Source organism: Leopardus geoffroyi, chromosome B1 (assembly GCF_018350155.1).
Source record: "Leopardus geoffroyi isolate Oge1 chromosome B1, O.geoffroyi_Oge1_pat1.0, whole genome shotgun sequence".
NCBI classification, from domain to species: domain Eukaryota; kingdom Metazoa; phylum Chordata; class Mammalia; order Carnivora; family Felidae; genus Leopardus; species Leopardus geoffroyi.
The window spans coordinates 48,334,035-48,556,472 of record NC_059327.1 but is presented as its reverse complement, the minus strand read 5'-3'; the positions used below and the strand labels follow the sequence as shown (position 1 = coordinate 48,556,472).

Sequence of the window (222,438 nt, the reverse complement as noted above, 5' to 3'; positions counted from 1 at the left end):
GGAGACACAGAATCTGAAACAGGCTCCAGGCTCTGAGCTGTCAGCACAGAGCCCGACCCGGGGCTCGAACTCACGGACCGCGAGATCATGACCTGAGCTGAAGTTGGACGTTTAACCGAATGAGCCACCCAGGCGCCCCTCCCGGCTTTGTTTTAAATCACAGACGCCACACTCCTGGTTGGCTCCTTTGTTTCTGGACTTTGCTTAGGAGTGTCTGAACTGTCCTCGCTGAAGAGGGGTCCTTGGACCCCTCCTGCGTCTGTAGTGCAGCTCTGTGAATTAAAACATGCTTTTGGCCTATGGGGCCCCTGAGTGCCTCAGTCAGTTAAGCATCTGACTCTTTCTTTTTTTTTTTTTTTTTTTTTTTTTTTTTTTCGTTTCAGAGTTTAGTTTATTTATTTTTTTATTATGAAATTTATTGTCAGACTCGTTTCCATACAACACCCAGTGCTCATCCCAACAGGTGCCCTCCTCGATGCCCATCACCCACCCACCCCTCCCTCCCACCCCCCATCAACCCTCAGTTTATTCTCAGTTTTTAAGAGTCTCTTATGCTTTGGCTCCCTCCCTCTCTTAACTTTTTTTTCCCCTTCCCCTCCCCCATGGGTTTCTGTTAAGTTTCTCAGGATCCACATAAGAGTGAGCATGTGTCTTTCTCTGTATGACTTATTTCACTTAGCATAACACTTTCCAGTTCTATCCACGTTGCTACAAAGGGCCATATTTCATTTTTTCTCATTGCCAAGTAGTATCCCATTGTATATATAAGCCACAACTTCTTTATCCATTCATCAGTTGATGGACATTTAGGCTCTTTCCATAATTTGGCTATTGTTGAAAGTGCTGCTATAAACATTGGGGTACAAGTTTCTGAAAGCATCTGACTCTTGATTTAGGTTCAGGTCCTGAGAGATTCTCTCCTTCTCTCTCTGCCCCTCCCTCCCTCCCTCTCTCTCTAAATAAATAAATAGACATTTAAGAAAACAAAAACAGGGGTGCCTGGGTGGCTCAGTCGGTTAAGCCTCCAACTTCAGCTCAGGTCATGATCTTGTGGTTTGTGGGTTGAAACCCCACATCGGGCTCTGTGCTGACAGCTCAGAGCCTGGAGCCTGCTTCCGATCCTGTGTCTCCTTCTTTCTCTGCCCCTCCCCTGTTCACGCTCTGTCTCTTAATAATAAATAAATGTTAAAAAAAAAATTTTTTTTTTTTAAAAACACAAAAACAAAAACCATGCTTTTGGCCTAGTTGTTCCAACTTGCCTGCAGCTTGCCTCAAGACACGGACACTAGAGACCTCCCTGTTGAATGTGCCTTTTGTGAATTTATCCAAGATATTCTCCCTCATTTGGCTAGAACAATGTTGTGAAAGATCATCAGACTCCTTACTGAAATCAAGAGGTATTGACCAATACCATACTTCGCATCTACAAATCATCAATCTGGTGAAGAAGAACAACAAAATTGTTTCGGGTGTTTTGTTCTGGTGAACTATGACCATGCTTACTTTTCTTGTCTTACAACCTCTTCCAGGATCTGCTGTCATGCCCCCGATTTCGAATCCGAGAGACCACCAAGGAGCCGATACCGATGCAAATGCATGAGGGTTTATTTGCAAGCTCGAGCTTGGGCCCAAGTATACCCGACACAGCGGAGCAGGGACTTGGACCCTAGGTTAAAAGGCACAGCAGTTTTATAGGGGCCAGTGGCCAATGAGATTGTAACACACACAGAAAGTTGCATAGTCATGTTAAGTCCACATGCAGGTGGCCAGTTGAATTATAATTTACCCTATAGTAACTGTTTGAACTAGCCTATCACTCTGGTCAGAATTGGCGCGCAAGTTTGGTGGGCAAAAGGCGGGGTTTACATTCTTTGGCGGTTAGGGGTTCTGCATTCCTATTTGAGCCGGTTTCCAGTAAGGGTATGCTCAACGGCTTGACTAGGGTGGGGGAGTGTCTTAAGCAATAAGTAGGTCATGTGGGGGTTATACATGAGATGGTGGGTGTAGCACAAAATGGAGTTAGTCTTGCTCTGCTTGTCCAGGGGTAGGGGATTTTTGTTAAATTCCTTGGGTCCCACACTGCCTGAGACTGATAGTAGTGCTTTCTTCCTTTTTTTTTTTTAAGTTTTATTTATTTATTTATTTATTTATTTATTTATTTATTTATTTATTTATTTTGACAGAGAGACAGAGAGACAGAGAGAGAGAGAGAGAGAGAGAGAGAGCAGGGGGCAGGGCAGAGAGAGAAGACAAGGGGACTGAGGATCCTAAGCAGGCTCTGTGATGACAGGCAGGGGCTCAAACTCAGCCTTGAGATAGTGACCTGAGCCAAAGTTGGATGTTCAACCGTTCAACCGACTGAGCCATCCAGGCGCCCCAACAATATGAACCCACTTAAATTAAATCTCCAACTTAGACTTTACTTTGGTCTCTAAACTCACACATCCAACCTCTTACTGAACATCTCCCCTTGAATATCCAACAGGTATCTTGAATTTATCATGACCAAAACAGAACTCTTGGTACATTCTTACCTCTTAAGCCTGTTAATCCCAATACATTCTCAGTCTACTAAATGGCACCCCCATTCACTCAATCACTCAGCCCAAAGAACTCGGAGCTGCTTCTGGATTTCTGGCACCCCACTAAGCTGTGTATTCTTGAACTCAGTCCCAGTGGTGTCCAGTTGAGTAGGGCAGAGGTAATAGCTTCTGGTTCGGTGGTGTTTTTTGGGAGTCTTTCTTAAAGGCTCACCCTGGAGCTCACTTCCCCACTGCTTGCAAAGATTTTGTAGGTTCCTAGTAGCCTGAATTACATCTCTTTCTATTTAAATTAACTAGAGTAGTTTCTGCCATCTGGTGCAGTACCATTTAGGAATACATATACATACATGTTTGTAAATGTAGCAAAGCAAAGAGGAAGGACACCCTGACAGAACTGGATTTTGTAAATCCCCCTTCTGAGAAGGAACATAAGAAACACAGAATCTGAGACTTCCTTTTAAGATGGGAATAATTGCTTGTTAATAGGAAATTATGAAGCTATCACGGGCACCCTTGTTTATTCAGGGGCAGTAAAGTAGTAAATTGACGTGGTGTGGAATATTCTATAATACCTTGTGAGTTACAGAACGCCCTGGCTGAATTGCTTAGGCAAGGTGTAGAGGTCTCAATGGCATTTTATTGTGCTCTGCTCTTTCTCTTGGGTAATACTTCCCCCATGTTTTCTGCTACCCACGGTGTACGAAGGGAAGAGCTCACTCAGCTGGGCTATGGAAATCTTTACTGAAATGTAAATCCTACCCCTTATGTCTGCTAATTTTAATATTTATAAGGGGCGCCTGGGTAGCTCAGTCGGTTAAGCATCCCACTTCTACTTTGGCTCAGGCCATGATCTTGTGGTCTGTGAGTTCGAGCTCTGCATTGGGCTCTGTGCTGACAGCTCAGAGCCTGGAGCCTGCTTGGGATTCTGTGTCTCCCTCTCTCTCTCTCTGCCCCTCCCCCTCTCGTGCTCTGCCTCTCTTGCTCTCAAAAATAAATAAAGCATAAAACCATGAGATCATGACCTGAGCCGAAACCCAGAGTCAGACGCTTAGCCAACTGAGCCACCCAGGCACCACAAGTTCTCTAAACCCACATTCCACCTGAAGCTTTGTCTTTCTTTAGTGCAGCAAATGAATTTCTTTAATTCATCAACAAATAATATATTAAGCACTTTCTGGCACTTGGGTTTCATTGGTAAATAAAACAGACAAAAATAGGGACTAAGAAGCTTCTATTGTAGTGGGATGATGAATTCAAGGAATTTCTAATTGCTTCTGGGGCCATGAATGAGGACACTAGAAATATTTATGGTGGCTACTTGTCATTTTTCTTAGTTATTATTATTATTATTTTTACTTCCCAACATCTATAACCTCTTCCTACTTTTGAAGAATTCTACCCTGCAGTGGACATCTGTCATTTAGAGATGCACAGTGTCCTTTGAACATCATCTCTCTACTGTGATAGCTCTCACGTTTTGAGTTCTTCCTTCTCAAGATAGACTCCACGAACACCCTGTTTCCTAGGCTTCCGTAATGCTGTTCATGTGACATGGGCTCTGCCCTTCAACCTTCTTGCCTGTGATTTGGGTATGAGAACAAGAAACTTGAAGCAACAGATATGTGAGCTGGAACTTTCTTCCAGCAATAGCAGTGGCAGAAGCATCTAGTGTTTCTGGGGAGGATAGTATGGAACTTCCCCAGTCTAATCCTATATACTTGGTGTGGACGAAGAGACACAAGGGTGGCTTCCTAAAAATTGTACCATGGTGTGGTTTGCTGTCACTACATTGTTCTTAGTTGTGCAGTTTCCTAGCCTGCTTCTCTTTTCCTCCCTCAGATTCTGTGAGCACGCCTTGAACTAGGGTGAAGGTCTGTGAGTCAGGCTCAGCAGATTATATGCACCCAGCCCAGGCTTTATAGCAGGAGGGAAGAGGGACAGAGGGGAGGGTTTTGGTTGGCAATTTTGGGGCAGCAGCAATATCCAAGGTCCTCAGCCGACAGGGACGATGCAGGCCATGTGACCCTCAGCATTCAGCAACAGAAGCAGCACTGTGTTTCCAAGTCTGGTCTGGGGTGATTTTGATGGTTGGCCTTCTCTACTACTAGTTTTCCAGGTTTGGTTCTCTAAGCTTCCAAGGGGCCTCACCAATAGCCTGTCATTAAATATATTCTCTGCCTAGATCAGCCAGTGTAGGCACCTCTTACTCCTCACCAATTCTCAAAACCCTTCTACTGTGCCTTCTGGAACCTTCTGGAACTCACCATGCCCTCTGGAACTTCAGGGTCATCATCAGCAAGATTCATTCCTTCCCCTAATCTCTCTTCTATTGTCTTGCTCTTCTTGCTCTCAAGATGTGCAAGTCTCAAATGTGGCTCTCCTCTGAGGCACCTGCTTCCACTGTTCTCCCCCCTCCCCTTGTGTCACTGGGAAGGGGGAGGGGGAGACGACCTTTCAGTCCTCATCGCTGCACCCCGATCACCTCTGAAGACCCACAGTATTAATCTCAACTCAGCCAACTGTTCTACACTACACCCAACTACTCCACTACTCTTCCCTTGTCTGGTCTCTCACGTGATCTCCCGGGAGACTGAGTGACACATTCCTTTCTCCCCTCAGTCTCCAATGCTTTCCCCCATCCTCGCTCTCAGCCAGTGTCTTTGCTTCCCACTGCACTGAGAAAATTGGAGCAATCAGAAAACTTCCACAGACTCCCACCTGTCTGTTGACTCACCCTGGACCTGTGGCTGCTTCAACTCCATCTCCTCTCCAGCCACACTGAGCAGCTGCCTCTGCTCCTGGCTAAGGCTGACTCTTCCTGTGAGACACTGAATTTGGTACTCTTGTAGGCACAAGGACAACTCCTCGCCCCATCACCAGTTATCTCCTCTCCTGGGTCATCCCATTCGCATGCCGACCGTTATGGACAGAATGAATGTATGTGTCCCCTCCCCCCCCCAATCTGTATGTTGAAGCCCGAGTGTGATGGTATTTGGAGGCAGGGCCTTTGGGAGGAAATTAGGGTTAGTTGAGGTCATGTGGGTAGGTCCCATGATGGGATTAGCGTCCTTATTTATTTTGTTTTTAATTTTTTTAATGTTTTATTTATTTTTGAGAGAAAGAGAGAAAGACAGAGTACAAGTGGGGGAGGGGCAGAGAGAGAGAGGGAGACAGAATCCACGAAACAGGCTCCAGGCTCTGAGCTGTCAGTACAGAGCCTGATGTGGGGCTCGAACCCGTGAACCGTGAGATCATGACCTGAGCCGAAGTCAGATGCTTAACCGACTGAGCCACGCAGGTGTCCCTAGTGTCCTTCTTTAAAAAGGCACCGGGGCGCCTGGGTGGCGCAGTTGGTTAAGCGTCCGACTTCAGCCAGGTCACGATCTCACCGTCCGTGAGTTCGAGCCCCGCGTCAGGCTCTGGGCTGATGGCTCAGAGCCTGGAGCCTGTTTCCGATTCTGTGTCTCCCTCTCTCTCTGCCCCTCCCCCATTCATGCTCTGTCTCTCTCTGTCCCAAAAATAAATAAATGTTGAAAAAATAAATTAATTAATTAATTAAAAAATAAAAAGGCACCAGAGGGGCGCCTGGGTGGCTCAGTTGGTTAAGCGTCCAACTTTGGCTCAGGTCACGATCTCGCGGCTTGTGAGTTCGAGCCCCACGTGGGGCTCTGTGCTGACAGCTCAGAGCCTGGAGCCTGTTTCAGATTCTGTGTCTCCCTTTCTCTCTGACCCTCCCCCATTCATGCTCTGACTCTCTCTGTCTCAAAAATAAATAAATGTTAAAAAAAAATTAAAAAATAAAAAATAAAAAGGCACCAGAGAGCTTGCTCTCTTGCTCTGTATGGACACAAAGGAGAGGTCATGTGAGCACAAAGTGAGATGGTGGCTGCCTACATGCCAAGAGACCTCAGAATGAAACCCTCCCTGCCGGCACCTTGACCTTGGACTTCCAGCCTGCAGAACTGAGAGCGGGAAATTTCTGTACCTTAAATCACCCAATCTGTGGTGTTTTGTTATGGCATCTCAAGCAGACTAAGACACCAATAGTCTATAACTTCATTTATTAAATAAATGAATAGGGGCACCTGGGTGACTTAGTTGGTTAAGTGTTCGACTCTTGGTTTCAGCTTGGGTCATGATCTCAGGGTGGTGAGTTGAAGCCTCACATTGGGCTCTGCGCTGACAGCATGGAGCCTGCTTGGCATTCTCTCTCTCTCTTTCTCTCTCTCTGTCTCTCTGTCTCTCTCTCTCTCCTTTCTCTGCCCTTCCCCCTCCCCCACTCACATGTGTGTGCTCTCTGTCTCCCTCAAAATAAATAAATAAACCTTAAAAAAATGAATAAGTCTATGGACAGCCCACATTTCTCTCCCACTACTATTCGTTTTCTTCTTTTATAGCAAAAGTCTGTAAGAGTTGTTGAGGCTCATCGGCTCTACACCTACTTGGCCCATTCTCCTTTGAACTCATCTGATTCATGCTTTTGTCTTTATCCTCTCGGTGAAAATCCTCTTCCCGACATCACAGAAAACCTCTGTGTTGCTAAATCCATAGATCATTCTACACCCTCACCATGCCCGACTTAGCAGCAACTGGCCCGATGGCCCTTCCTGATGACACTCTCTGTCCTCGGCCTCTTGTACCCTCTCTTGCCTGGATGGTCTCACCTGCTATGCATATGGCTCCTGCTTGGTTTCTTCTGCAGGCTCCTCCTCATTTTCCTCATCTCTAAAGTCAGTCCCTAGGCCTCTGCTATTCTTCATGTAAAACCACTCTCTTGCTTATCTCAACTGGTCTTCTCTTCCCTAAATTATTTCTCCTGCAATCTTCCTCACACGTGACCCTCTGGCCACAGTCAGCCATATACAGCCCTTAGAGGGGCTCACCGAGGGAATCTGGGCAGGTGGCTGTGTGCAGGCTACCTGGGGCTCTGGTTTCCATGTCGATGGAATGGTTACAGAGAGGCTATTGCCAGGCTGAGGCTGAAAGGTGCCCCCACCTGTGCTAGAAATTACAGGAAACCTCTCTCTCATCTTCCTAAAATGTCCCTCCAGGGCTCTTCACTGAGAAAGCTTAATATTGGGTATACTTTTTTTTTTTTTTTCCAATATATGAAGTTTATTGTCAAATTGGTTTCCATACAACACCCAGTGCTCATCCCAAAAGGTGCCCTCCTCAATACCCATCACCCACCCTCCCCTCCCTCCCACCCCCCATCAACCCTCAGTTTGTTCTCAGTTTTTAAAAGTCTCTTATGCTTTGGCTCCCTTCCACTCTAATCTCTTTTTTTTTTTTCCTTCCCCTCCCCCATGGGTTTCTGTTAAGTTTCTCAGGATCCACATATGAGTGAAAACATATGGTATCTGTCTTTCTCTGTATGGCTTATTTCACTTAGCATAACATTCTCCAGTTCCATCCGTGTTGCTACAAAGGGCCATATTTCATTCTTTCTCATTGCCACGTAGTACTCCATTGTGTGTATAAACCACAATTTCTTTATCCATTCATCAGTTGATGGACATTTAGGCTCTTTCCATAATTTGGCTATTGTTGAGAGTGCTGCTATAAACATTGGGGTACAAGTGCCCCTATGCATCAGTACTCCTGTATCCCTTGGGTAAATTCCTAGCAGTGCTATTGCTGGGTCATAGGGTAGGTCTATTTTTAATTTTTTGAGGAACCTCCACACTGTTTTCCAGAGTGGCTGCACCAATTTGCATTCCCGCCAACAGTGCAAGAGGGTTCAGTATTGGGTATACTTTAAAGAAGAAATCTTCAAAGAAACATAAATTGAAAGTACATTCAGAGATGACAGGCAATAAATGGATAAGTGACCAGATGGTGAAATTCCAAACTCAAATTCTGATCCTGTGATGTGCTTAATTATTGTATCAGTTCAATTCACAGCACTAATGGGGAAGAAGTAAGACTCTAAGAACTGGGAATAGTCCCAAGATAGGAACGCTTCCTTGTCAGGGAAAGACGTTTCTCTTCCTGTAAGCTGATGAACTTGTTGTTACCTTAGCGGAAAGCCCCACAACAACCTCACCTGAAAGATTTATCATGAGCCAGGTAAGCCAACTTCCTTCATGCCCCATCCTAAGTCCCCTCACTGCCTCTGGACTTGAACAAGGGCTAGGTCCCCACCATGCCCCAGCAGGCAGGTTCCAGGGACAAACCTGGGAGGAGACACAAACACACACCAAACCTGCAAGATTCTGCTCGTTGATGTCCACAATCTGGTGATCATGCATAGAAATGGATTATCAGAGTACCAGACCAAGGACAGAAAGTTAAAATAAGATTTGGTGGACTGATAGGGGGATACTGCCTAGAGATTTTGGTTTAGTCTGCAAATTTGAACAGCTGGGGTGTGTATGAGTCAGGGTTCTCCCAAGACACAGAAAAAATACTACATACACACACACATATATATATATGTTATTCATATATATATATATATATATACATACATACATAAAATGAGACTTATTATAGGTATTGGTTCATATGGTTATGGAGGCTGAGAAGTCCCAGTCTGCTGTCTGCAAGCTGGAAAACCAGAAAGCAGGTGGTGTTACACACTGACAGTCTGGAGTCCAAAGGTCTGAGAATGAGAGGTAGGAACCAATGGTTTAAGTCCTGGTCTGTGTCTGAAGGCTGAAGAATCAGGTGTACTGGTGACCAAAAGCAGGAGAAAATAGAGGTCATAGCTCAAACAGAGAAAGTGAATCATGCTTCCATCACCTTTTTGTTCTACCCAGGCCCTCTACAGATTAGATGGTGCCCACCTGCATTGGGGAGAGTGATCCTCTTGCCTTCGTCTACTGATTTAAATGCATATCTCCTCCAGAGACATCCTACAGACACACTCAGAAAGAATGTTTTAGCAGCTATCTGGGCCTCCCTTAGCCCAGTCGTGTTGACACATAAGATTAACCATCACAGGGTGGTATTCACAGTTCATTCAATGGCAGTCCATGCAAAGTTACTGTGAGATATCACAAATTAGTATAGTGGAAGGAAAGACTTGGAAAAATAGAAATGTTGGAATGGATTTTTTTATGCACAACCTTCCACCTTCTTCCTCGTATGAGAAAGCTCATGAGACACTCCCTTCTCCAAGGCCTTGAGAAGTAGATTGGTGTGAGAGGGCTACCATCTTGATTACAGGAGCTGTGGGAAGTGGTTTGCAGCTTGGGTGGTGAAGACTTGAGTTAAGGGAACTTCTCAGTATGTGACACATCATCATCAGTCTTGACAGGAGGAGCCAAGGAGAAACCTCTATAACAAAGTAATAAATAAAATCTATAGCATGTCTCGGTGTGGTGGGGGGCGGTCATGGCATTAGAACCACCATCAAAGACCAGAATGATGCAGGGAAGGTAATTTTGATGACCACCAAACTCTATCTAAGACGGATGGGTCTTGCAGAGTGTCAATGCATCGTTGTAAACTTAATTAGGTGATTCTAATTACAGATGTTATTCCTGATGGGATCCCTACTGCTGTCATTGCCAAATGCCCAGCTCTCCAGCAGCAATGACGAACCCCGAGCTCTAGATAGGGTGCCTGAGCCCAGAGGCTCAAATCATTCACCTGGTGGCAAGCTGATTACATTGAACTCCTTCCATAATGGAGGGGGTAGCAATTTGTCTTTCATGGAATAGATGCTTCTTCTGGAGGATGGGTGAAGGGGAAAGCTATAAATACCAACTCTAACCTAACAATCTTTTATAGCAATAAGGAATGTACCAGCCTATATTTTCTTCCTTACTTGGTTAATTTATTTTATTTTCTGCGAACCCCATTACTTTATATGCAGTGTGCTTTTGATGAACTTTATGATTTACTCCATGGGAAACAGAATTTCGAGATGATGTTGTGTCAGGATAAGAGCAAGGATGGGCATTGCCCAGAGAGGCTAGATATGGAGCTGGACAGAGTGATGACTCCTAGGGATACGGGAGCAGAATGAGCACTTTTATTTCTGTGTGGAATGACTGCCTCACATTAGTGTTCGAAATGTGTTTTCTTAGATTCTCTGTTTGTCCACTTGGCCACCATTACTCACAGGGCCTAACTAATGGGCAAAGTTGTTCACATCATCCTTGTGATCCAGTTTTCATAGAAGTACAAAAATCATATTACAAACCCTCCAGTCAGTCCCGAGTCGACATCCCCAGCCACTTTCCTTTTTCTCTCGCATACAAAGCCAACACTCCCCCTGCACAAAGCACCCCACAACCGGGTACAAGACAACTAGAGGCTGTCCCTATGCCCACAGCCTGCCCAAATTACTCAGACTATCCGATCCTAAACTGCTTATCCTGGCCTGCCTTGTCTCTTCTGCAGAAATTCCGGTAAATACCCTGAGCCCTGCTTTCTCCTTTGCCTTTTCTGTCCCCTGGCTGGCACTGGTGCTTCCCCATGTGGCCCTGCATGGCAACTGTGGTTTTTATTTCTAGGGATCTGTGAGTATAAACTTCTTCCTTCATGACAATCATTCTCATGTCTGCATGTCTTGCCATACCCAATTAAAACACATTCTGGGTACAACTTTTAGAACAGTTAGATGTAAGCATTTTTTTTCCCCCAAAGTGTAATTATGGAAAGCTGGGTGTGCATCAATGTTAGGAGCCAGAAAGCTAGATTTTGGGGAGCTTCCCAGCATTTAAACTCCTTTCAAATATTTTGGGAATGTTCCCATCTTGAAGGTGGTGGAGCCCACTTTCCACAAGGAGCCCGAAATGCCAGATTCCTGCATCCTCAACCTTCCTTGCCCCTAGTTCATGGGCACATGCTTAGTCACATGCATCTGTGCTGACCTTTGTGCTGGGAGCCAGTGCCACAAAGGAGCAGGGATAGAGAAGAACTAATTCCGGCAGCAGCAGGAGTGCCTGGCTTCCAGGGACAGCAGCGACAGCGGTACCAGTGACAGACGTTGTAAGGTTTTGCATCTGGTTCTACAGCAGCAGGCCCACCATGCAGGTAATGGCTTGTGATTCGGGCTCTGGTCTGGCTGATGTCTCCCTTGTTCTCACCTGTGCCCTAAGCGGGTTCTCCGGCTTCCCAAGTGCTTCTGTGAACTCCCCATTGTCCTTTAGTAAAACCGTTTTCTGCTTAAATCATTCATAGGTTTTTACTGCTTGTCACCAAGAACCCTAGTTGGTATAAGCTATGATTACACACACACACACCTCAATATGAAAGTACATATGGTGAAATATTAAGATTTGTCAATTATAGTGAGAATAATGAGTTTAATGAATTTATGAACTTGTATTTTGATAACGAATTATCAATAATGAATTAATGGCTTTGTATTTTATGCCTTAATTTTCCTCAAAAGATAACACCAGCAATCATATGCATAGGTGTAAACATATATATTTGTATACATACATATCACCTATATATCATATATTATTTCACAACTCTAAGTCCTTTATTTCTATTAACTCGTTTACTCCTCACAATAGGCCTGTGAGGTAGGTACCAATATTCACATCCTTGTTTTACATACAAAGAAATTGAGGCACAGAAAGCTCTAGAGACCTATCTAAAACTACACAGCTTTTTTAAAAGTGTAGTTGAGGGGCGCCTGGGTGGCGCAGTCGGTTAAGCGTCCGACTTCAGCCAGGTCACGATCTCGCGGTCCGTGAGTTCGAGCCCCGCGTCGGGCTCTGGGCTGATGGCTCAGAGCCTGGAGTCTGTTTCCGATTCTATGTCTCCCTCTCTCTCTGCCCCTCCCCCGTTCATGCTCTGTCTCTCTCTGTCCCAAAAATAAATAAACGTTGAAAAAAAAAATTAAAAAAATAATAAAAAAATAAAAAATAAAAAAAAATAAAAGTGTAGTTGACATAGAATATTATATTTGACTCTGGGTTTACAGCGTAATGATTTGACAATCACATATATTACAAAATCCTCACCACGATAGGTGTAATTACCATCTGTCACCGTACAAAGTTGTTATGAAATTATTGACTATATGGCCCCGTGCTGTACTTTTCATCCCTCTGACTTACTTATTTTATGACTAGAAGTTTGTACCTCTTAATCCCCCTCATCTATTTTGCCTATCTCCCACCCTCACCCCTCTGTCAACCACCAATTTGTTCTCTGTATGTATGAGTCTGTTTCTCTTTGTTTTCTGTTTGTTCATCTGTCTTGTGTTTTAGATTCCACATATAAGTGAAATCATACGGTGCCTGGCTTTCTCTGTCTGGCTTGTTTCACTTAGCATAATACCCTCTAGGTCTATCCCTGTTGTCACAGATGGCAAGATTTCATTCTTTTTTATGGCTGCATGATATTCCATTGTATGTGTATATCACATCTTCTTTATCCAATTATCCATTGATGGACACTTGGGTTATTTCCATAATTTGGTTATTGTAAATAATGCTCCTATAAACTTAAGAGTGCATGTATCTTCTTAAATTATGTTTTTATTTTCTTCCAGTAAATACAAAGAAGTAGAATTGCTGGGTTGTCAGGTATTTTTAGGTTTAATTTTTTGAGGAAACTCTATACTGTTTCCCACAGTGGCTGCACCAATTTACATTTCAACCAACAGCGCAAGAGAGTTCCTTTTTTTTTCACATTCTCATCAACACTTGCTATTTCTTATCTTTTTTATTTTGGCCACACTGACTGATATCACATTGTTGTTTTGATTTGTGTTTCCCTGATGGTTAGTGATGCTGAGCATCTTTTCGTGTGTCTATTAGCCATCTGTATGTCTTCTTTGAAAATGTTTCTATTCAGTTCCTCTGCATGTTTTTTTTTTTTAATGTTTATTTATTTTTGAGACAGAGAGAGACAGAGCATGAATGGAGGAGGGTCAGAGAGAGAGGGAGACACAGAATCTGAAGCAGGCTCCAGGCTCTGAGCTGTCAGCACAGAGCCGGACGTGGGGCTCGAACTCACGGACCGTGAGATCATGACCTGAGCCAAAGTCAGACGCTCAACCGACTGAGCCACCCAGGTGCCCTGCATGTTTTTTAATCAGGTTTTTTTGTTGTTGTTGTTGTTGTTTATTTATTTTTTGAGAGAGAGAGAGGGCAGGGGAGGGGCAGAGAGAGAGGGAGAGAGCAAATCCCAAGCAGGCTCCACACTGTCAGCACAGAGCCCAATGTGGGGCTCAATCTCATGAACCGTGAGATCATGACCTGAGTCGTACGCTTAACTGACTGGGCCATCCAGGCGCCCCAGGTTTTTTATTTTATTTTATTTTGCCATTAAGTTGTATGAGTTCCATGTATATCTTGGATCCTCTTATCAGATATATCATTTGCAAATATCTTCCTCATTCAGCAGGTTGCCTTTTCATTTTGTTGATGGCTTCCTTCACCGTTCAAAAAAACCACACAGCTTTTAGAGAGCAAAGCCAGAAATCAAACCCTGGCGGTCATGCTCGGGGCCCTTTGCTTTTAACAAAATAAAGGACACAAGGTAACAAGCAGCTTGAGGGGGAGGCAGACCTCCGAGAGTGATGTTGGGGTCCAGGATGAGCTTACTTATGGGCTAAGGGGAAGGATCAGGCCAGAGGAGAGGTGAAAGTATGAGGAAGCCTGGGGGTATTTAATAGACAAGGATGCTATCAAGACCACCGTGCAGGGAAGAGGGACAACACTCATGGTGCGAGAAGGAGGCAAGAGGTCTACAGTTTGGAGGATGACCTTGCTTCTCTGGGAAACTGAAGGCAAGGTCACTAGCAAGGAGGCTGAGAAGGTGACAGGCAAGCTGCAGCCAGACCAGGTGGCAGCATGGGTGACCTGTGGTCCTGCAGACAGCTGCCTGAGGGGAGAGGGGTTTTCCTCCAGGGAAGAAGGGGAAGGAGAGACCCATAGGCCGGCCAACTGAGGGCTCTGTCTTCAGTCCTATTCTACTTGAAATTCTACGGCTCTCTTGACACACAGACCCAGGACCCTGGAGATTCCCCACCTGTGGGTGACGTCAGGGGGTCCAGGCAGTGATCCTGGCACACGGGGTCCTTCAGAGCAAAGAAAGAAGCATCTTAATAACTGGACAGACAGAAAGCAAATCTGTTGTCTGTCCCCACTGGACACAGACTGAATAGTCACAGGCTCCTCCTCCCCTGGAGAGAGGGTGTGTGTGTGAGAGAGAGAGAGAGAGAGAGAGAGAGAGAAAGAGAGGAGAATGAGAGCACGAGTCTGTTTGCTTGCCAAGCCAGCCGTCCCTCCTGTGGACTGGCTTGGCTTTTACCTGCAGAAGCCCTTGTGCCGGGCTCTCCGTGTCGCCCTCTCCTATAGCACCTGCGAAGCCTCTCGGGCTGCCTGAGCTGGGAGCCCCAGGCAACGACCTGCCTGCAGAACTTGTCCAGCCCTCCCTAGAAAGCCCCCTTGACTCTCAGAATCAGGTCGCTCTCCGCCAAGGGATGTCCAGCCCCAGCATCTGTTTGCCCACGAGATGAAACCACCCAGCTCTGCTCTGCGCCCGCCTTTCCGTTTTGGGGGGACTTTTGACCAGGACGACTTCCAAGCCAGGCTGGTTCTGCATTCCTTCAAAGGACTTTCTTCCTCTGTGGCCACGGGTAAGGAGGGTGCCCCCCAAAGCACCTCTGGGGGTGGTAGGTGTGGGGACATTGTCGGGGTGGGGTCGAGGGGATTCTAGCAGATTCACTGCTTCTGGGTACTTTAGGAGGAGAGTATGTCCGACCACTAGAAGCCGCCTGCCCCTAGAAAAACGTTGGTCTTCTGGCTGTCTCTGCTAGAGCTGCTCAGAGCCCAGTGATGGTCAACCCCTTCCTCGGAGGGTAGCTGAGTCTCGGGAGTTAGTGGCTGTACTATATAATATCTGCTTCTGTGTCTTGATGACTACTGCTCCTTCGTTTGTCACTTATTTATTCGTGAAGTAAATATTCTATATCTTTTAGTGAAGGCTAATAGACATCGATGGTATTCACTGACTTGGAAGGTAGCAAGTTCTTCATTGCTGAGGTTTTACGGAGGCTGGAATTTGTGAGAGAAGCTTCCCACATCAGCTGATGTGCTAATCCAGATGACCTTTAAGATTCCACCTGACCTTGAGATGCGAAGCTTCTGTGGTTGATCAATTTATTGAGCAGAGCAGATATACAAGCTAGAAATATGCTCTCTCTCCCCTAAGTGCCTGGAATGAAATTACTTGGAAGAAGAAACAGTATCATTTCCTCTAAGCGAGGGGCTTTCTTTGGGGGTAGTGACAGTTGGGAGAGAGCTGGGATTCTTGTGGTGGGGGAGGTGAGGGGATGCTGGATGGCAGAGAGGGGCTGTCGGGATCTAAGCAGTCTTTCTGGAGAAGGTGATACTTGTGAAAAGAATAGAATACGGCCTGGCGGGTGGGAAGCTGAAAATCAGCTGCAGTAGGAAGATGGACAAAGAGGCAAACCCAAATCACCTTGACTTCATGGGACCAGGACTCAGGAGGTGGGCATGGGCATAGGGGGTGGTCTGGACACCCTCATGTGTCAGCAACAGTAGTGCGGATGTTGGTGTCTGAGCCCTTTCCATACACAATTTCTTATGTGTAGATTTCCCCGTGCACCTTTTACCCAGACCCACCTTATAAACAGGGACATCACCCCAAGCCACCCCCTCCTTCCCCAAACCTGCCAATCCAGCCAGTTAAAGGATCAAAGAATCCAGGGCTCTTTCCCTTTTAATATCTTTCTTAGGTGGAAGGTAACTCTAATTACTGTCAATTACCTGGGATAATTTCCCCTTTGGTTTCCAGTGACAAATTAATGAGATTATTTTTGTGGGCCAATTACAAAGGACGCAAATGTGAGGCATCTTGTAGGAATATATCCTCTAGAATCGATTGACTTCTATTTGCACATCTTCATAGGGTCCGGCACATCTCTGGTTGGTTCCTTATATGATGCAATTTCAGCATGCCTGGATTTCCATTTCTTTTGCTCCTATTGTCAGAAAAATCTTTTATTTAGTGCACTGGATTGAAAGGTGAAACGGGTCATAGCTTTGGGATTTTTGGCCATGATATGGGTTGGAAGGGGGAATGAGTGAGTCTGCATATAGAGGAAACTCCTAGAACCCTGGATACAGGTGAACCAGAATTTGAGGTGGGACCTCTTTCCTTCTCACCACCCATCTGCCACTGACCTTTACCACATTATGGTTTAGAAGTTGGAGACTCAAGGGGCTCCAGGGTGGCTCACTGGGTTAAACGCCTGACTCTTAGTCTTGGCTCAGGTCACTATCTTACAGATGAACCATGAGAATTCATTGGGGATTTGAGCCCCATATTGGGCTCCATGCTGATGGTGTGGAGCCTGCTTGGGACTCTCTCTCTTCCTCACCCTCTCTCTTCCCCTCCCTTGCTCACTCTCTCTCTCTTTCAAAATAAATCAATAAATAAACTTAAAAAAAAAATAGAAGCTGAAGACCCGAGTTTGAGTCCCGACCATATTGATTTTGAACTATACATCCTTGAGAAAATCTTTTCTGAATATCAATATTCTTTTGGTTTCATAAAAAAAGATAATAAAATCTCTTCCCCTTACCCTCCGAGGCCCAAATGAAGGAAAAGTGTGAAAGTGCCTCGTAAACCTTAAAACTACACAAGCTTTGTAGATTGTTCTTAGAAAGATCTAGGCATTAACATCAAAGGGGACCCTGACATCCTCTTTCCCTGTTGCCTTTCCCCTTTGCCCTGCCCTGTTTTCTCATAGCTAACTGAAAACAAAGCAGTGAATCTTCATGGCTATGTCCTGGTGGAGAAAAACAATTTAATTTTATAGCTCCTCTGCATTTTAAAACAAGCAAATAAAACTTCTAGATGGTGGAGATGGTGTCAGGTAATAATTTGTCGCTGACATTCCAGGTCCATTAGGGAGGCACGGGATACGTAAGAATATGAAGACATCCGGGGTGGAAGAGGAAAGAGAGAAAAGAAACCAGAAAAGGAGTGCTGTGATTGTCAGGTTTTGAATGAGCGTAGATAGACCGAAAAACTCACCTGTTCTGCAGTTCCCCCAGATGTTCATGACATCTGTCTTAGTTGGGCAATGCCAAGCTCTCTAAAATCAACTCAAGTCAACTCAAGCATCTCTAGTCTCTCAGATGCTTACCTGACATCAGACTCAGGGAAGAACTTCCCAGTGTGAGGAGTTGTAAAAAGCTCAGAAGGAACACTCTGGGGACTTGGGACCTCTCTGCATGGCTTTGAAGCCAATGGGACTAAATGAACAAAGTCATGCCTCACAGCAGAGGTGGATGAGCAGAGGAGAGTCTACAACTTTTCTTCCATCCTTTCTTCTCTAATATGTCCTCCTCAGGGCTATACGTTCTCAATTCTTTACTCCTACTGCCTGGCACACTGTTGGCCCCATAATGGAAGAGGAAGTGGAAAGGTGAATGGGTAAAGAAAAGACTAAAGAATCAGATTATGGGAACAAGTGTCCTATGTCATCTTGCTCCCTAAACTAAGTCATAAGCCTGGGTCTCCCTCACAGATTCTTCCCGAGCTCTCTTCCACTCCTAGGCACGACTCATGGTGACCCTATATACCTGGAACCCACAGGCAAACCCCTGTTACAAGGGCTGTGCTTGGGGCTGAGATAACAAGCAAATGAGACACAGTCCCCATCCACAAGGAGCTCACGGTAGTGACTTCTGCTTCTATTCCAAAGCCCCTGACAACTTTTTTTTTTTAATGTTTATTTTATTTTTGAGAGAGAGAGAGAGAGGGAGAGAGAGAATGAGCGGGGCAGGGGCAGGGAGAGAAGGAAACACAGAATGTGAAGCAGGCTCCAGGCTCTGAGCTGTCAGCACAGAGCCCGATGTGGGGCTCCAACTCACAAACCGTGAGATCATGACATGAGCCGAAGTCGGACGATTAACCGACTGAGCCACCCAGGCGCCCTGCCACTGTCTACTTTGTCTCAACTTTGGAGCCCATGCGAAGAGTTCAGTGCTATGATTTATTTCCTGTTCTCTCTTTTATCTCAGCCCTAAGGTGATTCCCATGAACACGGCTGATTTTGGGGGGATGAGTTTTGAGTATTTATTACCAGTTTTTTCCCAAGTATTTCTTTTTTAATTGTTGCAAAATATACATAATTTACTGTTTTAACCATTTTTAAGTGTATAGATCAGTGGCATCAAGTACATTCACAATGCTGTGCAGCCATCACCACGGTCCATCTCCAGAACTTTGCGTCTTCCCCAACTGAAAGTCTGTCCCCATTAAACACTAACTCTCCCCTCCCCCCTCTTCCCAGCCCCTGGTGGCAGTCCCCATTCTGACTCTATGAATTTGATTACTCTAGGTAGTCAGATCATTGCATCATACAATATTTATCCTAAGGCTGTTTGGCTTATGTCACTTAGCACACTGTCTTCAAGGTTCTTCTCTGTCCATAGACGTGTCAAATTTTTTCTTTTCCTTTTTAAGGTTAAGTAATATGGCACTGTATGTGCACACCACACTTGTTTATCTATTTGTCCACATTCGGATTGCTTCCAGCTTTTTTCACAGTTGACTTTGACAACTTGCACTCCATTCAGATGGAAGAATGGAGTCTTTAATCGACACCTACTTGAGGGATGAGAGAAGCTCCCCCCACACCCGGCCATGAGTTGTGGGGGAGGGCATGTAAAACACCCAGCAGATGTCACTACCCAATTAAAAATACTTTATAATATTTAGTAGCTAATACATCCTTATGGTAGGAAATTTGGAAAATATAGCAACGTGTCAAAAAGAAGTAAAAATTGCCTCTAATTTCTGCACCCAGAGATAACACAGATAATGTGTATGTACAGAGAAAAAAAAGACTAGAAAAGAGCAATTCGGTTGTCTGAGCCCCTGGAGCTTCTATAACAAAAATCCCACAGACTGGATGGCATAAATAAACAAGGGACATTTATCTCTCGGAGTTCTGGAGGCTGGAAAGTCCAAGATCAAGGTGCTGGCAGATTTGGTGGCTGATAGGAGCCTGCTTCCTGGTTCAGAGATGATGCCTTCTCACTGAGTCCTCTCATGGCCAAGGGGAGAGGGAGCACTCTGCGATCTCTTTGCTAAGAACACTGATTCTATTCATGAGGGCTCCACCCTCGTGACCTAATCACCTCTCAAAGATCCCCCCCTGCCCCACCTCCTAACACCATCACCCTGGGGGCCAGGGCTTCAAGCTATGAATATAGTGGGGGAAGAGGACACAAACATTCAGTCTACAGTATTGGTAACAATAACTTTCTCCGGAAATTAATTAGCTGTGCTTTCTTCTGCCTGGGTCTGCTGTAGGGAAGCCTCCAGGAGGCTGGCCTCTGTACCTGCAAGGGCCTGAGCCCCCAGACCCAGCCGCTGCAGTTCATCTGTGCCTCAGGAGCTATATATAGACGCACAGGCTGGGGCAGGCATCACGCAAACATTATGCATGATGTGTAGTGAGATGTTAGTTCATGTATATATAAAGCTGTGCTCCCATTACAGAACTCCTAATAATTAGGCTCCAGAAATTGCGGTTTGGACAGAAGCGGCTCCAGAAGGAGTCTGTGTTGGGGGAGCTATCTACGGAAGAAGCTTCCCATTTTCCCATTGACAGGATCCCTTGCTTCACCCCACTTGGATCGTGGAGCCCCCCCACCCCTCCCCCTGTCCCACCAGAAGAGCTGTGCGCTGTTCTCTTGATACTCATTAGATGTTTCAGAGAAGCCACCTTCTGGGGGCTTCCAGCCTTTTCCGCCTGCCCTCTGGGGTTTTCGGGGAGGGGGCAGGAAGGATCCAAGAACTGAGCAGGGTAGGACTGCTAAGTGAAGAAACCTGGGGCAAGGGTGAATTGCAGTGTGTGGCATGAGGGTAAGGGTGGCTGGTGGTCAGGGGCCATATTCTCCTGAGGGAACAGGAGATAAATGTAATTGTCAATTTCTAATAAGTCTTTGAATTGAAACCCAAGAAAATCAATACAGGAGCACCTTCTCTGCCCAAACACATTCTGGAAAAGCCGATTATAATACATATATTTCAGAACTGCCAGCACACTGAAATTCACATGAAACCCCTCCCACACGCTCTCTCCCTGCAAGCTGACACAAGCCATCAATGCGGGAGGCTGTGGGCTCTTCGTGTCCCCATGACCCCATGCCTCCACTTCTCCTACCCAGCCCCCTGCACTTCTCAGGCGTTGCGGTGGTCATGATCCCTCGTGCTCCCTCCCTGCACCTGTTCTGAGGGGTAGGCAGGCAGCGACTGTGTTATCCTTGCACCAGATAATCCCAGAGGGCTTGAGTGCCCTACCCAAGTCCTGAGTCAGGAGAGTGGTGGCCAGGATTCAGAGCCACATTCGCGAACTCCAGGAGGGCAGGCAGGGTGGGGGGACAGGCTTGAGGAGAGGTGGGACATCAATGATGGAATCGCTGCTCCAAGAGTAGGGGCAGAGTCGCCTGGCAGATGAGAATGGAACACACAGGAGAGGATGGACCCGGGGCTGCATTTTAAAATCTCTTTCACTCATGTTCTTTTTTCTTTTTAAATTGCAGTAAAATATACATGACGTAAAATTTACCATTAGTGCCATTCAAAATGCTGTGTAGACATCACCGGTATCGAGTTCTAGAACATTCTCATCATCCCAAAGGGAAACCCCATGCCCGTTATCTGCACTGTGTCCCAAGGACACAGCTGGTGCTGGACAGAGTTGGCATTTGACACGTGCAGACTGTGGCTGAACAGTAGACATCCTTATTTTGCCAATAAGAAGCATGGTTAAAAGAAGAAGAAGAAGAAGAAGAAGAAGAAGAAGAAGAAGAAGAAGAAAATGATGATGATGAAAGTGTTAATTTGAATACGTAAACTTTTTAGGGTAATATTGAATTTTTCCAGTAACAAACGTTTTAAATCACATACTATATATATTAACACATTAACTTAAAAATACAGCTTTTCCCCAACTCCCTCTGTTGTGAAATATTTAACACTTCACTCACATCTTTGACATCAGTGTCCTTGTCACCACTGGAATCATTTTTTTTTTTTAATTTTTTTTTCAACGTTTATTCATTTTTGGGACAGAGAGAGACAGAGCATGAACGGGGGAGGGGCAGAGAGAGAGGGAGACACAGAATCGGAAACAGGCTCCAGGCTCTGAGCCATCAGCCCAGAGCCCGACGCGGGGCTCGAACTCACGGACCGCGAGATCGTGACCTGGCTGAAGTCGGACGCTTAACCGACTGCGCCACCCAGGCGCCCCTGGAATCATTTTTTTTAACACTTATTTATTTATTTTGAGAGAGAGACAATTCCAAACAGGCTCCACACTGTCAGCTCAGAGACTGACTCAGGGCTCGATCTCACAAACCTTGAGATCATGACCTGAGCCGAAATCAAGAGTCAGATGCTTAACCAACTGAGCCACTCAGGTGCCCCTGAACCATGTTGTGAATCAGAGATCCACATTCTAGCCTATATTATTGTCCTTACAGTCTAAAGAGACTTGGCTATTTTTTATTAATACAGGAAATGTTTATTTCTTTAATAACAGTTTTTTGAGATATAATTAACATATCATAAAATTCATCCTTTTAAAATGTACAGTTTGGGGGTGCCTGGGTGGCTCAGTGGGTTAAGCATCCCATCTTGATATTGGCTCAGGTCATAATGTCACCATTGGCTCAGGTCATGATCTCACGGTTGGTAAATTGAGCCCCATGTCGGACTCTGGGCTGACAGCCTGGAGCCTGCTTGGGATTCTCTCTCTACTGTCTTTCTGCCCCTCCCCTGCTCACACATGCACGCTTGCACACGTGCTCTCTCAAAAATAAATAAATATTTAAAATATGCATTTTGGTGAATTGTAGTACATTCGCAGAACGGAACAACAGACACTGCTAAGTACTTGTAGAACATTTTGACCATCCCCCAAAGAAACCCTGTACCCTTAGCGGTCACTGCCTCTTCTCCTTTCCCCTCCAGCCCGCCACCAAAGCAGCTAATCTGCTCTCTGTCTCCACAGATGTACCCATCCTGGATATTTCATATACGTAGGGTCACATCACGCGTAGTTTTGTGTGTCTGGCGTCTTTCACTTCGCACGTTTCCAAGGTCCATCCATGCTGTAGAAGGTCAGCGCACCCTTCCATGGTACCAACATTCCACCCCTCGTGTATTTCTTTATCAGCTCGTTGGCATTTGGGTACTTCCATTTTGGCTATGGTGAACAGCACCCGAGTTCTTCCACTGACCACCTCTTGCGGCGTGATTATCTTCATTTTACAGGTGCAGCACTGAGGCCAGAGCAGTGGGGACTCCAATCCCAATCCCATCTTGTACCCACCCCCCCCCACCCCCACCCCCCCGGTCCAGCAAGTCAGGGTTTCTCTCAGGCCCGAGTCGCTGGTTGATGCCAGAGAGAGAAGAAGGTGTTAGATCCTCACTTAAGCCAGGGAGAGCCCAAGAGCCCTCTACTCGTGGGAGGCCTGCGTGCTCACCTTTTACAGCTCTGTGAAGTGTGAGGAACCCAGGCACACACACCCGTGTCAGGGATGCACAGCCCTAAGCTCCCTTCTGTGGCCTGCTCAGGTTCTATAGCGAGAAGGGCCGTGTGGCGTCCAGCAGAAGCTCTGCCGTGCCAGCAACTGGACCCTCTGATGGGGAAGCAGGTCTGAGCCTCAGCCCACAGCAAAGCCCTGGCCTGCCCTCCTTCTGATGTCCAGGGGAAACCAGACCCCATCCTCTGAAGCCATGGGCCCTTCCCGCTCTGCAGTCCTGTCCGCGATGAGGCTCAGTCTGTGGTGGCTCCTTCTGAGCCCAGCAGGTGAGTGGGTGTAATCACTAGGACATCATGTCGCACCTGTAGGCTCCCATGTCGCATGGAGGAGACTCCTGCAGGTGGGCTCCCAGCAGCTGCCAGCGCTGCAGGGGACTTGAGTAGCTCGTCCCACAGCGGGAAGGTGGCAGGGCACTCGCGGCTTTCATGCTGGGAGCTGTGGCACCTCGAGCCTCCCGAAGGTCAGCGTTCCTCATCTGCAAAATGCCCCTCGTTCTGTGAACTGCCCCAGGCTGTCGTGAGGACCACGTGAGACGCAAGTCTGGGACGAGCCCCTGGGATACAGTGGGCACTCAGTACACGGCAACTGCTGTTACTGATGTGCTTTTCTGGATTTTAGCGCAGCATTCTTGGCTTGCTCGGGCGGGGGAACCTTGAAGAGTGAGGCTGTGTGCAGAGCGCGGTGAAAACAAACACGATCGATTCCATCCACAATTTTGGGACACTTTGCCTGGCTGATAAGAAGGAGCAAATGCCAGTGGCTGGAGCAAAAATGGGGGAGATGCCTGAAGTAGCAGAGGATTTTGTGGTTAGCATTAGCGGTTCGTTGACTGGTGCGTGGGAATGAAAGGCTCGCTGTGATGGGTGAAGCCCTTCTCCCTGCAGCTCATGCCATGCTAACCAGGTGTCTCCCCCATATCGCTGTCCCTGGGGGCTCCTCAGTTCTAGGCTGCATGTTGTCTGTAGGTCTGACTTCTCCATTCCTCCGTCTCTGCCTCCCTGTCCAGCACTTATTTCCATGCCTTCTTATCTAATAGTCACAGCGTAACTGACATTTCTTTAAGTTTATTTATTTACTTGAGGAGGCAGGGCAGAGAAGGAGAGAGAGAGACAGACAGACAGATAGAGAGAATCCCAAGCAGGCTCTGTGCTCTCAGTGTAAAGCCCAACGTGGGGCTCACTCCCGCAAAGTGGGAGATCATGACCTGAGCTGAAACCAAGAGTCAGAGGTTTAACCATCTGAGCCACCTGGGCGCCCCTTTGGGCTCCCAGCCATGTGCTGGTTGCTTTGTTAAGTTCTACTTTATTATGTTGAATCCTCAAAACAATGTTTTGAGCCCAGCTCTGGATAGAGTCCCCATTTTGCAGATGAGGAAACTGAGGTTCAGTGGTTCTGATTTGATGGGGGAGGGACCCAAGCACCCACCACCATGGACTCCTGGAGACCCCACTCTTCCTTCCTGTCCACAGGGTCAGCACAGCGAGCCTCTCATACCCAAGCCGAGGACCGACTCTTCAAACACCTCTTTAGGGGCTACAACCGCTGGGCACGGCCAGTGCCCAACACCTCAGACGTGGTGATCGTGCGCTTTGGGCTGTCCATTGCCCAGCTCATCGATGTGGTGCGCCTGTCCCCCATACTTCTCCCTCTTGGGATCAGCCCCCAGACCACAGGTCCCTTTCCCGGGGTCCTTCCTCCCTATCCCCCACTCTCCCAGCCCCACACCCCCTCCTGAGAGGGCAGTGATTGGCAGCAGTGGGTTTTCTAGGTGCCCTGCTTGTTCCACTGGACACAAAGTCAGAGGACCCAAGTGGCCCATGTGATCTTGAAGAATCTGAGTAAGGGTGGCAGTATCGGGAGGGAATGGTAAATTGGGCTGGGCTTGGGGTGTCGCATAAGAGGTTCCTCTGGTGAGTAGGGGGCCTGCATCGTCCCACCCCACTCTACCCTGTTTTGGGGGACTGGTTCCATCACTGCCTGTTCTTATTCTCTCTACCGGTCAGGATGAGAAGAACCAAATGATGACCACTAACGTCTGGTTAAAGCAGGTGAGATTCTCTCCACTGGTTGGGGCGAGAATAAGGGAGGGAGCCCACGGACCCCAGACCCACCCAGGACTCTCTCACTCTCAGTGGGATTCTGAATTCATGTTTCACCCAAGAGTTACCACTTGGGACATTCCCAAAGCCAGCCGATTGCAGAATGCTCCTCGTAGGGGCTGTGTTCTGAGACTCCAAGTCCAGTACCTGAGAATGTCACCTACAAGAACCCAGTCACCCCCTTTCTGGGAATGGGCATTTCCTACGTCCCGGCTACTGTTTGGAGATCAGTTTATTGAGTTGTCACTGAAAACCCAAAGGAGGTTTCATTCTGCCCCTTTTACAGCTGAGGAAAGCCTGAAGCTGAGTGCAACTCAGCTAGGAAAGGGGGGCCCAGGTGTGCTCAACTCGGAACCGCAGGCTCCTTCTGCGGGAGAATGCTGGGATTCCACGTCTATGCTGCCTAACAAATTACCCTGAAACTTAATGGCTCAAAGTAACAGTTGTCATATCTCATAGCTTTATGGCCAGGAGTTTGGGTGATGTCTTCCGCTTTGTGTGGCAACTACTGGTGATACTTGGTGCTGTTTAACCTGTGGTCTGCTCTGGAGGGTCTAAGAGCGCTTGACTCATGTCAATTCCTTAGGAGGGGTGTCTGGAAGGCTCGGGAAGGTTCTGGAAGCTGGGTCCACAGGGCCCTTCTTTCTCTTCAGGCATAGTCAGGGTGACTCCATGAGTTCTCTCCCGCAGGGGAGTTGGACGCCTCACCTGGTGGTTCAGACACCCCAGAGCCAGGGTCCCCAGAGTCAGGAGATGAAGCTGCTGGCTTCTTATGGTCTCAAAACTGGCCTGCATCCATCCTGGAAAAGAATGTGTGACCCTTTTTGATGTACCGTCCTTGGGGGCAGAACTTGGGGGGCACAGGCTTTATTAGAGCCTGAATATATTCCTTTCCTCTTCACCCCCTCGCACTCTGCCTGGCCCCTCCCCAGGCCCCGAAGTGGAGATGGTGAGAGCACACGAGAAAGAGGACCTAGCCTTCTGTCTACTTTCCCCCCATACTCCGTCTTTCTGCCCCATTGGTAACTTAACCATCTCCTATCTCAGAGGCTCGTACCCAGAAAACCACAACAATCAGAATTTTGATTGGTATTTCCATTTTGAGTCTTTTGAATGGCTGCCTTACTTTCTATTAGTGGCTAGTGGTGTCCTTCCTGCCTCCATAGGTCCTGGGGCAGTATGCTGGCCACTTAATTTATAGTTGAATGCTTAGGTTGGAGGTGTGGAGCAGGCCCCTCTGACAATGTTCACCTTGCGGCTGTCAGGGGCCACACAGCTCATCTTTACAGATGTGCACACTGAGGCCCAGAATAGTAAGAGACTTGGGAAGCCACATAGTCCTGAAGTTCAGGGGGAGACCTAGAACCTGGGCTGCCGTAATTGTCCCCATGAGCCTGTCACCTTGGCTTCGGGGGCTGGGGTGGGAAGCAGAGGAAGGAGCACTGGAGCAGAAGTCAGGCCAACCAGCACCACCTCTGACCAGCCTCAGAACCTCACTTTCCTCATCTGTGAAATGGGGATAGTATAAACCATTGCCCGCATCGGCAACCAATTGCCAATTAATATAACCCATTGGTGTAGGTGCCCTCCACGTGTTGGTTGAACCCAAAACCTAGATGGATGATGGTCTAGGGGCAAGGGGATAGGTTTCTGAAGATCAGTCCCTTTCAAAATTGTTCAACGCCCTGAGAAATCCTGACAATTTTACGAACGTTTCAACCTTTCTTATTTTGCAAGTCTGGCTCCTCTGAGCACCTCAGCCTTCCCCTACAAGTGAGCGGTCAATACCACAGCTAGGTCAGTGTCTTCCCAAGCGTGGTTTGGGTACCAATGGCAGTGTTTTGTGAGATGATTTTACTTGCCTCGCTAATCTTCTGGTAATAGTCGTGTATTTATATTCTAGTGGATGTTTTCAAATGCTCTTGGTTTTCTAGTTACGTCAGTGACATAAAATTTCAATATTTATGTAAGTTTAAAAACGGCAAACCAATTTAAAGGAAAATACTAAGCACATGATGAGACAGGTGGTGCACATATATTGGAAAAAATTATGAAAATGGGGCTTGGAAGTTTGAGTTTGGGGAACCACTGAGCTAGACCAGTGCTTTTCCGCTCATGCTCCTGCTTCCTGGAAATGCTTGTCTTTCCCTTCTCTCCTTCCTGGATCTCTACCCAGGTGGATGCTTTGTGTAAACATCACACGACTATCCTTAGAGGGGAAAAGGCATCATTCATGAGACCCTTTCCAAGGGTGCATCACAGCGCTATTTTAGTGCAGATGTACAGAAGCAAAATGGCCCCTGGAATGAGGTCAGGCTTGGAGGCCAGGGGAGGCCAGCATTCAAGCACCCTCCCTACTTCACTTTCCTCACCCTAACCCACAGGATTACTTGTGAAGATTAGAAAGAACCATCTAGAGGGCCTGTGACAAAAGTGGGTTTCTAAATGGTAGTAGTCATTATTTTAATTATGATAAGCCCTTGGAGGCAAAGGACAGCCTTGTGTGTCGACCCCAGTCATCATCTGTTGGGGGTGGTTGTTTCCTTCAGGTCCAGAAGAGATCTGGGAAGCCCTCCCAGAGATAGGACCAGACAGCTTTAGAGGGAGGAGGCATTGTTTTCATTGCTCAGAGACACGTTTACTGAGCATTCACCAGGGGTGTGGTGCTAGGGAGCCAGAGTGAGAAACAGATGTCCCTGGCTTCATAGAACTCACAGAGGCATTCAATAAATCCGTACGCAAATCCACATTGCTCACCACTATGATCATGCCGAAGAAGGAAATTTCAGAGAGCGGGTAATGCTAACCTGGTTTGGGGGGGAAAGATTCACTTGGACCAGCTGCTGGGAGCAAGGCTGCCCCCCCCCCCGCCCCCGCATCCCCTTGCTGCTGGGACTCCCAGGGGGTGCTCTGAAGCACAGTCAGGAAGTCACTGCATAACCCTGGCAGGATGTGTTCACCTCTCTGGTCCTCGGTTTCCTTACCTGTTAAAATGGGGAAATACTGCCACGTGCTCAGCAATCCCTGCCCGGATCTCCCGCTAAGGCTCTTCCCAGACAGAGGGTGTAAAAATACGTAAACTGTGGGGTGCTAATAAATGTTCCTACAAGTGAGTGAGGTGGCTCTCCAGGGTCTTCCTGCTAAGGAGGCAAAATGAGGACTAGAAGCGGGACTAGGGTGACCTATGGTCTTGGTGTGCTCGTACTAGAGTTGGGGCAAAGCTGGGGGATGCTGATCTTAGGCTGGACTTCTGATCCCCAGCTCAGAGCCCTGGCCCAGCCTCCCAGACCTTTCCCTTCTGTGGGGCTAGGAGAGGCACTTGGGACGTTCCCGCCAGCTGCTGGGGCGTCCCCAGGCTGCCCTAGGTGTGCCCAGGTGGCTCCCTGGGCGGTGCCGGTGATGTGACCCCCTCCCCCCCTCCCATGCACAGGAGTGGAATGATTACAAGCTGCACTGGAACCCGGCCGATTTCGGCAACATCACATCCCTCCGGGTCCCTTCCGAGATGATCTGGATCCCTGACATTGTCCTCTACAACAAGTAGGAAGCCAGGGATCCTGGAGGCCCCTGGGAGGCCCCTGGGGTGGGGAGCGGGTAAAGTGAGGCTTGGCTGGGTTGGACGTGGGCGGTACCTTCTTGTGTCCCTGCTTCCTTGCTTTCCTCTCAACTCCTGCTTTGCTCATCCTTACCCCCTTCCCCTTCCTCTTGGTTCCATTATTTCTTTCCTTGTGTTCTCGCACTCAGACACCCAAACTTACTGAGTGAGCATCCACTCTAAATCAGTGCACGGTGCTGTGCTGGGTGGTGGTGGGGGACACAGATTTGCCAACATTGAGTAGTATTTGCAACATGTGGCTGGTGCAGGCTCTGAAAACAGTGGCTAGGAGTTGGCAGTTTGCAGGCTGACAGTACTGTTGGAACAGGTAAGTAACATCCCCCGGGGGGGGGGGGAACACCTTCCAGGGAGCAAACTCACTTGGTATGGGTACTTTTTAAAACTCGTATTATTGACAGTTGTCTTGTATTCAAGACCAAAAAGGAGCCGTCTTTGAGCATAATGACGAGAAGCTAATAAAAGCCAAGGAGAGTCTAAAGACGGCACCAAGAACACCAACACAATTTTTTTTTTTTTAGTGTTTTTAATTTTTATTTATTTCAAGAGATACAGAGAGAGGGAACAGGGGAGGGGCAGAGAGAGAGAGAGGGAGAGAGAGAATCCCAAGCATGTTCTGCGCTGTCAGCGCAGAGCCCAATGCGGGGCTTGAACTCACCAAGGGTGAGATCATGACCCGAGCCGAAGTCAGATGCTCAGCTGACTGAGCCACCCAGGCGTCTCCACAATTTTTTTTAAAAGAAGGTATAGAGATCTATACTTCCATTTGTGTGTTTGCTGTCAGGTAATTCTTGATTTAGAAATCAAAACTTAAGGGGCACCAAGGTGGCTCAGTTGGTTGAGCGTCCGACTTGGGCTCAGGTCATGATTTCACGGTTCGTGGGTTCGAGACCCCCGTCAGGCTCTGTGCTGACAGCTCAGAGCCTGCAGCCTGCTTTGGATTCTGTGTCTCCCTCTCTCTCTGCCCCTCCCCCCACTTGTGCTCTGTCTCTCTCTCTCTTTCAGAAATGAATACACGTTAAAAAAAATTAAACAAAAACTGTTCTATAGAAATCAAAACGTAAAAGCTGTTTGGCACTATGCTTCTCTAACAGTGTTTTCTAAAGTGGGGCTCTAAAGGGTGCTAGTTCTCAGAGATATAAATAGGTATGAAAAGTAGTCCTGTGGTCAAATAATTTTGGATAACATTGTATATCGTTAACTCTCCTGTCCTGGCCCCAGTCTTTTGGAAAATGTTAGGACAAGACAGCATTTTACATGTTAGAAGTTGCACAGCCAAGAAACCCATGTAGCCTAGGATTTCCCTGTTCATTTGGCCCGAATTTGGAAAAGCTATTTTTAAACAATAAAACAAAGGGAGACAGATCTACTTTTGGAGTCTTGGTGTCTTCAGATAGGTCAAAGGGGAATGACAATGATTCCTTTACACCCCTTGTCACGGACCCCTTTGTGCCCCAGAGACCCCCCCACCCCCCACCCCCCCCCGCCGAGCCAGCACCCAGGATCCTTCGTGTCGCTGTTTCTGGCAGAAGTCAGGAGCAAAATCCTACACCTGATGTTTGGGATTGCCAATAAAGCTTTGGCCAGTGTTACTTGATTATAACAGGAAAGTCTTTTGATAGGATGAAAGTTCAAACCAAATTCTTGCAGACATTCAAAGAAAGGTCTCCTCCATGGAGGCATTCCACTCCAGGCGAAACTGAAGGATCAAGGAAATTGCACTTTTCCTTCCTCAGAATGGGGCACATGTTGCCATCTAGTGGTAATTCTGCATGGTGACCAAAAAATGCCTTAAAAAATTAAAGTTTGCCCTGATATTTGTTACTATCAAAGTTCCCGTTTCCAATCCCGTTTTTCCAATCTGTGGTCTGGAATTTCTCCATGGGAAAGAAGGTTGTCTTCCCGTGTGTTCTTCTGGTTCCCTTGCCTTATAGGGAATTGGAGGGAGAAGGAAGGCTCCTTAAACGCTGGGGTGTGGAGCCCACCACACCGCCTGCCCCCTCTACCCCCCAGGGAATCAGGGACTCAGGCTATCAGGAAGCCCCCAGCGAATGGTCACTGTTCTTCCAGTGTTCCCCGAGCCTTTGTGGGTCCTTGGATGCTTAGCCCCATGACACCACAAACATCATCTCCCACCACCCCTTCTTTAAAAAAATATTTTTTTAATGTTTATTTATTTTTGGGAGAAAGAGAGAGAGAGAGAGAGCGCACCAGCAGGGGAGGGGCAGAGAGAGAGGGAGACACAGAATCCGAAGCAGGCTCCAGGCTCTGAGCTGCCAGCACAGAGCCCGACGTGGGGGGGGGGGGGGGCTCGAACCCATGGACCGTGAGATCATGAAAATCAGAAATGCAACCGACTGCGCCACCCAGGCGCCCCTTCTACCACCCCTTCTTATGCCCTGCCCCCCAAACCTGAGCACACACTGAGTTCTGTCTTTCCCCTCTTCTTCCTCTGTTCCCCGCCCAGGCTTTGCTGGTAGGCTCTTCACCCCATCTCTCTGCCAATCCCACTACTTTCAGGGTGACCCTGCTCACTTGGGGAGGTCCTCCCACCCCCACCCCTGCCCCCAATGTGTCTTGGGGAGCACTTGGACTGCCCTTGGAGTGCTGCTGCCAAACTGCCTCCCTTGTGGTGTAGGTGTGCAGGGCTGCCTCTCCTTTCCTCGAGGTTCCTGAAGGGCAGGCCCGTGTCCCACGTCCCATCCCCCCACAGCTCCCGTGCAGCCCCTAGTGGATGAGGCCCAGGCAGAAACGCACAGTAAATGGATGAAGTCAAGGAGGTATCTTTCTACACCAGCAGAGGTGCTGGGTCTCTTCTGAGCAAGGAGCTAAGGATCCCAGGTGGAGAAGGCAAGACCCCAGATAAGGGCTTTGCTGACCATCTGCTGGGGGGAGGAAGTATACATAATCACTCTAACATATTAAATGAATACCAGCAGGCAATGAGACTATATGCCCCATGGGTTTATAAACACGTAAAAAATTATATACACGATCTGTATGTCAATCAAACATACATGATGTACATAACATCAGAATGTTAATGTGGTTATTTTAAAAATTCTCTTTTTAGATGTTTACTTATCTCGAGAAAGAGAGTGCACGCATGTGTGTGTGTGCTCTTGCACACTTGCAGGGGAGAGGCAGAGAGAGGGAAAGAGAGGGAGAGAGAGAATCCCACGAAGGCTCCATGCTGTCAGCTCAGAGCCCAACACGGGGCTCGATCTCAGGAACCGTGAGATCGTGACCTGAGCCAAGATTGAGAGTGGGATGCTAAAATTCTTGGTATTTTCCTATATTCCTCAAAATTCCTACTTTTGTAATTAAAAAGAGTTTGAAAGACACTCCTTCAGGTCGCTCTGAATATGCGCGGGAAGAGTCTCACAGGCTTGCGTAAATCCCTGCAACTTGGCCAGGTCCGGCTTCGTTCTCGGGGTCCCCTGCTGTTGGCTGTCTGGAGCAGCCTGGCTTGGGCAGGCAGGCTGTGCCGGGTCCTCCAGCTCCTCTCCTGTCTCCAGTGCAGATGGGGAGTTTGCGGTGACCCACATGACCAAGGCTCACCTCTTCTCCACGGGCACTGTGCACTGGGTGCCCCCGGCCATCTACAAGAGCTCCTGCAGCATCGACGTCACCTTCTTCCCCTTCGACCAGCAGAACTGCAAGATGAAGTTTGGCTCCTGGACGTACGACAAGGCCAAGATCGACCTGGAGCAGACAGAGCAGACGGTGGACCTGAAGGACTACTGGGAGAGCGGCGAGTGGGCCATCATCAATGCCACGGGCACCTACAACACCAAGAAGTACGACTGCTGCGCCGAGATCTACCCCGACGTCACCTACTACTTCGTCATCCGCCGCCTGCCGCTCTTCTACACCATCAACCTCATCATCCCCTGCCTGCTCATCTCCTGCCTCACGGTGCTTGTCTTCTACCTGCCCTCCGACTGTGGCGAGAAGATCACGCTCTGCATCTCCGTGCTGCTCTCGCTCACCGTCTTCCTCCTGCTCATCACGGACATCATCCCCTCCACCTCCCTGGTCATCCCGCTCATCGGCGAGTACCTGCTCTTCACCATGATCTTCGTCACGCTCTCCATCGTCATCACGGTCTTTGTACTGAATGTCCACCACCGCTCCCCCCGCACCCACACTATGCCCCACTGGGTGCGGGTGGCCTTTCTGGGCTGTGTGCCCCGGTGGCTTCTGATGAACCGGCCTGTGCCCCCCCTGGAGCCCCGTGACCCCCCAGATCTGAAGCCCAGCTCCTCTCATTACTGGCTGGAGACCAACGTGGATGCGGAGGAGAGAGAGGAGGAAAAGGAGGAGGAAGACAGATGGGGGTGGGCAGCTCACTTATCCCCCTCCATGGGTGTCCTCCGTGGCCACGGTGGTCTACATCAGGGGGCCTCAGGGCCCAGGGTGGAGGTCCAGTTGCAGGAGGGCGGGCTTCTGCTGTCACCTCGCATACAGAAGGCACTTGAAGGTGTGCACTATATTGCTGATCACCTGCGATCGGAGGATGCTGACTCTTCGGTGAGCGGGGGCCGGGAGAGGGGCTCTTCCCCTCGGTGATTCCACCAGCCTGGTAGGGAACCACCTCACCCCAAGGTGTTAGTTTGGGCCACCTGGTCTCCTTCATGAGGACCCACTTCCCTCAGTGTGGCCCTTGGGAGTCTGGACTAAACTGATAAAGAACTTCTAGCTAGCAGCTCTTAAGACACTAATCGGCAAGTGGCAGAACAGCAGCCAAGGATGCTCTGGTTAAGGCTCACTGGGGGACAGCAGGCCAGGGAAGGAGGGTCCTCAGATGCTGAAATTCCCCGTGCCATCCTCACGCCAGCCTTTATCACCATTACCCTATAGGTGGTGAAGCAAGGGGGCAGAGGGAGGTGGAGGGACTATCATCAGGAGATGATAAATCAGATAAATCAGGCTGCTGCTTTGTCAGCCTTCTTCCTCTGTCCTGATGGGTTTCCTCCCAGTTCTCTTTGTTTGTGGGCTCTGGGCATTTTGTGGAATTCACTATTCACCCACAAACCCTGAGGAACCTGGGTTGTACCAGGCGGGTTCCCCGTCTCGGTCCCTGCTGTGCCCAGTATTATTAGGTCAGCAGGCCACTGCTCAGAATCACAGATTTCTTATCAACCTAGGGAAGGATGAAAGGCCGGGAGGTTATTAGTGGGTGGCCTTGTTGAGTAGATAAGGAAAATTAATCATTAATCGAGGAGCAGGTAGGAATCCAGAACTGTTTGCTTGGTCTTTGAGCACAAATTCCACATAGCCCCGCCCCCCCCATGGCCCCACCCCTTTCCCTGGGCCACACTACCTTTGCTTACCTCCTCCTCTCCAACTCCTGCAGTGGATGGGGGAACTGGGTGGGAGGTGGTGTCGGGGCAGCAAAGTCTTCACCATTTTGTAACTGCTGAGTGTTGACTTTAAATTACTGTAGGCCCCTGAGAAGACCCATGCCCCTTGGTGGTTGTAGAACCTCTAGCCTCCCTTAGCTGGAACTTGAGAGTCTATGGGAAGGCTCTGGGGTGAGGTCACAGGGGTGGGATAGGACAGGGATCACTAGGAGACAACATTAGCTCCCAAGTTCTCGGTGGGACCCCTGTTGCCCCCAGTGTCATCGCTATAGGGCTGTGAATGGGTGGGACACTTCCCCTCTCCCAAGGCCTGACCTCTGTCACAGTGAGTCCTTTCCTACCTGCAGGTGAAGGAAGACTGGAAGTATGTGGCCATGGTCATTGATAGGATATTCCTCTGGTTGTTTATCATCGTCTGCTTCCTGGGGACCATTGGACTCTTTCTCCCTCCGTTCCTGGCTGGAATGATCTGATTTCCTGTTCCTTGTTTTGGCCCAAAGGCGGCACTGCTTGACCATCTTTAACCGCTGTCCCCTCTAGAGAACACCTTTGGGGTCAACACCATCTGCCTGCAGGTGCCTCTCTGTGGAGTCCCTACACTGGCCTAATCATCAAAGACTCCTTGGGTCAATTCACTTGACGTTACTGTATTATGTGCTGACAATCTGCTGGGCACAGAGCCCTGCTTTGGATGCTGACGAGCTAGGAAATAAGGAACTTGCTTTGAAGAAGATTACAATATGGTGGTGACGGTGTGAAGCCACATAAGATTCTCTGGCAGGGGCCAGGAAGACACTAACAGGAGGTCCAAGCGGAGTGATCCAGCGGGGAGAGGCACAGACCTCAAAGGATGGGTGCATGGGGAAGAGGGGAGAGGGTGCTTCTGGGGGTGGAAAGGCTGTGAACAGCACTTTGGATTCAGGAATGAGCACGAAGTGTCTAGGAGAACAGGCAGGCTGAGATGGGGCTCCGGGGTGGGAGCAGTGGGAGGAGGTTGGAAAGGCAGGTTAGGGTGTCTTTGAACCATGTAGAAAAACAAGTTCACAGTCTGATCCTGCAGGTCTAACAATAGGATGGTAAAGACTCTTCTGGAAGGAGAGAAAGGGGGAAGCAGGGCCACAGGTGGCGGTATAGGTTAGGGCCTCTAGGTGGTGGAGGGATGTGTGGTTGGATGCAGGTAGCTGGGCCATCCCACCTTCCTGGAAGCTCATTGGAACCCCTGGCTTCTCCTCACCTTTAGCCACACCCCCTGCTACAAACTGGCTCAGCACCAGCGGCCCCAAGACGTTTGGCAGCACTGAGAATCCCTGTCTTCGGGGGTGCCATCTGGCCTTGAATGCATATTAACAAACCAGGAAGCTATCCTGAGCCATTCTTGACTAACTCAAGTTCGCAGCTTGCTCCCCCCAACCCTCTACAGGACACGTGGTGCTCGACGCTCGGGACCTTTGCTCCCAGTGACTGACGGGAACGAGCTGGATCGCTCTGCACCTCGAGACTGCTGTGTAAAGGCAGAAGCTGCAGGCCTGCTTCCCTTTCCCAGCCTGGCCTCCTGGTCCTTCCCGAAGCCCCGCAGTGGCTTCTGAGCTGCTCTGTGCAGCCATGGAACCCTCACACCTTGGGATCCGGCAATCTGCACCCCTCGGCCACGTGCTGGAACCTGGAAGAGCTCCTGCCCCAGGATCAGGCCTCACCCCTGCCTGTCCAGCCCCTGGAGGGCAGAACCTCAGCCGCTGACGGATGCAGATGGACACTGGGCTCTCCAGACAGCCTGGGGACCCCGGAGAGGAGGCCGAGCAGGGCGAACTTCCAGCTTCCCTTTGGGCTCTGGGGTACCCTCCTTGCAAACCCCCCCACTCACCTCTCCCTGACAGACACAGAGGAAATCTGCAATGCCTCGGCCCAGCCCCCCACTCCTCAGTTCTTCCCAAGACTTGGTGACGCATCTGGTTTCTGGCTCCTCTTAGCTCCCTTGGGGGCAGCCTCCCAGCCTCCCTTCTCCTCCCTCCTGGCTCTCCCAGACCCGATCTCCTGTGCCGTGATGCTCCCTCATGCTAGCCCATCTCCCATCCACCTTGCATGTGAGTAAAGAGATGAAATATGAGGCTGAGGCCGCTGCTCTTTCAGCTGTGGGACCCCCCTCCTCAGCATCCGCAGGACCACCCATGCCCCGCTGGAGCCCCAGGTGGGAGACTGTCATCGGTGGTCCTCGTGTGGCCCTGGAGGGGGCTGCCCTGGGTCCCCACTGGAAAGTCACCCTTCGGTCAGGTGCAGCGGTGAAGGGGCTGGAGCACGCACCTGACCCCATGCCCTGGCGTCACCATGCACCCCTCCGTGCTGCAGCCCAGTATTGGCTCTGGAGCTGCACCCAACAGAGCACAGTCGATTTCTTCCAGGGTTGTGGCCCGAAGCCAGTGTCCCCCTCCCCACAAAGAGCAGGTCAAGCAAACAAAACAATCAAACCACAAAGCAAATGGTACAATTTTAATTCATCCACAAGTCAACTAGAAAGAAGGTAAAAGAGTATTCTGCACCAACACAAGGGAGGGGTGGGGCAGCTGGGAAGGCGGTGGGGGAGGGGAAGAAAAGGAGAAGTAAGAAAAGAGGGAGAGAAGGAAGGGGCAGAGTCAGGGAAGGGAGAGAAAGGGCACAGGGAAGAGAGGCACAATCTTGTGGTCCAAGTCCTGTTTTGGCCTCATCTCTCCCCCTCTCCTTGACGCTTGGCGTGTCGTCAACACAGCGTCTTGTGCCCGGACTCCCAATAGCTTGTTCCTGGACTGTGTCCCAGGTCCCCCCTCAGGGGGGCACACGGCTGTCAGTCCAGACCACACTCACATTAAATAAATTCCAATATACACTGTACAAGGAAGCCAGGCCCGTCCCTCATCTCGCCAGCCGCCCACCCCCAAAGGAAAGCCCCTCCCCAGTCCCTCTGCATCAGGGGACCTCCGTGAGCGGAAGAAGAAGGAATAGCTTGGTTCCACTGGTCCTGCCGTGTCCATGCATAAAGCCATCGTGGCCACTAGGGGCACCAGTGTGACCCCTCTCCCCCCCAAAGTGGGGCCGGCGGGTGTGAGGAGGGAGTGGCCGGTGGCAGCAGGGCTCCCTCTGAGCCCTCTTTGTCACCCCCTGGCATCTGTAGCCCTGAGTCCCCTCTTTCCAGCTGCAGCCTGAGCAGCACAGTCTGGGGGTTGGGGTGGGGAGAGGGGGTCGTGCAAAGTGGCAAGGGGAGGACTCCCCTCAGCCGTCCCCCTGAGAAGACCCATGTGACCGAAGGCAAGGCAGGGGCCGGGGGTGGGGGCGGGGGAGGTACACTACAGGCAGGGGCAGAAGATGCAGGCAGGTGGTGCCGACCCTCCATCACTCTGCAGGCGGGTGGGCCAGATTGGCCAGAACCTTGGCCTGGTCTACGGCATCGAGCAGGTTCTTGGCGTCCACGGCCAGGGTGTGGGAGGCTGTGAGCATCTGCCGCTTGCACTCCTCACTCAGGGAGGTCACGGCGTTTTGCTGGGCCAGGCGCATCTTATTGATGAGCTCCGCCAGGTCCTTGTTGAGCAGCTTCTGGGTCCCCTCAATCTGTAAGAAAAGCGCACAGAGAGGCTGGGAGCCTGAGGGGCCGCAAAGGTTAAGCCATGCACGCATCCCCTTTGGTGTTGGCTGAAGCAGTCCGAAGTTCGCTGGGGGGCAGGTCTGACCCAGGCGTGGGCTGAGTCCAAAGTTGGCATGGATGGACATTACAGATGCCCCAGCCCCCAGCCCACCTGGTGCTGGGTCTGTATGATGCAGCCCTGCAGACCCCCCCTTTGCTGCAGCGTCCCCCATGCTGGCCCAAGGTTAGAGTGAATGGTCAGGGGACAAGGGCACTTGGTCATTTGTTAGCTGTCTACCGTCAAACCAAGAGACCGGGGATCGTGATTTGAACTGTAGGGTTTTGTTTTCACCGCCGTATCCCCAGAGCCTAGCACACTGCTGAGCACTACTCCACACTCAAGAGATATTTACCAAGTGAAATGAATGACCTGAGCCATCAGAGGGAAGGTAAGGAGCTCTCACATCAGAAGGGACAGCTCCAGCGGGGCTCCTCTATGGGCTGCTGCCGCCACCCAGAGGGAGGCCGGGAAATGACCAAACTCTCCTGTGTTGTCTTGTCTTGAACAGTCACAGGTAGTGGAGGCTGTGTTGCTGACCAATGCGAGATGGGGAATCAAACTACAGCCTGGCAGGGGGCCCGGGGTTCTCCTGAGCTTCGTGACTGGTTTCCAGACAGACAACCAACACATGTTGAGAGGCGGTATTGTTCGGCGTTCAACTACGTTCAGAGTTTCCTATGGCTGTGGTCCTAACCCAAGACAAACGGGGTGGCTTAAAACAGCACAGATTCGTTTCTTACACTTCTGGAGGTCAGAAGGCCCTACGAGGCCAAAGTCAAGGGGACAGCTGGGCTATGCCCCTTCTATGGGCTCTAGGGGAGAATCTGTTCCCTGCCTTTTCCAGCTTCTAAAGGCTGTTTCCTGCCTTGGCTTATGGATCTTTCCAGCAATGGCAATTTTCCAATCTCTGCTTCTGTCATCCCATCTCCTTCTCTGACTCTTATAGGATGTCTGCATCTGCCAACCCTGTTACAAGGACTTACACTGCACCCACTTGGGTAATGCAGCATAATCTCCTAATCTCCCCATGTCAAGACCCTTAAATTTTTAAAAAAATGTTTTTATTTATTTATTTTTGAGAGAAAGAGAGCGGGGGAGGGGCAGAGAGAGAGAGAAGGAGACACAGAATCCCAAGCAGGCTCTGTGCACATTGGCACAGAGCCCAATGCAAGGGCTCGAACACATGAACTGTGAGATCATGACCTGAGCTGAAATCAAGAGTCGGACGCTTAACCAACTGAGCCGCCCAGGCGCCCCTCAGGATCCTTAACTTACACCTACAGAATCCCTCTTGCCAGGTAAGGTAACATAGTCACAGTTCTGACGATTAGGCTGGGGACACCTTTTAGGGGAACATTATTCTGGCCACCCCAGGCACAGTCTCAGAATAGAACACCAAGCTTTTCATTTTGGTTTTCAGTAATTGTTTGTCACTTACAAAAAAAAAAAAAGGAAATTATTTAAATGATCAACTGAAGAAACCTTAACTATTTTGCTATTTTGATGATACATTCACTTCAGCCTTAGTGTGGTGGGTGATTAGATAAAGGATCACCGGAGGGGAAAAGGGAAAGGGAAGGTCTGTCCACCTGTGCACGCCCTCATGCAAAATTACCGCAACTCTGTAAGACTTAAACTAGGAGACTCCCCCTGGGAGCCTGGTCATGTGCCTGGGTGCAAACACAGCCCCCTAGTGGTCCTGCTCAGATTTGCTGTGTGGAGCCACATGTCCTGTGCGGAAGGCCCTGCAGATGGAAAAGAGGCTGCCCACGTGGTCCTTCTGAGTCTCCTGCGTGAAGCACAGCAGAGGACACAGTCTGGGATGAGGACACCCACCTCGGTCCGGGAGGATGACGGCAAGGAGGGCAGGAGATCATCCACACTCCCAATAAGCTTCCGCAGGGTCAAGCCCACGTTCTGCGAGAGAGAGGGAGGAGGGGGACTATCACTTCTTGCTTTTTGAGAAAGCTGTATTTCCCTGGGGAAGAGTCCTCCCGGGCTGGTATGTGCCCTCCGTGTCTACGGGGCACTAAATTCCCTCTGACTGCCCTGCGCTAAAGGGAGTCTTTCTGAGAAAGTCGCCTACTGGGCAGACGAGGGAGCTCGACGCCACCGCCCTTCCACCCAGGGCCAGAATGAGCAGCCTCCGCCTGCCCCGTCCACGGCTCTCACCTTCACCACCACCACGTAGCCCTCGGGAGGCAGCTGACAGAGCTCGTTCTTGAGATCCAGCACAGCCCGCACGAGCTCCATGACATTGAGGTATACCAGGTCGTCGGTCCGGTCCAGGTTGGCTGTGGGCTGGATGGACTGGGGGCGGGGAGGGGGGGGAAGTAAGCGGCCAGAGGGGAGGGTCATGAGTCTGGAGGCCACTGATCTTCTTTCTTGCGCAGACGCTATTGATGCCAACGTGGCCGCCAGCCCAGTTTGAAAAGATTCTTCTCTGACATAACAGTGCCCTGTCCTGGGGATGCGTCCCCTCCCTTCTGCTTTTAGGGGTTCTCAGATTAGAGTCTGCTAGGGAGTCTTAAAGCAAAAAAATACTGCTGGCTGGCCTCACACCGGACCAATGAAACCATCACCCGGGTTTGGGGGCCAGGTGGTTCTCAGAGCTCCTTGGATGATTCTAATGGGCAGCCAAGGCTCACACCCACTGTTCTAGAATGAGGAACACCAGCTACAGTAAGAACCGTGTGGGTGTGGGAAGCCAAGGGGGCAGCTTGCGAGAGGAAGGGGGTCCACACGTCCTGCTCCTAGGGCTGGGCCAGTGAGCTTTCCCGCACATCAGGGAGTGAGCACGGGAGGCAAGGAGACTCGGTTTCCCCTTGCTTTTTCATGAGTTAGCTGTGTGGCCTTAGACAAGACACTTCTTTGGTCTGGGCCTCAGCTATGTGAGGATACAGGACTGGGTTATTTGTGAAGTCCTCATAGCCTTGCGTCTCGTGGAACCCTGATTCAAACTCATCACCAGCTTCGGCAAAGCCAACACGTACCTGAGCACCCAGCCGCGGTGGCTTCTGTGGGGGGCCCGTGAACTCCGCTGCAAGGAGGAGGGAGAGTGAGTGGGGGGGGGCGGGGAGGGTCTCGGCACCCTGGCCCTTCCCTTCATACCTGCTGCCAACCAAGCCAACCTCCTCTCTTCTGCTACCGGGAGCCCCAGGGAAACTAAGCCCGAAGGTGTTTCCAGGAAGGTGCCTGGGTAAATGGGCTCTGGTCCCCCCGGTCCTCCCATAGTCAAACACCACTGTCCATTTTATAGAAAGCAAAAGCCAAAGTTGCAGCGGAGGTGGAGTCCTCGCACAGACGTCCCAGCGCCTGCTGGACACACACTGGCCCCTGAGGAACAGCACACACGCTGGCCTTGGTGGTCACGGGGAAGAAACTTCACTCTGTGAAGTAACAGGTGGCTGTGGAGCCCCTGACCTAGTGCCAGAGCAGCTCTTGGGGTAGATTTGTGAGGATTCCCTAATGGTCTGCTTTGAGTGTTTGGGGTTCAAGGAAGTGAAACGGCAGAAGACCCACACTATTCGAAGTTACTTGACCTTCCTATGCCTCGGTTTCCTGTCCTTTGTAAAATGGGCGTAATGACCTTTTTTTTTTTTTTTTAATGTTTATTTATGTTTCTTGAGAGTGAGAGAGAGTGTGAGCAGGGGAGGGGCAGAGAGAGAGGGAGAGAATCCCAAGCAGGCCCTGTGCTGCCTGAGCAGAGCCGGATGTGGGGCTGGATCTCACAAACTGTGAGATCACGATCTGGGATGAAATGGAGAGTCGGACGCTTGGGGCGCCTGGGTGGCTCAGCTGGTTAAGCGTCTGACTCTTGGTTTCAACCCTGGTCGGGGTCTCACAGTTTATGAGTTTGATCCCTGTGTCGGGGTCTGTGCTGACAGTGCAGAGTCTGCTTGGGATTCTCTCTCCCTGTCCCTGTCCCTCCCCTGCTTTCTCTCTCTCTCTCTCTCACTCAAGATAAATAAATAAATATTAAAAAGTCAGCCACTTAACCGACTGAGCCAGCCTGGCGCCCCGCGTAATGATGAATCACGCCTATCTGATAGAGTTGCTGTGGGGTCAGAGCTAACATTTGCAAGCAACTTGGGCCTGCGCTTGGCTAGTGGTGAGTTTCCTGTGACTGTTGTCATTGTCACTGGTTGCTCATCACCATCACCATGATCATCAGCCTCACCCTCCCTAGGATGACAAAGATGAGCCTGGCTCACCGCTGACTCTTCCTGACCCCCCTTCAGCAGCAGCTTCTGGAAAGGTCCTGTGGGCTTAGCTGCCCCTGTCCCCTCTCTTCCATCCCTGGGGCCCTCTCTCTCTTTCATCCTACGGGCCTAGGGAAGAGAGGCATCCGCTGGGAGAGGCGGGCGGAGCAACTTTACTATCCCTGCAGGCAGCCTCCAACACAGTGAGGGGGAGATAGGAAGAACCACTAACATCTCCAAATAAATGCAGAAGGAGATACACTGAAATGAGGGCTGAGGACCCCGGCAACAGAGGGAGACAAGAAGAGGCCTGGGCAGGGAGACAGTGGGGGCGGTAGATGGAGCTGAGACTAAATACCAAATCCCAGACAGGCCCTCTCTGCACACTCTGAACTGAAACAGGCAGAGTGTCTTAAAATGGCAAGCAGATTCTTCTGCTGTCTGCAGTGGGCAGCGAGCGCGGATGGGGCCTCCACGCAAGACGTCAAGCAGAAGTTCCTGCCAAAAGGAAGGGCGCAGACACTTACTATAGCCGGCCTCCTTCTCTGGGGTCTGAAAGGGAGGAGAGAGAACGTGTCACCAATGAGGTTCGCGGGACACCTCACCCCCCACCTTGACCTGTTCCCCACGCCCTCAACTGTGTTCTTGGAGGTCATAGCTGCAGGGGGACACCGGCGAGCTCTTGTCCCAGGGGCCGGGAGAGCCCTATGGCAGAGGAAGGATGCACTGTGGGTGTCGATCAAGCAGGAGCTCAGGAATGGAGGTTCGTGGAGATCCAAGTAATGGGAGAAGTCAGGCTCCCGAGGTGAGAGGCAAAAAGGGAACGGATGGGCAGGCAGGGGCCCTGGGGCTGGGGGTCCCGCTGTCTCCCATGCCTTCCCAGGCCTTCGCTTTAAGGCAGAACCTTCTCCCGGTGACTTACCAGCGGGGACTTATCGTTCATGTACACCATGGGGTCCTGCAGAGGAGGAAACCAAAGCAAACGACTTAGGATTCTAGAACTGAAAACCCCAAGGATGCATGGAGGGCATTCACTCTCATCATCCGGGGAGGCAAGAGGACACAGATGGACACGGTGGTGTGGACATGGCTCCCGTTCAAGTACCTTTATCAAATTATGCTCAGCAGCGCTGCGGGCGGGGGTGGGAGGGGGGAAGTTGGGGGGCCGAGGGGGCTGGAGGGCGGGGGGGGGGGGAGAGGGGGCGGGGAGAAGGTGGGGGGCCGAGGGGGCTGGAGGGCAGGGGGGGGGAGAGGGGGCGGGGAGAAGGTGGGGGGCCGAGGGGGCGGGGAGGGGGGATGAGGGGGCGGGGGGTCCCTCCCCCCCACGACTCAGTGGCTTCTCACCAAGGATTTCTCCTCCTGCCTCAGCCACTGGTAATCTTCCACCATCTGCTTCTGCTGTTTGTCCAGGATCTGCCTCATCTTGAGCCTCTCGGCCTCCCATAGCTGCTGGGCCTCTTCTCGGCTGCTGGGTCGGATGAAGTCCTCCTCCTGAGAGGTCAGCGGGGAGAGAGGAGAGGACCCGATGAGTCCCGTGCTCAGGCCCAGGAAGGGCAATCCTCAGAAGAGCCTGTGGGAGCCACGAGCCTTGGCCTCGCCAGCTGCTTTCTCATTGGAAAGTTCTTAATTCCGCAGCCGTATATGCACACAGTTATTGGATCCGTCAGCCCCGAGCACGTGCCCCTGCTGCAGTGTAACCTCGAGCCCGAGAGCACAGCACTGAACATGCGTTGTATTTAAACAATGGCTCGATCTGCTAATACAATTTCATTTTCAAATTACCGCCCTAATGTTATTTTCTCAGTTGGCACTTGTCGTGGCTGCTGTCACTTAATAAATTAAAAAATGCAAAGCCAGTCTTCTGGAAAGCCTTGGGTGCTTATCGTCACCCGAACACCGTGGCAGTGGGTCTGGAAGCCCTGAGGAGCTGTGGTGTGGCTGCAAAGCTGTCCATACAGGGTACAGGCTGAGGGAAGGGGCAACGGCCAGCGCCTGTGTGACCGCATCTTTTTAGGAAAACATACTCTTTACTATGTTTTAAACATTTATGTATTTACTTACTCATTTACTTATTTATTTGAATTGAGAGAGAAGGAGAGACAGAGTGGGGGAGGAGCAGAGAGAGAGAATCCCAAGCAGGCTCCATGCTATCAGTGCAGAGCCCTACTCAGAGCTTGATCTCATGAACCGTGAGATCATGACCCGAGGCCAAAATCAAGAGTTGGACACTCAACTGGCTGAGCCACCCAGGCGCCCCCAAAATGTACTCTTTTTTTAAGCTAGTAGCTTGGGTTATTTAGCCAAAGGCTAAAAGAAATGTATGAACTAAAAAAAAGTGGAGAACAAAATTTAAAGAAATATGGATCTATAGATATGCAATAAATGCTTCCTTTCCCTGGCTTCATTAATCTAATCTCCGTCTTAACTTGTTTAAAGGGCTTCGGAGCAATAGTTTTACCTGCTATTTCTTAAACAGAAGGTCTTACAAGGGCACCTGGGGGGCTCAGCTGGTTAAGCTACTGACTCTTGGTTTTGGTTTGGGTCATGATCTCAAGGGTTGTGAGTTCTCTCTCTCTCTTTCTCTCTCTCTCACTTGAGATTCTCTCTCCCCCTCTCTCTGCCCCTCCTCTGCTCATGCTGTCTCAGTCTCTCTCAAAACAAATAAGTAAACTTAAAAAAAAAAAAACCCATTTTAAACAGGAGGTGTTACATGTTTTCTTAGTACTTCTTTTCCCTTAATCTTCCCCAGGGTTCATTTACATCTTTTGCTTTTTTCTGCTGTACATGATTACCTTAGCCTCCTAGACTCATGAGTGCTATATGTCATTTTTTCGAATGCATAAAGCCCAGGGTGTGCTTTGTCCGGGGCAGGACCTTTCTATGGCATTCAGACCAGCGGCCTCCTCAGATCCTTGCTTTTAAAGTGGCCATTTTACATACAAGTCACTTGCATAAATTGCTAAAAATTATTCTCTATCTACTTTAGCAAGCCATAATCTCTGCCAAGCCTCTAAAAAAGATTTTCCCAACCAAACCCTCTAAAATGCACTTGAATATAACAACACAGTTTCAAATTAGTTATATTTCTTAGCGCTCACTGAGTTTCAATCACGGCTCTCAATTTCTAACAATACTTCTCCCCCACCCCCACACCCACTCCGCTGCAAGTTACATTTCTTGCTGAAATATTCTTTGTTTGTTAATCCATTCAACAACTACTTATTAAGCAACTACTATGTGGCAGGCATAGGGCTGGGTGCTGGGAGGGCAGTGATAGTAGAATATGCAATGTCCCTGTTCTCATAGGGAGAACTAAGGAATAGTTAGCCAGGACTTTCTCAACCTCAGTACCATTAACATTTGGGACCAGATAATTTTTTTTTCTTGTAGGGGGGTGTAGAGAGGCAGACAGAGAGACAGAGGTGAGAGAGAGAGAGAGAGAGAGAGACAGAGAAAGAGAGAGAAAGAGAGATGCGGGGGGTGGGGAGGGAGAGGGGCAGAGGGAGAGAGAGAGAGAATCTTAAGAAGGCTTCACAATCAGCATGGAGCCTGATGTGAAGCTCGATCCCATGACCTTTGGGATCATGACCTGAGCCAAAATCAAGAGTCGGATGCTCAACTGACTGAGCCATCTAGGCGCCCCAAGATAATTCTTTATTGAGGAAGATTTCCTGTAAATTGTAGGCTGCTTACCAGCAATTCCACCCACTAGATACCTTTGGCATCTCCCCAGTTGTAACAAAAATGCCTCCAGACATCTCCAAATGTCCCCTCTGAGGTAAGATCACCTCAGCTGGAGGCTATTGAGTTAGACTTTATTTTAAGACAAGTTTCAGGACATAAGAGTATTTTATAATCATAGAATTGATAAAATAAGTAAGATTGATTTCAGAGGCTGATGCTCCAGAATGAGGGTATTTGAAGGTTATAAATACCCATGGTTAAATGTCAACACCTGCAAACACAATGGTATGGCTGCCCCAGGCTATTGGCAAATAGTAACACAGGAGCTAAGTGTAAAATATTGTGACTATCAAGCTAGGAATCTCAAGGTAAGACGAGGCTAGACTGAGAGAGACTAAATGCTGGTAGAAGAAGTTAGTAGTCAAGAAAGCACTGTGTAGTTTTGTAAGCATTAAAAGAAAATTCCCAATACTCAAATACCTAGGGTGCCCCAAGTCTGATCACCATCTCATCAAATATTTTAACATGTATTGGAAATTTTTTTCCTAGGACTTAAAATTGCATAATAAAACTCAAGGTGAACATTAGATTTTTAACAATTAATTACTTTAGGGCTTACTTGCCTACACGGTACCTCAGGTATTCCTATCAGGTAATGGATACTTACATTGCTGGTCACTTTTAAAAGGAATCGGGTTCCGGTGATACCTTAAAGTGACTCTCGCAAAGCTGTGAGTCCTTCCATATTTTGGCTACCTGCCTCCCACCTTGCCAGTCTTATTTCCATATCCAAATGCATCCTCCTATGTTCTAGCCAAACAGCCCCTGCACTTGCCCTGTGGCTTCACCTCACTCAGTCTTGGCTCCTACTGATTGATGACTCTTTCATCCCCCATATCCCAGTTTCTTCCTGTCCAAATCGTCCCCATCCTTCGAGGCCCAGCTGAAAAAAAGAAGCTGGAAGCTGTTCTTCTCTTTGACCTCCCACTGCACCTTTGCGCTACCTCTGTGCGCCACTCCCAGCTTTATGGCTTGCATCACAGGTAAGTGTGCATGCACCTGCCCTATTCCTTCTGGCCACCTGGAAGCTCACTGAGGGCTGAAGTCTCTCCTTCTCCCTTCAGCACCTAGGACAGTGCCTGGCTAACTGGTCCTGCACAAAGTAGTAGTTTATTGAATTTTATTATTAATTTAAACCTCAATTGTGGTTTAATCCTTCAAGAGAAGGATTGCTGCCATCCTGACCCTGGTGTGGAATTCTAGATTCCCAGATGAGTAAGGCAATAGAGTCAGTCAGGACAAAAAATAGTTTTTGTGGGAAAACCGTCTCTGATTTTAGTTAAATGCTTTCAAATGCTTTACGGGAAGCCTGTTATATCTTTCCAGCATTTTACCTGAAAGAGGTTTTCTTAGTCTTTTAGATGTATACCATAAAATGGATTTTGCATTTTTTACTTTTTTTGTTGTTGTTTACTGAAAGAAATGTTCATTATATTCTTCTAGGCAGACATTCCTTATGGCAAATACTTCCAAATCCCTGACACAAAGGCCTTTTTTTTTTTTTTTTCCCTGCTGCACAATCTGTCTTTATGGAACTGAACAAAGTTCTTATGGTGAAGCAGGGATTAGATAAAGGCAGTGCCACCCTGGAAATGTGCAAAGTAGTTTTTTCTAAAAGGACACACTTTAGAGCAAAATTCGCTAAAACTCAACTACAAATAGAATCAAGGACAGGAAGGTGGAGGAACTGAACATTCTAAATTATAGTGCATGCTTAAAACTTCAGTTTTATTATTGTTAAGTATATGTTAAGATATAAATTGGTTAAATTAACATAAAAGGGGAAAGTGAGCGAGGTCAGGGGAAATTTTAGTCCACGATAGATCTTGCTGCCTAGAATTCTAAGTTATCTTATGCATTTAAAAATTTTCCTAATTTGAGAATAATAGTACAGAAAATAGAGTCAACATACTTTCCTCTATTTTTCAAATCTCTTGTAATAAACGTGTAGTTTTCCCAAAAAACTTTCAGAGTCAAGTGTACTGAGCCTGAAGTATCACTCTTGCATACAGAGATAGAACTAAAATAATGCATTTGGTTTGTTTTGTCACAAATCAAGACCCAGTTTAGTAAAGTATATCAAATATTCATGCCAGCTGACCATGGCTCCATTGAAGAAGATGGGTGCTGAAAAGGGGCAGGTGGGCGTCACTTTTATATGCAAAGCTGCCTTTTTTTTTTTTTTTTTTTTTTTTTGCGAGACTTGACAATCAGAAGCCAGTCCACAAGACCTCACTGGCAGTTATAACAAAGACATGACTGGGAAGGGTGGCTTAGCCCCACACTAACCCCCAAGCTCCTTCCCACACAACAGCAACTTTTACAAAAGCAGCAGAAGTAGAGCCACAAGGAAGCCTTTCCATTGACTGAGGAGAGATTTAGCAACCTAAGCAATCACGCAGGAAGGGCAGAACTGGGTAGAGCCTCCTGGATCTCCGGCACCATCAGGTTTGGTTGCCATCTGCCCACAAACCTCCACACCACCCCAGGGCTCAGGAAAGGGGAGATTTGACACCGATTGCCACAGCACCAGAGTATGGACAGGGGCAGGTCCAGGCCAGCTGGGTGTCCTTGAGAGCAGAGCCGGGTTTGGCCCCCAGCTTCCAGTGTGTTTGCAAAAGAGAGGGCATCACAGAGCCCCTTGGTGGGCTGGCTGGTGCATTAAAGCATGGAGGGCACCTCCTGACCCTGAGGATGTAGGGTTTCTGGTGGCCCAGACGCCTCCCTCTAGCAGCCTCCTCAGTTCGGGTTAGGACCCAGCATGCAGAGCCCTCTTACCCGCATGCTGTGGCGCTTGAAGACATTGTGCCGATGGAGAGGTGGGGTGTGCAGCGAGTTTACAGGAGATGGATACTCCATAGGGCTGGTGAGCGTAGGTGAGCTGGCACACAGACCCTCAGGGACCTATTCAGGAGAAGCAAAGAAGCACCAGGCACAGGGACAAGGCAAGAAGGTGGACGATTAGCTGCTACAAACATGAGCACAGAGAAACATTAATGGACACCATTGGAGAAACAGGACTTACTCTTCAGGAGCTAATAAAGAATGTGGTGTAGGCATTTCGTTGGTCTTGTGATAGGGCAACACACGTGGCTCTTGCCTAGCGTCTGCACCACTGCTGTGGCTTCTTTTTCATCTAGCATCCAACCACCATGATGCTCTGCATACCATGGGGTCCACCTATGTTACTCACCTACTGAGTCCATGTCTCTGCCTTTAGGACTCTTCAGAAAAGAGCTCTGTTTCATAGTCATGTTGCAAACTGAGAGATATGATTAGCCCACAGAAATGTGTGTGTGTGTGTGTTTAATCATTATTTTAAACATCACACAAAAAGGTATGATGCTTTTTAGGAATATTGCTTCTGTCTTCTGCATCAAGATTTTTTTTCTTTACAGGACAAAAATGTATCTGTCAGTTCTTGGTTAGCCTTGTTTTGGTACTGGAGCATTTCCTTGAGAAATATAGGACCATGGGACAGCACATTTCTGTAAGGAGTACCAGGTAAATAGATATTGTTTCTATTGGTTGAGATGCTCCATTGTTGAGCAGTGACTCTGAGCTGAGGGATGTAAGAGAAGAAAAGAGATGGGCCTTGGCTCCCTATGACTGAGATGCAGGACTGAGACACAAGACAGACATTCTCAGACAGGGACCAACAGCTTGGGAAGATCCCATGTTTGGTGATGATGGAGGTGTGAGGAAAGCTCAGATGGAGACTGGTTCTGCCCACCTGGGTTTTGCTCAGGGCCTCTGAGGGGAGCCCCAGGGAACAACTCCATTCCCTGGGGAATACCAACTGTCCCCAACTGCCTGAAATTCCTTCTCAGAAAGGTTTCTTCAGGGTAGGGGGCCGAAGAGGCCTTCAGCATAGAGAGGTAGCTGTAGGCAGGCACACAGAGCAACAAACACTATGGACAGAGGTAAGTCTTAGCTGAGGACAGCCTGGTAGAATTGCATTTTGATATCTGGCACTCTGAGTTCAAATTCTCTTGTGGGTACCAAAGAAGAGTCAGTGCAGGACATCTCCTAATAACCCAAGCAGGTAACGGCTACTCCTCAAAGGCACAAGAATGGAATTTCAGGAGGGCCTGAGATAAGAAATGGCCCCAAACTTTCCCGGCCCTCTGGTTACATGTTTACCTGGAACTGCAGCTTGGGAGCCAGAAGGTTGGTTTGTGGAGGGGGTCTATACTTGGGCCGGCTGGGCTGGAGAGAAATCACAAAGATGAGTCAGTCCATGGCTCTCTCCCTGAGTGACGATGCTCATCAAAGGGAATACTAGATTGGACACAGGTCAGGCTTATTCAGAATGAAGGAGACATGAGGGGCAAAATTATCATTAAAACCATTTGCATTCACTTATTGAGCACATACTATATGCTGAGTGATAAGAAGGTACAAAGAAACCAGTCTTCCTGTCCTCCTGGGGGTCATCACTAATTGAAGGGTTTACCAATCTCTGTTGTGTAGCTTCTTTAGATATGGGAATACCTGTCAAATCAGCTATCAAAAGCCACATACTTTCAGAGGTAACAAGTCAGCGAGGCCTCAGGCACTTGCGGGGGCTTCATGGAGGAAATGAAAACTGAGCTGGGCCCTGACTGAGGGAAGGGGCAGGGCATGCCAGGCAAGGGGGACAGTGAGAAAAGGTCCTGGACCAGATAGGGCTTTGTTATGGACTGAATGCTTGTGTCCCCCACCCCCAGATTCATATGTTGAAGCCCCAACTCTTAGTGTGATGGCATTTGGAGGTAGGACCTTTGCAACATAATTAGGGTTAGATGAGGTCATAAGAGTTGGGGCTCTTGCTCCCTCTGCTGTGTGAAGGCACAGTGAGAAGGTGGCCATCTGTAAGTCAAGAAGAGAGTGCTCACCACACAATGAATCTGCCATCACCTTGATCTTGGACTTCCCAGCCTCCATACTCAGTCTACTGTATTTTGTTATGGAAGCTTGAGCTGACTAATATAGGCATGGTCCCTCAAAACCCACCCACCTAATGGCACGGCAAGCAGGGCACTGGATTCTGAGCCTAGAGATACCATGTAGGGCATGTACATGGAAACTGAACATAAGGGATTAAGGGACACTCCCCATTCATGTGCCCTCAGGGACATCTAATTTGTCCCTGAAAAACACCAGAAAGAAAAGTGCTCCCGCCCTGCAAGGGCAGAGTTTACAGGGTGGTTCCCTGCCCTAGCTTCTCTCTGAGAGGTCTGCTGTCTTGGGTCTCAGATCAAACCAGCCAGGGGACCCATGTGATGGGTGCTGAGTTCAGTGCTGATGGACAGTTGGGTTGAGGGCCAAGAGGACTATTGGAGTACATCCTGCTTATGCTGGAGGAAAAGGGAGGAGGGTACATAGGCCAAGATGGGCTAGATGGGGACCCAGTTCTGCTTGATTCACAGGATCCATGAGACCAGGGCTTTGTTTACCTTGGGTGGGGGTTCCTGGTAGGCTGTGGGCTCCAAGATTTTGGGAGGTCGGTAACGAGCATTCCTTTCCTGCTCTATAGCGATGTCCTTCTCCATCTGATAAATGTCACTGCCAAGGAGTCAGGTCAGATAAAGAAAGAGGAATAAAGTTAAAGATGCTCCTGGGACCTCTTCTCTGCATTCCTTCCTCAGAAGCCCGGAGAGGCCCAAAGAAGGACCACTGGATCCCATTTCTGTTTCCTCTGCAGAGTGGCCAGGGAAGACCCCTCTGAGAAGGCTGGAAGATGGATCCTGAGGCTGCTCCCCCAACAGTGAAGTTGGGAAAATCACGTGAATGGATCTATGATGGGGAAAAAGTCCTTGGAGAGCCAGTCCAACAGGGTAGTGCAAGCATGTCTCCTACCCACCTCCCCCTGCATCTTGCCTTCCTGTGCTTACTATTGGCACCAACCCCCTATGTGGATTTCTGATATCCCAGCCAACTTCATAACCAAGGCCTGTGTTCTACATCTCCTATATCTCCTATTTTTCATTAAATCACCCATCAACACATTCCTGGTACATATTAATGAGAAATGGCTATGGATTCATTCCTGGGTTAGCTATGTGCATGCTTCTTGCCTTTCTTACCCAATCCGGTGGTTCCCAACTTGAGAGTCACAGACCCTAGAGGACTCTGGAGTGATTACAGGGAGTCCATTAATCCACATGTTCATATGTGTACCAAGTATTATGTGCTACTGAATATACACTATTTGGTTTTGTATTTTCAAGTGTACAAGCAGTATGTTATATATTATATTAAAAATTCATTATATAGCTTAATACATTTTGCCAATCAATAAATTCTGAAAATATAACTATTGTTACAGGAAGGAATTTTCAAAGTTTGACATTAAATGGGCTCTTCTTTCCGCCCCCCCCCCCCCCAATTAGGAAACACTCATCAAATCCTTTCTTAACTCTAATGGAGGACTGCCAGGCTATAGCTTGAGCAGGGGTGGCGGGGGGGGGGGACATCCTGGGGTCCTTGGGGTCTTCAGATATCCTTCCAATTATACCTGAAAGCTTGCTTCTAACTCCATCCATGGAGGAGGCTGGCCTTGTTCCTCTCATAGGGCATGCCTCTCAGCCCATGGAGAAGCACCTGTCGTAGCTCCCCGTGGTTCTCAAGCCCCCAGGGTGAATTAAGACACCCCCCCCCCCACCCTCATCACCCCAGAGCTTTGGCCCTTTCAAATTACATCTTTCAAATACTTTTCCTGGAACACTTTGGCTTCTCTAATTTGACCAAAGAGATCAATCTAAAATTAATCAGGAGTGTCAACGAAGGGAAAGACAGGTACAGAGAGGTCTTTTAAGCTGAAGGCCTTGCAGACTGTGTTGGAATGCCCTGCAGACAAATTCAATGTCATTCCCACTGCCTTAGCTTGGGCAGTTCCAGCATGCCCCTTGGGGTAACTCCCCAAAAAGTAGTTGCCAGGAACTATTTTCTTTCTCTAAAAAATGCCAATGTGTTGACTGCAGTGTTTAAAGCCATGGTGTTTTGAATGTTAATGAAACACTAGATTCCCTAATGCAGGGGCCAGGAAGCTATTGCCCACAGGCCAAATCCAGCCCCCTCACCTATTTTTGAATGGCCCCAAACTAAGAATGGTTTTTATATTTTTAAACGATTGAAAAAAATAAAAAGAAGAAATTTCATGACATGTGAAAATTATATAAAAATTCAAGTTTCAGTTCCCCCAAATAGTCTTACTGAAATCCAGCTACACTCGTTTATTTATGTATTGTCTATGGCTGCTTTTGAGCTATAATGGCAGAGTTGAGTAGTTGTAACAGAGACCATATGGCTTGCAAAGCCCACAATATTTACTATCTGGCTGTTTACAGAAAAAGTTTGCTGACCCCTGCCCTAAAGGATGCCAAAAAAAAAAGTCAGACCACCCAGGGAGGAGTTGTCGGCAGGGAGGCCACCAAGAAAACAGGGAGACCCTCTAAAATGTATTCTGACAGCACCCTTCACCAGGGACCTCCCAGTACCCAGAGAATAATGGCTCTTGGGTGAGAGATCAGACCTCCAGGCTGCCAATGCTCCATTTAGAAGGGAGAGGCGACCCACGGGTCACTGTCTTAACAGTCAAAAATCAATCACTGCCTTCTCTACTCTCTGGGAGGAACAATCAAATGCAGAGGAGAGGCACAGGGTGCTGCTGGGGGTGCGGGTCCCATGCCCGAGCTGGGCCTCCTGTAGGACACACCCCATGTCTTTGTAAAGAGCACAGGTATGTCAGTGAAAGTCTGGTTCAGACTTTGGGTTCTAACCTAAAAAATATTTTTGGAGCACTTACTAGGAGCTTGAGGTTGAGACATATCGAGATGGTGAGGCTTACCCAGGCTCACTGTGTCTGATGGTGAACTCAGTTTCCCTCCCCTGGCCTCTGGCAAGCTGCTGAGTCTCTGTAACATGTACTGCACCATGCTTCTGCTGGGAGCACCAGTCATTTCCACTTGGATGTGTGACTCCGTGTTGGTCAGAGGGGAGGTCCTGGTGGCAAGTCCCAGCCCCACCCGCCACTGCCACTGAACCTGAATTCTCTCATCCGTAAGGTGGCCAACTGCATGTTGTTTAAGGAAATACATTGTAAGAAGGGCTCTAGAGGAGACTGGCTCTCTGGGGGCCCTGTGCCTGCAGCCCCCCACCCCTGCTCCATGGTCACCTGAGGTTGCACACGAGCTCAGTGAAGCGGGGCCGCTCACTGGGGTCGTAGTCCCAGCAGCGAGTCATGAGGGTGTAGAGAACAGGTGGGCAGAGGTCGGGCTTGGGTAGCCGGTCCCCCTTCTCGAGCACCCCGATGACGTCCTTGTTCTCCAGCCAGAAGAAGGGCTGCTTGCCAAAGCTCAGGATCTCCCACATGCATACAGCTGAGGGCAGGAGGAGAGGGCTCAGGACCTGCTCTGGGGAGGACTCATGCGTAGAGAGGCCAGTGCACCCTCCTCAGGGAAAACTGTGGCAATCAGACCTCCCGTGTTCCCTAGCTTCCCCCTCTAGCATCCCTGGGGGCTCACCGTGGTGGTCCATGGAGGGACCAATCACCAGCATCTGCAAGTGAACTAGGGCTCGCCTCCCTACACCCCGTTCCCATGAAGCTATTAGGTTTTGTGGGGCCAGGAGGAGGGGGCAGTCAAAGGCATGTCATTGGGACTCCACCAGTCCTTCTCATAGGAGGGAGTGAAGCCTCTATGCGAAAGCTGGTGTTTGAAGCCTAGCACCAACACTTGCTGCCTACACGATCATGGGCAAGCCCCTGGCCTGCTGAGCCTCAGTTTCCTTATCTGGAAAATGGGAATAATAATAATAATGAGATTTATTGGGCTGGCTGTGGAGAACCGAGAGGGAAAATCTATGTGGCTGTGTGCTCTGTAAGGGTCTGTCCATCTATCACCTGGTCTTGTTCTTACCTCTCCCTTTTCCTCCTTCTGAGAACAAACCTCAGAGTTTGGCTTTGAGGATGCCCTCCAGAGCGTCCCCACATCAGTCCCCGGGGCTGGTTGGTGGAGTGCATGCTCCCCTCGAGCCTTTTTCGGGAAGATGAACCAATACTGCCCAGGCAGGCCCTTAGCCCATGTTGCCTCCAACCCACCACTAGTAGTGGGACTTCTGAGACTTCTCAGGGGCCACAGCAACAGAGAACCCTTGCAACCCAGGGGTGGGGGTCCCGACCCCTGCCCCCGGCACCCCCTCATAGCCTGGTCATGGAGGGGAGAATCAGAACCCTTTCCCACACTCTGCTGAAACTCCACTCACCGAACATCCAGACGTCACTGGCTGTCGTAAAGCGGCGGAAATTGATGGACTCAGGGGACATCCACTTGATCGGGAGACGAGTCACAGAGGCTTTGGGTGGGCAAAGAGGTTTAACAGGGATTATTTAGGGAAGAAAGAGCCAGAATTATCCGGAAATACAGCCTATTCTCCAGAGACCCTTGGCCTGCCTGGGCTTGACCAACTGTAGTCTCTTTCTTTCTTTCTCTTTTTTTTTCTTTTTTCTTTTTCTTCTCTTCCCTTTCTTTTCCTTTTTTTCCCTTTCCTTTCCTTTTTTACCCTTTTCTTTCTTTCTTTCTTTCTTTCTTTCTTTCTTTCTTTCTTGTCTTTTTCTTTTCTTTTCTTTTCTTTTCTTTTCTTTTCTTTTCTTTTCTTTTTTATTTTCTCTTCCTTTATTTTGGCTGCAGAGACCTCTCCAGGGACAAAGCAGAGGCCAAACTCCCCTCACCTTTATAATATTCCTCATCCTCAATGTACCGGGAAAGGCCAAAGTCCCCCAGCTTCACACACTCAGGGGAGGCCACCAGAATGTTTCGCACGGCGATGTCCCTGGGAGAGAAGTGTGAAGGTTCAGAATGTTTCAGAGAGACAGAGACAGACAGATGGACAGACAGAGAGATAAAGGGGAAGAGTGCTGGCCACAGTCCCAGCCTCCGGACCAGAACAGGGCCACTTCTATGGGTCAGCCCTTCCCTGACCCACTGAGTTGACTTGCTGAAGCCCTGCTCAGGCGGGAGGCTAGACTGGCCCTCAGGTCCCGCCACACACAAAGCCCTCCACCATCTCCCTGTTGAGCTTTCTCTCCCATCACCCCTTCTCACGTGGTTCCAGTGTGAAGCTTATTTCAGGTCCCAGGACTTGCTCCACACGCTTGCCCTATTGGCTATATCCTGCCCCCTGCCAGGGAGGGAGTCACCCTGCTGGTTCTTCAAGCAACTTTCCCGATCACAATTATTCTCCCATTTCTGCAACTCCATAGGACTGTTGGCTTTTGTCATGGCAGAAAGCAACAGCTTGCAAATACCCTTCACGGAGCATGAGGACAGCCAAGACCACCCAAATGCTTTACACATTTACACAACACTCTGGGTTGTGACATGAAGACCCGCAGGCCTCCCTGGCACAGAGGGGGAGACAGGGGCACAGAGAGTGGAAGGAGCTGGCCCAGTAGGTTCCCTGTGCGAAAAGGGGTCAGCCCAGGCAGCCTAACCCCAGAGCTGAGCTCTCACTCCTCCCCAGGGAGAATTCAATGACTCAGTTTACCTCATGTTCCTGGCATCATTTCTAACCCCAAACCGGCTTGTCTGCTTGCTCCTCACAGGCAGGTTCTGTTCCCTACCATTTGTCTTTATTACTGTAAAGCTGATTCCAAAGCATGATGACTTCACCCAAACAAACACAGGAAACAAATCATTACCCCACCACCTGCACCCCATGACTATTTACATCTCGAATTTTCCCCTCATGCTATGAGGTAAGCTCCACAAGGAAAGGGGTTTTTGTCGGTTTTAATTACGACTTCATCCCAGAGCCGAGGACGGCGCCTGCAAGCACAGGGTAGAAGTTCCATATGTGTTGAATGAGTGAATGGAATGAATGAACGAGCGTTTATATCCCCACACATTGCTTTGCACAGTAACACCCACAGGGCCACGTATCCCACGTTCATGGTGTGGGATTGAAGAATTCACCTGCTCGCCCCAATGCTTTGAGAGCACCCCCCTTTGTCTCCTCCAGGGGATCATATCCCTCCTGGCTGGGACCTTCTTTTCAGGGAATAGGAACAAAGCTGGGTGGAGAAGGGGCCACTCCACAGCCAGAGGGAGACTAGGACTTGGCAGCTCAGGGGTTCTGGGGACCGGTGCGGGGCCAGCTGCTTGGGCTGGGGAGGGCCCAGACCTCAGGATCTTCCAGACACTGCCCAAGTCCTGTCCCCTACCCGGGCCATGTGTCACCAAGCAGGTGAGCCTGAGGAAAGCAAGCTCCATGCAAGTGGGGAAGCGATTTCTTAAAACCCACAGGGAAGCGGGCTAGATGCCCTGAGTTACAATCAGATGCCCAGCACTTTAGACTATTCTTAATAGCAACGCTGTGAGACACGTATCGCCATTTCACTTTGCAGATGAGGCAATGGGTTCCCAGAAGATGCTCAAGTTGTCCCATTGAGCAGGACCAAAGCTGGGCTTTCAATCTCTGTCTCTGTGACTCTGAAGTCCTGCATTACCCCAGCCTCCCTGGGTCATACAAAAGAGACCAGCTTCCTCCCCAAGCCCACCTGTGGACACAGTTGATGCTCTCCAGATAGGCCATGGCCTTGCAAATCTGCAGGGAGTACAAGACGAGAGTGAGCACCTTCAGGGAGTTCTTGTTTCGCTCTAGGTAGTGGCCCAGCTGTAGGAAGAGGAAAAGTGCTGTCAAGACCACGGCAGGTAGCCTCCAAGCTCTTCCGAGGCAAACCTAGGTTGCTAAGATGTTCCAGAAACTTCCTCTACAAACGATCTCTGGGTTGCATCAGCTGAATACAGAGGGCAGAAGCTGGGAGCTTAGGGCCTGTGTTCTAAATGCATCCCACCCACAGGCCCTGCTCAACTGTGGCCCAGCTGTCACCACAGGTTTCCACTTCCCCCACCTGCAGCTCACCTCACCATAGGGATACAATTCCATGATGATCCAGGTGGGTTCCTCTTCAATGATGCCGATCAGCTTCACAATATGAGGGTGGTCAAGATTCTTCATGATCACTGAAATCGGGGGCGAGAGGGAGGGGCCAGAGGGGTGCTAAGGTCCAATATGAGAAACACACTGTGCTGTCCCAACTGGGAGACCCCTCCTCCCAATGGAGGTCCCTGCACTGTTCGTACCCTCCCCATCCCAGCTTCCAGGCCCCTCTCCCATCCTGCAGGTCTGTGTGGTCCCAGGGGTCTTTTCTCATGCACAGGGCTGTGTCACTCTCCAGGGCACACCTACCTGCCTCACTCAAGAACTTCTCCTTGTTGTCCAGAGTGCAGTCTTTCTTGCAGGTTTTTACAGCTACGTTGATTTTCTCCCCTTTCTGCAATGAAATTCTGTTCAGAGTTGCCCCTGCCCCCCACTTCTGGGCCAGCCCAGTGCTCAGAAGAAAGTGTCCCCTTCCTGGCATTGCCATGGTCGTCCCTCAAGCTTGATTGACAGCCGAGGGAAGACAGACAGCATCTGGGCCTCTGGGGCTCTGCAAGGCACAGTCCTCCCCTTCCTCCTTCTTCCCCCCCCCCCCCACTCTTCTCTCCACTCCTCTTTCCACTCCTGACTTCCTCGCTTCTTGACCAGAGTATGTCAGGACCAGAGAGAACCTTTGAGACCCGAGCCTCTGGCTGTCTAGATGAGGACACTGAGGCTAAGGGCCTGTGTTCCGCCCCATGTCAGTAGTGGTCGCGTGTAGATCACATGCAAAGCCTCTTTGTTGTTGGTTTTTACATTTCTGCTTCCTCTTTTCCTTGGCCCCACTCTCTTCAGGGCCCCAACCCACTGGCAGCCTCAAGACTAGCTCCTCCCTCAGCTCCTGCTCTTCCTCTTCTCAGAGCTGAGTTTTCTCACGCCTCCCCATGTTCTTGCTTGCCAAGGTTCGGCCAACCCTTCACCAGGTCCTGCCTCCATTTTGCTCCCTGGGATTGCTATCCTTCTGGGAAATGACTCTGCTTCCAGCACTCCTTGGGGATTTCAGAAATACTGCAAATGCCAAGGGAATGCAGAGCCACACATCATGGTGGCCGCTCCACCCTCACAATACGTGACCTCCCCTTTGTCCTATGGAAAAGTGGGAAGGGAATGGCAGTGAAGAGTCTGGAACTTACATGATTTGTGTAGACACCTTCGTAGACCTCCCCAAAAAAGCCTTCACCAAGAATCCGATTCAGGACTACATCATCCCGTGTGACGCCATACTGTGGGCCTGGGCAGATGGAAAGAACAGATGGTCTCAGGGCACAGAAACCGCTGGTGCTCCTGGGAATCTGAATATTTGCAGGCCTCAAGGCCAGGCTCTGCTCCGTTTCCACCCAGGCATTGCCAGACCCCTCAACAACATCTCAGCTAAGATCCAGGGGTTGGCCTGGGTAAGGAGTTTTAGAAGGCTCCATCAATCTCTGACCTGGGGAAAAGCCATCATCACCCTGTTCTCTCTGCAGGCCAGGTCCCATGTCCACACTCTTAGGATCCCCACACGCATCACAGGCACGCAAAAGGTCAATAGTGTGGGAATAAAACAATAATCTCAGCTTTCAAATCCAAGGTGTTTCATTCAGGTTTGTCTCTGTCTGAAGCACACATGGGAGAAGATGCAGGAAGGAAAGAAAGTCCCCTGTGGTGTCCCCACAATGTCACTTCATAGGACCCTGGGTGTGGCCATTGTGGTAGGGTCAGAGATCTACCTCCGGGCCTTCGCAGGGTCTCATCGGGAATCTCTGCATAGATGTCTGATTCTGGAATGACAGAAAGAGAACCCGTAAGATTACGGATAAGATACCCTCAGCAGGCACCGCCAGGAATCAGGCATGTGGCTCCCACATGCAGGCCAGCAAAACCAAGGCTGACATCCCTGGGAGGGGAGGGGAGCCAGGCAAGAACTGGGGCTTCTGTCCCAGGTTTTGGCATGGCCACAGAACCTAGGGCACCTTGACTTGAATCCCTGCTCACTGCTGCCAGATTGCATCATTTAAAGCAAGTTAGTTAGTCTCCCTTAATCTGTTTTTCTTTCTGTGAAATGAATGTTTCTGGGGAATGCCATAAAGATCAATAAAATAATACCTATTATATATTTAACAAGGTTAGGGACTGGATGTTTGTATCCCCCCCCCCCACCACCCATTCCTATGTTGAAGTCCTGACCGCCAGTGTGAAGGTATTTGGAGGTGGGGCTTTTGGGGGTGACTAGGTTGAGATGAGGTCAGGAGTATGGCACCCCCATGGTGAGATTACTTCTCCGATAAGAAGACGAGAGACTAGAGCTCTCCATTTATCCACCATATGGGGACACGGAGAAGGTGGCCGTCCGCATGCTGGGAAGACAGTTCTCACCAGGACCTAGCCCTGCTACCACCTTGATCTTAGACTTCCGGTCTCCAGAACTGTGAGAAACACATGTCTGCTGGGAAGGCCCCCAGGCTGTGGTGTTTAGTATGACAGCCCAAGCCAAGACAAACACGGTGCCACGTACTAACCGAATACATGTTAGCTATTGGGATTCATGACATTTGAAGCCATCATTGAGAAGTCATAGGGGAAGTCTGCTTTCCTGGAGCTTGGAGGGAATCTTTGACAATGTCACAAGAGCAGGTGGAAGGGAGGCTCCGGCACAGGAGGACAATGGCAGACGGGCGGCTTACCTATGCTGCAGCTCTCTGAGAGATGGGGCCGCTGAGCCTCCAGGTTTCTGTAGGAGGAGATGAGAGGGCAGGAGCCTGGTGAACTCAGAGCCTGGCAACGAGCCCCTGGGAAGCCCACCCTCTCCCGCCCACCCCTCATAGAGGCCAGCCCCACTGTGCCCCCTGCCTGCCTGCAGGAGCAGGCTGTCCTGATGACACCAGGCTGGGAGCACGGCCCAGGCTGCCGGGGGACAGCAGCAATTCTCCCTAAGATGATGCCGGTAGCATTAGGACACCGGACTACCCCAGCAAGAACTTACAGGGTGAAGTTTACTGGCGAGAAATCGCCACTTGTGATGTGCTGGGGTTCCAGTGTTCTCCCCTGGGTCCTGGAAACCAGAAACCATGGGTAGGGGCTCCCTATTTGTTCTGCCTTCTCCCAGGAAGACACAGGCTGAGTGCAAGGCTTGTTTGCTGCCTTTCTGTTATACTCACAGTACGGGGATCTGGGGCAGGCTGTTCCGCTTCTCACCATCTGGGGAGAGGGCAGAAAGAGGGGGCGCTGGAGCCAGGGACACAGGGTCCTAGATGGATGGCTGACCTCACTGCTCCTATGAGCCAACACAAGGGAGACCCCTTCCCGCCATTCTGTATCTTCTGAGAGTCAGAGCGGAAGCTAAGTAGGCCTTTGGCCTGAATTAGAACGCTCTTAGTAGAAGAAATTCTCAGCCTTCCTTCTGCCACCACCCACGTGTTCCAGCTCGGACCCCTGCTTCCGATCCCAAAATAGACACATCTTCACAGGAGGGACAAGTCATGTTCCAGCACTAGCTTTGATCTTCCTGGGGCCACAAACATCTCTGCTCCTGATGCCAGCTCCCCAAGCTGCTTTTGGCCAGGGCCTGCAGCTAAGGACCCAGGACGGTCCACAGGGGGCATCCAGGAGGGTTGGGTGAGCACCTCCTCACACTTCCAAAGCTTCTTTGTTCATATACTGGTCAATGGCTTAGCTTCTCTTGCTCTGCCACTGGGGGCTTGTGCCACATCTGCCCATTGGGCCAGTTTGCCTTTACATGGAAACTCACCTTTCTTGGGATGAATGATGAGAGAGCCTTTGTGCTCCCCTTGAAGCCGGCAGTAACCATCCACCAGGTCAGCCATGTTCTCGGCCTCTGCCAGAGAGGAGGTTTTGATGGACAAAGACTGCAGAGAAGAGACCAGCCAAGTATGAGACCTGAGACCCTTGGCTAGAGTCTGCCCAACAGGAATGGAGAAGAAACCGCACACTCAGAAGGAGCAGACAAGGCCACCCTTCGTTCCCCTGCAGGGAGTCCCTCAGCACCTCTGCCAGGGATTGCATTCCCCACAGCCACCAGGGGGCGCTCCTGCCACCCCTCCCCACTGGCAACATTAAACCCTGGGAAGGCCAGTTTTGCTAGGACTTATTTTGGTCTCTAAGTGCGTAGCATAATGTCTTGTACCCAGTAGGTGCTCAATAGGTAAGAGCAGAAACTAGGAGAAGAGGGAGTGGGATAGGGGACAGTCAGATGAAAGGAGAGATAGACAATCAGTTTGCAGTTTGAGTTCTCTCTGATTATTCCACCCACAAAAAGCCCAGGTTCCCAGAGGTACTGTTACTGAGTCATCATTCACTTGTTCAGAGTTAGATCTCTGATTTGCGACTTGATTTCTGGTCACTTCATCTACCCTAAAAACTCCTCCAACTTATTTCTTGACATTTTTAAACAGCTTTGCTTCCTGATACATCTCCCTTATAATTTTATTGTCAGCCTGGTATAACGTCTGAGCAATGGGTGCAGTTTTCTTAGTGAGATCCCAGAAACCAGGCTGGCCTGGGCAAGAAATCCCAACCTGTAGCTGCATCCCCTTGTTTTAGAGCTTCCAGGTGTCCAGAGACGCTCACCTGGGGGGCACCTTCAATGCCCAACTGTAGTACCGCCTGGCCTTCCTCCAGTGGGAGGCATCTGATGGACTTGATCTGCTTGAATTCAGCTAGGCAGGTGGGCTGTAAGAAAGCAGGGGGCCCTTCAGACCATCCCACTCCTGGGATCAAGCCTTGAAGATTGGTCAGTATGGGTGGGGGGGGAGCTGCAAGGAGGTCTCTCCATGGTGTGAAGAGAGAATCAAAGACTATTAAGGCAGAAGGGATCATCTGGTCTAAGCTCCTCACTTTGCAGAAGAGAAGAGGAGTCTAGGGAGCCAGGAGTTGCTCACAGTCATATGCCAAATTGGTGATAGAGCCGGGACTGGACTCAGGTCTTCTGCCTCCCAGAGAATGATTGTCCCATCTTGCCATTGCAAGATCAACTTTTTTTATCTGAGCCAGAAGAGCAGTGATAGTGCCCTTCCCTCCTCTCTTCCCCACCACACCACCCTGCCACCCAGGGTGCAGGAGATAGTCATGGGGAAGTAAAGAACTGTCTGCTCCATGTCCCGAACACTCTCTCTACAGCTACTCAAACCAAGGGCCTCTCTGCTTTCAGCAAGGGGCAGGAACGACTGGTAATCAGGACAAGGTAGGAGGCAGCAGAGAGGGGGAGACTGCTCAGCCTAGGGGTGGGTGCAATCTGCCCCCAGTCTCTCTCTACCTTTGCATCTTGACTTGTCAGCTGGCGGATGCCCTTCGGGCCGATGACCAGGTCCACAGTAATGTTCCATCCTTGCTGGAATAAAAGAGGAGAGAGGACTGTTGCTTCAGGTTTGTCTCCCTCATATTTCAGAAAGTTGAAAAACAAAAAGTTCAGTAATTTAGACACAGGCCACTCTATCTCCTGTGCCCTCCAGCTCCTTCGATCTCATAACCCTACAGTACAGACTCCCCTCCTCCCTATACCCTGCCTACTCTGCCCACTTCCCAGATTTGTAGCCAAGATTTCAGTTCCCTTCCTCAGGCAAGCAGTTTAACATTAGTTGCATTTTAGGGCATGTCAGCGAGGCCCAGCTGCTCGAGGACCTTTGCTTGTGTGTGTTACTTCGAGCCAACACGCCTCTTCTTGCCCCCAAGTCGGCCTTATGGGCCCCTTTCCCGAGAGGCCTGGAATTTGGGTCAGGGAGAGAATAAAGAGGATGTGTCATTACAATGAGTTCACAGCGATAGGTCTCCTGGTCGATGTTGGCAAAGCCCGCGAGGGTGTTGAAGAACTTCATGACGCACTCCTCCTCCCTGAGCGAGGCGTACTGCTGGAAGGTCTGCTGGATCATCTTCCGGAACTGCTTGGGCTGGGGGTGGAGATGGTCAGTGGTGAGCCGGCCCTGCTCCTCCAAGCCCTGATTCCTTCCCTGATCTCACCAAAAGCCTGTCTGCTACTGTAGGGTGGTCCTCAGGCCTTTGCCACGAGAGCAGCAGCCATCTGTTCACTAAACCACACACCTACTATCTATCTCCAGCAAGGCTCACCAGAGCCCTGGGATGGAGGCATGGGAGGTAGCATCCCCAGGCCACAAAGATAATTGGCCTCTGGTGTGGAACTGGAGCCAGGTTTCCTAATTCCCAGCCACAGAAAGGGCCCACTGGATATTTTTAGTGGTTCTATGTCCAGATGGCCCAAGACACTAGAGATACCCTGGCTTTCCTGAGTATCCCCCCCCCGCCAATGCCATTGGGCTCTAGTCATAGAGACCAGCACAAAGGGGTTCTCTCTGGGCCCCTTGCCCAGTGGTTTCCTCACCTTTAAGTTCTCCTGCATCTGCTTTGGGAAAAACAGGTCCAGTCCTACTTCTTTCCTGAAAGAAGAGGAGAAAAAGTGGCATTTGACTCCCCCTCACCCCCAACCCAGGACTTCAGACCAATCAGGAAGAGATATGATGGACTGAGGACCAGGAAGATGGGTCCTGCCTGGCTTTGGTATGGAGATGAACAAGGTAGGGAGCAAGTAGGAGAAGCAGGGCAGTGAGGAAGGAAGGGAGGAGAGGCAATGACCAGTTTCAGGACTTACTCCAGGAACTCGAAGTTGGACTTTTTGTCAAGTGCATTGTGGGGCATGTCCTTGAAGAACCGCCTGGAGAGAGAGAAGTCATGGAGAGGTTGATGGTTGGAGAACAAGGCCATCAGAGTTGGGTCACCCAAAGCCACACATTGGTCTAGAAGCTCCCTTTCCCCTGCCAAATGTAGTAACCAATCGAAGGGAGAATATTAGAGTGAAAAAATTTGATATTTACAAAACCACGAAGAAAAAGAAAACCTCCAAATTTCATTCCTAGGAAGGACTCCAGCCCTGTTCTTTGGGAGGCCCAGCTCTGGGACCTCCCAGTTGTTGGGCAGAAGAGAAAAATGGTGGTTCTATCTTTGGCCTGTAAAAACAACTGACCCAATGCAGCCAACGTGGATTGTTGGAGGGCTTAGCATTTAGTGGCCGAGTATATATATATGACCCGCTAATGAATTAATTCAGTAGTTCTCAACCAGGGGCAATTTTACACCTCCCTCTCCAGCCTGGAAACATTTGGCAATGTCTGGAAATCTTTGGTTGTCACATCTGGTTGGGAGGAAGGTGGTCCCACCAGCGTCTAGTATGTAGAGGCCAGGAACGCTGTTAAGTATCTTGCCATTCACATGATGGCCCTCCAAACAAATTATCTAGCACCAAATGTCCCTATTGCTGAGATGGAGAAACCTGGGAGGTTGATACAAGGAGAGAACTCAGGAATCTAGGACAAATGTTCTTTATAGAGTATAGAGTATCTGACAGAGTGGGATAGCAGATCCTGGAGGAGTATGCCAGCTGATTAAGGCAGACCTGTACTTTGGAAACCAAACAACAGGTAAACAGCAATGATATTCAGTTGTAGGACGTGAAGAGCCTATCCAGGATTCTTCCCTGGACGCAAGGTCATTTTCCTCCTACTTCTACCTGAAGGTGCTGGTGATTAAGATCCGAAATTTCCACACAGCCAATCATGGCAGCTTTAGAAAGTTTTCTGAGTCAAGGGTGAGTGGATGGCTCAGCTGGTGCCGACTTTGCTCAGGTCATGATCTCAAGGTTTGGTTTGTGAGTTCAAGCCCTGCATCTGACTTGCTGCTGTCAGCGCAGAGCCTGCTTCAGATCCTCTTTTCCCCTCACTCTCTGCCCCTCCCCCATCTGTGTTCGCTCTCTCTCAAAAATAAATTAAAAATAAATAAATAAAATAAATAGAAGGTTTTCTGAGCCAGTGCTACGGGCTTGACCCCCACATTCACAGAAAACCTCAGAGCAAGCCTGTGAAGTGAGGATTAGAGGCAACACGGCCTCCAGCAATTCCCATTGGCTTGAGGGAGTTGCAAAATGTACTCCTAGATAACTGAACAAACTGGCTTGCTGTGCGCACCTATTTAATTGGCAAATGCCCATCAGAGAAGAGGATTTTAGATCTTTCAGCGTTGTCCATTCATTCAAATATGTACTGTGCTCTCATTTGGTGCCAGGCGAAGGCAGCACCAATGCTGATTTCAAGGATTTGACAGGATTTCACAATCTAGTGCATGTGAGCCATTCATTCCTAAGTACAGAGGATCCATACAGGGTAAGGTAGATGGGGTGGGCGTGAGGAAGAGGGACCTTCAGGATGGAAAGGCCCTTGAGTTGGCTCAGTGGAAGAACCTATGGCCACCATCCTGCTTGTTACGGACCTTTCACAGGCAAGTCCTGAGGTTTTCTGTGAATGTAGAAGGTGAACAGGCAACACTGGCCCACTAAATTTTCTAAAGCTGCCAGAATAAAAAAGAGTTTACCAGGTTGAAAAGAGAATGAGAAGAGTATGCCAGACAGCAGGCTCTGTGTCCCAGCTCCTACTGGAGCTGAAGACACAACAGTGAAGAACACAGTGGAAACCCAACATTCGAATATCTCCCAGGACTTTGCCTAGTGCTCAAAGAAACATTTACTGAATCACTTGAATGGCAGATAGGTGGAAGAAAAAGGCAGCCTGGAGGGAAGAGCAGCCAAAGGAGGCAGGGGACACTGACCAGAAATGGGGCTGGCTCTTTTTTCTAAGGACCAGACAGTGAGCGCCTTACCCTCTGTCAGCCACCACTTGTCCCCATGGCTCTCATGTACCCACTCTTGCTTCCCACCCTGGAGGCAAGTCCAAGCTGGCTAAGAGCTCCAGTCCCTGGAGGGTCCTTGAGGCCACATACCTGAGCTCCAGGCAGCCCAGCTGCAGGGCCATGCCCTCGCTGACCTTGCTGGCATAGCGTTGCATGTAGTCATTCCGTAGCTGGTGGGGAGAAAGACCAAGGTTGAGAGTCATGCCCTCCTTCCCTGTTTCCCTGACCTTAGGCTCCAAGAGATGGTGGGTGCTTTGAACACAATCCTGCTGCCCTGAGCTATCTCTCTCACACAGCCCACCATGCACGAATGTGTAGTGGATGAAGAGCAGAGGGGGAGACTCTCCCTTTGCTCTGCCTCTTCCTCTAGAATTCTCTAGAATCATGCCTCCACAGGCCAAGGCCTTCAGGTTTTTTGAAGCACTTTCAGACACATTTTCTTATGGCTTTATGAGGCTGGGGTTCAGATTCCTCTTTCCACTCTTCATTTTAGAGGTAAAGAAATAGAATTTGGGGATGAGTCAATCATTTATTCAAAGTCTTTTTGGTACTTAGTGACAGATGTCATTCACTCCACAATAAAAGTCTGGCTTTGTCTTCAGAAAACCAAGAGGGAGACACAGGTGAGAGCTGAGACCAGACAGAAAATAATGATGGCCTCTCACACATCCTTAGCACTCTGTGCCAAGTCCTGTGCTAAGCACTTTACATTTATTACAGCCAGTGGTGTGTTGGAGCAGCTCCAAACAGCTCATGAAAGCCAGTTATTAAATTTTCTGAAGTTTTGCAAGCTGTATGATATCATATTGGTAGCTTGAAAAATGCCATGATAGGGGAATATTTACACCATGGAAATTGGCAAGTGCAATAAATCAGAGATTTTTTTCTTCAGAAAGCTGGTTTACCAGCACCCTGCTAGTGATACCATTTGGTCCTTACAACAACCCTATAAAGTAAGTATTATTATTATCATCTCCATCTTCTAGAAAAGGAAATAGCTTCAGGCAGTTACATTAAGTCCCAGGAGGATACTAGGTTAGTAGCTGGCAGCACTGGCCAGAAGCCAGGCATGTCAGAGTCTGTGTGCTAAGACCACCAATTCTCTTTGTACCTGCTCTGCCTGCCCATCACCAGGTCTCCTGAGAAGTAAATAGCCACCAGCAAAGTCCAAAAGTAGCTATACATATGGGGCAGGGTGAGCCAGCACTTAATTAGCCATAAGAGAACCAAGATGGAACAGCTGCCTAGGGACAAAGGCATGTCCCCAAGAGAAGTTTCCTAGATTGGGACCTCCAAAATCTGGGCTTTGTCTCTCTATCTCCCCAGGAAAGGATGAGTAATAGGGCCCTGGGGACAGGAAGAAAAAAATACTTCTACCTGTTGGTAAAAATAAAGTAGCGTTGTCCTGTCTTCTTTTAGGCTTTCCATGAAGTCCTCTGGTAAGTAGCGGATTTGGAGGTCATACCTGCAACAGGAAATTCAGACTCTCTGGTTGACTTAGGGAAACTTGTCATTTAAGAGTCTGCCCATAGGTCTCATGGCCACCCATTCAGGAGTTGTTTCTTCTTTCCCTCCTCTGTGGTCAGGTGGAGGACTGTGGGGAGACCATGGAGGACAGAGGGGTGGCAAGCAAGTGGTGGTCTATACTAGTCCTGACTCTCTACCTTGTCCCCCTCATGGCAATTGTTTTCTTTAGGTTTGCAGATCAGCCCTTGACCTGGTTTTCTATTTTCCCTGCCCTACTGTTCCTCCTTCTCCGTAGTACCAAGAGCATCCTGTCTGGGGATGTTCCTGATATCTGCCCTGGGAGAGGGGGTGTACTGTGAGCTCATGTTAAGTCTTGGCCAATAGATGCATTGGATGCTGCAAGAGAACTAAGCCTAAAATGCCACTCAGATTTTCTAGAATATTCTCAGAGGTTGGGAAGTGCTCCCAGGAATTACTTCCCTGGGCCTCCCCACTCCACACTCCTCTCCCCTCATTTGAGAGCCCAGGGCTCTTCTCCTACCTCCATTCAGCCTCCATGTGCAGACACTCGTACTTTTCCTGAACCTCACCCACTGTCATCTGCGGGTGTAGCCAGTGGATCTCATCCGACTTCATGTGCTTCAGCCTCAGGCCATAGCACTCACCCAGCTGGATGTTGGGCCCTATCCGTCCGCTCAGCAGAATGGAGGCAATGACCTCCTGGGGAGGAGAATAGAGAGACACAATTCAGGTATACCCCTTCTAGGCTCCCACAGTCCTCATGCATCCCCCAGAAGTGTGATTCTCTAGGGTGGGGTTCCATCTCAATGTTTCACTTATCTCTGATTCTCTAGCACTTAGTGCAAGTTTTGGTGCACAGTGGGCTCTATCTGGTGAATGAATAATTTGGTAAAATGAGACAGAGATAGAGAAACTGAGAGGAGAGAGGAGAGGCAAAGGAGAAAATGCAATGAGGCAAAGAACACAGATTCTGTGCTTCTGCAGCACATTTCAACCAAATGGATTAATAATTACTGAGCATCCACCATGTAAAAGCACTCTCTGAATGGCTCCCAATTTAGCCAGCATTACTGAGCATCTATAGTAGGCACTCAAGGCACCTTGCATACATTATGTCATTGAATCCATACAACACAGGGAAGTAGGTGTTACATCTCCATTTGGCTGATGTAGGTTACACAGTTCATGGATTTAAGCTGGGGTTTTAAACCCTAGGCTAGTGGACTCTGTGGATTTCTACTGGGCCAAGCTGCTTCATGGGGTGCTGGGGCTGGACAAGGCAGAAGGATAGGATTCACATTAATGGATTAATTGGCACACTTTCCACATAAGAATAATGGTCATAGAGTATTGACAAGAGATTAGGAACTCTCCTTATTCCTGCTTTCTTGTTGATCAGAAGTCAGCCTGCCCATAGCCTGATGCCATAGCTTCCTGGCCTCAAGCTAGAGCTGGATCAAGAAGAGGCCCACTGAGGGGCACCTGAGTGTCTCAGTTGGTTAAGCATCCAACTCTTGATTTTGGCTCAGGTCATGATCTCACAGTTGGTGAGATGGAGCCCTGCATCAGGCTCCATGCTGACAGCATGGAGCCTGCTTGGAATTCTCTCTCTCCCTGTCTTTCTGCCCCCACCCCCCACCCCTGCATGCATTCCCCTCTTCTCTCTCAAAATTAAAAAAAAAAAAAAAAAAAAAGAGGCCCACTGGGCAGCTTCCTGGAAGCCCATCTATAAGGTCCTGCTTAGCTCTGACTCACATTATTTTCAGTTGAATTCATGTTTCTCATATGGTTACACACATAACGGGTAAATTGAGCCAACTCCCAGTGGAGCAGAAAGTACCATCAAAGGCAAATTTTAAAAACTCTTCTTATTTTCACTAATAAAATATTAAACCCATATTTAAATAGTACTGTTTTAAAGAAATACCAAATTATTGGTCTGCCTGGACACCCACATGTGTTGTCCAGCTCTGCCTCCTGCCAGCTGTCTTCAAGTCCATGGAGTGGTGAAGCTAAAAAACCTTAAGCCTGAAAAATCCTTTCCCCATTAGGGAAGCAGATCTCCATCAGAGCAGTCAACTCTTGCTCTGTGAGACAAATAGCGAAACTGAGGCATATAAAGTACCCATTAACAGTTGTCACAAATCAGTTCAGGAATCAGAATTACCATCCAGGGATGGGAAAGAAAGCTGTGATCAATGGTACTTATAGTGAAAGGGACTCAGACAAGAGGGAGAGCTCAAGGCTGTGAAGTTGACCATTTTGTCATTATTTCCACCCATTTCTCCTGCTACTGACCCTTGTACTGCTCTTTCCACTCATACAATGATATTATCCAGAGACCCCATGTCATTACTGAGCCCATCTGGAGTCCCAGCTATCAGGTATTTCTTTTTTTTTTTTTTAATATATGAAATTTATTGTCAAATTGGTTTCCATACAACACCCAGTGCTCATCCCAAAAGGTGCCCTCCTCAATACCCATCACCCACCCTCCCCTCCCTCCCACCCCCCATCAACCCTCAGTTTGTTCTCAGTTTTTAAGAGTCTCTTATGCTTTGGCTCTCTCCCCGTATTTTTAAATATAGAGTCTTCACTGCCCCAAATGAAACTTATTTGGCCTATGTCTGATTTCTCCAGGGCTGGGACCCTTGTAATTATTGGAAATTTCAAACATACATGAAGTACACTGAAGTCAAAAAAACAGTATAATAAACACTGATACACACATCACCCAGCTTCGACAATTACCAAAACTCTGCCATTTTTGCTTCATCTATTATGCCATTGACCACCCAACCACCACTTTTGACAGTTTTTTTTTTTTTTTTAGTTTATTTATCTTTTGAGAGAGAGAAAGAGAGAGTGAACAGAGGAGGGAGAAAGAGAGAGAGAGGGATAGAGAGAATCCCAAGCAGACTTTGCACTCTCACTGCAGAGCCTGATGTGGGGCTCAAACTCACAAACTGTGAGACCAAGACCTGAGCCGTAATCAAGAGTTCAACACTTAACTGACTGAGCCCCCCCCCCGTGTGCCCCTACAGTTCTTTAAAGGTAAGATTTACAGACATTAAAATGCATACATTTTATGCATACAGTTTGTATGTAATCCACATGCCAAAAATTAAGATACAGGACATTTGAAGACACCCAGAAAGTGCCCTCATGTCCATTCTCAGTCAACCACCAAGCCCATGCTCACCCCAACTCCAGGTAACCAGTTTTTCCTCCCATTTTTACTTAGTTTCACCTGTTCTAGAACTTCATATAAATTGAAACATTGAGTATATATAAATCATTCTCCTGTTTCTAGATACCTGAGCTGTTTCTTATTTTTTTGCTATTGTGAATAAAAGTACTATGAACATTAATATACAGGTCTTTTTATGTAAATATGTTGTCATTTCCTGTGGACAAATACTTAGGAGTGAAAATTACTTTGTCAAAGGTAGATATATGTTTAACTTTATAAGAAGCTGCTAAGATTATTCTGTTTTATATTTCCACTGTGATGTATGAGATATTCATTACACTACATCCTCACCAACATTTGGTGTTATAAGTCTTTTTTTTTACATTTTATTTATTTTTTGAGACAGAGAGAGACAGAGCATGAGCGGGGAAGGGGCAGACAGGGAGGGAGACATAGAATCCTTAGCAGGCTCCAGGCTCTGAGCTGTCAGCACAGAGCCCGATGTGGGGCTCAAACCCACAAACTGTGAGATCATGACCTGAACCAAAGTCGAATGCTTAACCGATGGAGCCACCCAGGCGTCCCCTAAGTCTTTTTAATATTAGTCAGTTTAATGGTTATATATAGTATCTCATTGTGTTTTTAATTTGCATCTCCTTGATGACTAATGATATTGAGCATATTTTTATCTGGCCATTCATGTAATTTCCTTTGTGAAATATTTGTTCCAATTTTTCCCATTTTTCTGTGTTGTCTTTTTATTATTGAGTTGTAGGCAATCCTTATACACTCTAGATAAAAGTACTATGTATATGTTTTATAAATACTTTCTCCAGGTCTGTACTATGTCTATTATTAATTGTCTTGTCAGTTTCTTTTGATAAAGTCTTCTTATTCAAAATTTTCTTTTATGGTTAGTGCTTTCTGCATTCTGTCTGAGAAATCTTTGCCTGCCACCAAATCATGAAGATACAATCCTGTTTTCTTTTATAAGCTTTATAGTTTTAACTTTTCCTTTTAGGGTCTGTAATCCATCTTGAATTAATTTTTGTGTATGGTGTGAGGTAGGGGTTAAAATGTACTTTTTTTTCTCATAAAGATCTATGGTTATTCAGCATTGGTTTTTGACTTTCATTTTCCAATTGAATTGTTTTGCTGCCTTTGTCTAAATCAACTGGCGGTATAAGTTTAGATTTATTTCTGGACTCTCACTTTCTGATTTATTGATCTTTGTCTACACTCTGCTAGTACCACACTGTCTGCATTACTGTAGCTTTAGAGGAGATTTTGAAGTCAAATAGCATAAGCCTTTTACCATCTCCTTCCAAGATTGCTGTGTTATTCTAGGTCCTGCATTTCCATATACATTTTTTGAATTAGCTTGTCACTTTTCTATTTAAAATGCCTATTGACTCATGATTGAGACTGCGTTAAATCTATAGCTTAGTTGGGGGAGAATTGACGACATCTTAACAACATTGAATCTTCCAGTCTGCAAACATGGTATATCTCTCCACTTAATTTTATTTTTCTTTAATTTTTCTCAGCAATGTTTTGTACTTTCAGTGTCTAGTTTTGCAGGTCTTTTGTTAAATTTATTCCTAAGTAGTTTACGTATGTTGATGCTTCTGAAAATTAAAAACAATTAAAATTAATTTTCTATTTTGGGGTTCACTCCCTTGGGTGGCTCCCTCTTCCCCAGGATTTTTCTTAATCTTCTGGCTGCTCAAGTCAGCCCTAAATTCTATCCTCTGATGCCTCAAGCCAGTAAGGCTGCAGCTTTCTGCCCCTCCCAGCCCTCCCAGATTGGAAAGTGCCCTCAGGCAAAAAACCAGAAATTTGCAAATCTCATTCCTTACAGTTCAACTCTCAAGAGCAGGTTTCCCTCTAGTTTCTGCTGGTTATGGTCACTCTCCAGGGCTTTCAAGACCATTTCCTTTTTATCTTGTCCAGATTTTGCCATTGTTATCAGCAGGAAGATCAGTCCAGGCCAGGGATTCCACCATTTTTGAAACCTCTGTACTATTTTAATGAATAAATCTGTACTTTGTGCAAATGGAAGAAGGTTGGGAGTCAGAGAGCTCCCTTTAGAGCTCCATCAGAGATTCTGGTGCTTTTGCAAACACAAAGAAAGCCCTGAAAAACAAAATCAAATCCTGGTGTCCTCTTCTTCTACCTTTTTATCTCCCGCCCCCCCCCCCCAGCCCCCTTGCAGCTCATGGTATGGCCAAGGTCAAAATCCTGAGGCTGAGGGGTTGGCAGTGGCTGCAAAGCCAGGAACAGAGTAAAGGAGGAGGTGGGGCCAGGGACAGAGATGCTGTAGTGGTGAAGACAACATTTACCTACAGGGGGATCCAGCAAAGGAGTAAATGTATTAAAGATAATGGGAAATGGGTTTCTTAATGTTGGAGAAAGTACTCAAAATAAGGAAAGAAGGCTAGAGTGGACCCTTAGGTGAGGCACTGGAATTTGAAGTATTGGTGAGAACTCAGTTTTAGGGGGCTGGAGAGAGGGAGACAGAGAGACAGAGAGAGAGAGAGAGAGAGAGAGCACTCCTGCAAGCCATGTACCCATGAGGAGTGAGCATGTGCAACTGAGAGCACATTGAAAGAGCCTGAGGTCAATGACACCAAGATAGTTATTTGCATACCAAACACTGAGTCTTAGTTTCCAAATACCCTCCTGCACTAAAAGGGTTCAGGGATCCTTGGAGAAATGCCTGATTACAGGTCTGGGGCAAAGAAAGTACAAAATAAGCCTAGAATATCTTTTTGTCCTAGAAAAAAAGGGAAGTATTTAGAGAATGTTGGGGATATATAACAAGGAAACAGTATTAGCTTAAAGGGGCTGGCATAGGACAGACACTTAAGTATAAAAATATATAATGACAGGAATGGGTTACATCCCACTGAATAAAACATAATCTGAGGCAGATAGATAAATAAATAAACTGGGGAGAAGGGAATATTCTTCCTTACAATAGAATGCCAACTAGCAAATATGGTAGAAGAAAGGATGGAAACAGGAAATCACCATTTGACAACAAACCCAGTGTTGGTTGGTTCAGGCATGATTCATCAATGGATGATAAGGCTGGAGGGTGGAGATCTGATGATGAATAGGATATTGACATAGTTTCAGTGTATCTTCCCTCAGACTCTAGTCACACACACACACACACACACACACACACACACTAACCTGGCAGACACAAATGATCAGTTTATCAAGGTTAACATCATCAGTAGGAGAACAGGTAAACAAAGCATACCTCCCACCTTGATGTACTGAGAAGAGCACAGCATATTTTCTGAGATATTCCTGCCAAGTGTTCGTGGTCAAGTCTAGTTATTATAATCCAGTGAGGGGTCTCCTCACAGACCTATAGAATAAAAGGTCTGTATTCTTTTTTTTTTTTTAAACCGTTACCATTTTCTTAAATGTTTATTTATTTTTGAGAGAGACATCATATGTGCCAGTGGGGGAGAGGCAGAGAGAGAGAAGGAGAGAAAGAATCCCAAGCAGGCTCCATGTTGTCAGTGCAGAGCTGGATGCAAGGCTCAAGCCCACAAACCAGGAGATCATGACTTGAGCCAAGATCAAAAGTTGGGTGCTTAACCAACTGAGCCACCCAGGAGCCCCTGTTACCACTTTTTTAAATTGAGGTATAAATAACACATAACATTATATTGTTCTGGCATACAACATGATTCAGTATTTGTACACACTGAGAAATGATCACCACAACAGGCTCATTACCATCCATCACCACACATCATTACAAATTTTTTTTTCTTGTAATTAGAACTTTTAAGAGAGGGAGAGCAAGCAGGGAAGGGGCAGAGAGAGAGAGAGAGAGAGAGAATCCCAAACAGGCTCTGTGCTGTCAGGGCTTGAACTCACAAACCATGAGATCATGACCTGAGCTGAAATCAAGAGTCCGAAGCTTGACCAACTGAGCCACCCAGGTTCCCCTCTTGTGATGAGAATTTTTAAGATTTCATTTCTTAACAACTTTCAAATATACAGCACAGTAGTATTGACTACAGTCACCATGCTATACCTACATCCCATAACTTATTTATTTTGTAACTAGAAGTTTGTACCTTTTGACCCCCTTCGTCCATTTTGCCCATCTCCTCCTGTCATACCTCCCCTCTGGCAACCATCATTCTGTTCTCTATAAGCTTGGCTTTTTGTTTTGTTTTGATTTGTCTGTTTATTTGTTTATTCGTTAGATTCTACCTATGAGTGAAACCATATAGTATTTGTCTCTCTCTGACTTATTTCACTTAGCATAATACTCTCAAGTCCTCTTCATGTTGTCATGAATGGCAAGATTCCATTTTTTTTATGGTTGAGTAATATTCCACTGTGTATCTATACCACCCTTCTTTATCCATTTATCCATCTATCGACACTTGGGCTGCTTCCATATCTTGGGTCTTGTAAATAATGCTGCCATGAACATGGGGATGAATATATCTTTTTGTATTAGTGTTTTCATTTCCTTCTGATAAATATCCAGAGGTGGAAATTCTGGATCGTAGGGTAGTTCTATATTTAACTTTTTGAGGAACCTCCACACTGTTTTCCACAGTGACTGCACCAGTTTGCATTCCTGCCCACAGTGCACAGGATTCCCCTTTCTCCACCTCCTCGAAAAGGCCTTCGGTCTTGCAGACCAAGAACCTCTTCTATACTGGAGGACACCACAGAGACATGACAACTAAATGTAAATGTGTGTTCCTGGCCCAGATAGAATAAAATAGACACTGGAAGGACAGTTGGTGAAATTCAAATGGTTCAGAGGTAGTGTTACAGCAGTTTGGGCTTTCTCCTTTGGGTGGTTGCAGGCTAGCTCTGTAGGAGAGTGCCCTTGCAGGGGGAATAAACACTGGAGGATTTTGGGTGAGTGGTATTGCTGCAACTTGCTTTCAAAAGAAAGCAAGAAAAAGAATAATGACAGTGGATGTGTGTGTGTTTATGAAGAGTGAGCTACTAAATATGGCACATGATAGATCTGAACTGAAAGAGGATTTAGCTACCTCCATTTTGATCTCAAACTTTCTTTTTTTTCCCCCCCTAAGTTGATTTATTTTGAAAGAGAGCACAAGAGAGAGCAGGGGAGGAAGAGAGAAAGGGAGAGAGAGAATCCTAAGCAGGATCCGAGCTTCCAGAGCAGAGCCCAACTTGGGGCTCAAACTCTTGAACCATGAGATCATGACCTGAGCCGAGATCAACAGTTGGCACTTAACCCACTGAGCCACCCAGGTGCCCCATTGACCTCAAACTTTCTTATTAAGTCCTTCTTCCCAGCTTATCTTTTTCCTCCCAGCTTATCTCTTAACTCAGGCAAAAGACCCTGTGGGCAAAGCATCCCAGGATGGGAGTGGGAAACTACCCCTCAAGCAATAAGACCTTCCCTGAGCTAGCCAGACCCCATGTGACTGACCCTGAGGCAATGATCCACCTGACCTTCACTGCCACCAGTGAGGACCCACCGACACTTGTCCCACATTCTCCTTATATAAATCTGGAAGTGTTTTCAGCACTGTGGAGAGTCTTTGAGATGCTAGTCCCCTGCCTTCCCATGTTGGTCTGACTGAAATCAATTCCTTTCTTGTTTTGCCACCACCCATCTCTCTGCCTTTGGATTTTGTCAGCAGTGAGTGGCTGAGCCTGCTCTGTTTGGGGCTCCCTGGAGCCAGATGCTCTTGCATCGCAGCTACAGGGCTACAGAACTATTGGGGAATCTGAGTATCTGAGTGAAAGTACTATGGGGGTTCTTTGTACCATTCTTTCAACATTTTTATATGTTTAAAGTAATTTCAAAATCAAAAGAGAGGTTCTGGTGAGGGAGATTTCCAGGCACATGAGAAGTAAAGGTACCATATTGAATGAATAGGATTTCTTTCAGGCAAGACAAAGCCTCGCACCTTCTCTTCCACTCAGTCTCTGAGAAGAGCCATACTGAATCCCCCTCTTTGCTCTGTGGTTGATGAAACTCTCCAGGGCACAGCTTGTGGAAACATTTCCCTAGGTTTCTTTCTTTTCTTTTTTTTTTTAAATTTTTTTTTTAACGTTTATTTATTTTTGAGACAGAGAGAGACACAGCATGAATGGGGGAGGGGCAGAGAGAGAGGGAGACACAGATTCGGAAGCAGGCTCCAGGCTCTGAGCCATCAGCCCAGAGCCCAATGCGGGGCTCGAACTCACGGACCACGAGATTGTGACCTGAGCTGAAGTCGGACGCTTAACCGACTGAGCCACCCAGGCGCCCCTCCCTAGGTTTCTTTCTAAAAAGCAACCAATTTCTGTTGTATTGGTGGTAGAGTAAGACTCATTCCAGATCCTTGGAGTAGAAATTCACTGAGACTCTATCCAACAGATTTTCACAGGAATATAGATTTCATCTCCAGATAAGGAAGAAGTTTGGTGCTTTCTAAGTATAAAATGCATTACTTGGGAGGCTGCCTGGTGCTGGGAAGATTCTTACCTGGGGAACATTCTTCCCAGAGGGGCAAACCTGAGAGAGAGGTTCCTGGAGACAGACATCTCCACCTACTACCACCATCACCTCACTGGTTACTGATGAAAGCATGTTGTATAATAAAGAATTTGGCTGGTCTTTGTCCTTGTTTCTGGGGTGGGAGCCTCTGAACCCTTGGGGTTTCTTAAGTGGTAGTGTCTTTGTTGTTGATGGTGTGCCTCTTGGACCACACTTGAATTTATGCTCATGAGGTGAGTCATGGTGGGCCCCTAGATAGTGTCAGGATGAGACCAACCATGTGATTAGAAGTTCCGCAACTTTGAGACATGTGATATCAGCCTGGCCTCCAGGGAGAGGAGGAGAGCTGGAGAGTTACACAGCCAACGAGTCAACCAATCAATCAATCAGCTGATCAATGATGCCTACATAATAAAACCCCAATAAAAACTCTAGTTCAGGTGAGTTTCCTGGTTTGTGATGCACATTGATGTGCCTGGAGGGTGATGTGTCCTAAGGACATGGAAACTTGGGTTTGGGGACCTCTTCTACTTCATCCCATGCATCTCTTCATTTGGCCGGTCCTGATTTGCATCTTTTATAATAAAACTGTTATCATCCTCAGTTCTCTGAGTCATTCTAGCAAATTAACAAACCTGGGGGATGGGTAGCAGGAACTCCCAAATTTACAGCCAGTGGGTCAGAAGTGTGGGTGGTCTGGGAACCCTGGAGCCTGTGACTGGGTTTTGAGGAGAGGTGTCTTTCTGGGGACCATGCCCTCAACCTGCGAAGTGTATGTGAGCTCCAGAAATGTGTTGTGTCAGAACTGCACTGCAAAGTGAATGAATCCCTCAGGCTCCTTGTGGGGGAAACAAGGCTGCCCACCAGGGGTGACACAGAGCACTAACTTTGGGGTCACACTAACCCAGTTCTGACATATACTTTAGTAGGCTGACAAGCTCCTAGAGCCAGTCTCCTTCCTGCTGTTCACTACCCTTGTCATATGAAGCCGCAGAAGTTCCTTCTCTCAAACCAGCTGCAACTTCCTCTGACGTACTCATGTTGCAAAGCACTGTTGGGAGCTCCAATGCACACACAGAGCCTCCACTCAAGGAGCGTCTGTTCAGTGGGTGGGAGGAAACCAGAGGCTTATCGTGAGGGGGCCCACAGTGGGAAGGGGAATCAGTTTACAAGAAGAGGAATGTGGAGGTTCTCTCCGTGAAGAGTCAAGTTTGATCTCACCAAGGGGGCTTTGGTATCAGCCCTGCCCCCCTCACTTTACTGCCTCTTCTCTGATGTTCTCACAGCTTCTCAAGCAAATGGTGGGAGCAGCAAAACCAGCCCTCTGCCCACGATTCATAAATTGCCACTAGTGAGTCAATGTTTCTTTCTCTATTAATAAATCACTTTTTAAAAACAACAGTTTAAGACGTTTACTCACTAAATTGCCATAAGTAACATGACTGAAAAAAACTGTCTTAATTTTATCACTTGTTATTTAGATAAGCCCAAGATGGTTTTTGTTGTTATCCTTCCTTCCTTCCTTCCTTCCTTCCTTCCCTCCTCCCTCCCTCTTTTTCTTTCTCTTTTTCTCTCTCTTTTCTTTTCTTTTCTTTTCTTTTCTTTTTTTCTTTTCTTTTCTTCCTAGTAGGCTTCCCATCCAGCATGGAGCCCAATTCAGGGCTTGAACTCAGGACCCTGAGATCAAGAGCTGAGCTGAGATCAAGAGTCAGACACTTAGCTGACCGAGCCACCCAGGGACCCCCCCAGGATATGTTTTTTATTTTATTTCTTTTGCTAGAGGAAAACCTTTACTTCTGCCCTTGGGAGGGTTACTGAAAAGCAAACTCTCTGCCCCTTGCTCACACCTTCATGTATACAGGGGAATTTCTATGGCTTTTCTTCCTGTTTGGCTAACATTGATTTATTTGCTTTATCAAGTAGTGTAAAGACCTCAAACCACCTTTGCCTCTCTATTCTTGGGCATTTCCTCTTGTAAGCCAGAAACAAAGAAGAGATAGGACTGAAAGCTTGTCCACATCCAGGATAATTTATTTCCCGAAAGAAAATGTCACCCAAGCAATTAAGGACTCAGGCCACCTTCTCACTCCTTTATTGGTATTCGGGCACATTTTCTTTTTCTATATGAAATAGATTTTTGTATCTATTGTGAGGTATGGCCTAAAGTAAAGTTGTTTTCACAAGGGTGAAATCAATCACAGTAAGTGATTATGTGTATTGGGCTGTTTTCTTCTCTCTTTTTCTGTTCCTTTGATCTAAAGGTCTATGTTTGTACCTCAGTCACATTTTATCACTTCTTTAGTAATCTCTGTAAGCTCACGATTTTCTCAGGTTCACCTTTTTTTTTTTTTTTTAAACGAAACACCTAATCTTGTCGTCATTGTTTGAGCTTATTAAACACGTTCATGTTAGTGGCTGAGTTTTTAGAAACAACTGAGATGACTTCATGGCCCTCCTTTGAAATTGCCCACGCCTTGCCTAAGGTCACAGCCTTTCCTGGGGGCAATCTGCATCAGGGCCCAGTCACTTCAGGCTTAAAGGCCTTGTCCTTTTGGGGTAATTGCATGGCTCAGTTGGTTAAGTGTCCGACCCTTGATTTTGGCTGAGTTCATGATCTCACAGTTTGTGAGTTTGAGCCCTGCCTTGGGCTTATGCTGATAGTGCAGATCCTATCTGGGTTTCTCTCCCCCCCTCTCTCTCTCTGCCCCTCACCACAGTCTCTCTTTCTCTAAAATAAATAAATAAACTTAAAAAAAAATAAAGGCCCTGTCTTTTCATCCCAACACAAGAGCGGTCTGTGGAGCTCTCTGTGGTAGGTCTGTAACACACCCAACCTTCTCCCTCTGCCTGATCCAGCTTTGGTCACTGCCTCCAGGAGAGTTTCATGACAGGACCCACTGACGCAGCTCTTGGGTTCAAACCTGCAGGTCAGAGTCTGCCTCACAGGACTCCCACCTGTGGTACATTCACATTGTTTTCCTGGCTTGATCTCTCTCCTTACTCCTTGTTCTAGGAAGGCAAAATGCTCCTCTTTAAAAAAAAAAAATTTTGTTTGAAAATTTATTTATTTTTGAGAGAGAGACAGATGGAGTATGAGCAGGGAAGGGGCAGAAAAGAGAGGGAGACACAGAATCCCAAGCAGGTTCCAGGGTCTGAGCTGTCAGCACAGAGCCTGACGTGGGGCTTAAACCCAAAAACCGCAACATCATGACCTGAGCCCAAGTCAGATGCTTAACTGAATGAGCCACCCAGGTGTCCTCAAATGCTCCTCTTTTTAAAGATGACTGAATTTACACTTTTAATAAATTAAAGCTTTGGTTTGAAAATATCCTGTTTAAATTCTATTTATAAAGGCTCCACTTTGAGATCGAGGGCAAATTTAAACAGATGACTTTTGTTGAAACCCGCATTGGTTCTCATTTGCTATGTGCTAGGATAGGATGCAAAGTCTTTAGCCTGAAGCATAAAAGTCTCATCTCCTTCTCTCACCTCAATGTGCTGTCAGCTCCAGGCTCCCTGGCCAAGCAGACCATGCTCTCCCAGCCAGGAGGACCCCTGGCTCCTGTCTCTCTCCTCTCCTCCTGGTGAGCTGCTGGGCCCAGTCAGCACAGTGAGGTCTTCCGTGACCTACACTGATAGGAACTGTTTCCTGCCCTGGGTCCCCAAAGAACTTTCCATACACATCTGGTAAGATACTGTTATGGGTGGAACTGTGTTCCCCCACAAAAGATATGCTGAAATCCTAACCGTCAGTACCTTAGAACATGACTTTGTTTGGAAATAGGGTCTTTACAGACTAATCAAGTTAAATGAGGTCATTCGTGTGGGCCCTAATCAATATGACTGGTGTCCTTATAAGAAGGGGAAGTTTCTATGTAGAGGGAGGCATGCACCCAGGGAGAAGCTGTCACGTACGAAGGTGAAGGCTGTGGGTGACACGTCTATAAGCCAAGGAATGCCAAAAGATGGCAGGCATACCACTAGAAACCAAAGAAAGGCAAGGAGGAATCTTTCTCCTTCAGGTTTCAGAGGGAACATGGTCCTGCCAACACCTTGATCTTGGACCCCTGGCCCCCAAAACTGTGAGACAATGCCTTTTTGTTGTTTAAAATTACCACACTTGTGGTACTTTGTTACGGCACTCTTAAGAAACCAATACAGACATTTACTAATTAGAACTAAGGCATTTGTCCACGTTGACCTTTCTAGCTTTTCAACTCTAAGGTCAGAAGCCAAATCTGACATATGATATCATCCCTTACCCCAAGCCCAGTTCTTGGCACAGATATTTGAAGAATGGATGAATGAATGAGTGAATATGAGCCAGCTCTCTGGCTAACAAGTAGGAGTTACAAAGGACAGAGACTCATGGTCAAAAATGTTCAAGAGATCAGGAGTGTGGTGATTAGTACCATAGGCTTTAGTGTCTACTGGATCTGGCCATGGCTGTGTGGTCTTGGCCCAGTCACCTAACTTTATTTCCTCATCTGTAAAATGGGAAAATATCTCTTCCACTATGGGATCTTTGGTGGGACTAAATAAGGTAGTATAGGATGTAAATAAATAGAGCATATATTAAGATATAAACATGTTAACTGTCTTCTCCTTCATCTTCTAAGGGGGTTTATGTGCATCAACCAATTCTTGGACTTCTGTAGCATAAACTTGGTGATGGGAAGGGTAAAGTGGAGAGGTCTAAATCCAATTGGGTTTGACTTACACTGAAAGAAGCAATGACTGAAGGGAGAAAAATAACAGATCTTGAAATAAACAATAGAGGGGAGAAAGAAAAGAGGCTGCCTGGGCCAGAATTCAGGAATCCAAAAGTACAAGTAAAGACATTTCTGGATAGCAAGCCAACCTAAATGGATATTAAGAAATGATTATGAGAATTTTAAGAAATTTTGCTATCTTGAAAGTGAAACCCCAATGCTGTTTTTCTCCTGAAGAGGATAAAATTTTAAATTGATTTTCAATTCTTTTTAGATGATATACTAATAACATTTGTGACACTGTGACAATATGACACTGTACTGAGAATAGCTTCAAGGGAAAAGGAGGCTGGCCAGCTTCATGCTGGTTACAGATACATAAGGAGCTTAGCACAGTGGTTGGCACAGAGTGGGTTTCAATAAATGGTGACCATTATCATAATGGGCAGGCAGAGGAGAAGGGATAGGTATGGGATCAGAAGGGTCAAGCCAACTTGGGGAGCTGGATTAATTAACTCAAGAAATCTATAACTGAGATATAGATTTTGAGATCCTGTAGGTCACGATCTTGTGGTTTGTGAGTTTGAGCCCCACAGGTGCTGTCAGCACAGAGCCTGATTTGAATCCTCGGTCTCCCTCTCTCTCTGCCCCTCTCCCACTCGTGCGTGCGTTCTTTCTCTCTCTCTCTCTCTCTTTGACTCTCTCTCTCTTGCTGTCTGCTCCTCCCTTGCTTTTGTGTGCGCTCTCTCAATAAATAAATAAACTTTAAAAAAAAAAGAATTAAAAAAAATTTTTTTCAGAGCCTAAAATGGAGTCCAAGCATGCCTAGGCCAGAGGGTCTTGAGATTCTCCGTGCCTGAGAGGGAACTGGCACCTTTGGATACCCACCCCATGGTAGTGGCTAAGGGAAGAAGAGGGAGCCATGGTTGCCGGTATTCCAACAGCCATTTAGCTGTGTACAAGGAGCACAGGTGATTGAAGAAAATAGTTTCTGGCAAAGGGATCTGATGGTGTTTCCAAACCGAAGCCAGTACTAGCAGCAGCAGGTGGCTAAAGTGTATAAATGAGCCTTGTAGGATGTCAGGTCATGGCCATGAAGAAGTTGGCTGGGAAGAAATAATGCAGAGAAAAGTGACTTCCTTCTGCTTGGAGCAAGCAGGCCATGAAGGGTTTTGTTCTCAGGGCAAAAGCTCACTATAGCAGGCTCCTTCCTTCTTCTTCCTGTCTGCCACACATAGAGCCAGGAAGTAAAACCCCGAGAAAGTACAAAAAATCAGGTCAAAAAGGCAACAAGAGACCTTTTCTTTAAACTGATAAGAACAGATACTACACTTGATCTTAGCCAAAAGGCTGAGAAGTGATGAGAAAGGATTTCTCTTTAAATGACTCGAACAGAACATAAAAGGTGTCTCTGAGAAATAAAAATATTCTGTTAAAATAAGACCATTCTGTCAAATGTTTGGATTTACTAATAAACCACAAGGAAGGGCTCTTGATGTCCAATTGAAATTTGGGAGGAGTGAAGACCACTACAGATCAGTCAGGAAAGTATCAGGTGGATTTCACATACTTCTTTGAAAAATCACCCTACTAAAATAAGTCTTCAAGGAATGATTTTTTTTTTTTTAAGTAGTCTTCATGCTCAGCACAGAGCCCTACCCGGGGCTTGAACTCACAACCCTAAGATCAAGACCTGAACTGAGATCAAGGGTTAGATGCTTAGCCAACTGAGCCACCCAGGGTGCTCTAAGGGATGATTTTTGTGATTCATTTGTAAAGATGTAGTGTGTGCCTCAACAGGAGGGGCTGGTCACACGGGTCACTTCAACACATTGGTGAAATTTTATTTCTCGCACAGGGTGATGGGTCCGGGGTGATCATTTCACCATAATGTTCCATAACTCACATCTGTGAGTCTCAATGGGTGCAGCTGGCATTTGGGGCCAGACGATTCTCGGTTGTGTGGTACCATTCAACACCCATGGCTGCAGCTTGAAAAATACTTTGCCTCATGCCCCAGTGTCACAATATGACAATCAAAAAAGGAGGCCCTTACATTGAAACACCTTCCAGGAAGCGTGGAACAACCCCCAGGGGGAACTGCTGACTCATCTCTTCAGTACCTGTTTTCTTCTGCACAGAGCAGTCATTACATAAGAGAGCCTCTCAATGATTCCTTTCCCTGCATTCAACAATTATGCATTGAGCCTGTGACACATATCGGCCCCATTCCAAGTGCTATGGATATATGTCGATGTAGCAGTGACAAGACAAAGTCCTTGCCCAGAGGATCTCTCATCCCAGTTTGATACCAAAGAGATATACATGCTATATCAAGAATTGGAAACATGTTCATATCTTTGACTGAGTTCTATGCCTGGAAGCATGCTCTGGATTGAATGTCTGTGTCACCTCCAAATCCATATGTTGAAGCCCTAATCTTCAATGTGATGGTATCTGGAGGTGGAACCTTTGGGAGGTAATTAGGTCATGAAGGAGAAGCCCTCATGAATGAGTTTAGTGCCCTTGTAAGAGCAACAAGAGAGAGATGAGATCTCTCTCCGCCATGTAAAGACACAGCAAGAAAGTGGCCAGGTCTGGAAGGAGGCCTTCGCAAGAACGCAACTGCCATCTTGGATGTCCAGTCTCCAAAACTGTGATAAATAAATTTCCGTTGTTTAAGCCTCCCCAGTCTGTGGTATTTTGTTGTAACAGCCAGAGCAGACTAGGACAAAGCATAAACTGCGGAAATGACTCAAAATACAGAGGGGCGCCAGGGTGGCTTGAGCATCCAACTCAGGTCATGATCTTGCGGTTCATGAGTTCTAATCCCCTGTTGGGCTTGCTGCTTTCAGCACAGAGCCCACTTACGATCTTCTGTCCCCCTTTCCCTCTGCCCCTCCCCTTCTCACACACACACACACACACACACACACACTCCCTCTCAAAAATAAATAAACTTAAAAAAAAATGACTCAAAATACAGAAACACCCTGTGTAAGAAGAAACTCACTGTAGAAATTTTTTAAATAGCAAAGTCCTCACAGCAAGCAGCCAATCTAAATAGTTTGAAAAGGGCCATGAAAATAATGGGAGGGCAGCACAAGGTTTATATGCTAGTTTTAAACATTATCTAAAGAGATTGGAAAACTTTTGGAAAATGGTTCTATTGTAGTAAATGGGAGGTATAGGATATGAAATCATATACAAAGAATGATAGTGCTAGGAGCTGAAACAAACAAATCCAGAATGAAATATATCAAAATGTGAACAGTGCTGTTTCGGGGTGGTGCATAGCCACACATATGTTTTTATTCTTCCAGGTTTCCTGTGTTTGAACTTTTGTATACAATGTGGTAGTTCAGAGGATGACCTCAGGAGTAAGAAACTGTTTTATTTCTGATTTGCTTTATGAATTTGGACAAATTAACTTCTCTGCTCTGGATGCTTCATTTGTAAACTGTCAACATTTTCCTATATCATGGAGTTCTCTCGAGGAGTAAATGAGATGATATAGGTAGAGAGAGAGCTTAGTGTAGCGCCTGTGCACAGTAGTGCTAAATAAAATGCTATTAGTAGTATTGGATGAACATACATTCATTTTATAAACTGTTGGATACCATTTGCTAACATCGTGCTGAAGATTTTTGCATCTATGTTCATGAGAGATATTGGTCTGTAGTTTCCCTTTCATGTATATCATTCATAAATTCATTTTATAATTGTAAAAAAAACTCTTCAAAAATTATTGTTTTAGTTCAGCTGTTAAAATAGGCTTGGTTGTGCAGATTAGGCATTAAACAAATCATATTCAAATGGTAGGAGCAGACATCATCTTTCAGCTTGAGACAAATGCCATAGTATATGCCTGTGTGTTTGGCTCATATGCTACCAAGTGTAGAACTCATACCCTATGTATAAGATCAACTTTTAAGAGACAAATAAACTCCTTGTAAAATATAAAACTCTAAAATTAAAATGCTGGCTAGCCAGTAAATTTCACAGAGCCAGAGAGAAGAAGGATGGCCAAAATTCACTCAAGACATGATGAAAATGAAGTTGAACAGATATTTTGCTTTCTAGATCCTAGAAAGCAGAGCTCACTGATGTAGCCACAAAAATATAATCTCTGATTCTACAGACACTCAAATATTCAAATGTTTATTAAGCTTGTAAATCTTAGGCTGGAATTTTGGAACCTTAAGTAAATTTAGAGATTCCTTAATGTGACTCTGTTTTTAAGTGAAGAAAGTGAGGCCCAGGGAGGTCAAGTGACTTGTCCAAGAATATCCAGGGAATTCTATTTTGGGCCAGCTGAAATTCTATTACCCCTCCTACATGTTATTACTTATGAATGGCAATCTCCCTTCCAGTCAACTTCCTATTTGGTCTTTATATCAAGTGATCTGGAAGATTACTGATCTCATCTGAGTACTCTCTAGGCATCAGTCCATTCATTCATTCATTCATTCACAACATCTATTAATTGCCCACTCTGTGTTAGGCTCCATGTAGGCACTGGGGATATAATGGTGAGTAAGACACAGGCCTCCTATCTCCCAGAGGCCACCTCTGTTTCGAGATGGACAAGAGGAAGTTACTGTCAAATTTAGATAGGGACAATGGGAGATGGCCATCTCCACCCACCTGATGCCCACCCACACACTTCCTCTTCTCCTCTGCCTCATCCAGCCTTCTCCTGTCACCCCTTCATAGATCTTTTAAAAGTATTTTGTGAATTCCTAGACCCTATAACATGACCTCATACCCCAGGGCTTCCCACCATCTAAGTGATTCTGATCATCCTTCTCCAGGGAATGTTGAGCCAGATGGGTATTCTGCAGGCAGAGGTTGAGTCCTTTGAGGCAGTGACCAGTCTCAGCCCCTGAGATTCTAATTCAATGAATTTGGGATGGGACTTGGAAACTGGTATTTAAAAACTCTCTGGTGACTCATATCATCTGCCTCATCTAGGAAGACCATTGTAGCGGATATATAAACCAATCTGCCAGCCCTATTTACAGCACTTCTTGGACATTTACTGCCACAGACCCAAGACATTACCCCCTGTACACATCAGATCAATCGGAAGCTCTCTCTTCCACACTAGAATTTGGAACTGAGACATGGAATTCTAGCCAGTAAATCTCTATTGGCTTTATAAATGGAATGTATCCATCTATCCATCATTAAACAACTACTCATTAATTCATTCAGCAAATTGGGAAAACAAAAACAAGTCCCTCTCTCATGGAACTTATTTTGTACTGGGGGTGGTGTTAATACATATACTAATATCTCAGGTTCTGATAAGTACTAAGACAAACAAAGCAGATACAGTCATCAGAATGGGGATGGCCCACAAGTCCTCTCCGATAAGGGGGAATTTGAATGATCCCCAAAGGAAGTAAGGGAGGGAGGAGTGGCTTTCTTTGTGGGGCTAGAACCTTCCAGGCAAAGAAACTGTATCATACAGAATCCCAAAGTGTGCAGCCCCAGTGTGCTTGGTGTGTTTTTGCAACTGTGAAGAGGCCTGTGGGTTGAGGTAGAGAGGACTGAGTGAAGTGACAGGAGGAAAGGCAGAGAGGGCTAGGCCAGGGCTTGGCAACCTTTTCTGTAAAGGTCCCGGTTATTAATATTTTAGGCTTGAGGGCTATGTGGTCTCTATTGCAACTACTCAACTCTGCTATTGCAGCTCAAAGGCAGCTATAGACAATATGTAAACAAGTGAGTGTGACTGTGTCCCAATAAAACTTTATTTACAAAAATGGGTGGTGGGCCATATTTGGCCTGCAGGCCATGGCTTGCCAACATTGGTTGTCAGCCAAGGTAAGACCTTTGGATTTTATTTTCAGTGAGAAAAGTAGCCATTGGACAGTTTAAAGGAGAGTAGTGAAAATAAATAAATATAAACAAACAAAAAATAAATAACAGAGAGAAGTGAAATGTTCTAACCTATATCTGAAATACAACTCTACAGCTGACTGATATTTTAAAGATTCACCACAGTCGCTTCTTGAAGAATGGACCATAGTGGGCTATGGGCAGAAACAGTTAGCAGGCAAGCACATCATTCCAGGTGACAGGTCGTGAGAAGGAAGTGGTCAGAACCCGGGTGTTCTGATGGTAGGGTTGACAGGATTTCCGGAAAGACTAAATACAGTGTGTGAGAGAAAGAAAGAATTCACAAATGCCTCTGAGGTCTACAGCCTGAGACACGATCAACGGAGAGAGCAGAGCTGCAGTTACTGGAGCTAGGAAAGACCGGAAGAGAAGCAGAGTTTGAGGAGGGGATTTTGGGTATGATCCTTCACGCCGAAGTCAGATGTCCAGTGGAGACAGCAAGGTGGACACCTGAGCTGGAGGCATGGGAGGAGATCATGGAGTCAGTGCTATAAATTTGGTCACCAATTTCAAGCTATATGGCTGGGTGAGATTCAGTCAAGTAACCAACCTATGGCATCCCATAGTGTGACAGTGTCATAAGAAACATCCTTCCAGGGCACAGGGTGGCCACAGGACATCCTCGACAGTGGTGGGGAAAGGTGGCATCAGTCCATGCTCTGTTGTCATTTCCCAACACCTAGGTTTCACTTCAGTGTGGGTGTGTAGATGTGTGCAAAGTGCTCACACTCACCTGTGTACTATATACATGAATCTGTGTATGCTGGAATGGGGGTACCACCAACAGACACTGTGATCCTAACTGATGGCTGCAATAGGTTGAATGATGACCCCAAAGATGTCCAGTCCAGAAGCTGTGAATATAACCTCATTTGGAAAAAGGGTCTTTGCAGATGTACTTAAGTTAAGGATCTCAAGCTGGGATCATTCTAGACTCCCTGGGTGGCACCTAAATTCAGTGACAAGTGTCCTTCCGAAAGACATACAGACAAGAGGTGCACAGAGGGGAGAAGAGGAGGGGATGTGAAGACAGAGGCAGAGATTGGAGTCCTGTAGTCCTAAGCCAAGGAAGCCTGGAGCCACAGAAGCTGGAAGAAGCCAGGGAAGAGTCTGCCTTTGAGTCCTGCCAGCCCTTTGATATGGGACTTCCAGCCTCCAGAATGGTGAGAGAGTACACATTTCTGTTTAATAAGCCCCTGGTTCTGTGGTAATTTGTTACCACAGCCCTAGGAAACAAATACAACAGCTATACAAGTTCTGAGTTCTCAACACACCTAAGGGATAGTTTTTAAAAAGTGATCGAAGAACAAAATAATAAAAGTTAGCATAACTTATCACTCTGAGAGCTTTCATTCTGATGTGACAAAAGCCTCTGTCTAACAGGGACGCTCAGCAATGCAACTGCCAGATTAAAAATAGAAACGTAAGCATAGGCACCTGACTGCTAATTTGTCGATATAATGAATGTAGGCATCCAGATAAATACAGAGAGGCTCAGAACTCTGCGTGCTTGCCTGGCGTTCGCCTCTGCAGGCGTCTGTGGGTGGGTGGGCTGGCCCGGTAAGCAAGTGCAGGAAATGGGGAGGGGATGCAGAAAGGAGGAGGTCCTTGTTCATGTGCCTTTTTTAATATCACTGTGAGAGTCTCTGTGGTAATGTTTTGTGGTCTCCTGGCTGAACCCTTTCCTCTCAGGTTTTCAGGGACTGTCCTTAAGTACGGTGCACTAGCCTTGCGTGGCTTTGTGTATTCTCCTTAGGGCAACCTTTCTTTTAGAAACAGCAACTTTCTGGGACAAGGATTTCCTCTTGCACTTCAACCTTGTGGTCTCACCCCCAGGGACATCTGAAGGAGGGCAGTGGGGCTTACTCTGGGAACAAAGACCTGAGACCATGAACTTTGGGGCTGGAGACACCTCCTCTGACCACATGGGGTTGCTGACCCTGTGCTGTAGTCCATTCAGGTTGATGTAACCGAGTACCACAGACTGCAAATATTTATATCTCATGGTTCGAGATGCTGGTAGTCCAAGATCAAGGTGCCAGCAGATTCAGTTTTTGGTGAGAGCTCCCTCTCTGGTTCACAGATGGCTGGTTTCTCTTTGGGTCCTCACATGGCAGACAGAGCTCTGATGTCTCTCCCTCTTCTTGAAAGGACACTAATCTCATCATGGGGGTCCCACCCTCATGATTTCATCTAGTCCTAATCATCTCCCCAAGGCCTCACCTCCTAATATCATCACATTGGGGGTTAGGGCTTCAACACATGAATTTGTGGGGTTGAAGGGGACACAAACGTTCAGTCCATAGTACCCAGTGTCTGGTTAAGTGACAGGTTTAAACTTGAAACTAACATGTGTAGGGCAGGGACACTGGGTCTCAATATCTGAAATGTATCCTTCTGGGAATATTCTTGAATGTATTGTATATACAATGACCACTGGATTTATAGGGGAGGTCAGTGAGTACAGAGCAGGTTACATTGGGGCCAGATTCTGCCTTGCTCACACACCAGGCAAGACGTGCTGCAGGCCAACCCTGCAGCCTAGAAGTCTTGCTGTGAGGGATGGGATGCAGCTAGACCAGGCAGAAGGGCAAATGCTGGCTTAGTCTCTGTTCTCCCCAGGGATGTAAATGTGGATTATTAGTAGACTGATGTTTCAGGACAAAACAAGGATAAATCTTGAACATGGTTTTTCAGCATGACAGAGGCTGGCCAAGGGAGAGGATTTTAGAGGTGTGGGCCCCCCCAGCACTCTTGTGACCACACCATATTGCAGATAAGTACTTAATTTTCTGCTTGATGCCCTCCTGTATGAGACACAGAAGTCCCATGATGAGCAGAAAAGCCTACGCAGAGAGTGGGTCAGCCGACATCAGGCAGAGAGAGAAAACACCATGAGCCAGCAAGTCAGTATGCCCGGCAAAGACAAGAGTGAATATGGCGCTTACAAGTAGTGACCATATAATTTATCCTCCAAATCATGATGTTCTTGAGATTGGCAGGGGTACTGTTAATGATCATCTTTAGATAGTATGTGTAAACCAGGACTATCTGACATAAATCAGGATGTAAGGTCAATCTACGCAGAAGAAGATGGGATGGGGGGAGGAGAAAGGGGAAGGGAGGGAGAGAACAAGAGATGGAGAGAGAGAGAGAGGAGAGGAGAGGAAGGGAGAATGGGAATAAAAGAGAAGCTAGTAAGAGTCAAAGAGAGATGCCCTGTGTGGGCACGCCTGGGTGGCACTCTGCTAGTTGTTTACAAAGTGTTATCTTAACCTCTTTCCCAGACAAGCAAATTAGCATGTTAGAGAAATATATAATGATATAAGCCTCCACTTGCAACAGAGAGTCAGAGCTTCCAAACAAACAGAATTTTTCATGAATACCAAACAGAAGGGAAACCAAAACTCAAGAAGAGCAAAATACATTTCTTATTTGGCACTCACTCCCTTCCCTTCAACACCTGTCTGCTTTCTGCTGGATCCTAGGCTCAAGGGCCAGCACTTATTTGCATAGCTTTTAACAGCCCAGAGAAAACATCAGGAGGCTATTGCATTCGCATAGAAAGATGTTGAGAACAAGAAGGAAAACATGAAATCAGCAAGTGCACATGGCGGTAACTGTTTTGGAAATGTGCTACCACATGGACCATGCCAGGGTGATGCTCTGTTGTTTCTACTGGATCAGACACAGCTATGTGGGGGTGTCAGTGTTTCAGATGTGTTCTTATGGAAGGACAAGTGCTTGGCTAACTGAGCATGGGGAGGATGGTGAAAGAAGACAGGAGCTGGAAGTAGAAAAACCCATCCAAGCACAAAGCCCCACTAGGGAAGGAGAGTGCAGGAAGAAGTCGGGAGCAGAGGGTGGGGGGGCACTCCCCAAGAGTCTCAGGCAGGAAAGCTGGGTCTGGATCTGTATGCAACTGTACACAGTGTCCACAAACGGGTTCTGAAGAGCAGAGCTGTTCCTTGATGTTTAGACCAAACTCTTTTGTATTTTAAAACGCTCTCACAGACCCTCTTTCTTCCTATCAGAGCACTTGCCTCCATTTGTCAAGGTTCATTGACTAGTGTGAGTCGATGTCAGCTCACCCTTGGCCTAGAAGCCCCATGAAAGCAGGGGGTGCATCTGTTTTGCAGTATGATGATACTCCCAGGCCGTAACTGCATGGTGCCAGGTGCATGGGGTATTCCACAAATATTAGTGGAATGAACCAAGACATTATTTAAGACTCTTTCATTAATGATCTCGCCCATAGCCATGTCTCCAACCACCACCCAGAGGCTGACAACACTCAACTGTTCATCTTCAGCCCCATTCTCTCCTCCAGAATTGTGAATCAAAAAGTCTGCTCCACATTTTCATGTGAAAATGTTAGAGCATCTCAACTGCACTTGATAGGTCCCAAACTGAACTTGTGAGCTGCTTCCTCTCCAACCAGTTTTTCCTCAAATGTTTTTTATCTTAGGGAGTGGGACCTTCTTCACCTGAACCAGGGCTGCCACCTTCATCTTCTTCATTCCTGCATCTCCTGTCCATCCTCAAAACCTTTCATTCATATCTCCTAAATTCTCTAGATAGTAATAATTTATCTCCATAGATCATGATGGTTAACAGTGCAGGCTGAGGAGATGTGGTGATGGGTTTGAAAACAGGCTCCGCTACTCGCTAGCAATTTGCTTAACTACTCGGCACCTTGTTTCCTTATATACAAAATGGAGATAATAATAGTATGTGCTTCATAGAGTTCCTTTGAGATAAGTTCCTTTGAGTAAGATAATACATATGATGTCCTTTCAAAAGTGTTAGCTGCTATCATCACCACCACAATTATAATCATCACCACCATCATCACCATCATCATCAACACTATCATCATCACCACCATCACCTCAATGTCATCACCGCAACCATCACCACCACCATCACCACCATTACCATCAACATATCATCACCATGACTGTCATCATTGTTACCTTAATGGCTATACTCCTAATCTAAGTTATCATCATCTCTCCTATGGGTCACTTCAATAGCCACCTAACATCTCCCCACAACCATTCTTGCCTTCTTCCAACATATTTTCCACTATGTAACTCAAGTGATCTTTTAAAAATGCAATCTCATGCCATTCATATGTTTAAACTACTAAATCAGTGGCTTCACACAAAAGATGAGATGAAACCAAAAAATTTTAGCATAGTTTAAATAGCCAACCTTGGACATCTCTTAGCCTCAAACCTGCCATATGCCTTCCCACTTCAGGACCTTCCAGGTCCTGTCTACCTGAATCAGAGATGGCGTTCTTGACACCTCCCTCTTCTTCATTCTTGAGTCTCCTATCCTCTGCTGATATATCTGTGCTGGAAATACGCTGTTCCCTCTGCCGATAACACTATTCCTCTTGCCTTCTCCTCTTTCCTTCCCTCCACGGTCAAAATCCCTCTGAAATATTGGCTATACTCACTGTCTCCACTCTCCCATTAACTTCACAATGGCTTCTGCCTCCATCTTTCCACTGAAATTGCCCAGCAAAAGAACATGGCCACTGTTACTGAAGCCAACGAACTTATTTTTAGCCTTATCTGACTTGACCTTTCTGAGTGTCTGAGATTGCTAACCACTCTTTCCTCAAAGTTTCCTCCACCTTTGTATCCCCTGCCTAATCTCTTGGTTCTCTTCATCTTTCTCTGGATAATTCTTCTTTTTCCTTCATCTAACCTTTTTTCTCTATCAGCCTCTTAGAAGTTGCTTTCCCAGGGTTTCCTGATTATAACTCTTCCTCATTTGCTCTACTCACTCTCTGTGGGTGATCCCATCCATTCACATCATACCCATTGCATTATGACTCCAAAATCCTTCTCTCTGGGTCCGTCCTCCCTCCCCAGCTCCAGGCCCATGTTCCTCCATGGGGGCGTTTCATAAACACATCAAACACAACACATATAAAGCTGAAATCTCAGAACATAACCTTCCTGTCTCTGTTGGTATCTCAATGAAGGGCTCTGATACCTATTCAGTTAACCAAGCAAACGCATGAGTCATTCTTGTCTCCTTCCTTTCTCTCCCTCCCTACATCCAGTTAATCATCAAATTCTCTTAACTCTGCCTCCTTAGATGTACTCAGATGTGTTGACTTGTCTTTGCTCCAATGCCACTCCCTTAGTTCAGGCCCTCATCATTTCCCACTTGCACTATGGCCACAGCTCCCTAATCCATGTCCCCAGCCTTTCCTCTCTCCTGCCCTTTTTGTGCTGCTATCAGAGTTGAGGGAAAACATATCCCCAAATTATTTTCCAGAGAACTAGTGGCCCACCTTTTAAAGGAAGGGTTTCTTAGGCATAATAAGAAATGACTTAGTTAAGAAAACATCTCCTCTGTGGCCCCTTTTTAGTGATTTACCACACATATCAGCATATTTAAGGGTTCTGGGAAGTCCTGTCACAAAGAATCTATTTGGAATTGTTTAACCAAGCATTTCCCAGACTTCTTTGACCATAAAACGCCTTCTCCTGGACATACTCTTAACATCTTGCAGGATATTATATACTGTTCAAAAACACCAATCTGGCCATCTTACTTCTCTCTTTGAAAATAGGACAGGGAAGTGGATAAACATTAAAAGAAGACAACTTGAACTTTATTCTATGAGCAATTAAAAATCCTTGGACTTCTGAGTGGGGGAAATGACCTAATATTCACTTAATCAGTAGCTTCCAATGATCGAGCTCCTACTGTCTGATAGGTTTTTCTCATCTACCACTTCAGTTCTTACAAGACTAAGGTGGGCATAATCCCCAAGTGAGGAGACTGAAGTCAGGTTGGTTAAGTATTGGGCCTAAGGTCATATAACCTATAAAGGTGGAGTCGTCTCTGGCTCAGGGTCTAGTTGGCTTAAAAAAACATTTTTTTAATGTTTTATTTATTTTTGAGACAGAGAGAGACAGAGCATGAGCAGGCGAGGGACAGAGAGAGACGGAGACACAGAATCCAAAGCAAGCTCCAGGCTCTGAGGCATCAGCACAGAGCTCAACGTGGGGCTCGAACTCACAAACCACGAGATCATGACCTGAGCCAAAGTTGGACGCTCAGACGACTGAGCCACCCAGGCGCCCCAAATTGGCTTTAAAGCCATGGCTGTTTGCAATAAGCAGGTGCCATTTTGCCTGCAGGGCAGATTGGAAATAGGCAAATCTAAGGCTTGGACATAAACTCCTAGAAGGCCATCACTTCTTTCTTTGTTCTTCTTTACCTTTGCTCTCACACCCAGATAATGCTTTGAGTACTAGCCATTCTTCTTAAGCTTGGGTCCCATTTTCTTTTCTATAGTCCCACTATATATATATATATATATTTTTTTTTTTTTTTTTCCCTTATGCACTCAGCACATCATCAGCTCCAGGATAGCTCCTCTCTTGCTTAAAAACTTTGTGTTTCTCCCTAGTGCCTGTCCAAGTCCAAATTTCTCAGCCTGACATTCTAAGCCCTCCCTTAACTGCCATCAACTTTCCTTTCTGATCTTAACTTTGACACTTTTCAAAATATTACACATATTACCCCAACTGAACTACTCACTATTTAGCAGCCTTCCTGCTTTTGTTCTTGCTCTTCCCTACTGTTGGAAAGTACCTATCTTTTGGTGTCCCTTTTCACTATAACTCCGTAGAACAAGTCCTAATCTAGACCAATCAGATGCTCTTAGGTTTTCAGCGTAAAGGGCAAGGAGGTGCCCCACCCCCTCCAAACTCAGAGGGCAGGTTAACTTCTGAAAATTAAACTAGTAAAACCCACAGTGGATGACATCAGCCAACTGCAAAGATAATATACCCAAAGGAAGTCTCAAGAAGCAGGTAGTTAAGGAGATATGAAAACATCTCCCTGGAAGAAGGTACCCAGCGCTTATTCTGAGGACACAACACTACCTAGATTGCTGGAACCATAAGATGAGCAAACAAGGCACTTTCAAATCAGTTACAGGGAGCACAGGGAATAACTGAACCGTGATCAACTGTGCTAACTGGCCAAGGCAGTGACTCAATCAATTACATTCTGCTCTGGCGTATTGAAACATAGCTTGTGCTGTAATAGACAGAAGGCAGGTAAGGAGAAAAATGTGGAGTGGCTGCTTCCAGCACCAACTAGAAGAGACACTGAGTTTGGGGGATACTGACTTTTGGGACAGGGGAAGGATCGGGGATGAAGGGATTGGAAAGAGTTCATCCAGCTTTCTCAAAGCTGGTTAGTTTTCCCCAAAGTCCTGTGTTTCGTTTGTTCAAATGACAAACCCACCAAGGCACCTTTTGAAAACCAATCTGGCTTTCTTTTGCATCATCAGAAAGGGATACACTGGGCAGTGAAAAGGGATATCCTCAGTGTATCTATCTCATGGGGTTCTTGGGAGGATTCAATGAGATAATGTGTGTTGAGGGATGGATATAGGCTGTACAAAGTAATTGTTCTATAAATGCATGTGTTTAAAATTAGTGTACTGTAGGTCTGCCTTTGACGACAAGTTCTTATACATCTGCTTAAGGTAAACTGGCTTCCTGGCATCTAGGTGCCTGGATGATGGTGGACACCCACACCTGCAAAACAGGCTCCATGACCCTGGATGAGAATGAGCCAATTGAAGCCTTGTCTTGGAAAGGGCCTGACAACCATCCACCTGGTCTAGGGCATCTGTAGTTCATTATCATCCTCCAACCTCCTTTCTCTAAGCGCTAAGCATATGTCTTACACCATTTTTGTTCAATTTTCAATGTCATCACTTGCATGTATCTCTAACCCCAATTCTGTCAGAGTGTATACTCCTTGAGGATGGAGGCTCTTATGTCCCTTGCAGGGCTTCAAATGTGATAAATCTTCAATAAGTTGAAATGAGATGAATTAAAGATAAGGCAAATGATCTTGGGTTCAAATGAAGACTATAAAATCTGTCCCCCCAGTGAACTTGGTTGCAGACCCCCAGGGAGGGGAGCTGGTGCTACAGGCTGAGAGTGTCTCTCCTGGTGTCCCCATCCCAGAGAGTGGACACAGGAGAGCCTGCTAGGCTGAAGGAGGGCTGTTCAGCTGCCCCAGAAGGGGACAGACAGACCAGAGGCAGACGATTGGATAGAGCCCGCCACACTTACCTGGATCTCTGTCTGCACAGTGCATTTAACCAACTTGAAGTTCTTCCCAGTGTTGAAGCTGTTACTATAGAAGCACACCTTGAGGATCCGCACGTCTTCCTTTTCCACATCTACTGGAACCACCACCATGGGCTCTGGGGGGCCTTCAGGCCGACGTAACGTGCCCACCTTCACTCGGCTCAGGGGCTCGGACACCCCAGACATTCTCTCAGGCGGCAGCTAGGACCGGCACATCTCAGTCCTGTGGAGACAGCAGAGGGACAGCCCCGAAATGAGTCCGAGTAGGCCCCCATGCCTCATGCCCCAGGGACGGCACCCACCAAGCTCCAGGACCCAGCAAACCACACTTGCTCCCATTCTCAAAAACTCCCCTTAAAGGCATCCAGCTTTATTGACTGGGGGAAGCTGAAACACAAAGGAGCAGTTTGCATCAACATCCGGGTATAAAACCCCGGGACCTTGAGTTCCTGGGCTGAGAGCATTCTCTTCTAGAAGCCCCTCTCTCCATCACATTTCTCCTCCCACACTGACTCCAGGCAAGAGGCCCACATTTTGCAAGCGCAGCTGCGGGAGGAGGCGGCCACAGCATGGTTCCAAGGCACAGCTGAGCAGAAAAAGCAAAGAGCGAGACAGTAGAAAATAGCAGGAGAGAAACAGGGACAAGAGAAGAAGCAGAATCGGAGAATGGGTGGCCCGGAGGGAGCCTCAATGGAGAAGGCAGGAAAGGGCCCAGGTGGGGGGCCTGTCCATGAGCTGATGGCATTGTCTGCCCCCACCCGCAGCTGCCAACCCGAACTTCCTGGGCAGGAGGCCTCAGTCCCACAGGAACTCATCATACAGCACATGGTTCATTGCACACAGGAGAATTCAAGAGGAATAGCACTCCCACAGTTCAATGTGGGAGGTCCTCTGCCAGGTGGGAGAGGACTGGGCTGGGACCCTAGAAGATCCAGCCCAGTTTGGATGACAGTTTGGTCAACACTTCCATAGACTGTGAGAATCCTAGGAATCTTGAGCTCTCTCTGAGTCCCTGCAAAATAGCTCCTGTCCTCTTGATCCAACACAACCCTATAGGGTTTACTTCTCATTGCTCTAAAGCAGGAACACCCCAAGGAAACAATGCAAGTTTTATCTGCAGGCTGGTGGTGTCAACCTTGGCTCCGCATTAGGATCCCTTGGGAAGCTTTTAAGAAAGCCTAAATCCGGCTCTGTGCCCAGAGATGGCCACTGAGTTGGCCTGTGGGGAGACCTGGCATTTTTAAGTTTCCAAGGATTTTTCTAACACTTAGCCTGGGCCGGGAGCCACCTTTCTCGACTAACCTTAGCTCTCATTCTGAACTAATTCTTACAGAAAAATTATCTTCCCTCTAACAAGACACTGTAATTCCAGGGGGACGTTTTTAGACCAGCAGTTGGGGGCAAAAGAATGGAACTGGCAATGTGAAAACACAACTGTGGAGGCAAGATTTTAGAAGCGGAACCAAAGTCATGGTAATCTACTCACACAGTGCTGGACACTAGCAGGGAAAATGTTGACAGTCATTGGCTTCAAGGACTTGTCCCTTTTTTAAGTAGCCAGTGTGTATCATGAGGGCACGAAGGAGATGCTGTGAGGACGAGGGAAAAGCAGGGCATGTCCCTTCCATCAGGGGTGGCCAGACAATGGGCAGAACACCAGTCTCAGTCCTCAAGGGCAGCCAGAATTTGAGACAAGACAGAAGGAGAAAAGAATATCCAGTCTCCTTTATTTTAGAGGCTAGTATGTATATTCTAGAAGTATCCATGCCATTTTCCTTTTTTTTTAATGTTTATTTATTTATAATTTTGAGAGAGAGGGAGAGAGAATGAGAGTGGAGGGGGAGCAGAGAGCCAGGGGATGGAGGATATGAAGCTGTGGGATAGAGCGTGGGGATCAAACTCATGAACCATGAGATCATGACCTGAACTGAAGTCAGATGCTTTACTGACTGAGCCACCCAGGTGTCCCTGTGCTATTTTTCAATAAATATCCACTGAACATGTCCTGTGTGCCAATACTCTGGTATGTGCTGTGCATGAACCTCCATTTCCCCCATACTCTCAACAAGGTGTCCATAGGAAATAGCTTGAGAGGCAACCCTGGGAAGCCCTTTGAGGGAGTGGGAAATGCATGGTAGGGAAGGGAAGACAGCCAAAGGAGGGTTGTCAATGGAGTTGTCACTAAGGCAGCTGCAGTGCTGTCCTGCTGGGGACTCTGGGAGCTGGGACTTGCTGCAGACGTGCTGTGGACCTGCTCCACAAACGGAGGGGCAGGGAGGAGGATTGGGGGTATTTATACACCTTTTCTTTCTTTTTTTTTTTAATATATGAAATTTATTGTCAAATTGGTTTCCATACAACACCCAGTGCTCATCCCAAAAGATGCCCTCTTCAATATTCATCATCCACCCTCCCCTCCCTCCCATCCCCCATCAACCCTCAGTTTGTTCTCAGTTTTTAAGAGTCTCTTATGGTTTGGTTCTCTCCCACTCTAACCTCTTTTTTTTTTTTTTTTTTTTTATACACCTTTTCTTACAGACGTCATTCCTAGCATTGCCAGCCAGTTCTACACAAGGGCAGAGCGGACTCAGGAGCCAGAGAAAGTCGCAGGCAAAAAGATGCAAATGTTGGTAGGCAGAAGTAAGCAGGAGAATACTGGAATGTCAAGGCCCAAGGGGCTATTAGATGGGACAATGACAGATCTGCTACAGGATATGAAGAGGAGGGAAGGTGTGCCCCTAAAGACCATACACTCTAGTCATGGAGACACACACACACACAGCACTAGGCATACACATAACAGGTCCCAGATTCAGGAAATGCTGTGTCTATTTAGCCAGGGGCCCCATGACCACTGGGTATCTATTCGTATAGACTAGTGTTCAGGTAGGGGCTTCATGATGCAGTTTTGTAAAATAGGTGTTGGGGTAAGAAGGAAATGGAGTGGCACATGGCGTCCATCCCCACGGACTGGATGGAAGTCAAAGGGCCTGTATTCCAGAAGCCATTTGGAAACCAGGGGCACAATCAGTGCTGTCATGTTGCCTAGTGGGGACATGGATTCCGAGCTGGGGAGAAGGGCTACGCCCACATCTGTAGGTCACAATGCATGGCTTCCAGGCGTCCACGATGAAGGGGGTGGGCTGCCTTTCAGGAGATGCCCCCTGGCCCAGACAGCACTCTCATCCAAAGGGTGCTGGTGCCAGTGAGCACACAGGGGATGCCCCAGGGACTCCCTGCAACATGGGGGAAGAATTGGAGAGAGAATAGCCAAGTAGAAATAGCATGTCAGTAAAATGCAAAAGATCTGGTGCAACCCGGGCACCCCCATTTTCACATATTCTGTGAGCCATTGGCTGAAGTTAAGAGTGAAGCAGAGGAGCCCTTTCTGACAGGCAGAAGAAGGGGCAGAGATAGAGCAGGTGAGTTAGAAATCTTTGCATGGGACAGAGGCCAGGGCAAGTCTGGCAGTGGGCGGTGGTGGGGAGGTGCTTGGTGAGGAAGGGATTAGACCGCCATGGCTCAGGTCATGGTCTCCTTGGTTGTGAGCTCGAGCCCTGCCTCGGGCGCTGTGTGACAGCTCAGAGTCTGGAGCCTGCTCCGCATTCTGTGTTTCCGGCTCCCTCTGCCCCTCCCCCACTTGTGCTCTCTCTTTCTCAAAACTAATAAATAAACATAAAAAAAAAATCAAACGTATGAAGCTGCCATCAGTCAATGAAATGTGGTGCTTTTAAATTGGAGCAGCCAAGAGGCTGGAAGCATGTGATCAGGACATGGAGCAAAAGGAACTCTCGTTCATTGTTGGTGCAAACTTTGGAAGACAGTTGGACGGTTTCTTACAAAACTAAACATATTCTTACCATACGATCCAGCAATAGTGCTCCTTAGTATTTACCCAAAGGAGTTGAAAACTTATGTCCACACAAAAACCTACACATGGATGTTTATAGCAGCTTTATTCATAACACCAAAACTCAGAAGCAACCAAGATGGCCTTCAGTAGGTGAATGGGTAAATAATCTGTGGTACATCCAGACGATGGGATATTATTCAGTGCTAAAAAGATAGGCTCTATCAAGCCACAAGGAGACGGGGAGGAAACTTAAATGCATCTAACTGAAAGAAGCCCATCTGAAAAGGGTACACATTGTTTGATTTCCACTATATTCCATTCTGCAAAAGGCAAAACTAGAGAGACAGTAGAAAGATCAGTGGCCGCCAGGGGCTGGGGGAAAGAAGAGATGTACAGGCGGAATACAGAGGATTTTTAAGGCACTGCAGATACTCTGTGTGATATTATAATGATGGCTATCTACCATTACACATTTGTCCAAACTCATGGAGTGTATAACGTCAAGAGTGAACCCTAACGTAAATTATGGATGCCGGGGGTGGCAGTGATGTGAAGCCTGTCGTAGTAAATGTACCACTCTGGTGGGGGGACAGCCATAGTGGGGGAGGCTGTGCATGAGTGTGGGTGAGGGTATATGGGAAATCTCTGCCCCTTCCTCTCAGTTTTGCTGTGAACATAAAACTGTGCCAAAAAAAAAAAATAATAACAAAGTCTATTCAGAAAAAAATGGAATGATGAGAAACCACAGCTGGATAGTTGACCCCCATTACCCAGACTGACTGGGCAGCGACCAGCCCGTTCAGGAGCCAGCCTCCACCTCTGCCCTGAGCAAAGAGAAACATTCATAGTCTATATCTGACTGAACACAGCCCACCCAGACTGATGCATTGGCCACCACCAACATGCCTCGAGGACCCTGGTTTCTTATCTTCATCAGTTTTTCCAGGCCTTTGGTTTAGGAGCCATCATTTCTAGTGGTCAACATGGCTCTTGTTGAAATGCTTCTGCAAAACCATTTCAGTCACTCAGGATCTACTTCTCCCTTCAGCTGGAGCTAAGTCCTGCAGGTCTGCCTTTAATCCTTTGCAGCAGTATCCTCCAGATATTTATTCCAAGAATGTAAGCGCTTTATACTTAAGCATCTCCTTGGAGATGGGCATGGATGAGTATGCCCATTTTACAGATGAGAAAACATAAGAAATTTTTAAGCCATCTGGTCAAGGATTGCTGCTTGTTGAGTAGCAAACTTGGATCCCAGAGCAGATCTGAATTCAAGTACAAAGTTTTTCGCACTTTCCCATCTGCCTTTGAAAAAGGTAGTATCTCTTGATATTACTGACGTTGGCACAAACTCCATGTGAGGAGGAATGTGTCAACTTGGCATTGAATATCCTCAGTCTATGAAGAATCCTGAGGTCCTCCAGCTTAGGGAGCATCACCTCCCCAAGCTTGGTCTCAGTTGTGAGAGTCTCCGGAGGGGACTCACGTGTTTGGTCAAAAGACGCAGACCCAGAAAGGTGGTACCACATCTCCACTGACACGTGGAAACTTCCTCAAGGGCACCCCAAACTCCCATCTGTCAGTGCTGATCTGCAATGGACTGCCAAGGGATCCCCCCAAAACTCCCTGAAGCAGAGTAACTGAAAGGTGTGATGTAAGGAATCGTCAGCCACCTGCCTTCAGGGTCTTGGAGAACATACCTCTTAACATCACGTGCGAGTTTCTCTTCTTGTCAGTTCCAGCTCATTTTCTGGCCAGTTCTAAAACCCTGGGCAAGCTCCTTAACCTCTCTTGGCCTCCTTTTCCTCACCTGTAAAATTGGGGTAATGCTCCCTGCTCTGTTTGCCTTATACAAAGTTTGTGAGGACAAAGTGCAAACATGTAAATGAAAATTCATCATAAGCAATAAAGCTGAGTGCAAATGAAAGGCTTTATCATCATGGTTATCACTCGCCTATTTCCTAAAACCTTGTCTGACTATCTGTAGTCCCCATATCTTGTTCCCCCTTCCAAAGGCTCTTGGGGAGAGGTGTGTGTGTGTGTGTGTGTGTGTGTGTGTGTGTGTGTGTAAATTCAGATTTGCAGCATTGGCCAATTTCCATGGTGTAAATATTCCCACTATGGCTGATTTCAAGCCACCAACATGTGTCACTGAACACAGAGTTGGGAGATATGAGAGTAACCCACTGACTGTAGCTCCCCTGTTTCTGACAACCGAACTTGTCTATTTCTCCAGCTCTTGCCTGATTACTTGAATTTCTCATCACTAGCTTGTCTCTGTATTTTGATGATCCTTAAATCCTTTGTCTCTCAACCTGTGAGCCAAAAGTGCCGTCCCTGCTTCCAGTCAAGACCTGGCCCCCTCCCCCCAGCCTGGTAATCCCTCCCTGCCTCTCATCCCTGCCCCAGCCCCTGTGAGCAGTGTGAGAGGAGAGAAGTTCCTCCGGCACCCGCGGAAACTCTGGACCTGAGCCATCACGGGCTCCAGCGTGCCTCCCAACCCAGATCTGCCCAAATCCAAGTCAAAGAATAACAAACACAAGGAAATGCGCTCAAATTAAAACAGGAAAGGTTTTGATTGGCTAAAAGAATGCCTTGGCCCAAACCTGTAAAGGGTAGTACGGGAACCTGCATAATCTCTGAGTCCCTGAAGTCGTCAGGAAGAAAATTAATGATACTCTTCCTGAATGGCAAGACATTCACCTGCTGAAAGGATGGGGTCCTGAAGCAGGGTTTAAATCCCTTCAGAGCCTCTGGGTTACCACTGTGCCCAGGGCTGTGTTCCTGGAAGGGGAAGCTGACAGGGTCACAGGCATCAGTATCACAGAAAAATACAATGTTGCCCTTGAAGACGTTGGAGTGGAACCGTACGTCTTTATTGGACACATACTGTGTGCCAGAAATTTATGTAAGTGATCTCTGATTCTCCAGAAAATTCTGCAGGATGGGTAATGATAGCTTCATACCCCCCAAAAGGGAAACTGAGGCCTAGCGAGATGACCTTGTCCAGATCACACAGCTGGTAAGTGGCAAACACTTAAGGCCACCATGTTGCCTCACTCTGAAGTCCATTGTGAGTAATGCCCCAGACTTGCATGGCATGGCAGCTCCAAGCACATGAGGTTTTTTTTTTTTTTTTAATGTTTATTTAATTTTGAGACAGAGAGAGACAGAGCATGAGTGGCGGAGGGGCAGAGAGAGAGGGAGACACAGAATCAGAAGCAGGGTCCAGACTCTGAGCTGTCAGCACAGAGCCCGACACGGGGCTCAAACTCACAAACTGTGAGATCATGGGCAGGACTTCTAATCCTCGAGACTATGCATTTCACCCTCAGGACTCTCAGCATCCACTCTCACGTCTGGTTCTCTGAGAGGCCAAGCTTCAATGTCACCTGCCAAAGACTAGAGGGCTGGCGTCACGTCCTGCCACCACCATGCTTAGGGGGTAGTAGCCAGCTCTGCCACCAACTGGCTCTGAGGCCTGAAGACATCAGTCCAGAGGGGTTGGAGTTCCCAAGCAGGAGCAGGTAGGTGGATGATGGCCTTTGATGCCAGTGCCCATGGCAAAATGGGAAAAATTAGGACCCTCTAGAGAATCCATCATAAAGCCCAATGGATTATTTTTGAAGGGCTGTCTTATTCTAACATGATGCCTTTCTACCTTTGTTGGTTTTCCAATGCTTGTTTGTTCATTAAGTGACAAGGATAGTCTTTGGCGAATGACATTGAGCTTGGCTTCTCAGAGAACCAGATGTCAGAGCGAATGGTGGGAGTCCTGAGGGTAAAATCCTTCTCTGGAGGATTGAAAGTTCTGCCCGTGATCTGAGGGAGGATGGAGAGAGACCATTGCATGATATCAGGGAGAAGGCACACTCACCTGACTCATCAGATCTAGGCTTAAAACTCATGTCCTTGAGGCTGTCATGCCATTTAAGTCTGGGGCATTACTCACAATGCACTTCAGAGTCGGGCAACATGGTGGCCTTAAGTCTCTGCCATTTACCAGCTGCGTGATCTGGACAAGGTCACCATGCTAAGCTTCAGTTTCCTCTCTTGTTTTATGAGGCTGACACTACCTATCCTGCAGAATTTTCTGGAGAATCAGAGGTTACCTCTGTAAACTCCCTGGCACATGTATTTTTTAAGTGCCTGTGACTTGGCAGAAGACAGGATCAGAAACCCAATACCAGTCTCTCCTTGTAAAACATTAGCCTGGCCTAGTGAGTCCAGGATCAGCCCCTTCTGTCTCCACTGCTCTGAGGGTGCCTTTTCGCCAACACCCACCTTCCTCCAGCCACGTGCCCACCTGAAGGGATCACCCCTACCTCCCACTCTTTGCACGCATGTAGGGCCATCGACTGTCCTGACAACACCACAGAAGCATGGAAGGAAGCCTCATGGGAGACAGTCACAACATAAGCCCCTTGGATCTAGCAGAAGCCAGAATGTCATGAGACACACGCTTTATTTCCACTCTGTCTCTGAGTCACTTCCTCTTGCTGTTTCCACATCAACGGAATGGGGAACACATGCCTTTCCTCTGCAAAGGCCTGTGGAGAGCAGCCACTTAACTAATTGGCAGTGACCTTGCAGTCTCAGGGAGCCAGGCCTGCATTTCTGGGCAAGTCGGGCCCTGCTGGTGCCCGCTCCTCCCCCACTCCGAGCCTAGGCCCTTTCAGCCCTGGTTCCCGAGGGGCCAGCGCCGTGCCCACTCTGGGACCGCCCAATCAGTTACTTGGTTAATCCCTTCCACTCAGCTCCGAGCATCCCTCCCCGTCACCTCTCTAAGGAAGGAACCAGAAAGGTTGTGATTATCCCCAGCTATAATTCAATGTAATTCAAAAAGCATTTCTTGAGGCTCTACACATTTGCAGCTCGCCGTCCCCCCACACATCACCCACTCAGGATCATTCTGTTGCCAGCACCTGCCAGCCCAGAGGCCCGCTGATGTGGGGCTGGCTGTCAGCCGGGGGGGACAACAGAGGGGTGGGTCGTCCCCACCCAAGGGACAACAGAGACTCATGACCCTGTCTTCCTTACTGTTCTTTTCACTAGTTCAAGGACTTTGATCCCTAGAGCTAGGCAGATTCTGCTTACCTCCTGTGTGGCCTCTGGGCTCCACTGCTTTCCCCAACCTTGCTCCTTGTAGGCCAGTTCATGAGTGGCTGTGGCTACTTTTGTCTCTCCTTCCTCCCTTCCCCTTCCCTCCTCCCCATCCTCTCTTCCCCCTCCCCCACCTTTCCTTCCTTCCTCCCTCCCGTCTCCTGGTCTTCCCTTCTGCTCCTCCCCCCATTTCTGCCTTCCTATGTTTTTGGGGCCATGCCAGGCTCCAGAAGAAGGAAGAGGGTCCCTGTCCAGCAGAGATTCATAATCTGGTCAAGAGGAAAGAGAGAAACACAAACTAGGCACAGCGTGATATGGGATCTGACAGGGGTCCATGCTTGTCCGCTTGAGGAGCCCAGAAGACCACTTGCCTATGGGGGCCCCAGGATCTCAGGACGATCGGGAAACCGCATTACATAACACAGGGCTGGTGAGGAGGGCGGCGAGGGGTGTTGGGAAATGAGAGGAGATGGTGGCAACGTGCTAAGGAATTTGAACTTTGCCCTGTGGAGAAGCAGATTTTTATTTAAAATATATAATTCTGGGGGCGCCCGGGTGGCTCAGTCGGTTAGGCGTCTGACATCGGCTCAGGTCACGATCTCATGGTTTGTGGGTTTGAGCCTTGCTTGCTGGCTGTGCAGAGCCCGCTTCGGGATCCTCTGCCCTTCTCTCTCTCTCCCTCCCCCCCCCCAAATAAATACACGTTAAAATATGTATATTTATATGATGCTGGTCATAGGACGAAGCACAGGTGTGAGCTGGGAGGCAGCAGGGCAGTCTGGATGAGGCCCTGGTAAGTATTTCAGAACTGGTAATGCAGCGAAAAGGTGACCTGATTGGTAGCATTTGCCAATTTCCCCGGTGTAAATGCTTCCATGGCTGATTGCCAGTTGCCCATGTGGCTTTGCTGAAAGTGGATTAGGGGAGGAATGGGTGCTGTCAGCTTGTGAGAGCTGGTTCCGGCACACCACTGCCTGGACAGTAGTTCAGACAGATGCGGCGGGGGTGAGGGGTGTGCAGATTTCAGAGTCACATTTCACAGGACTTGCCTCCAGCTGCTTCTGACCCTCGACCCTCGGGGTCTGGCCCTGCAGCCTCACCACCGGCACCCAGAGATAGCAATATACAAGGTACGCAGAAGCACAGGGTTTTCAGATGTGTGTTTCCCTCCAAGGGGCTTCTGTTACTGTCCAACCTCTTAAAGGGTGTAGCTTTCAAAACCACATTCTTTGTCATCTCTAACCTGAAACTAAATTCTTCTCCAGCTTCTCCACTTTGAGGCATGATCTCAACTTTTTCCTTTTCTCCCAGCCTTCCACTCCAGCGAATCTCCTTTCCCTGTCTGTGTGCGTTACAGAGTTGGCTGTTGAGCAGGGAAATTTGGCACTGTGACCAATCAATGCTTCAGTTGGGTATTTGACTGGGTTTCCCCCATTTTCTTAAGAGGTTAATGAGGGGGCGCCTGGGTGGCTCGGTCGGTTAAACGTCCGACTTCGGCTCAGGTCATGATCTCGCGGTTCGTGAGTTCGAGCCCCACGTCGTGCTCTGTGCTGATGGCTCAGAGCCTGGAGCCTGTTTCAGATTCTGTGTCTCCCTCTCTCTGACCCTCCCCCGTTCATGCTCTGTCTCTCTCTGTCTCAAAAATAAATAAACTTAAAAAAAAAAGAGGTTAATGAGGAGGGCAGATGACAAGCAGGTGAATTCATAACCTGTCAAATGGTTTCTCCACCGACCGAGGATCCAGTGTCTGTATTCACTTGGGGACCGACTGCTATTTTAATTGGCCCTTGTTCACACCTTTTAATTTGGCATTAAGGAGTTTGTGGTTATCAAACAAGAAGCTCCAAGTTAAGCACAGGAGTGGGAGAGATTTGGACTTTAATTTCAGGCCACAAAGGACCCCTGAAATCTGCATAGGTTGGTAAGACATGCCAAGTGTAATGAAACACAACTGGTGAAACGGGATAAATGTGAAGTTCTTCACGAAGATGAAAAAATAATCTTCCCCAAGCTGGGATGAGGAAGATGTGGTTTAGCAACAGCACGGGTTAAAAAAATGGGGTTTAAGTTATCTGTGAGCTCACTGTTAGTCACTGTGATATGGCTGCCAAAAAGATCAATGCACTTTGGGGCTACTAGAAAATCCCTAAAATAAGAGTGGTGACTTTCCCCGGGGCTCTGCGTAGACGTGACCACATCAACGGCACTGCTGGCCCAGGCAGCCGGGGGGTTTGAGGGGCTGCATTCTAGGGGGAGGATATGCAGAGCCCTGGGACCCTGGGGGCTCTGTCATATGATGCAGGAGGGAAGGGAGAGTGGAGTCCTGGGAAGTGAGGACAACGTTGCTGGTTTCAAATGGTTATAGGGCCGGCCATGCAACAGGCAGACCCTACTCGCTCATCCAAGTCAAGGATTGAAAAAACTGCAATGGAGAGACAGGAGGGAAGAGGGTCTTTACATTTGCAGGACCACACACTTTCCAGAGTATCTGCACTCTTGCTCTCTTGTTATTTCCCAAAGCAGGTGTCCTTCCCATTTGGAGGAGGAGAAAAAGTGACTGAGCAGCTTGCCTTTGTTAAGTGGCACAGGCAGGACCAGAACTCAGATTTCCCTTCTTTTGTAAAGTTTATTTATTTACTTAGAGAGAGAAAGAGGGGCAGGGCCAGAGAGAATGAGAGAATCCCAAGCAGGCTCAGTGCTGTCAGCACAGGAACCAGGAGATCATGACCTGAGCTGAAACCAAGAGTCGGACACTTAACCAACTGAGCCACCCAGGCGCCCCTCAGATTTCCCACTTTAACCCAACAAATTCAAGTTTGTGCTTACACCTCAAATCCATTCAGCAAGCCCCCCCCCAATCCCCCCACCGCCCCACTTTGGGCTTTGTCTCCACACATGCAGAGAGGATAGCTCAGATGAACACTGCTTTTCTGTGTGGCCCCAGTATTCTGCTCAAACAAAAACTTCCACGTAAGCTCATTAGTTTCTAGCCAGGAACTAGAACACCAGCCAAGGAACACCAGCCTTGGATATATTAACATGCATAATGATGATGGCTTTGTAAACTTTTATTTCTTTGTCATCTCTTATGGCACATTTGATAAACAGGAAAAAAATCAATAATACAAAGAAAACGCCCCCACTTTTCTTCCCATAAGAAAGTACAAAGCCAGTTCCAACAGTTGTCCCCTCGTCTATGACCACCTTGAAAACAGCTAAAACATCTTCGCGAACAAGCCTCTCCACCTGCCAATCCCCAATCTGCTCCTGTTCACAAATCCAGTATACAAATTTGCTTTATATAAACACAAATCAAAACCATTAAACATGACCATGGCCCCCATCTGTACCCTGTAGCAATCAGCTTTCATTTTCCTGCGAATTGGATAGAACAGCTATTTAGATGCCCCGTCAGGCAAGCAGGATGCCACCTGTGTGTGAAAATACTTGAGGAAATTAAAAATAGTTGGAGAAATCCTGGGCAGGTAAAAATGCTAATAAAAACAGCTTTGAGGTAGCACTACAAATCTATTAACTAAGTCAAGAAACCTGGAGAAAAATAATAAAGTCGTATGTTTATGGTCTTGAAATGAAACAGTCACAACTGGCAGAGTTGATTGAGAACTGGCTTTCTGAAGCCGAGCTGGTCAAATATAAAGCAACTCAATGTACCGACCTGGTCACCCAACTTGGGGAAACGCATCCCATATATCTAAAAGGGGAGATCACAGAGCATTTACACAAAGATGTTCATACCTGTGTGATTTATAACAGTGAGAGAGTAAAATCAGAACGAAATCCTCAGAGCAATGCTTAGGGGGGTTCTAGGCAATATCGATGATGATAAACTCTATGATTAAAGTATGAGCAGTGGTGATGCATGAAAATCTTAGTATAAAAATGTTAAGTGACAGGGAATGAAGCTTACATGCTGATTATAATGATGTAAAAATATATCTATATTTAGAATGACATATAGATAAAAGATATTAAGTTCTTTTACTGTTAAACTGGTTAAATATGTATAAAAAAAATCAGTGGCTTCCCTACAGATAGAAGGCAGCCCTCTTTCCATTGTCCATCTCTACCTCCCCCCACAACACGGTCCTCCTTTCTGTGCTCTGTGCATAGCCCAGAGAGTGGCCAATCTCCCAGCCCCAAAGCTAGACTAGAGGGCAGACAGTCCCCGGAAATCCAGATTTCTGGATCCTCTCCACAGTCAGGATTAGGGATGAATAGGGTAGAGAGATATATCAATATACCTGCCGAGAGAACCCCGGGACTACAGAATGTTACCTTCAACCGTAGACAGTCCTCTTAAGAGAGCAGAGCATTGGCAGCCCCTGTGTACCTGAGACCCTGATTCCCTCTCCAGCCCTGAGACCCTGAGCATGTGTCTCCTTCCTCCCTCCCCTGTGCACGCCCACCAAGGGCTCACTTCCGGGAACTAATAGCAGTTAACGCAGAGCACTTCCCTGGACCTTCCTGGGCCAGCACCTCATGTGCACACTGAGTCTGTTCAATCGACCCTAATAACACACCTAAAAGGTAGTAGGTACTGTTCTCATTCATCCTACAGATGAAGGAGGTGAGGCTGAGCAGAGTGACTTCCTGAAGGTCATACAGCAAGTAGAGAGCAGAGCTGTGGCTCAGACAGAGCCCAGATGGGCGCCAGGTGAAGTCTCTTTACCCCTACACCCTGCAGTGATGTGGGGGCCAGGGCTGGCCGTGAAGGAGGCCTTGCTTGGCCCCCAGACACTCCCAGGGTACTGTGCTTTGAGATTCTGGATTCTAATTATTAAAAAAGTAGACTGTTGGATCTGAAACATGGTCTCAAGTAGCACCTGGTCCCATGGCTTCCTCACCCTGGCTGTGTGCACATATGTCAGTATATATATTGACAGAGATTCTCTCCTTGATCAGATTTCAGCTGGGTTCCTTTGGGTCCACTGCTCGACAAGACCTGAGCTTCAGCTTCTACCTCTATCCTCAAGGAGTCCATCTTTAAGCTAGGTAGGCTTAGCCAGTATTCCCCGCCTTCTATAGCTGATTACTCTTGATATCTGATCAAATCTCCTGCCCCCACCCCATCCCCATCCACTAGGTAATATTTGATGGCTCTGGCCAGCCTTCAACAGGAATCCTGTTAGGTCCATTTACATAAAGAATCACCCTACCCTTGGGGCGCCTGGGTGGCTCAGTTGGTTAAGCGTCTGACTCTTGGTTTTGGCTCAGGTCATGATCTCACAGGTCATGAGTTTGAGACCTGCTTGGGGCTCCACACTGACAGCACAGAGCCTACTTGAAATTCTCTCTCTCTGCCTCTCCTCTGCTCTCTCTCTCTCTCTCTCTCTCAAAATAAATAAATAAACTTAAAAAAAAATTACTCTGCCCTCTTCACAATTTTCCATCCACTGAGCCCTACGCTGCTCCTTAGCTATAAATGCCTATTTTTTCTTGCTTTGTTTCAATTTCTTTCCCCTACTGCAAAACCCCATTGTTGTAGTCCTCCTGAATAAAGTCTGCCTTACCATCTGTAACAAGTGTCTGAATAATTTTTCTGTAACAATCTAGATCTAAGTATATGCATACAATGCAAAGCTCAGTCCCACCCTAGTGAGTGGAGACCTCTAGGGCTGGGTCCAGCCTTCTATATGTTTAACTGACATCCCTGGTGATTCTGATACAAGCCCAAGGGCAGTGGGGGGGGGGGGGGGGGGGACGGCCAGTTTGGCCCCTGTCTCTCTGGTGAGAACTGAGCTTCAGAGAAACAACAGTGTGTGGGGATTCTTGGCTGGAACCCAGATCTCTCGATTCCCTGGCTGTAGGCCTCTCCCTACCAGGACGGGTTTGACAAATATTCAGTACAGCGATGGGTCTCACAGCATTGCAGTCAATTCTCACACGCAGGCCCTTTCTGGGTGTCTCTCAGTATCTTATTTCAGAGCACAGTAGTGGTTTCTGTTTCAGTATTTTGTTACCCAAGCCCATTATTGGGAAATGGACAGAAAGAGAAGAAACAGGTGGTTTCATTTATTCAGAGCTCAGAAAATTGGGGGGAACTCTTTTTAAAAACGCCAGCCACGGTGGTCTGAGGTCAGGCTCCTGAGTGCAGAGGTGAGAAACCCCCCAGCTTAGAGCCCTGTTTCCACAATCTTTCCAGCCCCTGCTCGAACTGGTGCAGGATCTTTTTCTTCCCTGGTTAGAACAACAAAACAAAACACAAAGGGAAAATCCAACCCCAAATTGTCTGAGCCTGAAGGGAGCAAAGTTACTGTTCGACACTTTAAAAGAGCTATGGAAGGGAAAGTTCTCATGGATCCAAAGTGGGGCATAGAAACTAAGCCAGGTGGCCAGACGAGGCCAGGAAAGAATGAACACGTAGGGTCTACTGTGGGGCAATATTTGAGTAGGAGGCCCTGTGAATCGGAGTTTATGGGCTCAGCAATGAGTGATTCAAAAAAAAAGGAAAAGAAATGTAGGGTGTTTTCCCATAGCTCTGTCCTCCTCACTGAGCTACAGAGCTGCACTCATACATTGGTTCCTGTCTGCCTGGAAAGGTCATTGCTAAGGAGACTACTTGGCATATATAATCAAATTTAACGTAAAAACTCCGAAGATCATATGCCTCCTCGCTACACAAATACACTGCCGTGGTTGTAACTAGGTTGTATGCAGAAAAGGAGACACAGAGGAATTAAAACAGTCATAGTAGAGAGGTAATGAAGTTTTCCTTTCTGATGGGTTTGGCTTCAAGGATGAATAGTTCTCAAAAATCGCTTTGGTTACCTGTATAGATATATTTGACCCAAGCCTGAAAATAACGAGGTCCCCACTACTACTTCAGCCCCAAGCGTGTTCTCTAGCAGCCCAGTAGGGAGTGGAGAAGTCACAATCCTGGGCTCTCGTTCGTAAAAGTCATGAATCCAGCTCCCCCCATGGCGGGTATAAGTCTATGTTTGGCATAACGGTCCTCAACCCTTTCTGCGTTTCGTTCTTCTTTCATTGGTTTCTGAAGCACACAGGAAGTCAGAAAAAAAGAACAGCAACCCCCTTCTCCACAGCTTCACCACAGACTTGAGGCAGAAGGGAGAGAGTACAGCAGAACCCAGAAAGTGCTCTGTGGCCCAGAACAGGCTAGGTGAGGGGAGTGAGCCCTGGGGCCCTTCCCCTCCCACAGGGCTCAGGCAGGAGGGCAGTGTGGGCCTTATGTCCACCGCCAGGGCCTCGAGAGCCTCCAGAAGCACCCAGTTCTACTCTTTCCTTCTGGCGACCCAGAATTTTCTCACTCCTTACATACACATACAGAAACTATAGCATGTAATTCTTTTGAATCACATTTAACTCAAAGGCCACAATGATCCTTCGATAACTTGGCCGAGTCACCTCACCTGTGGGGACCTCAGTTTTCTCATCCAAAAAAGTGAAGAGATTAGGGGATAGGAATGTGTTTCCAACAAAGTCTTGAGCATGAATATTTCAAACTGTTAAAAGTGATAGCCTGGTTTCAGGAGGAGGTTTATTTCTGCCTTGTTTGGCAGAAAATGCTTCGATGTTTACAGAACTCCCAAAACACTGTTCAGGGGCCCTGAATTCCAGGGTAAAGCTGCAGGACCAGATTAGATGCTTCCTGAAGTGCCCTCTTGGATCTAAAATTTTGGAAGGTAAAATCATTAGCCACAGGGAAGCCCCTGGGTTGTTGAGGGAGAACTGAGAGGCCGAGAAACAAAATGTGAGGGGCAGGAAAATAGTTGGAGGGTGGGGGGAATGTCTTGAGATATTGGTATCACGGAAAACAGAGCAACTAAAATTATAAACTCATTGGTGGTGAGAATCACACTGAAGGGGCCTTACAAATGAACTGTTTGGTTTTTTACCTCCTTTGTTTTATAGATGAGGCCAGAGGTGTTAAGCAACCTTCCCAAACACACAGAGCTGAACTCTTGGTTGTGGGGAACAGAGCAGGGATCTTTTGAAGGGTGTAACCACAGGACTGAAGGCTTTGTCAGGAGGCCCTTGTTACCCATGGTAAACCATCTTGTGGGTACAAGAGTCCAAGTGATCCCATAAAGACTGACCATGTAGGTAACACCAATCAGGTACAGAGTTAAACACAGGAGGAGGCCCCTGTCCTCTAGAACCTTCCACACCTGCATACAATCCCTCTCTGATCTTAACTTCACCCTGCCCACCATGGACTGTCCTCTTGGGAGAGGCTTCTTCCAACCTGAGCCTATCTTCTTATGTGCCCAGAATGTAGACAGGGCATCTACATTTTAATGGTGGCCTTAAGAAGAAATACTCATCCCTCACACATGAAGTAGCAAGTGACAGTTCACAAAGCACTTGCCCTGTCTCCTCCCTCTTCCTTCTTCCTTTCCAGGGGAGGGGACGCTAGCTCAGAAAAGGTAAAGGCCCACACTCAACAGGCTGCAGAAAAAGGATCAGAACTGAGGCCTCCCAACTAGCAGCCAAAGGAGGCTCCTAGGAGAGAAGAGTTGGTATCATAGTGGGTTTGGAAGAAGCACGTCTTCCAGGTCGATCCCGCCCACTCAACCCATCTAGGACAAATCCTGTTACTGACCTGAACCTCAGTGAGCTCACTCACAAAAGTTGAATGTGCTCATACCATTCCCTAGAATGGTTATGAAGATGAACAAAAATGATGTATATAATAACACTTGGTAAACTTTGAATTCTTAATGTTAAGTGTTGGTCATGATCACAAATCGTCTGTGTTCCTCTGGCTCCATCAAGCATCTACACAAACATTTCAATGACAGGGACTCATTCTTGTCAAAGACAACCCATTCATTCCATGTTTTGGACCATTTTTAGTACTGGAGAGTCCCTCCCTATGATGTGTTAAAGGAGGTTTTCTACAACTGCTACTGGTGGGTACGGGCTCTGCCTTGGGAGTTGCCAGGCATGAACCACGCTCCCCTGCTTTGCCCAGCAAGTCCTGGTTCCAAACACAGGACTTCAGAGACACAAGACTATTTGGGGTAGGGTGTTCCTAGATCATTCCATACCAAGACAACCTGTAGTCCAGACACATTTTATTTTTATTTTTTTATTTTGAAAGAGAGAGAGAGAGAGAGTGTGCATGAGCAGGGGAGAGGCAGAGAGGGAGAGAGAGAATCCCAAGCAGGCTCTGCACAGTCAGCAACCATGAGATCACAACCTGAGCTGAAATCAAGAGTTGAGTGCTTAACCACATTTTAATGCCCACCTCAAGAAACCCATAGAAATCAGTCTGGATGAGATTTGCTGACATCAGTGATGGCAACTGGATACTCCAGAGCCCACTCAGTCTTTCAGCAGGGGCCTTGGGTGGGGGCAGAGGGGGGGGACAGTCAAGCCTCCCCAGGCCTGCCTAGACCTGACTAGCCTGAGTCCACCTGAAGCTGTCTGGGTCTAGTCTTAAGCTCTTAGGATTTTAGAGCTACATGTAGGCTTGGAAGGTACATGTCCCAAAATATTCTCCCATAGCTTTGCAATCACAGATGTGGCTTCTGCTGGACTCTCAGTCCACTCTGAACTCTGGTCTCTGCTCATCCCTGCACCCAGTTGGCAACCACATCCCCCTTCGTCCCCACAGCACTGGCTGAGCAGACTAACCTCCCACTCTTGGAATCTATTCTTGGCTGTCAGCATCGCCATCATTTGTCAAGTGTCTAATTGCCATGGCTGGGTGCCAGGTGAGGGGAAGAAAGAACCTAGAACAGAGGCTACCCTGCATGCTGCCACGGCCCATGACCCTGCTGGGAACAAACAGGTCATATGGGCAGACCACTGAGCCAGATGTGGATGGACATGGTAAACTTGGTAGACACAGGGCTCACCAAAGGTGAGAAGCAGTGCTGAGTGCATAACTTGGAGTGGGGAGAAGAGGCTCACCATGGGTGAGGCCTGTGGAACAAAGGAAAGAACACAGCCCCACGAGACAGGCGTAAGGGCTTCCCATGTTCAAGTTCTAATCCTCAGGACATCAGAATTGACCATATTTGAACATAGGACCTTTAAAGAGGTGATTAAGGTAAAATGAGGCCATTAGGGTGGGCCCTAATCCAATCTGGTGTCCTTAAAAAGAGGAAATTTAGACCCACAAAGAAACACCAGCTGCGTACAGAGAAAAGACCGTGTAAGGACACAGCAAGAAGACTGTCATCTACAAGCCAAGGAGAGAGGCCCCAGAAGAAACCAAGCCTGCTGACACATTGATCTTGAATTTCCAGTTTCCAGAACAGTGAGAACGAAATATCTGCTGTTTAAGTCACTGAGTCCATGGTATCCTGTTAAGGCAGCTTGAGCAGGACTAACACAGGAAGGGGATCTGGGTTCTGTCTCCCACCCCTTCTATACCTAGTGGCTGGAAACTTGAGAAGTCATTTCCACTCTCGTCCTCCATGGCCTCCATGTTTGGTGCTCAGAATTTACCCGCAGGGACCAGCCCAGATGATCAGAATGGTGTAGGATTTAACATTGGAGGGGGGTCCAGGAGATCACCCAGTCTAGTGGCTTCCAAACTCTGAATGCTTCTCAGGTGTATGCAAATACAGGAGGCCTACTCTAGATCTACCCTTCAGAATAGATGGGTGGGGCGACAGTAGGAATTTTTATTTTAACAGGAATTAAGAATGAGAATGAACAGATCAAGTGGCTGAGGCTGATTCCAGGGAGGGAAATGAGCTGCCCACGTCTGATGCTCGGAGCAGGGCAAAGCCGGGACCTGTGTGAGGTCTCCTCATCCTGGGCTGCATCTGGCTCTAGGCCTTCTTTGTGTATCCAGAGCAGAGTAGGGGGAATCAGGACATCTGTCCTGGCAGGGACTGAGCTACCGACCCCTTCCCACTGCCCTCGGGGCCCCTGGATGCTGCAGGCTAGAGGCATTTATTCGTCCATGTCATCCTGTCCTGGACTCTCAGAATGGCCGTTCCTTCCAGCCCCTTCCACCCTCATGGGTACAACTAACCCTGGGACTGTGACCAAGTCAGTTCACCTCTTTGGGCCTAGGGTCCCCTCTGTACAGAGAGAGAGAAAGGCTGGACTCTCAGGTTGCTTCTGGCTTGGATGTGCTGTCTGATTATAGCACCTTGGGGCTGGAAGGCCGTGAAGACATCTTCCTGGTGCATCTGGAGAAACGATCCCCTTGGATCATGTGGACAGGGCCTTGTCATAACCATGTTTTCTAGTTTCTGCATTTGGTGCTTTGGCCTCTAGGGCCTTGCTGACCCTGGAGGGACTAGCATTAGCCAATTTTTGAGAGTATGACTTTATACACAAACCAACCAATCTGGAGCCCCCCTACCACCCCTATTCCCCTTGTTTATTGGGCTCTCACCCTTCGAGCATGAGCCTCCTACTCTAATTACTCCAGGGCCATGTGCCACACAGCTGGGGACAGCCCCTATGCCCCAGAAGCTGCTGGAATTATTCCAATTAGCTAATTCTAGACCTGCTTTCCCTGCTTCATCCATCCTTCCCAAGGAAGCCACATTACAGGCTCTTGCCCACATTTTCCCCCTCTGTCTGTGCCTCCTGACCTGCTCTGTGCTGCTCTGTGTGGTCCCCCTGCACGGCACGCTCTGCCTCCTGTTTCTTGGGACTTGCGAGTGTAAACTTCCTTCGTGAATCATCTCTGTGTCTGTGTATCTTGGCAAACCGGCCTAAAACAAATCCTGAGTCTCCTCAGATCAGGCATGCCATGGCCTGACCCTCTGGGCCTGTGTGCAACCCCTTTTGGGGTTCACATATCCTCCAGTCTATCTCCTGTGTGATGTACATTTTCATTGTCTCTGTGTACCACCCATGAAAAAGGTTTGCAAGCTCTGACTCAGTCAACTTCCAGTCCAGCAATGGAATGTCCCTCTTAGCCCCCATGGCCCCCTCAGCCATGGGGCCTTACTGCCTTATGCACCAGACTTTTCTACTTCTAAGGAGCTGGAAAAGTCTGCATGATGCTCGCCACAAACTTGCCTCCTCCCAACTGTTGGTCCCTGGTTGGACTCCTGACCTCTGGGGACATTCAGGATTAGCTGAATTTCACTTCAATAGGACAACCCTTCTGCTATTTCAAAGAAGTTCTTGGTTCCCTTGAGACATTTTTTCTCCTGTCTAAACATCCCCAAGTTCCTTCATTGTGCCCCAGAAGTTGAGAATCAGGCTTTTCATGATTCCATGGCTCTAGAAGATTGCATCCTAAGGCCCACCTCTGAGGGTTAAGCTTGAAGAAGACAGAACCCTGACCTGCAAAGATGCCTGACCTCCATGTGACCAGCTCTAATTTTTCATGAGATTTCAAATGTGAAATCCCTAGTTTTTAAATGTTGGTACAAACTTAAGAAATATGGTAGCTGCATGGAGCTGTGGGTCCTCTTCCAGCTCTTTGCCCAAGGCCAATTCCTCTGGATGGCTCGGCTACTCCCCAGTTGGAGGGGATGGAGTTTTCCCAACACTGCTTGCAGTGCCTCCACTGATGGTTGTCATGTGAGAGTGGATGCCTAATCTCCACATGCCCACTGCTATATTTTCATGGGAAGCTGGACATTCAGATTTTTAACATGAACTCTTTAATCTTTAAATGTGGGCATAAATTGACAAAATATAGTGTAAACCAACAAAAACACATCTTTGGATTGCACGGAGACCCAGGACAACTAGTTTGCATCCTGTCCCAAGTCCCAGCCAGGGTTACCTTCCACTTCAGGACAGAGTGGTCACTCAGCTCTTCCCCAAGAGCTTTCTCAGCTATAGTATTCTCTGACCATAGCTCCCTGTGCTGGTTAATTTTATGTGTCAGCTAGACTTGGCTATGGGGTGCCCAGCTATTTGGTCAAAGATTATTCTGGGTGTTTCTGTAAAGTTTTTGGATTAGATTAACATTTGACTCAGTAGACTGAGTAAAGCAGATTGCTCTCTCTAATGTGGGTGGGCCTTGTCCAAGCAGATGAAGGCCTACTAGAGCAAAAAGGCTCACCTTCTCCTGAACCTGAGAGAGTTCTTCTGGCCTGACATCCTTTCAAGTGTAGCATTGGCAGTTTCCTGACTTTTGGACTCAAATTAAGACTTCAGCTCTTCCTTAGTGTTGGGCCTGCCAAGATTAGGGAACTATCCCATGTGCTCCCCTGGGTCTCCAGCTTGCTGTTGCTGATCTATATATACTAGATCCTGTTTCTTTGGGGGACTAACACACTCTCCTTAACCAAAAGAGAGATATAAATATGAAGAAGAAATTAAACACTGTACCAAATGGGGATACCTTTTCTTATTCTCTGCCTGATCATTTATACCATATTTCCAGTATTTAATATAATAGAATAACAATAACAGCTACCATTTGTCAAGCACGTTTTGTGTGTTAAGTTTTACATATATATATATATATATATATATATATGGTGTTACATATGTGTTTTACATATATATAAGCATGGTGGTAAGTTTTACATATACATAAGAATTTATGTACATATATAATTATAAATTTACATATTTTATATAAATTTATATGTATTTATAAGAATATGTATACATTCTTATTTGAGTCAATCAAATATATATATTCTTATTTGATCAACATAAAACCCTGTCCCCTTACCAGAACACATGAGTGTCACGAGGACAGGGGCCTTCTCACTACTGTATGCTTGTGCCAGGACCAGTGTTTATAAGGAGGAGGTACTCAAAAAATTATGCCTTGAATTAAGGAATGAATTATTTTTTTAAATAGATACTATTACTATCCCCGTATCACACATGAGGAAATGGAATCTCAAAGGCACTAAATACCAGCCCAAGGTCACAGGACTAAGAAATGGTGGAGCTGAGACACAACCCCAAGTTCATTTCAGTTCAATACCCACACTCCTGATCCTGTGCTTGCTCCCACTGCACATGGAAGAGCCAGGCCCCTCCCCACTGCCTGACCTTGGCATTTACACCTACAGCTTTCTCAGCCAACAAGGATGCCCTGAGTGTAGCTCCTTCATGGCCCAGTGCCCCTCACTCATTCCCACACTGATAGGTCTGTGACCAAGCCATGCACTGAGGTTTCTAAAGACTAATTTCAGAGTCTAACCACAGTTTCATCTTTAAAAATAAAGACAAAAGCAAGAGAGGAAACCCACTGCAGGGTCTTGGTTCACCCCATTTTTCTCAGAGCTGTTTCAGGTAATAGGAGACACTGGCTGAGTCTCAGCTGAGAGGCCAGAGTCACAGAGGCTGACCTCTCTTGGCCCTTGCTAAGAACTTTCTGAGGAAACGTGCACGATTTGCAAAAATTACCACCTCCTCACATTCTGTCTCTGTAACCCCATGTGGGTCAAACCACACAGCAGGCCAGCAACTGAAAACAGGTGGTGAGTGGAATTAGGTATGGCTCACAAAAGGGACAACACAGCAAGTATACGGAAGACGTGGGAGAGAGAAAAGGGTGAAGGCGATGAAGGAAGGGCTCCAGACAGACCAAAACAAGGTGAGAACTTGCATGGTCATGGGGGCACAGTCAGACCCATGTAGTGTGGAAGGCACAACAAGGGATGATTGGTAACTTGATCTTGAATGGAGCCACCAACACAAGTTTCTTCCTTTGCTCCTTAATAACCAGACCCTCCCACAACCAAGTATCTGGAAAACTTCCCTGATTGCTTTGCTCCCTCACAGAAGCCATTTCAGTCCAAAAACACATAGGGTCCCCACATCTGCTTTGCCCCAAACTACCAACAGTCTGATTGCTCTTTCTACCCCCAAAGCATCAATATCCTATTTCAATGGTTTCAGGACAACACAACCATTCTGATAATGACATAGTAAGGTATGAGGAAAGCTTTGCAGTCAGGGTGTTACAGCTCCTTCCTTAACCCCTAGGAGCTCTGAGACCACAAGTACAACACATCCTCAGTGGGAATCTCAGTTACTCCATTGAAGCACTGGGGGCTGGATCGGCTCTTACATTCTTTGGCTGAATTCCTTCATATATGAACTCTGTGCTGCTTGACATTGAGTTCTTTGCAGGCCTTGGAGTCCCTGAGCCTAGCACAGGGACTTGCCAGAGTGGGGGCCCCTAAATGCTTCAGAGGGGATCACATGATTACAGGATGGTATAAGGGGAGCTATAGGGCAGGTGGTGAGGGGGAAGGGGTCTTAGGTTAAGACCTTTAAGAAGAGGGAAGTGGAGGCTGGAAAACATTGGGAAGAGCGAGGGCATAAAGAGGAGATGATATTCCTTTCTTCTTTTATCCCAATATCACAGCTCTGTTTATTCTGAGAAGCAACCAGCTGCAGCTCCAAAATAGATATGCCGAGAACCGCCTCTAATGACAGAGAGTACTTCTGTGGGAGCCAAGGTTAGAACAGCCCTTTTCAAGGCATGGGAGCAGAGAAGAGCCTAGAAGGGAGACACTCCTGGGGGCCTTTCTACTCCCGCCTTGCTGACTCCCCTCCTCCTCCCTCCTAGCCTGAGACAGCAGTGGCTCTTTGCAGAGTCCCCAAGACATAACAACTAGCTGACCAGCTGCAGAGCAGAGCATGGCCCCTCAGTCACTGGCATCTCCAGTGACAGTGTTTAGCTCTTCCCTGACAGATGGTCCCATGGCTGGGTATGACAAATGGCTTTCCTCTCCCCAGACCTGAATATCCTTTCCCCGCAGCCTTTCTGAGCACAAGAGAGATAATAAGACAGCCCAACAGAACCAGACTTTGTTAGGCATGATGTGTTAAGAGTTCGTGTACAGGCACAAATTAATAATGCACCAAATGGAGTTAAGCCAACAAGGAAGAATTTATTCAGTACTATTGCAATAGGGGAGAGAGATTAAACTCATCTCCAGCTATAGCAGAACCAGCAGGGGTTTATAGCCAATGGGCAAGGTGAGGGAATGGTTGGAAAATCACTAAGAGGAACTTGGTTAGCTGTCAAGGATGGGGGACTCTTGCTGAACTGAGCACGGAAGGCCGAGGATAAAAGGCTAAGGGTGAAGCCCAGATGAGAAGAGGGTTCAGTGGAGAGGAAGCAGAGAGATCAGTAATTTGGGGAAAAAGCTGTTCCCCTCCCTTACCTCCCTTGGAAACAAGCCAACATGGGTATCAGCCCTCATAAGAACCAACAGAGTGGGGGCATCTGGGTGGCTCAGTCGGTTGAGCATCCAACTTTGGCTCAGGTCGTGATCTCATGGTTCATGAGTTCGAGCCCTGCATCGGGCTCTCAGCTGTCAACACAGAGCCTTCTTTGGATCCTCTGTCCTCTCTCTCCTCTCAAAAATAAATATAACATTAAAAAAATTTTAAAAATAAAAGAACCACCTGAGTGAAATGATGGTCCCCAGCTACCTGGAACTAGTAACAAGAACAGCATGGGTTTGGGCCCACAGAAGGGCCAATCCTACCCACAAAGTAGGCCCAGTCTGGTCCTGACTCTACCACATCCCATTTGGTAGGACCCTCTTCGTCCCCCAGCACCAGATGAGTTGTCAACAGGACCCTGACAAGAGATTCCCCATCAACGCCTACCGCACTTTCAGGGGCAAGTATCTCCGTCTAGCTGGATATTTGGCCGAGAAGGGACAGCTGGAGAAGCCCAGACACTCACACGGTCAGTTTGTTCAGCAATTCACCATCTCCATCTTCCAGGACATATGCTCTGGACTTGTTGTTTAACTGCCCAGAATTACAGGACCTCTGTCTGCCTCCCTATGCTCCCTGCAGGGTCTCTCAGAGATGCCTGGACTTCTCTCAAAGCCAAGAGGGCCTCTGGACTCAGGCCTCACAGGACAAAGGGCCCCTGATATTATTTCTAAATGAGTCATTCATGAAGTCACTCTGTGTGTGTGTGTGTGTGTGTGTGTGTGTGTGTTTAAAATTATTAATTAGTGAAAGTAAACATTTAAAATACATCATGATATTTGTTGCCTTATATTGATATTTCTTCTTGGTTAACCCAGAGAGCCTCGAAAAATGGAAAAGACTTTCCTAGAATTTTAGACTTTTCTAGAATTTTAGAGACCCCATTTTCAGAGAACCTCTACCTCTTCGAACTGAGGACTCAAATGCCAGTAAGCCCAAGTCCAGCCTCCCCTTCCTTCTCCTGTGCACCTAGTGTTATTTCTTAGGTTGCCGCCCACTGGCCCCTCTGCACAGTCCCTGACCTCACTTTCTGACCAGCAGCACCCTCTCCTCTCCATACACACAGACCCACAAACCCAAACACCTCCTGACAAACTGGAACTGGAGCCTCTGAGCTGGCAGGATCCTCTCCCGGCCTGTGTTCTACAAGCTCAGAAGTTTCAAATGGGACTTCTTGCCTCCCTCGGGGATACGAGCTCAGTCACAAGCTATTTGCATATAGCGAAGCCTGGCCTGCATAGGAACCCTGTTCTGGACCTGCCTCCCCAGGAGTGAGATTAGGTGGGGAGAGAGGGGGATGCAGGCTAGAAGACTCTGCCTGCTCTGATCTTGGCCTAGAACAAACCAGGATTTCTGGCAGACCCTGGTCCAGCCAGCTGAAAGACTTCCTCAACTTAACTAGGCAAAGGCTGGCCTGCCACCTCAAGACCCTGGGCACCCAAATCTAGAAGCTGGTTGTTGCCTGTAGAGACTGTGCTGTTTACTTATGAACAAACTAGGTTAGCATAAAAAGAGCAGGGGTGGGAATTAGTCCAAAGCCCTGGACAAAGTAGGCAGCCTCCCCCTAGGGGCAGGTGATGCTCACTAGAATACCTGGGATGGTGACTTAGTCTCTTAGGTCTGCTATAACAAAATTACATTGGCCGGGGATGCTTAGAAAGAACAGACATTTTTCTCATCGTCTGAAGGCTGGAAGTCTGAGATGAGAATGACAGTGTGGTCAGGTGAGGGCGCTCTTCCAGGGTACAGATTTTTCACTGTGTCCTACAGGATGGAAGGGAGCCCTCCGGGGTCTCTTTTATAAGAGCACTGATCCCACTCACAAAGGCTTTGTTTTTATGACCTAATCCCCTCCCACCTCCTAACACCATCACCTGGGGGGTTCGGGTTTCAGCATATGAATTCATGGGGGGTATGCATTCAGATCCTGGCAGACTGAGAGACTGAGGAGGTGGGAAGTGCTGAGAGGGAGGTGTCCTCAGGGAGGATGAACTAATTCTAGGGTCAGGAATGGGCCAGACTACCTTGAAATTTTCTAGACTCTGATTTGGGTCATCTTAAGTCTCAAGTGCCTAGTCTTGACTTGCCTGGGTTTCCATTTTCTGTTCATCACAGGAAGAGGCTATCAGGTGGGTCTTTGTCTTAGGGGAGAAGAAGCTGAGAAGCTTCATTGGAATGTTTGGAACGTGGCAGTGAAAAGAGATGAGGGAGGTGTTTCCAGAACTGACCTTGAGAACTCTCATATTACCGGGGCAGTATCAACGGGAAATACTATAAAAACATAAGGCATGTTTGGGGTGGTTGTTTGGAATTCTCTCCGGACTACTAAATCTATAGTCTCCCATTATCTTATCCTGTATCTCAACCCTCCAAGGGTCCATTTTGTGGCCTTTGGACAGGAAGGTGGGTTTCCAACCACTAGGCTCAACACCGTCCCCGTCATGAGGGGCATCTCTGTCCTCTCTCGTGTTTAGATGTGTGGTTTTTGCCTTCCAGGAGGCATAGACTATCAGTAACGATAACTTCAAATTAATAGACATATATTAGGGGCGCCTGGGTGGCGCAGTCGGTTAAGCGTCCGACTTCAGCCAGGTCACGATCTCACGGTCCGGGAGTTCGAGCCCCGCGTCAGGCTCTGGGCTGATGGCTCAGAGCCTGGAGCCTGTTTCCGATTCTGTGTCTCCCTCTCTCTCTGCCCCTCCCCCGTTCATGCTCTGTCTCTCTCTGTCCCAAAAATAAATAAACGTTGAAAAAAAAAAATTAAAAAAAAAAAAAATAGACATATATTAGGAACTTTTCATGTGCCAGGCACAAATATTAACTCAATTCTCAAAACAAAGCAAAAAGGTTGGTACTATTATTCTCCTGCCAAGTTACATGTGGGGGAACTGAAGCATACAGAGGTTAAAATAACCCTCTCAATGTCATGGAGCTGGGAAATGGCAGATCCTCCTTAACCAGCGCACCACCCCATCTCTCACGGAAATATATAGGACTTCATCACATTGTGGAGGAAAGCAGCCATGGCTTTGGCAGGTGCCTGTTCTTGCACAATGATTCCCTCCCCCACAGAAAGCATGTGCTTCACCATGCCAAGGTTAAGTTCTGTATGCAGCCTTTTTCCCAGGGTCTCCTTCTGTCCTCTTTCAGCCTGGGGCTGGGCCACGGGGACTGTGATTATTATCAGTCAACAAGCATCATTAAGTACCCACTGAATGGGCAGACAGGACAGAGAATACAAAGGCAAGCAAAGTGTGAGGCAGAAACTCAACAACCAAGTTGGACAGGCAGAGGCTTCCACAGAATTCCACAGGGCAGAGTGTGGTGAGTGCTACAAGAGAGGCACAAATCAAATTACACATGGGAGCAGCAAAAGAGAAGGGAGTGCCCTCACCTGATGCGGAAGGGCAGCATGGGCATATGGATAGGTTTGTCAACAAAGGAGGTGGGTGGGGAGGTTGTCAGCAAAATTTAGAAGGAATGTGGGCAAAACAGCCAGAAAGTAAAGGCTTGGCACACTTGATTCAGTGTGCCAAGGTTTATAAAGGCAACTGCATAAGACAGATTTGCAAAGACCTAGGGACTGCAACTGGGAGGCCGATGCATTGATTAGGACAAGAAAAAGTAGAGTCTTGCCCAGGATGGGAGGTAACAATAAGGAGGAGATAAAGGGTAGAATGTTTGAGGTAGAATCCACAGGAATTGGTAGCCACTGGAGGGGAGCCCATGTCACCTACAACATTCTTCAATCAATAGGAGCCTGGTGAGGCTATTCATCAAGTCAGAGGATGAGAAGGTTGGGCTGGAAAGTATGTTTGAGACTGGGTGCCTTCCTGGATGGATAGAGAAAGTGGGAGGGCCAACCAAGCTTCCTTAACAATGGCTCAAGAATTTATGGGCCCCATTCTGTTTAATGCCTGTGGCATTGAACACAATGACCCTCATCTCTACAGTCCCCTGTGCCTGCCTATCTAGGTCTCCTTGGCAGAGCCTGCTTCCAGTTCTAGCTCTGTCATAAAGTTTTCCTCCCCACCTTTCAATAAGATGAGCTCTTCCTCCCTGTTAGGCACATCTTATGGTGAACATGCTATGCTCACTCTTTTGGACCACAGGTTTCTTGTAACCTGGGAATAGTACCATATACACTTTTTGCCCCCAGTTATATTTCACACAGGACTGGGATAGGCCATCATTTACTCAAGAGTATGGAATTGAATGGCCCAGCCCAATCCCCTGGGGTATGTGCTCTGCAGCTAAGTGGGGCCCCTCCTTGCATGCCCATGGGATATCTCTTGCAACTCATGGTGGAGGAGCCCAGCTCTGTCCCTTACTAGAGTGTCACACACAGAGTTCTCAGATAGGGAAACAGAAGGACTCCATAAAAATCTGCTTTTTTGCTCCTTTTCTTGCTGCCGTTCTTGCTGGGACCTGCACCTCCACTTTATACACACCTCATAATGTAAAGGGGATAGGCCCTCTTGTAAGGGACAAGGAGTTAATGATTTCTTTTGGATAGACAACATCTAAGGAAGGACCAGGTGAGAATGACCAAGGAAGCCATCATCTGTGTATTCTAGACCACCTGCGTTAGACATCTCAAGGGATAACACCTGGGCCCTTGTCCTTGTTCTAACTGGTTCCTGGAGAGGACACGTATACCAGCCCATGATCCTCAGTAAAAATCCCAGACCCCAAACAAAGACAAGGCTCCCTTCTTTCCTTTCTGAGTCTCTCAGACACTCTCTACCTTCAATAAGCTCTGCTTTTACCGCCTACAGGCTCGCATTTGATATCGGTCCGGTGCACAGCTGGGGACCCTCTTGGCTTTTTCTGTGGGAACCCCTGGGGGTCCTCAGACCCTGCCTGCTGGCATCAGTTCCAGCTATTCTGAAACTTGTCCTTTGTAAAATGAAACAATGATGGGCAGCTATTTGAGTTGACTTAAGGATTCAACTCGAGGTCGTATGTAAGATGTACAGACACAGGGGGACTGGCACAAGGCACTCCATGAATGGGAACAGGAAGGCAGGCTCCGGGTCTAATCTTAGCCCTGCAGTGGCCTCGGTATTTCCTTCGTTCCTCCTCTGCAGGACGATGGAGAGTAATCTTGACCCGCAGGACTGGGGGTGGGCGAGATGACCAGTAAGAATCCACAGAAACATGTAACAGAGACACTTCCTCCAGGGGCTGTACCAGCTCAGTGCATGGCAGACTTTTCTGGGGCTTCTGCCAAGAGCCATCACACAGCCTTCTCCAGACACAGGCACAGGCCAGACCTCACCTCTGTCTTGCCCAGGGAAGGTCCATGATGAGAAAGATGAAGATGTGCTCCAGGAGCACCATGGAGATGGGAGAGAGGGCAGTGCTGGCCCTGAATTAGGCTTAGTTAGCAAGGGAAGAGTTGTCAGAGGCCAGGCAGTCCAGACTTCAGCACCATGCAGGAGGCCCTCCTGGCCACTTTATGCCTCAATTCTTCTAGGGATAAGGCACTTAATTCCTCAAGATGTTAGCAGCCTTCTCCAATGCTCAGAGCTCCAATGATAAGAAAGTCTTTTTTTAAAAAAATCCTTTTGCAAGTTTATTTATTTATTTTGAGAGAGAGAGAGAGAGAGAGAGAGGCAGAGGGAGAGAATCCCAAGCAGGCTCTGCACTGTCAGCACGGAGTCGGATGTGGGGCTTGAACTCACCAACCGTAAGATCATGACCCAAACCCAAGTCGGATGTTTAACTGACTGAGCCATCCAGGCGCCCCAAGAAAGACTTCTTTTATATTCAGCCCAAGTACGCTTTTCTGTAACTTCCTGGGTCTGCCTTCTAGACACACATGTGTAATAAAACACATCTCTCCTTTGCTAAGGGCCCTTCAATGTTAGGAAACTGCTTATCAACTCCTCCAGGTTTTTCCACTTTAAACTGCTGCAGACCTTCACACAGTCCTCACAAGATGAGATCTTCAGATCCCTTGCCCCCCTGGGCATAACCAGCAAGCTCTGTCCCACTAGTTCCAGCAGGACCTCATAGTTGAGGGTCCAAGACCACAGAAGCACCATGGCCTGATGGAATGTGCTGGCCCTTATCCTTGTCCCTTCCCCAGTATGGAGATTTTCCCAGGGCCAGTAGGATACTCTGCAATTTTTCCCATTTTCTGCCCCGAGGGGACCAGGAGTGGCTGCTATCCTCCAATGAACTGTGTTGGAGGCTGATATCATAAGGATTCCCAAACTCCAGCCATGTGAGCATCGTGGGTGTGCTCTGTCACTAAAGTGGGTCAGTGTTGGCACAGCAGTAACATGCCAGCACTTATTGAACCTCATTTCCACCTAGTGGTTCTAGATTTCACATGGGAATGGCTATGCCTGCCACTAACTCTCATCCTGGTCTGACAGAGAGGCACTGACCAGGATGACGGCAATGGCCTTAGGATGGGGTCCCTCTTGTCCAATCCCAGGCTTGGCGTCCTCCCACCAGTCTCCCCAGGGAGGGGCAGGCTGCTGCAAAGAGGTTACCTGTAAGGCTAGAGCACCCCCAAGGAAGCATCCATGGGGGAAAGTGAGGGGAGAGCAGAACAGTTCTGGGGGACAGCAGTGGGGGTGGCAGAAAACAGGATGAGACAGACTGTACCAGTCCCCAGCTCCTCCTAAATCTCTCTGTGAAAATGCAGAAAGCCTTACACAGGCGATAAATTCACCCCAACAATAAACCCCCATTAGGATGCTGCTGTGGGCTTGAGGATCCAGCACTTTTAGCTCTTTTCAATCAGACTAGAGGAGTCACAGGGTGAGAAGAGGAGAGCACTGGATCTCACCAGCATAAGGAAATGACACATACCTGCCATACTTGCCGACAGGGAGCCCCAGGGTGAATCACGCCCAGGAAGTAGCAAAGAGAGACCAGGTTGGCTCAGAGGAGGGTGAGAGAGGGGAGGAGGGATGAGCCCCTGGGCAGACCGGCTCCAGGCACAGCCACAGGCTCTAACTTTTCAAGTCCACTGGTCCCGCCTCCCGGATGATGAACTGGGTCAGCAAATCGATAGAAGCTCAGGGCCTGACCGGGATTAGAACAGGCTGCCAGGAATTGGACCACAATCTGTGTCCATAAGAGGAAGTTCCAAACAGAGAACAGGGCTTCCCCTTCTCACTACCCGGATCCAGGCAGTTAGTAAACACCAAATCGGCACACACTCAGCTCCTTGTTTTTGTGAGCAGAGACTGCATTTTCTTGGCACAACTGGGCAGAACTGGCTGCACAGATGGATGTGAGGATGAGAGAAATTCCTGATGGAGGGCATTGGATCATGGGTGTTATCAGTGGCAGGAGGGTTGCTCCAAAGCCTGGGAAATCTGGGTATAGAGGCACAAGGGACCGTAGCTCATTGGGAACTCTGGAAATGCAGGGCAACGGGGGCCTCACGGTTATCCCATCTTTCCTAGGAAGCCCATCTGGGATGTCAGAGATGGAATCGTCCTTCTAGTTCCCTTAGTGCAACCTCCTAATTTTACAGAGCAGGGGCCTGGCTCTCACCAGGCAGTCTGAGGGAAAGCTGGCCCCCTGGCTACCCCAGCCTGGAGCTCTTTCCTTTCAAAAGCCAAATCCTCCACACCCTTCATCACTCCACTCACTATTTAAATGGCCAAAAGTTTTGCTTCGAGAATAATCTAGGGCCCCCCGTTTTTTTCCCTGATTATCATCTGGAAGAAGAAGAAATGCCCCAGAGGGCAAAAGAAAGACAGTTCTGACCTTGTTTTCTCCTTCCTGCTAGTCAAAATATACAAGGTAAAATGGCCTTCGCACAATTTTCTCACATCCTTTTTTTTTTTTAATTTCATAGCATACATGGCATCATTTTTGAGGGGGTTCACAGCATTTTAGGGCATCCTGCCAGGGGAAATCCTGTCCCTTCCACCCACCCCCATATTTACCCCTGCCTCTGTAGTCTGCAGGCTTTAATCATGCTGATCTCCTGCTACCTGGTCAGGGAGAAAGTTGGCTCCCAGATCACCAAGGTCGGGGGTCAGGGAGGGCCCTGGTGACAAGCCTGCCCCTTGCAATCAACTCCTCTTTAGGCTGTCCTCTGGCCTTTGTGATATCTTGGCTTCTTCATTCCTTACTGCTAAGTCAGGCCTCATCTGGAACATCCACTGTCTTAGAACAATGTGCCCTTCCTTAGCAGCATTGGCCAGAGTTGCAAATGTACATTTATTCTTTAGACGACCTGATTCAAGTCGGCCTCTCTCTTTGGATGCTAAGTTCTAGGAGGGCGGGGAAGATGGAGTTTCTTTACTCAGCACTAGCCCTAGAATCTAGTTGACTTAATGACATTTACTGATTGATAAAATGAAAGTGACCTTCATTTCTTATTGTGTGTAAGAAGGTGTGAGTGTGTGGTTTATGGTAATGGTGAGAAATTGACCTAATGTGGCCTAGGTCCATCCTTCTCCAAAAGTGTAGAAATGCTGTATAAAACATAACAAAAATAATCTTAATTCCACCCAAGCTGGAAAGAGTAAATTCTTGGGTCTCAGAAATAGAGGGGGCTCATGTACACAACACGGAGTGGCGGCTAAAGTTGTGGACACCCCAGGAACTGGGGTTGGGGGTTAATGTTCGTGTGGGTGGTGTCATCCAGCTTCAGATCCTTGAGAGGCAGGGGCTAAGCCCAGAGAATGAATAGCTGCCTTGATTATGTGGTTATGAGAAGGGCACCAGAAACATCACTCACTGGCCCTCGGAGGTGAGAAAGTTTCACTTCCAGCAGGGCCCAGTTAAAAAAAGAAGGAAACTGAAAACCCAAACCTTTGCCATTGTACATATGTGGGATGTGAATTCCAATCCAAGTAATTCAAATAAAAACAAATCCAGAAATGGTAACAAATGATTCAGATTTTTCCTCTGAAAAAGCAAAACTCTGTGGGACACTTGCTTAATCAGAGATACGTGGGACCCCTTGCCCCCTCACATACACATACATACAATTCAAAATTGCAAACTACACAGGCAGATAACCAATGCTGAGGGAGGTTCAGCAGATGCAAATTATAGATTAGAAAATCAAGAACCAAAGCTAGTAGAATAATTCAGGACCATACAAAGTAAATTTGAAATACTTAAATAGAGAAAAAAAATAGCACAAGAAGTCCAAGATAATAATCCTAATGGCTAAGTTGGGGAGGGGGCTATTGAAAAGTTGTTAACACTAAAACATGAGTCGAAGTTAGTTTGGAAAATGGAAGGAAAAGGATTACAGTCAGAGTGTCATGAGGTCTTTCCACTTTGGGGAGAAGGGTAACAACAGTGATCAATGAGAGATTTTCAAGAATGTTAAAAATGAGTAAAACAATTAAAATAATAGAATTGTAATATATAACTTCTAAATCCAGAGGGTAAAAAAGAAGGACATAAAAGAAACACAATCTCATGAGGGGCAAAAGGTAGGAAAAAGGCAACTATAAACAATATAGCAAAAATGTGCTAAATATTAGAGGCTTAATATATTTTAAAAAGTTTAAATTGACATATTAAAAGACAAACACCTTTAGGCTCATTTTTTTTTTTTTTTATCCAGCTGTATGTAGTTTACAAAAAAACAAACCTAAAACATTAGGACATAGAAAAGTTGAAAATAAGGAGGTAGAAAAGCATAAACCAGACAATTACTAAATGAAAGAGAGTTGATATAGATACATAAGGTAACAGACTAAATTTGAAAAAAAGTTAAAAATATGATAATAAGGAAATGACTTTTAAAAGGGAAAAATTGACTGAGGAGGTATAATACTAAGTATACCCAAACACAAAGAATTCAAAACATAAAGCAAAAATTAACAGAAGTATAAAAAGAATTCTTTCTTTCCCAACGTCACTTGAACTGAACACTACAGAACTATGAAGGTACCCCTACATTCAATTCAACAGAACCTACAAAACTCAGCCATGTCTACAGCCCTATGCTGCCTTGACAGGATCCAGATGGTTATAAGCATTCTACATAGATGGTGAGCAAAGAGAGAGGACAATAAGAACTAACGGAACAAGTGAGCATCCACTACATTTAAGACATCATGCTAGGCCCTTATGCACCATCTTATGCAACCTCAGAAATCCAAAGAGGTTGGATTAGTAACTGCAATTCACAGAGAAGAAACCAAAATTCAAAGGTGTTTAGTAACTTTTCAGAGGTCACAAGACTAGTGAGCAATAGAGATTGAATTCAGACCTTCTAATATAATCTCCATAAATCCAGGGACTGTTTTTTTTACCCTGTAACCCCAATATGTAAAACTAGGCCTAGCAGAGATGAGGCACTTCGTAAATACCTGCTGCTATAGACTGAATGTTTGAATTCCCCCCAAATTCATATGTTGAAGTCCTAACCCCCCAAGGGGATTGGTATTATGAAGTGGGGCCTTTGGGAGTTGATCAGGTCATGAAGGTGGAGCCCTCATGAATAAAGTTAGTGTTCTTCTAAAGGAGACCCCAGACAGCACCCTCACCCCTTCCACTGTGTAAGGACACAGTCAAAGAAGACAATCAATGAACCAGGAAGTGATCTCTCACCAGACAGAATCTGCTGGCACTTTGTTCTTGGACTTCCAGCCTCCAGAACTGTGAGAAATAAATGTCTGCTGTTTAAGCCATGTGTATGGTACTTTTGTTACAGCAGCCTGAAGAAACAAAGACACTTACTGACTAGGTGAATGAATTCAGATACTCCCAGCCTGTGCTTCCCCATTATGCCAGACCACCTAGTCTACCATCTCCCTCAATCTTGGCTATCTGTCTCCTGACTACACCCAAAACTCCCCTCCTCCAACAAAGCCTTCTCCGTTCTCCAGCCTGTTCACTGGCCATTTCCCCTTCTTCATCCAGAGCTGGCAAAGGAGAAAGGAGAAAGCCAGGCTCTTACAACATATCCAGGATGTCCTGCAAACACAGACAATTTCCTCACAGGCTGGTGGTTGGGCAGTGATGCTTCTGATAGCTGCTGATGGAGAAGGCAGGCACAGGGTGGTCCAATGCACTGGAGATTTGGGGGGACATCATCTGTGGTCAGCGACTAGCATTGCCTCCCTACACCATGTGGCCATTAGCTGGTGTCTAGAATGCTGGAGGAAACTGAGGTATTTAAACACCACTTGAAATTGACCTGTAACCATTGAGTGGTAAGAAAATTCTTGGGGACAGCAAAAGTGTCACCAGGCAGAGGAATTTTTGTCTGTAGATATTTTAACTTTATTTTGAAATAATTATAAACTCACAGGAAGTTGTGAAAAATAGCACACAGAGTGCCCTGTACTCTTGACCCATCTTCCCATAGTGCTGCAGCAAAATATCAAAACCAGGAAATTGACATTGCTATAATACTGGGATGAGATGACAAACCTAATTCCATTTTCACCACCTTTGTGTGTGTATGTGTGTGTGTGTGTGTGTGTGTGTGTGTGTGCATAGTTCTATGCCATCTTACTTCATGTATATGGCTGTGTAACTACCTCCACATTAAAGATACAGAATGTCTCCACCACCATGAAAGAACTCCCTTGATGGTCACACTTGCCCCCCTACCTCTGCAACTACTAATGTGTTCTTCATCTCTATAGTTTCATTTTAATAATGTTACATAAATGGAAGCCTTTGAAGGCTGACTTTTTTCACCATGCACAATGCCCTTGAGATCCATCCATCCATAGTCCATTCTTTTGTATTGCCAAGTAATATTTCATTGTATGGATATACCAGTCGCCCACTGTAGAACATCTGAGTTGTTTCCAGTTTTTGACTGTTCATTGGAGCTCTTTCACAAAAGGGTGGCTAGTCCTATTTGAAGTAGTAGTGTCTTTAGAATTCCCAGGGAGCAGCCAGGATCTACCTCCACTTTCAGTGATGTGCATGCCCAGAATGTGGAAAGAACTGCAGTCCATGAATTGACTTTTTGGCTGTGGCTCATTCCTACTGATCCTTCAAGTTTTAAGCAGAATATCACCTTTTCTGAGAAGTGTTTGCATCAATAACCATCTCCTGGGCCAAGCCCCCGCAGCTCTCCATAATTCTTGTGTGTCTTTTGCTTCTATATCCTCAGCTCTGGCTCAGGACCAGTATGCTCAATAAACATCATTGAATCAGTAGATCAACAGCAAGGTTGTCACCATGGTCTCTCTCTTTCTTTCTTTCTTTCTTTCTTTCTTTCTTTCTTTCTTTTTTTCTTTCTTTTTCACAGTCATGGTCATTTTCTAATTTTTTTTTTCAACGTTTATTTATTTTTGGGACAGAGAGAGACAGAGCATGAACGGGGGAGGGGCAGAGAGAGAGGGAGACACAGAATCGGAAACAGGCTCCAGGCTCTGAGCCATCAGCCCAGAGCCCGACGCGGGGCTCGAACTCACAGACCGTGAGATCGTGACCTGGCTGAAGTCGGACGCTTAACCGACTGCGCCACCCAGGCGCCCCAGTCATGGTCATTTTCTAACACAGGCCATCGCTTCCTGTGGTTACAACATGTTCCTATAACAATGTCATAAAGGAGGATGGCCATCATCCAGAGGGCTATATTTCTTACTCAAACACTGTTGTAACTCTAATAAAGATAAGGCCACCAGAAGGGCCCTCAGGTGGTTCCCAGATTTTGCTATCAGAGATACTACCATAAAGGACATCTTAATAAGTAAGGGCATTTCTGCATATCTGATTGTTTCAGAGGAGACAGCCCTAGAAGGAGAATGATGGAGTCAGAAGGCATATTTTTTATATGCAATCTTTTATATTTCCCAGGACATGTTGCCAAGTTGCTTTCCAGAAAGGTAGTTCTATTAGTCTCCTACTGCTCCTGTAACAAACTATCATAAGCTTAGTGGCTAAAAATAACACAAATGTATCATACAGTTCAGGAGGTCAGAGACCTAAAATTAAGGTACCAGCAGGGCTGTGTTCCTTCTGGAGGCTCTAGGGAAGAATCCTTTTCCTTGTCTTTTACAGCTTCTAGAGACTGTTTGCATTCACCAGCTCATGGCCCCTTCCTCCATCTTCAAATTCAACAGAAAATCACCTTCAACTCTCTCTCTGTGACTTCTGCTTCTCTTGTCACATTTCCTTCTGTGTCACATCACCTTCCCAGATAATCTCAGATATCTCCCTCTCTCAAGATCCTTGCCTTCAATCACATCTGCAATGACTCTTTTGCCATGTAAGTTAACATATTCACAGCCTTTTGGACTGGGACAGGTACATCTTTGGGGGGCCATTAGTATGCACCCACCTGCTGAGTATTAAAGCACTGAGACTCTTTTTGAACAAAAGTAGCATCTGAAGCGTTAAGAGGCAGAATAAAAAAATAGCCATTTACTCTAAGAACACCATTCACTCAAGACTGAACGGCAAGGCGAGTTTTCAATTTTAGGTATATGCAGTACAATAAAAATACCATTCTTGAAAATCAGGGATGATTCTGTGGGAAGACTGTCATTGATATTAACACTGTGCTCAAGCCCAAGAAAGAAAAACCAGTACCCACACAAATTCTCCTTTTGAATTCTACAAGCAGGACAGCATGGCCAGGAAGTCAAGCTCAGCTATCTCTTTCATATAATAACTATTGTCAAACAGTCCAGCAGTATGGAAATGATTTATTGACATGTAACTCATGACCTTGTTGCCTGTTCTCTCTGCAAAGTTTTATCTAGTTCCAGCCATAATATAATCATACCTTGTCAGTTCCCAAGCAGTATAGATGTCACCATTTCCCTCCAATTCTCAAGCTTAACAGGTCTCCTAACAGGCACACCTGCTAGCCACGGAGCACAAGCTGCTACAGGACCAAAGCTCACAAAGTGACGGCAGGTGTCCTTCACTGTCAGCCTGCAATGCCTCCTCCCCCTTTCTCAGAGAATTTCACTCACTGTCTTTGCAGGGAACTATTCCTTCTTCTACAGCAACCAAGTGATTTATTACAGGCTGCCCATCATGGTAGGCCATCTCTTTTATCTTTTCCCCCTGGTCTTGATCACAGCATGGGACACATTGCCCAAGCTGGGGCAAACATGGCACCCCACCCTCTTGGCATGGGTTGGGGAGATTGGTCCAGAAATGGACACAGGATCTTAGCCAAACCGATCCAAGTTCTTCTTTTGCATTTTTTAAAACATTAGCCTAGGGAAACAGGCTTTCTCTGGTGGGTAAGAAGGCTGTAGGTGAGATCCTGGAAGCAATTAGCAGCTCTGCTTCCTGCCTTTTGCAGAAGTTGTTCTGAAAGATGAAGCCAACATGAGGCAAGGGCCAGAAAGGCAAAAGGGCAGACCTGGAGACACTTGGCCATGTCTAAATTCCCAGTTCCAGTTGTTCCCGAGTGCAGCTGCTTCTTTATTCTTCCCTTAGTATGGGGACATGAGCCAGTGTATCCCCTCTTTGGGTTTCTGTCATCTGCAACCACAAGACTATGCACTAGGACAATAACAGGTGGGTGACACTTCTCATTTCATTCTCACTAGCAGGCTCTTTCCTGTTGGTGTTGTTTACTAAGCCACTCTTAGATCTAAATGGCTGATAAGGTTTAATGATCATTAAACATCTGGATAGCAGGGAAATCATGCCCCTCAGAGTAGCCTTTCCTCCTCTCAGGCCAATCCTATCACTAAGGGGCCTCATTTGTCTCAGCATGGGTCTTGGTCTGAACTGCCATCATAGGGTAGATACAGGGATGTGTTGTGGTGACCAAAGTATGATCGTGTGTATATGTGTGTGGGGGGGGGGGGGGGAGGGTGAGGGAGAAAGAGCACTTGTGAGTGAATGAGTTAGGAGCTCTGCCTACCCGTATGCATAGGTCAACATGTACAACTAGACCAAACTGGGCCCTTCCTATCCCATGAGATGAAAAGACAAGGAGGGGGAAAAATCCTACAGCAGATTGGCAAGCAACAGACACTGCTTCTAAGGAGTCCACTTTCTTGGACAGGGCACGCCATCCTCCAAACTGAGGGTGACTCACCGGCTTTATGTAGTAGCTCTCCATCTGCCCCACTGCCTTTATCTTTGGCATCTTATAGCACACAACCTTCAACACCAACAACCCCATTGATGTGTAGGCCATGGCAACTCTGTGCTCTAGACCTCTAGGCCTCTTCTGTAGTGGGTGCTAAGTCAGTATTTGTGGAATTACATCCCACTTAATCCTGAGACTAGATCAGTAATCCCACGAGCATGCGGTTCACTGCTTCTCTATCTCCTTGAGGTGACAGTGGCTCAACTGGCTTAGGAAAGGAGACCCCATGCTCCTTATTCAATGCTTTCTGTTGTTCTTGTTCTAGAAAATCCTGTGGCATTTTACCATCCCCTTGAATAACATGCATCAAAATAATATGCATCCAAATAAATTAAAGCTCCTATCTTGATGCTTTACAGTCAAAACAAGTTCACAAGTGTGGGCTGGCCCAGATCCATCCCCTATACACATGAAGTATACAATATTCTTGCTCTAACAAGCATTTAGAAGAAGAGAGGCCTTTCCCGTCTTCCGATTTGTTGTTCACAGGAACACATTCTGACCTTTACTTGGCCTTCTGTGTATCATGCCTATGGTGGAGACTACGAATTCTATTGCTGAGTGGGTGCATGAAAAAGGCGCTTTGGCAATTTGTCAAGATAAGCGTAGGGCACTTTTTAAAAAGAATGGAGCAGTGGGAAGCCACCAGCCATATTAATTGGTGAGCACGTTGCAAGCTGGGAAGGGTGAGGAATCTCAGTGTTCAGAAGAGCAGAGGGAACGTGGTCAGCCGGGGGGGAAGTAGGTGGCTGGACCAGAGGGGCCTCAAGCAGGCCCCCTGAGTCACCCATGACAGGCACAGCAGAGCACTGCTGTCAGCTCCCTGCCCAGGGGAAGTGGGGCCCAAACAGCACACTGAGTCATATTTATTGAAGAGACCACAAGAACAAAAGCTGTACACAGGAGCCTCTGCGGGGGATGGCATTCACACTGCTTTTACCACTCCATTAACAGTGTTTCTCTTTCCTCCTGTGGATGGGCTACGTGGGATGTGGGTTAAGAAAATCAAACACAGGTTCCATTTTCACATTATCCTTTAGTGGGTGGTTTTAACTCTATAGAACCAGGTGTGTTTTGAGAGATTTGCTTACAACCAGCATTCTTTTTTTTTTTTTTTAATTTTAGAGAGAGTCAGGGAGAGGGAGAGAGAGAGAACCTCTGACTCAGGACTTGGTGTGGGGCTGGATCCCACGACCTGAGCCACAATCAAGAGTCGGATGCTCAGCCAACTGGGCCCCCTGGGCTCCCCTACAACCAACATTTTATTTTTAACTTTCCCCTAGAATAAGTCCAGGTTTGATTAAGAGAAAAATCTTTATGAAATTATCCTGGAAAGGTAAACTATTGGTAATTCAAAGTTAAGGTTTAAACTGTGAAGATGATAAGCAGCATGATTGTGTTCTTATTGCCAAAGATCTTTTTGGAAACTTAGTCCTAGCCTCAGATAGAATGCCCCAGGGACAAGCAGAGGACAAAAAATCAATGGTTTTGGGAGTGAAGCCAGTTCTGCCTCTACATGGCTACAGGACCTTAGGCAAGTCACTTTCCTGTTTTCTTGTGTATATTTTTATTTGAAAAGTAAAAAAAAAAAAAAAAAAAAGAACAATTGAGAAAATAACAATTACCCACATTTCCACAAACCCAAATTAACCACTATTAATATCTTGTGAACTATTTTCTCATTTGTTAACAAAACAGTTAGACTGTGTGATTGCCAAGGTCCCACTGGCTTAACATTCTCTGATTCTGTGACTAATTAGTCCATGGGTCCAGAAATAACATAGATCAAAACTGTCTCCCCAGTGCTTCCCCATCAAAGACTTATATTTTTAAGAAGTTAGTGGTGATATGTTTAAACATTGTCTTGTATCTGACCTCTTGCAACTTCATTATGAAGCAGGAGTTCCAACTTTTTAACAGATAATAGAAGGCTCTATTCATCTTTGCCTTGAACTTATGGGATTCGAGGGTAGGTAACAGTGAAGTCCCTGAATGAAGGTGCACACCTCTCCCCAGAGGGTTTGGAAATAGATCTTCCAAGCAAAGCCAGAGCCTCGAGAGCTGCTGGCATCACCCATCTTTCCTGTTGACACCCCCTTTATAAGGAGACCCCTATGATGGTCTGGAAGAGCCTTACTGAAGAGAATGCCAATGTGCCTGAAATGCTTGTTCATCCTCAGTGAGACTCCCAGTCTTCAAGATTTCCATCACATCCAAATTCTATTTGTTGGTCACACTTTCATTTAACTTACTCGTAAATTACTGATGTTACACACTCTAATATTGCTTGCTTCAGCTATCCTGTTTGCAAATTCAGCTCTTTTCCAGGCCACCTGTAAACACGTAACCACCATAGAAGTATCCATGACATAAACTTCGAACACCTACACCAGTGATTGCTTCCCCAGTACCTCTATCATGGCTTGGGCAAGTTGTGACTCATTTGTTTTCCTTATTGAAAGGACAGAGCTATATGCATTCCCAAGCCAGAATCAGAAGAAGCCTCTAGAACATTCCTGGGCTGAGGTTTTGACAGATGATCAGCCATCTTGGTCATGGGGCTCCAGGGACAAGGTAGTAGAAGTATTATGGCAATGTATTCTTACAGTCATAAGACACATACTCTCTTTGAAGAGGGCTTTAGTTCTGTCCACTGAGGTCTTTGGAGGGCAAGTGACTGTCATCTCTCAGTTTGCTACAATTTTAGGTCTTCAAGGGTGTTTTAGACATTTTGGAATCTAACTCCTCCATTTGACAGGGGAAGAAATGGGACCAGTTTTGTCCAAGATAATTCATTCCTATGTCTATAATGTGTAAAACACCTTGACATGTGTAAAAGATACTGACACATATTTTTAAGCCTTGGAGCTTTACTACAACTCTGTGCATTAGACAACTCTGTGCATTGGACAAGTTCTTTGCTCCATTTTACAGGGGAACAAAAGAAATTTCAAGGTTGTTGAGTGCAGGACCCAAGATCAGAGGTATTGAGTACCTAGCATTCTTGTTGTTGCATGGCACTGCCTCTTGAGAATCCAAAACCAACTTGCTGGTTTTTACTTGAGAAACAGGCAGGTCCCAGGGAAGAATGAAGAGTTCGACCACAGGCCTTCAGCACTCCAAATACACATTTCACATTTTGCTGGGTTCTTTCTATTGATTACTTCATGTAACTGTCATAATAGCTCAGTGAGGCAAATATTCTAGTCTTCATAGGAAAAAAACACTTGGGTCGAAGAAACTTGACCTGGATCACAGAATGAAAAAAAGATGGGATCTGGAATTGGGATATATGTCTACAGACTGCAGACTGTTTCATGTTATATGACACCCGGGGATGCCAAGCCACAACCATCCAGTTTCTGATCAGGACACCAATAAAGACCAGGAGATGGGCCTCAGTGCACTTATGTGGCATCTGGCCTAGCAGTTTATGGCTAGGGTGGAAGGAATGGAAAGGACAGAGGTGGGGCAGGGACATGGCTGATCGGAGGAGCTGGGGCCATCCAGCAGCATGGAGGAGCATCTGAAAGGCAGAGGGGCCCAGGGACTGGAAGAACAAGAGGGCTAAGAAGGAAGGGGTGGGCAGGGCAGTGCCAGAACATTGAAGAACAACTTCCAAATGGAAGAGGCTGCAGGGAACGCGGCGGCTGGGAGAGGGGATGCAGTCTTGGTGCAGGGCAGGGCTGCGTGGGAGCCGAGAGGATTCTGCAAGCTGCCCTGCCTGCATCACAGGCATCCTGAGAACAAGTGCAAGCAGAGAGATCCGGCCCTTCAAGAACCACCTACCCAGCCGCCCCCACAAAGACATTACCCAATGCCAAGTAAAAGCTAAGCAGCCACCAATTTGGGCCCCCGGATGATGAGCCAATATCTCTGGAGCATAATGCTGGCCACCTCTGAAGTTACCTTCCTCAGTTGCAGAGAGAAGCCAGGGAACTGTTTGTATTGTCTGCAGTGCTCCATGGACAGTGCTGGGAGGTGTGATCACACTTCCCTTACTGGTTGCTAAGCAACAGCACTAAGCCATGTGCAAGGCTGAAGCTCTAGGAGGTGTGTGTGGCAGAGTGTGTGCATGCTGGGGAAGAGCTGCAGAGTGGAGTGGAAAAAAAGTAGGCTTGTTGATTTTGTTGTGACTGCAAGATCTTGGCAGGTGAGGTTAAGAAGAGCCCTATCCTGCAGAGGGAACAAGGAGGAAACTGCAATACTACTCAATTGTGGGCCGCAAATGAAGAAACATCTTGAGTATTCACAACATAGGAAGAGGACCAAGTTCTGCTGAAAACTGTTCCTAAGAACAGTACCTCAGAGTATGTAGGTTTCAGGCATCTAGTTTCACTTGTTTTCAACTTCCAGGATATTTCAGGGCTTTTTCCCCCATAAGCTACTCAGTGCTCACTTTAGAGATAATTTTATTTATCTGGAGATGATTTTATATGAATTGGAAGGAGAAGCACCTTTGGTGTGTTTGAAACCTGAGGCCTTTTGAGGTCTGCATTGCTAGGGTAGAATGCTACTGAAGCAAGCTGAATGGGTTGGTTTGGGAGAAGGGAGATTCTCCATCTCTGTGGGTACCTAAGCAGTCTGGACAACCACTTGGCATGAGAGACTCTTGGAAGAATGACCTTGAAAGAGAAAGAGGAGAGACAAGGCAAGAGGCAGCAAGAACAAAGGCATGGGAGATGAAAATAAAGGGTATGTTCTGAGCAGATGAGGTACAACCAGCTTAACTATACGAAGGTAAGGTAGAATGTTACGGACTGATTTCTGTTGTGCCAAAATTCATACACAGTACAAGTCCTAACCCCCAGTACCTCAGAATGTGACTGCATTTGAAGATAGGTAAAATAAGGTTATTAGGGTGGACCCTAAGCCAGTATGACTGGTGCCCTTATAAGAAATTAGCACAGACATGAACAGATGATGTGAGGACACAGGAAGAAGACAGCCATCTACAAACCAAGGAGAGAGACCTTAGAAGAAACCCACCTCGTCAACACTTTGATCTTGGACTTCCAGCCTCTAGAACTGTGAGAAAATAAATGTCTGATGTTGAAGCCACCTAGTTAGTGGTATTTGTTATAACAGCCCAAGCTGACTAACACAAGAATGATGAGAAGCAAGGCTGGGAGTAGAGGAGGCCAGAGACAAAATGCAGAAGAATCTTGGGACCATGAAAGCCAGGCCAAGGAATTCAAACTTATTTGTAGATGGGTTCTATATAGTCAGTTTAATTAGCAAAATATTTCTAAACAAAAGGCCCATTTGGAGAGTGGAAAGATAGGAACCCACAGTGATGAAGAGGCTAGGAATTATAGCTAAGGGGTCTTGTTTCTTGTGGAATGTTATGTCTACTGCTGACCATGACATTTTAAGATGGTGATAAAATCATTAATGCAGAAGTGGAGAGCCAGAGGGCAGGGCCTCTGAAATCCATGTCATTCAAGAAAGAAGGAAATCTTGCTCTTTATGTTGAGCCTGGATCAGAAAATAATGGGCAGGTCATCCTCTCTTTGAGGGCCATCATACTGGAAACCAGTCATTATTCTGGGATGTTGTAGAGGACAGTTCTAGCACCAGTGAGTGAGTTTTAGACAGAGATCATAGCTCAGCTCAGTGAAAGGAAGAGCCTTCTAGCAATCTGAGTTTTCTAACAATGATGAGTTCTCTGTGTGAGACATTGTCCACAGGCACCCAAAGAAAAGAAGACCCTTCTCCATAAGGAATTTGGACTAGATTACAGCTGTCCACTTGCTTCCCCAAATCATTGTCTATTCACTGTTCGTGGAGGCATGTCTGGTCCTTTGGTCCTTTGGGGTCCACTTTTCTGTGATCAAAGGAGACTCCCCATCACTCTTCCATTACACACAGCATCATGGTCAACAGAGAGCAAGTAGTTCTATGAGAACAGAGTAAAGATAAGGATCCACAGAACCTCTTTCTTGGGCTTTCTTCCCTCTATGTAAATGGGAAATGCAAACTACTTATAACACCTACCATGATCTTGAGTGACTAGACTTGTAGCTGAATTGGGTCCTCTAGCTTCCAGATCGCAGTGAACTGCACTTAATGACATGCTTTATGGATTCAATTTTTTTAAATGTTTATTTATTTATTTTGAGAGGGGGGTGGGGCATAGAGAGAGGGAGAGAGAGAATCTCAAGCATGGTCCACGCTGTCAGCACAGAGTCCGATGTGGGGCTCGATCTAACAGACCATGAGATCATGACCTGGGCTGAAATCAGTCGGACACTTAACCAACTGAGCCACCCAGGTGCCTTGACATGCTTAATGGATTTTTAAAGATATGTGGAGAACCTATTGGATGCCAGAGACTGCCCAAGCCACTGAGGGCTGAGAGTACACAGCTCTCCTGGCAAAGGTGTGAGAAGTGAACCTCACTTTGGGGACCAAGTTTGGACACCTTTGGTGAGAGACAGATCAGTCATGCTACAGTCATTGGTATGAGCCTCTCTTGGTTCTCAAAGTTGGCCACCGTAACCCGGAACTCTCAGTGTGCCCCCAGGCTCACAAGCTCCTGGGGAGCCGTGGATACGTTTTCACGTGACTCATCTTCCCATGTACGCATCATAGGTTCTGCTTATTTTTCAAAGCTGATTCAACTGTGTGTAATAGAATTTATCCACCTCTCTTGGTTGGATCTGAAAGTCAGTGTAGTGCTGGCTACACCCCATTGTCAGGAGGTCAGGCCTGCAGTTTGGGGAGAGCAACGGCTTCCCTCAGAAGCAGTTAAAACCCAGCCCTGAGCTAGTTTGTCTTTGCAGGGCAACAGGCATTTGTTTTGCAATCCCTATTCTCCATGCCATTAAAACCTTCATGCAGAATAGCCACACTGTCCCCTCAGTGGTAGGCAGCTCCCCATTTTCACCATGCTTACTCAGATATCAACATGGACAGTCCTGTCCCAAGGATGTAGCATCTTTCTTTTAACCTGTGTCAAAGATGATGAAGTTTCTTTTCCCTTAGGAGAGAGTAACAGAATTCCTCCAGGAAGAAAACTGTATTTATTTAGGAATATGCCCACTATGGTCTGAATGTTTGTGCTCCCCCTAAATTCCTGTTAAAATTCTAACCCCTAAGGGGGTGGTATTAAGAGGTGGGGCCTTTAGAAGGTGATTAGGTCATGCCAGTGGAGCGCTTATGAATGGGGTTAGCACCTTATAAAAGAGACCTCAGACAGCTCCCTCACTCCTTCTACCACGTGAGGACACAGCCAAAGAAGACTGTCTATGAACCAGGAAGTGAGCCCTCACCAGACACTGAACCTGTTGGTGCCTTGATCTTGGACTTTCAGCCTCTAGAACTGTAAGAAATAAATGTCTGTCGTTTATAAGTCACCCGGTCTGTGGTATTTTGTTATAGCAGCCCACATGAACCAGGATAGCACTCCACTAACTCACTGCAATTAGGGGATGAGGCTTAAGGAGTCTGGGCAGGTATTTTGTCATTGCTCCAGAAAAGGAGAGAAAAAGGACAGGAAGGAGGACTGGGAGGAGACCAGGGAAAGTGGAATGCTGCAGGATTGGACCCTCTTCAGAACACTCTTCCTCTCTTTCCAATTCTGCCAGTTCTGTGTGGTTAGACTTCTCAGGGTGATTGGTGAAGGCACTGAGTTCTGTGCCTTGGGGGTGATGTGAGCAAATAAGATCTGGCAGCACAGAGGTGATGAGAAGCACAAGGCAGGGAGTCCAGAACTGGTCCGGCAGAGAGTTTGGGGCAGAACCTTGGGCCACCTGCCACGGGCTATGGAGCAGGGTCTCCGTCCTAAGCCTGACTGGAAGACAAGGGGCAGGGGCCCTGTATGAAACTACAGTTACACATATTTCTGTCTTGATAATATCTGGTGAGTGTATTGATGCTTATTATGTGCCACACACAAATGCTGAGTGTTTTCTATACATCAATACATGATCTCCTTGTAATCGTTGCAGTATCTCTTTAAGGAAAGCACTATTATTATTGCCATTTGGCATGCAGAAAAGCTGAGGATTTGAGGGGTTAAGAATGTGCTCGAGGCCACGCGTCTGGGAAGTAAGGAGCCACACCTTGAGTTTGAGTGCTGGCTCCTAACCATTAAGAACACTGTCTGCTGATAGATTGTGAATTGTTTGTGTGCAAGCCGGATGTTCCTCTGCCTCCACTGGGAGACTGGATTGCTCCATATTCAAAGGAGCAATCATATCAGGCCCAAGCTTGTGGTGGTAGGAGAGGAGAGGGTGAGGGAAGAATAAGGAGTTGGGGAACCACACACAAAATAGTAAGCTGAGGTGCTTGCCATTTTCCTGGAAAGTGAAAGGTGGGATCAAGAACTGAGTCCTGGAGTCCTCTCTCCAACCTTAGGACATTTTCCTTTCTGAGTCACAGGACTCAGAGCAATACACACACACACACACACACACACACACACACACACACACACAGAAGAAGGCCAGAAGGCAGGCAACAAGATTAATGGATATGGTAGAGTTTGGAGAGGGGGTTATCAAGAGCACCTTTGTGAAAATAAGCTATGAGCTGTTCAAGGCACGTTCTGGGAGCTGTGGGTCTCCTCCAGGGTGACCTTGTCATTAAATAGCTATAGATAAATGGCAAAGGACTGGAGTTCCCAGAGATATACCTGAGTTCCTTGGAGCTTCTATGATTCTGTGAAGTCCTAAGGTCAGGGGACACAATTAGCCTGATGGCTTCATTGGAGAGAAATGAGGTTAAAAGCAAGAACTGAAAGGCGGTCTTGGGAGAAAGAAACTATGCTTGGAGGTTATTTGAATGTTGGAGAGGGCAGGGTAAGGGCTTGGCTGTGTATCAACTGAGAGATCTGGAAGGAAGAGAATCTGGAAGAAGTACAGGAAGGAGAAGAAAAAAGGGAGATCAATCATAGAATGAAATTCCTGAGCCTGACGTGGATGCCAAAGGCAGCACATTTTTGCCTGAGGAAAACATTCTTAATACAGCTCTGGGGGTGGCAGTTCCCTGAGTGATACAGATTAGTAATCAAATTATTTTCAAGGCTGATGAGCCCACCGACAGCTCTGGCACCCAGCCATGTCATCCCATGGATGGGGTTCAGCAAATGCCTTCTCCTCTCCATCGTCTCAGCCTTTGTATACACATTTCAAGAACTAGAGGCCAGTAAGGGCCAAAGCAACCACGTCTTGGTTTGTTTTGGTTTGTTTTTCAGACCTTCACTGCAATCCAGCACAGACTGATTGAACACCTCCTCCACAATGCCCACTGAGAGGGGCACTCAGGCGTCTTCCAAGATTCATAGTCTAATCAGGAAAGATGATGTTATGGACTGAATGTATGTATCAGCCACCGCCCCCCCCCCACCCAAATCCACATGTTGGAGCCCTAGCCCATAACATGATGGTGTCTAGAGATAGGGTCTTTATGGAAGAAATTAAGGTTAAATGATGTTGTAACGGTGGACCCTAACCTGAGAGATTTAGTGTCCTTATGAGAAAAGGAAGAGCAACCAGAGCTCTTCTCTCCTTGCACACACACACACACACACACACACACACACGCAGAAGAAGGGCCATGAGAGGACACAGCAAGATGGTGGCAGTCTGCAAGCCAGGAAGAGGGCGCTCACCAGAAATGGCACCGCCATCTCAGAATTCCAGGCTCCAAGACTTGTGAGAAAATGTCTATTGTGTAAGCCACCCAGCGATGGCATTTTGTTGTGGCAGTTTGCACTGACAAAGGCAGAGGGCACACATAAAATCAATGGTAAAGCAAGACGGAAGGAAAGTCCTATCAGAGTCAGAAATGGGGTTATGGGAACGGGGAAGATGGTAAGGTGACGCCAGACTGAGGGCTCTGGGGAGAAGGGCCTGGCAGAGGTGATGTTCAGGTTAGAGCCCGAAGAGGTCTGAGAGATGGGAGTTTGGGAAGCCCAGGAGAGGCAACCCTGACAGAGAACACCATGGACAAAGGCCAGAGGCTAGAAAAGTCCACCAAGCCCCCCAGGCGTTCTTGGGCAGATAAAAGTTGGGGCTTCATGGCGGAGCCCATGGAGACATGGTAGGTATTTCCACCAGGGTGAGCATGAAACCATTTTTGTAGAGTTAAGAACAAAGCAAAGCAAAACTTAAAGAGGAAGAAACAGCTGCCTGACTCTGACTGCAGACAGAAGTTGGTTCTCATACACACCCCTAAGTAACAGAATTGGCTTCACATGAGTGGTTCTCAAAGTGTGCTCCCTGGGCCAGCAGCATTAACAGCACCTGTGAAACTGTCTGAAATGCAAATTCTTAGGGCCCAAGCCAGGCACGCTGCATCAGAAACTGTAGAATTGGAATCTAGTAACCTGTGTTTTCAAAAGCCCCCTAGGTGATTCCGATGGTGCTGACACTTGAGAAGCGCTGTTCTGTGCAGCCCTGGATGAGCTAGGTTGCTTCCACTGGGAATGTTCCCCCAAGTGTGTTCATCCTGGGATCAGGAAGTCCTCTGCCCACTCATCTCTCCCTCATCATCCCTTAGCAGCTGATGAGATTTTGCACATTTTGTTTTTATGTGAATCCCTCTGATGCCCCTCATTCCCACAGGTTTTGGAGACCGTCTCTAAATTAGCACTTTCCCCCCTGAAAACCTCCTCAGATCTGAACAAATGTTTCCTGAGTACAGGTTTCACATCCTGACATTTGCTGGAATATGATTGGGAGACCGAGAGCCACGAGACAAGGCCTCTGCCTTCCACCGTTCCGTTAGCAAGGCATGTACTTGTGAAAAATAAGTTTATCTCAAGATAACATGTGCCTGGCAATAGACGGATGGCATAGCCAAGAGCTCTGGAGGAGGGGTGCTCGGGGATGGTGGAATGCGAGCTCCTGTCCAATGCCCAGTTCCTTTCCCTCCACCAGACTTTTCTAGTCCTAAATATCCTATATGTTCCATAATTCCTGTGAAATACCCTATTTGTACTATTGGGGCAAACCAGATGCCCGTGTGTCCCTTGCTTTCCAGGTGTGTGTCGTCTTCACAGATTCCCCATTCCTGAGCACTGCCTCATCCTCTGACCTTCCCCCCAACAGATGGCTGTTGCTCATCTGGCCAAGCCCCTCTCCGTCCTCCCTGCCCTACTCCCCAGCCCACATAGATGTACTGGGAAAAGAGAAGGAAGTGGGCTCTTCCTGGGGGCCAGCCCTCACCACCACCCTCTCTGGGCAGTTTTACACCCCAGCCCTGCAGCAGGAGCTTCAGGCCATGGCAACATGGCAACAAATGCCTTCACTGCGCCTTGCTTCCGGACCCCAAATCCAAGCACACACACTCCAGAGTAAACACCGTGGGAACCTGCCCTTCTGTGGCTGCCATGAAGTTCTTTCTAAAGAGTAGTATTATCGGTCACTTATTCCCCCTCCAGGGTCTGAGTCTTTAAAAGCCACCCTTCCTGCCTTCACCCATGTCTCTGTCACTTCTTCATAAGTCTGACTACGTATTTCTATTCTTGTGCTCTCTTCTGCAATCCTTCCTCTTTCCTTGCCTCACTCTCACCCCAAACTCCACAGTACTCCTCTCCAGCTCATATCGTCTTCTCAAGACAGGACCAAAGATGAAGAATGGAAGAGGCAGTCTCTCTCTGTAGAACTGGCTGATGAATCACTGGTGAGTGTGGTTTGTGGGATAGAACAGTCTGTTCTCCAGAGAAAGGAGAATGAAAAGCCTCAGGCCCATGCCTAAGACACCAGCAACCCTGAAGTCCTCATGCTGGCAGGAAGGGTAGGGGTGGACTCCAGGCCTGAAGAAAATCCTGGTATAAAATCATATCCCTAGGGGTGCCTGGAGGGCTCAGTTGGTTAAGCACCTGACTTCAGCTCAAGTCATAATCTCATGGCTCATGAGTTTGAGCCCCGGGTCGGACTTTCTGCTGTCATTACAGAACCCACTTCGGACCCTCTGTCTCCCTCTCTCTGCCCCTCCCCCACTAGCTCTCTCTCTCTCTCTCTCTCCCTCAAAAATAAATAAATATTAAATAAAACAAAATCACATTCCTAAAGGTATTGTTCCAGTAGTACAACCCTGAGTCAAATCTTGCAATCAAGTTACGGTATCTTTGGATTTCTCCACCATGTCCAGTATATTGTCTCTCTGGGTCTCCCATTTTTTAAAAATTTTTAAAGTTTATTTATTTATTTTGAGAGACAGAGAGAGTGACGGGGGAAGGGCAGAGGTAGAGGGAGAGAGAGGGAAAGAGAGAATCCCGAGCAGGCTCCACAATGTGAGCACAGAACCCTATGTGGGGCTCAAACCCAAGAACCATGAGATCATGACCCAAACAGAAGCCAAGAGTCGGTTGTCTGACCGACTGAGCCACCAGACGCCCCAGGTTCTCCCATTTTAAAGGAAGTTGATAACAATATTCCAGGCAACAGAAAATATAGTGTCCTATTTCCAACTTGTAACTGCAAACTTGTTTTTTAAATAATTTTCTATATGGTTATATGTAGTGTAAATTAAAGACCAGTGCTGGTTTTCTCAGCAGGAATTAAGAGAGAATAAAGAGGGACAGATTGGTGTGGTTGCTTGATTGACTGACTCACTAGCTTACATTCCTTCTTCCTTCTTTAATTGATTGATTGATTGATTGATTGATTCATTCATTCATTCTTAAAGTCATTTGTTCATCCATCCATCCATCTGTTTTTATATATCTATTTTTCTGTATCGTATATGCTTGAATATAAGGTAAAGCTCTTCCCTTTCCCAAATTAGCTGTCAGAAAAGAGGAAGTACATATTCTAGCCCTAACAGAATATTTCACAGTATGGGCTGCCCTCTCAGTTATTCTATTTTGAATAAAAATATACTCTTTGAGAAAAAGTATTAGCCTGATACCACTTCAATCAATGCCTCCCAAAGGAGGCTTACAAAGGTCACCTAACTGATTTTTTTTTTTAAGGCAGCATGGTACTACAATATAGATTCAGTAACTTTTCTTGAGGGCATAGCCTCCCAATTACAAGTGTGAATTTTGTTATTAAAAAGAAAACATTTAAAAGATCACTTTTTTAAAAGCAATGCATGAAGTGGTTTTATTGTGAACAGCAAAAACAAACACAAAAAAACCATCTAAAGGATTTGATTAAGCTTTTCTCCAAAGAAGGCATACAAAGGGCCAATAGTCCATGAAAAGATGCTCCAGGGGCGCCTGGGTGGCGCAGTCGGTTAAGCGTCCGACTTCAGCCAGGTCACGATCTCGCGGTCCCTGAGTTCGAGCCCCGCGTCAGGCTCTGGGCTGATGGCTCAGAGCCTGGAGCCTGTTTCCGATTCTGTGTCTCCCTCTCTCTCTGCCCCTCCCCCGTTCATGCTGTGTCTCTCTCTGTCCCAAAAATAAATAAACGTTGAAAAAAAAAATTAAAAAAAAAAAAAGATGCTCCACATCATTTGTCATTATAGGGAAATACATGTGAAAACCACATAATATACCACTTCATGCCCTCTAGAATAGCTAGAATCAAAATTACAGACAATAACCAGCATTGATGAGAATCAGGAAAATTAGAGCCGTGACACGTTGCTGATGGGAATGTAACATGCTACAGCTGCTGGGGAAAGCAGTTCGATTCTTCCTCAAAACGTTAAACACAGAGGTATCACAAAACCCAGAAATTCCATGCCTATGTAGATAACTAAGAGAAATGCAAATGTACGTCCACATAAAAACTGATACGTGTATGTTCCATAGCAGCATTATTCAACGTGGTCAAAAAAATGGAAACAACTCAAATGTGTATCAGCTAACGAATGGGTAAACAAAATGTGGTATATCCATACACTGGAATATTATGTGGCAATAAAAAAGGAGTGAAGGCGGCACACATGCTGTGACCTGGATGAACCTTGAAAACGTGATGCCAGGCGAAAGAAGCCAGTCAAAAAAAAAAAAAAAAAAAAAAAGTCACGTTAGTGCATGACTCCATTTATGTGAAATGTCCAGGATAGGCAAATCCATAAAAACAGAGAGTGGTTGCAGGGGCTGGCAGGGGGAGAGAAGGTAGAAAATTAAGGAACAGCTGCTTTTGGTATGTGGTTTTTTACGGGGTGATAAAAATGTTTTGCAATCAGACAGTGGTGTCCACTGCACAGCTCTGGGAATACATCAAAATTCACCAAATGTACATTTTATTTTTTTTATTTTTTTTTTTTTTTTTTAACATTTATTTATTTTTGGGACAGAGAGAGACAGAGCATGAACGGGGGAGGGGCAGAGAGAGAGGGAGACACAGAATCGGAAACGGGCTCCAGGCTCTGAGCCATCAGCCCAGAGCCTGACGCGGGGCTCGAACTCACGGACCGCGAGATCGTGACCTGGCTGAGGTCGGACGCTTAACCGACTGCGCCACCCAGGCGCCCCAAAATGTACATTTTAAAAGGATGAATTTTATGGGGTGTGAATTAGGTCTCATAAGAGCTGCTCTTCAAAAATAAACAAACACAGTCTGGAACAAAAAGAGGTAACCAACTCTCTTTAGAATGTAGGGACAATGATATAGGCGAGAACGTGGATTGCTGACTCAAAAAATTGGTTCCAGTGGTGAGAAGGATACCGATGTCAAAGATGTGAGGGGAGTGTTAAAGGTTTTGTACCAGGGGGCATTGGAGAAAAGCCATATTTTAATTCAATGTATTATTTTACACAGGATGTGATTTTAAACCGGTCACTGAAACAATGTATTAAATATTACTCTAAAACATTTACATATTCACATCAGCTTTTTTTTTTTTTTAACAACCTCCTTATTGGGAGGTACACAGATGGTCAGTTTCAGGCACACATTGTGCATATCAAACGCCAACTGACTGTCAGGCACCAGCTGCATCCCTAGGATATAACACGGACTCTCAGTGCATGGCTCTGACCTCAACAGAGCTTACAGCCTAGTTTGCTTGAATCGCAATGGAGCTCAATTTTGAAGTACTTTCTGTGAAGAGTTGGTAAAACACATCATAAAACCTTGTGGGTCATTCCTAATATTTGGGGGGTGCCGTAGGTTCCTGGGAGCTCAGACGAAAATTCTGTGCTTTCTTCCCGTTATCATGTATGTGCATTGGCTCAGAGGGGGAAATTATGCATCTACTCTCAGGGAGTTCTGCATACAGTACCCTGCTACCCCAACACATACACATGCCCTACCCCAGGCTGGATTCCTTACTTTGAGATCATTATCTACAGAATCCACTTGAATCCAGACCCATTCTCCAGCCCCCACCACACACAAACAATAAGGATCTCCAGAACTGGAGGCCTGGAAAGGATCCAAGATGACCCAGGCCCCAAGAGATGCATGGAGGGCCCAGAGACCACCCAGGGACCACTGTGGAAGAGCTTAAGGTCCAGCAGGCACCTGCCTCCCTGCTTCAACCCTGGGAGGGTCTGTTTTTACCTGGTTTACATACTGGGCTTTTGCCTAAGATCCGTTTTGAGGAAAACTGTCCACTTGTTAACAAGTCCCCAAACCTTATTGTATGTACAAATGAAAACCCTGAAACTTGAACAGGCTTACCCAGGTGACTCATCTAAGATCATGTGGAGGGACAGTGACAGAGCAGCCACTGACCAGACCCAGGGCTCCCATTCTCAGGGTGGGGTTCTCTCTGCCCCTCATGCCTTTCCCTGGGAGTGAACACAGGTTGGAGGCTAAGTGTTTAGCAAACGGGAGCAGGAAGAGTTTTTCTACATAAAGAGTCAGGAAGAGAAAGAGGGAGAGGGCTCAGAGGTACATTGGGGCCAATGGAGGACCACTCTCTGGAGATAAAGGAGCCAATGTGTACTCAGGATTTTCAAATCTTGGGACTGCAGGATCCAGAAAGCTCTGAGTGCAGTTACCATGGCAAACCCTATGCCTGTGCACATTCAGGCTTAAGTCCGGGTTACTAAAAACCTCCAACCTCTGCCTTGCAAATCTCTCTTCCATATTCCCAAAGCAGTTTCCCCTCTACCAGGTTCCCTGCATTTTTTCCTATACCCTGTCTTTCTCCTGTCCTTCAGTCTGGTTCAAATGAGCTCAATAAGCAGGAGGATGAGGGAAAAGACAAAGGCAAGGATCCAGGGATTAGAGAGACACAGGAGTAGCTTATAAAAGAGATTACGGAGCTTCTGCTCCAAATCTCTGACTTCCTGTCCCAGGGCTTGAGGAAACCTCCACAAATCCAAAGAGACAAAGAGCACAACCTGACACCTGGGGGGAATGAGGTTCCTGCTCTGTTGCCATTGGCAGCTGAGATGCCAGCACAGGGAATGAGGCAGATCCACATCTGGCCCAGTGAGCCAAGCATCAGTGTGTAGGGAAGAAGGGAAATGGAATCTCCACTCTTTGGGACTTGAGTCAATTAAGAAGGAGAACAAAATGAAAAGCACCTCTCTGCCCCCAAAGAATTTCACACTGGGATGGGCTAATAAATTCTGGCAGATCAGAGGAGGCAAAGAAGCTCTGTCAGAGTTGGGAAGGTGGGCAGGGCTTCGGGCAGGACCAGGACTTGAGCAAATGTTTGATGGGGACCAGTGAGCAGATCAGGCTAGTTAGGGTGAAGAGCTTAGCATGGAAAGTATGGGGGAGCTAGAAGGGTAGACAAAGGCCAGATAATGGATGGCACTGAAGACTAAATTTAAGGGATCTGGATTTGTCTAGGGTCATGGGAGCTTCTGAGGGAACTGGAAGAAGGAAATAGAGAGGCTCCTAGATAATATTAGGGGATATTAGCTAATCAGCGTGGCCTGGACTAGAGCAGTGCTGCAGGGGGGTGGGGGAAGAGAAGACAGAAATGAGAGTCATGAAGGAGGAATCTGCAGGATTAGGGATAGGTAAGATACGAACAGAGAAAAGCAAAGAGGAGAAAGGGAAGAGAACTTCAAGGTTTCCGACTTGGGACTCTAGGAGAAAGACCACTACATGAACAGGAAAGACGCCTGGAGGAAGAGATGGTTTTGTTTGAGAAACTGATGAGCTTGGTTTCCTACATGTAGCATTTAAGATGAATTACTCAAGTGGAAATGTCTTATAGACTCTTGGAAGTGGGGGGCTGAAGGGAGGAGGGCCTGGCTGGAAGTAGAGCCCCGGAGTCACGTGAACTGATGAGGGTGGATGGAGGGGCAGCAGATCTAAGTGCAAGTTGCTCACTGACTCTCAAGGAGGTTGCCATTAAACCTGGAGACAAGCTGACACTTAGCGCATACCTAGCAAAAAATGAAGGCTGTGGGAAAGGGCTTATCTGTGAATCAAAAGTGTGGAAGAAGGAAGGGATTAAGGAGAATGGCAAATTCTGGGTATAACGTAAACAATTTGATGTTCCCATGAGCCCTACGGCTTTCCCATTCAACTAAGGACCGATTTCAACTCGGAGAATGGAGAAGCCTCCAATTGACTAGCAGATATCTCCAGGACCCCCATATCATCCTGAATTTATCCAGACTCTTAAGACATGAATTATTGTAACATATCATAGCTGCTCCTCCTGAAATGTCAAGCTCTCTTTTCTCGGATCCTCTTTACCTGCTACTGCCCAAATTTGATCAGGGCCCCCTTCACCCAAGTTGACATCTCCACAGCTCTTTACAGCCTTCAGCATAAAGTCCAAAGGCTCCCTGCAGCCTTCAGAGTAATGTTCAAACTTTTCAGCCACCAGGTTGAAGCCTTATCTTACTTTCTGCCCTTATCTTTATTGCCCTTTGACAGCCTCCGCTCCACCCAAAGTGAGTCATTCAGTCTAGGCCTTCCCACTTCCCTGCTTTTATTTACTCTCTTCTTTATCCACCAGCACCATCCCAAGTTTCTGCGGCCAGACCCTACCCATCCTTTCAGAGCTTTTCCAATTCCACTTCCTCCAGGAAGCATCCCTGGACTCCCCAGACAGAATAATCTCTCCATCCTCTGACATCATCAAACTTTATGGGTGCCTTTTATGGCACTCCAAGTCCCCATCTTGTCTTACAGTTACGTATCTTTATTTACCACCTCCTCGACCAGTCTGTAAACTCACTGAGAACAGACACAGTCCCTCACCTGTAAAGAAAGACTGACCGTGGGGCACCCGAGTGACTCAGTCAGTTCGGCTCAGGTCATGATCTTATGGTTCGTGAGTATGAGCCCCGCATTGGGCTCACTGCCATCAGCACAGAGCTTGCTTTGGATCCTCTGTCCCCCCTCTCTCTCTGCTCCTCCCCTGCTCATGCATTCTCTTTCTCTCTCTCTCTCTCTCTCTCTCTCTCTCTCTCTCTCTCTTTCTCAAAAATAAATAAACATTTAAAAAAGAAAAGGAAAGAAAGACTGGCCCTGAGAGTCGAGGAGGTGAAGAGGGGAGAAAAAGGAAACAAATATCTAGAACAAGTTGCAAATGAGAAAACTAAGTCTCTGTGTGGCAATGCCACACAGGTAGAAAGTGACAGAGTCAAGGCTCTAACCCACAACTCTTCATCTTTCTAGGTAGAGTGCCTATGGTGCTTTCCAGGGCATTTTCACACAAGTCAAGGATTTCTCTCAAGGATCTAATCAAGGACGCTGTACTTCTTCATCATTTTTAAGTGAGAAAAGGGAGGTCTGCAAGACTGAAGAGACCACCCTCCCCCTCCAAAGTTACATTGCTAGCAAATGGCAGGATCTAAACTGGAGCCATGTCTTGTTTTCATTTCTGATCAGCCGTCCGCTAACCCGGCCTCCCAACTTGCCTGCACCAGGGGCTTGGGAACTCAAGCCACTTATGACTGCCTAGGTTCACATCACTGTACATTGGTAGCCCGTGTTTGTGAAAATAGAGGAGGGAAGGTAACCGGCTGCTGATAAGGGCGCCTTCTGAGATGCTGGAGTGTCAGATCTCTGCTAACCTGCCTGGAGCAGGAACAGTTGTGGGAGAGTGTAAACCCACACCCCAAGAGAGGAGCTGGGTTCCCATTGCAAAAGCTCCTGGAGAACAGAGATGTGCTTGAGGCTAGGGAGGAGGTAGGGGGCGGGGCAAATTACATCATTTAGAAACAAGAAGATGTGATGTTCCAGTGGCCAGGACCAGAGGGGCTGTTCTCTCACTGGTGGGAAACAGATCCCTGCCCCTTCTCATCCCCCAAGAGCAAACAAAGCCCAAACTCTTGGAGGGGGTGGGGGAGAGAATTCCCAGAAGGCTTGCAAGGAACCTCCAGGGTCCTCAGTTGTCCCAGTGGGGATGCATCAGCTGGGAGAGTCTGAGAGATCCAGGCGGTGGGCAGACCCTCAGAAAAAGACCCTCAGAAAAAGGGGCACAGGAAAGGGGACCGGTGGTCCTGTGCCCTCAAAGGTGTTGGGAGAATTGGCCTAACTGAAAGGGAGACTGGCTCATGAGATAACAATTAAACCCAGTGTCAAGTTCTAAACACTGGGAGAGGTATGTTCCTGTGAGGCCCCAGCTAGTGAGTGATGTGGCCAGATTCTTTGTAGGTGGATTTAAAGACATAAAAGGCAAGAAGGGCACTGGAAGGAAGATGTTAGTGAACAGTCCCCAAGAGAGAAATGGGGAAGGATCACCCTTCCATGGATGTTGGCGGTAGTTGGTGTTAGTTCTAATCACGTTGACCAGGGGAGTGTCCTTTCTTGCCGCCCACCCATAGCCCACCTGGAACCACCCCTGTGTTCCCACCAATCCATCCGTTGTGTCTAGGTAAAAAGGGCATCGGAATTTGCAGCCTCCAGCCTGCTCTCTTAATCAAACTGTCATCATGAGTAATAATTATACCTTGGGAAACAGCAGAGTGACTCAAAAAACGGTCCCCTCCCCCACAGCCACGCCTTCACACAGCTCAGAGCTTTGCACAGGACGCTGAGAACCCCAAGAGAGTGAAGCCACTAGCTCATGAAGCTTGTCAACTTGTTCAACACCTCAAGTGACCATTCAGACTCCATTGTCTGATGGGCAGTAGTAGAAAGTCTCTTTAATGGTTACATAGCTAATTAGGCCCGGGCTGTTCATCAAGCATGGGGAATTGGGGGCGCAGTGGGGGGCAAGACGCAAAAACTGTTGGAGATGTGATGCAGGTCAGTGGGACAGCACACACAAGAAGCCATGGGTGCCAGCCCTCAGAAGATGGCCTTTTCTCTCAGGTGCTTCCCCACCAGCTCAGGTGAACCCTAAGTATAAAAGTAGAATGATAAGGAGAGCCATACTTATTCAATGCCTACTGCGTGCCTGTTGAAGGGCTGAATTTTATTTTTAAATTTATTTATTTTCATTTTGAGAGAGAGCAAGGAGGGGAGGGGCAGATACAGAGACAGAGAACCCCAAGCAGGCTCCATGCTGTCAGCACAGAGCCCAATACGGGGCTTGAACCCACGAACCGTGAGATCACGACTTGAGCAGAAGTCAAGAGTCGGATGCTCAACCGACTGAGACACTCAGGCGCCCCGAAGGACAGGATTTCTTTTATGTGCAGTTGAGGCAAAAGGGATGTTAAAATATTGAAATAGGCCATGTAAGTTGATAAATGCCTATTACCCCAGCCCCCCTCCTCCAACTGCCTGCCTCCTTTCTCACCTGTCTTATAGATGAGGAGGACAAGGCTACATGACTTGCCTAATGTCAAGCAACAAGTCCAGGAACTGGAGCTGGAAGCTTGGCTGACTGACTCCAAGCTTTTGCACTTGACCATAGGACTACCAGCCATGTTAGCATTGCGGAGGCCACTATTCTTGCTCCTCCCCCTCTACCCTAGAAATGACCCAGAGTCTAGGAGAAACCCTCAGTCACTGAGCCAGCAAGGACTTCTCTTAATCACCACCCTTGCATCCCTGAACATGCCAGCAGTTGGGTATCTCCAGCCACCCATGTGTGACCACCCGAGAGCCCCATTCCTCTGGGAGGCCAAGGCCGCAAGGCCACTCCTGGGCAGGGGGAAATTTACAGGCTGGGAGACCTACCACTTGGGGTCTACCCAGGTATGCTCCCTTCCTTCCCTTCCCGTACCAACTGTGCCTGTCTTAGCCATATTCAGGGCACTGAGGTACTGCCATCAGAATGGAGGGCTACTTGCTAAGAGCCATACTTTCCCCAGGGTTCTCTGTGAACAATGGGAAATGGGGGTAAGTTGCAGTAAGATTTTGGTTGACACGAGTAGGGGTTTCTGTCCATGGGGGATATGTGGTACAGGGACAGCTCTACATAAGTGCTCAGTCCCTGAAGATCTTCTGTAAGTTGGACACCGCTGAGTCTACAATAAATTAGATCCCTCCCTGATAGAGTTACGGGATGAATAATGTCCTCTGAAAGACCTGCTTGGTCCCAGAACTGTACCCACATGAACTGTCACTAGATATGAAATGTTATTTCCTATGAAACAATAATAGGTTTCCCTACACCCCTGCCAGAGTTCTATAGTCAAATTCACAGAATGCTAGTAGGCCCAGTGATACAGGAGTCTTTTTCTGCAGAACTTATCATAACCTTGACTGTGCAAATTTGCATGACAAATCTGTGAGAGCCAGCTCATTTGAACATTTCCCTAATGGAACACCCATAACTATCTCATGGCATAGAGTTTCTCTGAACACTGTTTGGCAAATGCTGCTCTAAAGAGCTGGGGACAAAAGGCCTATCACTGGGCATGGGGATGGGGAGGCTTAGCCATTGGAAAGAGGGGCCATTTTTCACTCAGCGGTTCCCACAAGGGGAACACAATTTCCATTTCCTCTTTCTCTTAACAAATTAACTCCCTCCGGGTTCCCTTTTCGGAGGCCCCTAGTTTGCTTTCACAAATGCCCCTGTTAAAGTCCAAACATGGTTCACAAGGCGCCCTTTCTTCATCCACCCCTGAAAGCTATTTTTCTAATAAGCTACTTGTAAAAATGGGAATAAGGGCAGCCACATTTTATAGGGCATTTGTTTGTGTCAGGCGCTGTGCTAGGTGTTTCATGTGGATTCTCTCTTTTAATTCATTCACATTTCCCTTCAGTTAATTCTGCCCTGAGCCACTGCCTCTCCCCAACCCACTTTCCTCCAAGAGGAGAGCTGGGGATCTTCTCCCCTAGCAGCCGGTCATACTCGAAGGCAATGGCAAAGCTGGAAAAACAAAAGCCAATTCGGGCTCTCCCTCTCTGCCCAGGAGCTAACCCACTCTCTCACTAGAAGCAGGACCCTACCACATTATTTCCCCTGGCATCTCGGAGTGCTCGGTAAATATAAACAGAAATCAATGAGCCCCAAGTCCTTGGTGGATACCACTTTGGTCATCCCCATGGAGGTGTTACAAAAATTAGTATCTGCCACTTTTTCCTTAGCACTCACTAGGCAACTACATGCATTATCACTGATCCTCTCAACAGCCTGGGCAACCAAGCATTCCTGTATTCTTTCAGAAAAGAGATACTGGGGCTAAGTGGTCTGTACGGAGCCTCACAGTGGGCAAGCAGCCAAGTTTGGATTTGAATCCAGGTCCGTCAGGCTCCAAAGCCCAATTTCTTTCTGAGGCATCATTGTCCTTCAGCTGTGTAGATAAACACGTGGACCAAGTTTTTTTGTTTTGTTTTGTTTTGTTTTTTAAAGAAATAACATGTTCAGGGACACCTGGGTGGCTCAATCGGTTAAGCTTCTGACTCCTGACTTCAGCTCAGGTCATGATCTCATAGTTCAAGCCCCGTGTCGGGCTCTGTGCTGACAGTGTGGAGCCTGCTTGGGATTCTCTCTCTCTCCCTCTCTCTCTGTCCCCCTCCCAAATAAATAAACATTTTAAAAAACAGAAAAAGAGATAACACAGTCAGTCAGTGAAGGAGTCCCAAACTGGAATCCAGGAGGATTGGTTACAAGATAAATATGCCCTGAGACTGTTCTCCTGGCACCTGCCTATCCCCAGCATGGTAGCGTCTCCAGCCTTCTTGTAGAGAAGTGTTGCCAGATAAAACACCAGATACCCAGTTACATTTGAATTTCAGAGAAACGATAAATAACGTCTGAGTATAAGTATGTCCCAATATTGCACGGGATATACTTATACTAGAAAAAGATTAATTGCTTCTCTGAAATTCAAATCTGAGTGTCCTGTGTTTTTATTTGCTAAATCTAGCAACCCCACCCTAGAGTCAGAGGCATGCCGGGAAGTCTCCCGCCTGGCTCTAGGTCCCAAGCGTTGCTCCAACACGAGTTGCCATGGCAGCCTGAGCAGGCCCTTCTGGAGCTGTCTCTACTTACCTCTCCAGCTTCACCTCGCCCCTGCATTCTCCATGCTCAGAACACACTGCACTGCTTTCAGTTTCCTGAATGTGTCATGCTGCTTCTGGCCTCAGGTCTTAGCCCTAACTGTGCTTCATGCGGGTCTTTTTCCCTCTCTCCCGCTATCTGGCTAATTCCTGTGGATCCTTAGCGTCTCCACCTAGAGTCACTTCTGCCGGGAAGTCTTCCCTGACTCCATGGCCACTGCCCCTTCCCATTGCAGCATGCCCCAGGGAGCAGGGGCGGGTCACATGCACCCGTGTCTCCCCACGCCCAGCACCAGCATGTGACCTCAGGTGGGAAGTTCAGCAGATGCTTATTGAATGAATGAATGAATGAATGAAGAATGTTCAGGCAGAGCTGCATCTCTTGAATGTGACTGCTTCCTCCTTCCCTTCCATCTTTACTCACTTTTTCATCTCTGCCTCCTCTCCCTCCCTCAGAGTTGTGAAAAGCTGGGGCTTAGCTCCCCAACAGCATTTCCTGGCCAGGACTCAGGTGAGGAGAGAGCGCCTGCTCATGTCCCTTACCTGATCGTTCCAGACCAACTGTCCCTGTGGGCTCAGGTCTAGCTACAGGTCAGCAGAAACTTCCTCCTGGGTTCCCAAACCCTCCTGGCACATGCCCCCTCTGTGACCAAACTCTGCTTCCCTTCTCCCCCTGGCCCCTTTAAAAGAGTCTAATTGGATTAAGCCCCACGTTTGGGGTGTGGGGAGATGCCAGTGTCAGATGGCTGAGGGTTAGGGCAGGTGGTGGGGCTTGGTGGGCTCAGAACATCACCCATATGTTCCTTGTTCACCCACCCAAGGCTTTGCCCACGCACAGCCTGACAGCAGGAGAAGGCAGCACAGAACTTAACCCTTTCATGGCCTTTAGAAGGTAGTTTCACAAAGAACCAGTGTGCAGGGAGTGCTAACTTTAGTACACACACACACACACACACACACACACACACACCCTGGAGTTCTGCCTCTATTCCCCTCTCAGAGCCCTCCCAGCTTGCTTCCAGTCAGGGCTCGATTTAGCAGATGCCCTCTAGGGGGGCAGGAAGTCCATGCCAGAGCAGTGGGCAGGGCATGGGAATAGGACCAGGGTGGGGGTGCTGAAGGGAATGGGGAGAGGGGAGAGGGCAGGACGCAGGGAGGGGCTCTGAAGCAGCACCTGTGGCCGGATTCTGAAAGCCCTGGTCTGTTGCTCTCTGGTCTAACCTTTAGAGGCAGGTGGCCCTTTGGTGCCTTCTCATCATCTGCACACACACCCCCCCCCCCAACGCCTCCCCTCCACGAATACTTAACGAGGACAAAGAGGGAGAAACACCCTTCTGTCTCAAATTAACTCCAAAAATAGAATCCCTCTACCCCTGGGGAGGGCTAGTGAGCCTGGGCATGCGGTGCACCAGCAGCTCCGACTCCTGAGTTCCTTTTCCAGGAACTCTCAGGCCGGTCCAGGTACCCCCAGTCTCGGAATCACCCCCTGCCACCCCCTGCCACCCCGTCCAGCCTCCAACTTCTGGCTGGGCGCTCAGCCCGGATCGCGGGAGGGGACTCACACCGAGAGAAGCGCCGACTCCGACGGCTCCTCGGCTCCGCCAGGTGAGGCGCGGGTTGCGCGGCGGCAGGTACAGGTGGGTCCAGGGGCTGCGGCAGGTAAGGGATCCGCGGTGGCTCCGGAGGCCTCCGCTGAGTAACAGGGCTGACAGGTTTGTGTTTTCCCCTCTCCTCCTCCTAGTTAACCACACCCCTGCTGCTCTCCTCCTCACTTCCTTAAAGGGTGGGGTGTGTTGTCTGTGGTGCTGAGTGTGTGCCTGCTCCAGCCTCTTACCATAAACCCTGAAGTAGACGCCACCACCAATTCCCTGAGCTGCACGTGCCCACCTGGGCAGCCCTCTCCCAACCCCAGAAGGGGTTTTCTGCTATTGCATGCGCTGTGAGCGGCTGACCCCTCTGAATTTCTACCACCCCTCCCTCTTCCTACTCCATAGGCCGGCTTTTGGAGGCCACGTTTAGACGTTGGTGTTTCCTCTCTAGGCTCCTAGTGGGAGGCTGTTACCTGCCTCCCATAATCTCAGCATCTGTGACCCTCCGGGGCTTCCCCCTCTCCCCCCTACTTCTACAGTGGCCCAGCCCCTTGATGGGACGCTGGGATCAGGTGAATATTGCCAGGGGCTTTGGCAGAACTGATCCAGGTGCTTGTGCTGTGAGAGGGCAGGACCCGGGGCAGCGCAAGAATTGTCACAGAAGCTGGGCAGCCTTTACCTGGCCCCATCTCCATATCAGCTAACTTGGCTGCCCAAACAAAGAGGCTGGTTCACCTCTTTACTCAGGCCAGCAGGGCAGTGAAATTCAAGACAGTGACTCAAGGGCACTTAGAAACCCTTTTCCCCCTATTGCTAGAAAAATTCCTGGCTTTCCCTTGAGTAGGAGGAGGTGAACTGGACTTAGCATAAGGTCACAAAGCTGGTGTGTCCTCAATGTCCCCCACAACCTCAAAGCTCCTCTCCAGAGCCCCTGCCCCAAACTTCTTCATCCTGTGTCCTGTGAAGAATTAGGATCTCCTGGAGTTCTAGAAGATACTATTCACAGGGTCGTCTCTGAAGATGGTGGCCCCCGGAGTTGTACAGCTATAGGTGACAGCCTGGCACACGTGATGACCCCCCTGATACTCCCTCACCCGTAACCCCAAACTCAATGGATTAGCCACCCCAGGAGAACAAAAGGAAAATCTAGCATTTGGTGAGCAAGTTTCAACACCAACCACTGTTGCTAAGAAAGCTTTCAGTTTACGTGATTTCATTTAATTTCCCCCACTTTCTGAAAAGAAAACCAAGGCTTAGATTCCTTAACTTGTCCAAGGCCACAAAGCCAGAATGTCAAATATCTCTCAAAGTGTGATCAGCTGACTCCTGGACGCCACTGCAGGTTTCAGAGGGCTTCGGAAAAAGGGGGGGCCCTTCTGTCTTCTTGTGCACAGGAATGAGGAGATGAATGTTGAATGATGTGAAGGTTAGATACTTGCATTAGCAGTTGAGGGTCTGTGTTGGGCTGGAGGCAATGGGAACGAAGGAACAAAACTAATCCAAATAGGTTTAAGAAAAGGTGAGTTTGTGTATGCTGCCATCATGTGGCCAAATCCATAACCTACAATCTGGCTGGGCTGTAATTTGAGAAATTTTCAGATATTCAAAATTTTTGGAGCATGTTGAATTCTTCAGAGGTTTTTGTTGTTTTTGTTTTTTTTTTTTTAAGCTCCGAAACCTCGCTCCTAGCACTGTACCATCATAGGTTTTATTTATTAAGAGGACTTTGGGAAACTCCCTGGGTTGGATACACTGCCTGTGTTGTATGCAGTATTAGTAAAAAACCTATCAGAAATGCTTCCCAGAGCCTAGAATTCTGTATAAATATTCTTAAAAGATTCTACCTATGTCTCATTGTGTGTTTTGTCATTTGTTTAAGATGGTAGCTAGTGGAACAGGTTAACCTGCACATGGGAAGGATCCAGTCAAGAGGAAAGGCGTGACTTTAGGCAAGCAGATCGATCTCTCTGAGCTTGTATTTCCTAATCTAGGAGAGTAGAGGAATAAGTACTATCTTTTCTACCCATTTCACAGGGTATTGTGATGCCCCACTTAATTGATAGGTATGATAGGTATGAAATTGATTGGTATGAAAAAATACATCCTATGGTGATTAAAATGCTATTGTGCTATAACATACTATGATTTTATTTTTAGAAATAATAGGAATTAGGGGCTCCTGGCTGGCTGAGTCAGTAGAGCATGTGACTCTTGATCTCAGGGTTGTAAGTTTAAGCCCCACATTGGGCGTGGAGCTTACTTAAAAAAAAGGGGGGAGGATGGGCTAAATGGGTAAGGGGCATTAAGGAATCTACTGAAATCATTGCTTCACTATACACTAATTTGGGTGTAAATTTTAAAAAATAAAAAATAAAGTTAAATAAAAAAAAGAATAGGAATTAAATAGGGTAGGTTCAGTGGGGAGAGATTACATATGTATCTGAACAGATACAATCTGTCAAGTGTTTGCTGTGTGACTAGAACTTTCATCCATCATCTAACTGATCTCCACAATTCATTGAGGTAAATAGTAGCATTCTTATTTGGTAGAAAGGAAAAGGTAAATAATTTGTCCACAGCCACCCAGGTGGAAGAGAGCAGAACTGAATCTAAACCCGTCTTTGGCATGTAATGGTAAGTAATTGGGGTCTCTCCATTATGGATAATGGAATAAAATCAATACTATAATTTTATTATCAGAATAAATTTCATGTTAAAAGAATAGTCTGGTTATAAGTGCTCTGAACAAGAACAACAAAATGAGCAAAGAAAAAAAAAAAAAAAAACAACTCCTGGGCACAAGGATTAAATACTTGAAATCTTTCATCACCAAAGGACATCTACCTCTAATTAAACCAGGTACTGCTGGGTTTGCTAAATGGACCACCGCTGATACCAGAACAAAAACAAAACAACAAACAAACCTCAAAACCATGCCCTAGACTTCAAAAGGACCCTTTATTCCATCATAAAGACACTGCTGGTTGTCCTCCTTTCTTCCCTTGTAATAGAATCCCTGGTTTTTAGTCATAAGCTGCCCAAAATGAAGACTACATTTTTCAGTCTCCTTTGCAGGTATGGCCATGTGATGAAGGTCTGGGCCACGGCTGGTGAGGAGAGGTTGTGTGTGCAGCTTCAGGATCGTGCATTTCGAGGGAATGGGCACAGCCTCCACTACCTCCTTTTCACTTGCACCTACTGAGGGAAACTGGAGTAGCCATCTTGGTCTGTGGTGTTGAGAAACGAAGGCTGGGTCCATAATGCCATCAAGCAAGCCCTAGACATGGCCTGGGCCTACTTGAACTTTTTTAAGTTTATTCATTTATTTTGAAAGACCGAGAGAGAGAGGAGAGAGAGAGAGAGAGAGAGAACGCATGTAAGCAGGGGAGGGGCAGAGAGAGAGGGAGAGAGAGAATCCCAAGCAGACTTTGTGCTATTAGCGTGGAGCCTGATGTGGGCTTGAACTCATGAACCATGAGATCATGACCTGAGCTGAAACCAAGAGTTGGACGCGTAACCACCTAAGCCACCCAGGCGCCCCTGGGCCTACTTGAACTTTTACATGAGAAGGAAAGAGACACTTAAATTGTTCAGGTTACTGCATTGGGGGCTTTTCTGTCACCATAGCTTAAAATGCATCCTAACTAAGGGGCACCTGAGTGGCTGAGTTGGTTGAGCGTCTGACTTCAACTCAGGTCATGATCTCATGGTTCATGGGTTAGAGCCCTGTGTCAGACTCTGTGCTCAAACCTGGAGTCTGCTTCAGATTCTGTGTCTCCCTCTCTCTCTGCCCCTCCCCTGCTAGTGTTCTGTCTCTCTCTCTCTAAAACAATAAACATTAAAAAAAAGTTTAAAAAAATACATCCTAATATACTATCATTCAGCGTATTTTTTTTGTATACAAATTAAGGCTGAACCTCAATTTCCTCATCTATAAAATGGGAATAATTTACTTGACCCAGTTGTCTAAGGACTAGAAATAATACATGTAAATTTCCCTGCTAGTGCTATGGCTCATAGCTACCAATAAATGGCAGGTATTACATACTGTTGTAACTTAAAAAAATGTGTTCTTGAAATAAAAATAATGGTTGCTTTAAAATATTCCACCACACCCATGCCCCTGAATGTGGAGGGGAGAAGTGAGACAAAAATAGCAAATTTGATAACTGACATAAACTGAATGATGGGTATGTGGGGGTTAATTATACCATTCTCTCTAATATTGTGTTTGGAAATGTTTATAGTGAAAAAGTTAAAATAAATAAAATCTTTCCATAGAGGGAAAAAAACAGATTCCTGGGCATAAGCCAAAGTGAATCTCTTTGGGAAAAATAAAGCCATATTAAATCCACTGAGAAATTAATTTGGGTACCCAAGAGTGAGGGCAGTTGGAGAAGTCAGAAGAATGTTTTTATTTTCCCTTTAAAAGCAACAGGCAGAGCCTCAGTGCCTCAGGGGCCAGGCAGTTTCCACAACTCTGGGCACTGCTGTCTGGCACTTTTGTGGCTCCCCAACGTGGCTGCAGGGCAGTGGGCTGGAGGGTGCTCCCATAGAGTTGCCGTGTGGAAATGCAGCCTTCCCTCCCGCCCTGCCCACTTCGAGTCAGCTCTGTGACTTCTGTGACTTTGGCCTTCTCGGCCCTCAATCCTTTACTCCCACCTGTGAGTGAGCTCGCCAGGTCCCCACAACCTATGGATAAGCTCTGAAGCAAAGGCATCACTGTATGAACCTTGTCTTGCCATTACCGACATCCGCAATTCTAACAAATGTGGCTGTCTGTTCCTAGCCCACACTAGGTTGGAAGCATTAACTAGGGATCGAGGCTGTGACAGGCAGCTTGGTGCTGGTAGCAAGAAGAACCTCTGAAAAAGAAAGAAAACTAAAGTGCCTAGCAACTCTAAGAACCCTTAAAACATAGGCATCTGTGGCCATTTACAGAATAGGGACAAACAACCCTACCTACTGCATTAACTTCTGAGGACACCCCTTTATGACCCAGCATAGCATAGTAATTATTGTCTGTTTTGGTAAATCGTGAAGGAAAGTCCAAATGATGTTCTGCATGCTAGGTTTTAGAGAAAGAAAAATCATACAATATATTTCAAAAAATGTCTACTTAAAATATTTGCAGTAAAATAATTGGGTGCTTAAAGAGAAATTTCTGAAAAATGGAAAATCAGTTTAGATTTCATTTTGCCAAGTTACCAAGTTGCCTGTCTGTACTAGAGTATTTTACCACCCTGCCTCCTTCACGATGAATAGCAGCCAGGTGTAACCTTCACTGGGGAAATCCAGGCAAGGGGTTGAAAGCTTGAGTGTCTATAGAGGCAAGGCAGGGAATGTGAGGGAAGCTAGCTGGATAGAGACTGTGGCAAACTGGAGAACAAATGTCCCTCCCACAGGGAGCAGCTGCTATTCAGCATGTCTACAGCCATGGATGCTTGCGTGGTTCAGTCGGTTAAGCATCCGACTTCAGCTGAGGTTATGATCTTGCTCTTCTTGGGTTCCAGCCCCACGTCAGGCTCTGTGTTGACAGCTCGGAGCCTGGAGCCTGTTCCAGATTCTGTGTCTCACTCCCTCTGACCCTCCCCCACTTGCATTCTGTCTCTCTCTCTCTCTCTCTCAAAAATAAACAAACATTTAAAAAAAAATAGGGGCGCCTGGGTGGCTCAGTCAGTTAGGCGTCTGACTTTGGCTCAGGTCATGATCTCGCGGTTTGCGAGTTTGAGCCCCGAGTCAGGTTCTGTGCTGAGAGCTCAGAGCTCAGAGCCTGGAGCCTGCTTTGGATTCTGTGTCTCCGTCTCTCTCTGCTCCTCTCCCACTCATGCTCTGTCTCTCTCAAACATAAATAAACATTTAAAAGATTCTAAAAATATAAAAGTTGAGGCTTACTAAATGCCCATCAGCTAATGATTGGATAAAGAAGATGTGGTGTATATATATACAATAGAGTATTACTCAGCCATTGAAAAGAATGAAATCTTGCCACTTGTAACATCATGGATGGATCTAGAGTGTATTAGGCTAAGTGAAATAACTTAGAGAAAGACAAATACCATATGATTTCACTCATATGTGGGATTTAAGAAACAAAACAAATGAACATAGGGGGGAAAAGAGAGGCAAACCAGAAAACAGATTCTCATTTTTTTATGTTTATTTATTTTTTTTGAGAGAGAGAGCACAGAGGAGAGACAGAGAGAGAGAGGAAGAGAGAGAATCCCAAGCAAGCTCCATGCTATCAGCACAAAGCCTGATGCAGGGCTTAAACTCATGAACTGTGAGATCATGACCTGAGCTGAAATCAGGAGTTGGATGCTTAACCGACTGAGTCACCCAGATGCTCCAAAACAGATTCTTAACTGTAGAGAACAAACTGAGGGTTACTGGAGGGATAACAGGGGAGGATCAGCTAGATGTGATGGGTATTAAGGAGGGCACTTGTGATGAGCACTGGGTGTTATATGTAAGTGATGAATCACGAAATTCTACTCTTGAAACTAATATTACCTTATGTGTTAACTAATTGGAATTTAAATCACTTGAAACAAAAAAAAAAAAGTTGAGGCTTACAAGATCATATATGATAAATGGTACAGAGGGGGGAAAAAAACATGTAGATCAAATAAGTCTGCAACCCAATCTGACCCAGAGGCAGGCAATTTACTACCCTAGTGTATTCCTAACTACTTGCATTAACACTACTTCTTATGGAAGTTCTCCCTGCATTATTCAAGACAAGTAAGAGCTCCTACCTTCCTTTTTTCCATGGTTTAGGCCCAGAGAAGGCCTAAGCCATCACTGTGTGCCACATCAAGCATCAGACTATAGTGATTTTCTCAAAGATTTCCTTGGTAATTCTGTTGAATAAGCTCAGTTATGTCTGCACGTCTGGTTGCCTATGTCTGGCAATGGTTCTTGCAATTGTCAGCTTTGCAACTGTTGCATTCAGCAGCCATCCTATATATTATCCCTGTAATATTCTGTGAAATGAAATCTGCTTTTGAGATTAACAGAGCCGCTCCAGCTTTCTTTGACTCCTATTAGCATGGTATACCTTTTTTTTCTATTCTTTTAACTTCTTTGTATGCTCATATTTAAAGTGGGCTCCTTGGGACGCCTGGGTGGCGCAGTCGGTTAAGCGTCCGACTTCAGCCAGGTCACGGTCTCGCGGCCCGTGAGTTCGAGCCCCGCGTCAGGCTCTGGGCTGATGGCTCAGAGCCTGTGCCTGTTTCCGATTCTGTGTCTCCCTCTCTCTCTGCCCCTCCCCCGTTCATGCTCTGTCTCTCTCTGTCCCCAAAATAAATAAACGTTGAAAAAAAAAAAATTAAAAAAAAAATAAAGTGGGCTCCTTTTAGGCAGCCTATAGTTGGGTTTTGCCTTTAAAAGAAAAAAAATCTAATCTTGTTAATCTCTCTGCTTTTTATTTGCAATAATCATTTTCAAGCCTACTGATTTAAAAAGGAAAAAAAAAAAAAAAAAGAATACTTATCTTTCTGCACCTAGGATTTTTTTTTTCTCACACAACACTTAAAAGATAGTTGTCATACCTTACATTAATTTTCATGGTTATAGCAAGGGCCTGGAATGTGGCAGTGCCTGGCAAGAATGTCTGGGGTACGAGATGGGGCAAATTACCAACAGCGAGAACTGCCAGTGGGCTTTTGCATTAGTTTAGTAGGTACAAGGGAGGACCTGAACTTCAAAGTCCTATGAAAAAGTTCCTTTCTACTGAAAGAAGGAACAGAAGCTGGTGACAGATTGGTTATAGTCACCAAGATTTCTCTTTTCTGGTCTCTGGGTAAGTATTAGTCACCCTCTTTACTGAAATTATGCAAAGTATAAAAAAGTTCAGAGTGTCTGCGCTGCTGAGAACTTAGAGGCATTTAGTTCCATCTTTCCTTTTATAGTCCAGGGAAAGGAAGCCAGAAAAGTGAAGTAATATGTCCTGGGTCATGCCTCTGGCTAGTAGTGGGGCTTGGAATAGAACCAAGTCTCTCCTGGATTTCCAGAAAACCTGGAGAACCTTACTGGTTGAATACTAACTTTCGAATTCCGCTTAGAGAAAATAAGATATATTCAATTTCTACTCTTCACCTGTTTTGATTTGTGGGCCCACTCAGAGAGTCTGAGAAAACCAATGACACAATAAACAGGGAAAAAAGCCCTGTAGGAACAAAATGAAACACACAGATAGCAAAACACATAGATTGACAGAGTAACTGGGACACACAGATAAGAGAACACAGTGACAGAAAATGAAGTAGAAAACAAGATTTTCAGGGAGATGCCTGGAGGGTAGGGTTATTAGCTCCATCTTGTGGTCTTTTCAGAGACTGCCTCTAAGGTTAATTTTTGAATCCATAACTAAAACTCCAGATCTGACTCCTCGGGTGAGAAGCTCTGGAACAGTGGGCCTCAAACTTTACTGTACCTGAGAACTAACTGGAGAGTATGTGAAAATGCAAATTCCTGGGCCTTTCTCTCAGACAGGCAAGTAGACCAAAGTGGGCCAGGGATCTGTGCTTTTAGAAAGCTCCCCAGGTAATGCAGGAGGACCACGAACCATGTATAAGAAACATTGCAGAAGGCAGTAATTAGTGGTATTCATCCCCTTGGCATCGTGGGAAAGTGGCGGAGGGCGGGGGGTGTGTTCTGAGGTAAAGCTTGGAAGACAATTGTCAAGAACTATAAAAGGACTGAGATTTTAGCCTTCTTGCAAATTAACAAGTTAGCCTGTCACAGAATCAAGAATGCTGGTAGATGAGACTCCTGGATCAGAGACAAAGAGCAGTGGGTTACTAACACTGGTAACTGTGAATAACCTACTGGGGGTATAAGTTACTGGTAACTTACTGGGAATAAGCATTGGGGCCACTTTTCTGAGCCCCAATTACCAGAAACCTAGGTGATGAGGGCTATGGTAGGCTTCATTATAGGAGAGGCACTAGAAGCTTAGGGAAAATGAATGTCGCATAAGGGAGATTAAATCTGCTGGATCTTTGCCTGGAGGGGGACACTATCTTCCAAAGCTCTTCACCACAGAAGAATCCTTGAAAAGATTTTCCAAAAAAGGCCTCTGCTCAAATACAGAAAAATGACACACGTGAACTGTCTTCCAACACAAACCAAGAAAATGGAAATGTGTCAGGGGAAAGGGATCCTACATCTGAAGGCTGTAAAGTGATCAAACTGAGGCAGGAATGGGGAGTTGGAGAGATTCAGCCTGGATTCTAGTTCCCATAGCTAACTTTGCAGAAATCCTTAAATGTCTCTGGTTTAATGGGGGGGGGGGGGGTCTGCCTAATGTCATAAGCACTTTCCATATTCATTTCCCTTTAATGCTCATTCATCTCATGCAGAAAAGAGCTGCAAATGGTGATCATTTTGCTCAAGACGAAATAGATCGTGAAAGACTGTGACATACCCACTTATGCAAGCACGGACAGGAAAAGTGTCTTTTTTAGAGGTCTTCCCACTACCCCCTTCTCTCACCTGTTTTCCTCCTTATCCCAGGGAGCAGGAATAAGTCTCGCCAAAATAAGTAAACAACGAAAGCAAAAGTGGTAAACAGATGCTTAAGACTCAACCATTATTCCAGAACCAGGAAGTGGAGGGCTCGCTCTTCTCCAACCTCGCCGACCTGAGATTTCCAGAGATTCGGTGAGGAAAGATCTTAAATTTCATTCCCATTTCAAGCCGTTAATAGGTTTCCAATGACACGGAAGCCCTACAGCACAACTGGGCAGCTTCTTTCTCCTTGAACCGGGCCAGAGCGCAGAGGACAGGCGGAGGCCGACGAGCACCCGCCGGAGCGGCGGGAACCGCGAAGTACAGGGTCCCGCCCCGCTCTTCCGGGGTTTCCCTGCGCCGACTGGAATTAGGGCGGAGCCTCCAGAGCGTGTCCCTCGCGATTGGCCGGCGCCTCTGTCGCTCAGCGCGCCGGACGGAAGGGGTCGGGAGCCGCCCAGCGCGGGTCCCGAATCCTCGAGGTGGGTGGGAGGGGTGGGAGTCAAAGTTACCGGCTTGGGAACCGGTGGCCACAGCTATGGAGCTGGGCCCCGCCGTGTCCCCCGGGCCTTCCCGCTCCTTCAAGGAGGAGCTGCTCTGTGCCGTCTGCTACGATCCCTTCCGCGATGCCGTGACTCTGCGCTGCGGCCACAACTTCTGCCGCGGGTGCGTGACCCGCTGCTGGGAGGTGCAGGTGACGCCCACCTGCCCGGTGTGCAAGGACCGCGCGGCTCTCGCCGACCTGCGCACTAACCACACCCTCAACAACCTGGTAGAGAAACTGCTGCGCGAGGAGGCCGAGGGCGCGCGCTGGGAGGGCTACCGATCCCCGCGCCTCTGTCGCCTGCACCGCGGCCAGTTCAGCCTCTTCTGCCTCGACGACAAGGAGCTGCTGTGCTGCTCGTGCCAGGCCGACTCCCGGCACCAGGGGCACCGCGTGCAGCCAGTGAAAGACACTGCCCACGACTTTCGGGTAAGAGCGGCAGTGTGCGGGAGGTGGCCGAGAGCGCACGTGGCGGCCGCGTCCCGACCGGACCTCGGCACCCCTGACCCCGCGGCTCCCGTCAGAGCTGTGTGCCCAGACCTCGCCCCCTCGGACTCCGCTAATCTACAGGGGGGTCGGGCCAGGAGGCCTGCGAGGGGAGAAGAGGGAATGTAAACAGGAAGTGTGGGAACTGGGGTTACACGTTGTTCTCAGGACGGCCCCACCCACTTCTGAAGGGCCGAGCCCCTGCACCAGTTATCCCAGCAGGGTGTGGCTCAGGCCCATTTGAGAAGCACAGGAGTGGGTAAAGCCCAAGGATCTTGGAGCTTAGGGCAGTCAGATTAGAGGTGCGGGAGCCCAGGACCTGGGGAGCCAGGGATAAGGTCTTCCAAAGTGGGTCACATACTTCCCGGAGCTGGCCCTATGTATCGTGGAGGAGTGGAGAGGCTTTTGGCCCTGGCCAACTGGTTTATTCTGGATCACACTCCGCGCCCCAATGCCTAGAGTTCCAGTGGCTGTAAATAAAGTGAGGAATGTACAGGGCAAAAGTAACATGGAGAAGAATACTTTGGTATAGGAAGGGGAAATGATCAGAAAGTAAGGATTAGCCATCTCAGTTTTCGCAATTTTTGACCTTTAGCCCATGGTTTTTCCATTGTGATCCAGAGCACTCATATGTATGTGCCAATTGAAACAGAAGTTCTGTGAAAACGTCTATTGTACTCTGGCATTGGCTGTTATTTTATTTTTACTGATTGATTTAAAAATTGCACAGGGTGGGGCACCTGGGTGGCTCAGTCGGTTAAGCGTCCGACTTCAGCTCAGGTCACGATCTCGCGGTCCGTGAGTTCGAGCCCTGCGCCGGGCTCTGTGCTGACTGCTCAGAGCCTGGAGCCTGTTTCAGATTCTGTGTCTCCCTCTCTCTCGGACCCTCCCCCGTTCATGCTCTGTGTCTGTCTCAAAAATAAATAAACATTAAAAAAAAAAATTAAAAAAAAAATAAAAATTGCACAGGGTGTGAAACACTATTTCCTTAGCTATTAACACATGGGTCAGACCCACTGGTTAAGCTGGTAGGAAGCTGAATGTATTGATTGGTTTTTTTTTTTTTTTTTTCAACGTTTATTTATTTTTGGGACAGAGAGAGACAGAGCATGAACGGGGGAGGGGCAGAGAGAGAGGGAGACACAGAATCGGAAACAGGCTCCAGGCTCTGAGCCATCAGCCCAGAGCCTGACGCGGGGCTCGAACTCACGGACCGCGAGATCGTGACCTGGCTGAAGTCGGACGCTTAACCGACTGCACCACCCAGGCGCCCCGGAAGCTGAATGTATTGAAAAGGAGGTGCGCTGGTCTCCAGACCCTGTTTTCTTTTCAATGCCTTTTTTTCTTTTCTTTTTTTTTTAAGCTTATTTATTTTGAGAGAGAGCATGTGTGCATGAAGGAGGGAGGGGCAGAGAGAGAGAGAGAGAGAGAGAGAGAGAGAGAATCCCAAGCAGGCTCCACACTGTCAGCGCAGAGCCCAATGCGGGGCTTGAACTCACACTGTGAGATCATAACCTGAGCCCAAATCAAAAGTCCGATGCTTGACAGACTGAGCCATCAGGGCACCCCTAATGCCTTTCTTAAGAAATATTGAAAGTTGGTTACAGTTCCATTGCACATTTTGACAGAGTTCAAGTAAAGGGGAATGTTAACAGAACGCAGTTTGAATACCACAGTAACTTGCTAGAGGGATAACCCTGTAATGCCTGTTGCCATATTTAACAGTGGTCCACAACAATGCTTTTTCCCATACTCTCTGGCACAAGTGCCAGGTCCTGATTTGGTACAGCTAAAGTAAATACTGGGCATTCTGGGGGCTGGGGTTGAGGTGGGGTGGGGCACCATGGATCAAGTCATGGCTCATCACCATGGGACTGGCACAGGTACAGAGCAGGAAGATGGGCAGGGGTCAAGGCCAAGAGCACTAAGGCAGAGCCCCCAGGTCTGGGCTAAGCCGGGATTCACAGTTAGTGAGTCAGGTGCCAGGAAGCACATACGGTCTAATGACAACTTCCTGTTCATTCAGCAGATGCCTTGTACTGCTAGGTCCCAGGGATACTGCAAGACATGAGATAAACAACATGTCATACCTTCAGGGAGCTTGAAGCAGAGACCTGAGGGATGAGGAGGTGTTAGCCAGGTGAAGGGGGTGAGGGAGGGTATTTCAGGCAGAGGCAGCAGCATACATAAGGGTCCAGAAGCTGGGAGGCCTAACTCTTCAGGCAGTAAGAGGATTTCAGAGTGGTTAGAGTGAGAATGGAGTGCAGAAGAGGCCTTGAGGCCTTGAGGCCTTGAGGCTTGGCCTTTATCTTAGAGACTTTAGGGAGCAGTAGGAGGGTTTTAAGCAGAGGGATGATGCTGTCAGACTGATGGGCACCTAGGGTGACCTATGAGGACAGAGGGAGTCCGGTCCCGAAAGATGTGAGGAGAATGCAAGCCATGTGTGCTCAGCCCTTCGCAGGGTGGGACTCAGTCTTGCGTTAGGCACCCGTGTCCCAAGGACCTGTTGTGTGGTGTTCGGGACCTGTTCGGGGTGCTGAAGCCACAGAGGTAAGACCAAGCCCTCGCCCTGTGGAACTCGCACTGTAGTAGGGGAAGTCAGACAATAAATAGTGCTGGGTGATTGGGCGGGGAGCAGCATGGGAAGGCTGGAGAGGGCAGAGCAGGCTGAGGGGCTTCTGTTGTGTGCGGTGGGCAGCCCTGGAAGCTTCTAAATAGGGACTGTGTGGTGAGCTGTGTGTTTAGAAAGATCACTTGGGCAATCATCTGAGGAATTCGGTAAAAATAATCGAACCAGCCAACACTATTTTTTTATAAATTTTTTTGGTTCATTTTTGAGAGACAGCGCACAAGTGGGGGAGGGGCAGAGAGAGGGAGACACAGAATCCAAAGCAGGAGCCATGCTCTGAGCTGTCAGCGCAGAGCCCTATGTGGGGCTCAAATTCACAAATGGTAAGATCGTGACCTGAGCCGAAGTCGGACGCTTAACCGACTGAGCCACCCAGGCGCCCCCAGCCGACGTTTTTTGAGCGCTTACTATGTGCCTGGTGCTCTTGAATGTTTACATGTCAACCAATTTAATCCTCACAAAAACCCTATGAGGTTGCATATTGGTCTGCTATTGCTGTTGTGATAAATTGCCACAAACACGGCAGTTTAGCACAGCACAGAAGTATTTTCTTATGGTTCTGGAGGTCAGAAGTCCTGAAATCCAGGTGTCGGCAGCACTACGTACCTTTTGGAGGCCAGGACAGAATTTATTTCCTTGCCCTGTCCAGCTTTTAGAGGCCCCTTTCTCCATCATTTCAACGTCTGCTTCTGTTGTCTCATTGCCTTCTCTGACTGACTCCCCTAACTTCCTTTTTAAAGGACCCTTCGATGACTTGGGCCCACCTGGACCATCCAGGATAATCGTCCATCTTAAAATCCATAATTTCATCCTACCTGCAAAGTCCTTTTTGTCATATAAATAATATATTCACAAATTCTAAGTTTTAGGATGTGGACGTCTTTATTCAACTTGCTACACGTAGGTATTGTTCTCCCCATTTTACAGACAGCGACACTGAGTCTCAGGTAAAGTAACTTGTCTGAAGTCACAGGGTAAGTACTATATACAGTTCACCTGGGGCCTTGTTCAGCCCCCTACTCTGGTCATGGACTTTGTGATAAACTTCTCTGGTCCCTGGCGAAGACTTTCCCTGCCGGTTCTCTGTTCTGGGAGCTGTGAGGGCAGCCAATTATGTAGGAGTTTTAAGAGGCTTGAGTGGGTAAGAACTGCCATCAGTGGGTGCCTACTGTGTGCCAGACACAGTATGTCCAGCAGAGGACAGAGGAGTCCTAGCCCTTGGCTTCTTGGAGTCAGACATAACTGAATAACAATCACACTAATTAGGGGCATCTGGGTGGCTCAGTCGGTTGAGCGTCCGACCCTTGATTTCAGCTCAGGTCATGATCTCATGGTCCGTGAATTCAAGTCGCACGGAGCCTGCTTAGGATTCTTTGTCTCCCTCTCTCTTTCTCAAAAATAAATAAATAAACTTAAAAAAGTGTATATATATATATATATATAATATATATATATATTTATATATATATATATAATATATATATATATATTATATATATATAATCACCCTCGTTGTAGTTGCAGCATGACATTCCTGTGAAGGACAGTACAGGATGTGACCCACTGTGACAAGGCAGCCTGCTTTTGTCTGCTGGGGCATGGAAAGGAGTCTCTGGGGAGGTGATTTCAAGACTCAGGAGGAGTTAGCTAAGTGAGGGGCAGCAAGCAGCGGTGGTGGGGCAGGGGGCAGGGATGCAGAGTAACCCAGAGACGTCTGGATGGGGAATGAGGGCATCCAGTCCAGGACAGATCGCAAGGGGCACGAAGGGCATGTTAAAGGTCTGAGATTTTGTCCTACCTACATACGTGGGGCATGAAGGAAGGAAGTGCTGAGATACCCAAACATGGCCTAAGTGTTTGATTTTTTTCTAATGTTTATTTATTTATTTATTTATTTTTTGAGAGAGAGAGAGAGAGAGAGAGAGGGAGTGAGTGCACACGAGCCGGGGAGGGGCAGAGAGAGAGACAGAAGATCTCAAGCAGGCTCCAGGCTCCGAGCTGTCAGCACAGAGCCCGAAGCCAGGCTCAAACTCACAAACTGCGAGTTCATGACCTGAGCTGAAGCGGGCGCTTAACCGACGGGGCCACCCAGGTGCCCCACACATGACATAAGTGTTTCAACCAGATCCCTAAAAGTACATGTTGGGGCTTGAAGGGACATCCACTGGCACGTGTTTCTCAAACCTGAACAACGTACCCGTTCTTCTTTGAGGAGAAACTGTTCTAACACTGTGAAATAAAATATATTCCTCACGTACAAACACTAAACTAGTGTAAATTCCTCCTATTCCACACATAGGCAGTAAAACAGACACACAAAACTTACAAATTAAGCACAAACAAAACAAAAATCAATTCACTTCTAGTTCAGATATTCATTACAAGGCTTTATTTTGCTGAAACTCAAGTGCTGCTCCTTCGGTGGCTCTGAGGCTTGTCTGGCAATACTCGTGATACCCCTTTACCCTCTTCTATGTGATGACTTGATTTGCCAGCCTCAGTTTCCCTCTTCGAAGAACCAAAACTTGGCTGTGATGTAATTGGCCTTCATTAGATCTAGCCTATCCTTTACCTGTTAGGTGTATTTCTGTTCTTTCCCTATTAGGCCGAGACAATGAAAGTCGTATAGCTTGGACGTTGTTAGCAAATACAGACTGGTCCTGAAGTTGTAGGAACTGAAAGTGTGTGTCGGCAGTGTTCATAAGGTGACTCAGAAAAGGTTTACCTTAGGTAGGTGTTTTGGTTTTGGTTTTGGTTTGTTTGTGTGTGTAGGTCATTGAATGAAAACACTAATTGAAAACTCTTCCTGGAAAACTTGCAGATCCCCAAATATACAGACTCGGAGCCAGAGGGCACTGTAAGGAGATGATTCCATTTTACTAGTGAGAAAACAGAAACTTGGAAAGATACAGCAATTCGTGACAGTCGCAAGGAGTGAAAAGGGTACACGCAGGATTAGAACTCAGATTTCCTGAGTCCCAGTCCAGTGTTTACTCTGCCTTGCAGAACCCCCACAAAGTCCCAGGCCTCGAACTGCCTTGTCCAGATCACTTTCTTAGGCGTCACATGGGACTGACTTGAGAGCCATTCTCTGCCCTCCAGCTTCTTCTGCACCAGCCCCAGTCTGTTCCCCTTCTGGGATTACCTTCTTACAATTAGTCTGGCTAAATCTTAGCCTGGAATATTCCATGTTTTCCTTAAATCTCCCCCCTCATAATTTTCTCCCTTTTCCTAACTACACACCCCCTTCTGGACCCCCCCATTATGGGCTCGGCCCTACCAGATCCAAATTGCATGGAGGACATTGATTGCCTGCTGGGTGAGGCATGTGCCCAAGGGCAGGGATGGGGTCTTACTGAACACTGCTTATTGAGGCTCCTGAGTTATTGGACCCCAGCACAAGGCACCATGGTGGACACCTGCTTCATAAGCACAACCCAGCACATGGGAGACTGGGTTGGAGTTGGATAGGAAGAGGATCTGGACGAGATCGAGTTGTCTTGGATGCATTTATCCTATGCATTTAAGAGGCCTGGGAAATAACCCGGAAGGAGAGTTAAGTCACCTGGTGCTAAGTGGCACTTAGTAGTGAGAGTTAACACGTGCCTGGTGTGCTCTTTTAAGTACTTTACATGGATTGACTAGTGGGAACCTCACAGCAATCCTGTGAGCTAGGCAGTCTCATTCCTCTTACCCACATGAGAAAACCATGGGGCAGAGAGAAGAAAATGAATGCTCCTAATGGGGCAGCTGGGATCTGAACTTGGGTGGCAGGGTGCCAGAGCTCTTAGCTGCTGTGTCAGTCTGCCTGGAAACAAACATTTGAAATAGGGAAAGTAACAGGAACCAGAGGCAGATGCCAGGACACTGGTAATGGGCTGGGTAAACATGGACCAAGAACTGTTCTTCATTTTTACAGTGAAACTTCAGAGACATGCCTTATTTCTTAATTAAACATTTTTTTTTGAGAGAGAGAGAGAGGGGAGGGGCAGAGAGAAAGGGAGAGAGAGAATCCTAAGCAGGCTCCACACCCAGCACTGAGCCCAACATGGGGCTCAGTCTCACGGCCACAGGATCATGACCTGAGCCGAAATTAAGAGCTGGATGCTTAACCGACTGAGCCACCCAGGCACCCCTCTAAGGTATGGAGCCTGACGGCCAGTGAGAGAGAGGGCTTTGCCAAAGTTCTCGCCAGTGGTTTGTGACAAAGACACTATTTATAAATCAGGTCTCCTAACTTTCAGTCCAGGAGCCAGTGTGGAGTAGTGGAAAGACCATGGACGTTGGATGCACTCATTGACTGGGCAGGTAGGTAGGTATGCACATCCGCTTTGTGCTGAGACCTGGGGATATGCAGGGACAAGACAGTTTCTACCCTTGCAGGGCAAGCGTCCATTCCTTCTGCAAAGGTTTGTTGAGCACCATGTGTGGGGCGAGAGGACCTGGCCTTTCCTGGAAGCCTGCAGCCTTTCCAGGAAAGTGAGGTGATTATCCAGGGTAGTAAATGGGACCATAGGGTTGTACCTGAGAGCTGTGAGAGCCCACGGGATGTACCTGAACTCTGCTGGGGAGATCAAGGCGGCTCCCTGAGGAAGTGAGGGGAACCTGAGCTGAGTTTTCAGCGCCACGTTGGGATTGTTGGACGGTGCAGACAGGAATCGTTCAGAAGCAGCAGCATACATAGGGCCTCGGAGGACAGAAAATCTGGCTTGGGGCAGACATCCCTGGCTGCAGACATGACCCTAGCACTTTGATAAGTACTTGAGGGGCACAATGACCATCTTGGGAAATAGTATTTATTCTTTCTCTTACCTGCACCCTTCCCATTTTCTGTTACACCACATAGCACCCGTGTTAATGGATAATTTGGGCAAAATAACTTTGTAACATCCTTAGGGTTAATTATTAAATATATTATTGAAACTTGCTGCTTAAAGAATCAAATTGTAATTTTTAAAATCAACGACGTAGACCTTATAATCACATTCTGAACCTTTTAGTGTAAATAAAAGCTTCCTGTTCTGCATATTTATAACTAACCTTGAGTGTTGTAATTTGAAACTAAAATCAGAGCTCTTTTGGGCTTGGGGCCTGGTCGATGCTCCACATGTGTCACAGGCCATTTAGCTCCATCCAGGGCAGTGATGACCCATATGAGTCCCGACCAGGCTTCACACCAGAGCCCCCTCTAGGAAGCCAGCAGCTTCTGCTCATTCAACACACTGCTTGGGCTATAATGCAGGTCCCTGAATGGTCAGTCCAGTTGGATACACGTATGTTGTGTGGTGTTAAAATCCGAATATCTAAAACAAATGTGAAAAGCGTATTGTTTAGATTCATTTGAATTCACACTGTTTACATGCAGTATTTCCTAGGTGAACCACCAAGTGCATGGAAAGGGAAAAAGTGGAATAAAACATGCACGGTAAATCCCCAAATAGGAAGAAAAGGAAGCACTGAACAAGTGGGAGAAATGGTGGTAGATTTGCTGACATGTTGGGTTATGTTAAATATTCCAGTTAAATGACAGAAGTTGTCAGAGAAGAAAACAACCTAGTTTTGTGCCACTTAAATAGGATTATGACAATGGACGGAAAAAAAAATACATTTGATAAAGTTCGGTATACTTTAGTACTTAAAAAAAATTAGCAAACTAGGAACGGAAGGAACCTCATTAATCTGATGAACTATAACTCCTGAGAAGCTTAGAGCTAATACCATATTTAATGGTGAAACACTGAAAGTTTTCTCATTATGGCCAATTCTATTCAACTTTGTATTGAAAATTGTACCTAATAAAATAAGTCAGGAATCATAAATAAAAGGTATAAGGTTAGGAAAGAGGGAAACTACACTAGCATGATCTGTAGATGACATGATTACATGTATCTGTATAGAAATTTCTGTTGCATAGGAAATAAAATGATGCTATGGATAAATTATGAATATAAATAAGTTTAGACAGAATGCCAGTTGCAAAAAGATTAAAATATTTCTGTATATCAGTAGCAAATATCAAATAAAAAATACAGTGGTATAGAAAATTGAGTTTATAACAATAAAGTAACAAAGATGCAGATCTCTGGCCGGGTGGGGGGGGGGGGGAGAAGTGGGGAACAGTTTCATTGAGAGACATCAAAGACTAAATGGAGGATATACCATATTCATAGATGAGAAGACTCACTATTTACAGATGCCAGTTATCTCCAAACTGAGTGTAGAGTCAGTACTATCCTTATCAAAATCCCAATGTGATTATTTTGTGGAATTTGACAAGCTAATTCTAACATTCGTATGAAAACTTTAAGGGACAATGATTGCAAAAACATTCTTAGGAGATATTTATTAGATATTAGATATTTATTAGATATCTATATTAGATATAGAAATATTATAAAATATATTTATTTTACAGCTGTAGAAATTAAGGCTGTGTGATATTGGCAGAGGACAGACAGGTGGACCAGGGAAACAGACGAAAGAACTGGAAACATATTTGCGTTTCATGTATGGTAGAGGTGGCCTGTGTATCAGTGGGGCATGCTAATACTCTTAAATAATGGTTCTGAGGAAGCGAGCTCTCAGGTCATACCATTCACAGGATAAACTCCAGGTATCCACATTGGACCCAAATGAGAAAGGAAAGCCATAAAGCTTAAAAAATGATAATAATATAGCAAATTCACTTTGTGACCCTAGGGTATGGGAGTATTTTTAAAACTAATTCTAGGGGCGCCTGGGTGGCGCAGTCGGTTAAGCGTCCGACTTCAGCCAGGTCACGATCTCGCGGTCCGTGAGTTCGAGCCCCGCGTCAGGCTCTGGGCTGATGGCTCAGAGCCTGGAGCCTGTTTCCGATTCTGTGTCTCCCTCTCTCTCTGCCCCTCCCCCGTTCATGCTCTGTCTCTCTCTGTCCCAAAAATAAATAAACGTTAAAAAAAAAAAAAAAAAAAAAAACTAATTCTAAAGGGTAAGACCGATACATTTGACCATATTGAAGTTAAGAAATACAAGCGATACAATAGAAGATACCTATTACACATCTAACCCATGAAAGATGTTGCACATTTACAATAAATCCCTACAAACCAGTCGGAAAATGGCAGGCAACTCCGTTAAAAAATGGTTGAAAGACGTGAACAGATGTTAAAAAATAAACGTCCAATGGTTAATGAACACTTCATTAACATCGCTTGTGTGGTATTAGCTAGTACAACTGCTTTGGCAAACGGTTTGGTGTTAATCTTCTAAAGCTGAAAATACACACACCAGTGTTTCTGCCTCCAGGAGTATTTTGCACAGAGACAAGTGTATGTGTATATGTGATGTATGCAGGAAGATATGTGCTATTTGTATTACTTGGAGAGTGTCAATGACCCAACTGTCCATGAACACGGAATGGGTAAATGTGTATTCATACACTGGAATACAGTGCAACAATGAATGAGTAAACTTACATACAGTAACGGATTTGAATCCTATAAACCTTACATTAAGGTTAAGAAAACAAAACACACAAGAATGCACACAGAATGGTTCCATGAATACAAAGTTCAGAACCGGGAAAAACTAAAGTATATTGTTCAGGTTAAGGATGCATACATGGGTGCATAGAACTATGAAGAGAAGCAGGGAAATACATGCAAATAAGGACCCTTGTTTCCTCTGGCAGCAAGAAGGGGTTACGATTCAGAAGGGACACATCCTGGGTGTGGTTACAGAGGTGTTCACTTTATAACCTTCTGTACTTAACCACATGTATGTGTATTTAAGGCACACATATGTTTTATGCCAAAGCAAACAAGTTGTCAACAACAGAGATTGAAAGGTAAAAAACAACTCTTTAAACCTGGGAGAAATTGCCGGGATTTCCTTTCATTGTGGGAGGAAAGCTCTCGGTAAGTGACAAGAAATGTTTTCATTTTATAGGTTTTTAAATTTTCGAGGTAGACTTTATATACAACAAGATGCATAGATCTTGAATGTTGAATCTGAGGAGTTCTGACAATTATCCACACCCTATACTTGCCACCCCGAACAAACTAGAACATTTCTATCACCCTGGAGAGCCCTCTTCTTCCCAGTCGGAGGCAACCACCTTCTGATTTCTGCCACCTTCTATTACTGCTGACCATTCTTGAGCTTCACACAAATTTTAACAACTTACTCAATAATTTTGACAACTTACTCAACTCCTCTGGGCCTTCTTTTCTCCTTTGTGTAAGTGGAGTGTAGTGCCTGCCTCGCAGGAATATAAGGATTAAGTAGCATGATATTTATAAAGTGTTTAATCTGATGCATGATGCACAGTACATGTCATTAGTAACTCTTGTTACAAATAGAACCATTGGTGGATCTCATCAACTCACACCTCAGAGAAGGGTCATTTTGGGGTTGTTCTTTGCTGCATTACAGCAGAACTCTCATAGTGGTTGAAGAGTTTGGGAAAGGACAAGGGACTTTTGCACCCGGCCCCCTGCCATCTTTTTTAGCCCGTAATCGAAGGCAGAGGGCTGGGCTGTGTTGTTTTGGGACCAGCACACCCCTGGGTAATGTGTGGGCAGTTCCTTTATGCCTGTAATCCACGGTATTTGGCATGTCACAGAACTATTACGTGATTTTGTGACAAGACCTCTTGTCCCACAAAATAAAACATTAGGGTGATATTTCACCGGTCTTATGGGAGGTTCATACTGATTTTATTTTGCTACTGGGGAGGCTCATCTTAGAGATGTTATTCTACAGAAAATAATTTTTAAAAATCTGTTATATATTCTCAAGGAGATCATAAAAATGACCAAAATGAATAGAAAAGAAAACAAAATCTGCAGAAAATGAAACGAGGTATCACTTTTGGACTACGGCAGTTAGAAGAATGGGCTGTGGAGTAAGAGACTGCCCAGTTATTGCTGCATAACAAATTACCTCCAAAAAGAGTGGTTTAAAACAGAAAATGTTATCTCACAGTTTCTTTGGGTCTGTAATCTGGGCATGACTTAGCTGGGGGTGTCTGCCCTCAGTCTCTCATGATGCTGCGGTCTCATCTGAAGGCTCGAGTAGGCCAAGGTCACCATTCAGTCTTGCTTATTTGCCCGCTCGTGTGGTTGCCGGCAGGATTCCGGTCCTGTCGGGCTGTTGGGTGGATGCCATCCTCAGTTCCTAGCCCCGTGGGCCACCCCGTAGACTAGATCACAACATGGCAGCTGGCTTCCATCCAAAGTGAGCAAGCAATGTAGGGTGAGAAGGGGTATGCACAGGCTGTTGGTCCCCTATCTTGGAAGTGATCTCCCTTTGCTTTTGCAACATTCTGCTGATCAGAAGCAAGTTGCTAGGTCCAGCCCACAGGGAGGAGATTCCACTATGGCATGAATGCCAGAAGTGGGGATTACTGGGACCATTTCATTCATTCATTCATTCATTCCAAGTGTTTATTTTTGAGAGAGAGACACACACAGTGCAAGTGGGGGAGGCACAGAGAGAGGGAGACACAGAATCGGAAGCAGGCTCCAGGCTCTGAGCTGTCAACACAGAGCCCGATGCAGGGCTTGAACCCACGAGAAGTGAGATCATGACCTGAACCGAAATTGGCCGCTTAACCGACTGAGCCACACAGGCGCCCCTGCTGGGACCACTTTAGAGGCTGCCTCCTTCAATCTGCCCTCTGGCCCCCAATGATTCATGTCGCCCCACCCCTGCCACATTCATAATATACTCACCCACTCCCAAGATCCCCAAACATCTTGTTATAGCATCAGCTCCTGAATCTCATCATCCGAATCAGGTCCAGGTGGGGATGAGGCTTTTGAGGACAAATCTGTATCTTCTATTGCTGCATAGCAAATCACCCCCAAAACTGGAAGCTTAAAGCAGCAAATTGCCCTATCTCACAGGAGGGAGGGATCACCAGGGGCCATCTTAGAAGCTGGCTATCACCACTGTCTAGATTCACATCCCTATTCTGCCATATACTAGCTGTGTGCTCTTGGGCTAGTCACTTCCCTTTTGTGTGCTTTTTGTTTTTTAATTTCTAAAATGAGGCTAATAATATTATTCACCTAACAGAGATAATGTTATGATTAAGTAACATAATCTATAAAGTAATTAGCACCTTCCCTGGCAAACAGTAAATGCTGGCCATTTATAATTAATGCCATTAGAATTGTTACTATTTTTCCAAAGAAAAGAACCTGGTAAGCTTTCTCAGAATGATAAGTGAAAAGGTTAACGATGGAAAGAAATGGATAGGCCTTGAATACAAAAGGTAGGAATCCAACCTAAAACCGGTAGTGAAGTCCAAGGAGATCAGAGCAAGAATGGTTAAGTTTAAAAAAACAAAACTACTAAAACCAAAGTATTTGCTGAAAGCAGTGATGAAAGTGTTTCCCATGGCTCCTGTACCCGTAGAATATTGCCACAAGGTAGGGATGTGGGGAGATCTGTGTTTAGATCGGGCCCTGTAGGAATAACTGGACCGACCTGCCATCAGATCTGTTCATTTCTAACTGCAGGCCAGTCGGGTTTAGAAAGTGGGAAAGGGAACCTGTGAGCACATGGTCTATAGAACTGGCACGCAGCTCAGGGGTTCTTGGCTTGCCTGGACCAGCTTTAGGCCTGAGCGGGATGCCCTTCTACGCTGTACTGTGGCCAACTTGCGAGGGAACAGGCCCTGTCTTCCCATCTGTACCAGGTATGAAACGAAGGGGCCGGTTAGAAGGGATCTGAGAGCACTTCATGCTAAAAATGCCGGATTGGAGGTCAGGGCTATAGGACTTCCCTTTCTGCTGTGCCCTGCAGCATGTGGACAGACTGGGTTGAGTAAACGGTTGAGTTGTGCCCACACCGACGTTGGACTCCAGTTGTAAATGGGGTGTGTCCCCCCCTGCCTGGCCTCCAGCCCTAATGCGCCTCCTCCTTGTATCTCGCGCAGGCCAAGTGCAGGAACATGGAGCATGCGCTGCGGGAGAAAGCCAAGGCCTTCTGGGCTGTGCGGCGCTCCTATGAGGCCATCGCCAAGCATAATCAGGTGAGTGCACTGGCTGAGTGGGGAGACTAGGGACACCTGGGATATGGGGGGAGGGGAGAGGTGAGGGGGGGCCCACCCTGGCTGTGGGTATGGACACAGAATCATCCTTCCCTGACTCTGAGGGTCTAGCACGGTCATGTCCTAGGTTGCTGATTGTGGCTGCACCGCCATGGCCTCTCTAAATAGCTGGGCACAGGCCACGCCAGCAGCCACGGAAGTGGCTTGAAAAACTACCTGTGCCATCTGCACTGTGCTTTCAGTCTAACTTCAACACGTGCTGCACTTGACCATCCAACCCAGCTGCTCAAGCCAACGGTGACCTAGGGCTCTTTAGCTCCTCCTCTTTCCCTCTTACTCCCCGGGTCCACTCCATAGCAGTCCTGTCTCCTCTAACTGCAAAATACATCATGTCCACCTGCCGTTCTGTTTCCAGCGTCCTGGCCATGTCTCCGTTGTTTCCCACCTGGCCGCGTACCAGGGCCCCAGCCTTCTGCCCTTCTTCTGCAGTCCGTCTCCATGGAGTGGACTGATGTTTTAGAAAAATACGTTGATTGCGTCACTCCTCTGCTTAAAACTGTTGAGATCACACAGTCCAGACTCCTCACCGTGGCCTCACGGCCTTCATCCCGCCCTTCCCTGCTCCTCGGTTTCGTCTCCTCCCATGCTTGGCTCCAGCCACATTGGCCTGCCTTCTGACCCTCACGTGAGCTGTCTCCTCCCGGATCTCCCATAAGGGGCAGTTTGTCATTAGTATCTCAGCTCAGACGTCCCTTCGGAGAATCGTTCCCTGATCACCCTACCCAAGCAGCCTTCTCCTTTAGTTGCTCTCATATGTCCCCATTTTGTGTTCTTTGGAACACTACATTACCTGCAATTAACTTCCTATTTTTTTTTTTTTTTATTTACTCCCATTAGAATGTCACGAAAGCAAGCACAGTAGTATCTGAGAGGATTCTTGGTACACAGTAGGTGATCAGTAAGGGGTTGTAAATTGAATGAGTGAATGGTCTCCCCTCTGTCCCCACTGTCATTGTCTATGCCTGGGCACCCTCTCTTCCTCTGAGTCCTGTGCAGATTGGCAGCCGGGTTTCTGATGGGTTGTCCTGGCTTTGCTCTGTCACCCCCTGGGTGAGTACTTCTACTAAGTACAGCTCAGCTGAGACCTACCTGGCTTGGGTTGCCTGGCCCTCCCCTCCCATGCCCATGTGCCCACGGGAGGGGACTAGGCTTGAGAAAGAGCCTCCTTAACATCTGGCCAAGGAGTTTCCCCGAGCCGCAGAGCTGGTGGAATAAGGTAGAAGAAAGGATCGTGAAAGGTGGGTGGCCAGGGCAGTAACGGCAAAGCCGACCCACTCCCAAACCCAAGCCTTGTCCTCCAGGCACATCCCTCACCCCCTGCAAGCTAATTCCCTCATCTGCGGAAAGAGAGCGGCTTCCTCTTACTAGAATGTTTTTAAACGTTCACTTGAGAGGATGCATGTGAAGTGCCCAACAGAAAAGTCCTTCCAACAACTCTCGCGTCTCATAGACCATCCAGCTGGATTTGAGAGGTGTTTTCACTGTTGCAGTGAATCATTTTGTCATACCGTCAGAGCCAGAACACACGTTGAGCTTCCGATCCAGACAGGAAGTGACTGGAACCTCCCACCCTGTGGTCAGAACACTGGTAGTGAGTTGCTTTTCCCGTGGTCGCGGTGGAATCCTGGAGCTCTGCCTCTGTGGCTTGAGCTCCTTTGTGGCCAGCCCCATCCATTCACGTGGCTGGCCTCGTCGGGACTGCTGTGGAGGTGCCCGGGGCATGTCCGTAGGTCCGCTAGCACCTGTCTGCCCGTCCCAGGCGCTGTGCAACTCTCGCGTGGCCAGGTGTCAGATTGCAGGACTCCTATGTGATTCATGCTTTCCCCCTGAGTCCAGTCTGTGCAGGCTGATGAGGGAAGTGAAGGCTTTGATGTTTACCCCTTTAAGGCTCCGGATTGCCAGCCGGCAGGGTAGCTAGACTTGACTTTGCACCGGCGGGGTTTTCCTGCCTGCTTTTTTATCTTTCTGTGGGACAGAAATCCTCCTGCATTTCACTGTCTCTCCCACCACGCACAACCCATCTTTTGGGCCTGGTATTTCAGCAGTACCCTCCCATTTGCATGCCTTTGACAGTTAGTCAGTTTGTATACCGGCTCACAAGTATAAAGCCATTTGTGTTTCTTCTGTGAACACCAGTTCACATGCTTTTTTTTTCCTTGGAATATTTGCCCTTTTCTCTAGTGGATTCATAGGAGTGCTCTGTATATTAAGAATAACAGTCTGTTATCCGTTGAAAATATTTTTCCTCGCTTGTCATTTCTTTTTCAGTGAACCACTTGTACCTTTTCTGGGGCATTTTCACTTTTTCGGTGAATATTTTGTCACATATTGTCAGAGCCATGAGCATATTATTCATCATGTACTGAACTTTTCAATCTCAAGATGAGATAGTGACCTGCCATTGCTACCGCACACATTTCGAGTTGTTTTTCCAGTGGTCATCTTAGAATTGTATTTTTGTACTTCACTTTATTAGTAGTCTCTTGCCATTTAGAACTTGTCATGTTTAGGGCGTCCGGGTGGCTCAGTGGTTAAGCATCTGACTCTTGATCTCAGCTCAGGTCTTGGTGTCAGGGTAATGACTTTAGGCCCCATGTTGGGCTCTGTGCTGGGCATGAAGCCTACTTTAAAAAAAAAACCAACTTCTTATTTTTATATCCATTCAATGATCTCCTTTGAGGCTTCTCAGTGTTTTACTGCTGTACAAAAGGTCTTTTTCATTCCAAGGTGAGAAATATTTCTCTGCTTTTTCTTTGAGTGCATTTATGGGTTTGTTTTAACTTTTAAAAAGCTTTTTGTAGTTACGATTAGGAGTGTGCGTATCATTAATGATTTGGTGGGTTTTTTTTTTTATTTTTTTTTTAACGTTTATTTATTTTTGAGACAGAGAGAGACAGAGCATGAACGGGGGAGGGTCAGAAAGAGAGAGGGAGACACAGAATCTGAAACAGGCTCCAGGCTCTGAGCTGTCAGCACAGAGCCCGACACGGGGCTCGAACTCATGAACCGCGAGATCATGACCTGAGCCGAAGTCAGATGCTTAACTGACTGAGCCACCCAGGCGCCCCAATGATTTGGTTTTAAAGTAAATACTTCCTACTCTGTTGGGAAGCCTCTGGATCAGACAGATTTGAAGTCTTAAGATTGGAAGGCAAATAAGTTTTATTTATTTATTTTTTTAACTTGTTTTATTTTTTTAAATCTACATCCAAATTAGTTAGCATATAGTGCAACAATGATGTCAGGAGTAGATTCCTTGGTGCCCCTTACCCATTTAGCCCATCCCCCCTCCCACAGCCCCTCGCGAAACCCTCAGTTTATTCTCCATATTTATGAGTCTCTTCTGTTTTGTCCCCTCCCTGTTTTTATATGATTTTTGTTTCCCTTCCCTTATGTTCGTCTGTTTTAGTCTCTTAAAGTCCTCATGTGAGTGAAGTCATATGATATTTGTCTTTCTCTGACTAATTTCACTAAGCATAATACCCTCCAGTTCCATCCACGTAGTTGCAAATGGCAAGATTTCATTCTTTTTGCCAAGTAATACTTCATTGTATATATCTACCACGTTTTCTTCATTCATCCATCGATGGACATTTGGGCTCTTTCCATACTTTGGCTATTGTCAGTAGTGCTGCTATAAACATGGGGGTGCATGTGTCCCTTTGAAACAGCACACTTGTATCCTGTGGATAAATGCCTGGTAATGCAATTGCTGGATCGTAGGGTAGTTCTATTTTTAGTTTTTTGGGGACCCTCCATACTGTTTTCCAGAGTGGCTGCACCAGCTTGCATTCCCAGCAAATAAGCTTTAAACATCGTTGTTATCTGCAAGGCACTTGGGTGGCTCAGTCGGTTAAGTGTGCAACTTCAGCTCAGGTCATGATCTCACGGTTGGTGAGTTCGAGCCCCACATCAGGCTCTGTGCTGACAGCTCGGAGCCTGGAGCCTGCCTCAGATTCTGTGTCTCCCTTTCTCTCTGCCCCTCCCTTGTTTATGCACTCTCTCTCTCTCTCAAAAATAAATTAACATGCAAGAAATTTTTAAAATACATTCAAAAAATAAAAAATGGTTCTTACAGCAACAGTTCATTTCTGCGATTCAGTATTTCCCTTGCTGTAGTGCACCTAACCAAGATACAGATTAGTGTGTGTTGAGGAGGATCCAGACTATAGGCGTCATCTAGAAGCAGTGATTCGATTTGAGATTTCAGTTTATCAAGACAATCTCATTATGCTGTGTGCTTTAAACTTACAACTCTGTGCTGATAAAACTGCACCTGCATTTTACCTGTTGGGGGGTCTGCTCATGGTTTCCTTTGAAAACAGAGCTCCTCCTGTTTCCAATTCTGTGTCTCCCTCTCTCTCTGCCCCTCCCCCGTTCATGCTCTGTCTCTCTCTGTCCCAAAACTAAATAAACGTTGAAAAAAAAAAAATTTAAAAAAAAAAAAAAAAAAAAAAAAAAAACTGAGAACAAACTGAGGGTTGATGGGGGGTGGGAGGGGGGGGAGGGTGGGTGATGGGTATTGAGGAGGGCACCTTTTGGGATGAGCACTGGGTGTTTTATGGAAACCAATTTGACAATAAATTTCATATATTATAAAAAAAAATGTTACACAGAGACACAAAGTAAGCAAATGCTATTGGATAAATGCCAATGGACTTGCTGGACACAGCATTGCCACAAACCATCAATTTATAAAAAACACAATATATGCAACGCACAATAAAGCGAAGCATAAAAAGCTTGGTACACACACACACACACACACACACACACACCCGCATAAGGTCATAATCATCTGAAATGTTTGTTCCCCAGCTGGGATCTATGATGTGCATGATTATCTGAATACATATGAATCTTCATATACTTCGATGTTCAGCATTCTCCGTTAATTGTATCCATTGGTACATATCCACTAATCACATTCTTTTCCTTTTGTGATATATCCATGTAGCATAAATCATTACACTTTTATTGTATTGCAATTACTCTTCCTCCCAATATAGTAACATTCCATTAAGAGTGTTCTCTTTTTTGTCTCTGCATTTCTAGAATCTAGCACAGTCACATACTGCACAAAGGTTGTCAAATAATAAAATTATGTGTCAATGTAAAAAAAAAAAAAAAAAAAGAAAACAGAGCTCCTTTGCTAGAAACCTCCGAGTCATGCGGCCAGGTGCTGGCCGAGGGCTTCCATCCGAGGCTGACCCTCTGTGGCTCCGTCCTGCTCTCTGCCGCAGGTGGAGGCTGCCTGGCTGGAAGGGCGAATCCGGCAGGAGTTCGACAAGCTTCGCGAGTTCCTGAGAGTGGAGGAGCAAGCCATCCTGGATGCCATGGCCAAGGAGGCGAGGGAGAAGCAGCGTCTGGCTGAAGGGAAGATGAAGCGGCTGGCAGAGGACACAGAGGCTCTGGCCCATGAGATTGAGCGGCTGCAGGTGGAAATGAAGGAGGATGACGTTTCCTTTCTCATGGTGAGGGGCTTGCCGCCTGGCTTCAGTGACAGGGACCAGGTGTTCAGGAGCCGGTGGGGAGCCGGAGGCCCCCCGCCCCGGCCCACCCCGTCTTCCCATAGTCTTGGGGTGCTGGGCCCTCGGAGCCCTCGGAGGAAGTTCTCTGCCCGTCAGGAGGCCAAGAGGGTTTTCATCAGAGTTCACTTCTCTCTGCCTCTGTCTCCTTTCCTTCTCCCTCGCCCTTCCTCTCTTGTACTCACTCTTGCTCTCTTTTCCTTTCTTCTCTCTCTGCTCCAAATGGAGTACTTGGTAAATAAGCTTTTTATTTTGGATTAATTTTAGATGTATGGAAAAGTTGCAGGGATAGCCCTGAGTGCCCCCGTACGCCTCTCCTTGTTTCTCCCATTGTCGACACCTTACATCATCTTGTGGCACATTTGTCCGCGGGAAGCTGACCTGGGTGTGTTGTAATTAACTAATGTCCAGACTTCTTTGGAGTCACCACTTTTTGCATTACTATCCTCGTTCTGCTCCAGGGTCCCATCCAGGGGCCCACAGTGCATTTAGTTGTCCCGTCTCCCAGTCTCCCCTGGTCTGTGACAGCTTCTTATTTTCTGTTTTTCATGACCTTGGCAGTCCTGAGGAGTTCTGGCCAGATGGCCTGTTCTCCCACCTGGGCTTGTCTGATGTTTTTCTCATGATTAAACAGGGGTTATAGGATTTTACAAAGAAGACAAAATGGAATATTCTAGAGTTATACAATTATTTTAACTTTTTAATGTAACTATGACATTTTGATATTCTCTATTGTTTTCTTAAGAAAAGGGTGACTTTGGGGCACCAGGGTTGGCTCAGGCAGTTGGGTGTCAGACTTCAGCTCAGGTCATGATCTCACAGTTGTTGAGTTCGAGCTCTGTGTCAGGCTCTGTGCTGACAGCTCGGAACCTGGAGCCCGCTTTGAATTCTGTGTCTCCCTCTCTCTCTGCTCCTCCCCCGCTCACACTCTGTCTCTCTCGCAAAAAGAATACACATTAAAAAAAAAAATTTTTTTTTTAAATAAAAGGGTGACCTCTTTCTCTCTTTAAAAAATATCTATTTAGTTGATTTTTTTTCTTTTTATTGCTTTAATCCCCTGCCTCCTGCCCCCCATGAGTCACTAGGTCTTTATAGAGATGTTTCTATAATGGAAAGCTAGTTTGGAAATTGAGTAGGATGGTGAGGTATCTCCTCCACTTAGAGAACAGCCGAACCCTCTGGAAAGGGGACTCTTTGTAGAGTGGATTGAGAAGGGACAGGGACATCTTCCATTCAGGCTGGGTGGGTGTCACATCCCCGCCAGGGACTGTTGGGGTTCTCTGCCTCATACAAAGCTTTGAATCCTGATGTCTCCTGTCTCCAAAATGCCCCTGATAATAAAATCATTTGGTGGATTCTAAAAGCTAGATTCCTTGCTGTTTCTGTTTAGGAAATTGGGAGTGTCGTCTTGCCCAGTGACCAGTGTGCTTTCAGGGATGCTTTTATGACCTTTTTTTTTTTTTGAGCTTATGTATTTATTTTGAGAGAGACAGAGTGCAAGTGAGAAAGGACCAGAGAGAGAGAGGGAGAGAGAGAATCCCAAGCAGGCTCCATGCTGTCGGCACGGACCCCAAAACGGGGCTTGAACCCACAAAACTGTGAGATCGTGACCTGAGCCGAAATCAGAGTCAGATGCCTAACTGAGTCAGCCAGGTGCCCTGATTTTTTCTTTTTTAATGTAACAGTTTTATTGAGATAAAATTCACATACTGTATAATTCACTCATTTAAAATGTGTAGTTCAGTGGTTTTTACTGTAGTCATAGAGTTATAAAGCCATCACCATAATCAGTCATATAATTAGTTTTCCCTCCCCAACAGAAACCCCGTACTCTTTAGCTGTCACCCTCCTATGCTCCCCCTCTCGCCCCACCATCAGCCCTCAGCAAACGCTAATCTACTTTCTCTCTCGAAGGATTTGCCTAGTCTGGACATTTTCCATAAATGATTTCTATAAATGGAATCACAAAGCACGTAGCCTTTTGTGACCAGCTTCTTTCACTCTGCACGTTTTGAAACTATATCTGTTGCAGCATGTATCAGTACAGGACTGAATAATACCCCGTTGTGTGGATATGCTACATTTTATTTACCCATTCATCAATTGGTGGACATTTGGGTTGCTTCCACTTTTTAGCGATTATGAATCATGCTGCTATAAACATTCATATGCAAGTTTTTGTGTAGACATATGTTTTTATTTCTCTTGAGTATGTGCCTAGGAATAGATTTACTGAATCATACGGTAACTTGTAAGTTGAACCGTTTGCCAGGCTGCTTTCTAAGCAACTGCACTGATTTTATAGTCCCATCAGCAGTGTATGAGGGCTAACTTCTCCACATGCTTGCCAGCGCTAACTTTCTTTGAAAATGTCTTATTATTTTTAAATTTTTATTTTAGAGAGAGAGGGGCAAAGGGAGAGGGAGGGAGGAAGAGAAAGAGAACCCTAAGCAGGCTCCGTGCTGAGCACGGAGCCCTGTGTGGGGCTCAATCCCGTGACCCTGGGATCACGACCTGAACCAAAATCAAAGTTGGACATTCAACCGACTGAACCACCTAGGCACCTCCTGACTGTTTTTTCAAATAGCCATTGCCGTGGGTGCAAAATGGTATCTCACTGTGGTTTTAATTTGCATTTCTTCAGTGGCTAATGATATTGAACATCTTTTCACGTACTTGTTGGTCATTTGTATATCTTTGGGGGAACTGCACATTCAAATCCTTGGTCCATTTTTTAAAGTGGGTTGCTTGTCTTTTTGTTGTTGAATTGTAACGGTTTTTAGGCATTATGCACACTTCGCAGGTATGTGATTTGTAAATATTTTTTCCCATTTTGTGGGTCATTTGTTCACTTTCTTGGTAACTTCCTTTGAAGTACAGAAGCTTTTCCTTTTGATGGAGTCCGGTTGGTCTGTGTTTTCTTTGCTGTTTATCCTTTTGGAGTCATATCTAAGAAACTATAGTCTAATCCAGGGTCATGAGTTTTATAGGCTTAGCTCCACATTTAAGTTTTGAGTTAATTCAGAAAATTTTGGGTGTGGTGCAGGGTGGGAATCCGTCTTCAACCTGTTGCATGTGGATGTCCGGTTGTCCCACTGAAGACCATTTACCGAAGACCATTCTTTCCCCAATGAATGGCCTTGGCACCCTTGTAGAAAACCAACTGACAGTAAATGTGAGGGTTTACTTCTCGACTTTGAGTGTCCGTTAGATCTGTATGTCTGTCCTTATGTTAGTACCACGTTGTTTTCACTACTCTTGCTTTTAGTAAGTGTTGGAGTCGGGATGTGTGAGCCACCAACTTTGTTTTTGCCCAAGATTGTTTTGGCTATTCTGGTTCCCTTGAATTTCCATACGAATTTTAGGATCATCTTGTCAGTGTCTATAAAGAAGCCAGCTAGAATTTTGATAGAAACTGTATTGAATCTGTAAATCAGTTGGGGGAGCATCGCCATCTTAATAATGTGAAGTCTTCTGGTCCATGAACATGGGATGTAGGGCTACTTTTGAGATCAGAAACTTACTTTTTTTTTTTCCCTGTGCTTATGGCTCTGTTTTTTGTTTGTTTGCTCGTTTGTTTGTTTGTTTTTTCTTTTAGAAACACAAAAGCCGAAAACGCCGGTAAGTTGCCAAAGCTGATGGAGGGGAGGGGAAGAGCAGGCAGAAATACCAGGGGTGCCAGCGCCAGTGGCTCCAGGGCCAGGCAGGTAATGAAGCCAGCTGGGTATGACCCAGAGGGAGTGGTGGGGACTGGCCAGGTGGACAGAGCCCTCCTTTGAGCCATTCCACTTCCGATTTATGCTGGTGAAGTGTTGTTTTTCTGAGTGTGGAAAATCACCGTCCGTTGTGTGGGGAGAGAATGTGTCATCTTGCACATGGCTTGTATTTCTCAGGGGGCCATCCCAACGTTTAAGCTTATTTCTTGGTTAGCCCCTCCCTCTGAGCGCCTCAGGGACACACTGGTTTGTGTTGATGTCTGTTGGGCTCACAGCGATGAACTGTATCCCAGTCACCGCTGTACAAACATGAAAGAGAATGCTTTGGAGAGTAGGGAGTTTCCCGGCACCGAAGGTGTTCAAAGCGAAGGCCAATGATACGTTCAGACATTGGGACTAGGGGACCCTTACGGTCCCTTCTGACTCAGACATCCCATGAGCAGATATGTAAGTATGCTTTGTGCCCTCAAGAAGGGGAACTGTGCCTGAGAACGTCCTATATATATTCATCCTAGCTGGGGCAGGTTGAGCCCGAATACTGAATCCTGCAGAGAGCTAGGAGCAGCCTAATTGGCTACTGGCTCGTCTCCCATCAGAGCCCAGCCCAAGTTTGTAATGGGTAGGATGGCCAGGGAATGAGTCCTGTCGCCCGTGGCCGGCTGACCCAGTTAGGCCCAGGATGCACGGCCCCAGCCCTGCCCACCAGGCCTTCCCTCCCTTCCCAGCCTCTTCTGCACCATGGAGCCAGAGCCCGTCCAGCCCGGGATGCTCATCGACGTCTGCAAGTACCTGGATTCCCTGCAGTACCGCGTCTGGAGGAAGATGGTCACGTCCGTTGAATCTGGTGAGTGGGGGTGCGGGCAGGGTTACAGGAAAGGGGGGGGTACTTTACGTGAGGCACAGAGCCAGCTGCACTCCTCTCTTTTAGCTTCCCATCCTGTCGGACCTTCTCCAGCCTCTTTCAGACAGGTGCCTGGTGCCCTCTCCACCCCCAGCCCCACCACTCAAAACCCTCTGGCAGAGCCCCTGTCTTTGGGTCCTGACACTCGGCCACCTCTGCAGAAAGAGGAGCTGGCTGCCCTCTCTGTTCGGAACTGGACCGTGTAGGTTATGGAAGGTCTCCTCCTTTCAGGATCGCCTTTCCAAGGTGACACCAGGCCACGCGAGTCACTGTGTTGGGCGCTACGGACTGAGTGTTTGTGTCCCCTTACATTCGTAGGTTGAAGCCCCAACCTCCAATGTGATGGCATTTGAGGTGCGGCCTTTGGGAGGTGATTTGGGTTACATGAGGTCATGAGCATACAGCCCCAGGATGGGGTTAGTGCCCTTACAAGGAGAGGCACCAGAGGGCCGGCTCCCTCTCCCCTCTGCCCAGTGTGAGGACACAGCAAGAGGCAGCCGTCTGTGAGCCACGAGGAGGGAGGGCCTCACCCAAACCGAACCACACTACAGCCCGGCCTCAGACTTCAGTCTCCAGAACCATGAGAGGGACATTTCGGTTGTTGAAGCCACGCAGCCCGGGGTATTTTTGTGTAGCAACCCAAGCTAAGACGTGATTTTTGTAGGGAGAAATGTCAGTGACCCACCCAGAGGGATGTTACGTGCTTCTCCAAATCGTCATGGAGTTTTGTGAGCACCCGGGGCCCCTGCTCCTGTTGGTTTCCTGTGGCTGCTCTAACAAAGGACTGCACACTGGGTGCCATAAAATGACAGATTTACTTGCTCTCGCAGTTCCAGGGGCCAGAAGTCCAGAGTGCTGGTGTCGGCAGGGCCGTACTCCCTCTGAAACCTATAGGGAGGGCCTTCCTTGCCACTCACTGGCTTCCGGTGTTGGCCAGCAATCCTTGGCCGGCAGCTGTAGCCCTTGGATCCCGGCCCTTGTCATCACCTGGCCTCGTCCCCTCGTGTGTCTGTGTCCCGTCTCTTTTCTTTGGGAAGAACAACAGTCATGTTGGGTTAAGGTCCCACTCGGCTCCTGTCTGATGTCATCTCAGTCACATCTGCCATGACCCCACTCCCAAATAAGGATGCCTTCTGAAATACTGGTGGTTAAGACATCCCCATCTTTTTCGGTTGGGCACAGTTTAGCCCATAACCCTGCCCCTCAGCCCTGGACAGCTCCCTCCACGCCCTGGGGCCAGTTGGGACACAGCGGGTCACTTTGGAGGGATGGAGGCATCGGCTGGCGTGGCAGGCAGGCAGCACCTAAGGTTTGCTGATTCGCCCCCGCTGTCCACCTCTGCTCTCAGTGCCTTTCAGCTTCGATCCCAATACCGCGGCCGGCTGGCTCTCGGTGTCCAGTGACCTCACCAGCGTCACCAACCAGGGCTACCGCGTGCAGGTGGAGAACCCGGAGCGCTTCTCCTCAGCGCCGTGCCTGCTGGGCTCCCGCGTCTTCTCGCAGGGCTCCCACACCTGGGAGGTGGACCTGGGGGGGCTGCCCAGCTGGCGGGTGGGTGTGATGCGGCTGCAGCAGGACGCCGGCGCCGAAGGCCACTCGCACAGCTGCTACCACGACACCCGCTCGGGCTTCTGGTACGTGTGCCGCACGCAGGGCGTGGAGGGAGACCACTGCATGACCTCGGACCCGGCCACGTCAGCCCTGGTCCCGGCCATCCCCCGCCGCCTGCGCGTAGAGCTGGAGTGTGAGGAGGGCGAGCTGTCTTTCTACGACGCGGAGAGCCACTGCCACCTGTACACCTTCCACGCCCGCTTCGGGGAGGTGCGGCCCTACTTCTACCTGGGGGGCATGCGGCGGGACGGGCCTGCCGAGCCTCTGCGCATCTGCCCCCTGCGGATCACTGTCAAGGAGGAGCTGGATGGCTGAGGTTGGCCCGGAGCCGGATGGATGCTGCCTGGGACCGGGTCCGTGGTCCTGCTCTCTTTCTGCCCTTCCTCAGTCCACGTTCACCTCAGTACCTCTGAACCGACTGCCTCTGCCAGCATCTTCCTACTGACCTGTCTTGTCCTTTTCCTATGGCTCCAGGCCCCAGACCTTCTCCTTCATTTCTGGTCCCTTCTCTGCCCACGGTTAAAAGTCATCCAGGAGACCCCACACTCCCCAGAGCCATGGCACCTTCAGGATGTGAATTTTCTAAACCCTAATGCCAGGATTTCTGGGGATGACATTTGCTTCTAGAATGGGCCTGTTTTAAAAAAAAAAATTTTTTTTTAATGTTTATTTTTGAGACAGAGAGACAGAGTGTGAGCAGGGGAGGGGTAGAGAGAGGGGGAGACACAGACCCCGAAGCAGGCTCCAGGCTCTGAGCTGTCCGCACAGAGCCGGACGCGGGGCGGGCCCAAACCCAGGCACCAAACCACAAGATCATGACCTGAGCTGAAGTCAAACGCTTAACCAACTGAGCCACCCAGGCGCCCCTAGAATGGGCCTGTTTTAAAACGTAGGTTTTATTATCCAGGTATGGCAAGGCCAGTGGACCTGGAGAGGGCCGCAGTTGGAAAGAGTTTGTTATTTACAGCTCCCAAGAGGAGGGCCCCACCGCACCTTTGGGAGTAGCCACACAGGGAAGCGTCAGGGGAAGCATCAGGGTCTGTGAGGAGGCAGGGGGAGTTGAGGAAGCACAGGTTGGAGACTTTATTGTGGTTTCAGCCATAGGAACAGGTGGGGCAGGGCTCTGGGTAGACGGGTTTGAGATCTTCTAGTTTGAATCATTTTGGCAGGCTCTGGGACCTAGGGGCTGTCCCCAGTTGTCAGGGATGATCCAGAGGGGAACCTTGGCCCCCAGTGTGAGAGCCAGGTAAAGGAAGTGGTTGGGGGGTATAGCTCAGGATGGGTTGGTTTGCATATGAAAGGCGTGCTCACCGGGGAGTTGATTGCTTTCTCTTGGGAGGAACTGGTTCCCCAGGCCTGTGAGGCCCCAGATGCCAGAGCCTCAAGAATACAGAAAATAAGAAAATATAGTTCATACAGGGCTGCTGCTGTGGCTTTGGGGCAGGACCTGGGCTCAACTTGTCTATCACTTTATACCAGTATTTTAAAACTGCTCCCCAGGATCCCCTGTGGTCCCCTTGGGGAATAGGCAAGGCTGCCCATCAGATTAGCTCTGATTTATCTATTTGCACTTCTTGGACTATTTCACTTAAAAAACACTTTTTTTTTTTTTTTTTTACATTTTAGCCTTAAAAAGTGACTTACACAATGCAAGTGGAAAAAACCCCACAATTTAAAAAAGCACAGTTTAGACCCGTTCCTTCTCTGGGCTTCAGTTTCCTCATCTGGGGATGAGATAGGAGGACTGGGAAATTATGTCCTGTGATTGCTGTGGAAGAAACAGCTCTGATTCGTCCTCATAAAGTAATGAGGGACCCCTTTCATTCAGGTCTGGGGTGAGAAGGGCGGGAGATGGCCTCGCTTGGCCTTTGCTGCCCTCCCTGGCCTCAGCTGCTTGTCTTACACCCTGTCGCCTTTCGTGTTGTCACCCTGATTGCTTCTGCCCCCTTTCAATTCCTGTCGTGCCTACAAACTTGCACCTCCATCTTCCTCCTTGCCCATGCCTGCAGATAAATGTCAATTGTCCGCTTGCCCTGTCCCAGGAAACGGCGTGGTAGGAGGAAATACTGTCCCGTGGGGGTGGTGGTCTAATCAGGGGGCATGTTCCTGACCGAGGACTCAAGTTCTTTCTTCCCCCTGTGCCCCCACTTCACAGAAATGGGCTTTTAAAACAGAAATGACGACTCAAAACAAGCGTTGTCAACGTGATGTGTACAATCGATAGGGGCCACGGGGAGGGACGCGGTAGGAAATGCCACTGGGTGAAGGGGGCTGGGTTGGAATGTTGGCTGACTGGCATGTGCAGGCAGGAAGGCACTTGGGCTCATTGACGCTCAAGGCACTTTGGTGACCAGCACCTGAGACCAGTGTGTATTCTCTTGGTGTTTATCTAGCCCATCAAATAGAATCTCTGCAAAAATCTTGACCTGAAATTATTTTAAGTTATAATAAACTTTTAAAAATGTTTTTGTTTTATTTCCAACGTAGATAGTGGAAGGGGTTTTTTAAAGAGTACAATTTGGATAGCCTAGGCCTCTTTTTTAAAAAATAAAAATGATATTTGAGCTAAAACCCACTTTTTCTTTTGACATTGTCCTTTTGTGTCCTTGGAAGCAAAAGTTCATCCATACTGTAGCATGTATTTGACTTTGTTCCCTTTCATGATCAAGTCACATTCTTGAGTTGTGTGGATATACTGCATTTTATCTATTCTTCAGGTAGTGGACATTCAGATCGTTTTCATCTGTTGCCATTACAAAGAATGCTGCTGTGAACATGCCTTGTACACGGGTTGTACAAGTTTTTGTGTGGATGTAGGTTTTCTGTTCTCTTGGGTATATACCTAGGAGTGGATTTGATGGATCATACATGAACTCTGTTTAACCCTTTGGGGAACTGCTAGGCTATTTTTTTTTTTTTTTACACGTTTATTTATTTTTGAGAGACAGAGTGTGAGCAGGGGAGGGGCAGAGAGAGAGGGAGACACAGAATCAGAAGCAGGCTCCAGGCTCTAGGCTCTGAGCTCTCGGCACAGAGCCCAACGCAGGGCTCAAATCCACCAACTGTGAGATCATGACCTGAGCCGAAGACAGACGCGCTTAATCGACTGAGCCACCCAGGTGCCCCTAGGCTATTTTTCAATGTAGCTGCACCATTTTATATTATTAGAGGTGCACAAAGGTTCTGGTTGCTCCATATCCTTGTCAACACTTGTTATTGTCTTAGCCATCCTAATGGGGGTGAAGTGATACCTCATTGTGGTTATTTATTTGGGGGAGAGAAGGTGAGTGGGAGAGGGGCAGAGATAGAGGAAGAGAAAGAATCCCAAGCAGGCTCCACACTCAGCATGGAGCCCAGCTCTGGGCTTGAACTCACCAGCCATGAGATCATGACTTGAGCTGAAACCAAGAGCTGGATGCTTCACCAACTGAGCCACGCGGGTGCCCCTGGGAGCTGCTTCCTGTTGCTTCCTTGGCCTGCAAGGCCTGTTGCCCTCCTTTATTTGCCTTCAGTCGTCTGGGCTCTATGGTGCCTCCTGAGACCTGCCCAGGGCTTGCCTGGCTGCCACCTCACGTTGTCCACTCTGCTGGAAGGGCGCCTGCGTGCAGAGTGCTTCTGCTGCCTTCTCTGCGCGGGGACTTTTGAGTGCAGGAACCACATCACCTTCACCTTTCTACTCCTGGGTCCTTGTTGCTGGGGCATAAGCAAGATCATTGGACGTGTGAGTTGGAGTTCAGGCAAGCTGTGCCTGAAAGCCTCCCATGACTGGTGGCATCTTTGGTAAGGAGAAAGCAGCCTGGCACCTGAAATCCAGACTACTGGGATCCTGATCCTAAGTATGATTTATGAGCTACCGGAGCCTTTGGAACCATGATGCCCTCATCTAAAATGAGGATTATAGTACCTACCTCAGATTGTCATGCGGATTGAGATAATTTTTTTGGTACAAATGCCATGTATTCTAAACATAGTACAGCCTTAATACATGTTGGCCGGTTCTTCAGGAAATGAGAGATTCTGAATACTGACATGATTCACATTAATGAATCCCAAAGGAAATCGAGAAATTTAATGTTATCTATCCTGGGAGTACTCCAATTTCTTGAGATTTTTAGCAAGGATATATACGTACAGGATATAGGCTTATGAAAAACTTCCATACAGCGGGAAAATGGTTATGTTGTACTGACCGAGAAAAATAGGGTTCAGAGTTACAGACATGCAACACACACAAAAAGACCAGTAGGATCTTGTCTGTAATTTGTGTGTGTTTGAGTAGATAATCCATTTACATGGCTGCACATTTCAAGGCTACAAAAGGTACTAAGAACAGTCTCCCACTTCTGACCACTCAGCTCCCCTCCTGTGAGCAATCCATATTACCATTTTTTAAAAAACTCATTCCAGTGATATTTCATGCATAGCATGAGTATATTCTGGTTCCCCCAAATACACTGTCATGTAAGAGCACATACTCAGATCTGTATCCCTAAGCAACCCAACCAAGAAGAGAAAACTCAAAATAAAGGCTGTTTAATTTCCTGTCCTTAAGGGGAAGGTTTGCCATGGATGTTTTCTTGCAGTCGGCTCAACTGGTGGATGTATTTAGCTTTCCATTCTTGTTTAAATATTTCACTCTAGGGTTTTTATTTTCATTTTTTTTAGGTTTACTTATTTATTTTTGAGAGAGAGAGAATGTGAGCCGGGGAGGGGCAGAGACAGAGAGAAAGAATCCCAAGCAGGCTCCACACTGTTAGTATAGAGCCCGACATGGGACTTGATCTCAAGAAATGTGAGATTGTGACCTGAGCTGAAACCAAGAGTCGGATGCTTAACCAACAGAGCCACCCAGATGCTCCTCACCCAAGGGTTTTAAAGCAAAGGGAAAGCTATGGAATTTAGTTGTTCCTGACATCAGAAAATTAACCTGAGACCTCAACATGTTTTTAAATTTTCAATTCTCACAGGGCAAGGACCTGAATAGTCTAGTGGTCACAAGGTCTTGATGTGGGATCGGAGAGCTTGGGTTCAAAGTCTGACCCATCCACTGTGTGACTTGGGCACAGTTACTTGACCTTAGTGCCTTACCTTCATCATGTGAACAATGGAGATAAAGATACCTAAAGGGCTCCTGGCTGGCTCAGTGGAGCCTGTGACTCTTGATCCTGGGATTGTGAGTTCGAGCCCCATGTTGGGTGTAGTGATCGCTTAAAAAAATAAATTAGAAAAAATGTTTTTAAATTTAAGAGAGGCAGAGACAGTGTGAGCAAGGGAGGGGCAGAGAGAGAGGGAGAGAGAGAATCTCAAGCAGGCTCCACGTTGCTAGCACAGAGCCCAATGTGGGACTTGAACTCATGAAACTATGAGATCATGCTCTGAGCCAAAACCAGGAGTCAGATGCTTAACCAACTGAGCCCCTGCCACCCACCCCCCCCCCGAAATAAAATTTCTTTAAAAAACTAAGATATGTTAAGATGAATGGAGATAATAACCCACCTCGTAAGTGTGGTTGTGGGACTACACGAGCTAACCTTTAAAACACTTAGAACACGTCTGGCACATATTCTGTGGTTGAGAGTTTACTGTTATTTTACCTGGTTCTGCTACCAGATAACAGGCTTTAGAGAAAACCGTTGAACTCGTCTTCTGTAAAAAGGGAAACTGGGACACTTGCGTAATTGTTTTCAAGGTCTTTTGCAATTCTAACATCCTGTGATTCACAATCTGTGTCACTAGCAGAAGCCCAGGGTCCTGCACGTGGTAGCAACTGCCGCTGACCAGTATTTAAGAACCCGGGTGTGGCCCCACCCAGAGCTTTGCCCATGTTTTGAGTCTAGACAAAGCGAAGGCTAGTGTCCTAATGTTTGAAGTGTAACAAAGCTTATTCTAGAGGGGAGCGGGTCTTGAAGAAATGTTGCTAAAAATAGTAAACAGCCACGCACAATAAAACCGTATGGTCACGTTCCAGAGATGGCTCATAAGCTTGGAGGGGCGGGATTAAAGATGGCGTCAAGTGCTGACCCACATCCACTGTGGGGATGATTTTGGTGGCAGCAGAGCTGTTTGGATCCGGCAAAATTTGATGACTGTCTGTGGTGGAGATTGTAGCAACTGCCTTCAAGGTCTCAGAAAATGCAGCTTCTCACACTGGCCTGTGCCACCCTCTCCTTCCTCCGGCCCTGACTGGAGGCCCGTGCGAGATGGATTCAGTGATGGCTAAAGCCTGATGGCCCAGCAGAGGGAAGCTTCCCCGCTCTGGGTGCTCTTTGTCCTTGTTTGTGGGTGTCACTTGGGTGTGGGGGGGTGGTTAGTTTTGCTAGGGAACAGACTGAGGAAGATGGGAGATTCTGGTTTCTATGGATACTGGGCTAGCTGGGATTTGCATAATGCATTTCAGAGAACAGTCTGGGAACAATGTGGACCCAGGAGGAACATAAAGGCACATGGAAACGAATTGGAGGGCCTAGAAAGTCAGGCTCCATTTCAGCCCTCATTTAGGAACAGGAGTCTGGGATCCAACCCCCTGCACCCCTGTCGGAGAGGAAGCAACAGGGAGCCCCGAGGATGCATGGAGGTTGTGCATACACAGCGCCCCTGCCACAGGCACGGTCTGTACTGTGAGCTCAAAAAATGTCCCTGCTCTTTGGCTCCCCCTTTATCTCAGCTACTGTCTGAAGGGGTCCTTAAATACCTGTACCCAGCATGGGAAGCTCCCAAGTGTGCTTCCAGAACATTTCACACAGGCCCTCTCATTTGAATCCGGACTCCCACGTGAGACATGCTCAGAAGCCGGCAGGTCACGTGACGAGTCAGTAGCCGAGCCAGCCCTCAATGCTGGTCTGGTTCCTGTCCTCAAATCTCCAAATATCTCAGGTTTGCAGCAGTAAGGGTGGCATAATTGAGCCCGTTGAGTTTGTGAGGTCCTGAACTAGAGGAGGAGAAGTGGGGATAAGGAGAAATGGGCATCAGGAATACCGGAGGAGGCATATCGGCCAGGCAGCATCAGGCAAGTCAGGGGCAATGGCCACCAGTTTCTAGCTTGATGGAGTGTGGTCACTGAGGCGTGGACGAGGGGAGCGCCCGGGTTCAGTGTTGTGTGGCGGGACAGCGGGATAGAAGTAGAGAGAGGGCCATCAGAGAGCACTCTAGATCGGGATGGGAGACACTGGAGTCAGGAGTCATCACGGAGTCACCTTTTAGAGGCCCGTGGAGGCTGCGGGAGTCTGACTTCCCGCGTGGGGAGAGTCTAGAAGGAGAGGAGGAGGCAGGCGCAGAACCCTGGGGAGTACTGACACATTCGGAGGTGGGCCGAGGTCTCTGGGGAGAGACACAAGTGAATGCCCAAGCAGAACCAGGGGAAAGTGGTGTGACAGAAGCAAAAGAACGTGTTGAAGGGAGTGGGCAAGTGTGGAAAGACCCAGAGAGTCCGTAACATGAGCACAGAAAGTGATTGAACTCCAGTTTAATCATGGCGCCTGGAGTAGCTTTTCCTGGTATCAGTGAAGACAGAAGAAAAGACGAAAACTCACACCGTCAGGAAGTGATGGGTAGCCAACCTGTTGGCAGAACTTAGGAGGAATGCCCCCTAATTATGAAGCCGGGGGTGGTGGTGGCATTTTTAGCACCCACCCTGACTGCCTCTTGAAACACTCTCCCAAGAGATCTCAAAAGCTGCTGTGTCTCTCCTTGTGTCTCTCCCGTATCTGCACTGTGAGGACCAGACCCTACGAAGGTTCTGGTATTAGACTCTGGGGTTCAAATGAGGTGGGCTTGTTGGTGCTACAAGGTCATGGCCCTGACTCCCTCCTTGCTTTATTCCCTTTTGCTCTCCATGAACCTGGTCTCAGCTGTGGAGACTAAAAGGGGAAAACCACACTGCAGGGCCATGGGTGACACCACAGCAGCGACTGGGGAGCTTATGGAGATCAATATTTGTTGAGTGGACGAATGCGTAAAGGAATGAATCAGTACCCCAAAGGGGAAAGTGCATTTGGTGAACAAAAGTTGAGGTGGTGAGACCCAGCCATTCCCCTCACCAGGAAGTGATGGCTTTCACTGTTGAGACTGAGGATCACGACATTTTTTTTTAACTAAGGGACTTCCCTTACCTGTCCTAACCCTCTACCATTCCCAAGCTGTTCTTTCAAGTGGCCAAGAATACTGGTTTCTTTTGTCCTTCACCCTGCCATACCCATTCGGTTGACCGCACATCCCAAAAAAGTACCAGGCAGAAAGGAGGGGGAAGTGATGGCAACGTCGTGAGACCAGGGAGGTGTCCCTACAAAAGGGGGAAGAGGTGGCCCTACCAGGGTGCACACGGGTTTGTAGTTTGTCGTTGCTGTGTTTCTGTTTGTATGAGTCCACTTTTTCGTAGTCTCAGGAGAGCTGTAAGCCTAGAAGATCCCACCTCCATACAACAGAGCCCCCCTCTGCTGGTACCTGTGGGAAGGTGGGAAGTGCTGGGAACCCCGGCACCAGAATGGCCCTCCGTTTTCCACACATTGTCACCTGACGACCTTGTGTGGGGTGGAGGGAATCCATGCGTCCAGTTAGAAACCATCTTCCTGAGGATGAGTTTATTGATCAGAAACAACAGAGGACATGACAAAATACCACAGAACAAAGGAAAAGAATCATCCTGACTCAGTGGGAGCGCATGCCCCTTTAAAAGGCCATCTGCAACATCCGGAAGAAAACTGTCTTCCTCAACAAGGAGTCTTGTGTGTAATAGGAGCAGAGGGAGCAGGAGGGGAGCAGGTTCCAGTGGAGACGGAGGGAGGGAGGTGGGAGGGAGGGTAGAATCCCAGGAAAACTGAAAAGGTAACTGCAGACTTGAAGCCCATAGAAGAGACAGCAAAGACCCAAGGTGTAACTAAGGTGGGTATGATTGAGCAAGAAATGTGGAAATGGACTTGGAAACAATGCCAGAAGACAGAGGTGAGGGATTTTTTTTTTTTTTTTTAAAGAAAAAGAAATCAAGATATGGAGGACAGAAAATAAAAATCCAGCTTAAGAATGATAAAACTAAATTACTGGCGTAACTGGAGGCTGAAAGTGTGTATCACATTCCGGACAAATTCATGACAAATGCTGTGAGTTGTAGAATATAAAATAAACTCTTCTAAATATCCATGAGTCCCAAGGAAAACAACACAACAATCACCCAGTTATGTACAAATCAAAACCAGCCCGTGCTACCAAAAGAAAAATAACGGGGGAGTATATATAGAATCTTGAGCAAATTCTGAATTGTTTGAGAATTTTATACCCACACACGTTGCACGAAGGTAAAAAATGGCATTTTCCGAAATGTAAGGATTCAGAAAATATACGACCCATAAACCCTGCTTGCTTGATTGATTATGTAATTTTGTTGAAGATGGATTAGGTTGCAAATGTCAAAAACATTCCTGGAAGAGATAATATATAGTGTTAAATGAAATTTAACAACAATAATCTGATTATATGACTCCAGGTTCTATTAACCAAATCCAGAAAATTGGAGGCAGGAGAAGTAAAATTTCCTAAATCCCTCACTTGAGGAAAAGGAGTGGGAAAGAACAGAATTAAGATAATATATTGTTTTATTCTGCACTTTTTATATTGAAATAATTATAGTGTATACTTCAAATATAGTATATTCGAAGATTGCTTAAACACTAGGAGACTTTTTTTTAATGTTTATTTATATTTGAGAGAGAGAGTGAGACATAGAATTCAAAGTAGGCTCTGTGCTGTCAGCACCAAGTCCAAGGTGGGACTCTGTGTGGCGCTCCGTATGGAGCCTGAACCCATGAACCAAGAGATCATGCCCTGAGCTGAAGTTGGATGCTCAACCAAATGAGCCACCCAGGCACCCCAAACACTAGGAGACTTTTAAAACAGCATATATATTCCTTCCAAAGCACGAACAAACAGGAAAGAAAAAAAGATAGTGCACGCAGCAAAAATGCAAACAAAGCTAACAAGAACCATACAATTCAATATAATAGTCACTAAGTCAACAAATACGTTCCTATTAAAAAGTTAAGATTTGCAAATAAGATTGTAAAAACTGCAATCAACTGCTTGTTAAAAACACATCTCAGACAAAATGAGAAAATGAACCACAGTAGAAAGGGGTCTGGTTTCTAAGTAGATACCCAAACAGAAAGGAAACAAGACTGGCAACAATTAATTGCACACAGAGATTCAGAGGAAAAGGACAGAGTGAGATTTAAAGGGATATTTCGCACCAACAAAAGCATCAACATCTATTACAAGAGGTTGGACACACACTGCAAGTTTGCTGCTGTAATAATTACTTACAAACCCAAGAAAATCAACTGAAAGCAGTGAATCCAAATGACATTAGCTTATAAAAACCAACACTTTTTTTTTTTTTTGCTAGCAATGTCTACCTAGGAAATATGATAGAAGTATGATTCCATTTCACAAAATTAACTACAGTATAAAACTACCTCTTGATTTAAATTTTAAAACAACTAGAAAACTACTTAATTTTTAAAATCAACAGGAATAAGAAATCACAAATAAAAACACCTATGATTTGGTTTTGAAATTAAATAAAGTGATTTTTAATTTAGTTTGGAATAACAAGCAAGGTTAATCAAAATATTTGGGGGCAAAAAAAATCTTTTTTCAAAAAAATTTTATTTATTTATTTTAAGAGAGAGAGAGAGCAAGCAGGGGAGGGGCAGAGAGAGAGAGAGGGAGAAAGAGAGAATCCCAAGCAGGCTTCACACGGTCAGCACAGAGCCTGCTGTGGCAGGGAGAGGCTCATGAACCGTGAGATAATGACCTCAGCCAAAATCAAGAGTCAGACATTTAACCCACTGATCTACCCAGGCATCCCAAGGGGGCAAAAAAAATCTTTAAAGTGATCACATCCCTAGGACTGCATCTCCAGGAAATACTCAGTTATTGGGACAAGAAATTATGTACAGAGTCTCCTTCTTCATCACAGAATTATTTTAAACAGGGGACAGTTGGAAATAAACCAAATATACAAAAGAAGGGGCATAAAAATAAATTAGTCCATATGCTAGAATACTATGAAGCCACTAAAAACCAAAACAACTAAAAAATTTATTCTCCCAACAATATTTAGATTTAGACCTGCAGAAATGCTACCTGACAAAAGTCAAAGTTAAAAAAAGTAAACTATAATGAGTGCAAATCCAAATTTGTAAATATATCACATTTTTGATACGAATACCTGATATTGTGAACAATGGGTATCTTTGGATGATGTGTTTACATGTGACTTTTGTTTTCTTCCTCCTCCTCCCTCATTGTGCTTCCTCCCTTGTTTTCTAAAGAAAGAAAACATTGCACCTAAAATCGGAAAGGGGGACATTAAGGAAATAAGAGTCGGTTAGAGGCGACTATTAGATGGTGACTGGCGCCCCTGACGCAGGGTTTTATTTGCAGGACTGTAAGGCTAGCAGGGAGCAGCCTGAACGGACAAGAGAGAGGGAGCACAAAGGCAGGACTGGGTCCCCAGAGAGAGGATGGGTGACACATCGGGACAAATGGAAGCAACCACATAGACTCATAATGAATCCAAGGGGCATAGGTGTCCAGGAAGAACAAAAACAAAAACAAAAAACAAAACACGTGAAGCCAGCGCACTCCAAAGAGCTGACCCGCAAGGGACAGAACCCGCAGACTTGGAGACCCCAGCGTGGCGCGAGCCCGCACACCGAGCACCGCGGAGCAAGGCATGTTTTGCAGGGCGGGGCCACGGTGCTCAGCCAGCCGCGCCGACCAGGGAGGGAAACGTCCGCCGAGCTGGCCCAGACGCCTCATTAAGGCATCCGGGTCTTGGAGAAACATCCTAAGCAGGGACGCTGCTATTGGCTCCTGCTACTGGCATGATGTCACCATCCGCCAATCTGAAGTCAGTTGAGCCTCCCAGGCTAAGGAGTTAATGAAAGAGATAATTAACTCTTCCTAAACCAAAGGAGCCTGCAAAAACAGTGCCACTCATGTCTTATGGCTATTCTTTGCCAGGGTAGGGAAGTGAGGAAGTGGAATTGGAAATGAACAGTAAAGACAGATAGTGAAACTCAAAAGTGTGAGATTTTATGGAAATTAACTCATGCTATGTTTTGTAGCTTTTTAAATTCACTGGCTGTAAGACTTTTCCTTTGTTACTAAATAATCTCCCAATGCATAGTATTTAATAGCTGCAAAACTTTTCAACTTAATGGACATTCCATAAGTGCACCAGTATATAAATCTATGCTATCATTTTTACTGGCTGCAAGGAATCGTATTGTATGTATAAAGAATAATTTATTTTAAAAGTGCCCAGGCCACTATTGAAAATAATGCTGCAGTGAACTATTGTATATACATTGCATCGTAGGACACTTGTCCAATGAATTAATTAGGATAAATTCCTAGAAGTGAAATTCCTAGAAGTGAAATTCCTGTGTCAACATTACAATACATGTTCTCAGATTGCTCTCCAGAAATGTAAACAGTCTACGGGAATGTCCAGTTGTTTAAACCCTAAACAAACTTGTATGTTTTCAATCTCTTACATCTTTGATAATCTAGTACAAAATGATAGCTCATGAATCTCTTAATTCATTTCTTTTGTTATTAATGATGTTGACCATGTTTTCATGTATTCAATGGCCTTTTATGTTTCTTTTCTGAATTATCTTCTTTGCCCATTTTTATAACAGGAGGTTTGTCTTTTTCTAATCCATTTGCAAGATCTCTAATTTCCACTTGACAATATTTTCTTGACTTTTTTTTCATCAGGGCATAGCAGGTGTATAGTTTTCCTTTATTATGCTATTTTGTCAGACTTTTGTTTCTGTGTTCAGGTACTTTTGTAGTGCATCTGGACAACTGTCCTGTTTTTTCTGTGCTGTGGAATAGTTTATGTAGTATGCTCCTGGAAAGTTTAAAGAACCAGAGACATTATTGGAGGTAATTCTTTGACTACTTAAAAACTATCTGACATAATTTTAGTCAATTCAGTTCAATTATTCTGTTCTTTATTAAATTAAAATTTTTATTTTAGTTCAGTTAAAGTTTTAATTAAAACGTCATTAAAATTTCTTTGTCAAAAAGGGCTAGTATCCAAAATCTATAAAGAGCTCACCAAACTCCACACCTGAAAAACAAATAATCCAGTGAAGAAATGGGCAGAAAACATGAATAGACACTTCTCTAAAGAAGACATCCAGATGGCCAATAGGCACATGAAAAGATGCTCAACGTTGCTCCTCATCAGGGAAATACAAATCAAAACCACAAGATACCACCTCAGGCTAGTCAGAGTGGCTGAAATGAACAAATCAGGAGACTATAGATGCTGGCGAGGATGTGGAGAAATGGGAACCCTCTTGCACTGTTGGTGGGAATGCAAACTGGTGCAGCCGCTCTGGAAAACAGTGTGGAGGTTTCTCACAAAATTAAAAATAGATCTACCCTATGACCCAGCAATAGCACTGCTAGGAATTTACTCAAGGGATACAGGAGTGCTGATGCATAGAGGCACTTGTACCCCAATGTTTATAGCAGCACTCTCAACAATAGCCAAATTATGGAAAGAGCCTAAATGTCCATCAACTGATGAATGGATAAAGAAATTGTGGTTTATATACACAATGGAATACTACTTGGCAATGAGAAAGAATGAAATATGTCCTTTTGCAGCAACGTGGATGGAACTGGAGAGTGTTATGCTAAGTGAAATAAGTCATACAGAGAAAGACAGATACCATGTTTTCACTTTTATGTGGATCCTGAGAAACTTAACAGAAGACCATGGGGGAGGGGAAGGAAAAAAGAAAGAAAAAGAAAGAAAGAAAGAAAGAAAGAAAGAAAGAAAGGTTAGAGAGGGAGGGAGCCAAACCATAAGAGACTTTTAAAAACTGAGAACAAACTGAGGGTTGATGGAGGGTGGGAGGGAGGGGAGGGTGGGTGATGGGCATTGAGGAGGGCACCTGTTGGGATGAGCACTGGGTGTTGTATGGAAACCAATTTGACAATAAATTTCATATTTAAAATTTAAAACATCTTGGAAATGAAAAAAAAATTTCTCTGTCAAACATTTACAAATTAGTAGTATTCACTTGGGTACAAATGCAAAATTCAAAAGGAAGACAGTACAAGTTAACTTCCTCTCTTTTCTCTGTCCCCAAACATCTATATCCTCTTCCCATAGGCAAGCACCATTACTGGCTTATTATGAATCTTTCCAGAGATATACTAAAATAACAAAAGCACATCCTTTCTTTTAAGTACAAAATAGTCACAGATTCTAAATATCTTCATTTTGCTTTCTAAAAACATATTTTGAAGATTTTATCTTATATAACACGCAAGAGTTACCTCATTATTTTTAAGACTGTATATTGTCCCATTGTATGGAACTTATAATTTACTTATCTACATCATTTTTTTAATTAAGGTTTTTTTCTAATATTTGCTTTTATAAATGATGCTACAGTAACTATCCTTACATGTAACTATCAGATCTGTGAATTGCTTTCTTTTGTTTTTATTTAAAATTTTTTTTCTTTAACATTTATTCATTTTTGAGAGACTGAGTACAAGTGGGGGAGGGGCATAGAGAGAGGGAGACACAGGACTGGAAGCAGGCTTCAGGCTCTGAGCTGTCAGCACAGAGCCCAATGCGGGGCTTGAACTCACAAACCGTGAGATCATGACCTAAGCCAAAATCAGGAGTTGGACACTTAACTGAGCCACCCAGGCACCTAGAAAACACATGCTTAATGATGAAATGTTGAAAGCTTTCTTCCTGAAGTCAGGAGCAAGACAAAGATGTTCACAATCACTGCTTTCTTCAGTATCTTTTTGGAGGCCCTGGGCAATGGGATAAGGCAAGATAAAGAAATAAACGGCATAAGGATTGAAAAGGAAAAAATAAAACAGTATTTGTAGGTGATACAATTATTTGTGTAGGTAATCAAAACAATTTACATATAAATTATTAATAAATGACCTTGGCAAGAAACTAGAATTTGAAATTTAACAAAAGGCATTTCAACAAAAGACTTTTTTCAGTAATACTGAAAAATTAAATATTTAGGAATAAATATAACAAAATATTTTGATGACTCTACACAAAATTATAAAAGGTTTTGAAACTTAAAAAAATTAAAATCCCTCTGATTAAAAAAAGCTTTTGAAAAAATTGAAGAAGATCTAAATAAATGACAAATATACCATGTTCATGGATTGTAATATTCAATCAAAATTGATAAGATGTCAGTTCTACCCCAATTGGTCTATAGATGCAACACAATTCCAGTCAAAATTTCACGATTTATAAAAATAATACTGGGTAGATTTTATTTATTTTTTTTTAATTTTTTTTTCAACGTTTATTTATTTTTGGGACAGAGAGAGACAGAGCATGAACGGGGGAGGGGCAGAGAGAGAGGGAGACACAGAATTCGAAACAGGCTCCAGGCTCTGAGCCATCAGCCCAGAGCCCGACGCGGGGCTCGAACTCACGGACCGCGAGATCGTGACCTGGCTGAAGTCAGACGCTTAACTGACTGCGCCACCCAGGCGCCCCAATACTGGGTAGATTTTAGAGTCAAATGTAAAAAGCAAAAAGTCCTTTCAAATGTGAAAGATAAAATAAGTGAGTATTTTTAAAACCTTGGTGGAGGGAAATAAACAAGGCACACACAAATATTTATAATGAAAAGACTGATGAACTTGACTACGTTAAGATTAAGACGTTTTGTTCACCAAAAGAAGTCATTAAGAAATTACTCATACAAGCAACAGAGTGGGAGAAGATATTTGCAAAACCTAATGCAACAAAGGGCTTGAATTTAGGATATATAAAGAAGTAAAGATGGGCTTTAGTATAGTTCTCTAAAACCCAGACCAAAATGGAACACGAAAAGAAACGTTTTCATTTGCTATATGTATTCTTTCCCCGTTCACAGAACCAAAAGCCCGGGGTGGGATGATTAGGAGGGAACCAGAACCCTCATTATTCATAACTGGGCATTTGCTTCTGCACTGAAGTGTCTTTGCTCTGCATTTTGTGCGGCTGACCACGTTAGGAGCAAGTTGGGTGCTCAACACTGTCTAGGGTGGTGCACTGTTCTCTCCTTATGCAAAGGTAACTAGGAGCAAGACTTATAAACAACGTTAATAGTCTAATTTTGCAAATCCATATTTAAAAAAATTGCTACGATGAACATGTATTTTAAAATTAGAAAACAAAATTCTAAGCCTTATAATAACAAAGTGCGAAGCAGCAGGATGGCGGTACAATGATGTAAAATATCGACTATGGTAAAACCCCCATCTGCCTTCAAAATATCTTTCCTGGGTTCATACTTCCATATTTGAAATGTTACCATATGCTTCCTCCAGTTCAAGAATTCCACTCTCCCTGTGGGTTCCCTTTTAAAAATTCTAGATTCATATTCAGCTCTTGTGTTAGCCGTTCTAAATCATTGTCTCCATCAGGTGCTTTAGGAAATACAGGAGTGAGAACGATTGTTTCCTGAGTCACAGAAAGCCTCTCAGAGGGGTTGACAACTGTGCTGGGATTTAAAAGATAAATAGGAGGCAGCCAGCCAGAGATGGTGGAAGTCACTGCAGCCATGAGGAAGGACAGTATATGCAAAGGTGAGTGGCTGGAAATTGTGTGGCATCTTTGGGGAGCCAACTGTATTTTGTTGTAGCTTGAAAGATGTTCAGTGTATAGTGTGTGTGTGTGTGTGTGTGTGTGTGTGTGTGTGTGTCAGGGGTGAGGTGCAGAAGGGGAGAGTGCTGTGCATGCAAGGCGCTGGGGACACACAGAGAGGTTTAGATTTTTTCCTGTAGGTGCTGGGGAGCCATTGAAGGTTCTAAGGAAGGTCAAGGTATGATCAGGAGCAGGTTTCCCCTTTTTCTCTTTCCCCAGCCCCTAGCCCAGTGAGGTTATTCTCTGTGTGAGGAAAGAATGGCCATAATGGCTTGGCTTCCACAGCCATGATGCTCATTACTTAAAGAACCACAGTCACTCATGGTCCTTGGAAGGACTTGCCTGGTGTCATCCCTGGGGAGCTGAGGGCATCATTGGAGTCCTCAGAGTCTCAGCAGCCAGGATGATGTCATGCTTTATGTGACTTGAGTTGTTCCCCCAGGGACAGCTCTCACTGTAGCGGAGAGTGCATGCCCACAGGCTGAAGAAAGCCAAAGATAACTAGCTGAGATACAGGCTGAGGTAAATGCCCAGAAGCGGCTTGTGATGTTTTGTTGAATGTTTCACATGAAGTTGACAGTGGCTTCCAATCTCTCCATTTCCAGATCAGCTCTGCTAGGGAAAATGGTAGTAAGTCCTTCTGTGCCAGACTTCTGACATAGGTCCTATTCCCTTTGGCCTGTGGGGCTCCTCTGTGCACTCCTTTCTCGTCTTCCTCAGAATCCATGAAGGCAGACATTAAATTATGACAGATTCTAGCAGCTCATCTGGGGAATAGTTGTTCAGAACTTGAAACACATAACCCATAAAGTAGTAAAAGTTTGCTTCTCTTGCTTTGGAATGAATCCATCTACTGCCTCTATCCCCAAAAGTTTCCTTCTTCTCTGCTTCCCTCTTCCCAGGATGTTTCTGGTACATTCTGAGTTCACAGCCTGCTGGATTAATCCCCAACATGTGTTTTGTTGAAATGTACCACCCAAAGGAAAGAAGGGAGCAGATGAAACAATACACTGTCTTCCTTCTTTCTTCTTTCTGGACTCCTTGGGAGTCACAGCAACAGCCCTGGTCAGGGGTCTTAGGTGTGACCCAGCTCAACCTTTTCATCTCACAGGCTGGGAACTTGAATCCTCCTACCTTTCTCCCTCTGAGGGAACCCCCAGGAATCCCGTGCATCAAGTGCTGTGACCAAATTCTTGTGCAAAGACTGGGATTTCTGAGGCCAGTTCATTCCCTGTCATGTGTGTCTTCGTGGTTTATTCATGCCTTCCTTAATCCCAGAGTGTTTGAGACTCTGCCAGGCAGTGAGATTCACAGAGTTTAAAAATTTCAGAAGTTCTTGGGCTCAAGAAGCTCACAGTCTAATGGAGAGACGGTAAAATACATTGTGAATGTTTAGTGTCAACATTCTGCTTGAGGCCAGAGAGGAGGAGGGGAAATGGGGAAGGCAGGGGGCACCCTATAAGGGGGCAGAAAGAATGAGCAGGAGAGGGTGGCCTGGAAGAAGAATGGGGTCATGACCCGCACTGTCTGGATTATAAACTACTTGAAGCCTTTTGGATTTCTGAATTTTGTTTCTATAATATCAACCTACACAAAACAGTTACTCCTGGGATTGGTGCAGCGTGGAGTCTTGGAGCCAGCGGGCCTTGGCTCGTTGTCTGGCTCTTTCCCGTACATAGCAACGTGACCTTGGCCAAGTTAGTGAGCCCCCTTGGGAATCAGTTTCTTTATCTGTAAAACAATAATTGCCATCCCTGCCAGATAGGTTTGTTCTGAAAGTTAAATGAGATCATCTATGTCAAGAACCCAGCAGAGCACCTGACTCACGCAGGAATCAGTATGTAGCAATGTTGCTGGTGTTCTCTCAGGCTGGGATTCCAAGAAAATAGGCCCAAACACTCCCACATTCTAAGGTGAGGAGGTGGGACCCTGATGCAAGGGCACTGATACCTTGTTTAGCCATCCTCAGCCGACCGCCCTTTTTCAACTTGTAAGAGAAGCTGGAAACCAAAAAGTAGGGCTGAGGTGAGAGGGAGGATTCCTTGGAGGAGTGTTGTGGGGATCCTGTGGGTTCCACCCTCCCTCCCAACCCCCCAGCTCCCCTACCCCCATGCTTCTACCACCACTGAGAATGAACTATGTGTGCCCTTCTCTTATCCCAAGACCAAGGGAAGGAATTTTGCAGGGGCCCCCTAGAATACTTCCTATATGAGCCCAGAGGTCACAGTGGGCTGGCATCTCAGTATTGCTTGAGGAATCAGACTAGGAGGGTCCACACTTGGCCAGCACCTCTGATGGCAGAGAGAGGCTGCTACATGGGGGACAGGATGGCTTGTCAGAACAAAGCACAAGGGAGGATCTCACACGTGATGTGGTCAGCGTGACAAGATTTCTAGGGTTGCCTTAGATTCCATCCAAGGGGGCCGCCTGGAGAGGAGAGGGGCCCTAGATACAGAAGCTGGTGTGTATCTCCCTTACCCAGAGGCTGCTAGAGCAATCAGTTACAGAGGCACCCATCCACCCACCAGAAAGGCGCTGCAAGGGAGAACGGCCAGAAATGGGAGTGGGCGCTCTTTGAAGAACCCTCCCAATTGCTCCAAAGGAAAAGCCAGTTCTGACGCCTGCGAGGCCCAGAGAAGACAGTTCATCATCATGACTGAGGCATCCTCAGAAGACCCTTCTCCTCCCCCCCCACCCCCGCAACTCTGGCAGGGGGGAAAGAAAGCAAGGCAGAGACCTGGAGAGGAGCTGACCCTGGCCCCAAACACCCCCAGGATGGAGGGAGACAGAAGTGGTAACTTCTAACAAAGTTGGAAATCTTTATGGAACATACTATTTCTAGAACTGAGGCTGCTTTAGAAACTGAGAAGAGTGTACATAGAAAAGTTGTGGGATTTGCTGGGATTTTCATCCCGGAACATTGACTGTCTGTCACAAGATATATGTGTTCACTTGCATTTTTAAAAAATGTTTATTTATTTATTTTGAAAGAGAGAGAGCATGAGTGGGGGAGAGTCAGAGAGAGAGAGAGAGAGAATCCCAAGAGAGCCTCACTGTCAGCGCAGAGCCCCATGCAGGGCTCAAACTCACGAACCATGAGATCATGACCTGAGCCAAGATCAAGAGTCAGAGGCTTCAAGCGATGGAGCCACCCAAGCGCCCCGACTGCATTTTGATTTTACTATTAGTTCACTGAATACACCACTTAAGAAAGCCAGTGCCTTACACATGCTGACCTCTCAGCCTGAAATGTCCTCCTCACCCCTACCCCCCACCCTGTTCCTGCATCTAAATGCAGGCCCATCACGGTCTCCTTGTCCCCTGCTTTCCTTTGCGGAGAGAGAAAGGCCACACCCGCACACCTGTTTGATTCCAGGAGGACAAAAGCTCCCCAATACCCCAGCCTTGGGGGAAGAGGCTATTCTTTATAATAATTCTTTTTTTTTTGCCACTCCCACACAGTGTTGTTTCATCAGATTTATTTAGTATAATTTACCAACGATAAAATAAACTCATTTTAAGTTCAGTGAGTTTTAACAAATATATAAACCCATGGCCATCACTACCACAATCAAGATATGAATGTTTCTCTCACCTCAGAGTTCCCTTGTCCCTTCCCTAGATAATCCTCACCCCTGCCCGGCCCCAGGCAACCCCGATCTGCTTTCTATTTTTTTTTTTTTAATTTTGTAAACTTTTATTCAGTTTTGAGACACAGAGAGAGACAGAGCACGAACGGGGGAGGGGCAGAGAGCAAGGGAGACACAGAATCCGAAGCAGGCTCCAGGCTCTGAGCTGTCAGCTCAGATCCTAATGCAGGGCTCAAGCACCCAAACCATGAGATCATGACCTGAGCCCAAGTCGGACGCTTAACTGACTGAGCCACCCAGGCACCTCTCCGATCTGCTTTCTAATACTCCAGATGAGATCTGTCTTTCCTAGAGCTTCTTATAAGTGAAATTGTACATGACAATTCAGGCTTAATCAAGAAAAAAAATCTGTCTAGATAAGAAAAAGCCAATTTCTTTCTGGAAAATGAGAAAGTCCGTTTAAAATGTGAGTTGTTCTCAAACCAATATTTATTCTCCCTGGAAAGTAAACCCACTGAAATATAATCTTTCTGATTATATTTTCCAATTAGCTGAAAATCTCTGCCTCCTTCTCCATCACCCCTCCTCCAGTCTATCTGTTTCCATTTTCCTTTGATGTCTTATTTATTTTGCTAGAATATAAAAATGTTATTGGCATTCTGTTTATGGGTATGTCTAATTTCCTTGGATTTGGATACAAATTGATTTTGCATGGGCTCATACATCTTCAAGATTGCTTTGCTTGCATTCGGACTACTCATCAATCTAACATGTTTTCAAAGACGTTAAGCGACTCGAGGTGGATTCCAAACGAAATGAATGAAATTCACCATGGTTTTTGTCATCGTGGCAAGGTTGTATGCATTTCTTCCTTTTCTGCCTTTCTTTGTAACCTACCTTTACAGTCTTCTGCGTCCCTAGTGTCCCTTTAACCTAAATTCTGTAGGGGAGGTACTGGTTGCTCCCCTCCCAACCCCCACCCCCCATACATTCCTGAGTGGGATCAGGAGGCAGTGTGCCAGGTGACTCCAGAGATGAATCCATCTCCCTGGTTCCAGCAACTTCCATGTACAGACAAGAACCGGATGCCTGGCTGGTAGCCCCCCTCTCCCAATCCCCAGCCCTCTGACAGCCTGTGGTAGAGGTGCTTTTGTTAGCTGCTGCAATCACCAGAGGAGGAATCTCGCTGAGGGGTTCAGCCCCTGGGAATTCTGCACGGGAGGAGAAATAGCTCTAGTGCTAGGGGCCAAGATGTGCATAAAAGCAAATATTCTCCTGTCCCAGGCTTTCTTCTTTTTTACCTAATCCAATGGAAGTGTTCTGCCATTGGCAATTAAATTTTGTCCCAAGGCGTTGTTTGCACTGAGCACAATGTTGCTGTGTTACGACTGGTGGCTGACCCCGATGGAGTACCTGTGTGGGATGTCTGCTCAGGTCTCCACAAAGGCCGCACTCTGAGAATGGTACCCGTGCGGATTCATACCATGCATCCCAGCCCTGGCCCAGATCCTTGCCATCAGATACCCACACCTGATTGAAACTGGGCCAGACGGATTCTCTTGCTTGAATATTTGAAACTGGGATTGAAAGAGGGGCTAACAGGTCTCTCATCTCAGGAAACATGGGATGACCAAGGCTCAGGAAGCAGGGTCTATCATGGAGATGGAAGGAAATAGCCTTGGATATAGATGCAGATGTGGATAGCAGTGAGCATGCGGTGTGAGGGGCACATCCATGTAAGGAGAGGGGAGGCAGGGAGAGAGGGGCAGAGGCACAGAGGGAGGGAGAGAGGGGATGGGGGGAGGCTGCTCCGATTCTGTTGGCTTCCGTCCCCAGTTCCAGCCCAGCTGTCCCTTTGTGTTGGTTTCTGCGTGATATTCCTGTAAACGTGAATGAACTTCCTGTTTATGCTTGAGGTAGTTTGGAGTAGTGCCCTGCTATTTTGCATCCAAAAGATTCTGAAAAGGTTGCACCCGGGGCCTCAGGAAAGTTGCACACAACCACTGAAGTAAGTGGGCCATTTCAGGGCTTGGAAACAGTAAGGATTCCACCATCCCGGAACAGGGAGGAGTGTTGAATGGAGCACAGACCGCACCAGCCGGTGAAATCAGTGTCAGGGTTTTGGGAACTTGGACAATCTTCCTCCTGAGCCAGAGGCCGTAGCAGGCTCCAAAAGGCCACGTTGAAGGATGTCTGACTGTGCCGGCTCTTCGCTGGGACTTCAGGGAGGGGAATGGAGGCATGGACCAGTCTGCGGCTGCCCAGCTTACTGTGGAGGGGGGAAATGGGGCGGTTAGGCTGCTGGGCTCCTGCGTGTCCTCTGTGCTGATGGGAGAGGAGCTGAGACCACCCGGGTCCACTCTCAAAGTGGACTCAGCCAGCGGCAACACATAACACGTGCAGCAGCCTGCATTGAGAACTGAATGCTGTGCACCACTTATGAAACAGGGAGGTCCTGGTGCTTGAAAAGAAGTCACCTGGGACGCACCGGGGGCCCGGGGGGACCCTGAGCCTTTGATGCTTTCTCCAAGTCTGCTGTGCCCTCGTGCTGGGCAGAAGTGGTGATGCCTGTGCTGTGAAGCACAGTTTAGGACCCGGTTTGGGATGCTCCACTGGGCTAATGAGGCCAAAGAGACTGTGTCCACTGCCCTCTCCACCCTAAGGAGAAACACGTGAAGTGGAGAAGCCAGGCACAGCCCTCAGGTGTCCGTCTAAGAAACTGAAGCCTCCCAGACATGGCCCACCTCTGGCTGTCCAGTTTAGCCAGCTGTCTAGAAAAGGCTTCCAGAAAATCGAGCTTCCCTAAATTCAATCAGCGGGCTGCCAGTTGAGGTTTTATAGGCATTACGCTGCCAGGAAAACCACACAGGGTCTTTAGAGCAACACAAATCCACTGCGCAGGGCTTCTCAGTCCCCGAGTCAAGCCCAGACCCAAGCTCAGAAGCTACGGGCTCCCTTCAGAAGATCTTCACGACCCCCTCGCCAGCTCCTCTCCAGTCTTCTCCCAGGGGTGGCTCTGGAGGGCCCTGGACAAGGCCACATCCCCAACGGGCAGAGCGTGGAGTGGCTCCATCGAATAACCAGGGACCTGCAGAAGTCAGTGCTCGACGGCCACAGCTTTGTCAGATACCCAGCCGCCGACACATGCCGCCCTGGATTTTTCCCTCCTTGTCCACATTTAAGTGAGACCTTCACGCTAATTACCCAGTCTCTCTCCCAGTGTTCTCTATCAGATAGGATATGATGGTGGATTTTTATCATTTCCTCTATGGACAGGACCAGCTCGAGACTGACTTGGAGGAGAAAGAGGCCCTGTGTAGGATCAGGGCCTCCATGAGAGGAGGTGAAGGCATTCACCTTGGCGGGCATGTCTGTGCTGTGTGATGTGACCGCACCACCATGACATGAGGCAGGGGCTCCCAGCCCTGATATGGCTGGTTGATTTTGTTCTCTTGGGGATTTTGCATTGAATCAGAGAGAGAGCTAATGGATTTCCCAACAGCAAAGGATACCAGCTCCAGTAGAAGGCAATGGGGTCCTTGATGGCTGTGAGAAAGCCACATGTATAGAGCAGCAGAGACTGCAGTCTACAAAGAAGGACGCGGTTTTGCAGAGAGAGATGGGGACAGAGAGAGAAACAGAGACAGACAGACAGATAGATAGACAGAGACAGGGAGACACATTCTGATTCATGACTGCTTTCCTGGTTCTTGTTTTTGGGGAGAAGGTGTTGTACTCTTTGCTTTGGGTTCCATGAAATATCCCGGATACTCCTCTTACCTTCAAACAAACAAACAAAACAAAACAAAGCAACCCCAAAATCCACCTTTTAGTTTTGAAATAATTCTAGATCTGGAGGAAGTTGCAAAGATAGTATAGAGAAGTCCCATGTACCCCTCACTGTTTCCCCCATGG

At 47.0% G+C, this 222,438-nt stretch overlaps 3 protein-coding genes and 1 pseudogene across 9 annotated transcripts; 2 read left to right on the top strand and 2 right to left on the bottom strand.

Annotated features, from left to right (window-relative positions):
• Window positions 1–14,704: 14,704 nt before the first annotated feature.
• On the top strand, window positions 14,705–36,241 carry CHRNA2 (cholinergic receptor nicotinic alpha 2 subunit). Its single transcript, XM_045461210.1, has 7 exons — window positions 14,705–15,102; window positions 23,091–23,325; window positions 24,529–24,680; window positions 25,063–25,107; window positions 28,589–28,698; window positions 32,290–33,304; window positions 34,485–36,241. The coding sequence occupies exons 2-7, from the start codon at window positions 23,217–23,219 to the stop codon at window positions 34,608–34,610; spliced, it is 1,557 nt and encodes a 518-aa protein (XP_045317166.1). The 5' UTR covers window positions 14,705–15,102; window positions 23,091–23,216; the 3' UTR covers window positions 34,611–36,241.
• Window positions 36,242–36,606: 365 nt separating this feature from the next.
• Window positions 36,607–162,387, bottom strand: PTK2B (protein tyrosine kinase 2 beta). 6 transcript variants are annotated; one of them, XM_045461156.1, is made up of 32 exons: window positions 162,176–162,386; window positions 97,319–97,559; window positions 68,388–68,566; window positions 67,757–67,844; window positions 66,470–66,549; window positions 64,293–64,355; window positions 64,026–64,080; window positions 63,436–63,576; window positions 62,946–63,020; window positions 62,261–62,362; window positions 61,422–61,539; window positions 60,832–60,871; window positions 60,657–60,725; window positions 60,358–60,404; window positions 59,404–59,454; window positions 58,828–58,925; window positions 57,965–58,049; window positions 57,638–57,738; window positions 57,273–57,388; window positions 55,446–55,546; window positions 54,980–55,069; window positions 53,892–54,096; window positions 51,172–51,280; window positions 49,877–49,942; window positions 48,512–48,637; window positions 43,334–43,480; window positions 42,912–42,947; window positions 42,517–42,541; window positions 40,781–40,827; window positions 39,960–40,097; window positions 39,624–39,704; window positions 36,607–37,713 (listed from the first exon to the last, which is right to left on the bottom strand). In XM_045461156.1, exons 2-32 carry the CDS (start codon window positions 97,520–97,522, stop codon window positions 37,498–37,500), a joined length of 3,099 nt encoding a protein of 1,032 aa, XP_045317112.1. In that variant the 5' UTR covers window positions 97,523–97,559; window positions 162,176–162,386; the 3' UTR covers window positions 36,607–37,497. The 6 variants fall into 6 exon arrangements, with proteins under 6 accessions (XP_045317112.1, XP_045317141.1, XP_045317132.1 ...); XM_045461185.1 differs by lacking the exon at window positions 162,176–162,386 and adding an exon at window positions 69,823–69,954 and having other exon boundaries at window positions 97,319–97,403; XM_045461176.1 differs by lacking the exon at window positions 48,512–48,637 and having other exon boundaries at window positions 162,176–162,387.
• On the bottom strand, window positions 83,526–83,645 carry LOC123596647 (annotated as a pseudogene).
• A 9,764-nt stretch (window positions 162,388–172,151) lies between the features above and the next one.
• On the top strand, window positions 172,152–200,803 carry TRIM35 (tripartite motif containing 35). Of its 2 annotated transcripts, XM_045461139.1 has the most exons (6): window positions 172,152–172,688; window positions 186,299–186,394; window positions 191,716–191,946; window positions 195,599–195,621; window positions 196,442–196,560; window positions 197,966–200,803. In XM_045461139.1, exons 1-6 carry the CDS (start codon window positions 172,254–172,256, stop codon window positions 198,541–198,543), a joined length of 1,482 nt encoding a protein of 493 aa, XP_045317095.1. In that variant the 5' UTR covers window positions 172,152–172,253; the 3' UTR covers window positions 198,544–200,803. The 2 variants fall into 2 exon arrangements, with proteins under 2 accessions (XP_045317095.1, XP_045317104.1); XM_045461148.1 differs by lacking the exon at window positions 191,716–191,946 and having other exon boundaries at window positions 172,159–172,688.
• Window positions 200,804–222,438: the final 21,635 nt, after the last annotated feature.

Excerpts from the sequence above, each read along its gene's own strand:
- CHRNA2 (XM_045461210.1), top strand. The coding sequence starts at position 23,217 with ATGTCCAGGGGAAACCAGACCCCATCCTCTGAAGCCATGGGCCCTTCC. Across the intron at positions 25,108-28,588 it reads CTAACGTCTGGTTAAAGCAG|GAGTGGAATGATTACAAGCT; the intron begins GTGAGATTCTCT and ends TCCCATGCACAG. Across the intron at positions 28,699-32,289 it reads GACATTGTCCTCTACAACAA|TGCAGATGGGGAGTTTGCGG; the intron begins GTAGGAAGCCAG and ends TCCTGTCTCCAG.
- PTK2B (XM_045461156.1), bottom strand. The coding sequence starts at position 97,522 with ATGTCTGGGGTGTCCGAGCCCCTGAGCCGAGTGAAGGTGGGCACGTTA. Across the intron at positions 60,405-60,656 it reads TCGCCAGTAAACTTCACCCT|AAACCTGGAGGCTCAGCGGC; the intron begins GTAAGTTCTTGC and ends CTCCTCCTACAG. Across the intron at positions 48,638-49,876 it reads CTCCCAAGCTGCAGTTCCAG|GTCCCTGAGGGTCTGTGTGC; the intron begins GTAAACATGTAA and ends TCTCCTGAATAG.
- TRIM35 (XM_045461139.1), top strand. The coding sequence starts at position 172,254 with ATGGAGCTGGGCCCCGCCGTGTCCCCCGGGCCTTCCCGCTCCTTCAAG. Across the intron at positions 191,947-195,598 it reads ATGACGTTTCCTTTCTCATG|AAACACAAAAGCCGAAAACG; the intron begins GTGAGGGGCTTG and ends TTTTTCTTTTAG. Across the intron at positions 196,561-197,965 it reads GGTCACGTCCGTTGAATCTG|TGCCTTTCAGCTTCGATCCC; the intron begins GTGAGTGGGGGT and ends CTCTGCTCTCAG.